The sequence below is a fragment of the Dasypus novemcinctus genome, chromosome 5 (assembly GCF_030445035.2).
Source record: "Dasypus novemcinctus isolate mDasNov1 chromosome 5, mDasNov1.1.hap2, whole genome shotgun sequence".
NCBI classification, from domain to species: domain Eukaryota; kingdom Metazoa; phylum Chordata; class Mammalia; order Cingulata; family Dasypodidae; genus Dasypus; species Dasypus novemcinctus.
In genome coordinates this window covers 52,849,423-53,078,354 of record NC_080677.1, presented here as the reverse complement: position 1 = coordinate 53,078,354, position 228,932 = coordinate 52,849,423, and the positions used below count along the sequence as shown (strand labels likewise).

The window sequence follows — 228,932 nt, the reverse complement described above, 5'->3', positions numbered from 1 at the left end:
TTAATAGTGGCATTTATCAACTACTTGAGGATAATATATAATTTAGGCAGGAGATTACCCTATACTGTTAAAAATTTCCCTTGCAAGTGATTGTGAAGGGAGAATGGAATTTGCAGCCCCATTTCTGCTTCACTCAGCTATATAGTGCAATAAGCTTGCTATAATGACTGTAAGAAACAAGTCAGTATTTGCAAAAACAAATCCAAGGAACAAGAAAGGTAAAGGCCTAAGAATGTTATGTTAATCTAATGCTCGTTAGAAATAATACCTTAAGGTTTATGAATATTACAAAATGAGCGATAACACCTCACCTTGCCCCACAGCAGTTACAGAAATAGCAAAGTTTTCTTGACTGTCTACCTACCAGGGTGGAAGGATGTGCCCCAGTTTAGGAATGTATTTAATAATTTTATTCTGGTAGACTAAATCATGTCCTGGGGAATTTGCTTTTTTTCCTTGAAACTTGTTATTTTGAAATAATTTCAAACTCACAGGATAGTTTTTAAAATGATATAAAACCCATACAGGGAATACAAACATCCATTTCCACACACCTCCACTCCCAATATCCAGATACACCAATTTTAAAATTTTGCCACATTTCCTGTATCATTAATTCTATCTATCCATTTATTAGTCTATCAATCTGTTTTCTGAATGAGAAAAGATGTATATGTCATGTTTCTTGAACACACACTACTTCCATGTACATTCCTAAGAACAAGGATATTTACTTATATTACTATAACCATCTTAAGTACAGGTATCAAGTTCAAGTACTTTAACTTCATCTGAAGTTTATAGTATATATTGCTATTTTTTATATTTCCCAATAATGCCCTTTGGGCATTTTCTCCTCCATTATTAGAGCCAATCCAGGATCATGTATTCCATTCAATTGTCATTAAAGAATTTTTAGTTGCTTTTTTTTGGTGGAAATATACATAAAACAAACTTTCCCATTGCAGCCACTCCCAAACCATAACATTTGGTGGGACTAGTCACATTCACAATGTGCTGCCATCACCACCACCATACATTACCAGAACTTTCCCATCATCCCAAACAGAAGCTCATTATGCAGGCACTCTCCATTCTCCCTCGTTACTACCCCTGTTAACATGCATGCTACTGTCTCTATGTGTTTGCATGTTCTAGCTATTTCATACAAGTGAAATCATAATATCTGTCCCTTTGTGTCAAATTTCACTTCATCCCTTTATAAGGTTGAGTAATATTCTGTTGAATGTGTATACCACATTTTGTTTATCCATTCATCTGATGGGCATTTGGGTTGCTTCCATCTTTTGGCTATTGTAATTAATGCTGCTGTGAACACTGGTGTACAAATCTCTGTTTGAGACCCTGCTTTCAGTTCTTTGGGGTATATACTTAGGAGTGGGATTGCCGGGCCATCTGTTTAACTTTCTGAGGAACTGCCAAAATTTTCCACAGTGGCTGTACTATTTACATTCCCACAAACAATGTAGGGTAGTACCTATTTCTCTGCATCCTCGTCAGCGCTAATTCTTTTGTTTTTTTGTTTTTTTGTTTTTTAATAATAGTCATTCTAGGGATGTGACATGGTATCTCACTGTGGTTTTAATTTTCATTTCCCTAATGGTTAATGATGTTGAGCATCTTTTCATGTGGTTATTGGCTATTTGGATATCTTCACTGGAGAAATATCCAAGTCCATTGTCCATTTTTAAGAATTGGGCTGTTTGTCTTCCTTGTTGAGTTGTAGGAGTTATTTCTATATGCTGGATGTTAAACCCTTAACAGACATACAGTTTTCAAATATTTTCTCCCAGTCTTTTGGGGGATTTGCTTTGAAGTCAAATAGTCTTCTATTTTTGAAATCTATTTTATAGGACTGGTTTGCTTTTTAAAAAGGTCAATTGATAATAAAAATCTTGATAACAATTTAAACAATGAATTTATTGAATATAAACTGTAATCAGATGTCAAGCTATTGTATACCTCACATCCTCTCTGTAAACTTAAATATTCTTGTGTTAGCTGTTGGTCTTGTATACTAACAGGGTGTTTTCTGTGTGCCCTGGATTGTCATGAACAAACATGAGCTAAATTCAGCTGCTGAAATGAATCATTTATTCCTGTTGGCTTGATAACTGGGAAAACTACATTGTGCCATTAGAAAAAATATTAATTGCCTCATTACCTCACCGTATTCTACAATTTGTTTTCTGTCCTCAAAAGGCAAGTCCTCTCAAAAGGAATTCCTGTACTTGCCCAAAGGTGGGTCCCTTAATTCACACCTTAAATCAAAATCTGAATGCTATGATCTAGCTCTGCAATTCCAGTTGCCTAAAGAGCTTCTCAGATTTCTTGTGTCTTAATTTGCCAGACTGCTGGGACCAATGTCACACTTTGGGATGGCTTAACAACAGCGATCTTTTAGCCACAGAATGAAGGCTAGAAATCTAAAATCAAGTTGTCAGCAAGGCCATGCTTTCTCCTCACGTTTGCAGCATTCTGGTGCTGGCTTTTCACAATCCTGGGGGTTCCATGGCTTGCATCTCTGCCTCCCCTCATGTGGTGGTGTCTCTCTCTTCCCTTGTGTCTTTTCTTCTGGTTCCCACCAACATGCAGCTTCATATGTGGACTTTTGTCCCCTGACTCTGTCCTAGTTTCTTCTGCTTAAAAAGGCCTCCAGTAATAGGAATTAAGGCCCAACTTGACTCAGGCTATGCCTTAACAAAAAATATCTTCAAAAGGTCCTATTTATAATAAATGGGCGAACACCCACAGGGATACAGATTAATACTAAGAACATGTCTTTCTTGAGGTACATAATCACTCTACCACATCTTGCTTCATCTGAACTTCAGTAATTAAGTTGGATGAAAATACTGCGTTTTCTAAACCAACTCCCTGCCTTTACACTCCTTGTTTCCCACATGGTAAGGACTAGAATTCTGTGTCCTGAAGTTTTCTTTGCCTAAATTTCAAATTTGCCTTTCTGTATTTCTATTATCCCACCACTAAGTTTTGAGCTGCAGAGATATGGTGATGACATGTCAGACCATCTGGATAGATGCCATTTGGATGAATGATGGATTTCTTTTGAAATAGGTTCCTATTGCAAGGAAACAAAATCACTAGGTATGCTAGGCTTCCAGTTACCTCTATAGCTTTACACCATGGGTTGACAAACTACAACCCATGGACCAAATTTGACCCACTGCCAGCTTTTGTAAATAAAGTTTTATTGGGACACAGCCATGCTAATATGTTTATATATTGCCTATGGCTGTTTTGCAGTACAATAGCAGGATTAGTAGTTGCAATAGAGAGCATCTGGCCCACAATGCCTAAAATACTTACTTTTTGGTCCTTTACAGAAAAAGTTTGCTGACCTCTGTTGTGGATTGAAGAGCAGACTAGATTGAGGCAGTTTGTATCGTGTAAGTGGTCATTTAAAAATATGTCCACAAATTCTTTGATATTCCTACCTATAAGAGGTAGAGCTTATCTTTTCTCCCCTTCAGTATTGTCTGGATTTGCTGCTAATGAAAAGAATATAGCAGAAATGATGGTATATTACTACTGAAATCAGGCTATAAAGAGACTGTGGCTTCCATCTTGGGTGTGCTGCCCTTTTTGGAGCACTTGCAATAGTGGAAGCCATGTTATGGGGCTGCTCTGGTAGCATGTGGAGAGTAGTGTAGGGCTCTGGCTACCCAGCAACCAGAAACTGAGGCCTCTTGCCAACAATCGTTTGAGTAAACTTGGAAGCAGATCCTCCAGCCCCAGCTGTGCCTTGAGATGACTGCAGTCCTGGCCAATAGCTTGACAGCAACTTTGTAAGAGACTAAGCCAGAACCAGCTATGCTGCTTCTGGGCTCCTAATCCTCAGACACTGTACTAGATAATAAATGTTATTTTAAGCTTCTGTTGTTACATAGTGATAGAGAACTCATACATCATCTGTCCTCCCCCACCTGTTATTGCCACCAACATCGCCTAGAGTCTTACTGTATAATTTTGTCCTCTGTGTTCAGAAAAGGAGGCTTACTTTTTAGAAGGGATACTTCTTGAAAGAAGCCCTAGGGGCCCTGAGGGAGAGCTTGAAGTCCAAGACAAAGCTTTCTCACAGAAAACTTTATTTGAACAACTCATGAGATATTACGTCTTTACTGCCTATACGTGAACTTGTCTAACACTAAACTGTCTTTCCCACAGGACCTGCTGGGCTGGCCACGGATTTAGGGCCGCGATCAGGAGAAAGGGTCAGGAGAAGCTATTCTTCAAGGAATAGTTTCTTTATACAAAGCTGCCAGGGCATGCTCCAGGGTGGTCACTGGGAAGGGAAGCAGGAGAGACCACACCAGCTGTTTGTCTGTAATCAAATGGGCAGATGAATGGAGACTGAGATAAGATTACTCTGTTTGCCTTGATTTTGGTCCATATGAAAAATGGCAGGCTGCTTATTGCAGCATGTGAGCAGTGTCCTTTGTTAACTCCTGTCCCTTGAGTGTAACCATTTTCCTTAACAAAGTGGAATAGAAAACCCAAGAAAAGGTCTGCCTTTCCAACATGAACTTTTCTCCCTTTGGCAGGCCTTTGCGGAGCCCTAGATCCACCTTTTTACCAGGTTGCTTCCAGACAGTGGTTTGAAATAACATCCATTGCCTGAAGGGCCATACCTAATTCTGGTTAAAGGAATGTCATCAAAGTCAGGCTTAAAAGAGACACCAATACTTGAGTAGAATTTGTACTGAGAAAGGGGACCCATTCCTTGTTATCAGAAAATCTTTTGGAGGAAAATGGTCTAATTGTTCAAAATCTTAGTATAGAGAATGGCTGTTTTGAATGAGAGGAGCCATCACCTGGATCTGGAACCTCTGAAAAAATTATTTCCTCTCATCTTTGAGGAATGCAAATGCCTATGAAATGGGATAGGCTATTTTAGAACCAGTAGGTCACCAGCCTCCAATTAATTTTTTAAACTTAAAAAACAGTTGAAGTAGCACTGTTCCTCATTTTGGTGAGAAATTCTGCCTTTTCTTCTTTTCCAGTATTCCAACTAAAACAGATCTTGTCTGTTAAATTGAAGCTTTAAAAAATGATCACCCATTCCACCCTTTTTACATAATTTTTCACAGGTAATACTTTTCTCCAAAGACTTTTCCCCTCATTGGATTGTCTTTGGTGGGAAGACAATAAAGAGGTAGCAGGAGGAGGCTACAGATGGTTACACTTGGGGAATAGGATCTGGGGGTGGGGGGAGTGTTAGTTGAGCATCCACAATATTTATATACCCATGTTTGATTTTTTTTTATATATTGAACATGTATTGATTCTGTTAGGTTTGGTAAAAAGAAGACAAGGAAGCAACTTGACCTTCATTGTGCAGAATTGTTGATAGTTCTCTCTGCCTGTACCACCTTCCATCATCCAGTGTGCAGCAGAAAATGGATATGCCTGAACTGACTGACTCACATGTTCCTAATAAAAAGATGAGTGAAATCCATAGGAAGTGGTCAACATGGAAATAAATGTTTAACCTCACTAGTAACCAAAGAAATACAAATTAAAACATAAAACGTTGCCTTTAAATTGGCAAAAATTGAAAAGAAGGTTAACACTGACTGCCTCATGGGTAGATATCGTTACTCTCGTATCTGCCAATAAAAGGATAAATTAATACATCCTTTCTGAACAGTAGTATAGCACCGAGTGACAAAATGCTGGTCACAAACCACTGTGATCCCTTTGTTCTGTAAAAATCTATGTATTTTTATATGCATGAAAAGACATGAATGTACAAAAGATTAATAGTGGTTATGTTTGGGTAGTGGATAATTTTTGTATTTAACATTTGCTTTTCTGTTTTCCTAAATTTTCTCCATTAGCACCTGTTAACCTTGTAATTTGGGAGGTTTGCATGTTAATTTTTAAACATCAAGGGGAAAAAAAGGAGAGGGAAAAGGAAGGGAATGGCAGCAAAAGATTTAGTTTTAATGGAAATAAGCAGCAGATATCTTAAAATCAAGGTGATTTAAGGAAAGACTTGATAGAGTGAAATTTGGTTCAGTGGGGGAATCCAAAGATAACTTGTAGTTTCTATCCTTTCCCCTTTTCCCAGAAAAGATGGCCCCAATATCCTTATACTCTGAGGTAAACAGGATTAAAATATTTATACTCAGAAAGGGGTTTTAGTTCCATGTACAGAGTATTACCAGTGCATGGCCCAGACTAACAGACCTCCACTCAGGTGAGATGGATTTGTGAAGTGGGCAGCAGGGAGCCCAGAACTCTGTCCTCTCCTTTCTACTTCTTGAACTGCCTCATGTAGAAAATTGAAAAGCAGCCCCCCACTACCATCAAGGCAAATTATAGAAGCTAAAAATGGTCAAGAGTTTGTTCCTGAGTGTGATTCATATTTCTGAGTATACTCTTTATAGAGGGTTGTTTGGTCTAGTTTTACAGGGGTTGCCTCAAGTGGGGACATATGAGTCTTTGAATCTGTAGTTGGCCGTAGGCCTGTGGGGCAGACTTGGATATTTGTTTATTCCTTAATCTTGACAAGTTTTTTCTCCTTATTCCCTAAACTGGGTCTCTGCAGTATGCCGTCTGTGATTTTTGGTCGGCTGGTGGGCCACACCTGGTGGAACCATGTCCCTCCCAGCGGAGCCCATGGACTGCAGAGGCCGTGTGACGGAAGGGTTCTTGGCCCAGGCCTGGCCATCAGGCAGGGTTGAGGGAGGACCCTGTGGGCCTGAGTCCTTATTTGTACAATGGAGAAAATAATACCTGCCTCTATTAAGGAAAGGCCAATTAAAACATGAGATACCACTTTACATCTACTAGGATGCTATGATCAAATAGATAATTGTGTTGACAAGGATGTGGAGAGATGGGAACCTTCATATATTGCTAGCAGAAATGTAAAATGGTACAGCCATTTTGGAAAAAAGTCTGGCAGTTCTTCAAAAGGCTCAACTAAATAGAATTACCATATGAATCAACAATTCTACTAGTGTACATCCAAAAGAATGAAAAATATATGTCCATACAAAGTTTTGTGCACAAATATTGACAGCATTATTCATTATAGCCAAAAAGTGGAAACAACCCATATGTCCATTAATTGATGAATGGATAAACAGAATGTGGTATATCCATGCAATGGACTATTATTCCTCCATAAAAAGGAAAGATGTGTTGCTTCATGCTATAACATGGTGAACCTTAAAAATATCATGCTAAGAGAAAGAATCCAGACACAAAAGGCCACATTTTGTATGACTCTATTTATATGAAATGTCCATTATGGCAAATCCACAGAGTGGGAAGGTGGGTTAGTAGTTGCCAATGCCCGGGAATGGGGAGGAAATTGGGAGTAACTGCATAATAGGTAGAGGGTTTCTTTTTGGGGTGGTGAAATGTTCTGGAATTAGATAGTGGTGATGGTTGCATGACCTTGTGAATATACTGAAAACCACTAAATGGCACACTTTAGAAGAGTATCATAGTACGTGAATTATAACGCAATTAAAAAAAAAAACTCACACAAATCCCTACCCCATAAATAGTGAAGAGGATGAAATGGGCTGAGGTACACATAGTATGGTGCTTGGTATCAAGTAACCACTCCATGAACAGTGGCTCTTTTTATTTTCCATAGTCCATGTAAGGTCAGGGAGAGCGAAGGGAGTAAAGACAAAAGCATGACAACATGAGCCTAAAACCCCTGCTTCTAATACCTCCGTGGCACTCATTGCATAGTGCTTCTTCCTTCTCTGTGACTCACCGACTGTGGACTGTACCTTTCCTCTGTTTCAGTGGGTACATTGCCATCCAACAGACCTTCACCACCTTCTTCCCTGCTCACTGTGATCCTGTGTGCTTGGCTCTCCTCACCCTGCCCAGCCCTGGAAAGCAAGGCTAGGAGATCATGCTATGTCAGCCTCAGCCTGGACTCATTCTGCCTTGCCAAGGTATTTTCCCTTTAACTGTGGACCTGGTTTATATAGGATAGGAAAAACTACCCTTGGCTGTGGGCTTCTCTCACTCACCACAGGCTCACCACTTAAGCCCAAGATGAAGAAGCAAGGGCTTTCCTCACGGCTGGTTCTTAGGGCAGGTAACAGATGGGAGGCAGACTGCAGGTAGCAAACTCACCCTAGTGTGTTGTCAGGATATGTTCTCTCACTGCCAGCTTCCTCCTTTCCAGCTGGAGCCAAAGTCACAGCTTACCCAGGGCGGCAGCTCCCGTTGGCGGGATAAAAATACCCCTCAGTTTGATGACTGAGGCCCACTCACAGCCGACACAGCCATCAGGGGCAAGGAGAGGAAACTGAATGGAATGGCTGATAATTCCCTGCAGTGAAAGACGGCGGGAGGACCCTCCGGCTGGCTTACCCATGGACGATGCGGGCTTTTAGTGCTCGCAGGAGGTTCTGGTGACACTGGTGCCCTCTGCAGCCGTGGGAAGCCTATGCTCAGCATGGCTTTTTCTGACTTTTATTGTTTGAGAATTTATGAGCACTCTAGACCATTTCCTCAGGAAAAAAAAAAATCCACATAGCTGCATTTTCACCAAAAAAATTACTTATGATTTCAGAGGATGTAGAGAGCCCATGAAGCCAAGAGGTCCTAAAGGCCCTGGGCCAGCATGAGGTCAATAACGGGACAGAAAGAAAAGGGTCCCATGGGTGTCTCTATCCGGGCGAGAAGACTGAAAGGGAAGAGGGGTTCTGACTCTGTACTATGTCTGACATGACCCAGCCATGGGAAATAGCAATGAACTTTTGGAAGAAAATGCAAGAAGGGCATTGATGTGTCAAGTGCTGTGTCAGGCTTGAAAATGCCTTGTTTGTGCTGGGGACAGCGGAACAGTGAGAGATGCTCTGATGGGAGAACAGACCCTTTGGGACCACACTTCAGGCCCAGATATACCAGCAGGGAGACATCCAGAATGCACATCTATAAAACAGCCCCCTGGGAAGTGGCTGGAGAAGGAACCCCAGAGAGCAGGCACATAATCCAGGCTCTGCCATTGAGGCATTCTAATATCAATTGCCCTCGCGCTGACTGCTGGATGGGTCCTGGAGGCAGGGCCCTGTCTGGTTTCAGAAGTTTACTGAGTGCTTCTGAACAGCTCTCTATTCAGGAAATTGTGAAGAGGTTGCCCGCCCTAACACTGAGACCCACAGTGATCCAGCACAGAGATTGCTCCCAGGGAGTGCATTCTGGCAAGAGGAAGAGGCATCCACGTGGGCTTGGACAATCTACCAAAATGCTACAAGAGTGTCAAGCAGAGGGAGAGTGTACCACTACAATGTAAACTATAATCCAGGCTGTGCAGCAGTGCTCCAAAATGTGTTCATCAAATGCAATCAATGTACCACGCTAATGAAAGAAGTTGATGTAGGAAAAGTGGGGGGTGTGGGGAGTGGGGCATATGGGAATCTCCTATATTTTTTTAAGGTAACATTTTGTGTGATCTTTGTATCTTTTAAAAATAAATAAAAAATACATTAAAATAAAAGTGTCAAGCAATAGGAGCAGGGGGAAAAAGGGAAGAGACTGATACAAAGCCTGAAGGGCCCCAGAATTCCACTGAGGTTAATCAAGGAGAGCACTGGCTCAGCGACTGCAGCCAAATGCTTGAGAACTTGAGAGCAAATCTTTGGGCATGTTGAGAATAATAGGGCCCTCAGCTCAGGTAGTGTCCTACTAATTATCAAAAGGCAGGAGGACGTAGGTGTTTGTTTTGTCTTAAGGCCAAAGGTTCTATTTTCAGAGGAGAGCCCAAGAGGTGAAATTGATCAAGGAAATTTTGATCAGCAGCCAGAGTGAAAAGATACTCAGTCCTCACGGCGACGGAGCAACTGGATCTGTTGTGATGGTCCTGCCACTTCCACCACAGTGTATCTTTTCTAGACCTCTCTGCAGCTGCTTGCTCATAGTTGCTGATTACCCACAGTTCCCACTGCTTTATAGTAACTGTGAATTGCCCCTGTTAATTCTGGCGTCTGTTTATAGAGTTGACAAATTATTTCATGTCATCAGCAGTTCCGAGTCATAGGAGGAAGTATCTGATAAGCTCTGACACTTCTCCACATTGGCTTCCTGAGCTAGTCAGCTGAGAACAGGAGATCCTGTGGCTCAAAGCAGGACTCACACCCGAAGACTAGTCTCTCCTGGGAGTGGCAGGCATCTGGAATGCCGGTCCATTCATTCATACACCCCAGTTGGTCCAGTACATACACAGTGTCCAGTCTCCTCTAAGAAGGCAGAACTGTCAGTATTACCTCTGTCTGCTCAAAACCAAACAACACAGGCATGCAAAGCCCTTTTCTAAGTAGTACATGTATTTTTTCTTTCCCTTGATCAGATTAGACTTTGCTGTTGTAAGGTTTTCACAATCAACTTTAAAGAGCAAGAGGCTTTCTTAAGATCGTGGTAGAGACAGTAGTAATTCGGACTGATCTCTTCTATCATTCCCATCTCCCAGCCCCCTGCAGTTAGGCCCAGACCCGGGCCCATTTCTGGCCAATGGGCTGCTCAGGGAGGAGAGGGCTGCTGCTCCTGGACAAAGCTAAGAGGAGCCGGTATTTCCTTGCTGCTGTAACTGAGGACACGCATTCCCCACAGGCTGCTGATACCTTCCTCAGCATGAGTCCCTGAGGATTTGTGGGCAGAGACCCACTGACCCATAATGGAAACACGCATGAGTGAGGAATCCCATCTCCTTGTGGTAAGCCACTCTGATATTGTGGTGATTGTTGCTGAAGCATAGCCTGGCCTATCCTTACACACAGAGGGATGCTGGTGGAAATCCTCCTGACAGCGCCACTGTGGATGGCAGGAACAGGGGACCACACTCTGATCTGTGACCCCATCCAAGTCTCCTCTGCTTCAGGCGACACCTCAGGGATTCGCTTCCCTTTGTGCCCGGTATTCCTTCGGGGAGGATCCAGAATCCAATTTCTTCTCTTGTTTCTTTTTCTAAAGTCATGCTTACTGAGATGTAATTTGCATTCAGTAGAATTCACCATTTTTAGTGTACAGTTCTACGGACTCTGACAATTGCATACAATCATGTAGCCACCAACACAATCAATTTATAGAAGTTTCATCACACCACCCCCCAAATTCTCTTGTGCCCTTTTGTAGTCAGCCCATCCCCCACTGATCTGAACTCTGGCTTTATAGTTTTGCCTTTTGCAAAAGGTCATACAAATGAAACCATACCAATGTAGCCTTTAAAAACAAAACAAAATGAAGCAACTTTTTATTTGGGTATCATTTTAGATTCACAGAAAATTTGCAAAGATGATAGAATTCCTACATACTCTTTACCCAGCTTCCACCAATGTTAACATCTTCCACCGCTAGGGGACAAGTGTCAAAATTAAGAAATTAACATTGGTACAATATTATTAACTAAATCACAGACATTACTTGAATGTCACCAGTTTTCTAGTAATATCCTTTTTCCTTTTCAGGAGCCAATCCAAGATATCACATCACAGGTAGTTGTCATGGCTCCTTGATCTCTTCCCATTTGTGGCAAAGCCTGGTTTTTCATGACTTTGACACTGGTCAGATATTTTGTAGAATGTCCTTTGATTTGGGTTCATTGGATGCTTTTTCTTATGAAGAGACTGGGGTTATGCTTTTGAGGGAAGAAGACACAGAGGTAAAGTGCTCATCATTTCCCATCAGGGGTACATGGAATCAACTTACCTTCTTTTTTTGTGTTTATCCGTAGTTTGTTCATTTTTATTGCTAAATAGTATTCCATTGTATGCATGTCCTCTACACACCAGATGGAGATTATGACTAAAGCTGCTGTACTTGTTTGCTTAAGGGTTTTGGGGTGAACAAAGATTATTATATCTCTAGGGTAAATTCCTAGGAGTGGGATTGCTAGGTTGTATGCTTAAGTGTGTGTTGAACTTTCTATGAAACTGCCAAACTGTTTTCCAAAGCGGCTAAACAAATTTTGCATTCCCTTCAACAGGGCATGAGAGAGCCAGGTGTTCTGCATGCCAGTTTCTTTTGATCAGGTTTCTGGTTAGTGATTGTTGGGCATTGAATTACGTCCCCCACAAAAGACATGATCAAGTCCCAAACACTGGTTGGTCCTGTGGATGTGAACCTATTGTAACAGGAGGCTTGAAGATGTTATTAGCTGGGGTCTGGCCAAACTGAAAAGTGTGGATCTTAATCCAATATTGTTGAAGACCTTATAAGCAAAGGAAATTGGACACAGAAGCTAGAAGTGGAAGCCAAAGAAGGAGATAGATGTTGCGAGGTGGCGGAGGCAGAGCTCAAGCCAGTACCAGAATGCTGCAGACTCAGAGAAGGCTTGGTCCTGTGATGCCCTGGTGTTGGACTTCTAGCCTCTAAAAGTGTGACACTAGAGAATCCTGTTGTTTAAGCCATACCAGTGTGTGGTACTTGTTACAGTGCCCTGACAAACTACAATGGTTCGTTTTAAAAACACCTTTAAGGTTAGAAAGTTCCTTAAGCCTGGTTTTTTGGAACACCTTTTGTCTGGCAGAGATTCCACTTCATTTCTCCTAGCTCAGCACAGAATTTTGTACAACTTCATAGAAAAATCAGGGGCAGTTTATTCATTAGACTTTCTAGACCTGTGGCCCTTACTGGGTAACTGCAGTGTGCAAGCATAATGCTAAAATGTCTGGGGCATCAACTCATAGAATTCTTGCAATAACTCCACTAGGCAGAAATGTTATTATCCCTATTTTACAGATGAGGAAACTGAAGCTCACAGAAGGCATAATATGACTAATAATTTGGTGACCACAGGCTTCACGACCCACACTCTTTTTGCCCTGTTCTACCTTCTTAGCTTTTATCCCCAAAGGATGTACCTAATAATTGGCTTTTTTAGAAAAAAGAACAGATAGAAGAAAATAAGATGTGGGGGAGGGCAGGGAGAAAAGTGAGGTTGGCTCTTAAAAGAATTTTATGTGTCTTTGGAATTCTCTTCTATAGCTCTCAGTTTCTAGTAAAACATCTTGAAGGGAAAGAAGCCCTGCCCAGGAGTCAGGCAACCTGGGCTCTAGCCCCAATTTTCCACTAACTTTGAGCCATCCTTTCATGTCCCTTTGGTCTCTTACTTTCCTTGTCTGGATATGAGCAGAATGGATGCAAAAAGCTCTATGGCCCTGTATAGGTCAGCCAAAGGGATGATGATGCAAAATACCAGAAAGTGGTTGGTTTTTATAAAGGGTATTTATTTGGGATAGGAGCTTACAGATACCAAACCATAAAGCATAAGTCATTTCCCTCACCAAAGTCTATTATCACATGTTGGAGCAAGATGGGTGCCAACATCTGCCAGGGCTCAGGCTTCCTGGGTTCCTCTCTTCCCAGGTTTAGCTTCTTCCTGGGCTCAGGGTTCCTCTCTTCCCGGGGCTTGCTTCTCTTTCCTCTGTGTGCTTACTTCCTGGGGCTCCAGCTTAAGACTTCAGCATCAAACTCCAACATCAAAAACCCTCCCACTCTGTCCTTTTCCATGTCTTTTATCTGTGAGACCCCACCTACCAAGGGGCGAGGACTCAACACCCTACTGACATAAGAGGTGTCAAATCTGATATAATCTCATATGCCCAGTGGAAAAGACCAATTTACAAACATAATCCAATATTTCTTTTTGGAATTCAACAATAATATCAACTGCTACACTCCACCCTCTGAATTCCAAAAGGACATTACAATATTTTTAAAAAAACCTAAATCAGTTACAATGCAAATACTAAATCATATCACAATCAATTTAAAGAAATACAGTTTGTCTTGGGGCAAAGTCCTATCTGCTATAGATATCTAAAACTTAAAAACAATGCATCTACTTCCAATACACAAATGGACAAAGGATAAACATTTTCATTACAATAAGGAGAAATTGGGCAGGAAATATGAGTCACGGTTTCTCTACAGTTCAGCAGACCAACAGGGAATCTTCTGTTCGATTTCAAAGTCTGGTAGTCATTCTTAAGGAGATGGTTTCTTCCCCTTGGGGCCATTTGGGGGCCCACCCTTTCCACCGGCTTGCCTAATAGCCATTTTCTTGGTTCCACCATCATCAAGCATCTCAGTGTCAACTAAGCACTAGACCTCTCCTTCCAAGAGTGGTGGGGTGATTGCCACACCTTACTCAATCTTTGGGTTAAAGTCTTAATTCCTCTAGTACAGTGATGTGAAAACAACACTCCCCCTAACCTTTGGCATACAGGCTCAACACTCTTGGAGCAATGAGTTGACCACCCTGGCCTTCCCTAACCTTTGGGGAACAGTCCACCCCTCTCAGACCTGTGGGATGCTGACCTAAACTGCCCTAATCCTTAGGAAATGTGCTTCACCCTCTCTGTACTCTGGGGCAGCAACACTCTCCCAGAACTTTGGGCAGGAGCATCCACCCTCTTCAACCGCTGATGCAAACTCGCCCTCTCTGTACACATGGGTGGGGTTCCTCTCTTGACCCAAGGTGATGTCTTGATTCCAGATCTCAGCTTCCATGGTTTTCCTCTTAAAGTTGTTTCTCCTTCAATCTCTCCTTTCCATGTTGTTTTTTTTTTTTTAAATTTCAGGCTGACAGTGGTTTTGTTCATATAGCTCTCTCAAAAACCTTGTTGGTTTAGCATGCAGAAAGAGGGGTCCAAGCCATCAGAGAGGAAGACTTTCCACAAGTCTTTCCAACATAAAGGCATCTTCAATCCTGATTTACAAGTTCCAAGTTTATTTAAGTCCTCCAATGGAGCACTCTCATCTGGGAGCTTGATTTCCAGAGGCTTGGAATTTTCAGAATCAGTTTCTGTTTTCTTTGTGCCTGACAGTTCAGTCCTCAGCATCTCTCTCTCCTCTAGCATTTTGTTATAAGCTGCAAGCAGAAGCCATGCCACATTCTCTGGGTTTACTCTGGAAATTTCTTCAGCTAAATGCCCAGGCTCGCCATTTTCAAATTCTGCATCCCATAAAACACCAGGAGTGAATCTTGCTAAGTTCTCTGCAACTTTAAAACATGGATTGCCTTTCCTCCAGTTTCCAATAACAGTTTCATCATTTACTTCTAAGGCATCATAAAAGGTCTCTTTAGACTCCATATTGCTATCAACAATCTCTTCAAAGCAATCTACGTCTTTTCCATCAACACATCACAATTCCTCCAAAAAATATGCCTTACCCATTTATAAAACCACGCTGTCATTTTGGTAATTGCAAAAGCACTTCCCCACTCCTCGGTACCAAATTCTGTATTAGCCAGGTAAACCTCTGAATCCAATATAATCTCATATGCCCAGTGGAAAAGACCAATTTATAGACATAATCCAATTTTTTTTAGAATTCATCAATAATATCAAACTGCTACAGGCCCTTTTTGTGATTCCTGAAGCCAGCTATCAGGAGAGCTGGAAGTTAGACATACTCTGCACTCCAAGCCTTCCATCCCCAGGACTTGGGGGGTAATCTCCAAATGGGCCCCATGGTGGGGTTTCTGGAAAATATACCAGTTCTTTAACCAATGCTTGTTTCATGCCCCTCTTGAAAGACAAGTATTTCCTCAGAGTGACTGCAGTGGCCATCTAGAGTAGATGTCTATTGCACTTTCATGCCCAGCATCCATTCCCTCTCCCTCTGGCAACAGCACCTCACTTTTCCTTTGGAGAACCACCCTTTGCCACTCTCGGACCTGGAGGACCAGGCTCCAAGGACAGGCAGTTGAGAAGCTGGGCAAATAGCTTATTTCCCTCACTCACCTACCTTGATCCCAGTGATTGGCAGAAGAGTGGATGTAGGACCCAATGCAGGCTCAATTCCAGGACTTTGGCTGGAGATGCTGGTGACCATTTTGCCACCTTGTGAACAGAGCCTGTTGGAATGAAGCTACACAGAGGGAATCAGAGCTGGGAGCTGAAGAGGGAATAATTATTGAGGACATGATCTGAGCCCTGCTTTGTTGTTATTATTTAAGCCAATTTGAGTTATGTTTCAGTAATGAGGTGCTCTTTCAATTTTCTGCTTTCCTCATCCATGCATGCCCCTCTCTCAGAATTTAAAGTTCTAGTTACTTTTTATTTTTAAAAATTTTAGTGTAGCAATGTGTACAACTCAAAATTTCCCATTTTAACCACTTTCAAGCATACAATTCAGTAATATTCACAATTCACAATATTGTTACCATCACCAATATCCATTACCCCAGCTCCTACTTTTGATGGAGGAGGGAGAAAGAAACTGTTGACTTTCAAAGCCCCATGAAAAACAGGGTCTAATGCAGTGTTGCTACATTTATAGCACTGGTGCCACCACTCCCTGTCCTGTACCCATCTCAAATATCACTCATTTATCTGACTCCTTCTCATGCAGAATTCTTGGTAACTACTGCCAATCACCTGGAGTTGGCTCCAAGCGGAAGTCTATTTTCCAACAAAGCTGAAGAAAACAACATTGTTGCATGGCAAGTAGTGCCAGGCAGAGGCCTGGGAAGATGGTCTAAAATAAAGCAGAGGCTAAACTGTCACGCCCTGTTTGAGTGAAACCAGGTGAGCACAATAATGCAGCATTGATAGATTGACAAAATAAAAAAGGGCTAATATTTATCCCTGTGCCATTGCCAGGGACAGCCCCGGGGGAGGGGTATCTCTGCAGCGGCTTTTGGGAGTGGATGCTTGGATTCAGTTAGCTGGCTCCAGGAGCTTGGGCAGAGGGCGGGAGACCCTGGCAGAGGCCACCTTCATCCAGATGGCAGGGCACGTGGCACCCTGAGCCAGGCCGCAAACCCCGCCCCGTGCCCGTGGGAACAACTGGCCCTGGTGGTGGGTGAGCCCCGTGCACATGCCCGGGAGCCAGGTGGGGTCCCGGGGCTGCCACCTCTGAGCAGTCTATGTTTCCTTGGGCAGAAATCTCTGACTAAAAGTTCTGGTTCTTCCTGAGTTGGTGCATTTCTAATTCTGAAGCTGACGGGAACTGTTCTCACTCTCTCAGAAGTAAAAATCAACTTGACATTTCTAAAATTGCATCTTGAAGGGAATGAATCTCTAAAGTGCATTAAAAGCCCATGCCAGCTGGGGAAAGAACTAAGAAAGGAGGAAACGGCGTCATTGCTGGCTCCCTCCCTTAAATTTATATATGCTTTTATGTGTTGGCTGGGGGAGGGGATAAGGCAAGGAAACTTGGAGACCACTTAAAATCACGAGAAATTTCTCCAAGGGTAGGTGCCCTTGAGGGTTCCAGCACATTTGTGGGTCAGACCAGCGCTGCCACGTGGGATGGAAGGAGGGAGAAAGCAGAATGGGTGCGAAAAGGTGCCTGGGGAGGCGCCTGGAGGAAGCCCCCGGTGGGGCCGGCACAGGGGCAGCAGCTGCTTCTCCTTAAACAGGAGAGGTGGCTGAGGCGGCTTTGTGTGAGCCCGGATCAAAACACTCTATCAAGAGGGATCAAGAGGCTGCCCAAGTGGATTGCAGATGGGAAAGGGAATTGAATCCTTTTTTTTTTTTTTTGACAAAAATGTAAAGAAAATTCAGGGAGAAAATGCCTCCATGTGCAATTCTTTCCTTTTACCTGTAGCAAGGCCTGTCCAAGGCCCACAATCCTCACCTCTCTACCCAGAGATCAATTTTAAATGCACCCTGTTGGCTTTTAAAGTGATCCATCTAAAAGAGAAGAACACCCCGCCTCCCGCCCCGCAGCTCCCTGGCCTCCGCGGTCTCCCTGCTGCCGCTCTCCCGCTTCCACCACTGCCAACCCCCGGGCCTGCGTGGAACTCTGACTCTAAGCCGCGTCCCGGCAGGGCCGCTCCACCCGGCTGTCGTCAGTCCAGAGCCCACGGGGCGACTCCAGGGTGCTGGTGCCTGGGGATTCAGAGATTTTGGGAAATGGGGAACCCGTTCTCTGGGGTGAAAACACTCAGTGGTAGAGGCAGGCGCCAAAACACAGGCGTGAGGAGGCGGGAGGGCCACGCCCGCGGCACTCAGGGCGCTGCTGGGAGCGTGAAGGGCCGGCGGGCAGGGGCCGACGAATTCTCTGGGAGAGATGAGGGGCGGCTCCCCACAGGGAAACTGGGGCTCTGCCTCGAGGCGTCCTGGTGGAGGAAGTGGGAAACTGAGGTGGCTCTTGAGGGTAAGGAGAGGGGGCACTTCCCAGGTGGGGTGCTCGGCAAATGCAGAGGCACAGAGGTGCGAGGGGTTAGGGTTCAGGAGAAAAGGTGTGTGTGTGGAGGGAGGGTGGGGAAGGCAGCGAGGAGGGACCCCGAGACTGTATCCTACACCCGCAAAGGCCACGAGTCCAGGCTGGAATCTGCTAAATAATGTGTTCTGCAAATGAGACTCCCCTGACAGCCAGCCTGGGCCTGGGGGAGAGCAGAGCTCACTGAGCTAGACGCATTGTGTCCTCAGGCCCCTTTCAGCTACAGAATCCTTCATGCAGAGAGCACAAGGGAGCGCCTTCAACAGGCCCAGCCTCTGCCCCCCCCCCCCCCCCCCCCCCCCCCCCCCCCGTGCAGAGCAGATGGTGGTTGTTGGTGTGCCCTTCCATGAGGGGCTGGGAAGGCCAGCGTGGCCAGCGTTCCTGTGTGTGTTTGGGGAAGTGGCCCCAGGAAACCTTTTCAGGGTCTGGGGACTGGGACTGGGGCTGCAGGAGGCACAGCCAGCACTTTAGAGCCACGTCCTGGCTAATCGTGCAGTCCACCCCCTCAGGGCCAGCTGCTCACTGAAGGGGGCACACGGGCTTCTGCAGGTGTGCATGGCCCTCCCTTAGCACATGGCCGGCCACAGGGAGAAGAGGGGCGGTGCCAGCTCTGGGGCTTCTGGCTCAGCCCTGCCCAGGGGTCTCAGCCACGTCTGTGCCCAAATGCAAAACTGTTGCTCCCACCCCTGCCTAATCAAACAAAAGTTCCATGGTGCTCTCTTTTCCCTGCTGCCTTGTCAGAAGGATGCATGCCATCACCTCAGCAGCTTCCAGGCTGCAGGTGGGACCCACCCTCCTCCTCTGTCCCACTACAGCTCCCAACCCCAGAGCGCCTTCCTCAGCATAATATTGGGTCCCCACAATTGGGCCTCCATTAACGACTCTGCATGTCAGATATTTTTCCATTTAATAAAAAGAAAAAAGAATGAACTTCCAGAAATACATGCTTTTGAATTCCAGCCCCGGAGTGGACAAAAGGAGACACTGGTATATTCAAATAAGACTGCTTTCCAAAGAAAGGCTTGTGCAGCAGAGAGCAGCCCAGCTCCTCCATCGTGAGAACACGTGGCCCATCAGGCGAGGGCTGTGGGGACAGTGTCTTTGGTTGGCCGGAGCGGCATCCAGAGCTCGCTGGAAGGTGACTTGGCAGGAGAGGAGCTCTCCCTGCAGCCGCCTCTAGGAGGGTTTGTGCAGATGGTACAGGGGGACTCACTGAGGCTTGGTCATTTAAACCTGATACACAGTAGGTTTATGACTGGATTTGGGCCTTAGAGTAGCCCAGAGGCACAGCAGGAGCCAGAAGGAGATGCCCGCAGGAGAGAAGCCCACCTGGGAACTGCGCCTAGCCAATCCTGGGTTGTTTGGATCCATTTAGAGAATACACTAAAACCCTCTGTAACAAATAAAAGTAAATAATTATACCAATATAAACAGGGCCTTTGACCCTTTCATTTTATTAAAATGGCACGTAAATGTTAAACAGCATACTGATCACTTGATATGTCTGCTAGCCCCAGCTGTGTTGCTGAAGAGCAGCTGGCGGTGCCCTCCTGAAGGCTGCAGACTCAGGCATTGAGCAATTCATGTTCTTTATCAGTTTTCCCAACAGCGTCAGGATTTGATAACGGGTCGAGGTCAGCAAAGAGGCTGAACCAGGCAGTCAGGTCCGAGGAAGCCTTGGCAGGCTCTGGGGAGAGAAGAGGAATCATCAGTAAAGCCACCTTTCGCAATGCCCACCTCTGCCGTGCTGGGTGCAGGCCAGCCCAGGGTCATGTTCAAAAGGGAGGCTGTTCAATCAGGAAAAATACCATTGCTGTCTCTAAAAACTGTTAGAGAATTCAGCGCCTCCCTCTGGCTGGCTGAGTGACATGTCTAACAACCACAGGCTGAAGCTCAGTGAAGTCTGAGCTCCTCTGTTCACTAACCCGGCCGACCTAGGCAGGCCTCCCAGTTGTCTGCTCTCCTCACATCTCACTTCTAGCCACACCCTACTGGATGGCCATGTCCCCCCGGGTTTGCTCAAAACCTCAGATCCTGCTGTGTCACCACAACCAGGAAATATTACAGGTTATTTCATAAAAAGACTGAATGGCTGAGGAAGCAAGGTGCCTTTCACCGTCTGCTTAGGTATCTTTTCAAATAGGCTGGGTCAGAAGAAACACCATAGCCACTCTTTTCACCCTTCAAAGCCAGAGGCCCAGGAGAAGGCGATGCCCACGCTTCCCTTCTCTCACTACCTTCTCTCCTGCCAAAGCAAGGAGGCCTCGGCGTGCCTTGTCTTCTCCCACTGGCTCGGTCACCCCTACATCCCATCCATGCTTTGGCTGTCCTGGAATACTTCCTTTGGTTGTTCTTTCACTGAACCACCTGCCCTAACTTCTGAATACCACAATTATCAAGCCAAATTATTTTCCAGATGAAGAGAACATCTTTAAAAGAGTGGCTGACGTAAGTGGCTTCTAAATAAGGTGGAGGCTCATTTTGGCTATAAACCATTCCACGTGAGAATCTAACTCCACTGGCTTGGATGCCCCATCTTTTTCACCCCCCATCCCCCTCCAGCAGGTGGGAGTGTCAGAAATCCAAAGAAAATGGCTCTGAGGGGTTATCCTTCTGAGAGTTGCAAGGAATGTGCTTGCCATCTGGTTGAAAAGAATCTAAAAAATATTGTTGGACAAGCTGCTAAGAGTAGTTATATTAGAGTGATGGGATTATACTTTCACTTTACTAAAATGGCACTTAAATGTTAAAGCAGTATACCGATCACTTTATACTTCTGATTCCCCTCCCCCCCTTTTTTTCAAACTCTCTTGTAGATATATTCCTTATAGAATGTGGTAATCAATGTATTCATTACAGAGATAAAGCTACTGCTGACAAGATTAATATGTGTCATTATTTAACATTAATTGAATTCCTCATGCAGTCAGCTGGCAAAATACCTGGTTTATTTTGAGATAACTTGAGACTTGAAAAGAGTTCAACAAAGCTTGGTCAAGGAGAGGTGGGAGGGAAACAGCTTATAAAAGAGGGGTAACTCATCTTTTTTTAGGCATATAAGAAGTCATACAAGGAGACTATATAGGACAAACTATGGTTAGTCTATTTCTATTCTTGATTGAGATTATCTTGATATCATAAAGATATCTCCAGTGCAAATATGCTGCTCAAACACTTCCCCTTCCTCCTAACCATGGTAGAGTCTGTCTCAGAAGGTCCTAGAAAGTGGGTGTGGCCCTGCCATGAAGAGCCAGGTGACTGAGCCAGGTGAGGTACTTGGGGCAATCCTCCCATTCCCCAAGCCTCCGCTGTTGGGGCAAACACCAGATGCAACTTATTTGTACTATACTTAAAAGGGTATTCTATGAATGCTTTTTGAGATAATGGAATAGACACTTCTTTTAACTTCCTATGGTCAACAAAGGGAAAGTGGGTGATGACAAAAGGAACAGAGATTGAACTGCAAAGATAGATGAGATCATGAGTCGAGCAGATGTTCTCGTTGGGGGCCTGTCCCAAAAGAGAACAGATCTCATGAACTTGAAAGGATCTTTTTTTGACAACTAAAAAACCTGGCATTTTCTGAGAAGCATGAATTAAATGGCTTATTTGATGGTGACAATGGTATTTTTGACTAAAGATAACAAACCTAAATGGCTTTTCCCACCTTGCTATTTCTGTCCAATTTTGGGATGTACCCAGTCACATGGAGACAGATATTTGATTCATACACATTAGATACAACTTGATAAATGGAATGTGACTTAGGATATTACACCAGAAAAAAAAGCCAGAATGTATGATCTAGGATTATGCAAAACTCTTCACCCAGGAGCCCTTGCTTTGAGCCTTACATGCTAAAATAGAAATGAGTAAAGAGATAGAGAAAACCGTGTCAGGCTACTGGCAGGGAAAGCCAACGGTCACTTCAAGGGGCTAAAATACTATTACCTTTCGCTGCAGAGCTGTTGCCAGTTGGACTCCTTGTCTTTGGTCCTGGCCATGGAGTAGGAGGAGGACTGACACTGCTCTCTGGGCAGCCTGATATTCAAACCAGAGGGCATTAGACTAGGGACGAGCACGCACACCAACCCACCGGTGCTGCTTCTCAACCACGGGGCCGCCAGAGAAGGGAAAAGCGGGGTAAGACAAGACCCTTCTCCCAGTGTCCCCATACTTGGAATCTGTTTTAGGGAAGAACAGCTATCTATACTTATGCCCGATTCAAAATTTGGAAAATTAAGGAAACGTTAGGATTTTGAAAGGTAAATGACAAACTGCTAGGGTTAAAGCTTTTTTTTTTTTTTTTTTGCTTTTTTAGCTTTATGCCCATTTTTCTTCTCAAGGATTGTCATTTCATAATCACACCAAAGATCATCAATTTTATTCCAAGAATATCAAGTGCCTTGCTTTTCTGTCACAGATGGGGAAAGCCTAAAAAAAAGCAAACACCATCAAATGTAACAAGAGAACTAGTAAACAGCCCATCATCTCTACTTCTGTTATGATTCAGTTCATTTATTTTCTACGCAGCTAATTTAAATTGGAAGGCTTAATTTACACAGATAGATAAATGGCAGTCCAGTCCAAATATATGAGAAAGCCAGCCCTCCCAATGTTCATTCTGTACACTTACGATGGCATTGAGTGTCCTCTAGTGCCCCTCCTGTCCTGCCCCAGCGGATAAGAGGTATTCAGCCCTCCTGCTGGGGTGCAGGTGGGGGGCCCAAGCCTGATTTCCCACAGCATTTACTGTCCACACTGGCTGTTTTGGCAGGACTCATATTTAATTTACCATATACTTCTTTGTACCTCTTCTTTAATTCCTTGTGTCTAAGTCCTGCCTTCCCAATGAGGCAAGGAGTTTTTCTTCAGTGTACTCCGAAGTACCTAAGGCGGTACTGGAAGGTGATTGTGGACTGACTGCTATCGAGGATGACTGAACTGTAGACCAACAGATGCGGCATCACTGTTGGGGCCATCGTGCCTAAGACTGGGTCTTTTACTCGATGCTCTGGTCACAGCAATTTCTAAAAGGTTGGTCTCTGCTAAGGCCCTCAAGAGACATCACGTTTGGAAGGCAAAGTTCAGTGGGGGCAGTGTAGCCAATGTCCAGAACAAAAATGCCACTCAGTATTTGCCACAAAAATAATTGGATTTAATGCTGTTTGCTCACTCCACCTTTTAAGGCTCTGACTTTCTAGTGGACTTGATTATAGAACCATCCATTATTTATTAGTTTGCATTTCTGATTCATCTCTTAGAGCCCTGAACACCTTGAAGCCAGGAACCAGGTGTTGGTCATCTTTACCTTCTTTAGTGCAATACCCAGCACATGATGGCTGACCACTGAACCAAGATGGACTATGGAAATACTCTTTTAACACACGAGAAGTATGTCAAGGAAGCAATACTTAAAATGTGGCAAAGCAGGGCCTGGCACACAGGAGATGCTATAATACTCACTTTCTTCATTTTGGGCAAGTTCATGTGTCACCTTGGCCAGGTTATGGTGTCCAGCTGTTTGGTCAAGCAAGCACTGGCCTGAGTGTTACTGGGCGGGTGTTTCACAGATTTAAATCATTAGTTAGTTGATGTCATCTATGGTGATCACATGTACAATCAACAAAGGTGCTTGCCTTCAGCAATGAGAGAAATCTCATCCGCTCAGCTGAAGGCCTTAAAAGGAGAAGTGATTATTTCAGCAACCAGAAAGAATTTCTATCTCTACTTCAGCCAGCCAGCTTCTCCTGGGAAATCATCAAAATCTTCACCAGCATTCTCAACTTGTGACCTGCCCTACAGAATTGCAACTTGCCCATCCCCATGACCATATGGACCAATTCCTAGAATAAATTTCATAATAGTAACATTTATGCATTTACAACACACACACATACATACACACACATCCTATCAGTTCTGTTTCCCTGGAGAAACTTGACTAATACAGCAAATGATTTGCAAACTTACTTCTGAAGACTGATGACTAATGAAACAGGTGGCCTGCGGCCTATTTATGAAGTCTGAAATGATGAAAAAATATAAAGGGTTTTAAAGGACATTAATATTCCTTGGAAGAGTTACCTGAACATACAGTGTAGCTACCATAATTCACGAACTATCAAAAGCACCAGATTTCAAGAAAACTTTCTGGGGTGATAGAAATGCTTCTTAACACTGGAGTGTGATGATGGTGGCATATAAATTTACCACAAACCTCTGAACTGTTTCCTTACAATGGGTGAATTTTAACGATACATAAAAATTAAACTTTCAAAAAATGACCAGTGTTTGGTGTCATCCGGGAATAACATAATTTCCATGGTTCCTAGAAAACTGGCCCATGAACATATTCCTTTCAAAAGCAAATCACATAAAATGGTGGTGAATGTGGAGAGTTAAAGTTGTGGTTCTGTCATGTGCCAAATAATGCAGATCAGAGGAAAAGCTGAGAGGGGTCAAGTCTAGCTGGTAACTTTTGCCTTTGACCCTGCAATCCCACTCCCCACACCCACCCCTTCTCTCCTTTCCATCCTACACCACTCCTGCAGCCTGTCCTCAGGCTCTCTGGGCAGTGGTTCTCGAAGCACGAAGCCCACCCCAGCAGCATGGGCACCGCCCGTGAGCTGGTTAAAAATGCAAGCTCACAGGCAGCCCCCAACCTAGGGAATCAGGAACTCTGGGGGTGAAGCCCCGGAGACTGCAGAGTGTTTTCAAAGTCCCCAGTGATTCTTCTGCAAATTAAAGTTTGTGAACTGCTTCCTTTGGGCCCAGACTGCCAACTGATTGAACATCTCAGATAGGATCAAAGGAGGTGTTTGAGGGCAGAGCTGGGACAAAGAGAGAGGCCCCTCTAAGCAACAGAAGGGGTCCAGTCCAGATCCCAGCTCCCCAGGCAGCTGAATCCCAGCCCTACAGCCTGAATGTCTTTGATGCTGTCAAGCTCTCCGAGCTCATGGAGGCCCACAGGTCCAGACAGAACCAGAACCAGTTCAGGGAAAAGCCAGCTGAGGAGTGCCCTTAGCAGTCAACCGCTCCCCGATCTCAGTCTGCTCCTGGATACAGTGGGAACTGCGGATAATTCTTCCCATTTCAAAAATATGCACAATGTTCATTTTCATAAATGGCTGCAGAGAACATGGGAAAAGAGAGGCATACTCAAAGCACTGCGTTTTTCAGAGTACAAAATGGAACACATCCCTAGAAAAGAGGCAGAAATAAATCTACAAGTCCAAAGGTGTCTTGTCTCCCTTTATGTGTTCCCAAAAAGTAATAAATAAAATTTCTGTCTATAAATTCCTATCTTACAAGTATCAGAAATAAGTCATATTTTCAAACATATTATTTAAAGGATTATAATGGCAGACTCCTTTATAAAGAGAATAAATGTCTTCTAATTGAATTCCTTTGTAACTCTAAATTTTTGGACTATTGCTCACTTACACCCTCATGAACCACAGGAGCAAGCAGCACCTAGAATCCGTGGGACCTGGGGAGCTTTACAGCAGAGGACGTGATGGAGGATAAAGCCGGAAGACAGAACCCTGTGGGGGCTGAGCTTATGGGGACACTGTACCTCAGGATTTTCACAAAGACTCTTCCCACGGTGCAAGCAAAAAGGACCACCGTCTTCTCTACTCAGAACAGTGAGTAAGCATCTACCTAACAACTTGATTATCTTGTACATGAGGGGTAAAATGGTACAGCTGTGACATCAGCTATGAAAAGAAAAAGCTCAGTTGCAAAGTCAAACTGTAGTCATATCGTTTTGGGAATTATTTAGGGGAAAGGTGAAATGAAGGTAATTACAGATGGACTGCTAAGACAGATTGCAGAGGTCTTAGCTTCTGTCAGAAAAAAATAAAAGCTTAATAATAGAAGTGTTGCTAATATTCTTATAATTGCCATCAACTGTTACCTAGTTTGTGTTAGTTTGTTGAGACATTTTTAACATGGATGTGTGGCTAGAAGGATATTTAACCATCTCGGAGTAACTGGGTCAGAAGGAGGTGGTAAAGGGTGGAGGCAGGAGAGCACTTAAAGCTCTGGGAACAAAATGACTATCTTAGATCTCAGTTCCTTTGATATGGCAAATGTGCTACCAATTTGCAAGAAACACAGGATAAAATTTTATTAGTGCAACCCTGCCCCTTTATTTAGATATAGGAAAATGTAAATCAGCCAGAAATAACACAGGCCAGCTAGAGCAGGCAGGGATGCCAAAATAACAGCAGCCAGAGTCCCACTTGGCCATGATTGTAACATCACAAAGGTGCAGGCTGTGTTGACGATCACAGCTGGGGCAGCTTTGGGGTGGGGCTGGCTGTGAAGGGGAAAAGTGGGCGCACCACAGCCCCGGAGGCTAAGACCTTCTGCAGTCCACACTTCCTCTCAGAGCCCCAGTTCCCACACCTGCAAAGGGCAGATGAAAATTTCTGCCTCATAAGGTTGCTGTAGGGATAAAATGGGATCCTGTGTTGAAACCAGGTAGTGCAATGGCTGGAGAGGAGGCCACAGTAAATCAAGCTGAACATGGATTTCTCCGTAGCTCATCAGACATCAGGACCAACCCCAGATCCTCCTCAGGTTCACATCTTAGGATTGCTCTCTTTTAATCTAGCGATTCACTGGTCTATTTTTGCCACCCTTCCTCCCTACCTGCCTGGCATCCACCCATCCATCCATCCATCCATCCCATCCGTCCGTCCATCCATCCATCCAGCGACCCAACAAGTATTTATTAAGTATTTGCTATATTCCAGGCACAAAGTTATGTTCTGGAAATAGAATGATGGGCAACAAACATGGGCCCTGCCCATGGCAGTCTAGCAGGAGAGACAAAATTAAACCAATTTTACAATTAGGTGGGTAAGTGGAGTGATAACGTGCAGGTCTGAGTGGAGAGTGGAAACACCTAATACTGGCTGCTGGGGGAGGGGTGGCAGAGAGGGAGGGGCTGAGGAAGGCTCCCTGGATGAAAACACACTGAAGCTGAGAACCTCAGGGGTGAGAAGGTAACCAGGTGCAGCAAGCATCATGGGTGGGCAGGTGGGCAGCATGCTCAAAGGGGAGGGAGAGCATGTGCCAAGGCCCAGAAGTAGGGGAGAGCCAGGCTGGCTGGAATTCCAGATGGCTGGTGGCTAGTGTACAATGTAATAATGGCTCTCTGGTTGAACAATGCCAATAAGTTATGCTACGTAAAGGTGTAGGCAGTGAGGAGGTGGGGGTCAGGGCCTAAAGGACCAAGTAAGCCAAGCTGAGGAGTTTAGACCTTACTGCAAATGATGGATGAACCTAACAACTTGGCAAGCCACAGATTTTTTCTGGGATTCCTCTGGTTTCCTCATAATAACTAGTGGAGGCACTTAAACCCTGCAGGTATCTAAGGCATGCCTTGTGGATGCTCCTTGGCAGACCTGGGAAACGCTGCTTCTTTGATGGAACAAACAATTCCATCAGCTCATGCTGCGAGTACCCGCCCTGTGTTCAAACTACCTTTCAGTATGCCTCACAGCCTTCTCCTTTGCATTACAGGAAATATTTGAGTACAGGAAATATCAGCAATCTTGAGCCAGGCCAAGCCAAGACGTGTGCTCTGGTACAGGAAAGGTGATTCTGAGGGAACCCAAAGCCCAAATTTATTAGAATTAAACAGAAATCCACCCAGATGGCAATGGCATCTCAGAATTGGGTGAAATACTAAAGTGTCCTCTTAACCTCGCAGACATATGAATCAGTGGTCACCAGTGAATTATATATCTGAACTGGGTTAAAAGAAATTTTAGGTGGTATATATGTTACTGAATAAAAATTTAAAAAAACCAACAACATGGAAGTGAACAATACAAATGGTGAGCCCCATCAACTGTGGACTCTAGTTAACAGTACAAATATCCTCTCATCAATTGCAACAAAAGTACCACACTAAAGCAAGATGCTAAAAATGGGAGCAGGTGTAAGAAAACTCTGTATTTTCTGCATGATCTTTTTGTAGACCTACAACTTCTCTAATTAAAAGTAAATAAGTAAATAAAATTGATGGGAAAACAACAAAATAGAGTGTCCTGAAGAAACACAGGTCGGGCTGTATGTATGTGAGAATCAGGAATAAGACTCCCAACTTTGGTTTGTAGAATCCTAAATTAAAATGCCCTGATACATTTGTTTTGAGCAGCTGGTGATCTTTTCAGTATCAGGATTTATTTCTAAATTAAACCTTGGTTATTGGGGGTGAGTAGAGCAGAACGTTGACTCGGGCTGTCAGCCTTGCCTCATCTCTACGGCAGACAGCCCTGGCTGGCTGGCTCTCCTCCTACTCGGCTAAGAGGCCTCTTGTCACTGCATGACACAGGAAGCCCCAGCCCCCATCGTGCTGACAATTTACTTTGGAAACTCTTCGAAATCCCAGCTAAAATTAACCCTCCTGCAAATTTCAGCACAACGTGATCCCACCTGCAAGTTCCTTTGTTTGGCTCACCTATAGCTTGGAGGAGGAGGGAAGGGAAGATGCAGTTGTTCCTTTCCTAAAGGCCTTACCCTTTCCCCAGGGTACTGGGGATCAGAATGAGGAGGGAGGCCAGAAAAGAAGGGAGGGCAGAGGAGAATGTGGGGAGACTGAGGAGATGGAGGAGGGCGAGGGGGCGGAGTGGCGGGGGCTGAGGGGCCTGAGGAGGGGCCAGGACAGGACCCAGCAGGACGCTCGCCCTCGTCACCCCTTGCCCAAGCCCTAGGACGAGGGCGAGGTGGAGCGTGAGTGCACGACGGTGAATGGGGCAGAAGAGCACCTCCACAAGCGGTGCAGTTCATAGCACAATCTCGATTTCAGACGTTCTATTTGGGAACATAATTCCACTTCTTGCGGTGGATGGGGACCATCCCTCATGCCCGCATTCCTCTTCCCTGTGGGGACCAGGATGCCTGGGGCCACGTCAGTCATGGCAAGCCCTGTTCCTCTGGCAGCATCACGGGAGAAGCCAGAAGGGGCCTTTTGGATCACTTTTGCCGTCAGACACATCTCACTGAGAGGCAACAGAGCATAATGGTTAAAGGCATGGATTCCTGACACTGACTGCTCAAGTTCAAAATGCAGCCTGCCCCTCATCCAGGTGTGACTGTGTACAAGGACTCAGCCTCTCTGGACCTACCTCCTGGGCTACAAAGAGGTAATAATAGTACCTGCCTGGCCTGGCTGTGGTGAGCATTAAATAAGTGGACACATGTAAGCAAAACACAGAACAGTGCTTAGCACATGGCAGTGCTATATTGCGTGGCAGCTAGCATTACTTTACAGTCCACAGAATCACACACATTTAGACCTCAGCATCTCTCTAGCCCAGGGATAAAATGCTAGACTTGTGGAAAGGTGGAAGAAACACCTCTGGATGCACTGGCTTTCTCCTGGTGGATTACCTAGAGCGGTTAATGCCTCATTTTACAGCTGAGAAAGTAAAGGCCCAGAAATTTGGGTGTCCTGACTGCCCAAAACAGGGAGAACCAATAGAAGGAGAGTTGTGGGCTCAACCCAGTCTCTGTGCTCCCTGCCACAGAGCCAATTTGCTCATGAACCTTTCGACTCTGTGTTTAATTTGACTGCTTAATTTTTTCAGTGATTTATTTAAGTTTGGCTTCCAAGATGATCTGGACAATCAGGGGAAGCAGTTTCATCACAAGGGATCAAAAGTTTAATGGTTATTCAGCAGCTTTTGAAATTTATGTATATAGATGGATTTTCTAGACCGTGAAAGAAATGTAAAAAAATCAAGGGTTTACATTTAACCTTTCCTCTTTTGGGGGTGGCTGAAGAAAGTGTCCTGAGAATAGTTAGTTCAAGTGCATAGAATATGGTTACAATTGATGGTGTAATCACGTGGAAGCAGGGAGCTCATTCTTGATTTGTACCACATATAGTTTGATGGTTCCCTGAATCAGGGGACAGTCTCAGTGGTGGAATTGTGGCTGCAGCTGCTGGGAACCTGCAGATGTGCTAGAAGCTGACTGGGCTTCCTCTTTCAACTACTTAGGTGCAATTTTCTCTTCTATCATTTTCATTTGCACAGGCATTCCATTTGTATCTGTTTGCATGTAAAGGAAGCAGAATAACTCAGATGGCTACAAAATAACTCTTTTAACATTGATCTTGATGGAATTCTAACAGTGGAAAGGAGACTCTTAGAAGCCACAATGATTCATTTAAATTTAAGTCAGACCATGTCACTCCTCCACCCCAGCTCTGTGATGTTTTCCAGTTTCACTCTGAAAAAAAGGCCCATGTTCTTCCAATGGCTACAAGGCCCCAACAACACGGCCATCTGTATCCCCTGACCACCTCTCCCCCTCGTTCAGTTTGTTCCAACCACAGTTCTTCCTGCAGATCTTCTGCCCTGCTAGGCACATTCTCACCTCAGGACATTTGCACAGGTTGTTTCCTCTACCCAGATATCCACGTGGTTAATTCTTTCACTTCCTGCAAGTCTGTGCTCAGATCTGATCTTCACAATAAGAACCCGGCTAGTTCTGCGGCCTGACCCACCCAGGCTCCCCTCACCCCCACTCCCTATCTCTTGGACCCTACTCTTTCTTTTTTTTCTCTATAATATGGATCACTGTCCAACCTACTATATAATTTATTTATTTTTATTGTTGTTGTTCAATGTCTCATCCCCATCAGAATGTGAATTTCAAGAAGGCAGAGAGCCCTGTCCGTTTTATTTTCTGGCACACAGAAGGACCCGATGAATATTTGTTGAATGAATGTGGGAAAAGTAGGACAGTAACCTAAAGTGAGATTTTGTTTGCTAAGAAGAAACGGCCTTCCACTGTAGTGCCCTCTTTCTCATTCTATAGTATGGGCTTGCGTTTCTCTCCTGTGGTGTGACCACCTCCTTTGATAGACTCGAGGTCCCTCTATGCTTTGCCTTGGACTGAGAAGAAGGCTGTAGAGGCAAAGCCCCAAGGCCACTGCTCTTGTCTATAGCTCTTGGGCATGGTTCTGGGGGCCCCACCGTGGGCCCTGAGCTGAGCTCTTCTCACTTTGCCTGCTCAGGAAGAGGGTGTGGAACTCTGACTTCTGAGCTGTCGGCCCGGGGCGTTCACGGTGACTGCCTCTCAGCCCTCGAGCTCTCTGCTGTTCCCACTGCTCTCTCTGCAGCAGGGTCCCGTGTGTCTCCAAAGCAGGAGGCCCCACAGGGGGTTCAACCTGTAGCACAGCTGAGTGTCTCCTGCAGCCCCGAGATACCAGTGTGGCTCCTGGGCTCCCTGCCCTGCGATGCTCCCACGGCTGGTTAGCAGCTCCACCCCCGGGGTGGGTGCGGGTGAACCTCAAGTCAGTTGGCAGCACTGCTCAGCTACAACTCTGGTGGAAGATATGGTGATACCCAGGGGTGCAGCTTGGGCTAGATTTCACTTATCCCTGTTACCTCTATTTCCATTCCTGCAAATCAGTGAGTTGGTGCAAAATAGGACTCAAAAAGGAAGATAACAGGAATCACTTATTTCACAAATAAGAGGGAGGATGAAAGCCTTCTCTCTTTTTTTAAAAAAATCTTTTGGTCTTGCCCACCAACTCCTTGCTGTGTCCATCATCTCATCTCCAAAGACCTGAGGTTTCAATAGTCCATAATTACTTAATCGTCCCAGCTCTGACAATGGTTCTCAGCTTTATATGCTGGATTAATACTTTGTTTACTAAGGAGTAGGCTAAATTCACAGAAAAAACAAAACAATTTGAGAATTGTGGTGCCCATCTTACAATTAATGTGATGTGAAAGGAGGGAAAAGTGCTGGAAAGAAATACTGGAAAACAGTTTCCTTCTTGAGGTCTGTTTAGAAACTCCAACTTAAAATTTTAGATTGACAGCTGGGCTTTAGTTTTTGCACTTTAAACCAACATGCTCCCCAGGCCAGCAGTTCTCATTCGGCGTGCCAGCCTGCCGGTGAGCCACGGCGTGCTGCGAACCCTGCCCTGCGGTGCTCACCCATTGTAAGCACTGGGGACACTGCTTCTGCTGTGGCTGAAGACATACTCTTTGGGTATCAGGCAGAACAGGGAAAGCAGAGCTGAGAGATTCTTAGGATGGGTAGGGATAGAGAGAAAGCAAGAGAGAAGAGAGGAGAGAAGGTAGTGTAAAAAGAGGAGGCCCAGTGGAATGTCAATCAGCACCCAAAAAAGTGTTTATGGGATCACAGGGAGCTTTGCCTCCTGAAGAGCACCAGGTAGGAATGGCTGAGCAAACAGCGCCCTAGCCACAGAGCTAATTTAATCCTCTCAAATCTAAAATCAAAGTGAAACAATAAGATGAGAACCACTGCTCTAACCTTTTACTAATAGGAACTGCTGATATAGGGAGAAAATTAGAGAATGAATAGATTTTCTACCCTGTAACATATTTTAAATCTGGAATGAGATTCTGAGGCTGCAGCTAAAAAGTTACTGGATGTAGAATAAATTTACAAAAAAAGACACTGGATATAAAAATTAAAGAAAATGCACACACAAGACAAAGAAGGAAGAAATATGGCTTTGGATTAAAAACAACAAACAAAAAAAAACCCCATTTCAATCCCAATAACACATACCTCTTAGTGAGGCCTGCAGGTCTTTCATGTTTTGGTCTAAAAGCTGTGAAGGAAGGAATCCTGAGCCAGTCTGGGGCTTGGGGTCAGGCTCCCCGGGGACCCCTGGGGCAGCTGGCTCCTTCAGCAGGCTGTCTCCAAACACGGCAGCCCACTCCTGGCTGAACTCGCCCTCTTCCAGGGAAGACGCGCTGAAGAGCTCACTCAGCAGCAACAGGTCATCTCTGTCAGCACCTTCAGGGTCCATGGTCCCTGCCGCTGGGCCCAGGCAAGCTGATAAAAGTAACAGCACAAAACACATCAACGCTGCGGGCCCACCATGCCTCCCAGGAACAAATGCCCAGGGAGCTGGGATGGGAATGGAATGAGTGATGGCTAAATCTAAGAAAAAGTTGATCAGAATAGACATCAATCTCCTTTTAGCCCTCTCTCAAGAGATTTCACATTTAAATTTCCACTCCCATCCTCCTTCTGTCCCCCTCCTCAAAGCAAGTCTTGTTTACGACTGTCATTAGAGTTACATTGAAATATTTTCCACAAAACCTCTAGGGTTTTGGTTTCTCTTAATATAAAAGCAAATTTACCAAAAACATTTTTCAACTATGAGATAACGCTAGGACTGAAAGCGTGCTGGAGATCTTAGTTTCTTGTTTGGATAGCTTTTGGAATCTTCCCACGTGACAAGCCCTAAATCCACATTGCCTGGGCTAGAGCAGCCAGCACACCTTGTGGCAGCTTGCCCTGCTGCCTGGGAGGGGATGAGAACACCCACCATGCCCTCACCACCCCAAGAGCGGAAGGGAGAGCACAGGATGCCAGGAAACTGACAATGACTGAGAAAGGCTCACTTGCTCCTTTATCCTCTGCTGAAACACAGCTGCAGGAAACAAGGGAAAGCTGAACCTGGTTTAGGGCAGGCGTAAGTGAGTATTGGGAAACAGGGCAAACCACTGAGGAATGCTCCAGAGGGTAGAAAGACCCAGAAGGATCAGGAAGGGTGGAATGAACACTGGACCTGAGGCAGAGTGCCAGGACAACCACTGCTAGCTGTGTGACTTTGGCAAGACCCCTAACCTCTCTGAACCTTTATTTTTACTCATCTATAAAGTTATAGCACTAATTATGCGCACTTTAGAGTGTTGTCAAGAAGATCCAATGAATTATACTTTAAACCTCATTGCCTGTACACAAGGAAGACTTTAAATACCATCCTTACAATATTCACATTGACAAAATAGTGAATATTGATTACTACTAGAATGGGAACATTAATATCAGAAACCCGATAAGATCTTTCATTGTGTTTTTTTTAAGGCTTATTTATTTTTTATTTATTTCTCTCACCTCCCCCCCCCCCCCCGCCCCCAGTTGTCCACTCTCTGTGTCCATTCACTGTGTGTTCTTCTGTGACCGCTTCCATCCTTATCAGTGGCACCGGGAATCTGTGTTTCTTTTTGTTGCGTCATCTTATTGTGTCAGCTCTCCGTGTGTGTGGAACCATTCCTGGGCAGGCTGCACTTTCTTTCGCGCTGGGCGGCTCTCCTTACGGGGTGCGCTCCTTGCACGTGGGGCTCCCCTACACGGGGGACACCCCTGTGTGGCGCGGCACTCCTTGCGTGCATCAGCACTGCGCATGGGCCAGCTCCACACAGGTCAAGGAGGCCCGGGGTTTGAACCGCGGACCTCCCATGTGGTAGACAGACGCCCTAACCACTGGGCCAGGTCCGCTGCCCTCATTGTGTTTTTAACACATTTTGAGAACCAAGGACAGGTGGCTTTATTAACTAGTTCGTCATGGTATCTAACTGCCACTTGGAAACTGCAAACACTTTGCTGTAAGTGATGAAGAGGAGGAATACCATGACGTACATATTTTTTCCTGAGTTACGTGGCAATTGTGACCCTGTCATGCGAAGTGAAAGTAACAGGTTTTCCTCAAATATAGGAGATAATTAGTAACTGAAGGCCTTTTCTTTCTTTTTAAATAAAGCTTCTCTCTATTGGCTTTTCTGGATCTGTTTTCAACAACCCTTTACATAAAGATCTAAAGATTAAGGTGATTTTTGATATGCTGAGCAGACTGGCCATAAACCAGGGAGAGGAGTCTAGTAACTCTCATCTCACTGGATTTATCATTGTGGCAAAGCATCACTTTAATCAAACAACCATCGAATTTAAGTACTCTCATTATTTTTATCATAGAAATTTTCACCAAGACGTAGCCTGTAGATGAGTAGGGGGAAGAGATGGGGAAAATGGCATTTTAAACAGACTTCTGAGACAGTGCTGTGTTACGAGGGGGCACAGGGATCACCTGCAGCCTGGTGTGGAGAGTAAGCAAGGGCAGGTAAGGTAGGAGCGCCCACCTCTGTGCGGTTAGGAGCTGTTCCAACACACGTGCCAAACATCTCTCAGGATTACCCTTTTTACATATATTAACTTCACAGATCTGTACTTCCTACTTTCAGTTGGGACTTGGACTCCCAGACCCTTTCACATGATTTACTTTCTGGTCTGACTGAAACCAAATAATTACTGAACCAAACCAATTTTTGGAACCAATTCAAATCACGGTGCAGACCCTAGAGGAAAAGATGACCTTAGATGAGCATTGGAAACTGTGTGCATTCCTCCTAAAGTCAGTTTTACAACCCTCTGCTAAGCCAGACCCTGGGGGAAGCGTCCCAGCTGCAATCTAGATGTCAATCCAGGGAAGATAATGACTAACATTAACAACAACAAATAATAAACTTTGAGCCTTCCGAAATAACCAGATTTTGTTTTCACTGCTTAGGTTCTGTGTATATTATCTGTAAGGGACTTCTGCTGTTTTAGCCTCCTTAGCATCCCTTCCCTCGTCTCCAGCTTTTCCTTGGGGAAACACTCCTCCTTGCCATCCTGGTGAGATGCCACTCACGATGCCTCATCATCCCCACCCCAGGGACCCGTGACCTTGGCTGGCCAGAGTCCTCCCTTCCTCAGGCCATGCTGACTGGCTCAGGCGTGGGCAGGCCAAAGCTTCCCTAAAACAGGAATTAAGAGAGTCAGTTTTCTTTGGGATCCCAGAGCTAAAGAGGCAGGTTTGAGGTTGCAGTGACAGGGAAGCAACACAGAAAGGGAAACAGCATGAAGCAATGGGCAGAGTCCCGAGAACACTGACTAAGCCCCGGATGCAGCCCTGCCTGAACCCCATGCACCATTGGGCATCCCCAGTTACATGCGCCAATGCAGTCGTTTTTTGCTTTTTGTTTTTTTTTTTTTCTGTCCTAAACTCTTTAAAGAAGAGTTTTTGACACTGGCAAACTATAAGATTCCTGACTAATACTGTATCCTATCAAACTCTAATTTTGTGACAGAAATGAGTGAAGGAAAACTAATGAAGATAATATAGCTTAGAGCCTGTTCTTAATAGGGGTTTTGCCTATACTAAGGTCTATCATTGAGTTTGGCCTATTATTTAGTGTCCTGGTTATTTAATAATCAATGCATGCTGCACAGAGAACATTTTCACTTTTAAGAGAACTCACTACTTGCTGGAACAACTGCACAAAACAAAGGGAAAGCTGGGCCTGGTTTGCCTGCGGGCAGGCGTAAGAGAGTACTGGGAAATCCTGCAAATTGAGGAATGCCGCAGGGCGTGAGACAGACCCCGAAGGACCCAGGAACAAGGTGAGACAGACCCAAGGACCCAGGAACCATGAACGAGCACCGGACCTGAGGCCGAGTCCCAGGACCACCGCTGCTAGCTGTGTGACTTCTCAGATAGAAAAGCAGTGAAACGGGCTCTGACTTGAACCAGAAAACAGAAACCTCCCAATTACCGCATTGATAATTAACATGCTTGAAACTGCTATACATAACTTGTACGAAACACTTAATTACAAGTAGGAAAGGACAGGTTTAGGTCAGAAACCAGACAAGTTGAGACTTGAGAAATAACACTAGTCAGCTGGCTCTGAAGAATCACGTTATCATTTTCTTTGAAAAGAATTCAACTCAATTGAGAGAAAATGGGGACAGAGATAGAATAAGCTCTTTAAAAGAAGCCTGGTAATTTTTAAATGGATGCGGAAAAGTGATGTCATTTAGTCAACTTGCCATAAAATGATTAACACTAGGAAAAAAAACAAAAAACAGAAGCCTGGTAGGAGCTATGCCACAGGAGCCATAGGTTCTACCCACATGTACGAGTAAATGCTGCCACTGGGATGATGGATAAAGGCTGTGGAGCTTTCAGGTGCCAAACTCGCAGGTGCTACTCCAAGTTTACTTCCACAGCAGACAACCTAACCTTGGATATTGCTCCAAGAATAAAGGCCAACAGAAATGACGTTCTCAAATTCTCACCTCCCTGCCTGCCGAGGACCCTTCAGGCATCATTCTGTCCTTTCCGCAATTAGCCTCCTCTGAGCCCCAGCCTCCACCCCTCCTCCCAGGAGCCTGCTTCTGCCATTATTCAGCTCCAGCACCTTCAGTCTTTCACTCTCCAATGCATCTTCCCCAGCCTCAGAACACATGTGCAAATTCCCCAAATAATGAAACCTTTGTTTGATATGCGGTCCTCTTTCAAGATACTGTTCTGGTTTCTTCTTTCTTCCACAGTCACTCTTCTTTGTTGCCACTTTTTCAGCTGCCTCTAATCAAGTTCCTCCCTCACCCTGTGCTGAAATGGCTCTCTGGGAGGCAGCTGGTGAGGTCCTCTTGGCAATGCTGGCTCTTTTTCATTAGGCCTTGAGGTCTGTAGTGTGTGGTAGCCTTGCTCTGGAAATGCTGCCATCTCCTGGGGGTCCTCATAAGGTGGCTTTCTTGGATGTCCTCCAGTCTCCTGGACAATAACCTCTCTGATGCCTCTTCCTAATCTGGTTGTCCTTAAGGTGTTGTTGTTGTTGTTGTTGTTTGCTTTTTGAGGTACTGGGGGCCCAAGATTGAACCCAGGACCTTGTTTGTGGGAAACTGGCGCTCAACCACTAAGCCACATTGGCTTCCCTGAGTTGGTTTTTTCATTTGTTTTTCTTGTTGTTGTTGGTTTTTCCAGGAGGTATTAGGAACCAGACCTAGGACCTCCCAGGTGGGAGGTGGATGTTTAACTGTCCTTGAACCTCATCCACTCCCTGTCCTTAAGGTTTTATTCCAAGGCCTCACATCTCTGCTCCCTACATTCTCTATGGAAGATTTTATATATTCTTAGGATTCCAGTCTCACCTTGGAAAATTCTCAAATCTCTATCTCAAGTTCCAGGTTCTTTCCTGAACTTTGCAGACAAATTCCTGTCTAAGCCCTTAGGAGTCTGCCCATGGGTGAGGCTGCTGGCACTCCATAAAAGGAATTCTCTCACTGTGTACCTTTGCTTCAGCCTGGCTGCGAGATTACTTCCTTATTCAAAACCTTTCAATGGCTCCCCCTAACTAACATTTCTTAGGGTGGCATTCAGCCCAGCTCTATGCAAGCCTTTCAGCATCCCGTCGTCCCTGCCTGTGGGAAGCCCACAATTCGGCAAAACTCCTCTTCTTCCATTTCTCAAACGTGCTCTCCTGTCCCACTGTCTGGGAACCTGCTGTTTCGTTCTAGTGAGAAGGCTAAAGAGAAGAATCATACTTTTTTTTGCGATTGAAAGGGATTAAAAAAAAAAGTTTATTATGGGTATATATATACAATACAAAATTTCCCATTTTAGCTACTTTCATGTGCACAATTTGGAATATTAAGTACATTCACTATGTTATGCCACCATCACCACCAACCATTATCCAAACTTTTTCATCACACCAAAGAGAAACTCTGTACCCATTACCCTTCCCCCAGCCCTATGGCCCCTGGTCTACTTTCTGTTCTATGAATTTGCTTACTCTAAATATTTAATACAAGTGAAACCATATAATGTTTGTCCTTTTATGGCTGGTTTATTTTACCCAACCTGACATCTACAAGGTTCATCCATGTTGTAGCATATATCACAACTCTATACCTTTTTATGGCTTAACAATACTCATTGTGTATCTATATCCCATTTTGTTTATCTATCTGTTGATGGACACTTGGGTTGCTTCCACCTCTTGACTATTGTTGAAGGGGATCTTAGGGATCATGTTCTCTAACGCATTTAACAGATGAGGAAAAAAGACACCCAAATTAGATGACCTGCCCAAGGTCATATAACTTATTGGTTAAAGAAAATCTGCTGGGACCCTGGGCTCACAGGTCAAGGTGGTTTCTCACGACAGCACACTGCTTTCATTTCAGAACCTACCAAGGATCTCACAAAAAGCTTAAACTAACATTGACGCTTTTATAAAGTTTCAAGGGTTTCTAAGGTCAAATGGCCCCCACCAGCAGCCAGGCAAATCTTGCAGCTGCAGGCAGCAAGGTGGAGTGGCTGAGAAAGTAGGTCCACTCAGTACATTTGTCCCACACTGTTCAAGCATTAGAAAATAAAACCCCCACACCCCTGGGAAAATGTTTCCTAGGGGAATTGATCCCACACCAATGAACTCTATCTGTATTAATGCTGACATCCAGAGGAATCTCTTAAATCTAAGTAGAGTTTGAGTAACAAAGAGCTAATGTGTGCCAACTGATGCCAGCGTGCTGAGGTGATATTTTTCAAATCATACTGAGTTTCATGACCTCAGCATAAATTAGGAACACAGAAGATGGAAACATAACTTCATAGACCGAAAATGAGACACAGGAAAACAAACAGATAAATGTCACTTAATTTACCTTCATCTCTGTGAAACAGGAAGACTCTGTTTCTCTGGGTTTCTCCCTGGTCCCACTCTTGACAATATGACTAATCGTCAAGGCTGCACACTTGCAATGCAGATGTAAAACCCCAAACACCAACACTATCCTCAATCACCCAAAAGAGAGTATGGGGAAAAGAAGGGAAGGAGGGTAAGAAACCACCTTACAAAAATGTCTAACCCTAAAATATATTTCAAATTATAAAAGGCTCTGGCAACAAACTGTACTTGTTTGGAATTCAAGAATACTGCTTCTAAAAACTCCCCTCTGGTGAAAGAAGGACGTAGGTTATAAGAACGGTTGGACGGAAAAAACCCTACCCACCCTCTGAAAGAAAAAACAAAACAAACCAGAAAACCAGACTACCAGTGCTAGACCCACAGTAGGCAGTAGCACTGTTGATGATTCCTAAGCCTTCTCTTCTATTTTAGTATTAGAGCTTAACAACCAAGCAATCTTACAGAAAAAGGTGAAACTGTGGCCAGGGATAAACCCTTCTCTGGAACAGCAGTGCTTGATTTTACAGGTGTAGCATTGTTTTAGGAAAGGATCAAAGCAGGACACCAAGGAGGACAGAAAGGAGGGAAAGTTTAGGAGAACAGATAAGGAGCTTCACATTTGCCATACTGCCTGTGCAGGAGCTCATAAGATCCTTAGTCAGTAATAAACGGATGACTGCAGGAGACCGTCCTGAGCAAGCCAGGGGAAAGCCAGTGCACTGAGACAAACATGCATCATCACTGTGGCTGGAGGTTCTCACTCAGACCTCCAGCAGCTACCGAACAAGCTCCTCAGTGGTTCTGAGGTGAAGCTACAATTTAGAGCCACGCATCTAGAATTCTGCAGTAATGAAGGAAGTAGCAAAAGACAAAATGGCCCAGAGAATTAGATAATTATGGGGGCATACTGGACAATTAAAGGATCTTAAAAGTTGGTTCAATTAATCTTGTACTGGAGAGGGGGCTTTGTGGGTGATCCCAAGTAACGAGAAATTCTTCTCTCTTCTGCTTTATCGTACCACTTAAAAAAAAAATTTTTTTTACTGAGGTGAAATCTGCATAATGCAAAATTAACTATTTAAAACTGTACAGTTCAGTGGCATTTAGTACATTCACAATGTTAGGCACCCATCACCTCCATCTAGTTCCAAAACATTTTAATATCCTAAAATAAACTTCATACCCATTTAGCAGCTGCCCCCTAGTCCTTCCTCTCCCCATTTCCTACCAACCCCCATCTGATTTCTGTCTCTACAAATGTACCTATTCTGGATATTTCATATCAATGGAATACACCATCAGTTTTTGTTCAGTTATCTGCTAGTTATTTTCCTAGCAAAACTTTGAGGAATACAAAGAATTCTACTAGTTATAACTCAAAAATTGAGGTCAGGATGGCCCCATGTGGTCACAAGATGATTTCGGAGCCATTTTCAAGTACCTCAAAATATCATGCTAAGCTGCTTTTTCACTTAAAACATTTTATAAACTGCAGCCCATATAGGTTTTCTATTACGTTATCTATTTAGTAGGAGAAAACAAATTTCATCATGACACTGAAGCAGCATGATTTTCCCAGAGAACTGTGGCTTTTGTCACAAGTGGTCTGCTTTTTGATAACATTATACCATGGCTTGGCCATTACTTGACTAACAGAATTACCACTGGGAGTGAAGCAGCCCCCAAAGTAGCAGGGCACCAGAGCTGACAGCCCCCACATCCTATAAAGTCAGCCATCCCTGGATTAAGTGCTTTTTATTTCTTGACTGTTTAATGTCTTGCATATTATAAGCAACAATTTTAAATTCAGGGTTTGGGCCTTCCGGCAGTTTTCCAGAGGGCAAACATTTAGAAGTCAACAAATTAATGAGTGTTCTTGTCTTCAGTCACCTCAAATTCTCTGTCCACTGAGAGAATATCTGTTTTATCTGTGGCCACGTTGACGTAAGCTGATATTGCCCTATAGGGTGACAACAAAGAAGAGGCAGCTGACAGCTCCTTCATAAAGAAAGGCTTTGTGGCTTAGAAGTGATAAAGGGAAAGGAGAAATTAAAAGGAGAAATTATTGTATTTAACTGAGAAAATTTGTAAATCAATTTTTCTGCCTGAGAACAAGTACACATTTTAGGGGAGAACACATTCCTATCTCTAGCTTTAGAATTGCATTGACTGCTCAGAAAAAGGATATGAGCTGCTGTTGTATGAAACTAACACAGAATACAACTATAAACCAGTGAGGTATAAAAGTTGCTTTAAATAAATAGAAACATATCTATCGTGTTCCAAAGTATCTTGGCACATACTATCGAGGAAGCTCATGAAAGTGAGCATATGGCTCAAGAGGCAGCTTGCCTGATGTAATTCTGTGAAGAAATGCCTGGCTAAAGGTTAATATTGTACCATTACTAACAACTTAAAAGAATCAAATTCCAAAACCAAGGACGTATTTTGTAACAGAGGACACATGAGACTATAGATTCATATTAGCTTGTTATCTGTATAAAGATACACTGGGGGATGGGAGTTCTGGAATATGGAAGAAGTTGGGAACAGGGATTGGAATCAGGGTTTTTTTTTTTTAAATGTATACTTTTTTATTATTATTGTATTTTTTGTACCAATGTGTTTATTTAAAAATTAAGTTAATGAAATATTGAAAAAATACAATAGAGTAGAAATGAAAGCACAGAGCTAATTACATAAGATGTTGGAAATACTAGGAATAACCATTTTTTTTTATCAAAATAAGTTTAAGCATGGATATGAATATAAATATATTTATTAAATGTTAACATTTGGTAAAATGGGGTGGTGCTTGCCTAGTGCTTGTTATATAATTGTCTTTTTCTCACTTTTGTAAGTTTGAAATATTTCCCCTTCCAAAAAATAATTTATAGATAATGCAGTTATGCCAACAAATTATTCTATTCTTAAGCCATTGGGGGCGGGGGGGATTTTTGTGCAAATGGAATCCATGTATGGCAATCTTCATTAATTGCTTACCCATTACTCTCAGAATACAAATGACTATTCATTCTGATAAAATTGGCACAGATATTCAGGCACAATTGCAGAGTCTGTTGCCTAGAGTTACAAAATTAATAAGGAAAGCCGGTTTCTGTCCTGAAGTCTATATTCCTAAGCCCTACAAACTTAATGCCTTAGTTGTGGTGCCTTTCCATCTTTGAAAAAAGCTTCAACCTGTACCCTCAGCTTTCCAGAGACTTCCTTACTCTCATACTGTGGAAATGAAATTCAAATCAAGCTCAGAGTCATGAGTCCTCAGCCCTGATTACCTGGGCCCATGGGCTAACCCTGGCTGACTTCTAGTCCTGTAAGAAATCTGGACGACCAGTACTGACTGTGCCAGCCACCAGGGCGAGGAACGCTCTAGAGTTTGATTTGGAATCTCAGGGTATATATCTGGATTCACGGTAAATCTTTAGAAGGAAACCCTTTGTAGGAGGGAGGGCACAGTCTACAATAGAGCTGAACAGATTCAATTTCTTGGGGTCACTTAGGACTATACATGTCTCATCCAAATCCATGGTTTGGATTCTCTTTTGAGGGGTCATTTAGAAAGTAATTTTAGGTTCAGTGAACTTAGGTGTGAGACTTGGTCAGGCAAACTTGCCCTGTGCTTAGGGTTTGATGGGTACCCAATACATGCCCCACTGGACAACATTCTCCGTCCTGCTAGCTCAATTGGTTACAATTTGAAGAGTGTTCTTGTGTCAGGGATGTTGAAAGACCCTTTACATACTTGATCTCCAATCCTGACAATCCACAGGACTGTTGCTAATGATTCCATTTTACAAATAAAAGAAACAGAGGCCTAGAGAGTTTACGTATGAAGCAAAGTACTCAGGACCATTCAGGTCGTTTATGGTAGAACCAGGGTTCAAAGCCAGGTCTGTCTGATTCTGAAGGCCATGTTTTTTCTACTATAGCATGCAACCTTTGACATAATGACTATTAGCTTTAGTTTGAACTTTATCTTTAGTAGTTTGAACATTATGAAATTAATTATACTAAAGATGATGGAACACATTTACTAATTTGTGTTTGGGCATATTTTAGGTCATTTATAAAGACATATGGCAGTCACCTAAAAACAATTTGCTTGAGAATGCAAAACTGTTTAAAAAGATAAATATTACACTTTTCTGCTTGTAAAAAATGAATTAAAAATTAAACTATAAACTCAAAGAAATGCTTAAATCTTACCCCCTTCTTCAGGTTTCACATCTATTAGTTCATCTATTGAACCTTTAGAGAGGGTAAAAGAAAACAAAATTACGAGTCAGTTTTACTTTGCAAGGAGTTTGAGTCAAAATATTAAAATTGAGTAGTTTTCCTTAATCTAGATTACCTGGGCATGCATTATGTGTAGAGCTTTTGTCTAAGGCAGATAAAACACCTTTTCCATCTTCAGCTGTAAATATAACATGCAAGTGGTTATCACCAATTTGGAAGGGTGTGCAGGCTTATGTACTATCAGAGTGTAAGGCAGATGCACTGCTTCTGGAGGAAATGGCATCTACAGACTCATTCATACAGAAGCAGGGGTCTCCAGATTATGTTTTCCACCCCTAACAATTGTCCTTCCATGGCCCAATGTAGGAGTTAGGTAAATTATCATTTGGTGGTGCTAAGAACTTTAGCTATATGTGCCTGGTTAAAATACGATGGCAGTAGAACAGTCTAAATCTTGGTTCACTCATATGTACATTAATCTTTCTGCGGGTCACAGAATAAAAGTGAGATGATACTTTGTGACAATGAATGCCATTTTGCACATATATAAAACAGGATGGTTGACATTTGTAATCAAAATATTATGCAAAGACCACAAGTAAATGATGATATTATGCAAGAAAAGAGAACATTAGATCCCCCTGCTTTTTGACACATTATATAAATACATAATTTCTATAAAAATTTAACTTAAATACAAATATAATTAAAGTGGAGTTTACATTTTCCCACAGCACTAAAATGTTTCAACTTGACTGCCTCAATTCCTATCACATCAGTGATACAAGCTGCAGGCATTACAGCTGTAGCAGGCACAGGGAGTTTAGAGGAGCTCTTGTGTGGTGAACAAGGGCAGGCGCTGCCAGCCCCTCTACCTTCTCCTTCCCTCACACTCCAGGACACTGTTCCCCGACCTTCTCCACCTTCTCGACCTTCTCGTGGTGGTCTAGGCTCAGACCCTTTGTCCTGGCTTTTACTTTGCTTTGACTGGTCCCCCCAGTCCACAGCCTTGCACTATTTCTCATAGCTCTCTCCAGAGTTGGAGTCACCTGATTACTTGAGTAATTATTGAATTAGCCTCTGTGTCCCTTTACACTGTAAGCCCCATCATGGAAGGGTCTGAATATGTCTGGGGTACCGCTATGTGCCCTGAGATGCCTGGCACAGAGGCGGCTCCCAGTCCACATCAGCCGAACAAATGAACAAATACATGAGTGAGTGAGCGTGTACATGCACGAACGGTAACGTGAACCAAGGCGCAGAGGCAAAGCAAGCATTTCCTCCTGTTGAACGGCAGATGAAAAAAAAACAAATGAAGGCGTGAAGTGGGGGAAGAAAAGCGTAGGTGAAGTAAGTGGCTGGAAAGGTGGGATGGAAGATAGAGGGTGAGGAGGTGGGAGGGAGCCCTAGAGGGGGCCTTCCAGATCTGCTTTGGCCCCTCCTCCTGCCCAGAGGATGCCACAGCAAAGGGTGAAGCAAGGCAGAGGTGGATGTGGCCCTGGGAGGGCCAGGCTGAGCAGAGGGGGCTGAGGTACTTCAGTTCTGTTCGTAACACCTGCGTCTCTGAGGTGGAGAGTCCCAATGAGAGGCTTGGCATTACACTGCATTTGCCCTACCACCATTTCCCATACTCTTCAAAAAAAATAACTAATGAAAAAACTGGTAATGATGGAAGCAGACAGAAAAAGCTAATCTACATCATCTACCAACACTCTATTCCCTTTGCCTAATGCATCGGGCTCAATTGGCTGGAGGAATCTGGTACCGCCCATTACAGGCTGCAGGCTGGGAAAGCGCCAGGCAGTGCAGAGTGTGAGCTCTCCTCCTCGAGTCCCTACAACCGGCTAACACCCACCCCACAAACCACCTAGCCTCAAACTTACCCAGTATAATAACGTAATCTCACTATAAATGGTGGGTAGAGCTAGTAATAGTAATAGCAGGCATTTTATTATCTGTGATGAAATATCTGCTGGTCCCAATTGTGAGTTTTGAAAGCTGTTGCTGAAGTGCCTAATCATGCTTTTTTTCTAGCTCAAAATATACAACCTATAATGCTATAGAATCAACATCTACGCTATTTGAAGACTCAAACTAAAGGAAGCAAACTGGCTGGAAAAGAAGAATGGTGTAGGAGGGGCTTGCTGACAAAGAAAATGAGTTGCCTGTTTAGCATTAAGGAACATTTCAGAAGCAATTGCAAATAAAAATTAAAACTTACTCTTAGAAATAAAGGATTCCTTGCTCTGGTTTTCATCCTCTAATTTAATTAACCTTAAAATAAAAGAAAGTTTAGTAATCAAGTTCTGCAAGTGGTGTATTTATGAGGTAGCCAGATTTTCAGTACAAGAGCTATTACTTCACTTATAATAAAACACACACATACACACATGTGGAAGAAAGGGCAACGTATAGTCATTTATGTGTCACATATTTCCTGGAAAAGAAATGAAGGTGCTGGTTTCTCCTTTCCCAAAACTTAAGAGCATCTTAATATTTGAATTTGGTTTCATCAGAAGGCACATTCTATAAATATCTACATGGTTTAACTAAGATAGATACTCACAGCTCTCCCTTTTAAAACATAGGAATTAAGTGACAGCCAAGCCAGTGTTCATCTTGCTTCCTGGTGTTAACAATAGAGGGCATCCCAGGAGGTCAGCTAAACTACACAAGGCTGAAGGCAGGCTCCTCTCAAATCCAGCTAGAATGCCGCCTACTCAACTCTGCCACATCTTCAAGGCTGAGAAACCCCATTGTCCTGAGATTCAGTGGTGCCTCTGAACCTTCTTCCTAGCACAGTGGTTCACATTTACCTACTCTTTCTAAGCAGTATTCGTGGCAAATTTTCATTGTTATTTTGAATAGTTTCTAGACTACCCTTTCTATTGAGCTTTTAGAAATGAAGTACTAAAATTTTTGAGAAATCTGAAATTAAACTAAAAGTAACCAAAACAATCCTAGGTAGTCTGTGAGAAAAGTTAATGCTCTATTTTGATTGCATTAATTTATAAGGTGAAAAGAAGGTGCTGGGACTTGATCCAGGCTTGGCCTCTTACCATACCAGGGCCATGGGCAGTCCCTTAACGTCTCAGAGCCTCACTTCCATCATTTACAAGATGGGAAAGTACCTACAGTGACTGCTTTGAGGGTTATCATGAGAACAAGTTGAGATAACATAAAGCACCTACTATTGTGCTTAGCACATAGTAGGTACTCAGTAAATGGTAGCATTTTTACTGTAAACAGGGATAGGTTAAAGTTTCTCCCTAAAATAGTCAACTGCATTCAGATCACATTCTATAGAATCTTTCCTACAGTGAAATCTTGTCTTCATTTTGCCCTGAAGAATCTTTCTACTAATTGCTTTAAAATTAAAAAGGGCTAATATTGGCAGCAAATATTTCTGTGGGAAAAACGTATTTGCAACTTTATTGAGAAACACAGTAAAAAGATAAGCCTGTTTTAACATAAGGTTATCATCTCAATTTTTTAATGTGGAAAAGGGGTAGTGTATGAAGGTAAGCTCATCTATTTTTGCTTTCCTAGGTCAGCCAGTTCAAAGATTAACCCTGCTCCTGTGGGCTCTTATATCTCCACAGAAAATGACACAGGTCCACATTACAGCCTCCTTCTTGCCATATGGGATTAGGAACTACGTGCCATGAATACGGAAAAGTTCCTTTCAGTCTTTAAAATGACTGGGGGTGCTGGGTTTGTGAAGAGGCAAGAAAAGAAGACGGAACAGTCACTTCTTGCTCTCAAAACTGCTCTTTGCTTGACAGAGGAGAAAACCAAAATAGTCTGAAGAGTAGAAAACAAAATGTCAAATCCCAACCCCCAACAATTTTGTATAATAATAGTAACAAGGCAATGCCATAGTTTTATCTCCTTCTGTGAGTGAAAAGCCAGGGGATTTCCTCTTTGGGTCATCACCTTGTAAGTGATGCTGTTGAAAGGACCAGAGAGGCTCAGATTCTGACGAGAGCAAGCAGCTGGGGTGGGGACAAAAGTCAGAGAGCCGGGACAGCTGGGACATTTGCCCTTTCTTGCCCCAGTCAACCCCTCCCAAGTGGGTCTCCTGTTGGGATAAGTGAGTCACTTCCTATCAGGAATATGTGCTGGAGGAGTTTAGGCCTCAATTTTAAGGCATCTCCCTTGAGGAGTGAGGAATTAAGGCCATCACCTGGGGTAGCCCAGCTCCATCTGGTCAGCCAGGACCATGCTGCCCTTACCTGTGGTGAGAAAGATTCCCTGAGGGAAGGAACACTCGACTTACTGATTTGGTTCCTCCACTGCTGCTTCTGTACTGTCCTGCCGGGTGACCTTCTTCCTTTCTTCTTTCTCAATTAGTTTTTTCATAGGGTCTTGCAAGCTCTTGATCATGAGCCATAGATAATAAAAAGAAATAAAAAAAAAAAAAAAAGAATAGCTCATCAATAAAAAATTCACCTGCTGCTAGTTCGGGCCACCATACCTTAAATCAGAGGCACTGGGAGATTACCTTGAACCAATCAAGGGGACAGAGATGGAATTTTACTGAGTGAAGCAACAATGTTCTCAGACCCATCCAAGATACACAAGCCTAGAAAGGAGAGTTGTTTTGCTGCTAGATTTATATTTTCCCTTTTGTGATAAGTTATTCAAAAGAAGGCCTTTTGGCTATTGCTAACTTTATTTTCCATCTTCAACATGCGGCAAAGATAAACATTCTGTTCTGCTTGCAGCCCACACACTGACAGAATAGAAGCTTCTTTTCCCTTCAAAGATGAGACAATTTCATTTTATTTTTAATTTTGTTTTCTATTTTGCGATCTAAAAACAGCTCTTAGAAAACAAGAGAAAACAAAACCTTTTTTTAAAAACCACAAATAATGGGCTAACATATTTTGACAACTTCACTCCCACGAGTGGACGAAGCAGGTGCAGCCAAGTCTGTGTAGATTAAAAACTGGCGAGAATCTTTTTTTTGGCACACAATTTCTTGGAGTTACTGTTCTCAAGGTTTATTAAATATTTATGGAAAGAATTTTTTTAAAAAGCAAGTGCTTAGAAACTGTACACTGGTGACGAAGACTCAGTAAGTAAAAACTAAATATTTCTATAACAACTGAATAGTGAATTATACCAAAAAAACTCAATTTCTGGCCCTAATCAATTTACAGACCTACATATGCCAGAGAAACCTCTCAAGATACTTATCCTTTTTATATTCCCAGAGCCATGTAAATCCAAGTGCTCGTTCTTTGGACTGTCACCTCTCATCGCCTATCTTCTTTTCTTCTCTAATATGACACACACACTGAAGAAAAGCAATTATGTTTCACATGCCAAACCTGGTTCATTAGCAATGGCTGACTGGAAGGTTGGATAAAGATGGTCCTGAAGCTGAATCTTGGCAGAGCAGAACTGGGATGGATTTTGCTGTTGGTCATGGGCAACAGACGGACAGTGGAGTCACGCCTCCTCATGTCCAGCTCTGTTTCATTCCGTGCACAGAATAATCTTCCTAATACATCCATGCCACCATATTACCCTTTTTCTCAAGAACCTATAATGGCTCCTTATTTCTTTCCACTTCTAGTCAAAACCTCTCTGCCCACTTTAAAATCTTCTAAAATGTGCTATCTTACTCTCCTCCCCTTGTTTACTATTATCTCCTCAAATGTGCTTCCCATCCAATTAGGCCTGTCTCCTCAGAGTCTTGTATATGCTGGTTGCTTCCTCTCTAGCTTTGTTCATTTGGCCTCCTCAACCTGGAAAGCTCTCTACCTAGCTGTCCTCCCTCAAAAGTCCTATCAGTCTTTTCAAGAAGGAGGTCAATTACCGCTATTTCCTGTGAACTTCACTCAGCAAGCCAAATTCATGGAAGTTATTCCCTCTCCAAACTGTGTTTATAGTTTTATTACTATATGATATCTATCTTGTATTATGTTTTTTTCTCTTAAAATTATTTTTAAATGAGAAAAATAATAGAACAGACAGGTAGAAAGTTTGGAACGTAAAAAAGGGAAAAGATACTCATAATTCCATTTCCCTAAACACAAAGAGTTGCTACAGTATTTTTGTATCTTTCCTTTCTGTTTTCTTACTCATATTAATACATTTGGAATTATAATATGCATGTACATATACGTATAGACAGTAGACACCCTTTTAACCAATCTAAACTGTTTAGGTTTTTCGCAGTTAATCACAAAGGCTTGTAAAAGTGGAGAAGATAAAATGATTTTATATACTTTAGACACATACCATTGACTTAAAACATATAAATATAGCTTTATTCACCAATTGCTACTGTAAAGCCAAGGACTTTCCTTGCATTTTTTGTCCCCTGACTGGAATGTGGCATCATTTTCTTGCATAAACCACATTCATAAAGCATTGGCATCATTTTTTGATTAATTTTTTTCATTTTAAAAGAAGCTTTTGATTACATAAATGTTACATAAAAATATAGGGGATTCTCACATGTTCCAACCCCTCCCACTCCCATACTTTCCCACATTAACAACATCTGTCCTTAGTGTGGTACATTTGCTACAACTGATGATCACATATTGATGCTTTGCTATAGTTTCCATTATAGTTTCCACTCTGTCTGCAGTTTCGTAGGTTATGACAAAATATATAATGGCTTATATCTGTCATTACGGTGTCATGCAGGACAATTCCAGTGTCCCGAAAATGCCCCCATATTAAAGCTATTCTTCCCTCTCCCTCCCCTCTGGTGGCCACTGCCTTTGCATCAATGATAAGAGTCCTTTCATTGCTAGAATAATAATAAATCCTTAATAAAATAATAGTAAGTCTACTTTACTCCATTATTCATTCCCTGATCTTGAGGATTTTGGGATGATGATGGCATTGTTTTTAATGACTCCCTATTTCTGGATATTTAATTTAGTTCATTTAATCAGCAAATAATTTTTGAATACTTCTGAAGCACCAGGAGCTGTTTGGGGTGATGCAAGTACATTTGGGAATAAGACAAACAAACAAAATGATCAGCTAGTGAATGGGGGTAGTCAAAGAGTTAAAACAGGATAGAAAGTGAGTGGGTCATTCCTTCAGTTTACAGGGTGTCTTCGCTTTGGAAGTGATATTTCAGCTGTGAGCTAACAGACAAGAAGGAGGCAGTCACATGCAGCTCAGGGAGAAGAAGGAGCATCAAGTGCAAAGCCCAAAGGTGGGAATAACTTGGCTTATTTGAGGAACAAAAAGAATGCCATGGGGACTGCTGGTTCATGGGCAAGAGACAAAAATCTTATGCGATGAGGATAAAGAGGTCAGCAGGCGTCACACGGGGAAAACATAGTATGATGATGTCAAAGTAGAAGAGGAGTTTTGAACATTTTTACTTTGACATAATTTGAAACTTACAGAAAAGTTGCAACGTTACTACAAAGAACTCTTCTAGATCCTTTACCCAGATTCATCAATATTTCTCATTTTGCCCCATTTGTTTGATCAAATACTTTCCCTTTCTTTTAATGCCTGACAATTTAAATGAAATACACGATCCTTGACTGGAGCCTGGACTGGAGGGCAAAATACTATAAAGGACATTACTGAGACAAAAGAGAAAACTGGAATGTGGATTGTAAACTTGATGTTCCTTGATGGCCACATACATTATTTTTTTATATACCTCAAAGCATATGTATGTGCATATGTGTATTTTAGAAGTGTGCAACCATGAGGAGTTAGTTTTCAATAGATCTGCCAATCGCAGCATTTTATTCACACACACAAACATATACACACCCTTCCAGCAATTTTATTCCCTACGGAGTAGCCCAACTCTGGTCAAGTGAAGCCAGAGATACTTTCAGCCAAGGTTCCGATGGTTCCAAGACTGGTTCGAGTCTGCAACATTTGCCTAGGCCTCCTGGTTACTCAATTACCTACTCCTTGTGTTCACTTTTTATCTGCTCTCGACCATGTCTTGCTGCTACTGCCTGCCCCAAGCCCCTCGGGTGCCCTTGACAGCTCTGCAGTCATTATCCCTTCTGTCCCTCCTGTCTCCAGCCTGCTCTGCAGCTCCCCGACAGGCTGCAATTCCAATTGCTACTTTAAATTATTATTAATAATTCTTGTGACAACTGCTCTTCTCTCTCTACTATTAATAATGTCCCTACAACGTTTTGGCTGTTGTGCTCATGAGAGGTTGCTAAATAGGCCCTAGCAAGTTGATTAATTAATGGACATAAGGTTAAACTAAAAATTTAGAGTTCCTTACATAGGAGATCCAAAGGCTCAGGAGAATACTATGAAAAGGTTTATAAAACCACAAGCATGGTTAATTCTGAGCACATGAACTTGCTTATTAAATACTAGAATTTAGAACCAATGGGCATCTTATAGTCAGATATATATGTATGCATATATATATTACACGCAAACAACTTTACTGAAACACAATTCATATATCATAGAATTCACCCCTTCAAAGTGTACAATTCAATGGTTTTTAGCCATTTATTTACAGAGTTAAGCCAACTATTATCACAATCAATTTTAGAGTGTTTTCAAGGGGCATCTCTTGAAACAAGAAGGGGGAAGGGATTTAGATCAAACTACTACTACTCTATAGCAAGAAAAAAACCCACAAACACATGGGAATTGTTTCTTATAAAAGATGGTGTAATTGGAATAGAATGACGGGGCCAAGGGAAACTTCAAAACGTACATCATGGAGGACAAACCATGTCCCCTCTCCTTCCAGAATTAGTTACTGGGTGTAAACTGACAGATACATCGTATTCTACCTGGTGGACCTCAGCTCTCCCTGTGCTCTGATCACAAGGGCTCAGCTGGGGGAAGGGAGTGGAAGTGAATTCTTCAGAGTAAAGCCCACAACTCAGCTGAAAACACTTGACCCCAAAGCATCCGTGAATGTCAGGGGTGACAGCATTTTCTGTGTGATGATTTACTTTGACTGAGCAGGTGTTCCTGGCTGACTTTGTACAGAAAGCCATTAGATGGCACTATGTCCAGTCACTGGCTGATGGAAGTCATATTCAAATCCATGACCCAGAAATGAAACTCCAAAGCTTTCTGCTTTTAAACCCCAGACCCATTCATCCTTCATTAAAGTTCCTTGTGAAAATCACTGTGATTAGCAACAACACAGCATCATGAAAGACTGAAAGGTTTTCTGCAGAAGAAAGAATGTTTACAAAGTAACTTCTTTCTCTGTTAGAAGCTGCCCTGGCATGCTAATAGTTTCCATCAATGCTTAAATGGTTTCAGGAAGCATACACACTATATATAAGATCAGTGTTACAGAGGAAACGCACAGACGGAGCTTGCAAAAGTGTCTTAGAAAGGAAACAGCTTAATATAATAATGGGAGTTACTACTTCCTGTATTAGGAAAATAAAAGCAACAGCAGCATTCACTTGAAAGAAAGCAAAACTACATGGCAAAACAAAGTTCACAGACAAAGGTCAGCAGTCAGCCCTAATGTAATATCCTAAATTTAATGCTTAACTTTGGCAATTGACTAACATTTCTCTAATCCTTTAATTATGGCATTTGCTTTTCTTAAGCTTCTTTCCACTAATGACGCTGCGTGCATATGAAGGCACCAAAAAAATAAATGTGTATATAAACTGAAATAAAAGTGCTCAAAATAGTGGGGCATGGTTAGAAGACTTTGAACTCAGTGATGTGTGTGCATGTATGTGTTTATGTAATTAGTGGCACTAAGGGAATAAAAAGCAGGGGCCATGATGATGTGTATAAGCCATACAATTCACAGGCATTTTGTCCATCTCTCCTATCCTATGCACTTAGAAACTAATAAGGACAAATGTATAGGGAACATTCACTCTATTAATCTAGGATCAGAAGATAATCTTGATTTTTACAGTGGAATAAAAAAAATAAGAGTAAAACTAAAGAAAAGCAAATCAAATGCAGTCATAAATGAGATATATAATCTAACTCTTTAAAATAAGGTGGAAAATTAGTACTGGGGAGGGTTCATAGTGTCCTGGAAAGAGATGGACCTTGGAAATAGATTGTCGTGCTGCTACATAGACAAGCATCTTCAGCTCTTGGGAGCCTCTGTTTACCCATTGGGAAAATGGAGGTAATGACAGGAGTTACTTTTTGGGGCACTGTGAGGATTACTGGAGATGATGCTTCTATCTGGTACCAGGCTCACAGTAAGCACACAGAATGTGCTTTTTATTTTATTTAACTTAATTTATTTCTCCCCCCACCAACCTCCTGCCTGCTCTCCATGTCCCCTCACTGCGTGTTCTTCTTTGTCCGCTTCTGTTGGTGTCGGAGGCACGGGAATCTGTGTTTCTTTTTGTTGTATCATCTTGTGTCAGCTCTCTGTGTGTGCAGCGCCATTCCTGGGCAGGCTGCACTTTCTTTCGCGCTGGGCGGCTCTCCTTACAGGGTGCACTCCTTGCACGTGGGGCTCCCCTACATGGGGGGCACCCCTGCGTGGCACGGCACTCCTTGAGCGCATCAGCACTGCATATGGGCCAGCTCCACATGGGTCAAGGAGGCCCGGGGTTGAACCGCAGACCTCCCATGTGGTAGACGGACACCCTAACCACTGGGCCAAGTCCGCTTCCCAGAATGTGCTTTTTAAAATCAATAACTTTTAAAGATCTAAAAGGAATTAATTAGATGTCTTAAGTGTTTACCCTGTATTATGTACAGCACTCCATGTTTTTACATGTCTTGTTTAATCCTCACAAAAACCCTTCCTGATAAACACTGTATTCTTGGTTTCCTGACATGGAATTTGAGGCTCCAAGAAGTGAAGTAATTTGTTTAAGGCCATTCAATTACCAACTGGTGGGACCAACATCTGAACCCAGGTCTTTAAAGTTCTACAATTAGTTAAGATATATTATTGACTTGCCAAGCCAAGGCCGTTTTCTAAACTTCCCCTTCACGTAGTCTACCAAGAAGATCAAGAGGACTTTATTCCAAAATCTGAGGAAAGGGTCATAAGTTCCCAGGTATGTGAGGGGCTGGCATATAAATTACACTTTCTGCTCACAAACCAAGACCTCAAGATGTTATTTTTAATTGCAAGTTAACAGCTGTACTCTTTAAAGGGCTACTTTTGCATTCTCCTTCCCTCCGGCCTCAGGGTGGGCAGGGGTGCAGGAGAAAGGCCACCTGGGATGCAGTGTGTGGAGAGTGGGAAAAGCATGCACTTCCCTTCTCCCTCACTGGGGATGTGGCCTTAGGCAAATTACTAGACCTTCCTGAGCTTCATTTTCCTTTTTTGACACATGGAAACAAGTATACTCTACCACCCATGGTTATTTTAAGTATTCACTAAAATATATATGCACTTTCTATATGTCAATGCTGAAAGTACCAGTGTTATTAATTATAATACCCAAGCTTGGTACATCAGAGTCTCATATATCATATGACAAACTCTTCCAGACATTATTTCACCTCACCCTTAACAGAGTGCCTGGCACGAAGTCCTGACCCAAATGATGATATTCTTTTTTCTTTTTTTCTCCTCAAGGAGGAGTGAATGAATGAGAATGAATGAGGGAGAGGAGCCCCGCTGCTGTGACGAGGGCTTGAGCCTCCAGCTGCCTGAGAAGACAAATGCTAGTCACCATAAAGAAGGATGAGCTGATGACAAGTCAGATTTCAGTGGTGGCTGTGGGCAGCCCCCTCCTCCCTCCTCCATGCCAGTGAACTGGATGCCTTCCAGTTTTCTCTTTCCAATGGTCTGGCCTGGAGCTGCCTGGGAAAAAAATAGCTTTGCTAAACACCTTGTAAAGTAATGACACAGAAAAAACTTGAAAGTCTAAGAGAATATTCTGGATGCTTGCCATAAGTAACTGCCAGGTTGGGACTGTTAACTAAAATAGTGGTGCAAGGATATTTACCCAGTTTTCATAAAAACTATTAAGGCTTTATTTTCTAAGCATGTAACTACAGAGCCATGTGGCCTTTCAGTAAATGTTCAAGTGATTAACTGAGAAATGTGGAGGTGGGTGGAAGAAAGCTGCTAGACAGATGAATTTGGAAAAAAAACACACAAACTGTAGATGAGGATGTTTTTTGAATTTTGAAGGCTAAAAACTTTCTGTTTCCATGATGATGTTCCATGTGAAAGTGCAAAATCCTAGACCCCAGGAGGGAAAGGAGCAAACACTGGCACATCTGCTTCAGTGGTTCTTTTTGAACATGCTCACAGCTATGTTTTCAAATTCAGGTTTCCTTAGAGTTAAACACTTGGTGCACATCAACAGCCTGCAGCAAAGCCAGTCTGCATGTTTTGAATTTGCTCTCTTGCAGGGATGGGATGCCTTTCTGGCTTGCATACCTGCCCAACCCTCTCCTATCCCTGCTGGGAATTCATGAGCTCATTCCAGGAATTGCAGGGCTGAAGAACAGATCTGGGAACGGAATTGCCAGAGCATCTAAGGAAACCAGGGATGGAGTAGGCTAAGTTATACTGAGGAGAGGTTTGGTGAGACCCACCCCCCAAAGCCATTCCCAGTCTTGCCTGTGAAACGCACTGCAAAACTAACAATCTAGGAGGAAAACAGTAAATAAGTAACAAGCTGGCCTATGAAAGCCCATGCTCAACAAACCCTCCTGTCCCCATGTTCTCAATGGTTGTATTTTGGATCCCTTCCAGAATTCTTGATAAAGCCTATCTTTTTGCCACCACCATGGAGCTACTGGTACAACTGCTGCACTCAGTACTGCTGCCTCCACTACCACCACCTCCTTCATCACCACCGCCATCACCCCTGCCACCATCACTGGCATCTATGTGATCATCACCATCCTCGATGCCATCACCAACACCACCACTGCCACCAAGCTCACCACCATCATATATCTGGAAACTAGAAGAGGTGGATTTCAAGTCAGGCCAGGCTGGCCTCAGAGCTTGCACACTTAACAGGCTTTATCACATAAGTGGAAAGGACGAAGAGAAAACTCAAAACCTGGTGCTCCTTCCAAAAGCACAGGAGTGGGGCATGTCAGCGCACTTTGCTACTGGTCATTTTCATTAAAAGTAGGTATACTGGTCCTTTAAAACATACAAATTCAGGAGGACATGTCCTTCTTCTACCCAACCTAGAAGAGTGAGTCCACTGCCGTGAAGGGCCCTTGCTCACCTCACTTCTCTATAAAAATATCCACTCAACCCACATGCCAGACAGGAGGGAAAGGGCCACCCAACACAAGCAGAGCCACTGGCTTTTGAGGACTTGTGTTTTTCATTTTTGCTTTTGCTGATGACTGTTCTAGATCTGTGCAAATGTAAGTAAATGACATCCTGGAAGGATGAAGCAAACTTGACCACATCTGAGGGCTGGTAATTTAAGACAGGGTACTGCTTTCCTTTAGTTTTAAATTTTTCATTTAGTTTTTAAAAAATTCTTTATACTCTAAATTTAGAGTCTAAATTTTTTTCTCTAAAAAAATGACAGTGCTTTCAAGATATGGCTAGTAACATTCTATTCCTAGCCTTGTTATTTGATAATCACTACCATGTGAATGACATTCCAGATGATTTGGAATCAGTATAAAGTGAGCATATTAAAGAAAGTTCATGCAAAATATACATGTTTAGTAACATTGTAAGGAATAAAGAATGTTTATTGTTTCAAAATACAAGATTAGGAAATTGCTTCTTTTATTGGAAACCACTTAGTAGGTAAATTAAATGGTAAAGTTGCTCTGCTTTAAGTTTGAGTTCTATTAGAATTGTTAGACTGAAATTTTTTTTACAATATTCAATTTCAAGGCTGAATTTATCAAAAAGCTGAAATGCTACAATATCTAGTTATTATAAATTCAAAATGATGAAGGAATATGTCAAAAAAGTAGAATATAATTACATCAGGCCTTGGTAAAAAAAGCAATAGCTGCTCTCTCTAAGCCAAACTCAGCATATAAACGCACTACCACCCCCCTCTGACCCCAGCCTGGGAGATGATTCCAAGGGATGAGCCTCCCTGGCACTGAGGGACTGTTATCAAGTGCCAATTAGCAATGCATCTGGAAAAAGACCTTGACCAAAGGTGGGAAATGGTAAATACAAATGAGTTTTTATGGCTAAGAGACTTCAAAGTGAGTCGGGAGGTCATTCCAGAAGTTATGCTTATGCGTGCCTCAGCAGGATCTCATTGACTGCCACAGCAAACAGTAGTCTCAAATAGCAGGGCTCCTGAGGGCTCTAGAGATATTCAGAAACTATGAGCAGGGCAGACAGGTCAGGAATTCAGCACCCAGCCAGTGGGCCTTACTTTGGAATTTATGCTCCCCAGTGTAACAGAGTTAGACTCACTTATAGGTTCTTTACACAGGGCTCTTCTGCCCCTTTTACCTGAACCTATAATTAACACTATACTTGATAAATGTATGTCCCAGAGACTTAAATCTTTGCTCTGTTCATGTGCCAGTTGAGCCCTGAATTTCAGCAGAGTTGCAGCAACACCTACTTTCCAGTTCATTGGACTTACCCAGGACAACTAACAAGGAGATAATGATGGACAACACCCATTCCCAAGAAACAGAGAGTGTCTGCAACTGCAAGCAAAATAGTTCCATCCATCTGCCCCATGGGATCTAAGCTCCCTGTCAATTAGAAGCAGAGTGGGCTTCACCACCCCCAAAACCTCAAGATTGAGCAATGAACAATAGAAACTTATTATTATTCCACTATAGACTTATTATTATTCTAGCAGTAGAATGACTCCTATTATTGATATAAAGGCAGTGGCCACCAGAGGTTCTGAAGGATGGGAGAGGGAAGAATAGGTATACTATGGGGCATTTTTGGGACGTTGGAGTTGCCCTGCATGAGACTGCAGTGATGGATATAGGCCATTGTATATTTTATCATAACCTACACAATTGTGCATGACAGAGTAAAACTATTTTGTAATCTATTTACATTAGTAAACTGTAATCCATAGGTAGTAGCAATGCTACCCTATGTCCATCAATTGTAACAAATGTACCACACTAATAAGGGATGTTGTTGATGTGAGAGGAAGTGTGGGAGGGGGAGGGAGTGGGGCATATAGGAATCTTTATACCTTCTTTGTAACATTTGTACAATCTAAAGCTTCTTTTAAAAAAAATAGTTAAAAAAAGCAATAGCTGTTGTCACATAAAACATTACTATATAGCAAAAAATATCTACAAAATGTCAAAATAATCATTCAGATATTTTTCAACTAGTATGAGATGGAGACTCAATTCACTTTTATAAGGAAATTATTTTAGAAAAGAACTACACATATTTCTGGGGAAAGGTTCACAGAAGTAAACATTGGAACTTCTGGGGCATCAGTTATATCCCTGTAATTCTGCAGCAAAAGACTCCAAACAGGATGCACCAAGTGTTTAACACATTAATTATCATCCTACATCAAGCATAAAACTAACAGTCAGGAAATACAGCTGCAATGGCACAATTACCAACATACTCAGAAGACACCCTGAAGCAAAGAAACCAAATGGGTTGCTTTACATTAACAGAGATTAGCAAACCTTTCCAAAGACAATGTTTCCAGTCATAGTTCAAAAAGGCATTTAAGGGGCTATTTGGTTAGGTAGACCTAGAGAACAAATAAATTGGGAAAACACTTAAAATTTGAAATATCCACTTTCATTATATGATGCCACTTCTGAAGAAAAGTATATATATTGAAAGATGATTTGAGCAAATAAAAATCATAGAAATATAAGGCATATAGTTTAAAAAATATTGGTGTAAGAAGGTTGGGAAATCAATATACTCAGGACTATGATATATAAATCCTTAATGGTTTTCACTGACATGTTTTGTGGCATACAATATGATGTGCAACGGGAGAGCCTGTATCTATGTGTTAATGAGCTGTGTAATAACATACTCAATTATATAAGATTTGGGGAAGTGGATTTGGCTCAACTGATAGAGTGTCCACCTAACACATAAGAGGTCCAGGGTTCAAACACAGGGCCTCTTGACCGGTGTGGTGAGCTGGCCCATGTGCAGTGCTGATGCGCGCAAGGAGTGCCTTGCCACGCAGGGGTGTCCCCCGCATAGGGGAGCCCCACATGCAAGGATTGTGCCCCTCAAGGACAGCCGCCCCGTGCAAAAAAAGTGCAGCCTGCCCAGGAATGGCCCTGTGCACACAGAGAGTTGATGCAGCAAGAGGATGCAACAAAAAGTGACACAGATTCCTGGTGCTGCTGACAAGAATGCAAGTAGATAAAGAAGAACACAAAGCGAATGGACAGAGAGAGCAGACAGCAGGGGAAGGAGGGTGTTAAAAAAACAAAAAATAAATCTTTTTTAAAAAATTGTATAAGATTTGAGTCCACAAAAGAAAAAAAAGAGCTATTAGCATGGTATTCTCGGGTAACACGTCATCGTTGAAAGCCTGAATGGATAGCATTCTAGAGAGGTAATAAAAGTACAGTTTGTTTGTTTTTTTTGTTTAGTTTTTAGACACTTAACATTCTTAATAAAGTATAACCTTATTATAACTTAAATACAATTAAACCATAAACCAATTAAAGCATAATTTAAGTAAGGCTCTGGGGATATAAAAGGCAATAGACAATCATCTTTCCAAAATATGTGTAATTATGTCCCAAACCATTGTTATCAAGCCTTCATTACAAATCCTCTAACAATCAGCTTGATCCTGTCTCTACGATAAATATGATGGCAAAAATTAAGAAGTCATATTTTCCTTAACACAGGAGGTTAGTGATTCACATAAGGATTCTTCGGTGCTTGTGGCACAACTTTAATTTCATGATTTAATATTACACTTAATAGGTAATTAACTCAAACCTGAAGTTCTCTGGAATTATATATGGGGTAGACATCATTTTGTCTTCCTCCTATCCAACGTGTATCATGTACAGTTGTCTTTCAAAAGAAAGTAGATAACTTTTGAAATTGTATTTATAATAAAATAAAACCTAGTACATATTCATGCCCTAATACCTGAAAGGTTTTGCCTTAATAGAGCACTGTCCGTGGGGTTCTGGTCAGGCCCTGGTAAGAACTGTGAACAGTGTGACTTGTGCTAATTTTCAGCAATGCAGCTTGGTCGAGATGGCTGCTTGCTAAGGTGGTGCAAGAGGCAGGAAATCACAGGGAAGGAATGTGGTCTCCAGCATCCACGATGCCACTGCCCGGGGAATAAGGAAGGTGGAAGGTGCTACTGTCTGAAGAATATTAGGCTGGACAAAGGAGGAGACAGAAGAAAAAGAAGGTTCCTTCCCTCAGGTACTTATGTTCAGTTAATGGAGCAAAAAAAACCACCTGCACATCCTGAACGTGTTTAGCATGCTTCACATCGGCGCATGACGAGGAGGACTGAACGCCATGGCCAGGCGTCCCATCTGGAGCCCCGTCAGGGGCATCACGTGGTGATTGGACTGATTTGGGTTCCTCCTGTGATCTTTATTTAAAGGGTCAGCATCTTAGGGTTTCTGTTTTAGCAATGTCATTCTAGACATCTCAAAATCAAGTGTTGTTGAGGCCAAAAACAGCGTAAAGTTTCATAAAACAAGTTGATGAGACATAAATTGCCTCAAAAGTTAGAAGCAAAGCAATTTCAAGGTGAACTCTCTACTAGTTCTTGTCCCTTTTCTTTCAAAGGTATGACCTGGCAACAAAGCACCCACTGTTCTCTCCTGATTTGCAAAATCCTTCTAGAACCAAAATTACTTATCTTGATATATATTCACCCCAGTAATCATTAGAAAAATAATTCCACAGTCAGCTGCAATATTGAGAATTAGACATTGTGCATGTATCCTTTTAGAACTGAGAAATCAATAAATTTAAAGTTACCTTTTCAATTAAGAAATATTACTATAGCCTTATGGGAAAGTCCAATTCTATGTTGGATGGTACTCTCAGAACAAAGCAATACATACCAGGAGCAAGTACCCTTTTCGAGTGGGTGTATTTGTATTTCGTAATTTAAAATTAACTGAGTATACCAGACTTGTGCAATCTTCTGTTTAGCATTGTCAAACAAGTGGACTCAAGTTCACTACAATTCATCTCTCAGTAAATGCATCCCAAATTTCAATTTGTGATTTTGGGTTGTAGTAGATAGCACTGTATTGAATATTGATGAAGTTAAAAAAAACCCACAAAACCCTATCAGGGGTACTGTCTCTTTGATATTTAGAGTCTGTTGGAATACAGATAATTGCTGCAATGGACATTGCTTGTCATATAAACAAAATTTACTTTACATAAGGTTTTCTAATGGTCTCTCCAGTTTTCATACCTTTAATGTAGTGAATTCATACGGTTGGTAACCTTTGAAGCTCTCATGGATGGCTGCCATGGTGTGAGAAGTTTTCTCCCAGAAATGAAGCAGAGTGGTCTATAAAGAAAGACAGTAAAGCTATTAAAGTTTTGAATGCCTGATTCTAGTCACGGGCCCCAGGGAAGTACACTCATCTGTGGCTTTCAAGGTCCTTCAAAATAAGATCTCAGCTCCTCTTAAGTCTTATTTCCCAGTATGCACTTACCTCCACCCTGTATTTCAGCCAAACTAAATGCCCCTCCTCTCCCCCAAACACTGCCTCTTGTGCCTTGTGCTGCTCCCACCACCTACAACTCCCTCCATTCTCGTTGCTCCTGCCTGGTCAGATTCATCCTATAAAACCCAGGACCAACCTTTTACAATCTATGTTTGTGATCCCTCAACTGACTCAACTTCCCCATCCCTCCTTGGCTTAGTACCGCTTTTACCTAGCCTACTCCATTTTGTCCTGAGATAGAGAAAACATAGTCAGACATTACTGCCTCCAACTTCCTTCCTAAACTGCAAGTTCCTCGAGGCCAGGGGCCTGGTTTCATTACGGTTTATGTTCCCTACAACACCCACAGTTCGGGACCCCATACTCAGTTGGGGCTCAACAGCACTACTGGACACAAACGGACTCTGAAGGAACACAGAGGCCATCAGAGGAGATAACATAAGTGCATTAAACAATGACAACCTAATGAGAATTGTGCACAGATAAAATTCTCAGAGTTCAGAGAAGACTTTCTGAAGGGTTGACATTTGGTTGGGTACATCAAAAGGGTGGCATCTAGAAAGGCACAGAGATGGAGGTGACAGGCCCTGCAGGCAGAAGACACCACCGAAATAAATGCAGGAAAGTGGGTTAAGTGTATACAAAGGGAAGAGTTAATACTCGGTTAGCTAGAGAAGCTAAAAGGGAGAGATATGGGTAGTAAATTATGAGAAACACAACATTCAGAATTTTATAATGCCCAAACCTTCTTCCAGTTCAAACATCATTTTTACCTCACCTAAGGCTCGTGCCATTTTTGGTACATTGTAACAAAGACAACTTTTTTTTTACCTGGTATGTTGCTAACATATGAGATAAGAGATTGCATCTGCTTGCTCCAAGAAGATCCACTTTTTGACACACATCCATCTTCAATTTGTCAAAGTTTTTTTTTGCAAGGCGTACTTGTGTTTGTACCTATAAAAGTAAAAGGGAATCTCTGAATAACTTAAACTCTTTTAAGCTTTAAAAGCTAAAGATGACAAGGGATCAATAGTAGGCTTTTCTCTTTCATATAAGAAAACACCCTTGAAAATTCCAGGCAAGTGAGAAGTTCCTACAACATCCGGTCTTTATCTCCAAAAGCCCTAAACAAGAGTCCTGCACATCATGACTTTACAGCCCATCTATCAATTTAACTATATTTTCCTTGGTCTCATGTTAAAATTAACTCTCTTTGCAAGGCATTCACGAATTGAACGTAGTAAGTGGGGGGAGTCTAGAAACTTGCAGGACAGCAAGGCAACATATTCCTTCAAAGCTGAGTTCCTATATACTCTTCACCCAGCTTCCCCTAATGTTGATATCTTATAAGAATATGGTACATTTGTGAGAAACAGACATTAACATTGATTCATACAATGTAAACTAAACTATAGATTTTATTTGGATTTCACCAGTTTTTCCCCTTTTTCTGTTCCAGGATCCAATTCAGGACAGTTTATGAAGACATTCTGACACAACCCAAAAAAACCACAAACTGATAAACTTTCAACTTTCTATTATCAAGTAATATACACTAGGAACCTCCAATCCATCCCTGAACCAAACAGTAATTTAGGGATGGAGTGACGATCAGGGAAAATTTCAGAATGTCCATTCTTATTCTATACATTATTTGAAAATAAGGTTTTTAAATTAAATACAGCTACATTGAAAATGAAGTCAAAAATTGACCAAATAAGAAATGCAAATGGTGAAAAAAACACATGAAAAAAAGTTCATCACTGGCAATTAGGGAAATGAAAATCAAAGCTACAATGAGATATCATTTCATACCTATTAGAATGGCCATTGTTAAAAAGATGGAAAACAACAAGCATTGGAGAGGATGTGGAAAGACAGGAACGCTTATTCATTATTGTTGGGAATGCAGAATGGAAAAGCCACTGTGGAGGACTGTTTGGCAGTTCCTAAAGAAGTTGAATATAGATTTGTCACATGACCCAGCAATACCACTATTATGTATATACCCAGAATTTCTGAGAGCAGTGATACGATCTGCACACAAATGTTCATGGTGATGTTATTCACAATTATGGAAAGATGGAAACAACCCAGGTGTCCATTAACTGATGAATGGATAAATCCACTGTGGTGTACGCACACAATAGAATATTATTCAGCTGTAAGAAGAAATGAAGTCACGAAGCATATGACAACATGGATATTATGTTGAGTGAAGCAAGCCAGACACAAAAGGACAAATACTGTATGACTGTACTACTATGAACTTAAAATATTGTGTAAACTCATGGAGTTAATAACTAAAATATAGGTCACTAGAAAATAGAATGAGGTTAGAGAATGGAAAGCTGAGAGTTAACCTGTGAAGAATTGGTAAAATGATTGTTAATCTTTGGAAATGAATAGAAAGGGTGAAAGCACATCATAGTGTTTGTAACTAGCAGTACTATTGTACAGGTATGACTATGGTTGAAAGGGAAAGTCTAAGGTCATGTATATTATTATAAGGAAAGCTAAAAAATGTAACATGGGATTGTATAGTATAGTAAAACCTCATGTGAAATATGAATATGGGTGATATTGCATACATAAGACTTTTTCTTTGAAAATGAACAAATTTATGTTAGAAGATGTTACTATCAGGCAAAAAGCCATAATGCTAAATGCATGAAACTAGACACAAAGTACTATATATTGTATGATTCCATTTTATAAAATGTAAATATAAATCAATTTATAAAAATGGAATTAGATTAGTGGTTATGTGGGGCTGGAGAAGGATAGAGGGATTGAGTGGTGACTGCTAAGGGGTGTGAAGTTTTTCTTTATGTAGTAATGAAATTGTTCATGAGTTTTGTCATGATGAATGCACAACACTATGACTATATTAAAAGCCACTGATGCTACAATTTGGACAGATTGCATGGTATGTGAATATATCTCAATAAAACTGCTTTAAAAACAATATTCCCTTCCTGAAGCATTATTCCAACTAATAGTGGAACAGGGAAAGGCAGCCAAGTAGTAATTTATCTCAGATACTTCATGAAGTTGTAGTGACTATAGGTAACCAAGGGTTGGAAGTAATATTCACTTATTAATGATGGCTCTTCAATCATGAGCTTTCAGGAGGGAATGGAGGAGGTCTACCTTTATCACTATATCATTGGCACCTGGTAGCTTGGTACAAAACAGGTGCTCAACACATTTTGTTGACTGAATGTAGAAATTTTTCAGGCCATTTCAAAAAGTAATGTACCTGAGTGCAAAAATTATAACCTTTAATGTAGTTTTAGAAGTGATGTGCTTATTTTCTAATAAAAATAAACAGGTAGGGCAGCAGATGTAGCTCAGTGGCTTGAGCACCTGCTTCCCATGTATGAGGTCTTGGGTTCAATCCCTGGTAACTCCTAAAAAACAAACAAATAAAGACAAAGAAAACCAGGTAGGCTATTTAGTGCCAACTGTATCAATTTTACCACTAATAGTAATAATTTATAAGACATTATACGATAATAATAGTAAATTTAACAATTGATACTATTTACATGTGCTATCACTAATTTACTACTATTCTACTACTCTGAAACTACCCTCTTCTACTGATCAGGATTGAGATGCTACATCAAGGTAAGTGACTTCTGGGCAGAGCTGACACACTATTAGCCTGCCTGACTCTGAAGCCATACTCTTTTCTACCTCCCAAGTGACTTACACTACATATTGGAAAATGAGGAAACTAAAAAATTATGATTTCTCCCAGAAACACGTTTTCCATATTCAATTCTATGGAATTGGAAAATAATGAGATAGTACACTGAATACCATATTTATAAATTAATATCTTATATGAATAAGTTCTTGCATCTATCTATAGCTATATAAAAATTCCTAAAAATTCCTCTGTGTTCTTGCTCTAAAGACTTTAAATAAACCCCAGAGGTCAACCATTTACCAGTATAGAGCAGAAAGCATGGTTAGTCTGAGCTACTTGTGACTTCAGACTGTAAAAAGAGTTAGGATGAGCTAAGAATCAATGATTCTCTGCCTTTCCTAGAAAGAGAGATAGAAAAAAGAAAACCTGAGTTCCAGTGGGAAGAAGCAGGAAAATTTACAAAGGAAGATGTTAAGAAGCTGAAAAACTTGATTCCCAGTTGTTTTCACTAGTTGCTTGAGCTAGGAAGACCTCAACTGACATCCTTGAAAGGCATCTGTCCTCACCTTTTTCCACTGAAGGGGAAGGAAATAAATATGGGATATGAGTGTTCATGTGTGCATTCATTTAACACATACTTACTGAGTGTCTCTTATGTGTTGGGACCAGTGCCAGGCTCTGGGATTGTGTAAAGGAATAAGACACATAACAAGCTGTCAACAACTATTTGTGAATGAATGCTTGCAGGCATAAGGACCACCTAATCTTTTAAGGAAGAAAAACAAGTTACCAACTATAGTGTAATACAATGGGAAAAGTATGAGAGTAGAACTAAGAGTGAAGAACACAGGTAGCACAGGCAAGAGGATGGGGAGATTGATGGCATTGAAACCCCAATGAGTAGTCTACCTTGATCCCCAGTCTTCTCCCTGTAACTTTGTAGTCTCTTCCCACTCTGAGTCTGGGCTTGGCCATGACTTTCTTTGCTCACTGGGATGTTAACAAATGTGATGAAAATGCAGGTTTGAAAAAAGGGTTGGCATATTTCTGCGTCCTTTCTTGCTTCTCTGAAAACAAGAGGCTTGCATGTGCCATGAGGATGTGCCCAGGTCAGCTTGAGAACATGTTCCAGTGAGTCTGAGAACATTCCTGGGCTGGCCAGCTAAAGGGGAGTGTAACATATGTGAATGCAAGAGACATGTGGAGGAGAGTCCACTTGTCCCAATATGTCATCCCAGATCAGCCTTCAACCAGCTGACTACCAGAAATGTGGAGGAACCTTGCCATGATCGGAGCCCCTCCCTGACCCACAGCTGACCATAGAAGCATGAGTGAGTCCAGCAGACACAAGAACTGCTCCACCATACAACAGGCTTTTTTTTTTTTTGGAGGTACCAGGGGCCAGAGATTGAACCTGGGACCTCGTATGTGGGAAGCTAGTGTTCAACCACTGAGCCACATCTTTTGTTTTGTTTGTTTTGCTTGTTGTTTGTTTTTGTTTTTTCAGGAGGCACTGGGAACCGAACCCGGGATCTACCATGTAGGAGGTGGGAGCTCAACCACTTGAGTGACATCTACTCCCACCATAGGCTTTGAGTCATAAGAAATGTTTGTTTTAAGTAAATGAGTGTTATGGTTGCTTTTTAAATTGTAGCCAAAGATAAGTGTAGCTAAAGATAACTGATACAAGTGGTAAAAAGACAGACAGGAGGCTTTCAGTTGACCAAGATGGCAATGTAAGATACTCTACATTGCTGTTTCCTCATGGAACAACTAGCAAAAACTGGCAGAGCCATCTTCCTGAGAAGTACACAAAACAGTTAAAGGGTTGCAGTAACTTGTCAGGGAACAAATAAATAACAGCTTTAAAAATGGCAGGAGAAGATTTTGGTTCCCTTGCTGGTAACTTCCTGACTCCCTCCCTAGTGTAGAGTTAGCCTGCACTTCAGTTGTGGGTCCTTGGCCCTGTTCCAGAGTAACCCCTATGATGTAATGGGGTGCCAGGAAGCCCATGCCAATCTACTGGGAGGAGCATGAAAGAGTGAACTAGAACGCTTATCTCTGGCCTGCTCTTCTAAAATTTGCTCTACAGGAAGAAGCAGCTTACAGCTAAAGCAGTGTAAAAAAACAATGAAGTCAAAATGGCCTAGGGCAAAGGATTATCTGATTTAGTCATACAATAGAGCACCCAGGAGAGACAGAAAATCTATTTTATAGGGAGTAGAAAGGGTATTTGAATTCCCTTAAACAGTGGAATTCATAAGGCCACCAGCAAGCAGAAGCCTAAGACAAGAGGCAGTCTCAGAAAAGACAGAGATGACCCTTCACATTCACTTCGGGTTAGTTTAATAGGAAGACTAAACTCTGAAGGAGAGCCCAGCCAATGATGAACCAATTTTCAAAGACTGTGAAAGGTATTTCTGCCTTGGTTGGTTTGTTTTTGTTACCTCCTGGAACTCAAGGAAATCTCTGACATATCACAGTGTGGATACAAACTTAAAGAACAGACAGTCCAGAGACTAAGTCTCAGAGTTAGTATTTAAAAATATTAAAATGTGCAGTGTGCAACAAAAGACTACAAGATAAAGAAATAGGAAATGAGGACCATCCAAAGGAAAAAGATAAAATTCTAGAAACCATCAACAAACCACCAACTTTGTTGTACATACTAAACAAAGACTTTAAAAAAAGATCCAACATATGCTTAAGGAGATAAAAGAAAACATAAAGAAAGAACTAAGGGGTATAAAGAAGGCAGTAATGAAAAATATGAGAATCTCAGTAAAGTGATAGAAATTTTAAAAAGGACCCAAACAGAAATCTCAGTGTTGAAGACCACAATAAGTGAAATGAAAATTCCCCAAAGGATTTCAAAAGCAGATTGGAGCTAAGAAAGAGGCAGTGATTTCAAAGCCAAGACAATTAAAATGATTCTCGTTGAGAAGCAGAAAGAAAAAAGAATGAAAAAGTGAACAAAGCCTAAGAGACCTGTGGGTCACCATCAAGTATGCCAATGTATACATTATGGGAGTCCTAGAAGGAGAAAAAGAGAAAAGGGAAGAAGGAATTTTCAAAGAAATAATGGCAGAAATTTTCCTAAATTTAGAAAAAGATATGAATATGCACATTCAAGAACCCAAGGAACCCTAAACAGGATACACTTGAAGAGAACCAAACCTAGATACACAGTAGTAAAAACTGTTGAATGCCAAGGACAAGGAAAGAGTTCTGAAAGCTGCAAGAGAAAAGAAATATATTAAATACAAGGGAATATGAGTAAGATTAAGTGCCAGTTTCTCATCAGAAACTGTGGAGGTAAGAAGACAAAACACTTAAAGGGATGAAAGAAAACAAATGCCACCCAAGAATTCTGTATCTGTTGAGACTGTCTTTTAAAAATGAGGGGGCAATTAAGATATTCCCAGAACACAAAAGCTGAGAGAGATGACCACCACTAGACCTTCCCTACAAGCAAGGCTAAAGGGGGTCCTTCAGAAGAAAGGAAAGGAACCCAGGCAATAGATCAAAGTGACATGAAGAAATACAGACCTGCTGTAAGTGTAACCATATGGGAAATTATGAATGTCAACTGTACTGTATTGTTTTTTTTAGTATATACCTCTACTTCTTAGGTCCTATACAAGTACTAAAATGCAAACACATTTGCATAAAAAGTAATGATAAATCTATGGTTTTGGATGTACAATATAAAAAGATAATTTGTAACAAGTATAAAAAAAAAAGCTGGAGTAACAGAGAGATATAGGAATAGTGTATTGTATGCTACCAAAGGAAATTGGTATCAAATCAGATATGATTACTATAGATATGGATGTTAAATTTTAACCCCATGGTAACCACAAAAAAAAAATATATATGGAAAGTATATTCAGAAGGAATGAGAAGGGACTCAAAATGTACAGTACAAAAAATTAAATAGGAAAATTTTCAGAAATTCATTAATGGAATAATCAAGGGTCAAAAAAGGCATAAGACTTACAAAGACAAAATAGCAAAATGGCAGAAGAAAGTACATTATCAGTAGTTACTTTCAATGTAAATGGATTACACTTTCCAAGTCAAAAGGCAGACATTGGCAGAATGGATAAAAAAGTATGACCCAACTATATGCAACTTATAAAAGACTCACCTTAAACTCAAAGATGCAAGTAGGTTGAAAGTAAAAGGAGAGGAAAAAAAAAAAAAAAAAACCATGCAAATAGTAACCAAAAGAGAGCTGGGATAGCTATACTAATATTGGATAAAATAGATTTTAAGTAAAAACTGTTATAAGGGACAAAGAAGGTCACTATATCATGATAAAGGAGTCAAAGAAAAAACAATTATAAATATATATGCACCAAATGCATAAATATATGCAACAAATTTTCACAGATTTGAAAGGAGAAATAGATGATTCTACATTAATAGTAGGAAACTTCAATACATCAACTTTGATAATGAATAGACCACCTAAGGAGAAGATCAAAAGGAAACAGAAGAATTGAAAGACGGTATAAACCAACTACCCCTAACAGACATATATAGAACCTTTCATCCAACAGAAGCAGAATACATCTTTTTATGTACATGTATCATTTTCCAGGATAAACCTTATCTTAGGTCACAAATCAAGTCTCAAAAAATCCAAAAATACTGAGAGCATAAAATGTATCTTTTCCAACTACAATGGAATGAAGCTGGAAGTCAATAACAGGGGAACAACTGGAAAATTCACAAATATGTGGACATTAAACAATGAACTCTTAAATAACCAGTGTGCCAAAGAAGAAATCACAAAGGAAAAAAGGAAATATTTTGAGGCAAATGAAAACAAGAAATACTACATACCAAGACTTATGAGATGTAGCAAAGGCAGTGCTGAGTGAGAAACTTATTGCTAAATGCTTACATTAAAATGAATAAAGATCTCAAATCAGAGACTTAGCCTCACAACTGCAGGACCCAGAAACAGAAAAGCAAACTACACCCATAATAAAGAGAAGGAAGGAAATAACAAAGATGAAAACGGAGATAAATGAACAAGAGAATAAAAAAATTGGAACAAACAGTTGATTATTTGAAAGGATAAATAAAACAGACATACCTTGTACTAGATTGGCAATGAAAAATAGAGGATACAGATAACTAAAATCAGAAATGAAGGGTGGGCATTACTACTGACCCTCCAGAAATAAAAAGGGTTTAAGAATGTACTATGAAAAACTGAATGTCAACAAATTAGATAACCTAAATGAAATGGACAAATTCCTAGAAATATACAAACTACCTACACTGGCTGAAGAAGATTTCAACAGAACCATAATAAGAGATTGAACCAATAACCAAAAAAACTCCCAAAAAAGACAAATTCAGGACCAGATGGCTCCACTGGTGAGTGTATCAAATATTACAAGAATTAACATCAATACTGCCCAATCTCTTCCAAACTATTAAAGTGGAGAGAGTATTCCCTAAACTCATTTTCTAAGGTCAGCTTCACTGTAATTCAAAAGATACTGCAAAAAAAGAAAATTACACACCAATATCCCTTGCGAATATACATGCAAAAAACCTGAACAAAATACTAGCAAACTGAATTTACAGCACACTTTATAGACCAAGACCAAACAGGATTTCTCTCAGGTATGCAAAGGTGGTTCAACATTAAGACAAATCAATTAGTATAATACACCACATTAATAGAATGAAGGGGGAAAATACATGATCATCTCAATTAGTACAGAATAGATATTTGACAAAATTCAGCACCCCTTCTTGATTAAAAAAAAAAGATAACAGAAAACAAGGACTAGAAGGAAATTTCTCCAAAATGATAAAGGGCAAATATGAAAAACCCACAGTGAACATCATACTTACTGGTGAAAGACTGAAAGTTTTCCCTCTAAGATCAGGAACCAGACAAGAATGCTATTGTTATTAAACACCTTACTGGAAGTTCTAGCCAGAGCAATTAGTCAAAAAAAAAGAAATAAAAGGCATCTGAATTGGAAAGGAAGAAATAAAACTTTCACTACTTATGTATGACATGACCCTTTATACATAAAATCCTGAGAAATCCACAACAAAGCACCTAGAGCTAATAAATTCATCAAAGTGGTAGGGTACCAGATCAACATGCAAAAACCAGTACTGTTTCTATATACTAGTAATGAACAATCGGAAGAAAAGTTAAAAATAAAGATTCCATTTATAATAGTAATTAAAACCATCAAATGTCTAGGAACAAATATAACAAAGGATATAAAGGACTTATCATGGAAAACTGCAAAACATTGCTAAAAAAGATGAAAGAAGATCTAAATAAATGGAAGGTCATTCTGTATTAATGGATTGAAAGATTATATATTGCTAAGATATTAATTCTACCCAAGGTAATTTACAGATTCAATCCTATCAAAATATCAGACTTTTCTGCAGAAATGGAAAAGGCAATCATCAAATTTATATGGCAGGATAAGGTGCTCTGTAAAGCCAAAACCATTTTGAAAAACAATGAAGCTGAAGGACTCACACTTTCAGATTTGAAACTTATTACAAGGTAAACATTTTCAAAACAGCATTATACCAGCACAAGGACAGATATATAGACCAATGGAATCAAACCAAGAATTCAGAAGTAATCCCTCATATCTATGGCAAGATGACTTGACAAAAGTGCCAAGTTCACTCAATTTGGGAAAGAAAAATCTTTTTCAGAACTGGTGCTGGGGAAACTGGATATCCATATGCAAAGGAATGAAGATGGATCCCTACCTCAACCATATAAAATTATTAACTCAAAATGAATCAAAGACCAAAATATATGAACCACAACTATAAAACTCCTAGAAGAAAACATAAGAAAACATCTTCAGGACCTTGTTTTACACAATGGTTTCTTAGACGCTACACAACAAAAATAGACAAATGAGACATCATCAAAATTTAAAAGTTTGTGCAAAGGACTGTATCATGAAAGTTAAAGGGCAATTTACAGAATGAGAGAAAATATTTGGAAACTATATATATCCGCTAAGGAGGTTATATCCAGAATACAGAAAGAAATCCTACAACTCAACAACAAAAAGATAACCCAATTAACAAATGGGCAAGAGACTTAGACATTTCTCCAAACGAGATATTCAAATTATAAAAAAGCACATGGAAAGATGCTCAACATCATTAGCCATTAGGGAAATGTAAATCAAAACCACAGTAAGATACCATTTCACATGCATTAGAATGGCTCCTAATATATAGTTATTCAACACGTCACTAGAAATTATATATATATGTCAGAAGGGCTGTGGAGAAATAGGAACACTTGTTCATTGTTGGTGGAAACATGAAATGGTGAAGCTCCTGTGGAAGATAGTTTGGCAGTTCCTGAGAAAGTTACATATAGAATTACCCCATCATCCTCCATTTCCACTTCTAAGTATATATCGAAAAGAATTGAAAGCAGGAACTCAAACAGATACTTGCATACTGATCATAGCGGCATTATTCACAATTACCTAAAGATGGATTCAACCCACGTTTCCATCAACAGATGAATGGTTAAAAAAATGTGGTATATATATATATATACACAATGGAATAGCATTCAGCTATAAAAAGGAATGAAGGTCTGATACCTGTGACAACATGGATGAACCTTGAGGACATCACATTGAGTGAAATAAGCTGGACACAAAAGGACAAATATTGCATGAGCTCACTGATATGAAATAATTAGAAAATCAAATTCATAGAGTCAGAAACTTGAATACAGATTTCCAGGGGTTGGGTGGGGGTCTGGAGTGGGGAGTTAAGGCTTAATTGGTACGAAGTTTCTGGTGATGGCAAAGTTTTGGTAATGGATGGTGATAATGGAAGCACTGAATTTGAATATAATTAACACCACTGAATTATATATTTGCATGTGGCTAAAAGATGGAACATTAGATTGTATATATGTTACTCAAGTAAAATGTTAAAAAACAAACATAGGACTGTACCCCTCAAACAGTGAACCTTAATGTCAACCATGGACTATAGTTAATATTATAATTTTAATAGTATTCTTACATCAATTGTAGTAAAAGTACCACACTAATACAAAGTGTTAATAATAGGGAAACTGTGTGGAGCAGGAGCATATACAGGAACTATGTATTTTTTACATGATTTTTTTGTAAACCTAAACTTCTCTAATTAAAAAAAAAGAGGTAGTCAAAGCTTCTGGGATGAGGCGATATCTGAGGTCCGTTTTAAAGTGTGACTAGGAGTACACAGTAAGTATAAGGCATCCATGAAAGTGGCCTGCTTACAGGGAAGTTCTATATTTTGTAATTAAATGCCAATTAAAATTTTTACATGTTTGTAATTTTTGCTTTTTCCTTCACATTAATATAATCAGTTATACATAGATTATTTTATATTCTAGGAGAAAACTTACATCACTTTTTTGTAACACAAAGCTTAGAAATTGAAATAGTTTGAAATGTGCCCTAATTTAATCTTGTTTAAATTTTGGACAGGAGTTTTAGAAACCCAGAAGAAGGCTTTAACACTTGACTTGGTGAGCTCTGAAAGGCCATATGCTTTGTGTGTCAACAATGATTATTAAAATATTTAATGCACTACTGAGTTCCCAAATGTTGAGACCTTTCCTTGCCAAAAAGAGGAGGATGTTACTCTGATGGGCATTTTGAATGCAGTAAAATTCATTTAAAATGTTGTGCAAATGTCTGTTCTATACAACCCATTTCCAGCCTGTAGCCTGGGTATAAAATACCAAGGACATAGTCAAGCACAGGACATCACCAAGAGGCCTCCAGATACACCTAGTGAAAAATGTTTTATTATTATTCTCAATCTCAGATAAATTATATTCAAGTACATAAACGTCTAGAGGCGCTTCTATGGTTTGCAAAGTTCTTTAAAAACCTTCACTCAAACAAATGTACCCTTTTTGCTTTTTTTCTTAGTTTTATTTAGTTATATTTTTACCTTTCTCCTATTATCCTACAAGCACTAACTAATGACCGTGCATATAAGATCCTCTTTAATCTGGGTCCTGCTTTCCCTAGGCCACAGAAATTCAATTTACCAGAGAAACGAGCAAGATCTAGAGTACCAAAAGTAAAGGGTACTTCCCTGCACATATTCCTCTTACCTTAAAAATTCTCTCTCTCAGACCCAACTTAAACTACATAAGATGAAGCCAAAGCTCTTCATCCTCTCAGTTTAATCCGGCTCCTCCATCCAAGTGAAAAAGGTCTTTATATTATTCCATAACCAAAATTCTGAAAGTAGTTTCGTATTTTTTTTCCTAAGTATTTTCTTTCCTTTAACAACAAAACTGTACAACAATCCAACCTTCCACCCCCTTTTAAAAAATATATATATATATTCTTTCAGGAGAGTTCTATCTCCCTCCATCCATTCAGCAAATATTTACTGAGTATCTTGTACATGCCAGTAACAGTGAGCAAAAATGGAGACAGCCTTTGGCTTGTGGTGCTGACAGTGTCCTGAATGTTTTCACATCAGTGACATACCGACAAACTGAGAGAGATGCTCAGGAGGCAAACCACAGAGTCCCAGGAGAATGACTAAGGAATCTGACCCAGAGGATGCCCACTGAGAGGCGGTGCTCAAGCTCCACTCTGAAGGACTGGGTATGATTAACTATGCAAGGAGAGGGAGAATGCTCCAGTAGAGGGAGGAGCATGTGCAAAGACAGAGGGCAGTCAGGCAGGCTTCAGAAGTGACAGAATGCAGTGTACCTGAGCTGCTGAGAGCAAGCAGGATTTGGTTTACAACGGGGCAGGAGAAGGAGGGTGGGAGAGAGCCTGCAGCAGGGTCTCAGAGGCACGTTCAGTATTTTGGATTTTACCTTAGAAGCTGTGGAGAATCACTGGAGGCTTTTAAGCAAGGGAGAGATATAATCTGATTTGAAATTTGAAAAGATTGCTCACTGCAATCTGGAGATTCATTAAAGGAGTATATATCTGGAGTCAAGGTGAGAGAGAATGGTGGTGTAAAACTTGTGTTGTAACACTGGATATGGAAAAAAAATGATCTGATCTGAGAGATACTTAGGAAGTCTGTCCTCAAAACAGGACCCTAGTGAATGACAGATGTTAGGGTGTGGAAGATGACTCTTATTTATCTGGCCACCCCAAACCGAATGTCACTGCCTAACTTGTCTTTTCAGCCAGCTGACTCCATGCATATCAACTTCTCATGCATACATAAGAACACACAGAATTTTTGGTTTTTTTCTTTCACAATCAGCTCTTAATCCTCCCCCTCATTAACATGATTTGCTCAACCCCTACCTTCCTCTGAGGCAGCATTCTACATCCAGGGTACAAATACTTTCTTTTTCTTTTTTCCCCGAAGATTTATTTATTTATTTATTTATTTATTTATTTATTTATTTATTTGTTTGTTTGTTTGTTTGTTTATCTCTCCCCCCTCCGCCCGCCCCAGTTGTTTGTTCTCTGTGTCCATTTGCTACGTTTTCTTTCTTTGTCTGCTTTCTTAGTCAGCAGCATGGGAATCTGTGTTTCTTTTTGTTGCATCATCTTGCTGTGTCAGCTCTCTGTGTGTGTGGCGCCATTCCTGGGCAGGCTGAACTTTCTTTTGCACTGGGCGGTTCTCCTTACGGGGCACACTCCTTGCACGTGGGGCTCCCCTACGGGGGGACACCCCTGTGTGGAACGGCACTCCTTGCATGCATCAGCTTTGCGCATGGGCGAGCTCCACACGGGTCAAGGAGGCCTGGGATTTGAACCGCAGACCTCCCGTGTGGTAAACGGACGCCCTAACCATTGGGCCAAGTCCGCTTCCCTACAAATACTTTCTTAAAACAGTCCACCAATTATACTTTCTATTTTCTAAGTGCTCCTGAAGTCGTTCCCCATCATGCTTCTCTGACATTTTGTAACATGGTGGGCAGCCACCACAAACTTGAGTGTGCAATCCCCAATACTTACTGCTATACAGAAATGTCTCCAGCTACTGTAATAAAATATTTCACTATTCACTCAGTTGATTCCCAAACTGAGGCATCCAGAGTCTTCCCAGGATTTTTGACCTCGGGACCAGAAAGAGGATGTTTCATTCCCACATAAGGGACAAACTGAGACACGTGAGGTGGTGAGCTGTTAGCAGCTGCATTGACTCCACCATGAAGAGAGAAAAGCCAACATGGAGGCAGAAGGGTGAGGGGGTGGTAAGAGCAGTGGAGGGAAAGAAGGGGGAGGAGAGGTGGACACAGAGAGGATGCTTCAGTCACATATGGGTCCCATATTCTTGTGCTCTTGAAGCCAGCTGCACTTATGCCCCTGTGGTTCCTTGGGTCTTCCAGTAACTCCCCATGCTAAAAATCAAAATTAGTTCAAATTAGGTTTCTTTCTCTTACAACCTAAAGAGTTCTGACTGATAGAGAAAGAGATACCAGGACCAGAGTATTGCCTCTGACAGATCCAAAAATGCAGGTCCAGTGAGTTCTGGTCAGTGAAAAGTTCTTGATTGCTTTGCATTTGTGAAGTCACTTCTCAAGTTGTAACCTGAAATCTTTTGCGTTTTAGACAAGTTTGCTATGAGACTGGAAATTTTATGCAATTGGTGGGGAGAGATGTTAAGATAACAGAACATACCAATTACTTTTTGGCTTTTTGTGAGGTACCACAAGGGAAAGTCTAAGCTTGCCCATCTGAAGTCACTTAGAGAAGAAAGGTCAGTAATTTGCCTTCATTAAAAAAGGATCCTTCCACCTGGGGACAATGATTCAAAAACTCTTGATCAGATAGTTAAGCATTTGCTGAATCACTTTACTTAATGCTTTACTTGATTTATCACATTTATCCATTAATGATGAGCAATTTTGATACTGTCTCATGCAGCAAAGCATGTGTAAGCTACTGTGTGTGCATCACTTGTGCATGGCCAGCCAAGCGTAAATTAGAGGAGCTTTCTAATTTTTAATCTACTCTCACCAATACCCTCACCCCGTTTTGGAAAACGCTCTTTTCTTTACTCTAAAAACATGGTCTAAATGAGGGATCTCATCCTTCAGTCTCTCTGCTTGGCTCAGGGACAGATCACTTTAACCCAAGTTGAATCAACCATAATGCATCACAGCTGGATGTTTCAGGGAAAAACACCTGATTTAAGTTGGGCCAACCAGAGCTCTTCCATATGACTTTTGAACTAGAGAGAGTATCTCTCAGCCCTTTTTCTAGTGGTTACAGCAGTAGGACAGGAACTCCTGGCAACTCTTTCCTGTGGTATGAAGAAAATTGGTCTGAGGAAATGAAGGAGACATAGAAAAGCATGCATGAGAGTAATAGAAGAAGAGTCCTGGTAGCACTCAAGTTTCTGGACCAGCCACCCTTCCCATGGTTACATGGCTTTCTAATTTCTCCTCCCTTTGCCTCAACAAATTCAAGATGGGTTTCTGTTACTTGGAACCAAGAGAGTACTAATACAAGCTGCTCTCTTTTGACTTCCTGGAAATTCATATGAAAGACTCTGAGAAATACGGTGATAATGATCTCTTTTTAACTTGATTATTCTAGTGTTTCTAAAATTTATTTGACCAGAGAACCCTTTCATAAATCACTTACCACCTACGATAAGCCATAAAAAGAAACTTTTGGAAATCCCCAGTTTCAATAAAGGGAAACCAAGATCTAGATGTTTATCTAACATAAATTAGATCCAAACTCAAGTATGTGATTCTACTTTATACTATACCATGGGATACAAGGTCACTGATCTACCATTGACCATGTGACTCACAGTGTTCAGAGTCTGAGACATGCCCAGAGGCATACACAGCATCTCAGGAAGTCCTGGGTAACAATGCTGACCAGGCACGGCGAGACTCTAAGCCACAGAGAACATGAGAGCTTCTGTTATCACAAATCTTGCTACAGCTCCTTGATTTAGGTTCCTAAACATAGTAGAAGGAAACCAACCCATTTCAAATCGCCTTAGGTGTACTGACTACTGACTACAGTACTATAGTCAGTGGATTCCCACTTTTCTAGGGAAAAAATATGCAGAAAGGGTTATCGGTTTCATTCTTGTGAATGAGAGTCGATGGCACTGCTGCCATCACCGCTGCCATCGCCACTGCCACTGCCACCACCATCACCATCACCATCATCACTTTGACTCAGCTTTACTGAGTCAAATTTATAATTTAATTTTAGGTGTACAAGATTATGAATTGTTGGGAAAATGTCTACAGGCATGTAACTACCACCACAGTCACAATTTAGAACATTTTTATTACCCCCCAAATTTCCCTTTGTAGTCAGTTCTTTCCCCAAGTTTCAGCCCCTGCCAACTACTTGTCTGCTTTTTGTCATTATAGATTAGTCTCTTCTAGGGTTTCATATAAATGGAATCAGACAATATGTAGTCTATCCAGTCTTTTTGTGTCTGGCTTCTTTCACTTGCTTTTGCAATTGATGTTGTTACATATATTGGTAGTTCTTTTTTTTATTTTTGAATAGTATTTCATTGTATAGATATACCACAAATTGTACATACATTTGAGTTGTTTCTAATTTTTGGCCAATTTGAATCAAGCTGCTATAAATACTTGAGTACAAGTTTTTGCATGGACAAATGTTTTTCATTTCTCTTGGTTAAATATCTAGGAGTAGGATTACTGAATCACATAAGTGTATATTTAACTTAACAAGAAACTGCCAGACTGTTTTCCACAGTGACTTATTTTATTGCCCCACCAGCAGTGAATGAAAGTTCCAGATACTCTATATCTACACTAACACTTGATATTTTTAAGTCTTTTACATGTATTCACTCTAGTCAATGTGTAGCAATCACTACGTAGTTTTAATTTGCATTTCACTAATGACTAATAATGTTGAATTTCTTTTCATGTCTTATTTGCCACTTGTATATCTTTGGTCACATGTCCATTCAAATCCTTTGCCTACTTTAAAAATTGAGTGTCTTATTACTGAATTGTAATAGCTCTTTATATTCTACATACAAATTCATTATAAGCATATGCTTAAATCATTTGCTTCAAGTGTGTCGCTTATCTTTTCATTTTCTTAATCGTATCTTTTGAAGAGCAAAAGTTTTTCATTTTGATTAGGTACGATTTTATTAAGTTTTTCTTTTATAGTGTTTTTTGTGCTATAAGGAGTCTTTCCTTAACCTAAGGTCACAGAGATTTCTCCTGTGATTTTTTTCCTAGAAATTTTATATTTTTAGCTTTTATATATAGATCTATGATCCATTTCAAGTTAATTTTTATATATGGTGTGAGGTAGGGGTACAGATTCATTTGGTTTTTCCTGTACATGGTTATCCAATTGTTCCAGCACCATTTGTTGAAAAAAACTTGACAAATCCTGCACTGAATTACACTGGCACCTTGGCAAAAATCAATAAGCCACAAATGTGTGGGTCTATTTCTGGACTTTGTATTCATATTCAATTTTTGGACTTCATATTCTATTCTATTGGTGGAGAGAAATGATCTATGTTTTTCTTTGCATAATACATTGCTTTGATTACTGAAGCTTTATAGTATATCTTGAAATCTGGTAGTGTAAGTCTTCAAATTTTGTTCTTCTTTTATAAAATTGTTTTGGATATTCCAGATACTTTACCTTCTCTCTCTCTCTCTCTCTCTCTCTCTCTCTCTCTCTCTCTCTCTCTCTATCTATCTATCTTTGTACCAGCTTGTCCATTTCTATAAAAAAGCCTTCAGGATGTTGGTTGGTATCTTAATTTGCCAAAGGGCTGTTAATGCCAAGTTCCAGCAATGGGTTGGCTTTTATAATGGGAATTTTATTAGGGAAAAATCTTATAGCTCCGAGGCCATTAAATGTCCAAGTCAAGGCACCATCAGAGAGGGTTTCTCATCAAAGTCAGCTACTGGTGATCCTGGCATCCTGCTACATGGCAAGGTAAGATGGCAGCCAATCTCTGCCTAGGTCCCTGCCTTTCCTTCCAGAAGCTACCATCTTCCGGAGCTCAGATGTGGGCATTCAGGCATATGGCTCATCTCTTCAGCCTGGAGCTGTTCCATGGGTCCAGTCTCTTGGGAACTGTGTGCTTCAGTTTGGCTACTAGTGATCCTCTACTCCTGGCTCATATAGCTGGGTCAAAATGGCAGAGCTCCCTTTTCTGTGTCTTTTCTCTGTGCCCCAGTTTACATAAAGCTCCAATAAGAGGGGAAGACACAACCTGGGTCAATCAAAATCAATCTAATCAAGTGATCTAATCAAGGCCCCTTAACTGAATTTAAAAAATGCAATCAAAGGATCTCACACACACAGAAATTAATTCGTTCAAAAATACATCTTTTTTTTTAATCACCAAATTCAAATTGTCACAATTGGGACTGCACTTAATCTACTGATCCATTGGGAAAAACTGACTTCTCAACAATATTCAGTCTTCTGACCCATGGACATGGTATAAATCTCCATTTATTTGGGTCTTCTTTAATGCCTTTATCAATTTTTTGTAGTTTTCAGTACACAGGTCTTGCATGTATTTTGTTAAATCTATTGCTTCTATTTTATATTTTTGATGCCACTATCATAAATTTTTAAAAATATCAATTTTCAATCGTTCATTAATAGAAAAATAATTTTTGTAATCTGGTCTTATATCATGTGACCTTGCTAAATCCAATGATTAGTTTTAGAAGCTTTTGTGATTTCTTGAGATTTTTCTCAAGAATAAAGCTATATATATATATACATGTCTGAGAAAGCTTTACTTCTTCCTTTCCAATTTGTATGTATTTTATTTATTTTTCTTGCCTTATTATACTTGGTAGAACAATGTTCATAGAAATGATATAAGCAAACACACTTGCCTTGTGCCTAGTCTTGAGAGAAAGATTCAGTCTTTCATGATTAAATATATTATTAGCTGTGGATTTTTCATAGATACTTCTTATCAGATTGAGGATGGTTTCCTTTACCCCTAAGTCACTGAGAATTTTTTTTTTTTAATCAGGAATGGATATTGGCTTTTGCTAAATGCTTTTTCTGGATTTTTTGAGATGATCATCTGGTTTGTTATTTTTGGTCTATTCATATAAAATAAATTATAATAATTGAGTTTTGAATGTTAAATTGATACTTCATTCCTGATATAATATGTATTAGTTAAGATATATTATTTTTTTAATGTATTCTTGGATTCTAACTGCTAATATTTTAACAGCCTTATTGAGATATAATTCACATAACATACAATTCACCCATTTGAAGTGTACAATTCAATGATTTTCAGTATATTTGCAGTTATGCAACTACCACCACAGTCAATTTTAGAACACTGATCACCCCAAAAAAGAAACTCCATACCTTTTCTATTTAATTTTGAGAAGAATCTTTTTTTTTGGCTACACACATGAGGGACATTAATACTTAGTGTTCTTTTCTTAAAATTTCTTTTTTTCTTCTGCTTTTGGTATAAGGATAATTTTAATCCAATTCATAAAATTAATTGAGAAGTGTCCTCCTCTGCTATTTTATGGAAGAGTTTGTATAGAATTGGTATTATACTGGTGTTTGGTGTTCGGTACATTTCACCAGTGAAGCCATATGGGATTGGAGTTTTCTTTATGGACAGGTTTTTAAAGTAGACCTGATTTACTTAATAGAAATAGGGCTATCAGGTTATATATTTCTATTTGATTGAGGTTTAGTAGTTTGTGTCTTTCAAGGAATTTGTCCATTTCATCCATGTTATCAAATTTGTTGGCTTACAGTTGTTTATAATCACCATCCTTTTAATGTGTCTGTAATAATGTCCTCTTTTATTTCTGATATTGATAATTTATGCCTTCTCTCTTTTGTTCCTGGCTAAAGGTTATCAATTTTATTAGTCTTTTCAAAGAATCAGCTTTTGAATTTAATGATTTTCCACACTGCTTTCTGCTTACATTTCATTTGCCCTTAATTATTTCCTTCTTTCTGCTTGATTAGGTTTAATTCCTCTTCTTTTTCTAATTTCTTAGGTAGAAGTTTAGATTATTGGTTTAAGAATGTTCTTGTTTTCTAATATAGTTAATGCTCTAAATTTTCCTCTAAACATCATGTTAGCTGCCACACATTTTGTATTTTGTTTTCATTTCAAAATACACTCTAATTTCCTTTGTGATATCCTCTTTAACCTATGGGCTATTTGGAAAGGTATTGTTTAATTCCCAATTATTTGGGCGATATTCCTGATGGATATCTGTTATCGATTTTTAGTTTAATTCTTTTGTAGTTAGGGAAGATACTGTGCATGATTTCAGTTTTTAAAAAATTCAAATGTTTTATCACCTCCCAAATGATCTATCTTGGTGAATGTTATGTGCATTTGAAAAGAGTGTGTATTCTGATATTTTGGATGCAGTGTTTCATAAAGATCAATTAGGTCAAGGTAATTTATAGTGTTGTTCAAGTTTTCTGTAACCTTACTGATTTCTATTTTTCCTATGACTTGCTGAAAGAACAGTGTTGAAATTGCCAATTAAAATGACAGATTTGTCTATTTCTCCCATCAGTTTTTTCTTTGTGTATTTTGATGCTCTATTAATTAGTTGTATACACAATTAGGATTGCTATGTCCTTTTTATGGATTTATACTTTTATCACTAATAAATATCCTTCTATTTCTAGTAATAATCCTTTTTCTGAGTTTATTTTGCTTGATATTAATATTGCCACTTTATTTAAAAAAATTTTTTTTAATTTTAGGTACTGTGGACTGGGAATTGAAACTGGGACCTCATATGTGGGAAGCCAACACTCAACCACTGAGCCACATCAGCTTCCCTGAGTTGATTTTTTCATGTTTTGCTTATTGTTCATTTTTTTGTTTTTTTCAGGAGGCAACAGGACCTGAACTCAGGACCTCCCATTTGGGAGGCAAGAGCTCAACACTTGAGCCACATCTGCTCCCCAAATTTCTTTTGCTTAGGGTTCAAAGGTATGTGTGTATACACACACACACATATCCATCCATTTTTACTTTTAACTTATCTGTATTTTTATATTTAAAGTGGGTTCTTATAGACAGTATATAATTGGATCTTGTTTTTTATAAACAATCAAAGACTCTTTTTTCTATTTTGTCTATATAGAGCACTATGAATCTTACAAAATATTACCAACAAGAGGAATGGTGTTAGTCTGGTGTTATGGATTTAAAGGGAACCCATTCTGTTTCAGAAAAATAAAAATTTTTCCCGAATTCATTACATACCAACTATATAGTAATCATTTCTAGAATTTGGTTATGAATTAAAGTTGAATTTATGATATGGAATATTTGAGTTTTATCTTTTTATTTTATTTTAAAATATGGAACAATATTTGCTTGTTATTTTAGTTCTGGCATCTCTCTGATTTCTCAATGCTCGTTCACTGGCAGTGTTCCTGTACTTGCGCACATGTGTTATTTCTGGGACATAATTCATCTAAGTCTGGTGAATAAATGTATTTAAATACAACTAGTACACACTAGCTCCTTTCATACACCGAGCTTCAAATTTTCCTTAAGTCCTCCTTTCTGTCCTTCCTAGTTTTAATACTACTTTACTTGATGTTGATGAAATTAAATAGGAGCTTAGTAGCTCTGCTTTCTTTGCTTTCATTATTAAGACTAAACTATCTAAAATATATTTTCTAGCTCTGCCCACTGTAAAAGGTCTAGGAATAATTCCTAACTCAGAGTCAGTTCCCCTAGTACCCATCACAGCACCTATATCATGTTCCTCTTAAAGGAATTAGTGCTTCCTGGTGAAATGGCTGATTATAGGGGCTGAGACAGTAAATATGTAAGATGATCCTGAAACAGCTTGTTCCCGAAATCAAGAAAGACTACAGGGTTCATGTCAAAAGGACTCAGAAATCAACCAGAAGTCAATCTTAACAGTATATTAGTACTAACATGGACATCAATAGAGATATTATTTACAATGGATTAAACTATATCAAATATAGCCAAATCTATGATTTCATAATGATACTTAAAAACAAATGAATAAATAAACAGAAAAACAGAAAACCCCCTCAAAAAAGCCTCATTGGACATCTACTGCGAATACTAGTGAACAACTCAATATTTTGACAAAGAACCAAACATTTATCCTGCCTTTCCTATCAAATGTACTCTACTTCAGAGTGACCTGAGAGTTGATGAGGGACGTTATTTGTTACCAAAGCATTCAAACTAATAGATGAAGAAGGAATGTAAAATATATCAAACCATTTGTTCCCAAAGAAACCTATTTTTCCAAGCTAGCTACTTCACAGACACTACAGTTTTGTTTTTGCAGGTAATTCAGGTTTTAGCTTTCCTGTCAACATTCTGACTCATTCCCTTCTTCCCTCTCTCCCTTCCAAGAAATATTATTGAGCACCTGCAGTTCTAGTTGCCAGGGACACAGCAGAGGCTCTTCTTTCATGATGGTTATACTCTAGTGGGTGGACCTGGACAGTACTCAACAGTTGTAAAAATATGGTTTGTCAGATGGTGAAAATAAAGCATGATAAGAAAGATATGAGCACAGGGCTTAGAAGGTATAGTAGAGAATTCTGTTTTACATGGAATAGCCAGAAGAGGCTTTGAGATAGTGATATTGGAGCAACAGCCTGAAGCAAATGAGGAACCAAAGCCATGCAGATACCAGGGAGGAGGTGTCCTCTGAGCACCAAGAACAGTGAGTGCAAAGGCCCTGAGGCTGGAGTGTGCTTGGCTTATTCAAGGAAGTGTGTGGGAATTCTCCTTAGCTATGAGCTTCTTTTCCCATTTGTTTTACCTGCCTTATTAAAATATGTGCTAACCAACAAATGGACAATATAGTTCTCTTAATCTAACTCAACAGGTGATTTTTAAAACCCTGCATTTTGAAAATCAGCATATGACAATATGAATAATTTTAGTAATATATTTCCATAGGAAACTCAATTATATTTCCATTTTTTCCTTTATGCTTTTGTAATGAATCCGGTCCATTGGAATTGACTGTGCATATAAAGTTTTCCTACCCTTTGTGTTTGGGATTTTTTCCCCAAGATGACAAGGAAAAAGGAGACAACTCATACTTCCGTAGTACTAGAAACAAACATACTTTTCCTCTAAGCAGCATCATGCTAGACTTGCACTTAAGAGAATTGCACTCAAATACTGGGAGAGAAATGCTGAAGAAAGAGTGAGAAAGAGTTTAAAACAAGATCAGATAGAGATATATGTAGTTAAACATGATGTTGGAGAAAGCACTTGAACCAGTTTGGAAGACAGAAGGGAGAAGGAATCAAATCATGAGCATGCTAGGTTCAGCACCTCTGCTAATGAAAAGGAGGTGGGAGAGGGGTGAGCGATTGAAAGGAGCATGTAGGGCGCGGTGGGCAAGGTTGGGAGAGCTGGCCAGGCTTATATCCTTTAATTCAAGGAAAAAGAGGGGTGGGTAGATTTGAGAGAGAGGGAAGCTGAAGACAAGCAGGGAAAAAGAGAGAGAAGCAAAAGGACTGGAAAAGGAAAGAAGAGCTTGTACATGTTTAATGCTGCGGCTAAGATGGTTAATAATTAGCATCTTAAAAAAAAATTAGCATCTTGCCCAAACAAGGAAGATGTGGCTGTAAATACTTCATTTTCTCCTAAACCTGCATTTTGAACTTTAACAATTCAACAATAATAAATAAGCAGTGTTAATTTTAGAGTTGTAAGCTAAATTTTTAGCTAATTTCTGCTCAGTTTATAGGAGATTAAATTCAATCTTTCAGCTATTATTCCTTTCACATGAAATGAACTGTTTATTTGAGACAAAGGTTTTATATCCACCTGCATAAATAATTAGGACAAAGCACATATACAGTTGACCCAGTCCCACTTCATTTATAAGCTTATGGCAGGCAATCCTCAGTTAGATGCTCATTTTTGGACATAAATGAACAAACTCTAAATTTCTTCCCTACTCTGCTCTTTTGCTCTTCAAGAGTACAGGCTTATAATGTGTTCTGATCACAAAAGAAAAATCAAACAGGACCATGGGTTCAAAAGTCAGCTAAGAAAGATCACACCAACGCCTCAGGATAATTTTCTAGGAATGTAAAAATAATTGTATTGGACCAACCTCTTAGACAAACAATCATCTTAGTCACCATTCAGGAGAAGTGGGAGCCCACACCACAATCCACTCTTTAAAGTTTCCATGGGAGAGAGCTGTAATACTCTATTTTCACCAAATTATTTGTTCCAGGGTGGGTGAAGAGAGGGGCAAGGAGCGAACATTTATGGAGGACCTACTGTTGGACAGTTCTTTTATACTGAAACTCTTTAAGGTAGGTTTAATCACTCCTGTTTTTATAGAGGAGGAAATTGAGGTACAAAATAACTTGCCAGTAAGTAGAAGAGCCAGCATCGGGCCAGGATGGATTTTGTCTCCACGCCCACACCCTGCTTGTCTGCCATTGGTCCATCACCTCCGCGGACTAGGCTGCCACGTCCAGCCACACCACGCCAAACCCACCTCCACGCTTCTGCACATTTCCTCTGCCTGGGAGCCCTCCCCCTTCTTGTCCTCACGGTAACTCTTACTCACTTTTTACATTTCTGTTCAAATGTTTTCTCGGCTGAGAACCCTTTCCTGTAAGGCTCCTCAGCAGTTAGCAGCTTCCTCCTCTCCGCTGTCAACACATTTTGCAAACACCCTTATGATACAAAAGTATGGCAGGTGCTAACTGCTCCCATCTATGCCCAGCTACTCTCTGGACTACAAGTTTCATAAGGGTAGAAGTTACACTTTTCAACTTCATAAAGGCAGGGCTAAGTGCCTCACAGATAAGCTGCAGGTGTACCAAACACTGAATGAATGAAATAAAGAATACCAGAATGAATGAACCAGTCACTCTCCAGGCCTTGCTTTCCCCACTGTATAACACTGCTCTTTGAGAGTGTATAACATGTGCTCTCAGTTAGCTGAATTATTGTTGGACTTTCCCAGACATCATCCCTCTTATCACTACCACCAAGCACTATTTACTGATTAAGGGCTACACATGTATACACATATTCTCATTTGATTATTCCCTACAGATTAGTTTTGCTACTATTTCTGTTTTACCAGGAGGAACTGGGCTTCAGAACAATTAGGTGATTTGCCCAAACTTACTTGACTAGTAGGTGGTGGGGCCAGGATGTGAACGTTCATCCTTGTGTCACTGAATCACTTTGCTTTTCCAATTGTACCAAATCTTGGACCAGTGAGATTAATTATTACTGGGATATGGGGGTTTCAGCATTTTTTTCTACTACTCTTTTGCCTTGTCACTTTGTCAACTCATTACATAAAAATATTTTGATACGTTAAAATTTGTGATTCTGGTTCTTGTTTAAACTACAAACTATTGCTTACTATATACAAATATATTCACTGCTGTAGATTAGAGTAAAAGGTCTTTTCTATATTCAAGCCCATGGAAAGCTGAAATATATTCAGTTAAAATTATTCACATGCATGTAGTTTATAACATGCAGATATACATCATATTAATTTCATCAGCCATCACACTGTCCCAACTTTCTTAGTGTTTGTTCAGCTGCTGGATTTTTTGTTTTGTTTTCTGTTTTTAATTTAAGAAAGCAATTCTATCATCAGAAAATTTCACCAAGTCGGTTACTTCTTCTTTTAGGTCATCAGTAGAAATACTACCTGGGGTCACAAGACCGAGCCCAGGGCACCCACTTTACCAGTTTCTCTCTAATCTGAGTCACTCATATTTCAGGAGACAATAAAAGCTACAGTAGTGACTTTTTATCCCATTGGTATTTCTTGTACTTAATTATGATTTAAAAATATGCCATTATTTCTTTTATTTGTGTTTCTCTTTCTTTTGACCATGTACTCATGTCTATGTGCTATGAGAAATGCTAGAGAGTTTCAATTTGCCTGTGTTCCTCAACTGACCAAATTAGCTTGTACTTCACATTATGATATAATTTCATTATGCCTATTGATGGTCATTTTTATTCAATCAATAATTTTAACTCTTGCATACAAATCATCAGTCAATAAATTGACAGCTGAGCTGATTTTCTCAAAATTATCTTGTTTGGGAATAATGTTTATCTATCCTGTCCTAGGTTCTGAGTTGAGTGACTGGGGAAATGGATTAGACCTTTCCTATTTTGCTGTCCTTGAATTCCAAAAAGTAGGTGCTCCTGGATGTTCAGGAGCATCTGAAAAGAGAGATGCATTAACAATTCCTTCCCTGCGTCACTAGAACATGGAGGTTAAATCCACACTGTTGTAACTTGCACATAAGCCTTCCCAATTTGTCTCTGGCCCACCTATCTACCTTCATCTTCACTCCCTTTCACATTCTTTTCTCTGGCAAAACTAAACTATGTGCATCTCCAACTCATAAAGGGGTTTCATCTCCTTTCTTTTCACATGTTGTCATATCTTTTCTCCTATATTGGCCCTTAAAATCCAGCTTGTCCCACCTCTTCTGGGAAGTACACCTCAATTCCCAGGTCTGGTTTTTTTTTTTTTAGATTTATTTATTTATTTATTCCCCCGCCCCCCCCTTCCCCTCCTCCCTCCGTGCTGTTTGTGCTGTCTGTATTGTCTTCTCATTTTCTCTCCTCTAGAATTCACCGGGATTAAATCCTGGAGACCTCTGATCACCTCACGTGACACTGATCACATTGTATTTAATAGTATGTCTTCTATGTGCTCCAGGGAACTTGAGGCAGGGACCATATTACTTGATTGTGTTACCCCGGTTCTGAAGATAGGTGCTAAAACTCCCTGTTGAATGAATAGTTTTTAATCTGGTGTACAGGAATATACATTTGCTTTGGGTGAGAGCTTCTATTTTTATGCTCTGTTGATTGACATTCTGTCATCTGGTATGGTCTTAAGCAGACACTGCTGCAGCAATTGTTATGCCAAACAGGAAGCTGGAATCCTGTACCTATTCTATGGATAATATATTTTTTCTGAATTTTTATTGTTGCTAAAGCATAAGGTATTTACAATTAATTAGCAAATCACCTTAAAAGAAGATAATCTTTCCAGAATAGTTAGCAGATTTAACAACATTTATCCTATGTTGGAAAACGTTCTTTTTAAAATTTTGTGTTGGTATGCTGTGTTACAGCTTTCTAACTGATCACTTTGGCATTAAAACATTCTCTTTGAAAGGAAATCCACTGTATCCCCAAGGTTGGCTTTTTATTTTTTTTATTTCTCTCCCCTTCCCCACCCCCCAGCCCCCACCCCTGCCAGTAGTCTGCTCTCTGTGTCTATTCACTGTGTGTTCTTCTGTGACTGCTTCTATCCTTATCAGTGGCACTGGGAATCTGTGTTTCTTTTTGTTGCATCATCTTGTTGTGTCAGCTCTCTGTGTGTGTCGCGCCATTCTTGGGTAGGCTGCACTTCCTTCCGTGCTGGGCGGCTCTCCTTATGGGGCACACTCCTTGCACATGGGTTTCCCCTATGGGGGGATACCCCTGTGTGGAACGGCACTCCTTGCGTGCATCAGCACTGCGCATGGGCCAGCTCCACACGGGTCAAGGAGGCCCGAGGTTTGAACTGCAGACCTCCCATGTAGTAGGCAGACGCCCTATCCATTAGGCCAAGTCCGCTTCCCTTGGTTGGCAATTTAAATGAAAATCTCCACTTGGGGAGATGGCATATCCAAGAATCTGCTGTCTCCACTGCTAATGTCTCAAGGCACTACCCCCTAATAATGACAGAGATGTGCATGACATCCCCCTAATTCTCCACTGCATGATGGAGAACAGGTTAAAACCTCTAATTACAACTTTATTAGAGACCTGAGAATAACAAAGGGGAAAAGGACCTAAGAGAAAGAAGCTACAACTAGACAGACTGATCATCAGTCGAGATCATCAGTCGAGATGGACACCAAAACTTACCTTTGCTCCTAAGTCTCTACTCAAGAAAGTGAGGGTTGTATTCTGACTATTAAACATCATTATGAGATCCCTCTTTCCCAAATACGATTCATGCTATAAATGTTTATTCCCTTAAAGGCTATTCTAATGTCCATATGTGGTCTAAACCTACAGCTTGAACAGTACATCCATATCAGAACACAACCCCAGTAAGCATGTATGTGTATGTATGTGTGTAGGTGTTTGCATGGGGTTAGTTTTGATCTAAGTTCATGTGTTCAGTCCACAAACAATTATTAAAACATCTTGTAGTGTGGTAGAGTGGAAAAGGCATTATCTGGGCTGGAAGGCCTGGGTTCTATGCCTGGATCAGAGACTTCCTAGCTTTGGAACACTAGGAAAGCTATTTAACCTTTCTGCATCTCCATCATTATATCTAGAAAACAAGAATGAGATAAATAAGGGAGATAATGTATATGAGAAACCCTCTTTAAAACTACAATGCTCAGTGCTGTAATTAGGAGTTATGTGCAAGGTCCTGTATTTAGCCCTATAAAAATCAACTGCACCTCTCCGTAGTGATGGTTGTGAGGGTAACGTGAGATGAAGACATTGAAAAAAAAAACTAGGCATGATTTCCACTCTCAAGGAAATTTCAAATTCACAGCACAAACAGTATAAAACAAGGTAGTATTTTTAAAAAATACCCCAAGAAATGAATTAATATGGGATAGGAATTATAAACACCATTCTTCTATGTATGGTATATTATCACTAACATAGAAAGTTACTTATTAGTCTATTAAGATGTTTATCACAGTGATAAAATAAAAAGAGCTAGTTATAGGCTTTTAACTTCTACCAGCAATCTGATCGTTGTGCACTGGGAAGCGGTAAATGTGGTGGCACATCCAACAGAAAGGTGCTTGCAGGCATCTTGAAGTGCTCCTGTTTCCTCTGGACAATAAACCTCACATCCTGTCTCTGATGGAGCAATATTCATACATTAAGGCCTGGGGCCATTTCCAGGCTCCGAGAGGACTAGAGAAGGGGCAAGCACACAGCTTTGTGCTCCAACTGTACTTTTTACCAATAAAACACAACAAGCTCAACAATGGAAGGGGGGCACCTTCACTTTGAAATAATTGCTAAATTCATTATCATGGATCATTTTGTTAAGAGGTAGAATGGTGTGAAAAAAGGAAAGTAGCTTTAATCATGCTATATGGGGGATATATCACAATACAGAAATCACGAGATAGCTCTCCCTCTTCCGTGGCCACTTGTGAATAATTCCTTTAGAATATATTTAGATTTGGAGTGAAGAAAAATGCATACATGAAATAAAACATAATGACCTATTGTGAATTAAAAACCTATTTGTACTGAAAAACACACCGAGGAATACAACCTAAATCATAGCACTTACATTAAAAGCATTTGCTTAAATTTTGTCTCCCCCACTAAACACTAAACCCCTTGAGAGTTGGGACCTGCATGCCCCGAGCTTAGCTCATAGCCTGGCAAAAAGCAGATGCCCTGTATAAAAGGCTTGTGAATGAATGAATGAATGAATGAATGACAGTAGCGCTTTGGTTAACTGGAGCCATTACACTAGAAAGAGGTTTAATACTCAGTCTAATACTATTTTACAGATGACCTGGCACTCAGAGGTTAAAGAGCTCGCTAAGGCGCCACAGTGGGCCTAGCGCTGGAACTGAAACACAGGCCCATCCTTTCTCCTCCACGCCTGGCCAGGAGCATGGAGACAGCTTCCACGGCCACTCTAACATTCGTTGGCTGCCTATTGGAAATGCAGAACACATTTTCCCATAGACACAGGTTTTTTCTGCTTCTTTTAGAAATGGTGGTTCAGTTCCCAAGCCTATTTACTCCATAGCTGGGCTCAACTATAAAATCAGCGGCAGTTCTGAGGCCTCACTGAACCCCCAGTCTGAGCCCCCGGACTGGGGGGCAGGTGGGCAGCTGGCTCTGCAGGAAGGGGAAGGCAGAGCCCCCACAACCAGATCAGGAGCCTGGGGCGGGGCTGGGCAGGGGGCCTGGGCAGCAGCTGCAGGAGGCTGCGGCAGCCCCTGAATGCTTTGGTGGTTCTTAAGTGGATTGTTTGTAGTTGGGAACTGTCTGTACTTAGAAAGGCGGATTTCAAGAGGTAGGGGATCCTATTTCACCCAATGGCCCACAGTAATGAGGGTTCTTTATTCGTAATGAAGTAGCCACTAATTGGGGGAACTGGCTCATGAGGCCTGCTGGAATTTTGTACTCCTGGACCAGAACTGAGTAATATTATGCAGTAGCCTGGCAACCCCTTACTTCTGCATAAGATTCATATAAAAACCTACCATGAAGTGCCTGTCTGACGTTCACTGTGTTCATTATTAATAATGATAATAACAGGGTGGCTTATACAGAGCATTATGCTCAGAGACTGGACTGAATTCTCAGTTTCCTCAAGTTTTGTTGTTTTTCTCCCCCAGCCAGATTAGGAACATTTGGAAAACTCTGTCGAGTGGGCTGAAAGCTTTCACATTTACCCAGAGGAGAAATGGCTATAGTTTCTAAGGGCTCATCCAAGAGATGATCTCGTTCCTTCCTCCGCCTCCTCAGAGAAGCAGAAACATTCCATAAACTCACAAATGTTGTAAAAACAAATGTACACGAAAGACAAAAACCCATAATAATGTCAACGGGATTGAAAAAGTTACAGTAGGGGAATCAATTATAATAAGGTAATACAGTTAGCCTTTCTGGATTTAATGAAATGTGGTCAGATACGTCAGAATGTTCTGGTGCCCCCTGGAGGATTCTAAAGCCTAACAGAACTGTTTATTTAGTACCTTTCTTCAGATGTCTTTGAAAACCCTACAGAGCTAATGTGTTTCTTCTCCCAGGCTCAAATCAACTTAACCTGGCTCAATCACAAGCAGGGGGACCAAGTAGCAATGAAACCTAGCATTTGAAAAGTTATATCCACCATAAGTTTGTCATTAAAATATAGCTTCTTGGATCAACCACAGACTCTATTTTTGGTTTGTGAATTTATAAATCCAACAGTGCAAAGTTCACAGTTAAATGTGCAATCTCTCTATTTTTCTGGGCTGAGTGTGTTTAGGGAACAAGAGAGTTTGCTTTTGTCAGCCTTGCATTGTCTTGTGCAGACATTCTGGAAAGCTAAACATTTAGCTTCTAAAATTTTACTGCCCTGGGGTTCCTCAGGGACATGACTCCAGTATGATGACTAAATGGCTATCAGAGTTGTTTATTCCATAGCCACAGAACAGTTAGCAGATGTGAAGAACTGCTCTCTGACTGCAGGAAGAGTTTAGGGCTATGGCTGGCCATCTGTGCTCCTCCCACTTTGTACTCAAGTAACTAAAACTGGTTTCTTAGGTCATGCCATAACCGGCATCATCATGTCTTAGGTGATAACTCTATCTCAAAGACATGGACCATGTCTCACTAACTTTGGAAAGACTCATACTGGCAAATTATTATAATTACAATGTTTATATTATAAAAACAATATTATGATTAGAATTAATATAAACCTCTACTGTCATCACTTTTCTCAGGGCTGTTAAAGTCATTTCTATTCCTACATATAGAGAACACTTAATTTCTTAATTTGAATAATATTATAAAGGATATATTAAAGCTCAAACCATGAAGTCATCAACTATAATTTCTGACTTCCATAAAAGCTGCCAGAAAAATTGCAAGAATTCTTTGTATTCTTATATACCCTTTATCTACATCCCCCAAATGTCAAAAATTTTTGCTACATTTGTTTTTTTTTCTAAATACACACACAAACACACACAATTATTTTTCAGAACAATTTAAGAGTATGTTGAATATATAAAGTCCCCTTATCCCTAAGTATGTCAATGTATAATTCCTAAAAATAAAAAATTTTCTTAAACACAGGACAATGATCAACATTAGGAAATGAATATTGAAACATTATCTAACACAAAAACTTTGAGGTTTTATCAATTCCCGATGATTTCTTTTCCAGCAAAGGAAAATCCAAAACATTGCACTATGTTCAAATGTTGTGTTTCTTTTCTCTCCTTTAATCTGGAACAGTTCTAGTGTCATTCTTTGCACAGACCAGGTAATTTGGGTTTGTCTGATATGTCCTCATGATTAGATTCAGGTTATGCACCTCTAGCAACATACCACAAAAGTGATGCTGGCATTTTCTCAGGACCTCATGTCAGGAGGTATATGCTGTTGATTAGCCCCATTACTGGCAGGGTTAACTGTGATCATTTGGTTAAGGCAGTGTCTGCCAGGTTTTTCCACAAGGGAGTTACTATTTTGCAGTTTGTAAATAAAAAATGTCTTGTCGGGATATACTTTCAGGCAATGTTAATATCCTACTAGTTCTCAAACTTTCATCCATTAGTTTTAGCATTCACTAATGATTCCTGTCTGAATCAATTAATGCTATGATGGCTGGCAAACGGCGATTTTCTAATTCCATCATTCCTTCTACAATTAACAGTGGGCTTTCCACTGTCGCTTTCCCTTGTCATCAGTCTGTTGTCTGTCTGCCTGTCCATCCATCCGTCTATCCATCCATCCATCCATTTAATTATATCAGTCTAGCTCATGGATTCTTATTTTATTCAAGAGTATACAATTTAGTATTATTTATTTAAATTACTAATTTATCTTAAAGCTTAAAGTGTCCCAGATTTGACCAGAAGGAGCTGCTTCAAGCTAGGTCCTGTGTCATTTTGACATGTCCCCATAATTCGTTAAGTACTTTCTTTACTTTTTGGCAGAACAAGTTGTTTCAGGGTTATCTTGTTCTTTCGTAGCCCCAATCTTCAATTCTGCCATTTCGTCAATAAGCCCTGATTTCTTTTAAGTAGGGAATGGTATTTAGAAACTGTTTTGGTTTGCCAAAGGCTGCCAATGCAAGAATTACCAGAAATTGGTTAGCTTTCATAATGGGAATTTATTTGGGTAAAAACACACAGTTCCAAGACTGTAAAAATGTCCAAACCAGAGATGCTGTTTCACCAAAGGTTGGCTGTGGCAGGACCTGGAGTCCTGCCACATGGCCAGCCAAAAAGGCAGCTTTTTGTATGGGTCTCTGACTTCTTCTCCAAGCCACTTTCTCCTCAAGCTCAGCTATGGCAATCAAGGGCATGGCATGGCTTGTCTCTTCAGCTGCTCTCTGGGCCTAGCTTCTAAGGGGCCTCTTTCTGTGCCTCTGTGCTCTGCTGATTTCAGTGTTCCGCCTCTCAGCCTCTCTGGGTTTATCTCAGCCTCTCTCAACTGTAGCTGATCCTGTAGTCTTCTTTCACATGGCAGGGTAAAATGGTGGCTGTCTTTGTCATCTTTCAATTATCAGTTTATATAAGACTCCAGAAGAGGGCAGAGATCATCCTTCACTGATGTAGTCAAATCAATGGCCCTAAAGTGAACTAATCAAAGTAATCTAATCAAAGGTCACTTGACTGAATCTAATGCAATTAACAGATCTCCCACCCATTAGACTGGATTAGTTTTACAATATGATCATTTCTGGGATTCTGCAAAAAACTTCAAACTGTTACACTCTACCTTCTGAATCCCCAAAAGACACGTTCTTCCATATACAAAATACATTCATTCCATCACAGTATTTAAAATAGCCTTAAATCATTTCAGTAGCAATGCTAAATAGAAAGATCACATCAAATAAGTTATAGGCATGCAGTCTGTCTTGGGGCAAAATTTTCCTCCAGCTATAGACATGTGAAACTTAGAAAATAAGTTATCTGCTTCCAGTACACAAAGGAGGGACAGTCCTAGGGTAAACATTTAAATTTGCATAGGGAGAAATTGGGAGGAAAACAGGAATCTCAGATCCCAAACAGTTCTGAAAACCTGCAGGGCATACTCCATTAGATTCATAATCTGAGAGTCATTCATAGGATGGTGGTTACTTCTCAGGGCCTCATGGAGCCCCTTCCAAGGGCTTGCCCAACAGCAATCTTCTTGGCTCCACCCTCATCAAGCATCTGGGTGGTAGCCAGGCTCTAGGTCTTATGCTCAAGATCAATGGAGTGACACTCTCCCCAATCTCCAGGGAACACTCTCAACCCCCTTAGCACAGTGGGAGGCAGTAGCATTCTCCCTAATCTCTGGCTCACAGGCCCAACTCCCTCCAAACATGGGATGATGGCTTAAATTTCTCTAATCTCCAGGGAATGTGCCCCAAACCCTCACTAGTCTGGGGTGGCCAAACTCTTCCTGAACAAAGGGGCTGAAGGTCTGCCCTCTCCAAGCCCCAGGGTATACTCACCCCCTCACCACACATGGGTGGGGTCACTCTCGTGGCCTGAGAAGATGTCTTAAGTCCAGACCAGCTTCCACAGTTTTGTCCATGAAGTAGTTTCTCCTTCAATTTCTCCCTTTTCTGTACCTTTGAGTCAAAGCTGACAGTGGTTTTGTTCATACAGATTTCACAAAGAGCTTATTGGTTTTGCATGCAGTTCACATGTATCTAAGCCATCAGACAGTAAGACTTTCCACAAATCCTTCCTGGATAACTGCATATCCAATCCTAACTTACAAGGAAATGGCTGCCCCATTCCATGTTCAGTTAACTGCTCACATGGGGTATTATTCTCTGAGTAGTCATTTCCCAGGAGCTTGGAATTTCACAAGCCATCAATTTCTGCTTTTTTGTGTGTGCCCAGAAGTTCAGTTCTCAGCTTATATCTTTCCTCTTGTACTTTGCTATAATCTGCAAGGAGAATCCAGGTGACATTTTCCACATTCAGTTTGAAAATCTCCTCAGCTAAATATCCAAGCTTATCACTCTCAATTTCTGCCTTCTATCAAATATTAGGAGTCAATTTTGCCAGGTTCTCTGTCACTTTAAAGGAAGGATCACCTTCTTCTAGTCACAGTCATTATTTCTGTCTAAGGCTTCATCAGAAGTAAATTTAGGGTCCATATTCCTACCAATAGTCTCTTCAGAGCAATCTAGGCTTTTTCTATCAAGCATTTCACAGTTCCTCCAGAATCTTCCCTTTATCCTTTTATAAAACCATTCTAACATTGTATTCGCATTTGCAGCACCCTGTTCCTGGTACCAATTTCTGTTTTAGTTTGCTAAGGCTGCTGATTCAAAATACCAGAAATGGGTAGGCTATTATAATGGGGAATTTATTAGGGTAAAAGTTTACAGTTTTGAAGTTGTGAAAATGTCCAAATAAGGCATCATCAGAGATGCTTTCTCACCAAAGGTAAATATCCTACTAGTTCATTAGTTTTAGCATTCACTGTTGATTCTTGTCTGAATCAATTATTGTTATGATGGTTGGCAAAGAGTGATTTTCTAATTCCATCATTCCTTCAATAATTATCAGTGGACTTTCCACTATTGCTTTCCTCTGTCATTGGTCTATTGTCCTTCTATCCATCCATCCATCCATCCATCCATCCATCCATCCATCCATCTATCCATCTGTCCGTCCATTCATCTGCACATCCATTCATTTGATTATATCAGTGTAAATAATGTATTCTTATTTTACTCAACAGTACACAATTTAGTATTATTTATTTAAGTTACTAATTTATCTTAATGCTTAAATTGACTCAGATTTGGCCAGAAGGCGCTGTTTTAAGCTGGGTCCTCTCTCATTTTGACATGTCCCCATTATTCTTTAAGTATTTCCTTAACTTTTTGGCAGAATAAGTTGTTTCAGGGTTATCTTGTTCTTTCCCTGCCCCAGTATTTTTTTTTAAGTGTGTGTGTATATATATACACACATACATATGTATATATTCTTGTTTTCTTTTATGTTTATAGATGCTTAGATTCCATAAAGATACACTGAAAATATAGGGGGATTCCCATATACCCCCTCCCCCATTTTTTCCCATTAGCATCTTTCATTGGTGTGGTACATTGTTACAATTAATGATCACATATTGTAGCACTACTACTAACCAACCATGGTCAATAGTTTACACTTTGCACTGCACATTGATACAGGTTTTGATAAAATGTATAATGGCCTGTATCTGTCATAGCAATGTCATGCAGGACAATTCCAATGTTCCCAAAATGCCCCCCACGTTACATCTATTCTTCCCTCTCCCCTCACCTCAAAACCTCTGGTGGCCACTGCCTTTATATCAGTGTTCCAAGTTTTTTCCATTGTTAGAATAATAATGAGTCTACTTTAGTCCATGGTTGCATTCCTCCCTTGTGTTTGTTCATTTCTCAATCTTGAGGATTTTAGGATGGTGATGCGGACTCTGTTTCTGATTGGGGGACTTAGATCTCATGGGTCTGCTCCAATCTTAAATTCAGCCATATTCCTCAATGAGTCCTGGTTTCTTTTAGTGGAGAATGGTACTTAGAAACCAAGATCTGGGTTGTGGGCATGCTCATTGCCACTTGGATGAAATTACTTCACAGCCGTCTTAAAGGACAGAGCTAGGAAATGTTTACAGATATATACATGCAATGGGTGCATACACACACATATACTATATACATATATATATAACATATCTATACATATCTATATCTGTACTGGGTTGAACTGTGCCCCTAAGAAGATACATTTAACTTCTGATCCCCAGTACCTGTGAATGTGACCTTGTTTGGAAATAGGATCTTCAGATGAAATTGTACTGGATTTAGTGTAGGCTCGAATTCCAGTGACTGTGCGCTTATAAGTAGAGGAGACGCGGAGAGACACACACAGAGGAAAGATGGCAGGCCACATCAAGATGGAAGAAGTTTGAGTGATGCAGCTACAAACCAAGGAGTGCCAAGGATATGTGGCAACCCCCAGAAGATAGGGAGAAGGCAAAGAAGGATTCTTCTCCGGAGTTTTCAGAAGGAGCATAGCCCTGCTAATATCTTAATTTCAGATTTTTACTCTCCAGAATTGTGACAGAATATACTTCTCTTATAAGCCATATAGTTTGTGGCAATTTGTTATGCTAGCCCTAGGAAACTAATATAATATCTATAGATATCTATATAATATGTATGTATGTATTAGAACCCATGAGTTCACAACTATATCTCCAATTCTAATCTAATGCTGCAGAGGTCATTCTTTTCTTTTGATCATAATTTTAACTTCCTTCTACCCAACTGCAAAACCTGGCTCCAATTATCCACAACTTACTCGCTCCATCCTAGAATGTATAAAAAGTGGTTTCAGAATTGCTAACCAGGCCTTGCCGTCTCTCCTGGGAAGAGGCAGCTGGGCACCGCTGGAGGTTCTCCGGGACCAGGCTTTTTCAGGATTTTTTCAGGGCAGGAAGTGTCTGGACATCGATTTGGTGGGAAGGTAACGGAAAGGACTGGTCTATAAGATATAATTTGGGACTTTTCAGGAGGGGGAGGCAAGATGGCGGCTGAGTGAACTTCCCGGTTACTAGCTCCTGAGGGGAATCGGCTGGGAGGCGTCGGAGACTCTTTGGGACCGGCTGTTTCGGGATTTTTCCTGGTCCGGAGGTGTCTGGACATCGATTTGGAGGGAAGGTAACAGAGAGGATCCATCTGTGAAATATACACGGAGATCCCAGCTACGTGTGGAGGACTCCCTCCTTGGGTAGGCGGAGCCGAGGCAGCTAGCACCGCGGCGGGCGGCGGGCGGAAGAGCCGAGCCGCGCTGGGCCGCGGCGGCGGGCGGTGGGCGGGGAAGCCGAGTCCGGCCGAGCCCGGCTGAGCCGCGGCAGGCGGGGGGGCCGAGCCCAGCTGAGCTCGGCCGAGCCCAGCCGCGCCGCGCCGGGCGGCGGGCAGGAAAGTCGAGCCCAGCCGAGCCCAGCCGAGCCGCGGCGGGCGGGGGACTGGAGCCCAGCTGAGCCCAGCCGAGCCTGGCGGCGGGGTTTCTGTTCTTTGGTTTTTTTTTTTGTTTTTTTTTTGTTTTGTTTTGTTTTTTGTTGTTGTTGTTGTTGTTGTTGTTCTTTTTTTTTTTTTCAATCCTCTCTTTCTTGTCCCCAATATTCTTCTTATACTATTTTACCTTAACAATACAATAGGTCCTACAGGAAATACCTCACATTTGCTGGGTTTCCTCACCCTCCACTGCCTCATTTCTCTGTGAATAGATTTAGCCTATCTACACTATCCCCTTTCCCCTACAACTTGATATCCTCCATCATCTGCTATCTCTCCTATATTCCATCTCCCTTTCTTTGATCCACAAAGTGTCTAACTCTTAATTTCTAATACCTTTGTTTAGTTTTCCATCTGGTATTCATCCCTGAAACTATTACCTTTCTTTTCTCTTTCCCTCTCTCACGAAGACAATAGCCTCTTAGTACGTACCGCATTCCTCCCATATTCAGTTGTCTACCTCATTATAGGTACTTTCCTACTACTATAACTCTACTCAATTTACATGATCTAACCTCCATCCTCCCAGAACTCATACTGTTGCTTTGTAAACATATATCACCAATACTACTTCACACTTTTTCCTTCCTTACACAATTGACTTTCCCCAGCACTAATACTTTCCTTTAAAGTGAGCTTAACTAGCAATAAGAAATTGGAATAGGAAGAACAAAGTGACAAAGAGAAGATATAACACTTACGCAAAAACAACAGCTAATTAATCTCCAAGACTAGACAAAGAAGCTAAGGAACTGATTAAACCCGTCAAGAAAAAATGTTGACAAGACAGCAACAAAAATCTACAAACCAAACCAGTAATCAGGAAAACATGGCTGAATCCAATCAACAAACTGAAAATCAGGAAGGGGGGCAGGACTTCGCACAAGCAATGAAAGATCTCAGAACATTTATCACCGACAAATTTGATGAAGTAATCAAAGAGGTTAACAGCGTGAAGACAACACTTGGAGGGGAAATTGCAGACATGCGCAAAAAATAACAGATATGATGGAAATGAACACCACAATTCAAGAAATCAAAAATACACTTGCAGCAAATATCAGCAGACTAGAAGAGGCAGAGCAGAGAATTAGTGATGTGGAAGACAGTGCATTGGAAATCAAACAGATAGTAGAAGTGGTCAATAAAAAGGTAGAAAAAATCCAGATAGGACTTAGGGACCTGAATGATAATGCAAAACGCTCAAACATATGTATTATAGGCATTCCAGAAGGAGAAGAGAAGGGAAAGGGGTCAGAAGGAGTGTTGCAGGAAATAATGAATAAAAACTTCCCAAATCTACTGAAAGAGACAGACGTACATATCCAAGAAGCACAGCGCACTCCACTGGTCATAAACCCCAACGGGCCCACCCCAAGACATATACTTGTCAAATTATCCAATGCTCAAGACAAAGAAAAAATTCTAAAAGCAGCAAGAGAAAAGAAAACCATCACATACAAGGGAATCTCCATAAGATTAAGTGCTGATTTCTCATCTGAAACGATGGAGGCAAGAAGGCAGTGGTATGATATAGTCAAGGTACTAAAGGAAAAAAATCTCCAACCAAGAATACTCTATCCAGCTAAACTAGCATTCAAAAATGATGGAGAGTTCAAAATATTCACAGATAAACAGAAACTGAAAGAGTATATCAACAAGAAACCTCCCCTTCAAGAAATTCTTAAGGGAATTCTGCAGGAAGAAAGGAAAAAACAGGACAGTCAGAGATGGAGGAGAGTGTAAAAGCAACAAGAAAGACAAAAATAGAAGGGGAAAATAAAATAATACAAACAAAATATAACAAACACAAATCCAACCAAAATATGGCTACCATAAATAACTCTCTAAATGTAATAACACTGAATGTCAACAGATTAAACTCACCTATCAAAAGATTCAGACTGGGACACTGGATAAGGAAATACGACCCATCTATATGCTGCCTACAAGAGACACATCTTAGACCCAGAGACTCATGGAGGTTGAAAGTGAATGGCTGGAAAACAATCATACAAGCAAACAACAACCAAAAAAAGGCAGGAGTAGCTATATTAATATCAGACAAAATAGACTTTAAATGCGAAACAATTGTGAGAGACAAAGAAGGATACTATATTTTAGTGAAAGGGACAATTTGTCAAGAAGATCGAACAATCATAAATATTTATGCTCCTAACAAGGGCGCCTCTAAATATGTGAGGCAAACGCTGGAAAAACTAAGTGAAAGAATAGATGCATCTACAATTATAATGGGGGATTTTAATACACCACTATCAACTCTGGACAGAACATCTCAAAAGGGAATCACTAAAGAAACAAAACATTTGAACAGTATATTAGAAGAGCTGGATCTAATAGACATATATAGATCATTACACCCAAACACAGCAGGATATACATTTTTCTCAAGCGCACATGGAACATTCTCCAAGATTGACCATATGCTAGGCCACAAAGAAAGGCTTAATGAATTCAGAAAGATCGAAATCATACAAAACAATATCTCTGACCACAGTGGAGTCAAGCTGGAAATTTGCAAGGGACAGAGACCCAGACTTCACACGACAATTTGGAAATTAAACAGCACACTCTTAGAAAAACAGTGGGTCAAAGAGGAAATCTCAAAAGAAATCAATGACTACCTTGAAACAAATGATAATGATAACACAACATACCAAAATTTATGGGATGCAGCAAAAGCGGTACTGAGAGGGAAATTTATAGCCATAAATTCATATATCAAAAAAGAAGAAAGAGCAGAAATTGAAGAATTAACTGCACATTTGAAGGAATTAGAAAAACAACAACAAAGTAACCCAACAGGAAGAAGAAGGAAGGAAATAACAAAGATAAGAGCAGAACTAAATGAAATAGAAAATAAGAAAGCACTTGAAAAAATAAACAAGACTAAGAGCTGGTTTTTTGAGAAGATCAACAAAATTGACAAACCTTTAGCGAGACTAACAAAGAAAAAAAGAGAAAAGATGCAAATACACAAAATAAGAAATGAGAAAGGTGATATCACCACTGACCCCACAGAAATAAAGACTATCATAAGAGGATACTTTGAAAAACTATATTCCAACAAAAATGACAATTTAGAGGAAATGGACAAATTCCTAGAAATACATAAGCAGCCCATACTGACGAAAGAAGAAATTGATGATCTTAACAAACCAATCACAAGCAAAGAGATAGAATCAGTCATTAAAAATCTCCCAACTAAGAAGAGCCCAGGGCCAGACGGCTTCACAGGTGAATTCTACAAAACATTCCGGAAAGAACTAACACCAATCCTGTTGAAACTATTCCAAAAAATCGAAACAGAAGGAACACTGCCTAATTCCTTCTATGATGCCAACATTACCCTAGTACCAAAGCCAAACAAAGACACCACAAGAAAGGAAAATTACAGACCAATTTCTCTAATGAACCTAGACGCAAAAATACTTAACAAAATACTTGCTAATCGTATTCAACAACACATTAAACGAATTATACACCATGACCAAGTGGGATTTATCCCAGGTATGCAAGGATGGTTCAACATAAGAAAATCAACCAATGTAATACACCATATAAACAGATTGAGAGAAAAAAACCACATGATTATATCTATAGATGCAGAAAAGGCATTTGACAAAATACAGCACCCCTTCCTGATAAAAACACTCCAAAAAATCGGAATACAAGGAAACTTTTTGAACATGATAAAGAGTATATATGAAAAACCTAAAGCCAACATTGTTTACAATGGCGAAATCCTGAAATCCTTCCCTCTAAAATCAGGAACAAGACAAGGATGCCCATTGTCTCCGCTCCTATTTAACACTGTCTTGGAAGTACTGGCTCAAGCACTGAGACAAGAACCAGATATAAAAGGCATTCAAATTGGAAGGGAAGAAGTCAAAATTTCATTATTTGCAGATGACATGATCCTATATATAGAAAACCCTGGGAGATCTTCAACAAAGCTCCTAGAACTCATAAATGAGTTTAGCAAAGTCGCAGGTTATAAGATCAATGCGCAAAAATCAGTAGCATTTCTGTACACCAATAATGAGCAAGATCAGGAGGAAATCAAGAAACAAATACCATTCACAATAGTAAATAAAAAAATCAAATACTTAGGAATAAATTTAACTAAAGAGGTAAAGAACTTATACACTGAGAACTATACAAGATTGTTCAAGGAAATCAAAGAAGACCTAAATAAATGGAAGAATATTCCCTGTTCATGGATAGGAAGACTGATTATTATTAAGATGTCTATCCTACCAAAACTGATCTACACATTCAATGCAATCCCAATAAAAATCAACACAGCCTTTTTTAAGGAACTAGAAAAACTAACTATGAAATTTATTTGGAATAAAAAGAGGCCCCGAATAGCCAAAGACATATTGAAAAAGAAAAACGAAATAGGAGGAATCACACTTCCTGACTTCAAAACATACTACAAAGCTACAGTAGTGAAAACAGCATGGTACTGGCATAAGGAGAGACACACAGACCAATGGAATCGAATTGAAAGTTCAGATATAGAACCTCATGTATATAGCCATATAATATTCGATAAAGCCACCAAACCCTCTCAACTGGGAGAGAATGGCCTATTCAACAAATGGTGCCTGGAGAACTGGATAGCCATATGTAGAAGAATGAAAGAGGATTACCATCTCACACCTTATACAAAGATCAACTCAAGATGGATCAAAGACCTAAATATAAGAGCCAAGACCATAAAGACCTTAGAAAGCAGTGTAGGGAAACATCTACAGGACCTTGTAATAGGAAATGGCTTCATGAATATCACACCAAAAGCACGAGCAGCAAAAGAACAAATAGATAAATGGGACTACCTCAAAATTAAAGCCTTCTGCACCTCAAAGGAGTTTGTCAAGAAAGTAAAAGGGGAACCCACACAATGGGAGAAAATATTTGGCAACCATATATCTGATAAGAGACTTATAACTTGCATATATAAAGAACTCATATATCTCGAAAACAAAAAGATAAACAACCCATTTAAAAAATGGGAAAAAGATTTAAACAGACACTTCTCCAAAGAAGAAATACAAATGGCTAAAAAGCACATGAAAAAATGCTCCAAATCCCTAGCTATCAGGGAAATGCAAATCAAAACTACAATGAGATACCATCTTACTCCCATAAGATTGGCAGCCATGAAAAAAACAGTAGAATACAAATGCTGGAGAGGATGTGAAGAAAGGGGAACACTCATCCATTGCTGGTGGGAATGCAGAAGGATCCAACCATTCTGGAGGACAGTTTGGCAGTTTCTCAAAAAATTATCCATAGATTTGCCATATGACCCAGCAATACCACTGCTGGGTATATACCCATCAGATCTGAAAACAAGGACACAAACCGATATATGTACACCAATGTTCATAGCAGCATTGTTCACCATCGCCAAAAGTTGGAATCAATCCAAAAGTCCATCAACAGATGAGTGGATCAATAAAATGTGGTATATACACACAATGGAATACTACTCAGCTGTAAGAACCAATACACTACAATCGCACGTGATAACATGGATGAACCTTGAGAATCTTATGTTAAGTGAAGCAACCGAGGCATTGAAGGACAAATACTATATGACCTCAATGATATGAAATAAGTTAACTGCCTCAGAGAGCTAGAGTCTGGAAAAGTGGCTTACTGGAAATTGGGGGGTGGAGGAAGGATGTGAGTTAATGTCTGTAGGGGTGGAATCTGTGATGAGCTGGGGGTAAGTATGAGCACAAAGAAGGGACAAAATGGGGGCAAGGGGTTACCTTCGGGTGGGGTTTTCTGGGTTTGAGGGGGGCTGGGGATGGGAAGAGGGGTAATATGGTCCAAGAAATAGGTGGGAGGGAGGGGCAACATACAAACATGGGAGAGTGCCAGAAGTTCGTTGAGAACTAAATGTTGAGTAAAACGTATCAAAGTATAAGTAGGAGGGTCACCTGGTTAGGACGCTCAGGGGGTATGGTCTGATGCGGGACGGACTCCGGAGGGAATAGCTGAAGGCTCATTTTGCCAAGGTGGGTTCTACCATTGGGTGGGGTGGACCCATATCCTGGGGAAGACTAATGCCATCGAATAGAGAGAACTGTATCTCTCGTGAGAAAGGACGGCTCCCAGGGCATTAGATTGGCAGGCGTTGTGGGCCCTAAGGGGAGGGGAAAATGGACGTGCAATGGATAGAACAAAGGTAAATAAGGGGGCAAAAGAGGAGTTATGTGAGAGTACACGAGGATGAATATAAAACAGCTAATATTACACCAAAAACATATAGGGGACGACAGACTAATAATGAAAACCATAAGACAAAACATAGGATAACTAAAAAATTTAGAGAACTGTACAACCTAAAGTATGGACCACATAGTAAGCACAAATGTTACCTTGTTTGAAAACTATAGTTTCGGAATCTGTACATCAATTTCAGGAAATATGATATGAATAAGTTAAAAGATTATTGCTGTGGAAGGGAAAAGGTTTTATGGTGGATCTGGGGAAATACTGTATATTGTATATATGAATTTTGGTGATCTAAGACTCTTCTGAAGCTGACATTATGTTGGGATTCACTTTACGGGAAGTTTTGGATCACAGAGTGGTTCAACAATGGCAGCGGAGGAATACTGATATGGGATGTTATTTTTTTTTTTTTTTAATTTATTTTTTTTTTATTGACTTTGTAATAATATTACATTAAAAATATATATGTGAGGTCCCATTCAACCCCACCCCCCCACCCCCCCTCTCCCCCCCCAACAACACTCATTCCCATCATCATGACACATCCATTGGACCTGGTAAGTACATCTTTGGGCACCTCTGCACCTCATAGACAATGGTCCACATCATGGCCCATACTCTCCTCCATTCCATCCAGTGGGCCCTGTGAGGATTTACAATGTCCGGTGATTACCTCTGAAGCACCATCCAGGGCAGCTCCATGTCCCAAAGACGCCTCCACCTCTCATCTCTTCCTGCCTTTCCCCATACCCATCGTCCACCATGTCCACTTTTCCCAATCCAATGCCACCTCTTCTATGTGGACATTGGATTGGTTGTGTCCATTGCACCTCTATGTCAAGAGGAGGCTCAGATTCCACATGGATGCTGGATGCAATCCTCATATGGGATGTTATTGACAGGATATATATGGTTGACAGGGAGTTATACAGGGCATATGCCCAGGGTATATGGTAATGTCTATATATACTCATAGTGGAAACAAAAACAACAGCTGGGGGGGTACTGCGCTCCTGGCCGGGGGGTCACTGTTGTGGGCCCTGGGAGAGCAGCGGCAATCCTCCAGGTGCAATGGCAAGAACCAGGAAGGAAGGAGGGCCCAACAGTGGGCTCTTGATACTAATGGCTACACTTTTGAGCCTATGCACCTGCAATAAGAACAAGGCCTAGAGTAGCATTGTGCCTGGGGGTTTCCTCCTGACAGCCTTCATGTTACTCAAATGTGGCCACTCTCACAGCCAAACTCAGCGTGTAGATGTGATGCATTCCCCCCAGCGTGGGACACAACACCTGGGGATGAGCCTCCCTGGCACCGAGGGATCACTACCACATACCAGCTGAAGAAGCAACTAGAAAATGACCTTGAATTAAAGATTCAATGCGGAACAGCAGAATATACCTGTCTACATATAATAACATGACTTCGGGAAGCGGTTTGACCTAATGTAAGGGGGAAATGGGAAGGAGAAATGAGATTATAAGGCTGTGAGTCTCTAAAAAAGAGTCTGGAGGTTGTCAGAAGGAATACCCCTATGTACAACTGAACAGAGTCTAAGAGACAGATAAGGTAGATACAACCCCTGGTATTGGTTCTTTTGAGGGATAAAGAGACCCACGGGTTCTATGGTCATGGCAGAAGGGGTTCACTGCCATGACAGATGGCCCTTCTTTGGAGCTGGTGTTTCTGCGTGATGGAAATGGACTCAGAGGGGATCTCTTTTCACAAGACTTGCATGCTACTTTATTGGAATTGTAGTTGGTGCTGAGTTTAAGATATATGTAGGGGATTTGAATCTCTGGACTGATAATATGACACCCAGGCCCAGAGCCTCAACAGACTTCAGCTCCTACACTTTGACTTATTGGACTTACTCCACTCAGCTAACATGGAGTTGAAGAAGGTCAACCACCACAACATGGAGCCTAGAGTGTCTACAACTAGAAGCGGGAAGAGTGCATCCAGTACCCATGTGGAATCTAAGCCCTCACTTGACATAGGTGTGCAATGGACACAACCAATCCAATGTCCACAGAGAAAATGTGGAATGGGTGTGGGAACGGTAGCCATGGGGGCTGCTGGGTATGGGGAACGGGAGGAAGAGATGAGAGGTGGAGGCGTTTTCGGGACGTGGAGTTGTCCTGGATAGTGCTTCACGGACAATTACGGGACACTGTAGATCCCCCCAGGGCCCACTGGATGGAACGTGAGAGAGTCTGGGCTATGATGTGGACCATTGACTATGGGGTGCAGTGATGCTCAGAGATGAACTTACCAGGTGCAATGGATGTATCACGATGATGGGAGAGAGTGTTGCTGTGGGGGGAGTGGGGGGCGGGGGCGGTGGGGTTGAATGGGACCTCATATATTTTTTTTAATGTAATTAAAAAAATAATAATAAATAAATATTAAAAAAAAATCAAAAAAAAAAAAAAGAATTGCTAACCTATGCCTCTTTAAAAAGAGTGGTCTTCTGGAGTTCAATGTTTGTTTAGAGTTTTTTTTTTTAGTGTGAGATTATATAGTCATAATTCTATGTTAAAAAGTTACTTGGGTTCATTTTGATGCCCTTTCTTCTCCTTCATGTGGTTGTAATATTTATCTGAAATACAATTTGTTTCATTTATTTCTTTTTGTATTCAATTTTAAAACCATCTCGGTGGTTTTATTCCTATATTTTCCTATTAATTTATTCATTCATTCATTTTAATTGAACATGCAAAAATTATAATAATTCTATAAAGCAGGTCTGTAAAATTAAGCAGATTCAGAAAAGTGTTAGCCTGCCCCCATTCCTTCTCTCCTTCCTACCTGATTGCCATCCGTAGCCTGTAGGTAACCAATCTCATTACTCTGTTTTTTCATTCCTGTGCTTTTTCTTTGAATAAGGAAGTGAATATATATTTTCTTATTTCTCCTTCTAATTAACACAAAAGATAACATACTATATATACTCTTTTGTAATTAGTTTGTTCATTTTATAAATTTTGGAAATCACTTTCTATCAGTGTACAGAGATCTTCTCATTTTCTTTACAGCTGAGTAGTGCTCCAACGGGTCTGTTTCATAGTTCAACTACTCTTTCCTCTAACAGCATTCAGGCTGTTTCCAATATTTTGTAATTACAAATAATGCTCCAATAAACAACCTTATATTTATGTGTTTGTGTATATTAGGGCAGGTATATCTTCAAGGCAAATTTTTAGAAATGGGATTGCTGGGTCAAACGGTAATTTTGTTAGAGACTGCTAAATTCCTGTCCATTGGAGTTGTACTAATTTGCATTCCCAACAGCTATGTATGAGAGTTCCAATTTTTTTTACAGTATTGCCTACAGAATATGTATTATACTTTAAATAGGTCAAAATGGTATCGCAATATATTTTTTTTTAGGAGGCACTGGGGATTGAACCTGGGACCTCATACATGGGAAGCAGACACTCAGCAAACTGAGCTACATCCACTTCCCTCTCAATGCAGTTGTTTTTTAAAAATGATTTTAAAGTTTACTTTTCATATCAGAGCTACAAGTTACTCTATTAACACAAGATAATAACTACAATAACAATAAATATGCTTAAGCCCATGGTTACACTTCCCCCTTATTTCTGTTCATTCCCCAATCATGAGGGATTTGGATGATGTGCCCTCTGACTGCTTCAGGCTGCGTAAGGACACAGATTATTAAGGCGTAGAAGAAAGAAATTGTTTGGCCTGAAGTTGAAGACACCCCTTGTTTTTGGGATGGGGCTGGTCTATCACTACTGTTTTGTTAATTGTCCAGGGCAAGCCAGAAGAACTGGAGAGTAGGAGTTGGCTGCAACTGTGCTGGGTTTCAGGGCTCAACCACATATGAAGATTTAAGTCCCTGAGAAATGTATTTAACAGTTACATTGAAAATTAGAGGTTCATATAAGAGGAATAGAAGAATCATGATTAGCAGAATTATTAATGAATATAACTATGTTATATATAGACAACAGATTTTCAAATATTCTCAGATAGGGCCCGTTGAGGGGGTATTGATTCATGAGGCTGAATGGCTTTCCTATAGTGTCCAGATGTCCCTAGAACCCTCGGGAGCACTTCTTTTTTTCAATGCAGTTTTAATTTAATGTTTCATTTATCATGAGTGAGAGTGAATATATTTTCATAAACTAAGGTGCTTTTTCTACTTTTTTGCACATTGTTCATGTCTTTTTGCCATTTTTTGCTATCAGAGTTTTAATTGTTCTCCCCTCAATTTAGAAAAGCTCTTCATATATTATGGATATTAGTCCTTTATCTGCAATATATATGCTACAATATTTTGTTTGTAAACTGTCATTGAACTTTGTTTATACTGTTTTGCTGTGAAGTTTTTAAAAAATATTTAATCACATTCATCAATCTTCTGCTTCATTGCATCTGGATTTTGGGACTTAAAAAGTTCTTTCTGTACACCCAAGTTAAAGAAAAATTTACATGTAATTTTTCCTAGTACTTGTTCACTTTCATTTTTTACATTTAAATCCCTAATTTATTTGGAGTTTATTCCTGTGTATGGTTTGAGATGTGAATCTAATTTTCTCTTTTTTCTAAAAGCTACTCAACTGTCCCAATATAATTTACTAAGAAGTTCATTTTTGCCCCAGTGATTTGAGATGCCATCTTTGTCATACACTAAACTTCCATATATACTTGGGCTTATTTCTAGATTTTCGATTCATGTGCTAGTACCACACTGTTTTAATTAAGAAACTTTATAATATGTTTTAGTGTGTGGTATACTAGTTCCCCCACTTGCAGCATTTCTTTTTTAGTGTCTTCCTGGATATTCTTACATGTTTTTCTCATATGAAATTTAGCAGTGACTTGGTATTTTTATGGGGCTATAATAAATTATAAATAAACTCAGGGATAACTGACATCTTTATGATGTTGGGTATTGTTACCCAGAAGCACGGATGTCTCTCCATTTTAGCAAGTCTACTTTTATATCTATAGGGATATTTTAAAAGTTCTCCTTATAGGTTTCATATATTTCTTGTTAAATTTATTAAGTATGGGTTATCTCCTCTATTGCTATTAAAATGCTATTTTATTTATCTTTGTACATTAGTTTCTTGCATAAATAAAGGCTATTGTATTTATGGTAATTTTATAGCCTGCTACTTTACTGATTTCTTTTATTAGTTGACTTAGCTTTACCATTGATTCTTTAGTGCTTTTCAGGTATACGACTGTGTCACCTGAAATAGTTTTAGTTCTTTTCCAATTCCTAGCCTCTAATTTATTTCTCTTGCCTACTTGCATTGGATAATAATTCTAATACAAAGTTGAATGGTAGTGAGGCAGTGGGTCATCTTGCTTTGTTTCTATTCATAGTGTAAAATGCTGCTAGTATTTCCCCATTAAACAAGACTCTGGCTTAAGGTATATGTCTATAATGAGTTGGCAAAGTAACTTTTTATGATGGTTTTAATTTCTTCCAATTTAATAGTTATTTCTACCTGTCATTTTTCATTTTGTTTACTTGTGCTTTTTTTTCTTGGTTGAAGTAGCTAATGGTTTATCTATTTAATTAATTTACTAGTTGGATTTACTATTATTCTAGTCTTGACCTCATTAATTCCTACTTTATTCTTACTAGGTTCTTCCTTGAGCTTTATTCTGGTTTACTTTGCTTTTCTTTTCATGGCATTACAAGCTGGAAATTTAATTCATTTATTGTCATTCCTTCATTTTATTGATTAGCATTTAAATCTTTGAATTTTCCTCTGATAATTGATTTATATGTATCCCACAGATTCTAGTACATCATGTTTTATCATTGCTTTTTAGAAATTCTCTAATTTCAATTTGTATAATATCATATTTTGTATGAATATTTCATGTGCACTTAAGGTGTATTTCTATAATGTAAGTGTAAAGTTTGATATATACACATAAGATAAAACTTATTAATTATGCTTAGGTATTCTATATCTTTGCTTAATTTTTATTTACTTCATCAGTCTTGTATTGTGAGTGATGTGTTATATATTCTATAAGTAGGTGTTGCTTTGTGACTCCTTTACATCTATTGTAGTGCTTGCTTTATGAAGAAAGTTGCTTATTATTTGGTACATGGATATTCATAATTGCTATATCCTCATTGTGAATTATGGCTCCTAGCATTAAAACTGTCATTTTTGTCACATTTAATGCTTTTTGGTTTAAATTCTACTTCTCTGATATCAATATTGCTACATCTGTTTTCTATTATTTCCCATTGCTTGTTATCTCTTTTTCATCCCTTTATGCTTAGCTTTTTTGAAAAAATTTCTTTTGGATATAGCATATAGTTGAATGTTGCTCAATATGCCAAACTGAAAAGTTGTTTCTTCTAATTGGTGAGTTAAGCGATTTACATTTATTGGTAAGACTGAAATGTTTGGTCTCAATTCTGTTACAAATTTCATTTTATAACTAGTACAGACACTATGTTACTTTTCCTGTTATTTATTTCTCTACTGTGTTTTCTTTGCTCTTTTTTTTTTTTGAGTTTTGAAATGTTTGTATTTATACTTTTTAAGTGTCCTCAGCCCTACCTCCCTTTGTTGTTCTACTTTAAAATTTGCTATCTAGTTTGTCTCTATTGTTGCTCATACAACAATCAATGAGCTCATTCTGCTTTTCTCTATCTCTCTCTCCCTTCTGTACCACTTTTAGTTGCACTATTTCCACTGTCAGAATATACAGTACATATTAGCATATATGATGTCATTACTTCTCCCCCTTGTAAGTGACATGAACAAAGGGCTGCAAAGTGGTATTTCATTCCAACAAAAGTCTAGATGTCATAGTCATAGGACAGGACAAACGTAGCCTAAGAAACACTGAGGAAAGAAAAACCTCTGTATAACCTTGAAGGTACAAATATGCACACCTTGGTAATGTCTCTGACATAAATGCTCAGATTCTGACACCAACACTGGTTTGGTGAGCAAGGAAAGACCCTTTTGCACACCGTGCTGGGTTGTTTCACAGCTATTCAATCATCATGCTCAGATCAAAAACTCTCACAGCCAAATAGCTCTGTTTTTTGGTCCTCTTTATCTCCAAAGGAAGAGATGTCAAGATCAGTGTGTCCCAGATGAACAGTCATGAAACCAAATCAAAGGTGTCAATGTATTTTTCTGCTAAGTTAGTCCTCTCACCACAACCAGTAAGAAAATGGTAGTGGCTAAAATACTCTGGCCTTTAAATCCTTTCCGATGTGGTTCCAATTACTGGATAATGTCCTACCAAAGTGAAAGTTTCAGCCAGACATGACAAAAACAAAGAACTATATTAGTTCCATCTGCTTATTTATTCATTAAATTATATCTTGCCTACTTCCAAGTCAAACTTGAGATACCTTAGAGTAATAACACACCTAAAATAAAGATGAGGCAGGAAGCGGACTTGGCCCAGTGGTTAGGGTGTCCGTCTACCACATGGGAGGTCCGCGGTTCAAACCCCAGGCCTCCTTGACCCGTGTGGAGCTGGCCCATGCGCAGTGCTGATGCCCGCAAGGAGTGCCCTGCCACGCAGGGGTGTCCCCCGCATAGGGGAGCCCTACGCACAAGGAGTTTGCCCTCTAAAGAGAGCTGTCCAGCGTGGAAGGAGGTGCAGCCTGCTCAGGAATGGTGCCACACACGGAGAGCTGACTCAACACGATGACACAACAAAAAAAAAACACAGATTCCCGTGCCACTGACAACAACAGAAATGGACAAAGAAGACACAACAAATAGACACAGAGAACAGACAACTGGGATGGGGGGCAGGGAGAGAAATAAATGAATAAATATTAAAAAAAAAAAGATGATGCAACAGAAAGAAACACAGATTACTGGTGCCACTGATGGATAGAAATGGTCACAGAAGAACACACAACGAATGGACACAGAGAGCAGACAACTGGGGGGGGACATGGGGGGGAATAAATAAATCTTTTAAATAAATAAAGAAGAGGATAAAATAAAGAAGAGAGATTAAAAACAATATAGAGAAAAGGGGAGATGATTTTATGTGGAACAAGAGACGGTCTAAGAAGGTCACAGGAAGGAAAAAAATCAAAAGTATGCGATGGGAGCCGCTTCTGCATTTGCCCAAGAGGTAGAAAGAATTCAAAACAGTGACCAAAGAAGAACCACAGAATTTAAGGACAGAGGCAGAGGTGGATTTATATGAAATCATGGAAACTTAAGCTACAGGACACCCCTCTAAGACCCTCTGCATTTTTCTTTTCTAAAGGGCGCTCTAAATATATGAGCTCAGGCCTGTAAAACCTGGATTTACCCAGGAATGGAAGATCCACAGAAATTGCCAAGACGAACTGTCTTGATTCTTCAGATGAAAGTACGGCCCAGAAAGGACAACTTGCTAAGGTCAAAATGTACATGTTAGTCATTAATTAAATGCAGCCTTGGCTTGCATTCCCTATGGAAAAGACCCCATTGTATTAACTGGTCACACTGTGGTAACTGTTCTGACCATGCCCACAGGCTCCTTCTAAGGGAGTCCGTCTCAGCCACAGCCTTTGCTGAGTGAGAGGCCCTAGCCTATCCGCTGAGGAAGAGTGGCTTTATTGTTTACCCTGTGGCTCTGCTCCTTACTCCCACCTCAATTCTGTCAACACAGCTGATTAGACCAGGGATTGTCACCTGACCCAAGGGAGTCATACCATTTGGGGCTGTGGCCTGTGAGCTCATCTGGTGTAAAAGCTCTGCTCAGGCACAGTGCTACAAACCAGTCCAATCTCTCTCCTGGGGACCTTAACTAGGGAATAGGGAAAGAATCAGACAAACAGTCAAAGGGGAACTACATGAAAAGACACAGAGAGAACCAGTTCCGACAGTAGCTCTCTCTGTGTGCTGGGGAGAGATGAGATAAGGCAGTTTTCAGACCCGGGGTGTGTGTGTGTGAGGGGCCTTTAGTTCTAGAGTTCTTGGGGGTCTAGTTGTGCTCTTCTTCCTGACAGGTCCGGCATGGTGACTCTGACTGCTATTTTATTCCCACCTCCATGTCCACCAGCAAATCCTGAGAGAGCATCAGGTCTTTGTGTAAAGTGCTATTCCAGCAAAACTCTGAAGTCCATCTTTGAAAACCGTGAAAGCAAAAAGTAGGGATCAACTACCTTCAAAATGAGATCTGAATTATCTTTGAAGAGAAATTGCTCCTTTGTTCTTGGGGAAAATGCTTTAATACACCTTTGGTTATAAAGAGTTAAGGCCGAGAACATATCCTGCAATGGAGATGGAAGTTAAGGGTCAAGGCAGGGCAGGAGAATTGTATCCATCAATCACGTGGAATCTAAGCCCCTTCTTGATTTAGAGGTGGAGTGAACATCACCAGCCCAGGGTCCACAGGATGGAGGAATGAAATAAGGATCAGAGTGGACTTACTGATATGCTACTATAGAACTATTATGACTAGTAATGGAAGAAATTGTAGCATTGATGTGGAGAAAGCGGCCATGGTAGTTGCTGAGGGCAGGGAGTGGGAAGAAGAGATATGATGTGGGGGCATTTTTGGGACTTGGGATTGTCCTAAATGATACTGCAGGGATAGATGCTGGACATTATATATCCTGCCATAACCCAGTGAACGGACTGGGGGAGAGTGTAAACTACAATGTAAACTATTATCCACATGGTGCAGCAGTGCTCCAAAATGTATTCACCAAATGCAATGAATGTGCCACAATGATGAAAGAGATTGTTGATGTGGGAGGAGTGGGGTGGGGAGTATATGGAAACCTCTTATATTTTTAAGGTAACATTTTTTGTGATCTATGTATCTTCAAAAAATTACAATAAAAAAATGATGGGGGCAGGGGGGTGGAGTGTGGGGTATATGGGAACTTCTTATGTTTTTAATGTAACATTTTGTGTGATTTATTAACTTTAAAAAAGATAATTTAAAAAAAAGTCAAGGAGGTGCTAAAGAGCTCTGCCTTATAAAGTAAATGCTAATCTTCCTAGTGGTGGAGATTGCATCTCTAGAGCTCTTTCTCTTTAGGAAAGTAAGATATTAATCTTCACTGAGAATATCAGCAGGAGGATCAATGGTTCTCCCAAGTGTAAGAGTGAAGCTGAGACAAGGGGACAGGCTGAGCATGGAGGAGAGACGCTTCCTCAAGAAGTGGGCTCTATGGAAGCACTTGGCTGATGCACTCTAGGAGGAGTCAGATGTGCATCATAATTCCCTTCCACTGTGGTAAGACAAGGGATGACCTTTAGAAGACTGGAGTGGTGGATTGGTGTCTGAGGAGACAAGTGACAGCCATGATAGAACTGACTTGTTCTACAGTAGGACTGTAGGACTCTTGAGAAACCTGGAAAAGTCCTGTACCTCCAGGGAAAATAAGAAGAGAGCTTGGATCATCATTATTTGTTTGTTAAAAGGAAGTATGGAGAAGCAGATGTGGCTCAAGCAGTTGGGCTCCCATCCACCATATGAGAGGTCCGGGGTTTCATTCCCGGGGCTTCCTGGCAAAGGCAAGCTGGCCTGTGTGAAGAGCTGGCCCATACAGAGTGCTGGACCACACAGAGAGCTGGTACAGCAAGATGATGCTACAAGAAGAGACAAAGAGGAGAGAGTGGGAGATGCAGCAGACCAGGGAGGTGAGGTGGTGCAAGAGATTGAGCACCTCCGTCTCACTCCAGAAGGTCCCTGGATTGGTCCCTGATGCCACCTAAGGAGAAGACAAGCAGACACAGAAGAATACACAGCGAATGGACACGAAGCAGACAGTGAGTGCAAAACAACGGGGGGGGGAGGGGAGGATAAATAAATCTAAGAAATAAATTTAAAAAATGAACTTTAAAAAAATTAATTAAAAAGAAGTGAAGAAAACAAAATCCCTGGAGTGGATGTGGCACAAGTGGTTGAGCACCTGCTTCCTGCATGGGAGGTCCTGGGTTCAGTTCCTGGTGCCTCCTCAAAAAAAAAAAAAAAAAAACGGCAAACAAACAAAATAGTTAACTCAAGGGAATTGACGTGGCTCCGTGATTGTGTGCTGGTGTTCCACGTATGAGGTCCAGGGTTTAATTTCCAGTACTGGTACCTCACAAAAACAAAACAAAAACTCCTTGCCTTTATGGAACTTATATTCTGCTGAGGAAAAGAAGCTATCCAATAAATAAGCAGTATTAAGTGACAGTTGATTGTAAGTGCCATAAAGAGTATTAAGCAGATAAGGTTTATCAGTGGGTGAGAGCCATGATGCTGTTTTTAGAAAGGGTGATTACAGAAGGCCTGCTTAAAAATGTGTGTATGTGTTTTTGTTTTTGTTTTAATTTTTTTGAAACAATTTATTGAAATATATCACTGATACATAAACATATATAAGCAAAGTATATATAGTTGTGAACTTACAAAACAAACATATGTAACAACTCACCCTACCACCAATAACTTGCATTGTTTTTAAACTTTTTTAACTAATGATTAAAGAGCATTGTCAAAATATTGCTACTCAACAAAGTATTTTCCCCAATCAAAAAAAAAAAAGAAGTATGACCACTATGTTCTGGAAATGAATGAGATTGCTGGGTTTCTCTTGGTTTCAAAGAACCTCACTAACACAGTCAGCAATTATAATCACCATCTAGTATCACCTTTAAAAACAAGGAAAAAATTTCTTTAAGTTAATAAAAAAAGAAAAACAAAACAAAGGAACCTTTAGGTGTGGATAAATGCATGTACATACATTTATTTTTATTATTTTTCTAAACAAGTACCAGAGAACTGACTCAGGATTTAGCAATAAGGAAAGTTATTGATTCATGTTACACTCCAGAGGAAGAGCAGCTCCCAAAGGGGGCTGATTCAATAGCTCTTTGAAGTCCTAAAGGACTCAAGTTCTTTCCACCTCCCTGCTTTGCCATTCTTAGTGTGCTGGCTTTGCCCTTAGTGGAACACTTCATGGTCCCTAGATGGCTGAAGCAGTCCAGGTGTCACATTCAGACATGACAACATTCAGATAAACACAGGAGTGGCCTTTTCCTGAGGTCCTTCTTAGGAGTAAGGGTACTTTTCCCAGCAGGCTTCCCACTCCCCCAGCTGACTTCCTCTCACCTCTCACTGGCCAGAAGTTGGTTTACCTATAGATTCTTAAACAAGTCAGTGGCAAAGAGGATAGAATTACCAAGACTGTCTTAGACCAGTGGTTCTCAACCTTGTGCATGTCCAGAATCACCTGGAGGGTCTTATTAAAACACAGGTTGTTGGATCCCAACCCCAGTGCTTCTGATTCAACAGGTCTGAGGTGGGGCCCAAGAATTTGCATTTCTAATAAGTTTTCAGGTGATACTGCTGCTGTGGTCTGGGGACCACACTTTGACCAGTACTGTTTTACAACAACCATTTAGGATAGAGTGGATATTGGGGTATCAACCAAAACTGTCCATTTTAGGAGATAAATTTATCAGAAGAGTACCTCGTATATTCGGGAATGACCTATTTCTCCCAATTTTCTTTTTGAAAGTTATAAGCTTCTGTTAAGTTGTACATGTGACAAAAAATACTGATTCAGGCATATCATACACCAAAATACTGAATTAGAATATAAGGTAATGGCTGATGGCAGAGTTTGAGTAAATGTGGTTTGAGTAAATGTCACCTACTGTCACACACATCCACCCATCCTTGCCTGCACACTGGGCTACCCCACATCCTGCCTTGCATATTTCTATTTTGTTTTCAAGTCTGACCATATCAACCTCATACCTGCTGAGGTGATATCAACCTCAAACTGTCTTCTGGCAGTGGAGACAATACCAACAAAGGAACAAGTATTTGAAGCAGTTCACCATGTGCAGGAAACTAAGCAGCTTGGTGTTTTTGCAGCATAAAATATGAGGCTGGAAATGGTGAGAGGTAAAGCCCTAGATCTGGACAAGAGCAAAACCACAGAGGACCTTGTGGGATGTTGAGGCACTTGAACTTGATTCTGTGGCCCCCTCAGCCACCGAATAGAGATGTGATGTGGTTGGATTGGGGTTTCATTTAGATCACAATGGGCTATGTGGAAGGCAGACTTGAAGCGGGGAGGCAAGGCAAACTAGATGGATGTGAAAGGTACAAGAATTTGAGGCATCAAGATGTTTCTAAGGTTTCTAGCTTCAGCGAGAATAAAGTGAGCTGCTAAGAGTGGTAGTGGGTAGGAGGTAGTGGTGCAGTGGTACAGGGGTGTAGGTGGGCTGAGTTACAAAGAAGTAAACAGAGACTACTTTTTAGAGTTTAATGGGAAGGGCATGACAAAAAGCAGACAGTAACTAGAAGGGAAATACCTAATAACTACATTTTCTACTTGAAGTAGGGGGTGGTCATGTGCTGGGCATGAGGGTTGAGGGATACATTGAGGAGAGGCCAAAAAGTTTGGGGTATTGAGCTACCATGCTGAGAGGATGCCTAAACTAGCCCACATGTGTAGTAGCTGTGCCAGCTGTTGGCTGGACTCTCAGGGCAAGCATCCTCAGAAAAAGAGCTGGCTGGAAGCTGTACTGCTTTTGCCTTGGAAGGCACACAGCATCACTTCTGTGCCTTGTCGAAATTCCTAACCCACAGAATCTATGAGCATTTTGATAAATGGCTGTTTTATTCCACTAAGTTTTGGGGTATTTTGTTACTTACCCACAGTAACTGGAACAGAATCCAAATATCTATCCAGCAATAACTGAACACAAATATTAGGGAGAAACAAGATATTCCTGTATCCCAGAAGGTCATAAGACATATTGGAAATTAGTGTTTAGAACCCCCTGAACACAAAATCATGTTTTTTAATTCATTTCCCAGACTTCAACTTAAATGTGCCATATATATCTGTGTATAAGCCATACCTAACACTTTTCTAACTCTGAGGTTTTTTCAAACTATTATTGTGTTTATGATAATCAATATTTTCCTTACTACATGTAAAGAGCTTCTCAGTGTGTTAGTCTGTTTTCACAAGGACAGATATTATATGATATCATTTGTGTGAAATAACTACAATATACAAATTCAGAGAGTCAGAAACTAGAATATGGCCTACCACAGGCTGGGGTGGGAGTTAATACTTAATTGGGGGAAGTAGTTGTGGCTCAAGCAGGGAAGATGTGGCTCAAGCAACTGGGCTCCAGGCTACCATACAGGAGGTCCAGGGTTCGATGCCCAGGCCTCCTGGTGAAGGTAAGCTGGTCCATGTGGTGAGCTGGCCCACGTGGAGAGCTGGTCCATGTGGAGTGCTGGCCTGAGCAAAGGGCTGACCTGCGCAGAGTACTGTCCTGCGCAGTAGTAGTGCTGCCCCATGCAGGAGTGCTGGCCCACACAGAGAGCTGGCACAGCAAGACAATGAAACAAAAAGAGACACAGAGGCAAGATAATAAGAGATGTAGCAGATTAAGAAGCTGAGGTGGTACAAGAGAGTGATTGCCTCTCTCCCACTCCAGAAGGTCCCAGGATCGGTTCCTGGAACCACTTAATAAGAATACAAGCAGACACAGAAGAATACACAGCAAATAGACACAGAGAGCAGACAACGGGGGTGGGAGTAGGGGTGGGAGTGAGGGGTGGAATACTTAATTAGTACAGAGTTTCTAAGGGGAGTGATGGAAAAGTTTTGATAATGGATGTTGCTGATGGTAGCCCAGCATTGTGAATGTAATTAACCTCACTGAATTGTATATTTTAATGTGGTTAAAATGGGAAATTTGAGGTTAAATATATATATTACCAGAACACAAAATTTAAAAACCACAACACAAACAGGGAATTCTAATATAAACTATGGACTATAGTTAATAGTATAATTGTAGTAATATAGTCTCATTGGTTGTAACAAAGTTACCATACTAATGTAAAGTGTTAATAATAAGAAAAACTGTGTGTGGTGGTGGGGGGAGAGGATATATGGGAAGTCTATTTTTTGAATGATTTTTCTGTAAACCTGCAACTTTTCTAATTAAAAAAATAATAACTTGCTGAGTCTGGATACTATCATTCTCTACCCTTGGGCATTAAATCAGACATGCACACACACTCACACACAAGATTATTTAAAAACAGGCCTAACCAGTACACCACCAGCATTAGGGAAGACGACTCTCTCTCTCTAACCTCTGCCTACCTGAAACCATCAAAAAACATTGGGTTTACTCCCAGAAGTACAATCTTGAAATTATACAAGTGTGAACTAGGAGGAATTACCTGCAAAATTTCCAGAGCAATAAATAAGTAGTCTTCAATGTCTCTAATACACAAAATCTCTAATACCCATCATGTTGAAATCGCTCAGCCTAAATAACAGAGATGAAATATTTTCCAGATCCACAAGAGTAAAATGATTAAAACCCTCTTCGTAATTTCTCAGACATAGCTAACATCTGAGAAAGCATATGTACATAAAACTTATTTTAAAACACTGATCATGGTTCCTATTTCATTTCTATTTTCATATTTTGGAACTTAAATGTGGAGATTTGAGTTAATTATATGCTTCAGTTCTGGGGGCAATATTTCTTTCCACTTCAGACCTTGTGTATATTGGAAAGGAAAAAATATATACAGTTTCTTTTTTAGGTCACTGAGTAGATATCAAGTGTACTGACACTCCTGACCTTGATAACACCAGAAACTCCTTACCTCAAAATCACCAGTTAAATATCACTCGCTTTGACCACAGATTCCCATCCTCAGAACTCAGTTTCTCAAAAATCCCCAGTGCAATAAAAAGTACTTCATCTTACTGAAGCTTCAGACATACTGACCCTCACCCTTACCTTCCTCTTTATCTAGCTTGAATTGTATGGTCAGTCACTGTTTGGTTACTATGACCAGCACTTCTCATTTCCCCTCATGTCCACAATTGCTTGGCAGACTCCAACAGTGGATGGACCTAACCACTGGCCTGCTCATGCCTGCACCTGGAGCAGCTTGTGTATTGCTGAAGACAACCACCCACTGGGGCAGAGTAGTATTAGCCTGTCACTGCATGAATACCACTAGCCCACATGGTACCTATATGCTTACTTCCCTGTCAGAAACTGTGATATCTTGGTTTTGCAAGAACAAGATACTTTACTGCCATCCATCAGAAAACTGTCATAACAAATACACAAATCTATGGTGTTTAGGTTTTAAATGGTGCGCCTCTTACATGTGGCAACCCTGTGCAATGCACACCCTGCACAGCTGTATATGTCACCCTGATGACCACCCCCAAACAAGGTACTCATATCATTAAATGTTTCTTTAGTCAAGTATGAAATGCCTTCTCCTTTTTCCTTAAACCTATTTCTTCTTCTTTCCCTTTATTCTCAGGCAATGTCTACTCCTTACACTTCAAGGACCATCATATGGGAACTCCTTAATTTTCCTACCACCAGATCCACAATCTTTCCTGCATTTGTACCCATTCTTTCTTTCTTCCCTCCTGCTACCAGAGGCCAGTCCCTTTGTGTGGGCTCTGTGCTCTAATCTATCTAGTTTTCCGGGTAAAGGCCCACTAGCACTGAGATATCCCTTTCTCTTCTGTATCTTCTCCTCCTCTCTCCCCTGCAACTTCCAACAGTATTCAAATAAACTTAAGCATCTCCTATGAGAACAAATTGTTCAAAGGTTTCTCTCCTGGCTTCTGCTCTCCTTCCACCCTCAACTTCCCACCTAAGCTTCTCAAAAGAGTTGTCCGCATAACCCACATCTTTTCTTGTCTCCTCCTTCTTCTTTTTACACATGCACATTTATTCAATAATTCCACAAACCTACCCTTGTCAGATTCTATAAATGCAGGAACACCTCTCACTTCATTATACTTGACATAACAGTGGTGTAATTCAGAGTTGACAGATTCTTCCTCTTGAAATACTTTCATTTTTTGGTTACCATGACAGCAAACTTCCTTGTTTTTTCTTTACCTCTTTGGCTTCTCCTTAACCCAACTCTTAAATGCTGCAATTCCAGAGCTGTTTTCTCTCTGTGCTCCAGATCCTCTCTTAAGGGATCTCATCCTTTCTCATGTATATTACTCCTAGATATCAAGAACTCCAAAATGTGAATATCTAGCCTGGACCTCTTTTTAGAGCAGAGATTCTTAACCAGAAGTCCACAGATCCCCCAAGAGGTCTGTAAAAAGTTTTCAATTCAGGCCTGTGAGCTTGAATTGAAAACACACACACACAAAAACCATTATTCTTGTGGGTTGGTGCGGGTGTGATATAATTATTAAATAATACACTGTATAATGTGGACATAGTAAGTGGTCTGTGGTTTTCACCTGACTGGTAAAAGGGTCCATGGAAGAAAAAAAGGTTAAGAACCCCTGTTATAAAGCATCAACACTAAATATCCACCTGCTTATCTGACAATTCCACTTGGCTCTATCTTACAGGTATCCCCAGCATAACATGCCCAACAACTGAATTTTTGTTCTTACGCTCCAAACCTTCCACTCATCCTGTTTTCCATGGCTCAGTAAATAAAACCTGTATACCAGATATCTAGGGCCCATTCTTGACTCCACTTTTTCCATAGCCAAGCCTTCACCAAATCTGACCATGCTAATCCCAAAGCGTATAACAAATGCCTCAACTTTCCTCCAGGTGCATTGCTGTTAACCTTGCCCAAGCCACCAACATCATGACCATAACGCAACATTAATGTCCTCCCTCACACATTCTTGCTCCCCATACTCTCTCTCATCTATTTCCCAATATATTTTCAAAAATGCAAGAGTGGCCATTTAAAAATCCAAATCTGATCATCTCACTCTCCTGCCTACAGCTCTCCAATGGCTTTTCTTTGTACCTACATAAATTCCCAAATCCTTACCTATTCTACAAAACCTTGCATGATCTGACTCCTGACCTTCACTGACTATTGTCCTGCAATATGGGCCTCTTTCCCCAACTCTTTGCCATCTCAGGGTTTTCACATGTGCCATTATCTCCACATGGAACATACCCTTGCAACTCTTCTCCTGGCTGCTGCCAATGTATCCTCAAGCTCTCAGGTAATATTAGTGGCCCTGTGCAGAGAAGCCTGCTCTCACTCTCCCATCTAAATAAGGTTCCCATCACATACACACTCTTATAGCACCCTGTAGTTTCCTTTCATAGCATATGTCACAATTTTTAATTACATTCATTTGTTTGAAATATATGCCATGTTCTTATTTCTCTATAAGCTCCACCAGGGCAGTTTTGCTCAGCATATTTTGCTCACCACTGCAACCCCAGAGCCGTGCACATAGTAGGGGCTCAAAATATTTGTTGAATGAATGAATAACTGAATGCTAACAGGTACCTGTGAATTGAAGTACTGCTCTTTCCCTTACATCACTACAGTGGGTTGAAAAAGAATTTAATTGGGAGCTTGTTCAGTATAAGGTAACCAACTTGTCCAATTTATATAAAATAATGCCAGGCAAGGGGATGGTCAGATATCTAGGAAACACCTTAGAGAGGTGTCACATGCCAACATCTGCACATTTATATCTACCACGTATATTAACTATGATTTATTTTCTTCAAATTGCTGTCTCCTATTAGGTTGTATGTCCCTCAGGGTTGGTGACCTGAACTAATACCAAGCATGCTCAATGGGAGGAACCTGACATGTCTGGAGAATGAGTTACATCAAGTCAAGGATGGAAACTTCCAAAGCACGAGAAGCAGAGCACAAAGAAACTTCAGGATTATGTAAAGATGTAGGAAGCAGGCCAAATGCTAGGAATGTTGAGGTACTGACTTGCAAGGGGAGCTGCTGGATTAAAGCATCCTGCAGAAGCCCAGCGCTAATGTAGCTCATTTCCAACTGAGGTTTAATCATGTAAAGACAGGCAAGAAGAATGCTTGAAGCAGCTACACTGCTGGTTCTGAGCATGTATGGTACAGAGGCATGCACACACATCATCTCTCCAAAACCTGGAGATTCTGCTAGGCTTCTTATATAAGGGTAATTGTCATAATGCTTGTTTTTCCTTGTTATCCTCCCCTTTAAAATAAACAGAGCCTTTGAATCTACTACCTAACACCTTCAAGATAATTTCTTGCAATTTCCCAGGCAGAAAATTTGGCTAGTATGACTAGTCTAATAACTATCCCTCTACCAAGCCATGCTCAGGCTAAATGGGGCAACAGATCAGGAGTCAGTCAGGATAGCAGGTCTATTCCCAATAATATCAGGCTCTCAAATGTGATGTGTAAATCAAACTCTAGGTGTATCTGCCTTCATCCTTAGAATTCTCCCCCACAGTGCACAAGCTATCAGGTTAAAAATGGAAGATAGGGAAGCAGATGTGGCTCAAGTGATTGGGCTCCCGTCTACCATACAGGGGGTTGCGGGTTTGGTTTCCAGGGCCTCCTGGTGAAGATGAGCTGCCCACATCACGGAGAGCTGGCCTGTGCTGCAAGCTGATGTAACAAAATGATGCAACAAAAAAAAAAGACATGGAGGAAAAGACAATGAGAGACACAACAAACCCGGGAGCTGAGGTGGCTCAAGCGATTGAGTGCCTCTCTCCCCCGTCCGAGGTCCCAGGATTAGTTCCCAGTGCCTCCTAAAAAGAAGGTGAGGAGAGCAGACTGGCAGACACAGAAAAATGCACAGTAAATGGACACAGAGAGCAGACAGCGCAGACAGTGAGCACAGGCAGTGGGGTGGGGGTGGGGATAAACAAAATAAAATAAATCTTCTTTCAAAAAAGGAAGGTAAATGTCCTTCAAGTGATGAGCTGCTATCATTAGGGAGTTTTCCTCACCTGGCTTGCGAATTTTGATTTTAATAGAAATATGTGTAATTTAGAATAAAGTGGCAAGTTTTACCAATTTAGATGTGACTTCCTGCCTCCTCATGAAGTTCTAGAGGGACAGGAATAGGGAAATGCCACACATGGACCCCATTGGTCATGTGAATACCAAGCATATTCATTGTTTCTCCCTCTCTCCTCTCTCATGAGGATATGTCTTATCTCCTCAACTAAACTGTGAAACTGAGGAGAAGGGCTGTCATATCTAGGCTCAGTCTTTCAGAGCGTCTAGCGCCGTATCTCAAACACAACAGGAGCTCTCAATAATTGGCCACTAAAGTGATTCAAGGAAGATCAAAGAATGGAAAATAAGCCTAGAGTAGGTGCTGACATGTGGTCAGTCACTCATCTTTGAAGTGAGTGATCCCTTTGCAAACACAACTTTTTGCTCCAGAATCAAAGCAAAATGGTAAAGAAACACACAAATATTGGCATAGAGAGGTGAAATGTCTAGGCACACATGCTGCAATGAATGTTAAAACATCTCCTTGTAAAAACCCAGTTCTTTCCTAGATCAACATTCCCATCATCAGAGCATTAGTTTTCCAGCTACTGTTCTTCATAGGAACATGGTTGGCCTGCCCCTGGGAACTTTGAGACAGGGGAACCAGAATCCTGGCCATTGTTTCAAGGAAAACTGTGCATCTAGAGAAGGAACAAAATAAGATGTGAAAAGGACAAGGCTGGCCTGGCTGGTCCAATTCACAGGAAGACTGCAGCCTGTATCTGAAAACAAGAAGTACTCTAAATGATAAGGAGGTCTGGATTAATGCACAAACAGGCTATGAAAATGCATGGCAGAATAAATGAAAAAGGAACAAGAAATCTGAAGCTGAGGGAGGAAAAAAAAACATTAAGACACTGACTGGAGTCGTAAAGCACAGTCTTATTTAATTCAAGTTCCTCATCAGGTGTACTAGGTCCTCTGACCCTCAAGAAAGCATGTATATTAAGCCAAGTCATAATCCTTGAAAAATTATTTCTTTAGCTTATGGTCCAATAAATGCAAAAGGCTTTCTAGACCTCTTCACTAAAAGAACATGCAACTATTATGTAGACAAATATATACCTAAATCCACAGGGGCCACAAGAAGATCAGCCATTGGCTCCTAAGTCTAAAACATCCCAGATAAGTCTACCTCTTACTGCATTAAAGTCTACAGAAAAGGGGGTTTTCAGCTTTCTTAGGATTATTCCCACATTAACAGTTAGTTTCTTCAGGATCCTTTAACACTAAGCAGTGCTGCAACCTGGTTGCTATGACCCTGAGGGTCTTCAGTTTCTCTATGAAGGAGTGCAGCTCAGCACTGGATGGGCAAGGCAGGCAAGATTATGGAAAATAGTGAAAGCCAGGGTGGTGCTACCAGGTAAGCACAGTGGATCCTTGAGCAGAGACACAGCATGACATAAACCTCTGGCTGGGGAAAGTATTATTCAGGATCAGTGTGTGAAGGTTGGAGGATGGGAGAAAGGAAGATGTGTGGAGGAGGCAGGCAGGAGAGAAGGAACTGTGTTTGTTAGGGTTGTTTTTTTTTTTTTCTCCAATAACCCTCAGGTAATGAAGTTCTAGAATGGGGTGGCTGCAGTGAGGAGAAGGAGGAAGAGACCAATGCAAGAAACATTTTGATGGAAGACTCAGCAGCATATAATGGCTGACTAAATAAAGGTGCATGAAGTCAGGTTTTGAGTTTGTGTCGAGAGAGGAACTGGCAAATGGAGAGAGGACAATGTCAAGTACAGTCTGGACATTGGAGTATGGACTGTGAAGAGACCTTAGTGTTTCCTGGAAGTTGTCATCTGTTTAAATGAGAAATCAGGCTCAAAGAGAAAGACTTAGTGGTCAACATTGAGAATGCAGAATTAAAGTTGTGAGAGTTGATTGGGTCACTTAAAGAATGGGTAGATAACAAAGATGAGCATTTGATAAAGTAATGTTAGGAAGATGTCAAGGAATGCCCCATTAGCTTGAGAAAGAAATGGCACCATTTAATAAAATAGAGCGAAGGAAGAGGGAAGTTGAGCAGAAGAAACAGCATAGTGAAATGCTGAGGATTCAGTCGTTTTGCTCCTCTATTTCTAAACTTCGGGTGCAGCTCACTGCAGTGTAGGTATTCATTCATGTCTATGCCTCTCTTCCAGACTCTCTGGAGGCCTATTCAGAGCAGAACCCTCCCTTCCCAGTCTGTGCTTTCAGCTTCTGTCTCTTGTACCTGGAGATGTAGCTGCTGAGGAAGCCAGATGTCAAGGGCACAGGTAGAAAGATCCTGCTCATTTTCTATGTGCTCAGTTACCTGCCTACAAGAAAATAAACACTGACGGAGCTATCACTTCAGATCCACAAATCCTGCTCAGGACTTCCTCTCCCTTGACCAAATCTTCTCCACTCTTGCTCCTTTACAGACCTTCTATCCTTGCTCTCTGCTATTCTAGTCAAAGGGAGATGAGGTCTCCTATCTCCTTGCCTCTTTACTTAATGTTTTAACGGGAGGCACACAAAATATCCTACTATTGATTTAGACTGTATCTCACCAAAAAAGGTAAAATGCGGATTTTTATTCTAGTTGCCTCACAGGATTATTGGGAAATCTAATTAAGTAATGCACACACAACTCCTTGGCTCAGTGGTCAGCATACAGAAAGGACTCAGTAAGTGTTAACTAACACTAGTGCTGACACCAGTGCCACTGCCCACGTGGCAGACCTAGTATGAAAGAATGGTTCAAGCCCAATTCTACACAGGATTCTGCGGCTTCCTTGACACCCCAAGCCCCTCCACTGCATGTCTTAGTGATTATGAAACATGACTACTCATTCAAAAGAGCACGTATACAGAGGGAAGCAGATTTGACTCAACTGATAGAGCATCTGCCTACCCCATGGGAGGTCCAGGGTTCAAACCCAGGGCCTCCTGACCCGTGTGGTGAGCTGGCCCATGCGCAGTGCTGATGTGCGCAAGGAGTGCTGTGCCACGCAGAGGTGTTCCCCGCATAGGGGAGCCCCATGCACAAGGAGTACACTTCATAAGGAGAGCTGCCCCACACGAAAAAAATGCAGCCTGCCCAGGAGTGGTGCGATGCACACAGAGAGATGACACAGCAAGATGACACAACAAAGAGAGACAGATTCCCAGTGCAAGCGGATACAGAAGAACACACAGTGAATGGACACAGAGAGCAGACAACGGGGGAGGGAGGGGAATAAAAAATCATCACCATCATCATCAATTAAGAAAAAAAGAGTGCCTATAGATTTCTCTTCCATAAACTGTAGATTTCTCTTCCATAGTCTATAGATTTCTCTATTATAAAGAGGATATACACTCTCACAGCCTGTTCTGATGAAAAAAAATGTTAGAAAACCAGAAGCAGGTAGAAGTAATGTTAGACTATTTTTAAATCCAATCTGACACCCCTCCCCATATACTATAGATAAAAATAAATTAAGAAAGCAGGTCAAACTAGAATCATTTATTCAACAAAAATATTTGTTGAGATAAAGCACACTATTTGGTGTTTAGAGGGTGATGCAGAAGCAATTATGGCCTTTAAAAATCATTAAGAATCTTTAGTACAATTAAAAGAAAGAAAAATATATTAGAGCAATGATAAAGCCTTATGTTAACCAGAAAGTAAATGCTGAGTCTTAAGCTAGACTTAGAAGAGGTAGTGGCCACAAATAGACAGGGAAGAAGTAAAAGAAGAGACCCCCATTTGGGGTGATTTGACTAGGAAGGCTCAGTCTGCAAGTACCATGTAAAGGTTGATAAGTCCAGATGGGTTTTGTTGGGAATCAAAGAGATGTGATGGAGGAAGTATATGGGGGAAAATGTTGAAAGAACACTTGAATACAGGAAATTGGATTTAATACAGTTCACTGTTGATGGCTATTTTAGGTTCTTGAGCATAATGAAAAGGTCTCATGAAGGTTTTAGCCACTGCTGTAGTATCAGTTGAGTTCTGAGTTGCGGACACTGGGCTCCTTTACTAAATTTCCAGCCAACCACTACACTTTCAGCCTTTGTCATTCTTTTCTTTTCTTCTTTCTCACTGTCAGTTGTTACTTTGCAGAAACCTGCTTATGGCTTTGGCTTCTACTTTTGTAATTGAAGACATGTTCTGAAAAACTGAATTGTTTTCATACTTCATGTCTGATATTTTTATCACTGTTTCTTTCCATCAGTGCAAAAAATTTTTTTTAAATTTTCTCTATGTAGTTAGGTGAGTGTAATGGACAAAAATGTATGCTCTAGAGTATGAATGCTTGTATTCCATGTTCCAATTGTGGGAAACTGGGGTCATATTTCTTAGAAATATATCAATGCATTATTCTGTTTATGTATCCGTGCACCTGACCTTCTTCATTTTCAGTGTGGGATGGCAGGAACTATAGTTTTGGACTGTTGTGGAGAAGTGCAGAGATAAAGTAAGTGGTATACTCTAACTTCTCACATTTCAAAATAGGGTTTTCAAATCTTCAGCAAAATGAAAGTCTTGAAATTCAGGTTTTGCCAGAGAATAAAGGACTTCAAAAAAGTCGCATGATCATAGATTATTTACGGTGGTGGTGGGAGTTACTAACCAGAAAGAGGAAGAACACCTATCTACTTCTTCTGGGCTAAAGCAGCCAGAGAAGTGGGCAATGAGATATGGGGCCCAACTTTGCGGCAGTAAGAGAAAGGCATTGCAGGGAAAACTAAAGGCAGAAGGATTCCTGCCCCATTATCTGAGAGTCTGTAAGGTGACTGCCTCTCAGGTTTGTCTGTACTGCAAACAGGGTCAGTTGCATCAAAGTAAGGCCATGCAATTGGTGATGGGAGGTTGAGTTTAGGTTGCCAGCATCTCCCTGGACTTCTGGGGCAGGGAGAGGAAGAAATCCGGAGGAACTCACTTGTCCTCTAGAAGATGGCCAAGGGTGCTGGCCAGCGAGCATGCCATAGAGGGATACTACTATGGAGTAAAGTGACTCCATAGTCAAAGCTATTTCAAGAGGCACCTCCTGGGCTGAGGCCCAAATAGGTGGCTAAGATGGTCTGAGCTTCCATGACAGGGGTGATGGGAATTCATCAAGGAAATGTGGCTGAGGTTCCTGGAACACTGCTAGAGCTGAGAAAGGAGGCCAGGTATTACTCCCACCACTGGCTTCAGTGACATGCCAAGACACTCAAGAGTCTGACCAAGTGGCCACCCATCTAAGGAGCCCACACAAGCCCAGCCTGCCTGTGCTGCAGCAAAGGAACACAGGATAGAGGGTGGTTCAGAGGCTGCAATCTCCCCTGCCCACCTCCAGTGCCCTCCTGGGAAGGAGAAAGGGGGTAGAATTATAAAAGAGCATCCACAAGAATTGATTTTAAACCAGAGCTAATAGGTAGCAAAACTTTGAATAGACTCAACATTTAAAATGAAATGGAGGCTATTTAACCTATTTAACTGCCAAGTGTAGAGGTAACAACCACCATGAGTGTGTGCATGTTTGTAAAGAAACCACTTCAATTCAAGAAAATAGGGAAACGGACTTTGGCCCAGTGGTTAGGGTGTCCGTCTACCACATGGGAGGTCCGCGGTTCAAACCCCGGGCCTCCTTGACCCGTGTGGAGCTGGCCATGCGCAGCGCTGATGCGTGCAAGGAGTGCCCTGCCACACAGGGGTGTCCCCCGCGTGGGGGAGCCCCACGCGCAAGGAGTGCGCCCGTGAGGAAAGCCGCCCAGCGTGAAAAGAAAGAGCAGCCTGCCCAGGAATGGCGCCGCCCACACTTCCCGTGCCGCTGACGACAACAGAAGCGGACAAAGAAACAAGACGCAGCAAATAGACACCAAGAACAGACAACCAGGGGAGGGGGGGAAATTAAATAAATAAATAAATCTTTAAAAAAAAAAAAAATAATGAGGGGTGTGTGTAGATGTAAATTCATAGCTACTTCCCATCTTGCCCCACCACAACCTAATGGTGTGACACTGAGAAAGTTTTTTAGACACTGTAAACTTCTAAAATCCTTATCGGTAAAAAGGAGATCACAGCATCTACCACTCGGTGAATTTTAATGAGCCAATTCATATAAAATGCTTAGAACAGCAGTTGGCACTTGATAAGACTTTAATAAAGTATTTGCCATTTTAAAAAATTATTTCTACTCTTACATTCAATATCAACATTTTCTTTTGTCCTGTTCAAGGCTGAACATTTGTCAAGAAACGTAAAAGTTCTGTATTCCTGATATTCTTCACTTAGGATTTCATGGCCTCTAATGACATTCCCCATGCACAGAAATGCCATTCCAGGAACAAATGAAAATTACTGTTAACACAGCCCTGACTAACTTCTCAGATTGGTAAACTTCTTGGTCCTCACATTAGAAATTACCTTATATTTAGAGAATGTGATATCCATACACAAAAGAATGAAAGAGAAACACCATCTCACACCTTATACAAAAATTAGCTCAAGATGGAGCAAATACCTAAATATTAATAGCCAAGATCACAAAGCTCCTAGAAGATAATGTAGGGAAGTGTCTATGAGATCCTGTAGTAGGAAATGGTTTCATAAACTTTACACCCAAAGCTCAAGCAATGAAAAATAAAATTGATAAATGGGACCTCCTCAAAATTGAAAACTTTTTTACTTCAAAGGAGTATTTCAAGAAAGTGAAAAGGCAGCCTACTCAAGGGGAGTAGGTAACCATTTATCTGATAAGGGCCTAATATCCAGCATATATAAAGAAACCCTACATCTTAAAAATAAAAAGAAAAACAACCCATTTAAAAAATGGGCAAGAGATTTGAATAGACACTTCTCCAAAGAAGAAATATAAATGACTAAAAAGTACATGAAAAGATGCCCAGCATCATTAGTTATTAGGGAAATGCAAATCAAAACTACAATGCGATACCATCTTACACCTATTAGACTTGTGGCTATTAAAAAAAAAACAGAGGACTACAAATGCTGGAGAGGATGTGGAGGAATGGGAACCTTCATCCACTGCTGATGGGAATGTAGAATGGTGCAGCCATTGTGGAGGACAGTTTGCCAGTTCCTCAGCAAGCTAACTACAGAACTGCCATATGATCCAGCAATCCTACTTCTGGGTATATACCCAGAAGAATTGAAAGCAGGGACATGAACAGATATACACACACAATGTTCAGAATGGCATTTTACACTATTGCCAAAAGGTGGAAGCAGCCCAAGTCTCCATCAACAGATGAAAGGATAAGCAAACTGATATATAGATAATGGAAAAAAGTAGACATTATTATTCTAATAAGAATAACAAAATAGACTTATTATTATTCTATTAAAGACATTATTATTCTAGCAATAGAATAACTTGTATCATTGATATAAAGCAGTGGCCACCAGAGGTTCTGAGGGAGGAAGAGGGAAGAACAGGTGTAACATGGGGGCATTTTTTGGACACTGGAATTGTCCTGCATGACATTGCAATGATGGGTACAGGCCATTATACATTTTTTCAAAACATATAAAATTGTGCGGGGCAAAGTGTAAACTATAATGCAAGCTATAGTCCATGGTTAGTAACAGTGCTTCAATATGATCAATTGGAACAAAGGTACCTCACTAATGAAAGATGTTGTTAATGGGCAAAAGTGGGGAAGGGGGAGGGGTATATGGGAATTTCCCATATTTTTTATGTAACATTTATGTGATCTAGAGCTTCTTTAAAAAAAATTTTAAAGGGCAAAAATAAATAAATAAATGAATAAATTACATTAAAGCCAGGACAATATTTTTCATAATGTTTACTGCAGCAAACCACAGAGTAAAATGAGGTATTTGTGGGAGCTGGTGGTGAAGCCTGCTCTGTCTTAGGCTGGTCTGTTCCTAAGGGGATGAACCAGGTAAAGGCAATAGACAGGTCACACGAAAGGGGAATAAAGCAGAGGAGCAGGACTGATTTGTGACTGATATCGGGACATCAACAAACATGCCAGATGGTTCCTGGAAAATTCCCTGTGTTTGGCATATATAAATTATTCTCAGAATTGTTTGCTTTGTGCCCATAAAGCAGCATGATCTTGAGTATTCAGATCTAGATGTGAACTCACCTGGGGTTCCCTTCTAGTGCTTTCAGGTTTCTGAGTCGACCTGGAGGATTCTGAGGGGCGTTTAATTTAAAAAGGAGAAAATATTTAGCTAGCAAGGTTAATACTGATTATACGAAACATAAAGGGAACAGGTAATATTTGAGTGCCCGTGCTATATAAATGTCTAGGCCCCAGGACTTAAGTAAATGTGTAGTGAGTTCCCAAGAACCCAGTAATACTTTATACATCAGGATCTCTGAGGAATCAAGTGGCTTAATTTAAGTGACTTTATGGGTAATTCAAGCTTATTTTATTTAAAAAGCCTAAAAATAAGAAATCTTCATATGTTACATTAGGCACTTGTCTTCTTGGATGTCTAACTTCTTAAATAGAGTAAAATTACCTTTCTTGGGGGGTCATTTACCATTGTGCACATCAGTTTTTCCAGTTTCTTCTGAAACAATGTGTCTCAAGGTGCAGTCTACGGACACCAGCAATTAATCACCTAGGAGCTTATTAAAAAATCAGATCCCTGGGTCCCACCTAGACCTCCTGAATCAGTATCCCTAGATGGGACCAAGGAATCTAGAAGTTTAACTTGCTTCTCACAGGATTCTTATATTCACTAAGGCCAGAGGCCCTAACTCAAGGTTAGGTGGATATTCAGGAAGATGTGCTTTACCAGAAACATCAGTAGGGGCTTGTGATCTTTTTATAACTATTTGTTTGTTCTTAATAGCATAGTGGCTTTAAACCTGCAGGGAAATTTTGCAGTATGGTATCCTTTGGGAGTTGTCCTTTGTGCCATCCACAAGCCTTTCCCCCTCCATCCACATTTGGGGCCCCACACTTGATCTGTTGCAGGATGCAGCTACCTAACGGTGAGGAACCTACCCTGTAGAGGAGCCATTTCACCAAAAGGGCACTCAGAACAAGGTGGAGCAAGAGAGTGCTGCATGCTGAACAGAGAAGTGATTAGAGGACAGAGAGCATGATGGACTGGCTTAGTGAGAAGAAAAGAAAATCCACATGCCTTAAGGCTGCTTTTAAAGTTAGCCCTTGTGGTAGTGAAAATGAGGACAGAGGATGTGGCATGTGGTGGGAAATGTTGCTATTTCTTTAATACAAAGTCGGGTCTCCTCTACCACAAAAACATCTTCACTCACAATGACTTGGTACACATAGATCCATTTATTGGATATGAGGAACTCAAGGCACAAATGCTGGAAAGAGCACTGACATTGACTGTGGAGTAAGAGGACTTGGATTAGAGTCATGGTTCCTATGGGTGGCTGTGGGCAAGTGGGTCAGCTTTATGGAGCCTAAGTGATCCGAGGTGAAAACAGGACAGAGCATTCATACCCTCAACATTCTGTGAGGTGTTAATGAAGTAACGGATATGAAACCGAAGAGCAGACTACAAATATTTAATCAGAAATATTCCGTGCTATGTGCCTATTTACCTAACTGCCACATCAATCTAAAAGGCAGAATGCTAAGAAAAATCCTAGGCTGGGAAAAAACTCAAATGTGTTAATTATTTTGCATAATAAGCTAACCATATTATTCACTGTGCAGTTTAAATATCTGCTGTGCTTTTGTACGGTGAAAAACATATCTTTAAGCAAAAACTTGAGCAGTACTTTGACTTTTATACAATTCATGTTTGACATTCTCTTAAAATATGTTGTTCTTATTTCCTACATTGAAGAATATGTGAAAAAGGTTATCAATACATTATATTTTCAAAACCCTCTTTCTTTACATCAGTTTCTTAGTGTTAATTTTACACTCTTAGCTGATTTGGGGAATGGTGGGGACAATGGGGATGTGTCATGGAGAGAAGAAGGACAAGAAAGTCCATAAAGAATCTAAGAGGTTTTGCCCAAAATCTAAAATACACTAAGGATATGGAAGAGGGGGGTTTAATTCATGAAACCTAACCACTGTCTGACTTCACATGACCACTTTTTAGCTATTTTAAAGTAGAAGCCTGCAAAAAATTTTAAAAGTAGGCAAAGCTTGTTCTTTCAGCCAAAAATTAAAATTAAAAGCAGACAGAGTCCCCAATAATAAGCACCAATAAAAGCTGACAAAGCTTCAATTCCAAATCACTGGCTTTTCCTGGCAGGGACTGGGGAAGTGGGGTATGGAAGCATGGCACACACTGCCTGGATAAGGAAGATATGGGAATCTTTAAAATTAAACACGCTTTCAACTTTCTATTCTGAAACACTTGAGTTGTGGTGACTATGATAAAACACAAGTGAAACGCATGTACATTACACAGTCTTGGGAAACTCCCAGTAAAATTTTATTTTAACATGAACACTTTGTTAGTTAGGAGGAGTTCAGTCCAAAATGTGTGCAGAAAAAAAGATGTGGTTAGAACCTGCAAGTATTTCCATTTCTTTTTAAATTCGAGCATAACGATACTCTTTTGAGAATATTAAAATGTAAACATAATAAACAAACACTATGAAACCAAAGGAATGTAGTTTAATAGATTGCAATTGATATTACTTCTCAGGAAATTTTAGTGATAAAACGTGGGCTCACTGGCAAATAAATACTCTTGTCTTACTTTGTAAAACCTGTTGGACTATCAATAGAAAGGAATTGATGGAACTGCTAGATTTCTAGAAGAGCTGAGAGAGACTGTGTAAGGAAGGATTTTGTCTAAGCATATTAAATATCATGAATGAGAATGAGGAGGTGGGCAATGAACACAGCACAAGTTATTAAAGCCAGCGGAAAACTTCCCAGTTGATAGATGTACTGTCAGCGTTTAGGGTTATGCAGCCCATCACAATGACCCTACAGTGGGGCTGAAAATGTGAAGGCTGTTGCCTCTGAAATAGCTGCCCAGCTCTGCTTCGATTCTCGCTTGGTAAAGGATTTTCTCTGCAATCTCACTGCTTCAAAACACAGAACTCAGTCTTTCCGGGACAAAATTGAGGATGTATAGGAAGAGTTACCTTTTTACTTTCTCACCTTTATTCCCCTCAGGATAAGCAAACTCTGCTGATTCCAGTTCTTCTAGAACAGCATAAGCTTTTCAAAAGGAACCTTCTTCTCTTCTTTCCTGATTTTGGTGGGTTTCCTGTAGGCATTGTTTCTGATCCTCTGATCCCTCTCTGATGAACTTCCTCACATGGCTTTCCCTGCTGATGACTCTTGAAAATGACTTCATCCTCTAACCTCCATCCAACTGCCCATATGACATCACCTTTGGAACTCAGCTTCTCTTTTTTGCCTTCCTCTAAAGTCATCCTCTCTCTTTCCTTTAGTATTATTTCTTGAAGAAAAAAAATAAACTCCTAATTTTCACCAATTAGAGAAAAAGAACTTTCTGTCATTCTCCCCTTCTACCAAATCTTCTCTGTTGTAACTCTAATCTTATTCTCATTATTTTCAGTAAAAATTAATTTAGTGAGTAGTATATATACATAGCACAAAGTTTAAAAGGAACAAAAAGTCATATGTTGAAACCTAAACCTCATTCTCATCTCTGCTCATCTTTTCCCCTAGCCTAGTTTTTTGCAGGGAGGCTTGCCAGGTTCTCCTGTATCTTTCCCCACCTAATTTTTCAGATGAAAAAATGAAAGAGAATAAGATCCCTGTCTATTTGAGAAATTCCTTCATTTATTTCACACTCATTACTTTCTAGGCTTCTCACCTATGGTCCCTTCTCGTTGTATGTGTATGTGGTAACTTCCAAGTCTCCTGGACCTCTCAGAATATTAACTACTAGCCACGAACTATTTTTGCCATAAGAATTGCAGAGTCCACTTCAAAAGGCCTAGGAAAGAAACTGAAAAAGAATAAGCCAGAAAAACCCTCCATCCCTCAATGTGTTTAGACAATTAATCTATCTTGAGACATAACCCTTATTTCAAAGTCTCTCCAGAAGAACCACAGTACAGCATCAGCATCTAAATGATAATGGTTGTCTCAGAATCACAGCTGGGGAGTGAATTTCAATAGATAGATGGACAGATAGATGGGTTGTTGGATAGAAAGAGCCAATCAACTGTGAAGTGTTACCAAGCCCTAAAATCATATTTCACTGGATGGTAACAACAGAAGCCTGATTAATGCATGTAGGAATTTCATTCCACTTATACCAATGGGTTTTAAGGGCCTATTTCTTTTTAGGGCTCCCAGAGTCTATATTAAATTGGGTAGTTTAAGACTTTGGGACTCCTACATGTGAGTTCCATCTATCTTCTTTAATAATTAGGTGTAGGATAATTGCCGAAGATGAAAAAGGTTTTTCACTTGGGATGATTTTATTATATCTGGAATTGTCCTGAAAATTTTATGTTAGAAGGGGAGCTCATACATTTCAAAGCTGCTTTCTGTTTGGGCTTTTACTTACTTTTACCAAAAACTCATAAGTAGGCAAAATGATGGCACTCTCTGAAAAAGTAAAAGAGGATGAGAATGGTGGCAAAGTTTTAGTGACCGGAGCCACACTGAGTAAGGCATAAACTGGCTAATATGGACTTCTACTTTCTAATTTCCCCATTAGATAAGGATTACATCAGTTCTTTGGAGACCCGTGGACTGTCTAAACTTTTTTTTTTTAATCTCATAATTGTCAACGGAAAATGTCAGTTTTCCATGAACTTATTCTTTGACAGTTCAAATATTAAAGTATGGATGGATTTAGGACTTGGATTGCAGGAGACTTCCTGAAACAGGGAGACCTGTGAAACCACTGACAGTCTCTGACTCTGTTACATGGTCAATACTGCTGGGAAAAGTCTCATTAGAAAAGTTTGTTAAGGGTTAACAAAAAATAATTCAATCATCTAAAAAGTGCTATTCAAAACCTTTCACTATCCTTCAATGATGAATTAACACAAAAGATAGGCTTTTTCTAAAGCAATTATATTTAGAGCTTTCTTTCTTAAATATGAACCCTCCATAGTCAATACAGAAACCCAATTTGATGTAAACATGACAACCAAGAGAAGCACCAAAACATTGTTTTCTCTGTTACTGAAAAGTGACACCAGATTTGAAGAAAATTCTTTTTGACTTTAATGAAAACAACTTATAGTACTATAAAGCTATTGGTATTCGGGAAATAGTAGATAAACTATTAAAATTAAATAAATTCTACATTTTATTTTGTGGACCTAAATAAAAAATCATTTTTTAAAAATCAGCATAATGGTAGGGGTCCTGAAAGCATGAACATTTTTAAAGGAGAGTGCTATGCTAACCCAATACCCTGCAACTCTCTTATTTTACACTAAATTGTAGAAGATGGTAAAAACTGCAACTCATTTTTCATAAGAGAATAAGACGATTAGTTCTGGGGAAGAGATCCGAGCTGTTAACCAGGAGGAAGAGGGTAATCCAGAGGGATATTAGATATGACAGACTGGAGACTGACATTAGAGAGGCCAGAGATAGTAAGTGGCACATCATACTACTTGGACACAATCATTTTCCATTTAACCATAATCTACAATGATACTTTCTTTAGGAGCTACCCAAAGGAGACAGAGGCAGATAAACAGTCTGTGGGTGGGGGTGGGGAGGTGTCACGTGCAAAAGTCATCCCTCTGACCCTGCAGTCACAAGCACAATGTGATAAAACATGGAAATACTGAATCTATCCAAGAGATTCTAGCTGCTGAGGCACCGAGAAATTCTTGCCACGAGATGGGTTGTTCACTAGCTGCTGAGCACGTTGTGCATGTTATCGTCCATGAAAATTCTAGGAACCAGGCTTGCCTATGCCAATACACATATATCTTAGAAAGAAAAACCAGACAACATGGCAAAAGGAAAACTATCTTGGGGTGGATCAGTTCACACTCAGATAACTCATTTTGTTTCTCCACAGTTCATTCTGAAATCTGAGAGTTAAGCAAGCTTTTCCTTCATATAGAGAAATGCTATCTACAACGATTCAGTGTCTCTCTAGTCCTTTCCATCTCTGTGGGAAAAAATCTATTTAAAGGCAACACATTAGCTTTTCTGTTGCTGAAAAAATGTTTATTTTTAAAAACTGTATCAATATTTGCTATTCTTATAGAAATTAGATAATGGAGATTGTGAATTAGTATGTATGGATTATGTCTTTTAGACTGTCAAAACCAAATGACTCCTTGCTTACATAGCCTCAGTCTCATTTTTATTCAATGGCAGGATTAAAATTCATTCAGTAATACAAACATTTGTAAGATGCATATTATATTTGCTAACTATTCCTTTGGGGCTCACAGATGCATAAGACCCTGCTCTTGCCATTAAGGACACTCCAAGCTTATATATTTACCCACTCACACATTTGATTAATAAGTATGCATCAAATACCTACAGGTATTTGTGCCAGGCTAAGAAGTATGTACAAAGTGCCACGGGAACACTGAAAAGGGATAATGGCTTTGCTTTGAGGAGTCAACAAAAGCTTCCCGGGGTGACCTGGCATTGAATGATACCTCAGAGTTTCACAGACACAAAAGAAGGGAGACATGAATTTCAGGAGGGAGAAGCAGGGCTTGCAAAGGTCAGGTTATGCAAGAATGAGGTGAGTGACACATCTTCGCACATGGCTGGGCTACAGATGTGTGTGGTGGCAGAGAGAAAAGCAAGGGGAATTATCTGAGAGGGAATGTGAGGGAAGGAAGAGAGAGGAAGTAAAGTTGGAGCCAGCCTGTGAAGGGCCTGGGGGGCCACACTAGGTGAAGACTTGTCAGTTGGTCAAGTGGAGGCTAAAGAAGGTTACTACACAGGAGAAAGCCATGGTCCACTTTATGCTTTAGAGTTAAGACTGGTATCAGAATGAGGATGGCAGCAAGAACAACTGGGAGCCAATTTCAATCCTCTAAACTGAGGAAGAGCCCAATTTTGGCAATAGCATAACGATGATGGGAGAGGACCCATTGAAAATATACTTTGGAAGCAGAATCATCAAAAACTGGAGACCTCCTGGATGTGAAAAGTGAATAATGGCACCAGCTTAGGAAACAGAACAGGACCTGACAGAAATGTGCTTAAATTTTCTTGTCATTAGAGGGACCTAAGTAAATATATTTGTTTATTTTGTGCAAAAATAACCTAAAACTTTTCAGGATATAAACGCCCAATGAAGATTTTACTCATCTAAACTTCATCAAGATCTCATCAAGAAATCTAGTTAAACAAGATAAATAATATAAAAGATGTGAAAATACATCAAATAGAAAGGAACATATTAAGACACTATTATAATTTCTAAGCCCATTTATTTATAAGTGTCAAATTATGCTAAAAAAAAGCCTATTTTTTCCCCAAAGACTTCATCCACTTGAAAGCAGATTAGAGAAAGGAAAAAAAAATACAGTCTGAAGGACACACAAGTGGGTTATCCAACCGCATTAAAAGCAAGGGCAATTTAAAAGTGAATGGGACACCCAGCAAGATGGCGGCAGAGTAAGGAGCTCCTATAATCAGCTCCTTGAACAGGGCAGTTAGTAAACACCCAGACCTATCTGGAGCTAGCTGAAGCACTTGTTTGGGGCTCCAGGAGACCAGAAGAGCATTCTGCCACATCCCTGAAGGAGTGGAAGAAGGAGACTGTCCATCTGCTGAGAAGACTCGTAAGTAGAGCACTCCGCACTATGGAGGAGGCCAGTGCCCCTCCTCCACTGGAGGCATAAGCCATCCCAGGACCTGTTCTGTGGCTGGAATTGAAAGCTCCACTTCCCAAAAACTGGGGAGGAAGAGACGGTTGAGCACTAACTTCAGCTACTGATGAGTAAATTCAGTGGGCTAAAGCATAATCCTGAGAACAGCTAAAGTTTGAGCCAGTCCAAGTCAGAAAGAGGCCAGTAGCCACCATCTTAACTCCGTGCCTGGCACAAGGGGAAGAGGGGGGGGGGGACTGAAAATCCCAGTGCTGGTGGGGACTGGCTTCTTTCCATCCAGATCAGATGGCAGCTCTAGCCTAGGCCCCAGTGCCACCTCCAGCAGGGAGGAACATGCAGGCACCTGCACCAGCCTCTCCGGGATATTACCGGCCAAGCCATTGAGGCCGATGATTATCCTATTCTGGTGGGACAAGCCACCCTAGGAGCTATTCTTTGGCTGGAATTGGAAGCTCCATTTCCCAAAAACAGGGAGGAGACAGCTGGCTGCCTATTTCAGCTTAGTGATTGGTAGACTCAGCTGGCTAAGATATAACCCTGGAAACAGCTGGGGTGTGAATCTGCCCAAGTCAGAAAGAGGCCATTGGCTGCCATTTTGACTCCGCCTCCAGTCTGAGGGGAAGCCAGACTGATGGAAAAATCACAGTGATGGTAGGAACTGGTTTATTTCACCTAGATCGGCCTGCAGCCCTAGCCTAGGCTTCAGCCCTACCTCTGGCAGGGAGGAGGCTGGCAGGCCCTGCACAAGCCTATCCCGGTAACTGCAGGTACCTTTGGCTGGCAAAGACTGAAAATCAGAAGTTTAATGGGGCAACTATGGTCATCTTGGACCCGCACTGCAGAGACTGCTGCCCACACCTGCAGCTCCATCCCTGTACCAGATGGGAGAAAGGGGCGTGAAGTTTTATCAGTCTCTCTGGGCAACTACAGTCTAGGCCTGCATGAATTGGATTATTCCACACAGCTGTGACTCTGTCCCTACCCCAGGCAAAGGAGAAAGTTAGAAGAAGCTTCACTAGTCCCTTGCACAATGAGGGCATCTTGAGCCTTCAGAGTTTATAGCACCAATTACAACCTTGGCTCCTACTGTACAACCAGCAAGGGAGAAAGGGCAGGAAGCCCTAAACTAAAGAGAAAAACTTCATCCAGAATAAATACTCTAGTAATCCAGATGCTAAAATACCAACAAAAACTATAATCCATACCAAGAAACAGGAAGCTATGGCCCAGTTGAGGGAACAAGTAAGCCTCCAGATGACATAAAGGAGTTGAGAAAACTACCCATAGATGTGCAAACAAATCTCCTTAATAAATTCAGTGAGATAGCTAAAGAGATTAAAGATATTAAGAAGACACTGGATGAGCACAAAGAAGAATTTGAAAGCATACATAGAAAAATAGCAGATCTTATGGGAATGAAAGGTGCAATAAATGAAACTAAAAAAACATTGGAATCATATAATAGCAGATTTGAGGAGGCAGAAGAGAGGACTGGTGAGCTTGAAGAGATGGCTTCTGAAAGTGAACATACAAAAGAACAGATGAAGGAAATAATGGAATTGAACAAGGACTCGGGGAACTAAATGACAGTAAAAGACAGGCAAACATATGTGTCATGGGTATCCCAAAAAGAGAAGGGAAAAGAGCATAAGGAATATTTGAAGAAATAATGATAGAAAATTTCCCAGCCCTATTGAAGGACATAGATAGCCATGTCCAAGAAGCACAACATACTCCCATCTGAAAAAATCCAAATAGACCAACTCCAAGACACATACTCAGAATGTCAAATGCCAAAGACAAAGAGAGAAATCTGAGAACAGCAAGAGAAAAGCAATGCATGACAAATAAGGGATACCCAATAAGATTAAGTGCTGATTTCTTACCAGAAACCATGAATGCAAGAAGATAGTAGTCTGATATATTTAAGATACTATAAGAGATAAACTTCTAGCCAAGAATCTTATATCTAACAAGACTGTCAAAAATGAAGGCAAGATTAGAATATTCCCAGATAAACAGAAACTGAGAGAATTTCTAACCAAGAGACCAGATTTTCAGGAAATACTAAAGGGTATATTAGAACTTGAAAAGAAAAGACAGGAGAGGCCTGGAAGACAGTCTAGAAATGAAGATTATGTCAATGAAAGTAAAAAAGTGTCAAAAGAGAGGTGAAAATAAAATATGACAGATAAAACTCAAATAGTCAGGAATAAACTTAACCAATGATATAAGGCACTTGTATTCAAAATACTGCAACTCAATGTTAAAAGAAATCAAAAAAGGCCGAAATAACTGGAAGAACATGCCATGCTCATGGATTGGAAGACTAAATATCATTAAGATGTGAATTCTACTCAAATTGATATACAGATTCAATGAAATCCCAATAAAAATTCCACCAGCATAAAAAAAAATTTGAAAACATGATCATCAAATTTATTTGGAAGGGTAAGGGGTCTGAACTTGTACGAGTGAAGAGCTTGGAACAAAGTCGGGCACTACATAAATGTTTGCTAAGTAAAAAACTAAGGAGCATGGCTATGATACTATAATAATGGCTCTGAAGTTTTCATTTACATAGCTAAGTAATATGAATGAACACCATTCCCAATCTATGTTTTAACAGGACTATAACCCTCCATGAAAAATTACCTTTGTCCTCCCGCCAAGCTTTCTACGTATTCTTCATTTCCCCCTTCTACTGAGTCAATCTTCGCTGAAGAGAAGGGAAAATGAAAGAATAAGATTTGAAATCTTATTTCCAATGTCTAATGCAATATATTTTTAACCAAAAATGTACTCCATGTTTATTTTGGAAAATGCTTCGTAGTGATTTGGTGACTGGAATTCACGTTTTCTAACCACTGGCCCAAAGCAAGCAAGTATCTGATAAATGTGTTTATGGAATTAAATTTCAAGCCTGTTATTTCATTGTTGTTGTTGTTTTGATGAGGGGACAAACAGCAGAGTTGCTTCTATTTCCCAAATTATTTCTTCCTTTGCCATTATCTTTAAGGTCCTCAAAATAGAGGTAGCCCTTCTGTTTCCTCTGGATATGAGAAAATGTACTAGGATACGTAATTAGGGAGAAGTATATCCTAATTAGTAATATACTACTGGTCCCATACATCCCCATTACATTAGAAATTTAAGTGGTAAAAGCTCTACTCTTTTCTTTAAAAAAAAATCAGATTACGAACAATGTAAATCCCTACGAACTTGTTTGGGGGAACTTGGGTATGTTTTTTTTTTTCCATATACAAGTGTCAGCAAAGAAAATTATTCATAACTTATTAAGTGAGAGAAAAGTTGCTAGCCAAACCCACAATACCACAATATCAATATTACAATTGTACAGGAAAAAAAAACAAATGGAAATATATTCATAGAAAATGGAAATATATTCATAGTTCAACTGTTACTCCAGTGTTCAGAAAGATACACCTATGACCACATATTGGTTAAATGATATGATCAAGGTCTCCTTGTTAATGAAGAAAGTGAAGAAGGGGGAAAAAAAGCTTAATCATATTCACATCTCGTAAAACTAACTCCATATTCTTTTTTTTTTTTATCTTTAGGAATGATATTGTATCTTTGCTTTTGCTACAGAAATATCCCATTATTGTTAACTAGAGTCTTTAAATTACATTATTTATATTTCTCCATGTATCATCATATTTGTAAAACCTTATAGTAGAACATTCCTGCATTTTTATTAACCACAATCCTTATCTACTGCTAAAATCACTGTCATACATTCCCCAGATTTTCTTCCAACTAACATTAACCTCCCTAGACTACCCCGTCCAGTAACAATCATGCCCATAAATTAACAGTGTTACGCAGATGAGCCTAACAATTTTAGCATAAGAAAAATAGAAATGTTATGGCTGCAAGGGAACTTGGAGATCATCTAAACCTCACTCCTTTCATGGAAGGTGAAATTATGATAGATTTACTAGACCTCCGCAAGCTGTCACAGACGGTGTCGGCAGGGCTGGGGCAGCACATTCCCTGCTTTCCCATCTCTAAGGCCACGCTCCTCCCGCCCCCCCCAGTTCCCAGCAGGAGCACAGCCAGCCAGAGGCTCTGCCACAGTTCTCTAGTTCGTGCATGTTATTCTAACTGGTCTTGGCTTAACCCTGAAAACTAAATTTATTTATTTTTTTGTGATTTACCAAGTTCGGAGGGGGGAAATCAATAAAGACAAAGCCCCAAAGACCACATCTCAGCAAATTCAGAACTGAAAGCAAGGATGTAATTACTTGTTCCTTTCTGAGTTGCACCATTTGAAAATGGTAAGCTTTTCCTATGGCATTTGGGTACTATAAAGAAACAGCAAACCAAGGGTGGGGTTTGGGCAGCTAGATTCATTCTAATTGGGAATCACAAAAAATAGCGCCTTAGTAATACAAGCAAACCAAAGCAAATGACAAACACACACCAAAAACCAACCTCTGAAAATGAGGAGTTATGAAACAGATACATCAAAGAGTGTGTCTTACCAAAGGAAATTTACATCTCATAAAAGGACTCAGACCAGTATAGAGATTTTTAGAACTAGGAGAGGCAGAGAAGATAATGGGGTCAAGCTACCTCTCCTTTATGTAGGAATTAAGCAGAGCTCTGAGAGTTACAGTGGCAGCACCATTCAACTTTCTGGAAGTCAGGCCCAGCTGAAACACAATGTTGGGCCAGTCTCAGGCACTGAACTGAAGCAGAATGCTGGTTTATGCCAGAGAGCTGGATGGACCAGGCAAAAGGAAAGGACTTCATTGCAGAGCAGAGCAGGGGGAAGGCTGAGCAGTGATTCTCCAGCATTACTTGGTGTCTTTGGCTCCCATGGGACCTGCCCTCAATTGCTAAAAGAGCCTGACCCCTGACAAAGACCAGTGATCTCAGCAGTAATTAATGATACTGTCAAATTCATTAACCCAACTCTTGTCCACAGGAAAAAAAAAAAACCCTCTAATATCAATACTGCTGCTTACAAGTCCTTGACCAAGTTCTATGACCCAAACCTTCACAGCCAGGACACAGGGACACCACTGACTGCCTGCCCTAATAAAGTGCCACCTATTAAGCCACCAACATTAGTTTATAAACCTTCTCACAGCAAAACATCCTTTGATAACGTGAATCAGCGAATTAACATCCTAATCCTAGCATTAGCTCATTCTACCATTTTAAGTAGGGAACAGATACAAGCCCCGGAGACCATGTGTACCATTCACATTACCTACAATACCTCTTTGAAATCCTTCTGAATCACAGTGATGAAACACTAGACAAATGCTGTAGGATTTCATTAGGTCATTTTAATAAATGGTCCTCATTAAGACGCCAGTTCCCTCGTCCTTGTCTAGGAGGACTCTGACTTGTACAAATGGCCACACAGACATTTCCATATTATCTCTTTAGAGGATTCAGAACTATTTTCTTACACCTAACACAGCTTTTATTCCATTTAGAATAATTACCCTCCATCCCATTTCTGACTTGCAAGAAAAACAAGATCACTTAATTGACCACAGGAGGACTCTCTCAAGGGCATCAGTCTGCAGGAGCTCTTCTGTGAGCTCACAACTTTAGCTGATGTAATCTGCTACAAGAAGCTGACTTCTATTTCTAAATTATATCCTTTCACTCTGCCTTCAAAGGACATACAGATCACACTTTGCAACGCTGCTCATAAAATACCTGGGGTGTCGTCTCCTGTCCATTCCCCTCCCATGGAGAATCAGGAGGCACTTCCCACTGTGCCTAAAGCACCACAGCCCTGCCCGCGTCAGTTCACCCGCCATGGTGCATCAGCGGGTTTTCAGCAGAAGAACTACATATGGCCATCCTCCCAGGTGTCTTGTTCATCTCAATAATTTTGACGAGGGGCAGATGACTAGCAGGGTCTTTCCTGAGGGTTGGGATCAAGCTTTTCACCTCTTTATTTTTCCACCCCTAATACGAGCACTTAATAAATGCTTATTTACGTTGCTGCTGAGAGCTCTGCCATCAGGCCTATGGGCTTCAAAGGATGCCAGAAGAAAAAGATTATTTGCTTTGTTTAAGGTTTTCATTCACTGTTTTGGTTATGCTAACTGTATGCTATTAAAAGGTTTCTCAGCATTTTGAAAACACCATGAACAAAGCCATGGTTGGTGGTGAAAGTATACTCGATCTTGCTATTTATTGTCGCTTATTCTTCTTATTTCTCAAAAGACCGAAGAGCTCTGTAGTTAAAGTGGTGCAGCGATGCTGTCTAAGAGCAGCCAGAACACGACACTTCCCTCTGGTTCACTGTCTTCTTCATTCCATGCCCTCCCCAATCTCTCCTATGGATTTTTAACAGCTTGCCCAGCCTCAAATCCCTTCTCCGTGGTAAAACCCAACAGAAATGTGATCAAAGTCCCCTTTGGTCTGGGGCACCTCATACCCACACCCACCTCACCCTCCATGCTCAGGTCCTTAGAAGTGCCCTGTTCTCTTCCATCTACAGGCTTTTGTCCAAGTTGCTTTCTTAGCCTGGACTCTGCTCTGATGTCCCAACACCCTGTGCCCAGCTCCTCCTGAGGTTTTCCTTTGGCACCCTGGGCTACCTCAGACAAACCTTTACCGTGCTGCATTGTGTTTACTTGCTTGATCTCGAAATGCCTGCGCATGTCAGGAGAGGGGCCAGCACATCTGCTTGCTCACTCCTACACCCCTCAGCAAACTGGGTTCAATGTTATTTGTTTTTTTTTTTTTAAGATTTATTTATTTATTTCTCTCCCCTCCCCCCACCACCCCGGTTGTCGGTTCTCTGTGTCTATTTGCTGTGTCTTGTTTCTTTGTCTGCTTCTGTTGTTGTCAGCAGCACGGGAATCTGTGTTTCTTTTTGTTGCATCATCTTGTTGTGTCAGCTCTCTGTGTGTGCGGCGCCATTCTTAGACAGGCTGCATTTTCTTTCGCGCTGGGCGGCTCTCCTTACCGGGCGCACTCCTTGCACGTGGGGCTCCCCTACGCGGGGGACACCCCTGCGTGGCATGGCACTCCTTGCACGCATCAGACTGCGCATGGGCCAGCTGCATACGGGTCACGGAGGCCCAGGGTTTGAACCACGGGCCTCCTATATGGTAGACGGACGCTCTAACCACTGGGCCAAGTCCGTTTCCCCAGTGTTATTTGTTGAATGAATGAGTGAGTAAATGAATGGATTCTAAAGAGGATCACATTCATGGGGTATGAATTAGAATTTGTTTCCTCTTGAAAGTGTGAATGCAAAGAAGAGAATTTATAGCAAAATGCTACTTTAGTTCAGGATTCATCCCTTGAAATGGGTAAGCAGCAGCTGGCTCTATGAACAATGAAAGTCTCTCCTTTCCAGAGTGACTCCTGAGGAACCACACATAGCTGGACTGCTTTCCTGATGACTCAAAAACACATTTCAGTAGCATGTTCCAAGAGATAAATGGAGACCCTGTTAAAATGGAACCTCACCGGGGCAAAATGCTAAAGCTTGCTCAAAGCTAGATATCATTTTATAAACCTCAAGTGATTAGCAAGCTCCATGATTTAAATTCACTCCAAACAGGGCACCAAACTGTAAATTAAGAATGCGACTTCTTACCTGAAAATCAATACAGGTCAATTTCCAAAATATAATGTGGTCAGCTGCATATTGTAGGAATGCCTGTGACATCTGAGGAAATATGAACCTGGTATGGAATCTTGCCATCGGATATTAGCGCTAACTTGGCGACAAACTAGGTCAGCCCTGGGGTTACAGCTGTGAAGAGACCCACCTCAGTCCCTGTCATGGTGGAGATTCCAGTCAAATTTATTCTTGAAGATAGACTTCTTTAGAGAAATTTAAAAACCGCTTCCCTTAAACTCTAAGTACATCATGTCTAGCTATTAAATTAGATTCAGCACACAGGGAATTGGGTAGTAAGCCATCACTTCAGCTACTCCTGCATGTCAAAGGATTTTTTAAACTGTATTTTCCAAAATCAACAGATGGATGACACTAAAGTGTGGGTCATGTTTCAACATTCAAACCAAATGACGAAGGACTTGGATTTCATGGCATCCTTGCCCAGCAAGTAACAACCTTCTCCCAAAACAAAACCAAATAAACACAATCTTGCATGAAATTTCTCTGTCTTCGGGAATAATTTTTTGTTTATTTTTATTACCTGGCACATAGGAAGTGCTCAATAAGTGCATGTCGAATGAATAAACCACAGGGGAGGTACTACTAGGAAAACGCTTTTGCCTATATTAGGTACGTTTTTCAACTTTCTTTTTCCCCCCTAGGATTCTGACTTTCATTTTTCTGCCTGATCTTGGGAAAGTTAGCTTGAGGACCATTTTCTTCATCTATAATATAAAATATGTGTTTTGGTCATTGTGAGGCTCACAGGAATCAGCAGATATAAAGTGACTAGCACTATGCCCTGCAGACAGTTATTTTTTCCTTTTTTCCACTGCCCAAATTAAGAGGGTGCCAAAGACAAATCAAAATACTGATCTAAATAGAGATTCAGAAATCTTTGGATGTAGCCTGTACCACAAGCAAATAAAGTGTATCACTTATAAGAAATAACCAGAAATATCAGATTCGCAGAGATAGAAAGCAGATTAGAGGTTATAGCGGGGAGGGAGGGAAATGTTTGGGAAAAAAAAAGAAGTAATGGGGAGACTGAATATGGAGTGGCTACTGGGATAGAGATGCAAAGGTTACTGGTACACTGGATGGTACACTGGTACACTGGATGGAGGAAATTGAGAATATTTTTCCAAAAGTAACTTGAGACTTATTAGAGAAAGAGACAGAAGAAAAATAAAGAAACCCGCTATGCCAAAAAGTTAGATGCATAGATGACATCGATAACATCTATGTTCAGAAATAAAATGGACCCTGACTTCTCTTTATATGGAAGGACTCTAAATTATAAATTAGAAGAAAACTTGACGTTTAAAAGAGTTTGTATCAATCTAGTATCTAGGTCAAGAAATGGTGACTTTACACTTAAGCAACAGAAGCCCCACCCCCACCCCATCTAGCCTCCAGCTCACCAGCAAAAATTCCCATTCAGAGCTCTGCAATGGTGCACCTACAAAGAAATCTAGAAATTTTAAGCAGCATCACTAATTACAAATGTATCATTTGAAATGAGTAAGACAGTTGACAAAATATTATGTTAAACCTATCATTTGACTGATTTTTTGTTCTTTCACACCGTGAAATGTACCGGGTCAACCAAACAAAGAACTACCAAGATTGTACACAAGGAACAGTGTACTTCGATTTCATAAATACTTGGTATATGACTGCCACCTAGTGGTCAGATTTATCCTTGTGGCTAAGAAAGCCTATGACAAAGTCTCCACACAGCTAAATTCATACAAGATAATTAGCTTTAAGGAACCCAGCTAAGGATTGTTCTTCTGCAGCTCACCATTTATTTCAGAGGAATTTAAGAACATATTTATCTCCTCAGTTACCTATTTTACTCAGTTAAATCTCTGCAGACATCTTATTGCAGACAGACTCAGTGTTAACTTTATTCAATCCTACTAAACTTCACTGCTTCTAAACACATCACAAAACAAAAGCGTATTATTATTTCTATTAATTTGAATGCATTAGCAATTAACAAAGATTTCCCCAATAGTCTGTTCTCACCTCCCAGTTTCATTTGATCTCATCTTGATTTTTAGTTACAAATGAAAAGGTATTTAAAAGTGACAACCTTACAAAAAGTGCACATTATATGAAAATCTGACTTCAGTTAGAACTAGTTACTAAATCCCAGCAATTTCCAGCTGTCTTTTCTATCTTATCCTTGGAGAATTATATATCATATTAATTGGTATTCTGTCACATAAAAAGACACCAGTAATGATTAATTGCATCCTGGGTGCTTCTGAGTCATGTCTTCTTCACCAGAGGGATTCAAATCACACTTCATTACCTTCCAGCAGGTATGCCTTTTGGTATTCCTCATAAAACCTCCTACCTTCCTGAACTTCTCCATTTGCTTATAGAGGTCTGGATCAAGCTCCTGTGATACGTCCTTCATCCACAATAATGCCCCTCTGTACTCAGTCCGGCATTGCTCCATGCGGTTCACTGTCAGCCAAGTGTCTGAGATGGCCCGATGCCGAAAAGTCTCCACTTCTTGGTGAAATCGACACAATGGGTTTCGCAAGGCCAACCTAGACAAGAAGATAAAGCCACAATCATGAAACTGAACTGGCCAGCGATTTGAATCCCTGACAGTTTACCCAACCTTAAATTCAATAATTTAGAACAGTACCTAGAACACAGTATATGCTCAAAGAGTCAGCCAGGGACCAGAGGCAAGTACCCACACACTGACCACCTGATGTAACGGCTTACTGTTACTTCACTGGACCAAGGGAAAGAAACCTCCACCAGTGTTGCTGGGGTGCTTTCACGTTTGGGCAAAGAGTGTTCATTCACAGCCAGCTGTGTCAATGGACATTTCCTATTCCTACTCTAGGCCACTCCTTGCCTCCTGCTCCTCTGAAGACTGGCCCTTTGAGGAGGGATGGAAGTGAGTAGGTTTAGGGTCTCCTTGACTAGGCCATTTGGGATTATTTTCCAAAGACCCAGGCATATTCTGCTTGCTCCAGTATTCACAGTGGCATGAGATATGACGAGATGCATGTTTAAATGGTCTATTCAAATAGGTTATATGATTTAATCCTCACACACACAAAAAAACTACACCAGAAATGAATATATGCTCTATAATGAAATAGTTGTAAAATAATTCTAACATTGGCTTTAAGTAACACACTGTCATTTATCTGGCAAAAAATGTTTGAGATATATCAAACTTTTGATAAAGTATTTACTTATTTGGGAAAGTCCCACAAACTACTGCTTCTTTTATCCTCCTACCCAAAAAAAGCAGTGTCACACTTAAAATACTGTTCTTCATGAAGTTTTAGGGCAAAGTATCAAAAAAATAAAAATTAGATGAATATGTGAATTTCAGTTCAAATGCAAACTTATTTAGGTGAAGGAATAATGGATATTAGTGAAATGAAGTCAGCTTTTAGCAGTTCCAGTGATGTCTGAGATGGCATAGATGTATGCAGCACTCTAAGATTATAGATGTGCAATAAACTGCTTAAGAAAAAAATCTATTTTCTCTAGTTTTCCTCCTGTCTGTAAGGCTATGCATTTTTATATTCAGTACTTCTATAAAAATAGCTTGCTCACATTTTTCTACCTAGATGTTGCAGGTTGTTTACAAAGACTTGTTATTTTGCCATAAAGCAGGCATGTGCTTTATCACTATTGGTTCAATTTTAATACTCGCCTTTCATCAAATTGGATGGGTCAGTTGCAGGAATGACTACTAAATAAGTCAGTAAAACAAATGCTGGTATGAAGGTTTATGTAATTGAAGACTCCTATTTGAAGAGAAAAATAGTTCTTGACTGTCTCCCCAAGGATCATGTTCATTTTTGACCCCTTTTACTCTTTGCTTGGGTTTGGCCAATTTCCCTAAACTGGCTGGAAAAAAAAGTCTTGTGAATAGTTTTCTTGATTTCTCTGACTACTGTAAAATTGGACAGAAAATTTTGAAGATGTGATAACTTAGATGTTAAGATCCTGAAGAAAAGAAAAACCACGTCATTTTTTTCTGCAACTTGCTTCAGATAAAGAAAGGAGAACACCACTCATTAGTGGTACTGAGTCTAGACCAAAAAAAAAGAAAACTCAGTTGCTGGGTTCAAGCTTCAGTGAAAGACTTAGCCCAGGTTTCCATTCAGAGATTTTTACCCAACAGGAATAATTAATAAAATGCCTAAAGGTCTACTTCAAGGACATTTATCCTTTAGTTTAAAAAGGTGGAAGTGATTCAAGTAGTGAAGAGAAGGGTTCAGGTTAAATGCATCATGGCATGTCCAGATAATGGACTACTATGCTATAGAGGTTTTTAGTAAAATGTATATATTGAAATAAAAGGGTATATGGGATACTTATCTTTAAAAATCCATCTGCTACACTATGGTATAATGCTGTTCATATTAAAGAAATATACCTATCTGGGCTACCCATATCATGTCCATTCAGGATAGGGAATTCAACTCTACCAGAGTTTTATATAATCCTTCTACTTTCTTCATGTTTAGGAGGACTGGTGAGCAGGCATGAAACCTGAGTCACCTTGCAGGCAGTCACCTTCCATACTGCAAAGGTAGGTACGCTGCATTAAATTATGGCTACAGTGCAATTTGCTTGTTTCTATTAGGCATAACTTCATGTATCATTTGCACTATTTTTGTTATTTCTATTAGTTTTTGTTGACATCAACAGTTAAATTATATAAACTTAAGGTAGCATATACATGCTTTGTGAGATAATTTGGTCCATAACTATAAAAGGTTGTAACTAGATAGCTTAGCCATATCATAGAATAATTAATAACATGATCAGTAATGGTAAACCTTACAGGGATTTTGTTCAGGGATTTGGTTGTTTTGTTCACAGACAGATGCTAATTTTGGTACACAGGTATGCATAAGAATTTTTCCCACTGAAATGAAAGATAATTACATTCTGAACATAAGAAGACTTACTCTATAAAAGATTTTTCAGGAGTCAGTTATCCTTGTAAGGCTGAGGAAAAGGCTGTAGATTCATGAAGAGTATCTATCAAGGGGTTAAAAGTAGATCATCCATAGCAGTAAAAGTTTGATTTTTTAAAAATTTCTCCTTTCAGTTTGTCTCTCTTTTTACAAATTTTTTTCTAAAATGTGTATTCTTTTTACAATTATAATTAAGATAAAAAGGTATAATTCAAGATTCCAAACAAACACCTTTCTCAGATAACTATTGGAAATGGTTTCATCCAACTATGAAAACTGGCATTGCTCAGTCAGGGCCCAGAAATCACCAGGAAGTACCAAAACACCCAGGAGAGTAAGATCTGTAAAGCTGATGGCTGGTTCCTTTTTTCTACTTCAGCTTCCTTGGGTTTTCAGAGAAATGTCTGTGTAAATTCTAGGGGTGGGCCCCAGGCAGATGGTCTGCTCTTGGCCCAACGGGAAGGAAAGGAGTAAGAGGTAATTTATAGAAGAGACCTTTGGAAGATTGAAGTAAGTGAAATTTCTGTAGTCTGAATACTTTAGGAAACTACCAACAAGCCTTAGTTGGGTATAATTCTGCCTGATATTACTGGGGGACATTTTTTGGACTTGTTAGTTACTGGGGGAGAGAGGAGAAGGAGGAGAGAAGAGAAGGAGTGTCATTTTTCTCTGGCACCAAAAGCAACAGTATTTAGGGGCTCCTGCCTCTTCAACACTGCCCCCAAAAATGATTCATGGTTGTGCTTAAAAAAAACAAAAAACTGATCTACCACAATTTTCTCTGTGCCAGAGCCTCCCAAACTTAAAAGTTCACTGGAATCGGCTAAGGAGCTTGTCAAAATGCAGATTCAAATTCAGCAGGTCTGGGGTGGGGCCTAGATTCTGCATTTCTCACACGCTCGCCCTTGGGAACTGTTGCCGGGCTGCAGGGTTCTCTGAAGTTAGCTGGCCCAGGTAGAACAGACAGGGAGCCTTCAACCTGATCTCATTAGTCCCTGCTTCAATTAACTGCTGGAAGGGGACCAGACTGAGTACTATGAGTAATGCTGGAGGTCAGTATAAGCCTAGGACCACCAGCTCAGGGACCGGTGAGTGCAATGCTCCCTACAGACTAGAAGGAAGAAGAAAATTGAATAGTGAGGTATGTTATCTTAACAGAGTCAAGTGCAAACAGATGAATAACTAGAGTAACTCAGGCTTAGGCAAAAGCCTTCTAAAGAATACCATGAGATCCCCCTTCATGAGTAGGGGTGGGTCCCCAGGTCTCTTAACAACCCCCCAAACCGGAGCCCAGGGAAGGCCACGCACCTTTGCTGGGAAGAAAAGCAGAGGGCCTTTCCCGTGGCTTGCATCATTTTTCCTGCTCTGGTTTTATCTTGGAAGCCTTGGGATCGAAGAAATTTTCCCAGTTCATTTTCTTCTTGAGACAAGACTGATGAAGAAAAGACCAAAAGGAACTATGAACAATGAGCATTTTTATTACAGAGAGAAAGAGAGAGAGAGAAATCACCCGGTCCTCTCTTCCAGAGGCAAAGACCACATGAAATTAAATCCAAATGGCAGGCTACAAGGTAAGCTCTCCCTGCATTTAACTATCATGCTGTTCTTCCATTTACAAAACCAGAGATCAAATTCACTCGAGTACATCTGTCAGTGAGTTCGGTGCACTGTAATCAGAACGAGAAAATGACCTCTGTGCTGAAAAGCAAGCTGATAATGTGCTGCTCCGAGCTGAAATAAAAGAGCTGGGTTTGTCCGGCACAACTGTGAGGCTCTTTTGTGGCTGCCTATAATGTAGTGCCAGCTCCTCCTATTCTTCTCTCCTGCTGGTTTTTTATCTCTGCCGCCTGAGTTACATTCTACTTGACTGTAAAGCAATTCGAATACCTCATCCATGACACAGGCTTTGGGTTTGGGATGGGGGAGGGTTGAGGATTGTGGGTGGGTGGGTCATCAGGCTAATGACTTCAGGGAGTTTTAAAACAAAAAGCTGGAACCAAACCTGAATTGGTTATGTCTAATTGTGACCTTATATTTAAAGATAACTCGGATGGCACTGTTGGTGAGAGAGTGACTCGGCATAAGTTTTCTACAGATTGATTTGACAATAAACAAAGTTTTAGAATTGTATGTTTTGACATCAAACTTCTACTGCTAAGATTACAACCTAAGGGTGGAGTAAAATGGGCACAAAGATGAATATAACAAGATAATCACAGCATCATTACAAAGCAAAAAAACCTCTTTCCCTACCTCAGGGACGGCTTTAAAAAATAACAGAGCACCCAGACAATAAAACCATAGGGTATTATGCAGCCACTAATGGTCATATCATAGAAGAAAATATTCACATGAAAGAAAGGTGAGCCTAATCCATCACATGAAAAAAGCAGTTCATAAGCAATAACTGAGGTAGAATTGTAATTTTGTATAAAATCTCAACTATATTTCTATGTTATTAGAAAAATGCAAAAGTGTTTAGTGATCTGTTTTCAGCAATTTTCATTTTTCTCTAATTTGTATCTTCTAGTTTTCTGATAAACTTATTTTAATTGTGAAAAAATAGCATTTTATATCATAAACCCTGATTACAAGAATATAATTTCACATTTAGATTTAAATGGCCCACAAAGACACTAACTCAAAATGAGCCATTACTCTATGAAGTTATAAAGTAGTGCATAGTATAGAAATACTTTATTTTTCAGTGTTAAAACAGCTGACTATGAACTATAACAATAAATATAAATAAAATTGTGCTATTGTTAATTTACTATATTATCCCATATAATGGTTACAAAACTTTGGATTCTTAACTTTCAGAGTGTTCTAGAATATTGTGAAATTTTTTAAAATTTTCTATTCAAAATACTATCTTCCCAGATAGCTCAGTTTGAGTCAGGAAAACAGACTATGTCCCACAATGTCCCATAATAGATACAGTACCACACTGGAGCAATTCTGCTCATATATAGATAATAACTCTGTTTCAAATGTTATTCTTACAGACTTTTAAGATACATGATGAAAAAAATGTTTTAGCACTATTTTAGGGGATGACACCAATAAGAGGTAAGCGGGAAATGGACTTGGCCCAGCAGTTAGGGCATCCGCCTACCACATGGGAGGTCCGTCATTCAAACCCCGGGCCTCCTTGACCCGTGTGGAGCTGGCCCATGCGCAGTGCTGATGCGCGCAAGGAGTGCCCTGCCACGCAGGGGTGTCCCCCGCATAGAGGAGCCCCATGCGCAAGGAGTGCGCCCCATAAAGAGAGCCGCTCAGTGCGAAAAGAAACTGCAGCCTGCCCAGGAATGGCGCCGCCCATGCTTCCTGTGCCGCTGACGACAACAGAAGCGGACAAAGAAGCAAGATGCAGCAAATGGACACAGAGAACAGACAACCGGGGGAGGGGGGGAATTAAATAAATAAATAAATCTTTAAAAAAAAAAAAAGAGGTAAGAGTTGAAAATTTGTACTTGGGGAGAAAAAAGGAAAATGTCATTAGACAAATAAATAAATAAATAACAGTGAACACAAATAAAATAAGCTTTATAATTGGTATTATAGGTTGGTTGAGAAAAAGCTTTTTTCTAAAGAGGTAGTTGTGTTACTCATGCTGGTCGGATCATGATAGGGAAAAATAAAACTCTCAAGTGATTTAAGAAAATATCTCAAATGTCACATACAAATATTCCAATGCAAGCATAAGTTCGAAACAATTTTCCCTAGCAAACCATGCACACAAGAAACACCGAAGAGATACCAGCATTATGAGAAAACCCAGGCGCACAGCTCAACGTTGCTAGCCATTTTACTTTGGGGGCTGGGGTGCTCAACTGCTACCCAACTACTGCCTCCCCAAAAATGGGTGCTGGCCCCAGCACATTCACCAACAGCTGAGCTGTGGGGCAGGAGTGGCACCGGGCCTCCTGGAATGTTTCTATTCCTAAGCACAGCATTTAATGTTGACATACGTTGAACAACTACTCTACTTCACATTTCTGTATTTATGCATTGACACTCTCTACCTGCCAAGTGTCTCTAAAACTGCTTTTCAAATGTTCCCTGGAGACTTGTCCATTTTCACCAACAATTCAGGCTTCTTTCAAAATGCACCCTCTCACCAAGCTCTCTAACAACAGCTGCAGAAGCTAGGCCAGAAACTATAAATCCAAAGATGTAGGGTAAATTCGCTACAGCTTCCTTATTATTTTGTGAATGTCCTTCACTTTAGACATTCCACTGGGAGAGCCCAGGAGAGACTATTAGAATTAGTTTTCCCTCCTAGATACAAATGACTATTCTCCTTCCTCTTCCATCAAGTTCATCTGCAGAAGCCCAGCTCGAAGGCCATTTGCCCTGTGAAGTAGTTGATTCCTCTTCTTGGAAGACAGCAGGGCCCTGTTGGACTCTGCTTCAGCATTTAGCCACAGTAAGGGTGGTATTAGCCAGGTAAGTGTGTGTACATGTACACACAGAGTGTGTCTGCCTGAGTTTTCTAGGACAAACTTTGTATTCCCCAGGCCAAGCATGTGGCCTTATTTGTGGCACTAATTAAATATTTGTGTAATTGAGTTGCAATTTTTGCCTAGCCATCCCCAAAACATTATTCCACTTTAAATGCTTAGTTGGTATTTATGCTGTGATTCTATATAGCTTAAAAAACTATTCCTATAGTTTTAGGAGGGTTTTTTTTTTTTTTAATTACTTTCCATTCCTTCTCTTCCCCACTTCCTAATACTGATTCACTCAACTCCACTATGAATCTTTCTCTATGGAGAGCAATTTCACATTTTTATTCCTAGTAGCATAAGGCTACTGTCACCCATTTTTTGCCTTGAAGCCTCAAGTCACATACAAATGAACACATTTAGCTTAAGGCCAGGAAGAAACCAATTCATTATACCTGAATGATTACACGGTTGGTGACTGTACCCTTTCCTAAATACACCTAGGAAGGCTGGAGCACTTAAAAGCTCATTTTCAGTCATTTTATGCACTTGAGGATTAAACTGGGGGTGGTAAGCAGGTTCCATCCTAAGTGATGCCTGTAATTAACTAGCAGTGCTGTCCAGAAGGTGGTGAAAAGAATTCTGAGCCGCACTGGACTCAACACTGGATTACTCAGTCATTTTCTAAGAAGAATTGTTTATTCCTTATTAGAAAAGAAAAAATCTTAAACACTAAAATTAGCATATGAAAGTTTAAAATTCAGGTACAATATAGGTATCATATAACTCAGAGTTTCTACTTTTAAGTCTCACTTAATTGAGACTTAGAAATTCAGAGACAAATGAAAATCTAATTCATATTTAATTGCTGAACAGATCTTCAAATGTAACCTTAAAAAAGCAACTAAGGAAGTATAAAAGCAACTGGCTTGGCAGCATTAATTCCTTCAGCACAGATTTGTGGACCATCTAATATGTATCAGGCCCTGTTCTTTCCACTGGGAATACAGCAATGGGCAAGCTACAAGGTCCCTGTTCTTATGAAGCTCACATTTAAGTGGTAGGAGATAGGAAACAAAAAGCACACAATCAGAAACACAAACACAACAAGAAAAATACCAGATAGAGCAATAAGAGAAGGGGAGAAGGAGAGAATAGGTGTGCAGGTGCTTAATACTGGGTGGCCAGGGAAAGTCTCTAAGCAGGTGCCATTTAAGCTGAACTCTGACTGCAAAGAGGCCTTAAAAAGGGGCCTTTCTTGAGGTGATTAGGGCAGACATTCCAGACAGAAGGAACAGCAAGTGCAAAGAGCCTCAGGTAGCCTGGTGAGCAAAGGGAAAAGTAGACCAAGAGGTGAGCTGGGGCCATATCACGGAGGAATTCATAAGCTATGCTATGAGAATTGTGGGTTTTACTTCAAGTGCTATTGGAGGTTTTACACATGGCAGCATTATGATCCAATTTACGTGTTGAAAATTTTTTTTTCATTTTGAAATACTTTTAGACTTAGAGAAAAACTGCACAGTACAGTTCCCGTATGGTCTTTCCCAGCTTACATAGCCATGGTACAACTATCCAAACTAGGAAGTTAACAGTACAACACTGTTAACTAAGTCACAAGCCTTATTTGAATTTTACCAGTTTGTCCAATAATGCCTTCTTTCTGTTCCAGGATCCACACTGCACTGAGCTGTCAAGTCTCCTTTGTCTCTACTCAATCTGTGATGGTTCCTCAGTCATCCTGGACTTTCACGACCTTGAGGCCTTTTAGGAGTCCTGGTCAGGTATTTTGTGTAATGCCCTTCCATGTGGGTTTGTCTGATGGTTTCTCTGGGCTAGATTGGGGCTGTGGGTGTTGAGAAGGTACTACAGAAGGGATGTGGTGGTTGGGCTAATACGTGAACTTGGCCAGGTAATTGTGCCCAGTTGTTTGGAAAAGCAAGCACAAGGCTAATTGTAAGACAAGGGCATTGGACTTTAGTCACCAGTGAGTTTACTGCACAGAGAGCTGATTATATTTACATCATTCAGGGAGACTGCCATCAGCAATGAATGAGGCTTCATCCAATCAGTTGAATGCCTTAAAAGGGGAAGTGATTTCAGCATTCAGAGAGAATTCTCCAGCTCATCTGTGGACAGCCAATGTCTCCTGGAAACTCATTAAGGACCTTCATTGGACTTTCATTGGAGCCCCTGGTTTTCAGCCTGCCTGTGGAACCTGGACTTGTGCATCCCACAGTCAGGTGAGAGACTCTTGTAGAATCTCATACTATTAGCAGGTTTCTCCTGTTGATTCTGTTTCCCTAGAGAACCCTGACTAATACAGGGGACAACTACTGGGAGTGTGTTTTCAGGGGTACATGCCCTTAGCCTGCACTACCACTAGTGATGCTAACACCAGTCACCCAGTTAAGGTGAGGTCCACTGGGCTTTTCCACTGCAAAGTTATGAATTTTTCCTTTGGGAATTATTAAAAATCTTTAAGGAAATAATGTGAGACTATGTAAATAGTTAATTTCTCATCAAACTTTCACTCACAAATAGTAGTATACCTCCGTGCATCTTGACTGCCACTATTCTTACTATGGTTTTTGCCTAATGGTGATTTTGTGGTTCCCTCATTCTTTCTAAAGTTATTAATTATAATTATTTTATAAGGAAAAGCTGTTCCTTCTTCCCCCATTATTTACTGATTTATATCTGTATAGATCTAATGGATTTTAAAAAATTCTATGGTTTATAATCCTATATTATCCTTCTTTATTTTTGTTGATCAAATTGTTCTACCTTTGACCCTTGGGAACTCCTTCGGGTTTACTCTGATGTCTTTTCAACAGGCCCCAACCTTTTCCAATCACTTCCATATGTTTTGACACCACAGGTTATTCCAGATTCATCTTGAATTTTCCCTGCCCCAGCCCTGGAGTCAACCACTAACTTCACACCCTAACACCACAGTGTTATTCTAGCCTTCTCCCTTTCCTCATTTATAACATCTTCCTCTGACAGACAGTGAGAAACCTGGCTTCCATTATCTACAATATAGTTACTTATTTGTTTGACTGAAGTATATATATAACATCATTTCAGAACTGCTAACTCAGACCCCTGTGAAAAAACAAATATATTAATTAGAATACAGTTTTTATTTTAGTTTTTAAAAATTTGTTTAGAGTACAGTTTTTAGGTATAGTTTTTCTAGTCTTCAGACTTAGTATCCAGTCAAAATATTGATTTCCAAAATTACTTACAAGCGGTAACAAGGAGATCAGTCAGGAAACTGATTTAGCAAACCAAGTGAGAACGGGATGAGGTGGCCTGAACTAAATGGGTGCAATAAAGATGGAGCGAGGAAGGAGAATCTGAAAGCTATTCTGTAGGCAACACTGACCAGCACAGCGGCTGACCAGATGTAGGACAGTGAAATGGTGGGGGCAAGGAAGGCGCCAAGGATGACTTTCTAGGTTTCTGAGTGAGAGGGAGGTTACTGGTGCCACCATCCCAGACAGGGAATCCCACAGTACTAGCATGGTGGCTTCCCTGGGAATTTCCCCAATACCTATTTGCTGACTAGATTTAAAAAAAAGGAACACAGGCAATCTTGAACATCTACTAGAGAAGACAGGCTACCATGTGTCTTGGTTTCCTCATAGAACAAGACCTTGGAATTAGTGCTCTGCTTTTGTCTTAGCTCAAATTCTTAATAAATATTAAGATAGCTAATTGTTAAAATTCTGCCTCCGAGTTCTAGGATCTTGGACTTCTCCCAGTCTTTTTAATAAAAGATTACTAATGAAGGAAATTAACAATGACTAATTTGTGATTAGTGAAAAGGGTTTTGGCAGCAGTCAGAAATAGAAAGACTTCCCATTTCTAGTCTCAGGAATATAGAAATTACACTATCAAAATAACCTACACCTGGAAGTTTAAAAGTATACTAATATACTATTTTATATTTATCATTTCAGTGATAACTTCATTGGTAATGACCTTAAGAAAGGATTAGTGTATGAAAATCTTGTTCCCTAACAACCTTGTATCCCATATAAGAAATGTTCACAGAGAAGCACTGTCAACAAAATGTGATTCAATGAATTGACTATATAAGCCTTCTCTCCATTTGGCCAGTTTAAAAGGAACAAAATTTTACGTAAGAGAATCAGGGCAATCAAATACAAACAATCCAAATTTGAAGAGCCCAAGATATAAAACTGAAAAAGCTTTTTTGTAATTGGGAAAATAAATGACATGTATATATCCATGGGAGAACCAAGACAAAATTCTTCTGTTATGGTACTGACATTGCAAGACAAACATCCTACAAAAAGGAATTCTGGTAAAATTATTAAAGACCCTGTTGCCCAACTCTTAAAGAGCAAACACAAACATCACTAATTAGCAGTTTTCTTGTCTTATTTCCTAAACATATTACATAAGGCAAAATACAATGTTAACTATTTCTTACTGTATAGTTGGTCAATGCTCACAATGGTTCCCATGGTATACTTACAACATATCCTCTTCTGATAAAGTACAATTGCTTTAGACAAGTCCAAACAGGTTCTCTGAATTGAGTGAAACAGCTGAAATAAAAATATGAACAAAATATCAAATAAAGCAGACAGTAGAAAACTTTTTAAAAATCACTATAATTAACAGAACATAGTATTTGATTTGGCACATTAAAAACAAGATCACATGTCTAAGTGCTCTTGATAAGATATGGTGGGTTGTGCTGAGACAGGGACCAGGACCTTTAAATGCTCTGTTATTCTATAGTTAATGCAATTCATCATCTCTGGGATCTAAATTAAGACCTGCAGAACAATTATTTCCTCCAGATTACTGAAATAGCTAAAAAAAGAAAGAGTACATGAAGGCCCAATTAGAGGACTTAATAAACCAGAGACACAATAATATTCATTCATAATTTAATTTATTCCTTTTATCAACTTGCTGTCTCTTTTTAATGGAGCAGCTGTCAATTAAGCATAGTATTTAAAAAATATTAACTTATTTTGTGATCCTAATGTATTTTATGGCACACTAAAACAAAAAGCAAACGAAAAATCAATCAGCTGAGTGTTCTGTCTATTTAGAAGACATCTACTAAAATGGAATTTAGCTAGTAGCCCTCATTTCTCCTTCTTATTTTCCCAATGATCTAATAAAAGACAGAGGGACAAGCAAACACCGCATTTTGGGAAGAAGTGAGGAAATTAGTGGAAAGATAGGTGGGGCAGCCCTAAGAAGAATCTAGGCTTTAAGTGATGCTTGTCCCAGTCTTTGCTTCAGAAAGTGAGACAGTTCAAGGAAGGCAGAACAGATGCTTCATCTCTACCCTGTTCCCTGAATCAGAGCCCAGGGGTTGATACCAATTAGAAAAGCAGGCAGAGGAACATTCTGCCCTAAAGGAGACACTTTTCCTTTCCCAGCTCACTGGCCATGGCAATCTAGCAAGTATATCCTGGAATCATAAGGCACATCAATATTTGAGTAAAAACTCCTGATCTGCTTCATGATAAATATGACCAACTTATCTAATAAAAATGGATGCATGTATATATACTTAAAAGATTAAAGATCATTCCTAGGATTGTTTAATGTAATCAACTTAGTCATGAATAATATACAATTTCTAATTCTCATTTCATTAAATTGTATTCTCCTATCTAAAAAAGAAAAAAAGTACCCTTTACCATTAAACAAAGCAAAACTCCAGCAGTCTGAAATTGTTCTTAGTTATCAGTATTCTTAGTCATAAAACAAAACATAGTTAATTCCTGAAGATAGGAGCAAGGAGGTTCAAAACTTCTATCCAGGAGCTGTTCTATTGTTATTATTTACTGTTTTAAAATTGAACATAAATTAAATGCAATAAAAAGCACAGCTCTGAAGTGTTCTGTTTTGTGTGTTTTGACAATTGTATATTCTCATGTAACCATATCCCAAACAAGATAAACATTTCCTTTATCCAGATGGTTCCCTCTGTCATCACAATTTAGTTTTGGCTATTCTTGTACTTAAGAGTTCTTTTTAAGAAACAATTTTGACAAATATTTCAACTTAGTACAACTTTTCTCTATTAATTTCCCAATAAATTTCAATAGACTCTGACCATTTATTTTAGCTTCGCACAGAAGGATAAACATTCTTGGTTTATAAACTAGCCTTTTATGGGTAACTCCAAGTCAGAATACATCAAAATATTTTGCATATCATTTCCACATTTTATCAATGGAATCCATTTTCTCTATACACTTCAATGTCAGTATTAACATTTTCTGCATCAGAAACCTCTATCTGGGAAGTGGACTTGGCCCAATGGATAGGGCATCCACCTACCACATGGGAGGTCTGTCTTCAAACCCTGGGCCTCCTTGACCCATGTGGAGCTGGTCCATGTGCAATGCTGATGTGCACAAGGAGTGCCGTGCCACGCAGGGGTGTCCCCTGTGTAGGGGAGCCCCATGCACAAGGAGTACGCCCCATAAGGAGAGCCACCCAGCGTGAAAGAAAGTGCAGCCTGCCCAGGAATGGCACCGCACACAGGGAGAGCTGACACAGCAAGATGATGCAACAAAAAGAAATGGATTCCTGGTGCTGCTGCTAAGGATAGAAGCAGTCACAGAAGAACACACAGCAAATGGACACAGAGAGCAGACAACTGAGGGGAAGGCAGGGGGAAGGGGAGAGAAATAAAGAAAAAAATAAATCCTTAAAAAAAAAAAGATACCTCTATCATGTAAAATCATTAGTTGTAGTTAGGTACTTTGGATGATATAAGCCTAGCAGAACAGTTATTTTGATTAGAGTGCAATTGATTCCATTTAAAGTGTTGCTCAAGAGCCTAAATATAAATATAAATTGACTGTATTGTGTTTAATGCATTAGTGATTAACATATTAAATTACATTTTGAAAAATGAATACATTACCAAGGTTGCTAAGAAGGAAAAATAAAACTATGAGTTATGAAAATCATATGCAACTTATAACCATTTTAACTGCATTTAGACTACTACTACAATAGATGCCTTCTGGTTCTAATTTTCTCCATTGCAGGAATCTTTAGAACATTCCTGTTAAACCCAGCTTCTATCTGAACAGTTCAAATAATGCAGAAATGGCTGGAAGTTAACGTTTATTGGACTGACATGTATACTTATTCAGTCAATACTTATTGAATGTGTGCTGTGTGCCTGCCTGGGATACAGCATTGAGTAAGGCTGACATGGAATCTGACCTGGCAATGTAGGAAGACGGACCAAAGAAAAAACAATACTCCCAAACATTTCAGATAATCCCATGAGAGATGAATACTATGAATAAAATAAAACAGGGTCATGTGCTAGGCAGTGATCAGGAGTGGTGGGGCATGGGGGCAGATGGTCAGCAACTGCCCCAGTGTATTTAGGGAAGCCTTCTCCAGGGTGATCTTTAAGATGAGCCCTGAATTATGGGAAGAATCTAGCCAAGGGAAGACCTGACAAAACAACGTCCTGGCAGGGAACACAGGAAATGCTTTGATGGATGTGAATTTACCCTTCTGTGGACTGATGAATGAGCAAAGGACATTGTGGGTGGAGGAGGAGAGCTGGGTATTAAGTGATGTGGGAGGGAGAAAACCCAGGACAGGGAGGCAGGGGCCAGATATGTCAGGATGTGACCACGGTGCTAGAGGTCATGCACATAAAACACCTGGGACATAGGAAATACTCAATAAATGTTAGTCATCACTCTAATCTAATTTAATCCTCTCAGTTACTGTGATACATATGCCTTTGTAACTCCATTTCATATGTTTAAAAAATAAGGATAGGCCTAGTGGTTAGGGCTTCCGTCTACCACATGGGAGGTCTGCGGTTCAAACCCCGGGCCTCCTTGACCCGTGTGCAGCTGGCCCATGTGCAGTGCTGATGCGTGCAAGCGTGCCACGCAGGGGTGCCCCCGCGTAGGGGAGCCCCGCGCACAAGGAGTGCGCCCCGAAAGGAGAGCCACCCAGCGCAAAAGAAAGTGCAGCCTGCCCAAGAATGGCACTGCACACATGGAAAGCTGACACAACAAGATGACGCAACAAAAACAGACACAGATTCCCGTGCCACTGACAACAACAGAAGCGGACAAAGAAAGAACACGCAACAAATAGACACAGAGAACAGACAACTGGGGGGGGGGGGGGAGGGAGAGAAATAAACAAACAACTAAATCTTTAAAAACTAAAAATAAAAAAATAAAAAATAAGGATAAGAGAAACTGGGGGATTCTCCCGAGGTCATGGCAGCTGGGAAGTGGTGGAATGGAGAATGGCCCAGAGGCACTGACAGGGTGCTCAGGTCTCAGATGACAGCCCATTCGGTCACTGGACAGTCTTATCAGAAAGTTCTTCCTAGGCCTGGTTCTACCCTCAGAGGCAGAGAATGAATCTAAATCCTCTTCCATATGACAGATTTTCCTCTAAAGGTGACAACACAGGGCTTCTTCGCTCTCTCTGTTCCAGGATAACCAGGGTTTCTGCCCTCTCTAAAAATGTTTCAAAGACTTGAACTTTTATTTTATGCCCATTTAAATGTTCAGCACGTGAACTTTAGCCTATAACTTAAATTTAGAGATCATTTTGGATCATTATCAGATCATCTAATATCTCACTCAGTGCCCTGTCATTCATAGAAGAGATGAGAATGCTATTTAAATTTTAACCCAAACTATGAGCCAAAATTCCCGGCAAGACAGGAAGTTCACAGGCCTTTCACTTAGTTGTATTAACACCGTGGATCAACCAGTTATGAATTTAGCCTACTATATTATTAACTAGTCTAACTAAATAGCTTCTCAGTTCATTCTATAATTTCCCAGGGTTTAACACCATGCTTATGAGCCTCTACTGCCCAGGATTGTTTTACTTATCCTTTTTTCTTTTTAAAATGTAAATATCTGCCTGAGTCTAGTCTTCTGAGCACTCTCCGATTCTGATTCCTCAGACACCACTAGTGGTGCTCTTTGAGTGCATTAATTATTTTCAACAAACATACTGAGACTCTACTGCATGTTCTGCATGCTAACTAAGTGCTTGAAAAACAAATTAACCGAGACATTCTGATGCTTACAGCACAATCTGTAGAACTGAAAAATATGCTGGCATACAATTTTTTTGATATTAGACTTTCCTCATAATCTAGATGGTTGCAATAGATTTTTGAATATAAAGTGAGCTGATAATTGCACAGATTAGTCACCTCTCAGGCCTTGACCCTAACTAAGAGAGAAAAAGCACTCACCTCTAGCTTGGCGTCCAGGTCAGCATCAGAGGCAACTACATGTTCGTCTTCCTTCTTCCCCGTGGCTTTAATAAAGGCCTGTTTTGTTTCCCAATACTTCTGTTGCATTTTATTTACAACTGACTTATCTTGAGCATATCGATCATGTAAGTCCCAGGAATAACTGCTAAAAACATTTAAGGAGTTATTTTACTCATGGCTTTTATAAAAATAAAGCTATTTTGGTCTGAAAAGAATTTATCTATACATTCTTCAGGAAGTACTTTCTTACATGGTTATTAAACCAAGAAAAGCAACTCTTGCTAATTTTCCCCAAAAGCGCAAAACACTTTTTGAAGGAAACCAAGAAACTATATCTCAAAGAGAATTTAGAAATGAACAGGTTGGACGTGCTGCTTTTTAGAGGTGGAGAAAGTGAGGCCTGTCTGATGCACCTCAGTGCATCAGAAGTGAAGCCAGAGCTCAGCACTCTCTCCAATCCATGGTATGGCCAACACAGGACACGGCAGACAAGTGGCGCTAAAGCCTAGGGAAATAGCACGTGTAAAATCTGTTACAGACTGCTGATGGCAAAGACTTTAAATTCTTAAGCACGAATGCTTAAAATAGAGATAGCAAGCTATTCTTCAGGAAAATCATACTGAAAATCAAATCAAAAAGTACATAAAAGAGAAATCTGAAAAAGAAATTGAGAATTAGATGAAATTTTATGAAAGAGACCAGAAGACCCTAAACATTGAAAGTTTGCCATTGGCACTTAATACCTCTCCCTTAGCACTTAAGTTTACAACCACTTCCCATTTCAAGTTCCTACTCCAAAGGCCCACGCAGGTGCCAGACCTCTATGGACATGTATCTTCTTCCACTCACATGCCATTACCACTCAAGATGTGCCAGACTTGTGCCCTAAAACATTCGTTGCTTTTTTATTACTCTATCAAAAACACCAATATACCCAATTAGCACATGATTAGCCATTAGGAAAATGCAAATCAAAATAATGAGATGCCATTTCACCTGTACTAGAAAGGCTATTAAAAACACACACACAATAACAAGTGCTGGTGAGGATGTGAAGAAATAGGAACCCTAGTACATTGGTAAGAATGTAAAATCATGCACCTGCTGTGGAAAACAGCTTGATGGTTCCTCACAAAGTTAAACATGGAACTATCATATGACCCATCAATCCCACTTAGAGGTTTCTATCCAAAAGAATTGAAAGCAGGGACCTAGGAAGATATTTGTACACCAATGTTCACAGCAGCATTACTTATGAAACCCCAAAGATGGAAGTAACCCAAATGTCCATCAATAGATGAATAGATAAACAAAATATGAGCTATACATGCAGTGGAATACTACTCAGCCTTAAAAGGAATGATGTTCTGATACATGCTACCACATACACGAACCCTGAAGGTATCATATTGAGTGAAATAAATCAGACACAAAGAAACAAATTTATGATTTCCTTTATATGAAAGAGCCAAAATTTGCAAACTCTTAAATACAGAGAGTAGAATGCAGATTACTAGAGGAGGGGTGGAAAAATGGGGCATTGATGTACAATGGGTGTAGGGTTTCCCTTTGAGGCTATGGAGGAGTTCTGATAAAGGATGTGGTGGTTAAGGTAGCACAATATTGTGAATGTGATTAATACCAATGAATGGTGTGCTTGGGAGTGGTTGAAATGGGAGTTTATGTTATACATATGTTTCCACATTTTTAAAAAAGAGAATGACAATTAAATGCAATACACGATCCTGGATGGGATCTAATAATGGCAGAAAGAAGGCTCAAAATGACATTATTGGGACCTATGAAAAGACTGGAATCTAGACTGTAAGTTTTATATCAATGTTATATTTCTTGAACTGGATAACTACCATTAAGATGGTTACATAAGTGACATTATCTTCGTTCTTTGGAAATGTACATGAAAGTATTAGGTGTTAAAGGAGCTTGATGTATACAAGCTGCTCTCAAACATTCAGAAAACAGATTGGTAGATAGATGGATAGCTAGAATGGTATGTGGCAAAATGTTAAAATTGGTGGTTGTGGTATGGCCGAACAGGTATTTTGGAGTCCTTTGTTTGGGTTTTGTGCAGTTTTTGCAACTGTTACATTTGAAATTATTTCAAAATAAAAAGCTTAAAAAACCCCACCAATATCTCAAAACTTACTGATTTATACTCTCCTTCCAGATAACATTTAAAATCTTCAAATAACACATTTATTCCAAAAAGAGTCATAAAGGATTTGGGATCACTCTTTGGAAACAGTTAAACATGGATCTCTTCCCCTCTCTTTGGAGACAGAAGTAGGATTATGGGAACTTTCACAGTCTACTTTACAACTTTGTGCTTTACTTAAAAGTTTCATTATAAGCTTATATCAGAAAAATACGTTATGTTATATAAAATATATATAACACATATGAAATATCATCTGTCTATATAAAACATCCATTAAAAAATTTGGAAGGATAAACCCCAAAATGTTGACTGTGGCTATTTCAGGAGAATGGGATTCCTAAGAGAGAGGAATCGGGCAGACTTATTTGGATTGTATTTTTTCCCCAAAGATCAGTTTAAGAAAGAAAAAGATTTGAAATTTTCCATTTCGACAAAAAAGTAAGGAATCTGGGGATCTAGTCTATGCCTCCTGCTTCCCATCATTTAACAAACAAGGACTCTTAGGTTTCAAAAGCTTTAAGAATCTTGCCCAAAGTCACATAGGATTAAATCCAGGCCTCTAAACCCCAGTCTAGTGTTTATTGCAATGTATTCTGCAGCTCTTGCATCCTAGCATCAAACTATGAGGTGGCAGAGGAAGTGAGAGACTTGAGGGAAGGACACACTTCTTGAAGCACTCCAGTCTCTCTCAGGTGACTAACCACCTGCTTCCTGGATACAGCCAGTTCCGCAGATCATGGACAGGTCATGGACAGGAGCACGCTAGTGTGATAGTGAGGCAAGATGGAACGATTCGGAAAAAAAAAATAATCTGACAACTCTTAGATAACTGTCAAATGGGGATATGGAGGGAAATTAAATCCCTTAGCTCTTTATTAATTACCTTCAGAAATTCATTACATTTTAAGACATGAATATTTCCTTTGAAATTTGATAGTCGGTATTACAGAGGACTTGGGTCTAACTTTTTCTACTGAGAGGGCAGGGAGGGAGCAAAAATGCATTTCTTGTTATAACTGTACACTTGAAGAAATAAAAATATGCACCACACTTTTTTCATAATACAAAAATAAAGAAGGTAGAAACTTGACAAAAATCTGCCTGCTCTGTAGGTCATGGATTTAAGAGTCCAGAAACACTGCTTGAAGCAGATCGGGAATGTATGAGTAAGTTTAACATGCTGCTTAGATGCATTAGAGGCATCCAAACAATAGAACTGACATTGCCATGTAATTACCACATCCATTTTATTCAGCATCATATACTTCCAACTCTGACTGGCTCCTGAGTGTTTATGAAGGTTGAAGTCATGACTATAAAATAGTGAGTCAGTTGTGTCTGGTCATAGAATTAGCTATTTTATAGCTGTCCTACATAAAATTCTCTTATTATTCTAGAGTTAATCCTAGAAGTTATAAATAAAATGATAATAAAATAGATACCAATTCATTATATTATAAAAATTGGTGGTAAGAAAAATCATAATTAGATTCCCAAGAGAAAAGATACACACAAATGCATTTCTTAGAGAGAATATACATTAAATAAGAATTTATAATATTTTGGGTTATTTGATGTTTATATTACATTTAGGAGGTATACTGAACTTGACTATACTTAATATTGGATAGGAGCTAACAGGTTATTTTGCTGCTAATGAGTCTCTTGATTTTTCCATCCCCAACAGACATTTACTGTGCATAAAACATGTTGTTTCCTCTTTCATTAGGCTCTTCCAATTTCAAAAAGACTCGAGTTACTTACCATTTCTGTCCTGACATGATGTTTTCTTCTTCTTTTTCTACTGTTGATGATTTGGGGAGAAGGGGCAGGGAAAAAAGCATGAGAGGATAAGTTATATTATAACCTGAAATAAAACAAATATATTTTACAGTTATATACTACAACTATACATTCATTTGAAATAATCTATAAAATTTTTCAGTCTAAGCCATTTCTAGTTGTATTTCAGAGGTAGAACATTACACAGTAACACAGCCCTTGGTGCTGAGAACAGTTTAACTAAATAACACTGGAAAGAAATATTAAAATGAACTTTAAGACATGAACAGGTAGGCTGAGTAAAAAAACCATGTTTTGGAAGACTACCTAAAATATGATACCATTGACATAAAGTTTGAAAACATGCAAAAGAATATTATTTATTGATGAGGGATACATCAATACCTTACATAGTGAAGGTATAAAGAATTGCCTAGGAATGATGAATACTAAATTCCAGATAGCAGCACCACTACAGAGGAGGGCAGGGATGGGATTCCAGAGCAGTATACAGGGGCATCAACTTTATGTGCAATGTTCTCTTAGATAAGCTAGAGGGCAAGCCTATTGCACTTGTATGCCCTTTTATAGATCTGAAATATTTCATAATAAATTTTAAAAAGTTGAACCAAGGCATTGCAAACAAAACAAACAAAACAAAACAAAACAAATGTTAATGGGCCAAAATGGGATACCAATTAACATGCTGACTGGCCTAGTGTTGTATTTTCATCTCGTTAGTAGATATGGAGGGCATTTAACACCTTTGCCCCTTACTCAGTTTGCTCCACTCATGGAAGCTAGCTGAAAGTGCTGAGCCAGCAGCCCACATTTGCCTACCAGTTACTGTAAAGAATGGAGTGTTCCTTACCTAAATGAATGGTCTCTGGCCAGAAGGAACCACTGGCTGTGGAGTGAGCACTCAGCAAATGAATGGTTCTGGCTGCTCCCCAAATCAATTCAACATTTTCCCTCTGATCAGAAAGGGTCCCAGGTTTTTAACATGTTTTAAGGGAATGAAATTAAGGTGCTGAAATTACAGGCCTTAGGTAAGGGGGAAATAGAATTGTGGAAGAGGATTCTCTGAGTATCTGGATCCATCTGAAATAACGGCATCCCTTAATCAATATTCCTTTTCCTTGTGGAGGGCATCTGGGCGTTTGGATAAGTTTGGATAAGCTCTGGAAATGACATTCACGAGAGTAAGCTTTGCTTCCACTCAGTACAACTGTGAAGAGGCCATGAACTTTCAGTCCTCTTACCACCCACCCTGCTTCACTACACATACACACTGACTTTATATACTTCAACATTTCCCCCAAAATTTCACAGATTGTGTAAAGGAAACAAAAATATTATACTCTCTACTTCAGTTAGATTTCCCCATTAGGATAGTTAGTACTTTTTAAGTATTTTTAAAATTATTAAGATACCTAACAATTGAAGTTCCTTGCAGTGTCTATAAAAACCCCTAGCCAAAGAGCCCTTTCTATCTAGACTTCCAGATGATGATGCTTCATGACAGTGCTCCTCAAGACATTGTTTATAGGCCGGCCACTTGCCTCAGAACCTTCTGGGATTTTAGCACACAGGTTCCTAAGCCCATCCCTTATTTATTGAACTATAATATTCAGGAGTGGGCAGGCGACTCTGCGTTTGAAATAGACTCTGAAAATTATTCTTAAGCACATTAAAGCCTGAAAAATACAGTTAAATAACAACACAGGAAAAAACATCCTTTCTGTAAACATAAGTTTTTGACCAAACTGCTGGAATACATGGCACTAGAGAGAAGGAATCACGTGTGGCACAAATCAGGTAACTCTTCAGCACTTACATAAAAGCTTGATAAGAAGGAGGCTGTAGCCAGGGTTCTAGCTCGCGCTGTCTCTCTCTCTATATATATCTACATCTACGTCTATATCTACATATCTGTATCTATGTTACAGGCGTACATGTCAGGGACAATTAACAAACATCAGAAGATTTCCTGATACAATTTCATCTTGTTCTATCACTTTCAAAATTTAGTGTCAAAATCAATACCCTAAAAAAATTCTTATAATCATCATTTATTCATTTAGTTCAGTTCAACAGTTCAGTATATCAGACATATATTGAGCATCTAATTATTACGAGTCAGGTACTGTCCCTGGAATTTACAGTCTAAGTTCTAAAATCTACATTAAAAAGTAAAAAGAAAAATAATTTGAACAACACTTTATTTAACCCAAGATGACAAAAAAAATCACTCCGTGTAATCAATATAAAATTATTAGTGATTTATTTTGCATTCTTTTGTACTAAATCTTCAAAATCTGTTGTGTATTTTACACTAACAGCAAGTACTGGTTAGTGCAGTTCTAGAGGGCAAGACAGACATAAAAGCATAGTTTCCAGATTCATGAGACCTTTGACATTTGCGAGGTACATAAAATGAGATTTCATGAATCTCCAAATTTATGAGTTCTGCGGCAAAATATAATTTGCCCTGTAAAATGTGGTCAAGTCTATGGCTAATTAATGCTTAAATTCACAATTCTGACATGACGCACTTATGAAATGAGCCCAGAATGAAAAGTGTCATGTATTCTGCTTTTTAACAGCAAGAAGGAGACATCCTGAAGTTCTGTTTCTTGCCTTCTTGCCTTGTGAAATAAGCAAAGGAGAGCAAGTGTCAAAGTTGCTTATGAACTGTGAGTACCATGATTTTTTAAAAAAGGAAAAAGCATCAATCTTGCTACAGTCAGCTAAACTTAACCACATGAATATGTTTCACTGAACTTTATCTCTCCAAGACAAACAAAGTGGACGAGCCACACAAATATTAAGACCTGCTCAAATGAATCTCGTCTTTCAAGGAGTAAAGCCTGGTGGTCACTGCGGGCCCAGAAGGGAGGGGTAGGGAGGAATAGAATAGATGGAAGAGGAGGTATTTAGGGTGCAATGAAATTATTCTGCATGATCTTGCAATGATTATTACAAGCCATGTTAAATTCATCAAAACCTTATAAAAGTGTATGGTCTAAAATGTAAACTATAATGTAAATCATTGACCATGGTCAGTGACTATGTTTCAATAGTTGTACATCAGTTGTAACAAATGTGCCATCCACATGTAAAAAGGTTATTAATATGGGAAAGGGGAAAAGGGGGAGGATGTTGGGTATATGGGAGTCCCCTGTATCTTGTATGTGACTTTACTGTGACCTAAAACTTTGAAGACAAATGAAAAAAAGTAAGACACTGGGGAAGAAATGGAAGAAAATGCCACTGTACATACAGGACAATAGATATTACAATGATGAAAGGCAAAATGTCAAAAAATTTTGTTTCATATTTTTATTTTTTTAATATCCCAATTTTTTAAAACTTCTAGTTTTTCCAAATTATTACGTATTTTATTTCTTACATTTAAACCTATCATTATTTCATTTTCCTATTAACAATATTTGGCAATATTCTTGGCTTCATTTCTGAAGAAGTTTTGGATCACAGAAGGGTTACAACTATAGCAGGGGAGGATCATTGGTATGGGGTGTCAGTGATGGGGGACACATGGGAGGAAGTTCACCTAGGCATACATATAAAGTATATAAATGTGTTCAAATGTTCATGGGGCAATGTCACAGTGGGTAGAGATTCACACAACAACCGAAAGAATATTGAATTCCCATCCTGGGAAGCTCTGCCACATCCTCTAATGGAACAGCAACAATGCCCAAAAACAGGGGAAATGACTAGTGAAAAAGGATGGTCCATTGATGGACCCTTGATATTGACGACTATGCTTATGAGCCTTTGCTCTTGAAATTGCAACTTAGCCTAGTGTTGTAGGGTGCCAAAGAGTTACCTCCTGAGAGCCTCCGTGTTGCTCAAATATGGCCTCTCTCAAAGCCAAACTCAGCATAAATGCATTACCTTCCCCCGAGCATGGGACATGACTCCTGGGGATGAGCCTCCCTAGCACCAAGGGATTACTACCAAGCACTGGCTGGTGATGCAACTGGAATAAGACTTTGAATGAAAGGGGGAAAAGGTAAAGACAAATGAGTTTATATGGTTAAGAGATTTCACAGTGAGTCAGGAGGTCTTCCCAGAGGTAATGCTTATGTATCTATTGCCAAAGTAGAAACTACCCCCAAATAGTGGGGCTCCTGAGGGCTCTGGAGATACCCAGGTCCTATGGTCAGGGCAGATAGCTCCAGAGTTTGGTACCTTGCCAGTGGGTCCTACTTTGACATTCGTGCTCCTGAGTGTGACAGAGTTGGACTCAGATGTGACTTCTCTATACATGCCTCATCTGTCCCTTTTATTTGAACCTATAGTTGGTACTGGAGTTGGTAGGTGTACGCCCAAGAGACTTGAATCTCTGGGCTGTCTATGTGCCAGCTGGGCCCTGAACCTCAGCAGAGTTGCAACACCTACTCTCCAGTTCACTGGACTCATCAAGGGCAACCAACAATGAAGTAAGAATGGACAACCACCACATCAAGGAACTAAGAGAATCTACAACTGCAAGCAAGAGAGTCCCATACATCAGCCATATGGCATCAAAGTCCCTCTCAATTAGAGGTGGAGTGGGCATCACCATCCCAGAATCCTCAGGATTGGGGGATAAAATATGGATTAGAGTGGACTTACTGGTATTCTACCATAGACTTATTGTGATTCTAGCAATGGAAGAAATTATATCATTGATGTGGAGACAGTGGCCACTAGAGTTGCTGAAGTCAGGGAGAGGGAAAAAGAGGTGTAATATAGGGGCATTTTCAGGACTTGGAATTGTCCTGAAGGACATTGCAATGTCAGATACAGGCCATTATATATCCTGTCAAAACCTACAGATCTGAGAGGGAGAGAGTGTAAACTACAATGTAAACTATAATCATGCTTCGTGGCAATGATCCAAAATGTGTTCATCAATTGTAATGAATTTACCACACTAATGAAAGTTGTTAATGTGGGGAAAAGTGAGAGATGTTGGGAGTGGGGCGTATGGGAATCCCATATATATATATTTGTAACATTTTATATAATCTAAGTATTTTTGAAAAATAAATTAAAAATATATTAAAAAAAAAAAGACCTGCTCAGAGAATTAGGGGCCCAAGGGTTAGAAGGTCAATAAAAAGCAAATTTCCAACTGCGATATAACTAACCACCCTGGGGAGATGAGTCAGTGAGACGCAGACTCTAAAAGAGAAGTGAAGGGGGCCCGGGTATTTCCCATGTCAGAGGTGGGACTGTTGTTGAGGCTGGCACCTCTTTCTTTGGTGATATTCTGAATACCAACCAAATCCCCTTAGACTTTCCCAGGCTGAAACTTGGTGGGCTGCAATATATTCACCTCATGGTCGAAGACCAGGTATTAACACTGTGGCCACATCTAAGTGGCTTAGGCCATCTTGCCCTGGTGAGAACAGGGAAAAGGGAAACATTGTTCAATTTTTTCATTGGGGTCCTGTGCAATAACTAGGATCATTTTTCACCTTTACTTACGTTAGCTATGCTGAGTCCTCAGTTTTATAGACCCATGTGGGTGGGTAAAAGACTACAAATAGACTGTTCACCTTGTTTTTAATTCCTATTACCTGCTTAAACACAGACACATCAAGAACTGGACAGCCAACACGCCAGCAAAAATTTCTTCGTAATACACTAAGGTTCATAGAAAAATAAAGCCAGCCTGGTTTAAACATAGAGTTTGGCACAATGCAACAAAGTAGCAGAGTCGGTCTGTCAGACTGATTCAATCTTAATATGGGACACTCTTCCTTGGAAATATAATCAGGGAAGGCATTTTCATTCCATTTAAGTTGGTCTCAGCTACACCAAACACTTGTTCTGACCTGTAACTCTTGTCTGAGCTTCAAGGTAGAGGAGTTAGCTGATGGCACCTCTAATTACATTTGAATTATGCAAAAACTCTAAAGTTCTTGAGCCAACAGGCAGAGTAGGAGTAAGGTGGGTAGCCATTCCACCATATTTGTATTACTCCACAAAATACTTCAATAGGAAACTAGTTTCCTTTTGAATCACATTTCTTTTTTTTTATTTGTTTTTTACAAGCATAGTTGAAGGCTTCCAAAACGTCATGCAGGAAGCACAAAGTTCCCACATATCCCCCTTCCATACACACCGTTTTCCCCATTATTAACAACCTGCACCAGCACAGCACCTTTGGTATAATTCAAAAAACAATATTATAATTATGCTATTAAATTCACCGCATTTTTACATTGTAATGTAAGTAAAGTTTATGGGTTTGTGTATGTAGTAACTTATATTGACCTAAAATATTTCTTTATTTTCCCCTTTTCCAATACACAATTCAGTGGTGTTAATTACATATGCTGGCGGTGGACTTGGCCCAGTGGTTAGGGCATCCATCTACCACATGGGAGGTCCGCGGTTCAAACCCCGGGCCTCCTTGACCCGTGTGGAGCTGGCTCACGTGCAGTACTGATGCGCGCAAGGAGTGCCGTACCACGCAGGGCTGTCCCCGTGTAGGGGAGCCCCACACGCAAGGAGTGCGCCCTGTAAGCAGAGCCACCCAGCGCAAAAGGAAGTACAGCCTACCCAGGAATGGTGCCGCACACACGGAGAGCTGACACAAGATGATGCAACAAAAAGAAACACAGATTCCCATGCCGCTGACAACAACAGAAGCAGACAAAGACGATGCAGCAAATAGACACAGAGAACAGACAACCGGGGTGGGGGGGGGGAGGGAAAGGGAGATAAATACATAAATCTTTTTTAAAAAATTACATATGCAAAGTTGTGCTTCTGTCCCCATCATCCATTGCCAAAACTTGTCCATCACCCAAACAGAAATGCCATGAATATGTTTACTCTGCTTATATCATATAAGTGAGATCACATAGTATTTGCCCCTTATTTGTGTCTGCTTATTTCACTCAACATGTCTTCAAGCTTTATCCATATTGCATGCATCAGAAGTGCATTCCTTTTTACAGTTGAATTATACTCCATCCTATGTATATAAACCACATTTTGTTTATCCATTTATCAGTTGATGGTGACTTGCGTTGTTACATTTTTTGGCACAATGCCACTATGAACATAGGTGTGCAAATGTCTGCTTGCGTCTCTGTTTTCAATTATTTGGGGTATATACCTAGGAGTAGGATTGCCAAGTCATAGGATACTTTCATATTTAATTTTCTGAGGAATCACAAAAATGCTCTCCTCAGTGGCTGCACCATTTTACATTGCTAACAACAATGTACGAATATTCCTATTTCTCCATACCCTCTCTAGCACTTGTTATTTTTAGTTTTTTAATAGTAGTCATTCTAGTGGGTGTGGAATGGTATCTCGTTGTTTTAATTTGCATTTTCCTGATGGCTAGTGATTTCCCATTTTTTAATGGGCCATGTGTCTTTTTGTTATTGAGTTGTAGAAGTTCTTTGCAAATTTTGAATATTAAACCCTTACCAGGAGTGGGTGTAGCTCAGTAGTTAAGCACCTGCTTCGCAAGTGTGAGGTCCCAGGTTCACTCCCCAGTACTTCCTAAAACAAAACAAAACAAAACAAAAACCCTTAGATAAATGGTTTCTAAGTATTTTCTCCCATTCTATATAGGTTGTCATCTTACTGTCTTGATAAAGTCCTTTGATCAAAAACTTTGAAAACTTAGAAGTTTTAAATTTTGATGAGCTTTCCTTTGTCTATATATTTTTTTGTTTCTTGTCCTTTTGGTGTCAAGTTTAAGAACCCAAAGACTGACACAACATCCTGAAGATGTTTTCCATATGTTTTCTTTTGGGGTACATTAGTTTTAGTTCTTATATTCAGGTCTTTGGTCCATTTGGAGTTAATCTTTGTATAAAATGTGAGGTAGAGGTCCACCTTCAATCTTTTGCATTTAGCTCTCCAGTTCTCCCAGCACCATTTATGGAAGGTACTATTCTTTCCTAATTGAGTGGACTTGGCACCTTTGTCAAAGATCAGTTGGCCAAAGTGTTAGGGATTACTTCTGACCTCTCAATTAAATTCCATTGGTCTATACATCTATCCTTGTGCCAGTAGCACACTTTAAAGCTTTGTAATAAACTTTAAAATCAGGAAGTGTGAGTCCTCCAACTTCGTTCTTCTTTTCCAAGATAATTTTGGATATTTGGGGCCCCCTTTATCCTCCCACATAAATTTGGTGACTGATGATTGATTTTTCCACTTTTGTGAAGAAGTTTGTTGGAATTTTGATTGAAATTGCATTCATCTGTAAATTGCTTTGAGTAGAAATGACATCTTAATATTTAGGGGAAGACTAAAGAAGAATCCATGAACATGAAATTTTATGCCATTTATTTAGGTCTTTTTTAAATTCTCTCAGCAATGTTTTGTAATTTCCCTGCATAAGACTTTTACAACCTGAATTAAATTTATTCCTAGATATTTTTTTCCTTTTAGTTGCCACTGCAAATGGAATTTCTTTAATTCCTCTTTGGCTAACTTATTTCTAGTGTATAGAAAGACCACTTATTTTTGTGTGCTGATTACACACACCACACTTTGCTGAATTTATTAGATCTAGAAGCTTTGTTGTGAATTTTTTAGGATTCTTTGTATAAGATCATGCCATCTGCAAATACGGAGAGTTTAACTTCTTCCTTTCCAATGTGGATGCCTTTTCTTTCTATTTCTATTCATTTTTGCTGGATCTTCCAGTATGATACTGAATAACATGGTGAGAATGGGCATTTTTGTCTTGTTCCTGATGCTAGGGGAAAAGCTTTTGGTCTGTCATTGAGTATGATGTTGGCTGTGATTTTTCCCTTTACTGTGTTAAGGATGTTTCCTTCTACTCTTAGTATTGAGGTTTTTTTTTTTTTTAATTAGGAAGTGGTGCTGAATTTTATCAAATGTCCTTTCTGCATCAACTGAAATGATAATGTTTTTTTTTTCTCCTTCATTCTATTAATGTGTTGTATCACATTACTTTTCTTGCATTGAACTGGGATTCCTGGGATAAATCCCACTTGATCACGTTTTTAATGTACTGTTAGATTCAGTTTGCTAGTATTTTGTTGAGGATTTTTGCATCTATTCATAAGCAATATTGGTCTGTAATGTTCTTTTCTTGTGATATCTTTATCTGGCATTGGCACCAGATAAAGGGTGATACTGCTCTCACGGAGAGGGCTGGGAAGTAATCCCTTCTCTTCAATTTTTTGGAAGAATTTGATCAGGATTAGTGTGGTCTTCTTTGAATGTTCAGTAAAATACACCAGTGAAGTTATCTGATGCTGAGCTTGTCTTTGTTGGGAGATTTTTGATTACTGATTCAATTTCTTGTTATTGGGTTGTTGAGATCTTCTATTTTTTTCTAGAGCGAGTGTAGGTTACTAGTGTGTTTCTAATAACACACTAATCTGTCCATTTCATCTAAGGTTGTCTAATTCATTGGTGCACATTTGTTCATTGTATCCTCTATGATTTTTTGTTTTTTCTGTGGAGTCAGAAATAAAAATCAGAAAATTAAATTTCTGATTTTAATTATGTGCATCCTGTCTTTTTTCATAGTTATTCTAGCTAAAGGTTCATTGATTTTACTGATCTTTTCAAAGAACCAAATTTGTTTTCATTAATTTTATTTTTCAAAAGTTCTCTATTCCATTTACTTCTGCTCTAATCTTTATTATTTCTTTCCTTCTGCTCACTTTGGGTTTAGTTTTATGTCCTTTTTTCTAGTTCCTCCAGGCGTGCAATTAGGTCTCTGATTTGAGCATTCTTATATTTTTACTTTAAGCCTTTAGTATTATGTAGCAGTTTGATATAGTTTTGAATTCCAAAAATAGATATTAGATTATGTTTGTAAATTGGTCTGTACCTGGGTGTGTTTAAATTATGATTATGGCTTTGATTAGGCCATCTCAGTAGGGTGTTAAGTCCCCACCACTTGGTGGGTGGGAACACAGAGATAAAAGGCATGGCAAAGGACAGAGTTGGAGGATTTTTGATGTTGGAGTTTTGATGTTGGAGTTTGATGCTGAAGTCTTAAGCTGGAGGCCCAGGAAGCAAGCACACAGAGGAAAGAGAAGGCAGCCCTGGGAACAGAAGAACCCTGAGCCCAGAAAGAAGGAAGTCCTGGGAAGAGAGGAACCGTGTGCTCAGAGAGAAGGATGACCTGGGAAGAGAGGATCCCAGGAAACTTGAATCCTGGCAGGCATCAGTGGCTGTCTTGCTCTAACATGTGGAAATAGACTTTGGTGAGGGAAGTAACCTATGCTTTATGGCCTGGTATCCGTAAGCTCCTACCCCAAATAAATACCCTTGATAAAAGCCAACAGGCTTCTGGCATTTTGCATTAGCACCCGTTTGGCTGACTAAAAATACAGGCTATAAATTTCCTTCTGAGCACTGCCTTCTTTGGGTATCCTAAGATTTTTTTTTTCCTTCGCCAAAATATTTTAATTTTCCCACTGTATTCCCTTCTAGTTTTTTTTTTTAAATATACTTTTTTAATTATTATTTTTAAAAAAGATTCTTAGATTACATAAATGTTACAAAAAATATATAGGGGATTCCCATATGCCCTGCTCCCTAGGTCTCCCACACTTTCCCATACCAACATCCCTCATTAGTGTGGTACATTTGTTACAATTGGTGAACACATTTTGCACATTTTGGAGCATTGCCACTAAACATGAATTACAGTTTACACTGTAGTTTACACTGCCTCCCACATGCCTTTGTAAGTTATTATAAGACATATAATGGTATGTATCTGTTACTGCAATGTCATTCATGTGTCCCTTAAGTTTTGATGTTTTCTCATTTTCATTTTCCCCAAGACATTTCCAGATTTCTCTTGTGACTTCTTCTTTGACCCATTGGTTAAGAGTGTTTTGTTTAACTTTCAAATATTGTGGATTTTCTAGTTCTCCATCTGTTATTGATCTCTAGTTTCATTCTATTGTAGTCAGAGATCATGCTTTTTTAAAGTTTGACCTTTTAAAATTTATTGAGACTTGTTTCATGACCTAACATGTGATCTATCTTGGAGAATGATTCATGTACACTTGAGGAGAATGTTTATTGTACTGGGTTTGGGTGCAGTGTTCTGTAAATGTCTATTAGATTCTAGTTCATTTGTCTTATAGCTCCATTTCCTTATTGATCTTCTGTCCATTTGTTCTATCTATTGATAAAAGTGTGTATTGCCGTCTCCAATTATTATTGCAGAGATATCTATTTCTCCTTTCAGTTTTGTTAATGTTTGCCTCATATTTTGGGGGTCTGTCATTAGTGGCATAAAGGTTTACAATTATTTTTTCTTGGTGGCCTGATCCTTTTACGAATATATAGTGTCCCCTTTTGTCTCTTGTAATGGTTTTTGACTTAAAGTCTGTTTTGTCTGGTATTATTATAGCTATCCCAACTCTTTTTTGTTTTGCATAGGATATTTTTCCCCATCCTTTCACTTCAAAACTATTTGTGTCTTGGAATCTAAGGCAAGTCCCTTGTAAACAGGATATAGTTATAAATTTTTAAAATCCATTTGCCAATCTGTGTCTTTGATTGAGGAGTTTAATCCATTTATATTCAGAGTTATTAGTGATAAGGAAGGACTTATTTTAGCCATTTTGTCCTTTGTTTTTAAAACATGTTTTTTTTTTTCTCTCTCTTTGCTTTTACTGCAGTCTCTCTTTTTTTGCATACAATTAATCTTTGGTGATTCAACTCTATGATGCCTTTCTCATTTCTGTTTCTGTATATATTTTAAATACTTTCTTTGTGATTACCCTGGGGTTTGTATTAAATGGCTTAATTTTATAACTTACTAGTTTGAAAAGATGCCAACTTAGCTTCAATAGCATACACAATCTCTGCTCCTGTATCCCTTCATTTCCTCCCTGTATGTTGTTTTTGTCACACATTACTCTTTACATTTTACATGTCTATTAAAGGAAATTTTATTCTTAAATCTCATATTCTAAATCTAATAGGAAATAAAGAAGGGAAGAGGACTTGGCCCAATGAATAGGGCGTCCACCTACCACATGGGAGGTCTGCGGTTCAAGCCCGGGGCCTCCTTGACTCATGTGGAGCTGGCCATGTGCAGTGCTGGTGCGCACAATGAGTGCCCTGCCATGCAGGGGTGTCCCCCATGTAGGGGAGCCCCCCGTGCAAGGAGTGTGCCCCATAAGGAGAGCAGCCCAGTGCGAAAGAAAGTGCAGCCTGCCCAGGAATGGCGCTGCACATATGGAGAGCTGACACAACAAGATGACGCAACAAAAAGAAACAGATTCCCAGTGCTGCTGATAAGGATGAACGCAGTCACAGAAAAGCACATAGTGAATGGACACAGAGAGCAGACAATGTGGGGGTTGGACGGGGTTGGGGGGGAAGGGGAGATAAATAAAAATAAATCTGAAAAAAAAGAAATAAAGAGTATAGTTAAACACTGAGGATGCAATACTATTAGGTTTTCCATTTACCCATGTAATTACCTTTACTGCAAAGTTTCACTTCTTCATAGTTCTCCAACCCACTCTCTCCTGTCCTTTTCTTTCAACCTGAGGAATTCTCTTTAGCATATCTTGTTGGGTAGGTCTTTCGGTGATAAACTCTCTGTTTCTATTTATCCATGAATGTCTTAAACTCTCCCTCATTTCTGAAAGACAGTTTCACCAGATAAAAGAATTGTTGGCTGGCACAACAATTTCAGTACCTTAAATATGCCATATCACTGTCTTCTTGCCTTCATTTCTGACAAGAAATCCGCACTTAGTCTTATTGAGGATCCCTTGTGTGTGATTAATCTTCTTTCTCATGCTACTTTCAGAATTCTTTATCTTTGGCAGTTAATCTATTGATTAGTATGTATACTGGAGTAGGTCTATTATGCCTTATCCAGTTTGGAATACATTGCTTTTCTTGGACATGTATGAGTATGACTTTTGTAGAGTTGGGAAATTTTCGGTCATTATTTCCTCAAATATTCTTTTGGCCCTTTTTCCCTTCTTTTCTCCTTCTGGGATTCTTATAATGTGTATTTGATATGCTTCATGCTGTCCCACAGGTTCCTTAGGCTCTGCTCACTTTTAAAAATTCTTTTCTCTATCTGTTCTTACTATTATATGATTTCAGTTGTTCTGTATTCTAGTTCACTGATTCTTTCTTCCTGTTCAAATCTGCAGTTGTATGCCTCTAGTGTTTTTTATCTCTATTATTATGTTTTTCAGACTCATGAGCTCTGGTATGTTCCTTAAACTTTCTAATTCTTCTTTTTGCTCACATGTTGTCTTCTTAATGTCCTTTAGCTCCATATCCATATTTAGTTTATTTCTACCCAAATTTTCCCTTAGATCCTTGATTAGTTGTTCCAAAGTCTGTTTCTTCTGAAGTTTTAATTTGTTCCCATTATTGAGCCTTCTTGTTTCTTTGTATGGTTTATGATTTTGTGCTTATGTCTGGGCATTTGATTATTTTGATGTGCTAACTCTGGCCATCACTTTTTCTCCCCTTGTCTAGGATTTTATTGTAGATTGTTTGCATGTTAAGGCTCTTCTTCAATGCTTGGTCCAGTTTATAACTGAAGCTTTTAAGCAGCCTGTATTTAAACTTCAGATTTTCTTATGTCTTCCCTACCTGTCTCTTCCCTTGAACTGTTTCACCCGCAGGAGAAGATTAACTTTCCTCTGTTAATCCTCTGGGAGTTCTGGGATGTTCTGTTTGTTTTTATGCAAAATTTCCTCCCCAGTGGCTACAATTTACTCAGCTATTTCCCATGCTCAGAGATTTATTTTCACTTCAGCTTTCAGTCCTCTGTTCACCATGCTTTAGAGCATTTCAGTTTTCCCTTTTCTCCCCATGTGGTTTTTCTGCCTCTGGTAACTTCTATTCTGACCTAGGGAGCTAGATAGGGTTGGCATTCAAAAATGCCCTTTTTTCATTTAGGTGTATCAGTAATTAGAAACCAGGTTTGTAGTGTGCAACACTTGCCAACAGTTCCACCATGGGTTGCTCTTGTTTCTTGTTTGCTGGAGGCTGCTTTATATACATGCACTTACCTATTTTTAGGGTCCCATATTGGGATTATGTGGCCTTGGGTCCCTATGACTGAATGTGAGTGGGGCTCTAAGTGGCTGCTGTGGTCAGTGACCACAGCAGGAGGTACCCAGGCAGGCTTGAGTGCTACCACTGTGACTCTTAAACCATGCAGGACCAAGATGAGGGAGGGATCCATTCTGGCAAGTCTGAGCTGCAGAACTCCTACCTTTTTTCCCCCCTTTGATTCAGCCTTAATGGAGCCCTTCTCCAGTGTCTATCATCCTCCAGAGTTTCCAAGGGAGTGGAATGTACCCTTTTATTTAGTTGTCTCTAAGGGGAAACTTCCCCAGGGATATCTTATGCTGCCATTTTGATGACGTCACAGTCATACTCTTGAATCACATTTCTTGAGTGTTGTGTTTCCTTACAAAGTTTCATGCCTCAAATTAATTACCTTTCCTATTTTAGCAGAATTTTCTATTTCATTAAAAAAGCAGGTTTTCTATTAGTTGGAGTACTATTAAACTAAACCCAGAATCCCTTTTCTTGTGTCTGTACTGAGCATATGGCAGACTTGCTTGAACTGCAGATGTGAACCACAGCCAAATTTGTCATTTTCCTAATTCAAAATTTCTATTACTAGCTAAAAATGATCACTGTTTCAGAGCTCTTCAGTTCTGTTGTGCATACTAGAATTTAGCTTTCCCTGGGAAGTGGGCCATCCCTACCCCCACTTTCACAATAAATGCACTTTCAGGAGAACAGAACAGTCTTGAAACCATGTGGGTGCAAAGCAGAATGTTAGCATCACCCCCCTAGTAAAATCACACATTCCCAAATACCAACGTCATTGCCCCATATATCAATAACCCTAAAATGCAAATCTGTTCATAGTTTAACATTCCTGAAACTGGTATGTTTCCTACAACCAGTGACTTGTCATCTATTGACAGTCATTTTTCTTTCTTCATGACCATAAAATAATGGGAAGATCTTAAAAGCAATGGTTGCTTATATTTGATGAAATGCAGAAAAAAAATGTTTAAAATTACACCTGAGTGAAATTACATTATTTTTAAATGACACTGACTTTTGCGTGTAACTGAAAAGGAGAATCTGCAGTCAGGGATGCTGAGCATGCCTGTGCTGCAGGATGAGTGTCATGACAGAGGAAGGCACTAAGGGCTGGAGGAATGGGGAGGTGCAGAGAGCTGGCTTCCTACCTGGTCCCTGAGCTGAGTCTCTAAGAATCAGCAGTTGCTGGACAGGTGAAGTGTGTAACTGAATGAGTAAGTGAGTGTGTGTGTGTGTGTGTGTGTGTGATTCCAGACAGAGGGAAAGCAATGAACAAAGGCTTCCACAGAAGAACTACACTACTACAATGTAAAGAGACAGGAGACAGGACTGGGACCAGTCTCTGAGGGCACTGTATGCCACGTTTAACAGTTTAGATTTACTCTGGAACCACCACAGAATGTTTATTTCCCATACAGTGGGAATCTTCTATGTCCTGACTTTCCTAGGCAGTTGGTCTTGTATGTGTGTGTTGTCACTTTAACCATTTTTAAGTGTACAGGGGCATATATATTTTTTACAAGCTGGCGCGATCATTGCCACATTCCATTGCTAAAACTTTTTCATAACCAAAACAAACTCCGTACCCATTAAGCAATAACTTCCCATTTCCTCTCCCCCAATTCCTGGTACTTTCTGTCTCTATCAATTTGCTTATTCTAGGTAGTTCATGTAAGGAAAATAATACCTATTCATTTGTGCCTGGCAGGTAGTTAGCCTCTTTTTTTCTTTTTGGTTACAGAGGCTACTGCAGTTAGTCTTTTGACTATCTATAACAAATGGAAGAAATGTCTCTTGGATTTAGCTTTCAATTGCACAATACTAATTTATATAATTTTCTCCTCATTTCTTCTTTCCATTATTTCAGAGATCAACTTCATCTGGAATTATTACCAGTTTTCAACCTTTTGTTCTCTTGTACACTGAAACTTAACATGTCAGGCAATAATTTTACGAAATTCAAATGTAGTACACTTTTCTTTAGAGAAGCAGAAATGTGTGTCTTTGTGCTTTTTCCTAATCGGTTTACTAAGCCCATTATTTCCTTTTAATGATTTGATGTGATGCAGGTCTTTCGGTTTATCTCTCTGGTGCATAATCTCAGACCTGTGTAAATCATATAATTTTGAGCTTAAAGGGAGTTCGGAAACAATCAAATGAAGCCCCTTCCATTTAAAATAGCTACTGTGTATCAGACGAGAGGCTTCAGAACAGGCTCCCCACAGCTTATGTAATGAAGAGAAGAAATATAAATTTTCAGAGTTATGATATAATTTAATATTTGTATGTTGTTTTGCACAAAGTATCTTTTCATCTTTCTGGAAATTTATCTCTAGTCACTTTTAAGTAAAAATTATTTTTATAATTTTCTAGAAAGACTAGCAAATTTTTCTTTAGTACAAATATTAAAATAGTTTCAGAGGGAAAAAAAAACAGAAACAATTTCACCAGACATAAATTTCTCTATTTTTTTAAATCATGATTCATCAAATCACCTTCCTATGTAGCTGAGAAAGGGATTACTATGGAGGTGGGAAGTTGAATTGGCCTCCTCATTGTTTCACATCTCAATACTAATATTGTGATTTTGACCAGTTTTTATAGGTATTTCCCCTGTCTGGTCAGATATCACATAACTTATACTTTCATATTTTGCTAAGATTATGATTATTTTAGCATTCCACATAACTTTAAATGGATTCTGTTTTTAGTTGAGTTTTGTGTCTTCTACAAATAATTTTTGACATTTCATAAATTCAAAAGTAAACAGGAAACAGAATTACACTTCAATTTGTGAGTCAGCAAATCTTCAGAGAAGGAAAACAAAATCCTGACCTTATTCAAGGCATTAAAAACATGGAACAGCCGCAAGTCACTGTTAAAATTTGCATTTTGTTAAGAATTGGAGTCTTACATTGTTTTAAAATTATTTCATTTCTATTTCCAAATAGTTCAGGTATTATATACAGAGATTAATTAAGCTTAAAGATTCCCTAAAATTATCAAAATCACATTCCTAAAGCAAATATTTTAAAACTAGAAATTAAAATTTATTATAAAGCTACAATAATTAAACAGTTGGTGGTGCAATAATAGAAAACAAAACCAATAACAGAAGAGAGAACACCATCTGCAATATAAGCAACCTCCAGGATGACTTTTCTTCTATGTTTTTTCTACTTCCTTAATTTTTTTTTTTTTTTAATTCTAACTCTTTTGTAAGGATATCATTCCCCTGGAGACCTTTTTAGTGGAGATTGCTCATTCTCTCATAGGGACGTCATAAGTAGTATTATTCTCCTAACTCCCTAATAATGCTATCAGGACATGGAAGCAAAAATTTTTTATGTCAATATAATTTTTTTCCCAATATGCTGTTCAGTATAAAATAAAATCTGGTAAACCCATGAAAATGCCACAAACTTATGCATCCACCAACTCCTCCTATCTAGCCTTAAGTTGCTCATCTGAAAAACAGATGAAATCTAGGATGCCCTCAGTTTCAAAAACCATGAAACTCATTTTAATTAGTTTCAGGGACATTTATTTTGGAGAAATAATAAACCAAACACCTTCATTTTTAAAGATGAGAAACTGGAGCTCTAAAACTGGAGTCTAGTCCAAGATCAGGTTAAAGGTCAAGTTCACAGGGAAGAATGCGGTAACTGAAACTCTCATCAGCCAGTTCACACTGGGTACCCTCTTCAGTAGTCAAAGCTGTTCCAAGAGATGTTTCTCAACGGAAAACATCATTTTAATGTCTCATTTACTAAGAAAGGAAAAGCATAGCCAAGCTATTCTCTAAAATGCTATCATCCTCAACATTAATATTATTTTTAAAATATTGAATCCTCACAAAAATCATGGCAGCAATAACAAAAAGGCGGGCATCTGTAAACAACAATCTTCAGAGAAATTTACAAAATCATGTAAGGTAATGTGGATTAGAAGACAGGAAACAAAAAGAACAAACAGGTTGCCTTTGAGAAAGGAAGGCATTAAAAAAAAAGATTACCAAATAAATTATATTCCTGTTTGATTTTACTTCAACTGGTTTATATGAATCTCAAATACCAATTCAAAGATAGCATATGGATTTTAATCTATAATATTTATGGTGACCTTTTCTCTAAAAACTTAATCTCAAAAGGTGAAGCATGAAAGGAATACCCGGTCAAAAAAAGTTTCAATCAGCTTACATAAAGAAATAACAAACCCATCAGCTGACAGCACAGAACATTAAAAGAAAAGATTACATGTTATCTTTAAGTTATATTTTTAAAGTACAGTTTATAATTGGGGTCCAACTGTAAAACTTAGAAAACTCTTTCAAACATTACTTTAAAGCATGATACCAATTTAAAAATTTTCTTATGGAAAAGTAATCTGTGATAAACTAACTTTATATCTAAAACTGCACTGTCCAATATGGCTGCCACCAGCCACATGTTAAGATGTGTTGAAAGTGTAAAATGCACACTGTTTTAGAAGATTTAGTAAATAAAAAGTATTAATAATAAGTCTATACTTCATATTTATATTTTTATGTTCATAGAAGTTACAGATTTCTGTTCATTTATTTGTGTATGTTTTATAGTACATGTTTATTTGTATATACATATACATGTATACATTATAATTATATTTAATATTTATACATTTATACATATTATATATTTAATTATATATTTTATATTGAAATAATATTTGGACTGTATTTGGTTAAAAAATATTATCAGAATTAATTTCACCTGCTTCTTTTTATCTTTTTTTTACTCTGTCTAGAAGAAAATTTTAAATTACATATGTGACTCATATTTTTATTGGATAATATTGGTCTAAGGCATTAATAATCAGCAAAAGAGCTAGAAAAAAACTCCATTAAGTTTGGTCACCAATTTTCTGCACCAGCTATACGATATCTTAAAACAGCTCTTTTTTTCCCAGAACCTCTGATAATTTTTCAGTCAGATGTGTCACTATAAAAATAATAAAAATAACATATCTATGTATTTTGTCTATTTTTAGATGACCTACAAAATGATTGCACTCCACATTTTCATATAGTTCTATATATATACACATATATGTGTATGTGTATATATATATATATATATATATGTGTATATATATGTAATATATATATATATTTTTAGGAGGTACAGGGGAATGAACCCAGGACCCTGTACATGAGAAACAGGTGCTAAAACACTGACCTGTATCCACTCCCCTATGAGAGTTGGTTTTTCATTTGCTTGTTTGTTTTGTTTTTAGGAGATCCCAGAGATTGAACCCAGGATCTTGTACAAAGGAAGAAGGTGCTCAATCACTTGAGCTACATCCACTCCCCAAGTTATATATTTAAAAGGTCCAAATAACTGTGCAAAATGTACTGTTTGTTTCATATCAGGTTCATGGGAATAAAAGTGAAATGGATATACTACTATGAAATCATAAAAAATGAAAAGGTAAGGACAATAAATATATACATGCAAAAATAAAATGTATATATTTATAAATAAATTATTTTAATAAATATATTAAGTACAATTCATATGCAAAAACATAAATGTGACTAGTTAATAATACAAAAATACAAATGTGAAGAAAGAACAAAAGATTATGAATGTAAAGACCATAACCAAACGAAATTGTACATAAGCATGACAGCAATCAAAGAATCACTGGGGATACACTAATGTTTACAAGATTCTCTTTATTTAAGGTTGCTTAAAATCATAATTTAAAGTCTTTTAAAGAGGTGGCCAAGTAATTTCTTATGCCTTCACAGGCTCAATCTTAGAGCTAATGAGACAATTTATAGATTATTTAGTCTGACCTCCTCCTCTCATAGAACAGAAAACTGAGGCCCAGGATTGATGAAATTTCATCAATTTCATCAATGATGAAAGACACGGAGTAAGCATTCTTTGATTAACATCTTAAATTACTGAAATAAACAGACACCAGTATGTGGTTCATAAAATGTCTGCAGGCTCTGTAAACAAACCGCCACAGTTCCTTTCTCTGGAAATGGCATGTAGTCAAGGACTTCTCTCAGTTAAGTGTGACAGCTAAATCAGTTTGGACTGGCTTAAGAGCAAGGAATGAATGCAAACCAGTCATGGGAAGGAAAAGACAGAAGAGGACCTTAACATAAAAGTGAGCAGCAAAGAGAAGCATGCACAAAGAAAGAACTCCATTATTTTCATATTGCCTCCCTACCAACCAAATCACCTTCCCTATACTCGGTCATCCAGTTGGTGTTATTTGAGAACTAATAAAAGATCGCTTTTCCAAGTATTTCCTGCATTCCTAGAGAATAACCTTGTGGAATTAAGTAACAGCAAAGCCCTGAGCTAATAAGGCACAAGAATGTTTATTTCTGATCAGGAAAGACAGGTATGAGGCATATACCTGTGAGGGCAGACTCAGGTACAATGACCAGGAAGTTGCACAAAGGTGCTGGGCTCTGGTCCAGGTCAAGAAAGCAGTGAAGAGAGAAGCAGGAAGCAGAAATGGGGGAGTGTTTTGCATCCAATGCAACTTTACATATTTCTCAATGATGTCAATGATGCCAATGCTGCCTGTGGCAACATTGAGGAAAAAGCCATCAGGTAAAAGGACACTCAAATCCTGGCCTTCAGGGAGCAGAAGTGTCATGGATCCTGGAAACAGGGGGTTGATGGAAAACTCCCCAGGCTGGTGATGGACAGTCGTCCTCCTCATACACTGAGGGGAACCAAACCCTTGGCATTGCACTGGGTACCTCCTTTCATTGGGCACTTTTTTTCTTTGCTTCTACTCCCTAGACACCACTACACACTTGTTTGTAACCATTCAGAACCAAGACTAAAACCACTTTCACTCCCGTCTTTTCTCTGGAAGGGACGGGCCAGGAATACTTCCTCCCACAACTCCAACAGCATCCCCTTGCTCTCCCCACCTCAGTCCAGACCTCCTTTGCTTTCTGCCCTCAACTGATACTCTTCAGCCTCTTTCTCCCTCTAGATACCATCCTTTCTTTCTCTCCACATATTAACAGTTAAGAGTTCTTCTAAGCCTATTTAGTCTGGTTCATTTCTCCAAAGGAAATCTTTCACTATGGGTCTGTGTTGCTTTGAGTCTTTTGTGGACCCCATAAAATTATGTTCTTAAATTGGTCCATTCTTGTGGGTGTGGGACCATTTTGATTGGATTAGATTCAGATGGGGGCCTTTGGCTTGCTTCAGTGAGGCATGACCCAGGGTGGGTCGTGGTCCTCTTGCTAGTGTCCTTTACAAATGGAGGAATGAAAGCAGAGACACACAGAGAAAAGTGGCAGAGACAGAGAAACCACAAAAGGCTGGAATCAGGGGAGCACAGAGGCATGGAAAGAAGCCCCTCAAAGGCTGAAAGAGACGAGGCCCGGAGGAGAGGGGTAGGGACAAGCCATATGCCTGATCACCCAAGCTGAGCTCAGGAACAAAGTGAGCCTGGAGGGAAAGGCAGAGACCTCAGCAAAGACCAGCTGCCATTGTGCCTTGCCATGTGGCAAGAGTCCAGGATAGGCAGCAGCCAAAATGTGTTAGGAAAGCATCTCCAGTGATGCCTTGATTTGGACATTTTCACAGCATGAGAATTATAAGCTTGTAACCTAATAAATTCCCATTATAAAACCAACCTGTTCTGGTACTGTGCCTTGGCAGCCTTTAGCAAACTAAGACAGGGCCCAACTCAAGTCCTTATCCCTCTTGACCCTTTGACCACGTCTCTTCTCCTTGAAATGCTCCCTTTCCTTGACTTCTAAGGAAACACTTTCTACATCGTCATATCTTCTCAATCTTCCTTGTTAGCTTCCTTTCCTCTGTCCACATCTCAAATATTAGTGATCCATAAGCCTCTACAACCTTAGCTGTCCTACTTACACTTTACTCGCTCTATGAGATTTAATCACTCTCCTGATTTCAACCACCTACCACATGTATATGACTTCCAAAACCAAACTGTCCAGAGAACCAGAGCCACATTTCCAACTACCTACAGTAATCTTCACAGGGATGTTTCATATAACCTTCAAATTCAACACACCTAAAACTGAACTCCTCTTTCCCCATCTCCACCCTCAAATCATTCTGCCTCCTGTGGCTCCAAAGTTGATTACCAGCACTAAACCCACTGAGTGGCCCAAGGAGGAAACTTGCCTTCTCGTTCATCTTTTGTAGTCAGTCTGCAGGCTCTTATCAATTCTTCCTCTTAAGAGGCTTTATTAAATAGATCTTTCGATCTTCACAGTCAGGACTTGTTCTAGGCCTTAAAATACAACACTACTCCTGTATCTGTCCATCAGGATCTCAACTACTATTAAAAAATGCAAATTTAATCACACCAGTCTCCTACTTAAAATGCTTTAATTGCTTTCTCTTGCCACTAGAGAAAACCCAAACCACTGAGCAAAAAAACAAAACACAAGTCTTTTCACATTTGGACTCAACATTTTTTCCAAAAAATTTCTCTACATCCTGTATAAGAACTACTCCTAATCACATCAGAAAGTAGTGCTACCCTGAATATATTATGCTTCTTCAAAGCTTTGAGAAGATTCCTTCCACTTGAAATGTTTTCCCACCCTTGTCCAACTGGCCAACGTACAGCATACTTCAAGACACTCAAATGTCACCTCCTTAGTGAGCCTTCCCAGTCTAACTCCCTGGGGCCTGCTGTTCCTATCCTCCCCACTGAACGATTAGTTGCCCCATCTGAGTGCAATGGTATGCTCATCGTCCTATACTGACCTAATTACATCTGTATCTCCTGCACTAGACTATGAGCCTTTGAGGGCAGGGACCTTAACTGGTTCATCTTTGACTTTTTAGTGCCGAGCACATGCCTGAAACAAAATAGGCATTTAGTTAATATATGCTAGACAAAAAGCAATATTAAGTGCTAACATTTATGAAGCACTTTATATGTTGAAGTGCTTTCCACCATTATCTCATATTATCTCCACAACACTATGAAGCACACATCATCCCCATTTCAGAGGTAAGGATAAAAAGCTTAGAAAGGTGAAGTGACCTGCCCAAGGTCAACAAGTAAATCTAGGTCTGCTTTTGACTCCTGAGAGCCTATTTTTAATCAATCCACTCTGCTCCTGGATGAAAGGAGGTTGGTTAATGGTCTACATTTCTATAAAAAACAATCTCTCCTAATCACAGGCTCAGGTGCTGATTTAGTTCCAAAGCCATTACCACCACGGTATTTGCACACAACAAAAACCTGCAATTGCTTATGGGCTGCTGGTGGCCACTGGGGTCCTTATCAATGGAGAGAGGGGCGCCATTTATCAAAACTAGCTTCTTGGACTGGGACTTAGTACATCCTACCCCAAGAAACACACACAGAGGCTGGATTTCTCCTAAGTACTACTAGGTTTCAGACTTTAGTGACCATGTCTTATTCTGGGAACAGAGGAGTAGAAGTGATAATGATTGTAAGTAATGTGATGGATTTTAATCACTGCTCTTGGAAAGTAGTTGCAATACCTGTAGTCACTATTTGTGCAAATACTCTCACCACCTTGCCCCTAGGACCTTTATACTCTCAAATCTAGTCTCTCAGGGTTAATAACATAGCATCATCAATATATTCATGGTCCATTACTTCATGCGGTCACCCCTCGGGCTGAAGTGTGGTTTGCTGGCCTGGCAGGGGAGCGGCCGCGGTAGGCCTAATTCCGCTGCCCCCATAATAGGGTGGTTGGTCGGGCCCACCGCCACCCCTGAAGGAAGCTCGGCATGGGCGCAGAGTGCCCTCGGGTCTCCCCTTCTCGGCAGCCATGCTTCCGCGGCCGCCCCTCCTCCCAGATGGCGCCACCCGATGCCTTGTGGGGCGGCACCCTTCTTCTTCCTTCTCCCTGCGCAGGCGCAGGGCAGAAAATTCCAGTCTGCCCTTTTCCCCTCCCCCGACAGCAGCAACAGCCAGGTGTGGGCGGAAAAATCCAGCCCGCCCTTTTCCCTTCCCCCGACAGCAACAACAGCCAGGCGTGGGCGGGAAACTCAAGTCTGCCCTCCACCCCAGCAACAGCAGCCACCAATCCCTAAACCCTGCCCCTTCCCCCAGCAACAGCGACAGCCAATCCCTAACCACCACCCCTCCCCCATCCGGTACCGCCCACTGACCTTTCACCGGCAACCAATCAGAACAGGGCGTGGCTTCGACCAATCAGCCTTCCCCAGCCCCTATAAAACTGTTGCCTCTCCCTCAATAAAGTTGGACTTGCGTGTTTACCTTGTCTCCGCGGTAGTTCTTCTGCCGTGTGCCCTCCAGTCCTGAGAGCCCCCGACAAGGGCCTGGCCTCCCTTGTCCCCAGTTCGTCGCCTGCTTCTCCGGGCGACCCCTTCGTCGTCTGCTTCTCCGGGCGACCCCGTCAGCCGAACCGCGCAACCCCTTGTGAGACCGATCCCTCGTCTGCTGCCGGACCGACCCCTCGTCCCAGGTGGGACCGACCCCTCGTCCCAAGCGGGACCAACCCCTCGTCCAGAGCTGGACCGACCCCTCGTCCGCAGCCAGACCCCACCTCTACCGACCGAGCAAGCCGCCGCAACTTCACACATACACCTTGGGTTCCCACTCTACAGAAATGAATTGCATTCAGTTGCCTTCTTCAACCACCTCTTTTAATTCTATGTATATTCTGTTAAATGTATTCTAAATATGACCCTTACAATTTTCTAATTCTATTGACATTTTCCACTAATACCTCCAACCACCTCCATACATATCCAACTCATAACTGAAGTTGGTCCTGTGCTGACACTGATGAATGCATGTAATCCTCCCACTTCACAGATGATCAAAGTTGCTCTAGGCCACTCAGCTTATAATAAGGGGCAAAGTTGCTTAACTTCTGTTTCATGCTGCTCTAAGTAGCTCTCTCTACCTGTGACTTTGGGAATAAACCCAAACCCCTTCCTATGGTTTATAAGTAGATTGACCACATACCTTTCTGTTAAGGATAGTAACAGTTTATGCCTGCTGTTCTGGCATTCTGTCAGGTTTAGTGTTTTAAGCTCTCAAGGTGGTTTAGAGGACACTTTTGTGGTCACTCTACATTTAAGGCACCCATGAATGATTACAGACCCCTCTGCCTCACCAACCATATCTCTGGAGGTTCCTACACATGCATATCAGGCTCCAGGCAGGAAGACAAGTTGCCAGTATTCTGTTCCTGTATTCTCCCCCTTTCCTCTGGACTTTTGTAAACATGGCACTTTTACTTGGAACTCTCTCCCCTCTCCCAACACTTTTTCCCTGTCCAATACCTATTGGTACTTTAAGACTCAATTCAGAGGTCACCTCCTTCATAAGTCTCTGAGGTCTCCTCTGCCCTGGCCTTCATTACCCAGAGTCTCCATTTCTTCCCCACTTTCCCTGAAATGTAATTATCAGCTGATTAGTCTATCCCCCTTATCAGGCTGTAGGCTCCTTAAGGGTACAGTAGGAAATGGATCTTATCATGGGATTCTCTGATTTGGTCAAAGGCCTGGTGAATGGGGGCATTTAAATTGTCGGAGAGACAAACAGTTCTCATCATGAACAATGTGGCATGGCATCTTCCCCAAATTTTCTTGAACTCATTCTTTCTCACTAGGTTTAAAATGGGGCAAATAGCTATTTTGAGAACTACCACTTTTCAGAAACTGAGATGGATGCTTCATCACACCACTGCTTGTCCTTATAATACTGCTGAGCAGACATTCCTGTTTTATGGATGGTTCACTGAAGCTCAAAAGCAGTTACCCTAAGTAAGTGGCCTACAATCACATAGAAAGTAGCCTTCATTTAAAAATCACATACAAAATGTATTATTATGTACAGTCATCCTGGTCCTGGACAGATTCATTAGTATTTGTGAAAATTAATTACACACAAAAAAGAAGGTATTAGTTTGGGTGTTATAGTGAAAATGTGATCAACTAGAATTTCAGAGGTTCCACATGGATTCTACCATATGCGTTATTAAGGGCAAATCAGGCCTGGAGTCTTAATTTTCTTGGATAGATGGGGATTATAATATCTATTTACCCCAAAAGGAGGGCGAATATCAGATAAGGGCATATCTGCCAGAATGCTTTGTTAAGGAAGAGACTAAAGGCCCATTTTAGAGAAGTGTATCAGATAAAATGTTTGGTAGAAGGACCCTGGGCATCAGAGCCACCTGAAGTGTGGTGGCAGCCAGGCTGGGAAGCCACATTTAACAAGCCCCCATGTGATCCTTTGGACCCTACAGTTTCAGAAATACCAGGTTAAAGCAATGTTTCTCAAACTTTAAAGAATACATGAATCTCTATCTTTCATCACAGTAACATCTGTGCCAAATGTGTCCATCATTTCCAACGAATGCACCACACTAATGAAAGAAGTTGTTAATGTGGGGAATAGTGGGAGGTGTGGGGAGTGCGGCATATGGGAATCCCTTATATTTTTTTTGTACCATCTTATGTAATCTAAGTATATTTAAAAAAATAATAATAATATATATTTTAAAAATGCATGAATCACCTAGAGGCCTTGTTAAAATGCAGGTTCGAATGCCAGTGGGCCGGGGGTGGGGCCTGAGATCCTGCATTTCTAACAAGTTCCCAGGAGAAAGCCAATTCTGCTGGCCCACAGACCACATGTGAGTGGCAGGAGTTTGTAAAATCAATCCCCACTAGAACAAATTAGCTTTGCTTTGTTTCTGTACTGGAGACTGCATTCCCCAATTTCAGGGAGCATTTTTTCAAAAGCCCAGGCTCTCAGTACTCATACAAAATCATTCTAATTACATAAAACCAAATGGAATAGATTCCCCATCACTAGTAAACCAGCAGCATCTTTTCTAGACACAGAGAGCTCATGTGTTTAGCATGTGAAAGAACTATTACAGCTATTACCTGAGTCCCATTCAAGGTGCCAAGCATTCTACATATCTGATTTCCAAACTGCACCACAACCCCAAGTGGGTTGTGGAAATGATGACTTAGAGATCTTAAGTAACTTGCTTAGAGCCAGATGGCTGGTTAATGGTTGAAGCTGGGCTTCCAATTCTGGTCCACCCAGATCCAAAGCATTTCCTTCACAAAGCTAGATCTGATTTGTCTGATGGGACATGCTAGTTTGGGAGTCACAAAAAAAATGGGGAAAAAAAAAGTTTTCCCCTCTATCAGTCTTTGCCTTTGAGTTTAACACTGTTGGGGCAGATTCTGGATGGGCCAGGGATAAGGTTAATTAGTGATCTATGTTGCCTCACAGACAAAACATGCAGATAGCATCTTGCTCATGGTTCCCATAAATCTGATGAAGCACACAGAATAGAGACGACTAGTTACTAGCGTGCTGACCTTGCCACCAGCCCTCAGGCTTTTAGCTCTTGGGCTAGACCAACACAGAGGATAACCTCTTCCTGATCCTTGTAGCCTAACAACATCCTCACCTTCTTTTGTAAGATGTTTCTGTAACTTGAAAGTTCACACCAACACAAGTTTATCTTAATATATCATTTCACAGTTGCCACACATCCCTACCTCTGAAAGAACCGCCTGCACCTGAGAAAAAGGACTGTTTAGTCACATACTAGGAAGATACAGCCATTTAAAGGTTTTCTTTTGAGTAACTAAGTATTCTGTACTTCTCATAAACTTGATGTGCAGAGAAAGGCATGGCAATAAAGATCCTCAGAGAAGTTAGATACATACTCAAGTATAACAAATGGGGTAAGACAGTTATAAAATAAAATGTCCAAAAGAAGCAATTACCATGGAGTGTCTTTGGCATTCAGTGATCCATGGATGAAGTATGCAGGGTCAGTTTTTCAAGCTCAGCTTCTCCCCTATTACAAGTAGTATTGTGGCTAAATTATTATATTTTCTAAAGATCTGTCTTTAGCAAAAGTACAGAAATATAATACAGTACAGTAATACAAAAGGTACAAATAGAAAGCTATATTTCCAGCAATTAAAAAAAAAGTCTAATGCTGTCTAAAACCAAATCATAATACATGAACTATGAAGGATTATAAACTGATTTTGCTCCTATACTATGCTCTACACATACATAATGTCTCAAAAATAATGAAACCTAAAAAGGAAACTGTTGCTCTGAAAACCCATGTAAACCGATTTTAAGAATGTGGGTGTGCTTTAAAAAGAAGGTAAGAGTTGGGAGCACTGATTTCAAACGAATAGGCATTTCTTATTTCACTACTCAAACCCCTTATTTCACTACTCTACCCTAGGAACAATTCAGATCTCAGAAGAGCTAACCCAGAGGTCCACATAAGACCAACTTAATATTTTCTTATATTTCTTAATATTTTCTGGAGAGACTTTATCAAAATGTTTGGACAGGAACAGGTTTACCAGTCACAGTTCACAGGGCTTTGATGCCCAAGGCCTCCGGCTTCTTTCTTCCTGCATTCAATATCATTTCCAAGCCAGTTGGTGACTATTTTCCAGGCCCTAATAATATTTACAAAGTTACCAGATCGCGGATCTCAGACACAAAGGCTGCCACCCAAGTTCATTGGTAAAACCCTTTGTCCTGATTTTTTATGCTATGTACCATAAAAGAAGCTGATTCTCAATCTAAACTATAACTCTCCAACTAGGCAGGTAATACCTTTCGGTAGCCTAAGGGCTCTTGTACTTTTAAGGGTCCAAAGAGAAGCTCTGGGACTTTGGGTCACTCCAAATGAAAAGAGGGTGGAGAAGGTAAATGGTGGTGGTGGGGTGGCACTTTAGGCAAAGGCAGACACAATAACAGGATATGTACGTTTCTGAAGGAAACAGGAGCTGCAATAGTTCGAGTGCAGGAAAGGCGGAGTCAGCAGCACCCGAAGGAAACGGGCGCGCCATGGTTTGCAGGGATCTGGCCTGCTTGGGTCCCAGTCGGGTACAAGGTTGTGAGCGCCTCTCCCGCGGGGGGCCCAAGCTGAGGCCTTCTTGTACAGGTGGTTATAAGCAGGTACCACCTGCACCCTACCGTCCTCGCCAAAGACCGACAGAGGGGCGAAAATAAAAGCAAACGTCAGGCACCGAGGCAGGTGAACTTGTCAACAAGTCAACCCTGGACACAAGTCCTCGCCCAGAAGGGACCTCGGGGTCCTGGAACTGGAGCCGTGGGGAAGGCGAGGGAAGGCGAGGCACTGCTCAGGGTAGGGTGGGTGCCCCCTGAGCCGGGGTCCGAGAAGGGGCCAGCGCCCGGAACCCTTCCCCGCAGCTCCGCGGGGGCTGACGCACGCTCTCAGGGCGCGCGCATCCTCCAGACCTTCCCAGGCCCGAGAGAGGAGGCGGGCGGGCGGGGGGAGGCAGAGGGGGAGGGGGAGGGGAAGGGGCTGCTGCGGTTCCCGCACCCGGCTCAGAGCAGGAGGCGGCGAGCCGCCAGTGGCCCGCCACGCGCGGGGGGCAGCGGAGGCAGCCCCGGGCTGGCACCCGCGACCGCCCCAGCTGCCGGCGCGCCTTCCCGCTGCAGCCCGCCCGGCGCGCTCCCGCCCCGGCCCCGGAGGGCAGGTACCTCGGAGCCCCGGCCCCCGGGAGCCTCCCGGCTGCGGTCAGAGCGTCCCTTCAGGTCTCTCATCCGACGTCAGCGTCAGCAGAAGGCGAGGGAAGGGGGCGGAGGGAGCTCTAGAAACGGCCCTTCCTGCGGCGGCCGCTGCCAGCCGGAATAGCAGCCGGCGGAGCCCGTGCGCGCCGCAGCGCGGCGCAGCGGCCAGCGGGAGCGGGCGCCGCTCGCCTACCGCGAGCGCCCGCAGCCCGGCAGCTGCTGCCGACTCCTCTCCTCCCCTCCCCTCCCGGAGGCGCCCGGCGGGACGTCCCCTCCCAGCTGGATCCTGGGGCCGGGGGAGGGAGAGGTGAAGGCCTCACCTTGTTTGGGGCAGGTCAGGGGTGGGGGGAGTGGCTGTCCCTGTCTCTACTCCCTGGGGTCTTCCCTCAACCCCCATCTCTTGGGGTATCCCTCGCACGGATCTGCGGCCTGGGGTACCCCCACCCCCCGCTCTCCCGCCGCAGGTGTTCCACGTGTCCCTAGCATTTGCGTCACAATGACCTGGCCGACAGGTGGATACCGCAGCGAAGGGACGCACCAGGGTTCCTCCTTCTCTGACGGGTGTAGTGCTTGCTCCTTGCTTCCAGGTTAGGTTTCTGTGGCTCCAGGGGATAAGAAGAATTCAGGACTTCAGTATCAAGAAAAGTTAGGAGGCCTGTACCTGGAACTGAGTTGGCACTTAAAGGGAAAAAGCTATGTTAAAAAACAACGTATAGGTATATCTTTTTCCTTTCCATGTATTCATATATTATAACTTCTATGTAAAATATTGATGCTGGAGGGCTTTCACCTTCTTACTCTTTATCATTGGTGAAGACCCAATGATAAATGTTTCTTGTGTACCCTGCAGTGTACAGATCATGGGAAGAAAAGTTTTCGATTTGGCATGTCCTAAAATTACTTATACTGAAATGTAATCCCAATATGCCATGACCCCATTCCTAGTGATGTTAAATATTTAAAATATTTAGATTAATTGGGTAGTCAGTAGTTGAAACAATTAAGGTGGAATGAAAGGAGACTATTGAGTAATGATTCGAACAAATCTGAAATCCACAACTAACATAAATGGAGTGCTTGCTATGTGCCAAGCATATGTTTCAGGTATTACATTTAATCCTTATGGCAACCCAGGGAGGTAAAATTATTATCCATATTTTACAAACCAAGACACCGCACAGACTTTAGAGGATATGGAGCAGGGGTCTGAATGCAGGCTTGTCTGAATACAGAAACTTAACTTAATCTCAGGACTAATAGAGTAAGTATAGAAGAAGTTGAAATTTTAATATAAAGATGGTACAGCTGCAGAACTTTTTGTAACCTTTAAAGTTAGTATTATTCTTCTTTGGAAAGCGGACATGGCTCAACTGATAGAGCATCCGCCTACCATATAGGAGGTCCAGGGTTCAAACCCAGGGCCTCCTGGCCTGTGTGGTGAGCTGACCCATGCACAGTGCTGCCGTGCGCTAGGAATGCCCTGCCACACAGGGGTGTCCCCTGTGTAGGGGAGCCCCACATACAAGGAGTGCATCCCGCAAGGAGAGCTGCCCCTTGCAATAAAAGTGCACCCTGCCCACAAGTGGCACCACGCACATAGAGAGCTCACGCAGCAAGATGACACAACAAAAAGAGATATAGATTCCCAGTGCCACCAAGAATGCAAGTGGACACAGAAGAATACACAGTGAATGGACATAAGAGAGCAGACAACAGGGGTGGGGGCGGGGGCGGTGGGGGGGAAGGGGAGAGAAATAAATAAATCTTATTTTAAAAAGTTAATATTATGCTTTGGATATATCCCTTGGGGATTCTGTTGTCATAGATGGATATAAGCCTGTCCCAGTATGGCACAAAATATGAAGTTAAGCAAACATCAGGTCCTTAATAAATGCTTATGAATAAACATATGAATATGGCCTACAAAATAGTAAATTGTTGAAAGCTAAGATTTGGGAGAAATTTAATGAAATTAAAAAACATTGTTCTTATATCTTTGGTTTTTATAAGAAACATCTAACTAACCTATTAACAATACAAGCCAAGCCAAGTGGTGTTGCTGTTTGTAAGAAGGAAAAAAGGAAAACACAAACCCCTTTTTTAATATGAGAAACAAAGGCTTCCTTGCAAAAGATGATCAAAATACTTTGTTTTTAGATACTTGATTACAGGAACCAATGACTTATGTATAAAAATTATTGTGAGAATTAAAAGAGATTATTATTATTTTTAACAAAAAAACAGTAGCTATTCAATGAATGTTGGCTGAATGTATCAATTAATTGAGAGGGAAATGCATCACAGAATTTCCTGTCATTTTCTCCTTTCCACCAGTAGTGATTTACTGGTTGCAAGAAAACTTATTAGAGACTCCATTTATCAAAGACTGGCTTTGCAGCAGATATTTACATTTGTTACAAGAGAATCAGTAGAATGGCTGGTTGCCTGTGGGTTCTAAGTATGTCCTCAAAATCTAGATAATCGAACAAACACATTGGGGGAAGTGAAAGAAAAGCCGATTTATGTAACTAATTACTCAGGTTTTCTCTTACCTTTCCATATGCCAAGATGAAAACCTTGGCGGTGAGTCTAACAGCCTGTCATGTAAGCTGATTTTGAAAAGTGATTTCAAAGACAATATCCAAAAATGAACAAATATGTGATACAAGCACTATCTAGTCATCATGACAGTCAAATTCCACAGGCTCCCAGAGAGCTTTAGATAAAATTTGAAATGACTTTTCATCATTTTTAATCTTCTAACACAGGATGATATTTGAGGAAGAAAATAGTAGACTGATGTGCATTCTACATCCCCACAATGACTCCTCTTCCTTCTCATAAAAATTGCTGCATATGTTACAATTCTGCTTTTTTCTGGATACCAAACTGTTGTTTCAACTCTTGCAGAGCAGCAACACAATGTGCTTGTGAGAATTTAAAATGATTTCTAAAAAGGGAATGGCTATTGAATGGTGGGATCTGACATTCATAAAAAGTTGCATTTTCCAACATGTAACAAGTGACAAACTTTGCCATAAGAAAAGTTTCTGACATATTCAATTCACTGAAAAAAATTGGGGGGAACTTCCCAGGATCAAGATGTGCCAGTAGGGACCATGAGAATTAGGACCTGTGTTAGGCTGCCATTTACAGAGATCCAGAAGAGCAGTGGATTAAATGAGATAGAGGTTTATTTTCTTTCACATAAAAGGAATTGGAAGGTACGCAGTCGAGTGCTGGTTTGGCCTCCACTATGTCATCAGCATTTCACACTCCTTCCATCTTGTTACTCCACCATCCTTTGCAAAGCAATACTGTTTAAAAGTAAATCCAATATATTTCCTAGGTATAGTTTCAGAGTAAGCACAAGACTAGCAAACAGAAAAACCAAAATATGTGACTTACCTTCAGATTTCTGAATGCAGTCCAAATTATACTGATACCTAGGAGCTAAATATATGATGAAACAAGTCAGAGAAGCTGTTTATGAAATAGAGAAATATCTTGGGTTGATTTATTGGACATCTCTTGATGGTATAAAAGAAAGTTCCTCCTGTATACATATTTTGCAAGTATCCTCTCTAATCTTATAACACTCAGCTTTATAAGTCATATGTAGTTTAATGAAGGAAGAAGCAAGCTGCTTACCTTTGAGAATAATCCTTTATTTATTTATTTGAGAATAATCCTTTTAGAGGAGCACAATTTAGATTAGATAATGAATCATATGGAATTGGGACTTAATGATAACAGGGCAGTGAAATGAAGCTTTGTCCTGAGAAACTAATATTATTACAGAGGATATCATTGAAGGGAAAACAAATCAGCAAAGCCAACGCCCACACAATCAAATCCCCTCCTCGAACAAATACCAAAAAAGCAAACAAACAAAAATTTAAAAAAACAAAATAAGAATTTGATCACCAAGGCCTCAAATATCTACCTTAATTCTTAAAAAGAAGAGTAGTATCTGAGACATTTTCAAATTAAAGACAATTAATTTGAGCAAACAATTTACTTACAGGAATAGCCCATGTAGGAAACTAGTTTTTAGGGGATGAATTCCATGATGTCTTAAGGGATACTTTGGGCTGGATAATTCTAAGGCTGTTTAGTGTTTGCCAAGTTACTTCCCTTCTTCTCCTTCTTACCCGGTCTAAAATTATTAGATGATTGCAGTATACTTTGTAGAAAGTGACTGTAAAAATATCTTATTCCTAACAGGTAATAATGTATATATATATATTTGTTTCAAGTGATACTTAATCCATAAATCATCTCTGACTTGCTTTGATTCAGTCCATATTGTCTTGGGTCTTGCCTTGACAACAAAAATAAAGTCATTTATTCCCTCTATTGTATAGTACACCCTAAGAGATTGGATTACTTAAGAACATGGACTAAGTATCTTGGCCAATTTTGTTTTAATTCCTGTGATCAGTTATGCTATGTGGCATACCAATACCTTTATTATACTCAGTAGGGCTAGTTATATATATTAGCAAATTTTTTAGTGTGTATATGTGAAAATAGAGCAAATCCTTAATTAGTCGCATTAACTGTTAATTATAATTAACTTCCATTCCCTTCTAAATTAAGGCTAAAATGAAAAGGTAATTGCTTTCATTGCCAAAACAGCTTAGATTTATGCATAAATAAAGCAGCTCCTCACCTCCACCCCCAGTGTAATCCCTTGGCACTTTTGCAAGAAAAATGGTATTGATGGCAACAAAATGGGGGACCTTATTCCCTGTAGGTGGAGATTCTTGTCTGGCAGGAATCGTTGAGTATAACCCTGTTTCTGAGTAGACACTGTACCAGTTGTGAGCAAACTTTAGCCCCCAGTTCACAGCTGTATTCTGGTCTCCAGACACTTAGGGCTAATGTCCTCTCAAACTGACACCGTCCACCTAAAGAAGAGAACTTAACTGAAAGATTAGAATGGAACTCTCTATGTCTGGTTTCTCTCCTCCTCTCTGTGCAGGTAACTTTACAAAATCACTAAGAACTCAGGTTCAGATAATAAAGCTAGTTTTCAGGTAAAACATACGCCAAACATTTGGTTTAATCATAGAGTAAAAGGCTGAATTAGGGCTTCAACCCATATCTCCTAACTCCAAATCTGATGCTCTATTTCTTTTCTAGTCTTAAATCGGTCACTAGTTGCTCTGTCAAAGACTGATAGTCATTTCCCAATATTCATTCTGTCCTTTTTGTACAGTAATACAAGTTTCAGCTAAGCACATGGATGCCCAGATACAAACTCTATTTTCTAGCTTCCCTTGTGGTAAAGCGTGGCCATGTGACTAGATCCTAGCTAATAGGATGTGACTCCAAGTATTGCTTTTGGGTCCTGCCCTTGAAAGAAATGCACCCTCACCTTTGCCTTTCCCCATTCCCACTGGCCAGAATAATGACCATAGTGGCCATGAAGTCAAGGTCAATACTTTGGTGTTGGCAGGGAGCTGGGGTGCCTGCCACCCTGAGCTGTCATTCTACCTCGACATCCTTGCCAGGGCTGTTTTATTTTTTGAAAGATTTATTTTTTACTTATTTCTCTCCCCTCCCTTCCCCCTAGTTGTCCTCTCTCTGTGTCCATTCCCTGTATGTTCTTCTGTGACCGCTTCTATCCTTATTAGTGGCACCAGGAATCTGTGTTTCTTTTTGTTGCATCATCTTGCTGTGTCAGCTCTCTGTGTGTGCAGGGCCATTCCTGGGCAGGCTGCACTTTCTTTTGCGCTGGGCAGCTCTCCTTATGGGGCACACTCCTTGCGTGTGGGGCTCCCCTATGCGGGGGACACCCCTGAGAGGCAGGGCCCTCCTTGCGCGCATCAGCACTGCGCATGGACCAGCTCCACATGGGTCAAGGAGGCCTGGGGTTTGAACCGCGGACCTCCATGTGGTAGGCGGATGCCCTACCCACTGGACCAAGTCCGCTTCCCCAGCGCTGTTTTATGAGAAGGAAATAAATGTTGCTTAAGGTACTGTGTGTTTTAATCTTACTACAGCCCAGACTTTATCCTAATTAATACGTTTGCCTCCTGATATTGTTAAATCTGCCTTTCTAGTGACATTATTCTCAAACAGTAATTCTCAGTTTGTGGGTTGCAGAACCTTGAGGGGCTTTGGTGTTAATACGAAGTATCCTGGCATTCAAATCGTTAATAGGTAATGTCTGCAGACAAAACAACCTGCTTAGCATATAAAGCTTGCTATTTTGGAAATATAGATGTGGTGTGGTTACAAATTAAAGTTTATTTAAAATCATTAACAAATTTCTTGTATTGCGGGTCTATTGGTGATGAATTCTTTTAGCTTTTGTATGTCTGAAAATAATAAATTTCACCTTCGTATGTTTTTATTCAGGTGCAATTCACGCAACCTAAAATTAACCATTTAAAAGTGGCATTTAGTACATTTACAATCTTGTGAAACCACACCTTTATCTAGTTTCAGAACATTCTCATCACCCCAAAAGGAAACTTCATACCAATTAAGCATAGCTCTCATTCCCCTCTCCTTCCTGTTGCTGGCAACCACAAATCTCCCCCCTACTCTATGGATTTACCTATACTGTATATTTCATATAAATGGAATCATATAATATGTGACATTTGTGTCTGGCTTCTTGTACTTTGCATAATGTTCCAGGTTCATCCATGTTGTGACACATATCAGTACTCTGTTCTTTTTCATCATGGAATAATTTTCCATTGTATGGATATATCATATTTTATTTATCCATTTGTCAGTGAATGGACATTTGGGTCATTTCCACATTTGGCAATTGTGAATAAAGGTATTATGAACATGCATGTTTATGTATTTGAGTCTGTTTTAAATTCTTTTGGATATATCATATTTTATTTATCCATTTGTCAGTGAATGGACATTTGGGTCATTTCCACATTTGGCAATTGTGAATGAAGGTATTATGAACATGCATGTTTATGTTTGAGTCTCTGTTTTAAATTCTTTTGGATATATCATATTTTATTTATCCATTTGTCAGTGAATGGACATTTGGGTCATTTCCACATTTGGCAATTGTGAATAAAGGTATTATGAACATGCATGTTTATGTATTTGAGTCTCTGTTTTAAATTCTTTTGGATTTATACCTAGGAGTGGAATTGCTGAATCATATAATTACATGTTTAACTTTTTAAGAAACTGCCAAATTTTTTCCCAGTGGCTGTACCATTTTACATTTTCACCAGCACTGTATAAGGGTTCCAATTTCTCCACGTCATTAACACTTGTTATTTTCTGTTTTAAAAAAAAATTATAGTCATTCTAGTGGGTATGAAATGGTACCTTGTTGTGGTTTTTTTTTTTTTAGAGTTATTTTTTTAATTTACTTCTCTCCTTTTCCCACCCCTCCCCCCAGTTGTCTGTTCTCTGTGTCCATTTGCTGTGTGTTCTTCTGTGTCTGCTTGTATTCTTGTCAGTGGCACCAGGAATCTGTGTCTCTTTTTTGTTGCATCATCTTGCTGCGTCAGCTCTCCATGTGTGCGGTGCCACTCCTTGGCAGGCTGTGCTTTTTTGTGTGCTGGGTGGCTCTCCTTTATGGGGTACACTCCTTGTACATGGGGCTCCCCTATGCGGGGAACACCCTTGCATGGCACGGCCTTCCTTGCATGCATCAGCACTGCACATGGGCCTGCTCATCACACGGGTCAGGAGGCCCCAGGTTTAAACCCTGGAACCCCCCAGGTGGTAGGCAGACGCCCCATCTGTTGGGCCAAATCCACTTCCCCTTGTTGTGGTTTTGATTTGAATTTCCTTAGAGACTAATGAGGTACACCTTTTCATGTGCATGTTGGGAATTTGTATATTTTCTTTGGAGAAATGTCTATTTAAACCTGATGCCCATTTTTTAATTAGGTTGTTCATCCTTTTGTTATTGAGTCATACCAGTTCTTTGTATATTTTGATTGTTAAATCCTTTTTATATACATGGTTTCAAATTTCACCAAAAAAAGTTCTTTTTACTTTTTTGATAATGTCCCTTGATGCACAAAAGCTTTTAGCTTTTATGAAGTCATATTTTGCTATTTTTTCTTTTGTTGCATGTGCTTTGGGTATCATCTAAGAATTTAGTGCCAAATAAAAGGTTATGAAGAGTTATCCCTATGTTTTCTTACAAGAGTTTTATGATTTTAGCTCTTATGTTTAGGTCATTGATACATTTTGAGGTAGGCGTGAGATAGGCATCCAACTTCATTCTTTGGCATGTGGCTTTCCAGCTTTTCTACCACCATTTGTTGAAGAGAATCTTTTTCCCCATTGAATGGTCTTGACAGCCTTTTCAAAAACCAGTTTGCCATAGATGCATGGGTTTATTTCTATGCTTTCAATTCTATTCCATTGATCTATAGGTCTATCCTTGTGCTAGTATCATACTGGTGTTTCTTCTTTTTTTATTTCTCTCCCCTCCCCCCCATTGCCTTCTCCCTGTGTCCATTTACTGTGTGTTCTTCTGTGTCTGCTAGCCTTGTCAGGTGGCACTGGGAAACTGCATCTCTTCTTTGTTGTGTCATTTTGCTGTGTCAGCTCTCCATGTGTGCAGCTCCACTCCTGGGTGGGCTGTGCTCTTTTCAAGCAGGGTGTCTCTCCTTGTGGGGGGCACATCTTGCACATAGGGCACCCCTACGCAGAGGTGCCCCTGCATGGCATGGCAGTCCTTGCATGTGGCAGCACTGCGCATGGGCCAGCTCACCACACGGGTCAGGAGGCCCTGGGTATCGAACCCTGGGCCTTCCATATGATAGGCAGACATTCTATCAGTTGAACCAAGTCTGCTTCCCAGTATCATACTGTTTTGATTATTGCCTTGTAAGTTTTGAAATTGGAAATGAGTCCTCCAGCTTTGATCTTCTTTTTCAAAATTGTTTTGAGATTTGGGACCCCTTGTAATTTCATATGAATTTAAGGATCAGCTTTTCCATTTCTGAAAAAATGCCACTGGATTTTGATAGGGATTGCACTGAATCTTTAGATCACTTTGGGTAGTATTGCCATTTTAAACATATTAAGTCTTCTAATTCATGAATACAGAATGTCTTTCTATTTATTTAAGATCTTTAAAAATTTTCTTCTGCGATGTTTTGGAGTTTTCAATGTACAAGTCTTACACCTCTTTGGTTAAAATGATTCCTAACTATTTTAGCCTTCTGGATGCAATTATAAATATAATTGTTTCCTTAATTTCCTTTTTGGGTTGTTCATTGCTAGCTTACAGAAACACAACTGAACTTTTAAAAGCTTTTTTTCTGGTATATAAATTTAAGAGGAAGGAAGACTTCCCAACTCATTCTATGAGGTCAGTGTCACCCTAATACCAAAGCCAGATAAAGATATCACAAGAAAATATTTTTCATGGATTTCCCTTAAGAATTAGATGCAAAAATCCTCAACAAAATATTTGCAAACCAAATCCAACTGCACATTGAAAAGGATTATGCACCATGATTGAGTGTCCCAGGGATGGAAAGATGGTTCAATGTGAGAAAACCAATCAATGTAATACACCAGATTAATAGAATGAAGGTTTTAAAAAGTCCATGATCATCTCGATTGATGCAGAAAAGGCATTTGACATAATCCAGCACCCTTTCTGGGTAGAAACACTCAGAAAACTAGGAATAAAAGGGAAGTACCTAATATCATAAAGAGTACATATGGAAAAACCACAGCTAACATTCTCAGTGGTGAAAGACTGAACTTTTTCCCCCTAAGATCAAGAACAAGACAAAGATGCAAACTATCACTGTTTCTATTAAACATGTACTAAAAGTGTTAGCCAGAGCAGTTGGCAAGGAAAAGAAAAAGCATCCAAATGGAAAGGAAAAAGTAAAACTTTCCCTATTTGCAGATGACATGACTATATATAGAAAATCCTGAAAAATCCTGAACAAAGCTACTGGAAGTAATAAGTGAATACAGCAAAGTGGCAGGGTACAAGATTAACATGCAAAAATCAATGGTATCTCCATATACTAATAATGAACAACCAGAAAAGGATATTAAGGAAAAATTCCACTTGCAATAGCAACTAGAAGAATCAAATATCTATAAATATATTTAACCAAGGATACGAAGAACATGTGTATGGAAAACAAATCATTACTGAAAGAAATTAAAGAAGACCTAACAAATGGAAAGATACTCTGTGCTTATAGATATCATTAAGATAGTATCATTAAGATGCCGATATTGGGAAAACGGACTTTGGCCCAGTGGTTAGGGCGTCCGTCTACCATATGGGAGGTCCGCGGTTCAAACCCCGGGCCTCCTTGACCCGTGTGGAGCTGGCCATGCGCAGCGCTCATGCGTGCAAGGAGTGCTGTGCCACGCAAGGGTGTCCCCCGCGTGGGGGAGCCCCACGCGTAAGGAGTGCGCCCGTGAGGAGAGCCGCCCAGCATGAAAAGAAAGAGCAGGCTGCCCAGGAATGGCGCCGCCCACACTTCCCGTGCCGCTGACGACAACAGAAGCGGACAAAGAAACAAGATGCAGCAAATAGACACCAAGAACAGACAACCAGGGAAGGGGGGGGAATTAAATAAATAAATAAATCTTAAAAAAAAAAAAAAAAGATGCCGATATTATCCAAAGTAATTTACAGATTTAATGTAATCCCAATCAAAATTCCAATAGCCATCTTCTTAGAAATGGAAAAGCTAATCATCAAATTCATATGCCATTGTGAGGGTGAATGGCCAAAACCATCTTGAAAAAGAACAAAGTTGGAGGACTTACCCTTCCCAATTTTGAAAGTTACTACAAAGCCACAATAATCAAAAGAATGTGGCACTGGCACAAGGACAGGTACACAGAAATAAACCCACATATCTATGTTCAATTGACTTTTTAAAAGAGTGCCAAGTCCACTCTATGGGGAAAGAATAGCCTCTTAATCAATTGGTGCTGGAAAAACTGGATATCTGCATGCAAAAGAATGAAAGTAGACACCTAACCTCACACCATATATAAAAATTAACTCAAAATGGATCAAGAACATAAACTAAAATCATAGAACTCTTAGAAGAAATCATAGAGATAAATTTTCATGACCTTGGATTTGGCAATAGAGTCTTAAATGACATGCAAAGCATGAGCAACAAAAGAAAAACTAGAAAAGCAAGACTTCATCAATATTAAAAACTTGTGACATCAAAAAACTTTAACATGAAAGTAAAAAGAATCTACAGAATGGGAGAAAATACTTCGAAAACATATATCTGATAAGGGTTTAATATCTGGGATATATAAAGAACTGCTACTACTCAATAACAAAAAGAAAAACAACCCAATCAAAAAGTGGGCAATGGACTCGAATAGACATTTCTCCAAAGAAGATATACAAATTTCCAAAAAGCACATGAAAAGAGATCAACATTAGGGACATGTAAATTAGGAAAGTGCAAATCAGAGCCACCATGTCATATCAACTCATACCCTCTAGAATGACTAGTATTTAAAAAATGGAAAATAATAAGTGCTGGCCTGGATGTGGAGAAATAGGTACCTTATTATAGTTGGTGTGAACGTAAAATGGTGTAGCCACTGTGGAAAACAGTTTGGCAGTTTTACAAAAAGTTAAACATGGAACTACTGTATCACCTGGTAATCCCACTTCTAGGTATGTACCAAATGAATTGAAAGTAGGGGTTGAGACAGATTTTTGAATCCAGGATTACTCACAATTGCCAAAAGGTGGAAGCAACCCTAATGTCCATTGACATTATCACAAAATGTGATAAACACAAACAGAAAAGTATTATTCAAACACACAAAAAATGCAGTAGTGATACATGCTCCAACTTGGATGAACCTTGAAAATAATCATGTTGAGTCAAATAAGCCAAACACAAAAGGACAGATATTGTATGATTCAACTTGAATGAAATAACTAGAATATGCAAATTCAGCTACAAAGAAAGTGGAGTACAGGTTACCAGGAGTGGGAGGAGGAGTGAGAAGAGGGGTGGGGAATAAGAACATAGTAGGTACATGATGGATTTTTGTTTCGGGTTATGGGAAAGTTCTGGTAATGGATGTTGGTAAGAGTAGCACAACGTAGTGAATGCGATTGATCTGACTGAATTGTACGCGTGGGAATGGTTGAGATGGAAAAGTTTATGTTGTATGTATGTTTGCACAATTAAAGATAAAAGAGATAGACTAAAGATTCAGTGACATAAATACAACACATGATTCTAGACTGGACCTAATTATGGAGGAGAATTGGTCCAAAAGGACATTATGGAGACATGAAAAAATTGGAACATAGACCATAAGCTTTATCAAGAAATGTTAAATTTCTTGAACTTATAACTGTGCTTAAGGTGGTTATATGTTACTCACTTTTATATAAATTATTCCTTTTTCTTAGGAAATATACATGGAAATATTAAGTGTTTGAGGAGCATGACGTATACAACCTACTCAAATGCTTAGAAAAAAATAGATGGATGAATGGATAGATAGAATGATTTGGCAATTGTGACAAAATCTTTGGTGGATCTAGATATCTGCATGGGGGAATGTTGGATTTCTTTGATTGGGATTTGTAGTATTTTTGTAATTCTTCTGTAAGTTTGAAATTATTTCAAAATAAAAATTTAACAAAAACCCACATATGGAAAACATTCCTCATCACCACAACCATTCAACCTTTAGTTTTACAGTTTCATTAATTTTATTATTTTTATTTTTAAATTTTAAAATGTGTCTTAGCCTTTTTAATTAATATTCCTATGTTAATAATGGCTATGACCATTATTTGCCTTTTTAAAAGTCAGGAATGTATGGTTCTCCTGCTAATTTGTAAACTGTCTCTTTAGGGCAGTGGCTCTTAAATTTGAATGTGCATTGAATAGCACCTAGTAGATCAATTTTTCAGTTGAGGCCCAGGATTCTGCAGAAGTGATTCTGATGCACAGTAAATTTTGAGAAGCATTGGTTCTGTGAAGTCAAGAGGCTGGGATGGCTTTGTAAGGTAGAGAATACTAAGGGAAGGCTGATAGCATCCAGATGCAAAATTCCATACTGAATTCTATGTTCCTTGCCCTTCTCCTTCATGCTTCATCTTTGTTTAAATAGTGGTAAGTAATTGATAAGTAACTATATAATTATTCAGGCCAACTCTGGTTCAGTGATCCAGACTAGAGTTACTAAGCAAGGTTACTCTATTTGCAGCAGTGAAGCCTATCAACTTTTGTGTGGTCAATTCAAGCACAGAGCTTGAAAGAGAGTAGATGTAATAAATATTTATTGATTTACATTAAGGAAATACTCCTCTGTTTTCTTTTTCTTCCACTGCCTGATCTTCTCCCATCTATTGTCTTTTCTCCGTGGTTTTCTGGGGAAGCTCATCCAGCCCAGGTGATAGTCTATCCTGACTTGGTTGTTTGCTACTGACCTTGACTAATAATGGTTTGTGGTATCTGGAACCAATCTAGACATCAAATTGAAAACACCCAAATTTGAAATTAAATCAATAATAAATCACCAAAGTCCTATTTAAAATGCAACAATAGCACATTTGATAATTTAATCAGGCACTCCTATTATGTATAATTATAGTTGGTCTTTAGTTTCATGACTATAGTTTGGTTTCCAGCTATTTACTTTCATTTACTAGCATCGTATTACAGTTTAAGGGTTTGTCTGCCTTGATTTCAGATAAACCATATTCTTGCAAAACATGCAGTAAATGATCTAACAAGGTGTGCTAGATTGGTATGAATACATGGTAAGGATGGATCATTGGATTTTCTTTTTTTTTTTTTTTCCGTTTATGACAATGGATTTTCACATTTGATATTTTGTATACTTAAGTAACTTGCCAATTGTTAATCAATTGATTAATTTTTTACAATAAATCAGTATTGGGTAAGGATTAACCTAAACAGTTCTTGATGTCTGTAGAATCATATGATTAGATATTTTTTTAAACATTAGATTGTGGTAAAATAATTAATCTCTTTCTAAAAACTTCACAGCTCTCTGTTCACCTCTCCACATACACCTAGCTTTCCCCTCCCCCCTACTAGTTGTGCTCTTTAGTGTGACTTGGAAAGGAGGACTAAATATAAATGGCTAGATTAGTGCAGTTAAATAAAAGTTCCCATCTTGTCCCCACCATCTCTACCTTTATTTAAGCATTATGACTTCTCACAGAGAGTGTAACAATCTCTGAGAGATTTTTTTTTTCTTAAAATCTTTTGGTGATCCCCTGAGTGTAAAGTGTAAACTTAATATAGCCCTGCGGAGTGGTTATCTATTATTAAGCCCTCTTAGAAACACTTCTTTATTCTTGGAAACACGTCTTCTCTCCTGAATTCATCAGAATAGAAATCTTAATTTCTTACAGAATCCCCTTTCCTGGTCACAGTCGAATGATAAACCCACATCAGCTAATCAGAGCCCTTCTTTGGGATTCTTAAGTTTAATATTAGATGGAGCGTGTGCCAGTCTTTTCTGGGGAGCCGTCAATGTCCATGTTTTTCACATGTGTAGGAACCAGTCAGCAGTGAGAAAGAATGAAGCCAACACATGGGGGAAGCAGAGACAGAGAGCATCTTGCTCTCTTCAAGAGAGACAGGGAACATACTGCTGGTAGGAGAAGACTTGACTCAAGTTGTCCAGAAACCTTAGCTGTATCCCCATTGACCAAAACTGGCTCCCATGCCAAAACCTTGACACGTGATAGGTGAAGTAAAAATTATCTTGATTCATTCCCTAGCTGTCTTTAAATCAAGGTATCCATGCCAATTATCTGGGGTTCTGTTAGCAGAGAATGGAAAGTAGGGCTCTAGGGTAGTCAATGAACTGGTGTCTGCTACATTCATGTATTTCCATTTTCCTCCCTATTTTTCCACCACCACCACCACAGCTCTAATTGCCAACCTTAAAAGAATTGCCTTCAGTGCCCAAACATGCTATGCTATTGTTTCTGAGCATTTACACATAACTTTCACTCAGCTAGAACATCCTTTCTTCTCTTCATTCCTTGGTCTAGAAGGCTCTTACTTGTTCTTTAGCCCTAGCTTAGATAATGCTTCTTTTGGAAACTCTTCCCTGACCACAGCCCCCTCTGGTAAATCCTGTCTTAGAATTTGTCAGATTATATCATAATTTTCTGTGTTCTTAATTATATCCCCACTAGATTGTAGGTCCTTTGATGGCTTGTTGATTTGATCTTATTTCCTTATTGCCTCACACAGAGTTTGCACATAGTAAATGATCAATAAATATTTGTAGAAGCAAATGAAGTTAAGCACCCCTTGGGTGCATGCAAAATCATCTTGTGTTTAAACCACTTGAAAAATGACTCTAAGGGATCTAGATTTTAGTTTGCTTCTGATTTTTGTTAAGGAGAATAGAGCAAAAGTTATATGTTAAAACATTTCTGATAGACATTTATATTTAAAAATCTTTGCTATGATGGCTTTGAGAGGAAGAGCCAGGCAAGGAATGGTTTTCCACCTATGCAGGGCAATATTTATTCTGCTTAGCTCATACAAGAGTTAAAGATTCTAAGAGTTTTTGAATGTCCTTAGTTTTTCAAATAGACAGATTTGCGTATATGAACTCATAACGTAAAAACACTAAGTGAAGCTAAGACAATAAATTAATTACTTGAACTTTTTAAGATAATTTATTATACTGTAGCTCCTTGCTACCATTTTAATTAGGAAAAAGGGATACTGAGACATGAAAAGACACTTCCAATTCTTTTTGTAAGAAGATGGAGTAAAATAAGGAATGAATGAATGAATGAATGAAATTAAATGGGAGAAAAATAAGCACCAAATTTGGCTAATATAATATGCAGCAATTGGAAATTTTAGTGCTTTGAAGTTAGACAAAGTTTGTCATTTATATGAGGTAGTGAATCATTCATTCACAAATTTTTAAAGAGAATCTACCAGGCATAATGTGTGGGGGGTCTCTTTGGATTTTGGAGATAGTAATGCCACTTTTGCCTGCCATACTTTGAACTTTTTCTTGAATGACCCCCCCAAAATTGCCAGTTTTGATTGGGGACCAGAGCAAGGGGGTGCTCTCCAGTTGGTCTGGTCTGAAGGGCAGGCAGTCTTGCCTTTGGTACTTGTGAACAGTTGGACCCAGTGCTTATGGAATTGTCTGTGACCCATCAGAAAACTGTAAGGAAACTGTGACAAGCCCAAGAAGACCATTACAGAGGAGACCCCTCCTATTTTGGAAAATGCAAGAACCCCTTTAGCCGATGACCCTTTACTTTAAGAAATGACTCCTGGCTTGCTGCTGGTCTCTGGTAGAGACTGGATCACCCAACCATCTGGCATAAGATGACCACATTACCTTGATGCCTGGCATTAAGTGTTGTCTCACACACTTAGCCATAAAGTCAGACATTACCAACAGTAATTCACATCAGGTGGAAGAGAAACTTACGAGATCATTCCTTTGAGAAGCCTCAAGACAGGTAAATTTTGTGAGCAGGCAGTTGTACTCCTACTACATTACTCTTTCTTCTTTATACCTCCTGGGAAGTTTCCTATGACTAGTGGACTAGGGATGAAGAAACTTGAACCAGTGAGCAGATGGCCTTGTATGACATGCTGGCACCGGTCAGCTGTGAGGAAGTGCTGCAGTTCTTCTGGAGTACAGCTGAGAAGGAAAACACAATAGTTAAATTTTGAGTAGAAATTTTATTGTCCACTTGACCTCCAAAGAAAATATTTTATTGTCTAGTTTACCTGAGGTCAGGTTCTACACTGGTTCTTGAGATAATTATCTGGCTCAGAGGTGTTATTCAGAATATTTCACAAGGCAATTGGAATTTAGCACTGTAACAAGGACCTGAAGATCTCCTCTTGTACAAGACATTGACCTTTTGGTTGCTGAATTGTGGGGAGGTCAGGGATATCTCTAAGGGTGGAACTGGAGTGACCTGGGCAATGGGGGGACGTGCTGGGGCAGGGAATTTGGGACACCGGCAATATTTTAAAGATGGTTATGGATGAATGAGTGCATATTGGGTGATTTTTAGTCCTTTTCTGACCAGATAGGAATTTGAAAGGATCAAGACTGGAGAATGGATGACAAGTTGGTTTTAGGGAAAAGTAGATGGACTTTTCAAAATGGGCCCAGAGTGGGAGAATATCTGCATCTATGTAAATGTTCACAAAGATTCCATCCCTGCAGAAGAAGTTCTTAATAACCGGGAGAACAAAATGACTCCTTTTGTGGGAGTCAATCATCCTTCTTCCCTAGTCAGTCCACTGGTTCATGGGCATAACACTATGGAGGCTAGAATAAAGGTGATGCTTGAGTTCGGTGGTATAAATTTCCTTTCACAAAATCTGATTCATATACTGTGGGCAGCAGTGACTGGCACTGTTCTTTTAGGTGACGTGATCCACTATCCTGAGGCAAGTAAAATACTCAAATGTCCCCTCATTATGAGAGGCAGCAATTTTCCACCTTGGAATAGTCTTTCTGGATTTCGATTGCTTTCCCTGCTCTCATTCTTTTAAAGCATCAACAGGATCCATACATGACTCCTTGCTTAGGAACTCATTGTATGGGAAAGCAGGCCAACCAGCAGGCTAATAATTCCTCAGGCTTATGATATAAATATCCAGCCTTACTTATGAAGGTAGCTTCATTGGAATGACCTATTGAAAACTTAGCCACAGCACCATCTGGGGAATAGCACCTAGTGATATTGGGTTGCTATGCTGTGACATTGGGATGCTATGCAATATATGAGTGGAACCAGTCACCAATACATTTCATATTATTTTCATAGCATGAATCTGGGAACCTAGGGGTGAAGGTGCTTCTTAACACCTACTATCTATCACTCTCAGAATTTTTGTTTCCTGTCCCTTTAACTCTTTTAACCTAAGGAAATTAGTACCCAAGGGAGGAATTTTTTCTTTTCTTTTTTTTATCCAAGGATTAAAAGAGTTGATTCTATTGAATTGGGGGATGAGACTGCCACCTGGACATATTGGATTCTCTATGCAAACATGTTAAAGAACCTTGGCAAGCTGAGATGTTGGCTGAAAGCCAGGAGAACTTGGAACAAGTAGAGGAGGAGTTTATCTGATATATCAGCAGCAGTCTTTCGAGAGCTTGCAAAATTGAGAACTGCAGACGGCACCAGTATTCCTTTGCTTTTACTGCTAAGGATAGTATTTAGCCCCCATTTCCTTTTAAAATGAGAATTGCAATAATTAAAAGTTTTTCTCTCCTTTTCCTTTCTTTCAAGGGTACCTAATTTTATCTAGTGTCATCCTTAGGATGAAGACAACTGAGATAGGATTGTGATAGAATAGAAGAAAAATGGATATAAACCAGAGGTCCTGAACTTAAAGGACAATGTCTTACCTCTCTGTGTGCAAGGACTGGAAATGACTTTGGTTGTCTCCCATTGAAGTTGTGTGAGGATTGGTTGGATCTTGTGTTATGGGGGTTCTTTGGATATAAGAAAAGAAAGATATGTTTGTGAGTGTGTATGTGTGTGCATATATTCTGGGTACCCAGACAGTGAATGGTAGCAGATGGCTTTTTGGGTAGCTGTCTGGATATCTTTTTTCTTGGAGGGATTATTCCTTTTATAGACATAGGACCTAGGAGATCACATCTTACTATGTGATTCTGTCTACCTGGCCATACTGCTTGTCTGGCCTGATTGTGTTCTGTATCCTGATAACTGACATTTGGAATGGTGAGACAGAGAGATGGGAGGCCATTTGATCCAAGCCACATTAGTGGGAAAGTCTAGGGAGATAATCTGTGAACTCTGCTGAGACCCTGGAGCTGCCCCACTTCTTATGCTTTTAGGCCTTTGTCTTTCATGCCTTCCTTGGATTTCATGAGATGCTCTAGAATCCTCCTAGCAAACTTTCCTTTTGCTTAAGTTAGTAAGAGTTGTTTTTTGTTTCTTGTAATTCAAGAACCTTAGTTACCTAATATAGAAATTAAAGACTATTTTGCATACAGTGCTTCTCGATGTGGTTGCTCAATTCTAACTAAAAATCATCAAATATGTGTGAAGAAGAAAGTTGCAACAAGAAAAGGACTTGGGAGTTAATGTCAGACTCCTTACAACTTCCTTCATGGGGCTACATGGCTTTTCCCCTACTCTTAATTCTTTGGTGGAAAAATAAAATCAGCATTACTGGAAAAACATATTATTTTTCTAAACTTAAATTTTATATTTTCGGTGGAGATGGCATGGGAAGGGACAAAAAACCCAGCCTGCTAGAATGATTAACTCTCTACTGGTAGCCTAGGAAAGGCAGATCTGAAGATTTGGAGCATGGAAGGCAGTGAGTACAAACATATATGTAAATACAGAAGCTAAATGAAGACTTCCAGTGCTAGCTCACTTATATTTTACTGTTTTACCCAGCTTGCTGCTACTGGGACAAAGATAGATGTTCTGGTGTCTGTGAAAACAGGCTATAGAGAAACTTGCCAAATAAGCAAAATTAAATATCGGTGGTTCCAAGTACATTATTCAATATTACCTCTCCCTTTGTTCACTGGACTTCCAGCTTTCTCCCATTAAAATCTAACATCCTCTATTATATCTTAGTGTAGTGATTCTCAAACTTTGATATTCATAACAATCATCTAAGGTGCTTTTTAAAATGCATACTCCTAGATCTGCCACAGAAAGGTCCTAATTTATTGGGCTCAAGAATGGGTTTAGGAACCTCTACTTTTAGAAAGAACCAGGAGTTTCAAATGCAATTAGCCTTGGGCTGAGTGACCATATAAAATTCTTATCCAGGCTTGGACATTTTGTGAATGAAATGGGTTGCTACTAATAATTACTCTGGACTTAATGAAAACATTCTAAATTAACTGAGATTATAACAGTCTGTGAAGAAATTGAGAGCCACTGAGTGTACACTTTGAATGGGTTGTACAAAGCATAACATAGGGAATCCAGTGGTGGAAGATGAACTGAGGTTATACATGTATTATGTATATTATATAATAATAATATAGGGTGTTAGTAATGGGTGGGTTGGAGGGAAAATACACCAAATGTAAGATACAAACTAAAGTTAGTAGTGATATTTTGACAATGTTATTTTTAGTTTGTAACAAATGTTCACAACAATGCAAGGTGATGGTGGTAGGGAAATGTATGGGAGCCTTTTATGAGGATGTGCATACTTGTTTTGTAAATTCACAACTTTTACTATACCCTTATTGTTTATGTATGTTCATTTATGAATGATATACTTCAATAAAATTTTAATTTAAAAATAATAAAAATTACTCTGGACTGACAGGTATAAACTAGCAATGTCCCAGGCAAGCCATGACACAGGTTACCAACAATCAGTGACTATGGTTGAGAAACATGGCTAAGTGAAATTAAATTTAAGTCATAGCCCTTTTTATTTGAACCTATATTTATCACCATACCTGTTAAATATATGTCTCAGAGACTTAAATCTTTGGACTGTTCTTATGCTGGTTGAGCCCTGAATCCCAGGAGAGTTGTGGCCAAAACCTACTCTTCAGTTCTTTACACTTGTGCAGGACATCTAACAAAACGCTAATGATGGACAAGCTGCACCCCCCAAAATGGAGAATCTACAACTGCAAGCAAAATAATTCTTTCCATCTGCCTCCTACTATCCAAGCCTCCTCTCATTCAGGAGCAGCCAGAGCAGGCATCACCCCAAATTTCTCAAGATTGAGGAAGGAAAAAACATAGTGGGGGAGGGAGGGTAACCATGGACCAATGTAGATGTATTGCTACTGTAGTTATTATCGTGCAGTAACAGAAGTTATGACATTGATTTAAAGATAATGATATAAAGAGATTCAGAAGAGAGGGGGAGGAATGAATAGGCAGAACATAGGGCATTTTTAGGGCATTGGAATTGTTCTGTGTGGTACTGCAATGATGGACAAATGGCATTTTACATTTGTCAAAGCCTATAAAACAGTAAAGTGCAAAATGTAAACCATAAACTATAGACTTTGATTAATAACAATGCTTCAGTTTGGTTCATCAATTGTATCAAATGTACATCACTGTATTAGTCAGCCAAAAGGGTGCTGATGCAAAATATAAGAAATCTGTTGGCTTTTATAAAGGGTATTTATTAGGAGTAAAACCTTACCGTCCCAAGGCTGTGAAAGGTCCAACTCAAGGTACTATTTGCTTTCTCACCAAAGTCAGCTACTGTTGATCCCTGTGGGTTGCCACATGGTGAAGCAAGACAGTTACTGATCTCTGCCCAGGTTTCTCTCTCCCCTCCAGGCTCAGCCCTTGCTCTTGAGCTCCACCGGCTCAGCCTCTTGAGGCTTTATGCTTAAGTCATCCTGTAGTCCTCTCTTTCCTGGCATAGGGTTTGCTTCCTTCCAGGCCTCCTTTATATCAGTCTTGGCTTCTTGGCATCTCTCCCTGTGGCCTCAGCTGTTTGAGCTGTCTCCTTTCTCTCACATGGCGGACTCAAAAATGACAGAGCTCTCTCCTCCTGTGTGTCTGTCTGTCTGTCCATGTGAGCAAGGGGGTGGGGACTCAACCTGAGTCATGCCTTATGACATCGTGGAATCAAAGCCCTAAATCAGTCTTATCAAGTAATTTAATAAAGGTCCCTCAGCTGAATTTAATGCAATCAAAGGGTATCACACCCAGAGGAATAGATTAGTTTGCAAACATAATCTTTCTCTTTTGGGGATTCATAAAATAATCTCAAACTGCCACGCTCACTAATTAAGAGGTGAATAATAGTGGAAAATCTGTATGTGGATGAGTGGGGGTTATATGGGAATCCCCAATACTATTAATGTAACTTTTCTATAATCTAAAACTTCTCTAAAAATAAAGTTTATTACTTTTAAAAGTACGTTTCAGTCATATCATTCAGACTATTTGCATTTTAAACTGTATCACTGATTTTGGTATAAATGGCTTTACTATACGTAAGAGAAATTTTAGGCCTCAAGAAAAAAAAAATTGGTCAAAGTCCCTTTTTAGCAGATGGAGAGACTTCTTGCTGTGCCCCAGAAAAACTCACATCACCTGGGTAGGCTTATTTTGCCAAGCAAATTTTGAGATATTTCCAGCACTTTTAAATTATGGAAATTCCTTCTCCCTCCCTCTGTCCCTTCCTTTCCTCTCCTATTCATTTACCAAATATTCACTGAGTACTACAGACGACTGAGAAAGTCAGAGGCTGGAAGAACACAGGCACAGACTCTCATGCTTAGAATCCATGAAAGGCAGACAGCCCAGTGCCCCAAGCCTGTGTGATTTGCTGCTGTTCTGGACAGATATTTGGTACAACATCATTAAAAACAATGAAACCACGTGTTTTATTTTAGTGTTAGTTTAGCTATTTGACCCAAAACACTTTAATCTTGCATTTTTAAAGGACCAGCTGTTTCAAAGTATTTTTAAATGCTTTTAAAACTGTAAATATGAAATTAGATATCTTTTGTCTGACATATTGTCATTGTGTTTAAAGTCACTCGTGTGGATGAAGATAAGGTTTAACTTTGTTGTTTTCAAATTAATACTGGGTTTGCATTGTAAAGAACGGATCAAGCGTATCAGAAAATTAGGCAGCTGGCAAAGAGGAGAAAGGCATTAACTATTTCAGGCCGTTAAGGAAAATTGTATCTGCTGCAGAAGTAAATTAGTAAATCGCAGTTATGGTGACATGAAAATATTAATGTTTCTTTAAAACCACTTGACTTTTTTAATTGCTTATTTCATAGAAAATGATCCCCCTCCCCAATTTTTTTTTTAAAAGATAAGAGTTCTGGTGAAGTTGGAAGAGCTTTATGATGTTTACTTTTTCTCTCTCATCAAACAGAAAAGGGAGATACTTGGGAAGATAAAGTCATCATCTTTGATCTTTGTTGGTGCTGTGTCATCTTTTAGATGTTTATAAGGACTTGGAATAAATGAAGCATTTTAATAGAGTGATATATTTTTAATATAGATTATTATTGTACTTATTTAAACTTTCATCCTTCATATACTTCTTACTATAAACACAATTTAAAAATCATAGTTGAAATTCGTTACCAAGTTTTAGTTTTCCTCAAGGAATACAAGAAGGAAACGCCAATCCTAAACAGACCTTTCTTATGCAACACCATATTATGCTGTGTGTCTTTCCCATAAAATAGATGTCAATTTCAGCCTCTGTTAATCCACATTATGCCAGGAAATTTCCTAATGGATCTTTTAGACATTTTCTTTCTGTAAATGTATTACTGTAAAACTAGTTCCTTCCTCACTTCCTGTTATGTTTTCCTGCTATTGCATTATTAGTATTTATTGTGCTGAAATAATGTCTTTATAACTTTTTCTTTTTCTTAATTTCTTCAATTCTGTTGATTTTTTTCAATTTATATTAACATTTTTATTATTAGTTCCCTTCTAAAAAGGCATTCATGCTAAATGAAATTTATTCTGTTTGCAAAATTTAATTAAAATTTCCTTGATACCTTAAACCTTTAATTGTTCTTAGGTTTTAATCTTTCTTTTTAGTTCAAATCAATAATGAGAATGAAAACATTTATATATTGATCTAAATGGCTTCTCTCTACTTTTCTATCTTTTGAACAAATAACTGAACAGTGTTCATTTTATCACCCATGGGATCCCTTGAATGTAAAAGCATTCTAATGTTGCCCATAAATAAAGTTATTCTATAGTTATATATACATATCCCATATTTTTCTTATGTATCTTCTCTGTGTTCCTTCATTCAGCCAGACATTTATTGAGTACCTATCATGGGTTGGACACTATATTAGGTTGTATTTATTTGCTGTTGTTTCTTTCCAACTGCAATTTTAAAAATTATATTCTTAATGGTGCTTATGAAAAGTATGCTTAAAACTAACTCGTTTCCTCTGATTTAAACCATATTCTCTTGCATAGTTAACTGAACCACAGTGTGTTTATATATCTAAGAGACACAACTATGAAATAAATATACTAGCAGTTCTGATAATTTCAAAAACTACCCAGTGAAATCATCTATCTTTGTGGTCTTTGTGCATATATAAAATTTCATTAAGATCTATAAAAAAGTTTCAGAAAACATGGCAACCTTTATTAGTGATCATTTTGTTTAAAATGACAAACTAAATGCAAATGGAATATAAGCTATAGCTTACTAATCATTTTGTAATGTACTGACTTGGTGAAATCAATAATTTCATCTAATAGGTTGCATATAAAAAAGGCTAGACACATGAAAAATTCTTGGCAGTCATGTTAAAAATTATTGCATTCACTGAAAATTAGCTCTTTTCAAACAAAGTTTTGTTTTTGTATCTTTATAGATTGTGATATAAAAATCAGGAGAAATAGGAAATTAATTAAAATTTTCTTTAAGTTCTCAAGTGATTTAATTAATTGGAAGCCATTGCTATTAGCTGGCTCTGCTAGGCAAGGATGGGTAGAGCAGAAGTTTCTATATGTAGCGACTAAATGCACTAGACATCCTGAAGCAGTGACAGGAAGAATTCTTGCCTTTGGCCACTGCTCTCCTCAGAGTTTGCCCAACTGATTGGCTCTGATCTGGTGAGCAGTTTAAAACTCATGTTTAGAAGCTTCACTTGCAGGCACCCCTGAAAGGTCAGTATATGCAGAAGCAAGCTCAGTTTTCTGTAGTGACCTAAAGATGAACAGGTCTGATAAGATATGAATTATGTAGCCTAGTGGAAAGGTGTCAATTGATGGTGGTCCTGAATGTAAAAGGTCAAAGACACTTGGGGCTGAGGTCCCCATTTAGACTGTTGGCAGTCGATGTTAGTGAAGAGATGCCTCTATGACTAAGCTGAGGAAGCCAGATGATGCAGGAGTGAGGGCCAGAGAGGGGAATGGAGCTGATGAACAATAATAAAGGAAGGTGCGAGAGAGACAGAAAATATTGTTAGCTTCTCAGAGCTAACTTGGATTTTGCCCTTCTGGAGGAATTGCTAGTAATCTTGAAAATCTCCCGTTTCCATTGCTTTAATTTAGTGAATCTCTGTTTCATGAAACCAGGAAACTGCAAAGAGCGTCTAGATAGATTCCTTATACCACTAAGTTGTCAATAATAAAGTTGGAGATTTTAGTACGGTCTCATTGTGACAAAACCTGTCCATTAAAGCTAACATGAGGGACTCATAATAGCAACAAATGTTATAGCCTTTGGCATTTACAAAGGCCTTTTGCAATGTAATTTTATTTCTGTTATACTCACAGTACACTTCTGTTAGCTTTTTTTAAAAAAGATTTATTTATTTATTTATCTCCCCTTCCCCCTCACCCCAGTTGTCTGTTCTCTGTGTCTATTTGCATCATCTTCTTTGTCCGCTTCTGTTGTAGTCAGCGGCATGGGAATCTGTGTTTCTTTTTGTTGTGTCAGCTCTCCATGTGGGCGGCGCCATTCCTGGGCAGCCTGCACTTTCTTTCACGCTGGGCAGCTCTCCTTACGGGGTGCACTCCTTGCGCGTCCGGCTCCCCTACTCGGGGACACCCCTGCGTGGCACGGCACTCCTTGCGCGCATCAGCACTGCGCATGGGCCAGCTGCACACGGGTCAAGGAGGCCCGGGGTTTGAACCGCGGACCTCCCATGTGATAAGCGGACGCCCTAACCACTGGGCCAAGTCCGCCGCCCCTGTTAACTTTTTTTTTTTTTTTTCTGGTTTAGTTTGTCCATATGTTATCTCATACACTTAATGCACATACAACTGGTTAGACAAATGACAGACCTGTCTTTCACACCAAGTATTCCCAGGCCACCTTCTAATACCAGGGGAAGAATAGATGGTTCAGCGTCTGGGATGGGGTAATACATGCTCATTAGCTTACTGATGGTAGGTGGTGCCATGTAAGAGGGGCAGAGGTTAAATTTTTCTTTATGTAGTGCCACGACTAATGGTCAAGGATCTATCTAGAAGCTCTGGGCAGTTTCCTGGGGGATCTTGTTAAAATCCAGGTTTGATTCAGCAGCACTTGGGTGGTTCTTCATTTCTGAAAAGCTCCCAGGTCTCGTGGAACTGCTGATTTACAGATCAAACTTTGAGCTGGCAAGGCTGTAAAATTGAGAGTTCGTATTTTCATCTCTAAATTCACAGGAATTTTGATACAATCTCCCTAAAATATGTATTATGAACGATATGATGTATCTGTGGTGTTAACCACAGAACTCATGGTATATCATCCAAATCAGCTTTATTTTTGTCTTTTCTGCCCCTGTAAAATTGTCATTATTTGTATGCCCTTGGATGAAAATTTCTCCAGACCCCATGGCTTTTCTGCTCAAGCTCATGACCATCTTAGTGTCAATTAGGATCATGGACACAGGCTCTGCTCAGCTATTACATTAT

At 40.0% G+C, this 228,932-nt stretch overlaps 1 protein-coding gene across 25 annotated transcripts; it reads right to left on the bottom strand.

Moving 5' to 3' along the window:
* Positions 1-19,614: 19,614 nt before the first annotated feature.
* On the bottom strand, positions 19,615-203,020 carry ICA1 (islet cell autoantigen 1). 25 transcript variants are annotated; one of them, XM_071215152.1, is made up of 16 exons: positions 202,873-203,020; positions 180,353-180,427; positions 172,871-172,910; positions 168,907-169,072; positions 164,140-164,212; positions 156,487-156,610; positions 152,568-152,766; positions 63,144-63,269; positions 62,054-62,152; positions 48,052-48,149; positions 45,994-46,046; positions 43,888-43,950; positions 43,743-43,784; positions 32,776-33,045; positions 22,150-22,239; positions 19,615-19,885 (listed from the first exon to the last, which is right to left on the bottom strand). In XM_071215152.1, exons 3-16 carry the CDS (start codon positions 172,885-172,887, stop codon positions 19,764-19,766), a joined length of 1,542 nt encoding a protein of 513 aa, XP_071071253.1. In that variant the 5' UTR covers positions 172,888-172,910; positions 180,353-180,427; positions 202,873-203,020; the 3' UTR covers positions 19,615-19,763. The 25 variants fall into 25 exon arrangements, with proteins under 25 accessions (XP_071071253.1, XP_071071247.1, XP_071071248.1 ...); XM_071215146.1 differs by lacking the exons at positions 180,353-180,427; positions 202,873-203,020 and adding exons at positions 200,767-200,840; positions 202,523-202,733 and having other exon boundaries at positions 172,871-172,973; XM_071215147.1 differs by lacking the exons at positions 180,353-180,427; positions 202,873-203,020 and adding exons at positions 200,767-200,840; positions 202,523-202,733 and having other exon boundaries at positions 168,907-169,069; positions 172,871-172,973.
* Between the last annotated feature and the right edge of the window lie 25,912 nt (positions 203,021-228,932).

Excerpts from the sequence above, each read along its gene's own strand:
- ICA1 (XM_071215146.1), bottom strand. Across the intron at positions 169,073-172,870 it reads ATCATGTCAGGACAGAAATG|CAGTTATTCCTGGGACTTAC; the intron begins GTAAGTAACTCG and ends AAATGTTTTTAG. Across the intron at positions 19,886-22,149 it reads CAACAGCTCTGCAGCGAAAG|AGCCTGCCAAGGCTTCCTCG; the intron begins GTAATAGTATTT and ends TTCTCTCCCCAG.